The sequence below is a fragment of the Acartia tonsa genome, chromosome 1 (assembly GCF_053477335.1).
Source record: "Acartia tonsa isolate MP-2025a chromosome 1, ASM5347733v1, whole genome shotgun sequence".
NCBI classification, from domain to species: Eukaryota; Metazoa; Arthropoda; class Copepoda; order Calanoida; family Acartiidae; genus Acartia; species Acartia tonsa.
In genome coordinates, this window is record NC_137260.1 from 55,155,292 (window position 1) to 55,412,777 (window position 257,486).

General features: G+C 31.5%; 1 protein-coding gene, 2 long non-coding RNA genes and 1 pseudogene across 8 annotated transcripts; 2 read left to right on the plus strand and 2 right to left on the minus strand.

Moving 5' to 3' along the window:
* Nucleotides 1–106,291: 106,291 nt before the first annotated feature.
* Nucleotides 106,292–218,248, minus strand: GABA-B-R1 (gamma-aminobutyric acid type B receptor subunit 1). 4 transcript variants are annotated; one of them, XM_080166588.1, is made up of 27 exons: nucleotides 218,098–218,248; nucleotides 217,318–217,425; nucleotides 209,453–209,512; nucleotides 202,559–202,677; nucleotides 189,945–190,047; nucleotides 183,559–183,690; nucleotides 182,211–182,319; nucleotides 159,866–159,948; nucleotides 159,501–159,570; nucleotides 153,566–153,623; nucleotides 147,894–147,982; nucleotides 146,831–146,901; nucleotides 146,367–146,423; nucleotides 145,957–146,095; nucleotides 144,243–144,417; nucleotides 141,758–141,857; nucleotides 132,494–132,586; nucleotides 130,608–130,667; nucleotides 129,105–129,131; nucleotides 113,958–114,058; nucleotides 112,487–112,593; nucleotides 111,070–111,143; nucleotides 110,709–110,929; nucleotides 110,057–110,099; nucleotides 108,939–108,995; nucleotides 108,200–108,315; nucleotides 106,292–107,639 (listed from the first exon to the last, which is right to left on the minus strand). In XM_080166588.1, the coding sequence occupies exons 1-27, from the start codon at nucleotides 218,206–218,208 to the stop codon at nucleotides 107,516–107,518; spliced, it is 2,607 nt and encodes an 868-aa protein (XP_080022714.1). In that variant the 5' UTR covers nucleotides 218,209–218,248; the 3' UTR covers nucleotides 106,292–107,515. The 4 variants fall into 4 exon arrangements, with proteins under 4 accessions (XP_080022714.1, XP_080022724.1, XP_080022731.1 ...); XM_080166598.1 differs by lacking the exon at nucleotides 129,105–129,131; XM_080166605.1 differs by lacking the exons at nucleotides 209,453–209,512; nucleotides 217,318–217,425; nucleotides 218,098–218,248 and adding an exon at nucleotides 209,353–209,379.
* On the plus strand, nucleotides 165,382–168,314 carry LOC145323950 (uncharacterized). Of its 2 annotated transcripts, none has more exons than XR_013881146.1 (4): nucleotides 165,382–165,483; nucleotides 166,233–166,300; nucleotides 167,203–167,287; nucleotides 168,020–168,314. It is a non-coding gene; the product is annotated as an uncharacterized LOC145323950 (long non-coding RNA). The 2 variants fall into 2 exon arrangements; XR_013881147.1 differs by lacking the exon at nucleotides 168,020–168,314 and adding an exon at nucleotides 167,626–167,676.
* LOC145323959 (uncharacterized) lies at nucleotides 170,610–180,791 on the plus strand. The gene is made up of 7 exons (XR_013881152.1): nucleotides 170,610–171,333; nucleotides 174,913–175,198; nucleotides 176,927–176,996; nucleotides 177,522–177,574; nucleotides 178,652–178,725; nucleotides 179,473–179,822; nucleotides 180,199–180,791. It is a non-coding gene; the product is annotated as an uncharacterized LOC145323959 (long non-coding RNA).
* Nucleotides 218,249–223,336: 5,088 nt separating the features above from the next.
* Nucleotides 223,337–223,643, minus strand: LOC145312998 (large ribosomal subunit protein eL38 pseudogene; annotated as a pseudogene). The gene has a single exon (XR_013877193.1). The product of XR_013877193.1 is annotated as a large ribosomal subunit protein eL38 pseudogene (transcript).
* Nucleotides 223,644–257,486: the final 33,843 nt, after the last annotated feature.

The window sequence follows — 257,486 nt, forward strand, 5'->3', positions numbered from 1 at the left end:
TCTACTAGCCCCATACTGCCTTGATTACAGAGCCCATTAGTGCTAAGTGCGCAGCATCTGCGCAGATTTTCACTCATTTGATAATATTACAACTTATTTTTATATTATATTTAAGCTTGTTGTTGTTGCACTATAAAATTACACTTGATGAAGAAAACTTTAAACCAATATGGATAAAGGTTGCGTGTTTAAAAAACAGGCCAGCATCCCTTAAGGGTGAAAATATATTAACTTTTGAATTTAGTTTATGAAAGAAAAATTCTTTTAAAGAAAAAAAATATTTCAAGTTTTAAAAATGGCCTTTGACAGCAAAAGTGACAAATATCAACATATTTTAAACCATAAAGGAACGAATAATGCAATAATGCCGCAGGGGCTGTGATTCAGCCAATTAATTCTATTTGAAATTGCCAAAATTAAATATTGAGTCGGCGTAAAACTTGTTCTTTTGATGTAGCTGAAGGTAATTTAGTAAGGAGGGGAGAAATAAGGGAAGAGGATTGTTGTCTAAATCACATTCTCTATTCCCTGGCCATACGATAAAGTTGACATTATAGCACACAACACAAGAAAAAAAACACCATTAAAAGTTAATTTGAAGTTTCTTTAAACTTTTATCAAGAACTATCAATAGAAACAATACAATCATATTTAAAAACTTGTAGGGATACAGGGATAGGACAATGATGTCAAAATTTACCTTACTCTAATTCCCAAATATGTAAATACTATCTTGTTAGCTTGTAATATGGAGAGAAAGGGATGCAGATCAATTAGTTTGTAACTATCCCCTTCTTCCCTGACATCTGTAGAATGTCATGTCCATCAAAATATCTGGAAGTAACTGGACCTGCGGAAATGCCATCTTAAAGTTATTGGAACTTACCACCTTATTTTTGTAGCTGTAAGTGGACCAACTCTATAACTCTCTTCCTGACTATGGCTCTATGAGAAAATTAAATGCTGAATAGAAAGTCCAAGTGGAGTGGGATGGGGGGGAGGGGGGTGAAAATAATCCAAACAATTTTGCATGCCATTTTAGCCCTCCGTGCAATTTGTTTATTGAAGAATAAAACATTTACCTATAATATGCAAAATTTACACATTAAGTGATCTATTAATACCAGCTGCAAAAACTACTTCATTAAAATAATTTCACCATTTTTGTATTTTATTTCCTTTGAAATATAACAATCTTGTTTAAAAATATGAGAAATGTTATTTTTCAAGAAATTCGTCGTTTATACTGAAAAACTAGAAAAGTAAAATAAATAAAATATGAAAATCTAGGTCGATGTATATTTGTAATTTGAATACAGTCACAAGGAGGTGGCATTTTTGCTTATAGCTACTCTAAAAGTCACGTGTGTTAGAGGAGCTATCCACTAGGTATTTTCAAAGAACACTCGAAGAAAAATAACACATTTGCAATGGATTAACCGTCGAACGAAAAAGGTTAGCTATGGAGTAGATGCTTATTGGATAATAAAACCATCATAAAACAATAATTTTAACGTTTTAGCAGCAGCTGACAATTTAACTAAGCTCAAGAATGAATCTTTGCTATTATTAACTTAATTGTCCTTGTTTATACGACATTAAAATTTCTTATCAATTATAAAATGCAGTAAAATAAGCTATATTTTAACAATGTGTGAATATACTAAGGGTAAAGGGATATGCATATCTAAAAAAAATGTGGTTATAAAACTCTGGGTATATTCAAGTGTAATAAACATTCCAATTCATAACATTCAGCAATTTTGGGTATGGTTGTTTTTTTGGGGGACAGGGTTGATTTATTCCTGAAGTAAATAGTTTCTTTCATCACATACATATTCCTTGTATCCGTGGTGATTATAACTGTATTTCTGCAATTGAACTATAACAAATCATGCAATTTTTGCAAAGAAATAATTTAAAATTGAATTTCAAGTCTCATTTAACCCTTACAGATTAAAAATATTAATTGGCGCCGCCAACCGCCGTTTTACCGCCGTAACCGCCAAAAAAGGCGGTTTCCGTTATTTTCCGTTTTTGGCAATGGTCAGAAAAAGTATTTTTTTGGTTATGAAAAAAAGGTTCGTCCTAAAATTTGGTTATCCTAGCAATAAATTAACCGCTCTACAGCTGTTTTAATATTTAGCGGTTGGCTGCTATGACTAGAAAAAGTAATTTTCTCTAAAAATACATGAACCACCAGAAAAAAATTTTACGTCTCTATCTGTAACAGGAGCCGAGATAGAGGGGGGTTGGGCTCTTGAAGCCCCCCCCCCCCCCCATCTTATAAGATGGGAATTGGGGCCCGATCTGTAAGGGTTAACCAATTAGGTAATAAAGCGATTCTATTTTGATTTCACTCTTTATGTCTATTATTCATAGTTCGTATATTTAATTTTATGTTAAATATCATAGTCTTGTAAACATTTTAATAAAAATTTTATGGATAACTGGTCATTCTGTGGGTGAAAATTGCCGTTATTAGAAATATTTCTGCTGTATTGGGGGAGAAGTTTTTTAAGCAAAAAAAAATTTATGTTATCTTACATTATTTCAATAAATTTCGACAACAAAAAGAAAAATATGTAAAATTTTATCGTAACCTAAATATTTCAAAGCAAAATTTACATTTAACATATCAATAAAAGAAAAAAAATGTAAAAAAATATTTGATTTTTTTCCAATCTTGTGTCCAAGTGTCACTTTTCATTAACACACAGTAATTAGAGTCAAACAAGGACATCATTATATTCATAAGTAGCGCAGCAAAATAAATTTTTATACTTAAACATATTGTCAGAGATACTAAGGGGTCAAAACTTTTTTTTAAATCTTACAATTTTAGTATAACAGATACAAACACACAATTTTCAACTATCCTTTTATTTGTTATGACTTAATTATTAATTCTAATGGGACGTACGGACGAACGAAAGACATAAGCTATAAATTATAGAGTATCTGCGCTGCTAAAAACCCAGTGACTGCATCTTTGTTTGCATTTACACAACAAATATAGGTAATTTCCCCTGAAGCCTGACTTGACCACTTACATCAACCCCTCCCAATTATTTTTGTAGACATTTTTTTTTAAAGGGTCGAGGATTTTCTAACCAACCCCATTAATGCCTAACCCTTGAAGGAGGCTCCAACCCTGTAAAAATACCAACTGATTTTTACCTAACTAAGGCTAAGGCAGTAATTTTTTTTTGCATCATAAGATCTCACTTTATTTTCTTTGAATAAAAATAAACTTAAAAAGTGGGTCGGGGTTTGTTCTCCGTTGTGAGATTGAAAGGATATTGCTTAAATATCAAATTCTAGATAAGTTTTAAACAATAACAACATTCTGTACTAGTTTCACAATATGTGTATATTTTAATTTTTAGTAGCGCAGCAACTCTATAAAAGGGTTTGTCACAATGATAGTTAATGTCAGAGAATTCGTTAACTAGCATTTAATTGATTTTAAGTGATTTCTGGATGTAACTCACCAGAAAAAAAGCCCATGAAAGCTTATGACAGCTGTGATACTAATGGTATTACTCATCCTTGTTTTAATTTTAAAAGCATAGATTTACAATTAGGATCTAAAACTCGGTGACAAATTTGCACAAGTGAATGAACTGTCTCATCGACATAAAAGTTGAATAATCTTTTAGCTCGGCAGCTGCTTATCAGCCAGCTCTAAACCACAAGAAAATCGTCGTTCTATTAATTTAAAATTTAGCTGGATGTCTTAACCTGCTCTTCATATTGTAATCCGTCTGTTAAAAAATGAAAGCAAGCAAACTTACTTAAACTTAGGCTTTTGCTCTTCTGACAAGGGGCTTATTTTTATTTTTTTGAAAATGGAACGGAGGAGGGGGGTTCTTTATATTTCGGGGGAATAAAGGCTAATTTACATCCTTCCTTCTCTCTCCATTTGCTATTTTAAAAAAAATTAAAAAGCAAAGTTTCTCGAAAATAATTTTACTGATGATACCGTTATTTAACGCTAATAAAGGCGATAACGTTAGAAAATACCTAAAGTAAAAAATTGTTCATAATATAGAATTTTTAGGTTTAAAGACAGGTAAGGAAGAATTTGAATCATGCGATGCTCAAATAAAATCATTGTTTTCTACAAATTGGTTCTATTTAGTATTTCTAAAGAGATAATAAAAGAAACTATCTTTCTATTTTGTGCATATAAGAATTGTTTTTACATGCATATGTAATTGTTTTTATACTACATAACTAGAAAGGTTACGTGTAACAATAGTGTAGCTTAATTTGAAAATAGTCCTAAACCATATTTCAGCTACCTCATAATGTATGTAGAAAGTTCTATTAATTTATCCGTTAAAATCTTGCTAACTATTGAACCGATTATATTTCCATCTTAGTAAGGTTCAAAATGAGCATTTTTTTAAATTTAAGTTTTTAGTTGGTTTTAACTTTTTTTCTCTCTCCCTCCCCCTTACAATACAGATCCTGTAAAGGGTTAGGGCTAGTTTTAAAAAAAGCAAATGAGATGGTTATCGTATAGTATCTAACAGCTTTATTCCTCATTATTGAAAATTTTTAGAGTAGCTTCGCTACAAAAAACATGTTCAGTTACAGCAAATTTTCCATATTTCTATTCTCCTGAGGACGGGAAGAAAATACTAGCGTAGAGCAGAGTTGGTATCCACTCGCTTCCGCATAATAGCATTGTCTAAAGAGCCAGATTCGGGCAAACCAAATGGTTACTCAATGCCTGAAAATAATGGACTTAAAAGTGTTTTAAACTGTAGATCAGACATTTGCGAATACATTGATATCATTAATTTGCCTCTGAGATGAAAAGAAGTATGATTTTTAAATCAAATTTTAAAATTGAGTCATTAAAAATGCAAAACTAATTATTGCTCTAGATGACTCATTTTTTGTAGCTAGATAATGCTTAATATTCGCTAAAATACAAAATGCCAATTAAAGTTTTGGGTGTTTAATCATGATAGAAAAGAGGAAGGGGAAGTACTTGGTGTTGTAATACATTGTGCAGTTTTATGATTTGATGATGGTTTACATTTTGGCGGATATCATGGCACACCAACAGAGTTATGTTAATAGAATTGTATGAATTTTACATGACAAATTTTTATACTTTAGCCAGGAACCAATAAATTCATTTCTTTATCTCGCCCTGGGGAATAGACATTGTAGGTTTGTAGGTAAAATAGCATGGCTCAAAATGCTGTGTAATTATTATCACTGAAATGAAAATTTAAGCAATTTTAAAATTAAGAATTATAAATATTACAGCCAATTTACTTAAGTGACTCACTCGGACACACATATGAATATCCAAGAGATATAACAGAGGTTTTGATTCTTAAATGCTTAAAATAACTCTTCTTTTCATTATTCATCTTTTCTAACCAGGCTAATTTAGATTTAGTTGTTCTAAAACTCAAGATTCCAATAGAAAAATATTCATATGCTAATTTTTACTTTAAATATTTAAGTATCTAAAAATGTATTGGTTTAAATATATAAGACATGCATTGTTATTGAAAGAAAGAATAGATTTTGTTTTATTTTTATTTGATTTGAAATAACCTTGCAGTTAATATCATTATTAATTTTTGTTACTTAAACTTTAGTAAAGCGTTTGATATAAAATCATAAATTGGACATGTGTATAATAAATGGATGTATAATATGCGTGGATTTTATGACAATATTAACATTAGGTCTAACATGGAACTAGTTTATTATTCAGTTCTTTCATCCAGTAGGAGGGGAAGATTAAAGGGTGCAATTGTTTTTAGCCCACTGCGAGTTTTACTTTATTAGAGAACATGAAAATCTAGGGTAAGATTCAAGTAATTATATATTCGTTACAATAATATTATCTTATGGGGGAAAATTAAGAGTAGGGTTATTTTACTTCAAAACTTGTATCTACAACAGAAATAAATTTTTTTGGCGTGATTATTATTTCGCACCCACTAATGAATGCCGGAGTAGTTATTACAGTGAAAGTAAAGGGGAGGGGGGTGTAAAATATATCAATCAATCCAAGGCGGGGGGGTGATGCGGTGATACGTTCTTGCCTATGTGATGAGAAGATCACCAACTCCCCCCCCCAAAAAAAATGAATTTTTACCTCGCCCCCACCAAAAATGGAAAAAAATGGACGCCCTTGATTAAATCATATGATTTATGTATGAACAAACACAGGTATCTTTTAGAATAACGTTACTGCTATAAAAAAACATTAATTCAACAGAAATAAATACAAATTTGACATTATCCTTATGTTTACGTATAACAGTTTTTACAGGGTGTCAATGATAATAAGAATTTGATTTATTCCCCATTCTTTAATAGCTATTCTAAGCAGAATTCTACTCATTTATAATAGGAAAACAATAATTAATCTTCTATTGTCCTATCTTGTCCCTGTATTCCTGAGATTTTTAGACGTTACCTTCATTGTAAGATTTTCTATGTGCATTATTTCCAGAAATCTGAAATTTACCAAGGACAATAATTTTCATTGTTTTGATGATTTTATTGGCGAAGCTACTTTTTATGTTGAGCATGTGAACTGGCAAATCAGTTTAAGAACACCACGAAAATTGAATTTGATAAATTTTTCCTATGAACATAATTTAAATATTAATGAAAGCAATTGAATATAAACAGGGAATAAAATCATATGTTAAATTTTTTAATTTTTGAAAATAAAATATTTTTTTTGTATCTATTCCTTAAATATTCTTAAATATTCATGTCCAGTACAATACTATTTTTTTGCACATTAAAAATATTTTGTTATTGCTGAGTTCCTTTATGTAAAAAATTATAGTCCTTAATGAAAATATTGATAATGTGTAACTAAACACAATAAGATTTACGGGACAACATTTTTTGTTATTCATAGATAAGCTTTGCTATTAAAATAAAGTTTGATATCATACATTTTATAAAATTTTAATTCCTAATTCAACTGTGTTCTACATGCAAGTTTATTTTTTTATCCTTTGTGACGTCAGACGAATGAAATACGTCAAATAGCAAAGTATTTTCCCTTCTAGAGAAAGTGAACCGATAAAACTACAGCATTTTTAAATATAAAAATATGTTGTTTGTCAGTCAATTCTTCTATATCCCTATTGGAAATACAGTTTGTACGCAGCCTACTCTTACCCTCAGCGTAAACACTCAATGCCACATAATAAAACAGTTGCAGCAGAGGTTCGCTACATTTTTAAATTATCTTACACACATTTTATTTACTACATATGTCACAAGCTTTCTATAATACAAAGTAGAATGATGTCTGTCCGTTCGTTACTTAAGATCTCGGTAACCCCTTAACCGATTCGATTCTACTTTTCAGAGAATATACCTACTGGTATTTTTATAAAGAACCTAAACAATATCCTGTATTTATTCCGTTTTTCAACAAATTTATTTACAATTTTATTTCGACTTTTATATATTTATGTAATGATTATATAGTTCTGACACTCTACAAGTGTTATTGTTCTTTTGTCCTACAGTTTCAGAGCTTCGCTTTTATGGATGTTATCATCCTTGTTTTATAGAATTTAGTAGCATGTTTGATGGTCAACTTTTGAACACTAATGTCTTATTTTGAAAGAAATGTTTTATTGGAGGGTTAGGCTTGTCCATTACCTAAATAAGGAAAATTACTACTTCCTTTTATATATACACTTTATGAAAATATTATTGAAAGATCAGTTCATACTTTATGACAGACTAGTATCTGCTTCCCTAGCACATAGGGCTCAATATTCGAAGATTAAAAAAATAGTCAGTAACCATCCCAAGACTAATGCCACCCTGGAACCTATGTAAAAGCTTCCTAAATTGTTGAAAGCATAAGATTCAGGCAATAAAAAAAACCTACTACTTAAAATTATAGGACATAGAAAATTCACTCGAAAATTTTATTTTTTAGTAGGTTTTTGCGTTACGCTGTTCTAGTTACGTATAGAAAATATATATTTTAAGTGGTTACATTTTACTTACCAATTTCATTTTTTGGGGTGGAGGAGGGGGTTTTCTATTCCAAATATCAAAGAAGATGTGTTTTTTTTAAAATGACTAAGCTCCTATTTTCAGGGCAGCTTTATATATTCCCATGGAAATGTTTTTATTTCATAATTCAAGAAGCTAGGAACACAGAAAAAAATATTATAATTATTAAACTATATTACTAAGTTTTGGATGTATTTATCTCTGAATAATATAATACTGAATAAATTAAATTAATTGATATTTATTATTTAAATATTTTGGAAAATATGTAAGTAAAAGTGTACAAGTTATTTTTTTCTATTTTTTGAGTAGAAAAACTTGACATTTCTAATATCTTTAAAAATGTTTTTTTGAACTAAAATTTTTGTTTTTTTTTAATTAAAGTAATGCTAGTTTGTTGTAACTGCGCTACCTATTGATACAATTATCCTTTTCATTCATAGACACTTGTATAAGAAGAAAACAAATCAATAAATTTACTTTTGAACAAATTATGATTTAAATTCTGCTAATTCTGTATTTGAAATAGTACTAGCGGCTACGCCCTTAGAGGACACAAGGGGCACATTAGTGAAGTGGATAAGTCGATCATCTACTTTTAGTTTTAAAAATACTTTTTTTAGAGTTGATCTATCTTGGGAGGGTGATGGAACCCTTTCCCAAAATAGTTATAAACCTTCCCTGGACCCCTAAGAAGCTTCGCTATAAATGAGAACCATATAGGTCCAGCGGTTAGAGAGATACTTCGGTACACACAGACATCATGTCACTGTTATTTTTGCGTTGGAAAAAAAATATTTAAGTTTTTTATATGGAATGACCTATACCTTGTTTAATTTAAATTGATTGAGAAAATTCGTGTTTATAGAATTGACAAAGTCCAATGAACTTTAGAAAGGGACACTCTTTTTCTTTATATAAATCTGCCCAAGCAAAAAAACAGCTTTTAAGAAATGAAAGTAAATAAATTAATCTGCTATATTTTCATTAAAAAGTGGGATGTTAAATATTAAAAATATCTGTTTAGCCAATAACTTTAAGGATGGGATGGTCGTATATTGAATGACATAATGATATACTATAATTATATGGTATTATAGAAAATTACAAGTAAATCGGTATGGAAAAAGTTGATGCAAATCCACTTATTTTCATCTATTTAAACCTTGTATGTTCGTTAATATCATGCCAACCAATGAGCTTATTAATTTCTTCATTCTAGGCAAGCATTTCACAGAGCTCTTTGGTAAGTTTTAGGCTATTATTTCTTCTTCCATTCATCCATAGCTTATAGAACATAGGATAAGCCTATTATTTCAATTGAATGTGTAAATGTGTAGATTGTCAATTCCTAAAAGTATTATGTACTTATATTTAATAAAAGTTATTTTTGAAAATATTCAGTTTTACACATAATAAAAAGTATTTGACTATCCTCTGAAGAAAGGAGACATGAAATAAAGTTATTAATATTTTATGGATATATGAAGTAATTCGCAAATTATTTTAGTAGCGAAGCTACTCTATACATTGATAACGTCTGTACGTCTAATCTATGCTAGACCCTTCATTTTATTTGTCCCATTAAAAACAAGTTTAATTCTTCTCCCTTTTTAGCATTTGTAGAAAAAAGCAGGTAGTGTAAATAAAACGCTAAAAATCTCATTTACATTTTTTGATTTCCAGCAATTTACAATTTTGATTTTTGATTTCAGTTTTTGAAATGTCAAAAAATGTATCAAACAAATAGTGACGTTCTAAACATTTAAAGATATAATTCTATTAAAATTAACGTAATTTTAAAATAAATTTTATACGGAATTTGCATTACGAAACTCATGTAAAATTGAATTTAAAATTTTCTTTCATTGAATAAAAGAGCAAATGTTAATATTATTGGATACAAAATGAATCAACAAGAACATTTACATACATTAGAAGAAACTTACATAAACATCCTCTTATATAAAGTAGAAACGTTTTTTCTTGTGAAGGATCTCGCTTACCTCTGAACCAATATGGTTCGCATTTACAATGTAGCTTTTCTTGGGTTCTGGAAAAATTTACAATGGACTAATGGAAATCCTTTTATTGCTAGATTGAAATTATACAAAAAGCTGAGAAAGCCACATTTATCTAAGAGTTATTTTTTACAATGCGTCATTATTTCAAGCTACTATAAGAAAAGTGTAGAGTAGTTTTACTGGTAGAAATTAAGTCATTGCTAGATAAATATTGTAAGAAGCTGAATCATGCACTCTCATATCAATACACCTTTATAACAGGGATAACTTAAATTCAAATTTTTTTTTTAATCCAATGGTAAAACAAACACAGTTGAATCTCTTGTATGAAAATTTCCAAAATTAGGATAATGATGTAATCAATAAAAATTCCAAATATGTTTAACAAACCGTACTGGCTTTTGAATAATAGCAAAAAAGTAACTGTGCTTCCTAGATTAAACCCTATCCTTACAGGAATCTGTTCTGAAATCAACGGAAATATGCATGTTTGCTATAAGGGATATCTACCATTATGTGTTGAAACGTAGAGACGGAAAAGTTTACGGCAAAAGCCTACTTGTACAAAAGCCTTGTTTCTAAAATCAATATAAGCATATCCTTTATATTCCCTGATAAAATTTAATAGTTCTTAGGAAAATGATTACATTTGATAAGTATAGTTAGTAGTTACGCAGTAAAAATCCTACTTAAGGCCAAAGAGGGAAAGGGAAATCGCAAATAAATATTTCTCTACACTCCTTTTTATCCCCCAATATGTAAATATTCCACACATAATAATTAGTGGGAAAATTGATTTATCGATCATAGTCCCTTCTCTCTTCCCTGATTATTTACATTCATAGTTTTAGTACGATTTATACTGGGGCCACATTTAAAATATTAATTATTGCAATTGTGACGGAATGTCCAAAATTGTCGGCTGCAGTTTCCTTTTGCGAACCTATATAAGGTTCATATATTTGAAAAGGAAAATTGATGTATATTTCTTGTTTGGTTATGGATTTAGTTTGAAATCTTATGTCCTACAGTGTGATTTTTTGAGAAAACTGCAAATCTTTCTTGAAACTTTATTATCTTTTTTGCTTCGCTTTGGATAAAACAGTTTATGCTTTTTTTATTTCTTGAAAACAAATCTAAAAAGTAATTGAAGAAAACGTAGAGTATGTGAACAAGAATTTTATCAAATTTACTTGAAGAAGGAAAATTTGTATTAAATCAATCTTAAAAACTTTTTGTTGCAATCTGTAACAAAACTTGGTGTGATTTTATCTCCGCATTTCTTTAAATTCGCAAATATTCGCAATACCACAATAGCAAAATAATTAAAGAATGGGATCCAGGACAAACGTCCGAGTAGACAAACGCAGGAGTGTCTAATATATTAAGTTATTCAAGTATTTTATACAGGTCAGGTTAGGTTAAGATATGAATATATAAATAAGCCTCCCGCAGGGGTTATGCATTTAAATAACATATAGGATGGTTTAAAATGGGTTAGGTTAGTGTTTAAGTGTCCACTCCGACTTTTGTCAATTCCTGCGTTTGTCCAAGTACAAGAATATGTATTCAAAGATAAGAATGAAGAAAATTGAAAACACAGAATTGCTGTTATAATAATATGCCTTGCTGCTTATGATTTGATAATGTATGTAATACATGTACGGAAGTTAAGTCAACATAACTGAACATAATATTTTTTTTACTTTTTCAGAGCAATTCTTTTAATTTAATATATATCATTTTAATCACATGGCATATTTGTTTTAATATAAATGAATCAAAAATATGTCTAAAACATAAAAAGCAAAGAAGAACTTTTAATAATTGTATGCCATTTAAGATCCTACGAACCAACATACGAATAAATAGAGATCCTTCGCTTCTTAAAAACATTATCTCATAAATAGAACTTCATGTACAAATTCTTTAAATTCTGAGGAAATTGTTTTAAAATTCCCCTACATTGTTAAGCCCTTTGTACACTCCTTTGAATATTAATTATTCTTGTTATATTTCAGGTATTCAGGTAACATGTCACATTTTACAAAAATTTTATACCTGACCCACAATTTCTTTAATGGAGCTTTTCTATAATTATGAAGAATTGCATTTTGTCAAAATTGAAATTTTGTAAAAAATAAATTATTTAGTCGTTCTGTACCAAAAGATCTCACTAACCGCTTAATTTTTTCTCCTGTTAAAGCTTAATACAATGTTATTTATCAATTCAGCAATTCTACCACAAAGAAGATAAAGTATAGAACAGAATCCAGGTAGAAGATTCTTTATCTTCTTTGTTCTACCATTAACTAAAAACGTCTGTAGGACCAATTAAAAGCATATTATAAGCTTCCCATTAAAGAATGTTGTCATCCCAGTAACTTAATGTTAAGATTAGCTTGTTTATATACTTGTGTATGTGTGTGTGTGCAGGACTGTTGAAAATTGCGCAACGCTCTACATGGGGGGCCAGCGAACTAGCAGAGACTAATTATGAACTAATTAATTTAATTATTTTATTAATAATTAATACGTTTCAAATGTACTTATTATTTTTAATAAACAGTAAAAAAAATATATTTTGGGTTCGATAGTCACAGCCGCAGCTATAGCCTTGCGTTTGGAGAATTGGCAACCATTAGCCAGCTGCTATTTTTAAGGGAATCGGCAGCAGCCATGAAAGAAATTAAAAGCCTATTGCCTATTTTATATTCAGCGCTCGGCAGCTGCACGTTAGCCGCGTAAAGCCTTAGTGAAATCGACATATTATAACTTTAACAATCCGTTATTCAGAATATTATTTTTTTTTGCGCACAAGAAGGCGCTGCTGTCGATCACACATTATCGTATTGGCCTTCCATAGCCAAGAATTTACAGCAGTCAACCAGATTTCAAAGAAATGCGGTGACTATACCGTCATTGAATATAACACTAAGAATTTGGGTGCCTTCCTCCACAAAATAAAATAGTGGACACTGACCCCAATTTTAGTTAATTAAAAATATTGAAGAAAATAACATATCATTGCTAATTTGAATTATTTATCTATGAAAGCTGCATTTGCACAAAATTCAACAAAAAAATTGTGTGTATGTGTGCAAAAGTACATGACAGCCAGAGAGTCGCCATGCTGTCTAGCTTGCTTGCTTACACCAGCACACACACAGATACACACACACACACACACAGAGATACACACACACAGACACACAAACACTTGTTCACTTCTCTATATACATGTACTGGCAAAGAAATTAATTCTGGATTGATTGATTCATTGCATGCTGATGTTGTCAAAAGAAATGTATCGGGTTGACATACTTGCCTAACAAAAATACACCTTTACTGCATATTTTTTATGGTAATTAAGTAGTTCAAACTCAATTTATGAAAATGTAAAAAAATATGTGATTATATGTCTTTTTATTATCGGAAAATTACTGAAAATTATTTCCTTAGACAAACAAATTTTTATTTGTCTAAGAGAAGGAAAAAATTTCTGTACTAATAATTAGAAAAAAAATATTTTTAAAATGATTTAAACACATTGAATACTAACAAAAAAATCATATAGTTCGAAATTTACATTTCCGTGGAAAAGTCTTGGGCCTTTACAAAACAAAGTTTTGGAGAGGAAATAATTTGAACCATGGAAAAAACATATTTCCCTAAAATTGGGTTAAAGTAAAAGTACTGTTGAAAAAATAAAAATAAAAATTAATATGAAACTGTTTATAAAAATATAGCCTTTGATAAGACTACAATACTGTATGCACTAGAATATAATTATATAATTTTAATATTTATATTTTTAATCTGTAAAAAATGCTGTATCTACACTAAACAGTTGTATATCAATAAATGCAAATATCAAGGCCATGTAAAAAATGATGAGCATTTTCTCATAAATTATCTTTGCAATAAGTAACCAACCCCCTTAAAAACGTTGAAAAATAATTTTTTAACTAACGTTACTTTTGCTACAAGTGCATTTTTTCAAAGTTTAACTGACAAATCAAACTAAAGCACAATAACAGTAGAGTAGCTTTTACAGAAACCTAGAATATTGGATTTATTTTACAATAAAACATAAAATGCGAAAATACCAAACTGCTTTTATGTAGGATATGTAAATAAAGTGAGTCAACAACTATGTACTTTGCAATAAAAAAGTGTTAAGTAAAGAACTGTAAATATTCTTTGATGATAAACTACATGAACAAACATGTACATGAGTTTATTTATAACACTTTTAAAGCAAAAAACAACTTAGGGTTTGAGGGGGGGGGGTCTGAACCCAACAGGATTGTTAACAATTCAGTGGCCACAGGCTTCCAGCAAACTTCCAGGTAAAGTGTAAACATATATTTATGAGATTAACAATGTATGTCGACCCATAATAGAAAATCTATGACAATCATATTCATTTAATTAACTAAAATTTCAAGTATCTTTATGATGCAATCTTTGTACAATGAATTTTGATCCTTAGAAGCAGCACAGGATACACTAGTAGTCAGGGTTATAGAGATAAATATAATGATCCCTAGAATCAGCAAGAGATACACTAGTAGTCAGCCATATAGGGAAGGCTACAATTATCCTTAGTAGCAGTACAGGATACACAAGTAGTCAGGGATATAGGGAAGGGTATAATTATCTTTAGTAGCAGCAAAGGATACACTAGTAGTCAGGGATATAGGAATGTGAATATTGATTCTTAGAAGCAGCACAGGATACACTAGTAGTCAGGGTTATAAAGATGGGTATAATGATCCCTAGAATCAGCAAGGCATACACTAGTAGTCAAGCATATAGGGAAGGCTATTATTATCCTTAGAAGCAGCACAGGATACACTAGTAGTCAGGCGTATAGGGATGGCTATAATTATCCTTAGAAGCAGCAAGGGATACACTAGTAGTCAGGGATATAGAGATGGGTATAATGAGCCTTAGAAGCAGCACAGGATAGACTAGTAGTCAGGGATATAGGGATGTCTTTAATCATCCTTAGAAGCAGCACAGGATACACTAGTAGTCAGGGTTATAGAGATGGGTATAATGATCCCTAGAAGCAGCACAGGATACACTAGTAGTCAGGGTTATAGAGATGGGTATAATGATCCCTAGAAGCAGCACAGGATACACTAGTAGTCAGGGTTATAGAGATGGGTATAATGATCCCTAGAAGCAGCACAGGATACACTAGTAGTCAGGGTTATAGAGATGGGTATAATGATCCCTAGAAGCAGCACAGGATACACTAGTAGTCAGGGTTATAGAGATGGGTATAATGATCCCTAGAAGCAGCACAGGATACACTGGTAGTCAGGGATATAGAGATGGGTATAATGATCCCTAGAAGCAGCACAGGATACACTAGTAGTCAGGGTTATAGAGATGGGTATAATGATCCCTAGAAGCAGCACAGGATACACTAGTAGTCAGGGTTATAGAGATGGGTATAATGATCCCTAGAAGCAGCACAGGATACACTAGTTGTCAGGAATATAGGGATGTGAATATTGATCCTTAAAAGCAGCACTGGATACACTGGTAGTCAGGGTTATGGGGATACGTATAATGATCCTTAGAAGCAGTGCAGGTTACACTAGTAATTAGGCATATTGGGATGCGTATAATGATCCTTAGAAGCAGCTCAGAATACACTGTATAGGAAAGGTAAACTGATCCTTAGAATTAGCACTTAAGATTACATTAGTCAAATCTCAAGAACAATATGTATACATATTTTCATGAAAGTAGATTTACACATGTTTTCATTAGTCCTCAAAAATCATAATGTCAATATGCATCCCTTTATCTCTGATAATAGTTTTTACACATGTTTCCATTAGTCCTGACAAATCTTAATTACCTTAAAAATATATTGTTCAAACACAAAACAAAAGTTCAGGCTTCAAAATATGTTTTTATTTAAAGCTGCATCTACTCTAGAATTTAAGATGCCTGTCTATACCTATTTTGGACTGTAGGACTGTCTAAATTTTTTGTGACGTTTCCTATGGCTTATGATATATTTTTTTCTAAGTTACTTCATTCTACCTTCGGGATTTCTTTGGGGTAATTTTTGATAAACAAGGATGACAACATCAATAAAAGCGAAGCTCTGAAAGAGAAGGACAAATGAACATTACAACTTGTGGGTGTCAAAACTGAATAAGCAGAATATTAATAAATAAGTCTAAACAAAATTGTAAGCAAATTTGTGGCAAACATAAATACATAATACTGTTTAAGGAAATACTAACATTTTTAAAATTTGATTATAGAGATGCTTCGCTTATAACATTATACCTTGTTGTAATAGGAATCATTATTCCAAAAATCAGATGAATCGGATAATTTTAACATTGTTTCGGAACGCATGCCTAGCCGTTCTCGAAATCTTATCTCCAAGCCCTCCGAATGACCAACATAGCGAAGTTTACAAATGTGTATTTATTACCATGAAAACAGTAAGTCTAAAACAAAAATATAAGAATTAATTACATAAAATTAATGGTTTATTATTTTTGTAAGATCGAGGTTGCGTGATTTCAATTTAATTAAAATATAAAATTTCTAAAAAACTTTAAATTGGCACGAAACATATTAAATCGCATCAGAAATTGATAATTTTAGATTCAAATGATCAATAAAATTAAGGAAAATATTCGTATGTCAAAAGTTAGCAATTAAATGGTCTATTTGTTGAAAAATTAATGTTTTAAATTTCTTCATAAAATTATACCATTCTACGCTTATTATTAAGAATTAAAGATAAATTCTTACCACATATGATGTCAAACTAAGCAGGAAGGCTTATTTGAGATCTTCCACGGATTAGAGCTCATGTATATTCAACCAATACATTATTTTCATTCACGTAGCTCTTCACATGGGAATCATCAAAGGAAAAATGCGCGTCTTTTTGTTTGTTTACAAGCGACGCGCGGAGATAGTTAGGAATGCCGCGTAACACACTCATTCTCTGGTGTAAGGAAAAGGGAATTAATGGGTTCGAACTTGCCAGGGAATACAAGAAAATACATTCCAACACACACCCATCTAGTCACTGGGAATCGAACACAATAACTCATCTTAGCATCATGCGTGCAGACAGTGTCCACAAAATCACAATCTCATAACGCATAAATTACAAGAGTTTAAAATGGCATGGCCATCAGGCCTAAAATTAATTATGGTAACTTACGAACACCACAATAACTCAAACCGACTCCACTACCACATAAGGATAGGAATAAGGAATGGGAAAAGCATTCAACATTCATGAAATGCACATTTACCACTCACACATCTCATTATATCTCATAATCTCAATTAAAATTAGAATTACAGACCATGTAATTGCGAATACATGAATTAATAATCAATAGTACCTAAACTTTGATTAGGTACCTACATAATAATAATAGGCAAATGATTTTTATATTAAAAATCGCATCAATAATTAAATAATCAACTCAAACTTTTTTCATCAAAAGAAAGAAGGATTAAATAATGACATCTTTTCTACTAAATCTTTTTGCTAGAAAAGAAAAGTAAAATTTCATGAAAAACTTCTCAATAATTAGAATTTTTCTCCGGTGGAAAAATACTCGTGCTTACATCTAAACATTTTTCAGATAAGATAAGTAAGATCCTTAAATCTAAACATGTTTTAATAAAATAGATACTTAAATCTAAATAAATATGACTGTAAAAAATCATCAAACATCGGAAAATTAAAATTTCATAATTTTAAATCTTCGTGAATCAAAATTGCGTAAAATAAAATTGCAATTGAAATATGCAAATTAAATTTACCAAAATAAAACAAAAGCTCAATATAAGAAAAGAACTTCTCTAAATGCTGAGTTTGCAATTTCTCTCTGCTTTGAAAAGAAAGCAACTTATACGTATTCAAACAGTCATAATTAAGGCAATTTGGGGCCTCAGTTAGAATGAATCCCTCAAGATACAAACTAACAATCCATCAAATATAAATAATTGCCATGTTCCAGCTATCCTGTCGGACGTTATGTCTTTCCATCACAATTTTTGATACCGCATAATTTCCAACAGGATTTCTGGCGCAGGGCTGCATCAACTGAAAATAAACATAATTAGTGATGTTAAATCAAATTAAATAAAAAGAATCATGAAATAATTCAGAGAAACTTTAAAATCATCAATCAAAGCAATCAAAATAAAAAATTATCTTATGCTTTAGTTTTGCCGTTCTGCGGTATGTCTGGCCGAGGAAACAGAGCTAAGATACACCGTAGAGCGGTCTTATTAAGCTTAAATCTTCGAAACTCAAAGAATCTACTTAATTCAAGGCGAAAAAAATCTGCATTTTTTCTTTAGGTACATCGGTTAAAAGGTAAATAGTAATAATTTTAATATGCATGTAATATTAAATTATTTATGTGATTATAATAAATCTTAAAGAAATATTTGTATGATGTAAAAAAAATCTCATTGTGTTAATTTTTTATCATATCGAATTTCAATCAAACAAGGATAAAAATGTTCGTATTTGCGTAGGTACCTAGGAAAATTTCCGAGAAAAAATCCCTGGTCCCGGAAAGACTTAAATCATTGAAAAAACTTGCGAAAACGTGTGAAAAACTTAAGTTTGCATTTCAAATGAAAAAAATCTTGCGTCGATTTGAAAGTTTAAACGAAATTTTGTCCAAAATTGCGTTTTTTGTCTTTCGAAAAAATATCTGATAAATCTACCGTAAAAATAAAATTCAAAGTTAAACAAGAACGATACTTATACTAAACTTTGGGTAGATTGATCTTGAGCAGACGTCTTGCGGAAGTCTCGTTACTCGTGGGGGCTGCGTCATCTGATAATTTGTACTTGCAAACCACGGTCCTCCCACCTGGGCACACTTCTTCTACACGCCCCAATCTGAACTTCTTCATCAAACTTGTGCTATCGTCGATCAGCACCACGTCTCCCGGCTCGAGCAGCACCTCGTTGCGGCGCCACTTGACGGACATGAGTAGCTCAGGCATGAGCTGCTCCTTGTACACCTGATGGAACTGACGGGTCAACTCCTCCAAGTTCTCCAGCCTCCTGGTGATGGGCTCCTTGCAACCTGTCTCGAAGGTGCAGATTGCATCGTTGGTCCTGCCGCCTAACAGATCAGCAGGTGAAATTATTCTCCAGCAATTGACGTCATCTCCTTGAGTGGCATACGTCAATGGTTTCGAATTCAAGACTCTGGCAGTCTCAGCACACAACACCAATAAATCATTGAAGGTTACAGTAGCACCAGCCAACTTCTTGTTCAACTCACGCTTGACCAGCCCAACCTGCCTCTCCACAGTACCTACGAACGAGTGTGCTGCAGTGGGCACAAGATGCCATTCAAAATGCATCCTGGTATCCTTCAAAAGTTCATCCATAATTCGTTTGGCACCAGCCATATTGGTGCCTCTGTCTGTAGTAACCCTTCTAGGCATATTGTAAAACGCCTGAAGTTTTCTCAAGCCGACCAGCACGGCTTCAGTTGAATAGTCGGTCAACACGACAACAAACACAGCCTGTGTGAATCTACAGGCCACAATCAACAACCAGACTTAGTACTTAGTCTTGGAACTCCTGGTGCCAACGCCAGGCTTCACAACTTCTATCGGCCCCGCAAGGTCCATATGCACCTCCTTGAAGGGCATTGAGGGCTCAACACGATCTGGCAGAATATTAGCAATTGCGGGACTCGAACGCTTGGCATATTCAATGGAACATGCAGCACATCTCTTGACCACTTTCATAGCCTCCATGCGGCCATGTGTGATCCATGCATACCTGCGGCTTTGCGCTGATGTTTTACGATGGCCTCCATGTCCCAATTCATCGTGGGACTGTTGAAGGATGAGCCTCGCCAGCCTGTTGTGGCGGCTGAGCAAGACAACACCTGGGCTGTCCTTCATAACTTTCCTGGGGCCTCCAGCAGCGGCCTCAAGAGCCTCATCTCCCCTCCCGGCCATTTTCAATATTGTGAATGACCTAAGAGGAAAACATCCATCATGACCCACTATGGGCCAATAAACCTGGACCTTGTGATGATAGGGTTGAAGGGAGTCGAATTTCCCCTCGGCGTCCATGGTCATCTCCTTCTCTTGGTTGAAGGAAGTCAAAAACAAGTCACAAACAGAATCCATGTATGTATTTGTGAAAGTGTAGTTCTCATAATACCTAGAACTATCATTGTTGCTAACACCATCCTCATTTGTTGCAACGCCACGTTTCTTGACAAGCAACATTTTAAAGCAGTTGGCAGCCTTAAGAACTGCGGCCACAGTCCTCCTTGCCTGCCTGTAGGTCCTTCTTGCCAGGGACCTCCAGAAATCATTGTCCACCACCTGTGTGAACATTACCTTGAGCTTCGCCATCTTGGGATTTAGCTCGCTCTCGGGAATGGATGCATTTACCTCACCCGCCGTCTTAACGGGCCACTGGTCCTGTTCCAGGCGCAACCAGCTTGGACCTTCCTGGTATGTAGATCCAGGTTGTACATCCTCAATCGTACACAAACCACGCGTCGCCAGGTCGGCGATGTTGTGTTGGGTTGGAACCAATCTCCAATCTTCAGGGCTCGTCAACTGTTGTATCTCGGAAACACGATGACTGTTGAAAACATTTAGCATAACACTGTCACTGGATAGCTGAGCCAGGGCACAGCTGCTATCACTAAAAAATACTTTGCCAGAAATGTTGAAAGGTAGGGCTCTGACAACAGTATCCACAAGCCTTGCCAAAATTAGACAACTAAGCATTTCTAACCTTGGTATAGACTCTATCTTCACTGGTGCGACACGTGACTTGGCGCAACACAAAACTACATCATATCCTCCAGGAACTGGCCATCTCAGGTAGGTGATGGCTGCATAGGCCTGGTTAGATGCATCACAGAAACCCACAACCATTGGAAGCCCCAACGGCTTATCGGGAACCATCGAACGTCTGAACGACACATTTCCAAGTGCCGAACGGTCCTGGAGGCTGGACACGAGCTCCGACCTCAACTCTCCAGGTATGACATCATCCCAGTTGCATCCATGTATGCAAACTGAGCGCAGACAAAGCTTGGATTTAAGCAGCAATGGCGCTGCTAGACCCATTGGGTCATACAATTGTTGCACAATTCTCCAAACTTCTTGTTTAGTTATCAACTCAGGTAGACTTCTCCAGAGATCCTCCAGATCCAGATCCTCTAGTAGCTTTCTACCCTTAATCTTCTCGCCGTGGTTGGCTCTGACAGGTAGGAACAACTTATCCTGTTTAGGGTCCCAAACAAGGCCCAAAACTTTTACACTGTCAACATCATCTCCAGAATAAATAACAGATTTAAATCTGAAATTGCCAGGTGCAATCATATCTTCCAGCTCTTGGACCAGCTGGACAGCTTCAGGTTTACTGTTATGACCGCTCAAACAGTCATCCACGTAAGTACAAGTCTCCAATTTGACCGAAGGAGGATCTTGATACAAAACAAATTCAGGACTGAGTGGTTGCTGAACATCTCTCCACACCTCTTGCTGGGCTACAACGTCACAACCTCTAATCTTCTCAGATCCATAAACATCTTGAACATCCTGCTGGGAACGTCCACCAAAAATACGACCAGTGAGTCTGAGGGCGGTCACGGCCATATCGCCGGCCAAGGCTTCACCAAAGTTGATGGTTTTGGTGAGATAAACCTCCGGCTCTCCATCAACTGTATCAGCGAAAAAAACACGTTTCAGCTGAGAATCTTCATAGGTAGCTAACAATGAATTGTAGAACTTCTGAATGTCAGCCACGAATGCACACTTATAACTTCTGAACCGAATAAGATTGTGCATCAGGGTATATAATGGAACTGGCCCGTCCATCATAATACTATTGAGGCTTAGCCCCTTGCAGCAGAGGCTAGAATTGGCGCATATCCTCAACGGCGTGGAAATAGACTCTTTATATGCGCAGACTAGGCTCGAATAATACACGGGCTTAGTATAAGCTAGATCTTCTGGCGAAGCTTTCTGATACACTCCACGAGAGACAGCTTCTTGGAACACTTGACAGAAGGTGTCATATTCACCTTTTTTGACCATCCTCTGCCGGTCACGTAAGCAGATCTTGTATGCCTGCTCAGAATTATCAAACAACACACTTGGCGGCTGCTTGTAAGGATATGAGGCCGTCCAGATACGGTTCTCAAGATCCAACGTTAAACCTTCTTCAATCAGCTGCCGCTTACGCACGTCCAAGGCGGACTGCCCGGCGGCAATGGCGGCGCAATGACGGCAGTTCTTACAACCGCTGCACATTGATGGTGGCTGTATCCCCAAGCTTTCTGTACTCAGGAACTCCATCTTGCTGACCTCCAACTTAACAGCTTTACAGGCGACAGGATTAGCAACAGTCCTGCCATCTGCAGACACAACTAAATAGCCTGTACCAAATAAGCTTCTGTACAGTCTAGAATCACCAACCATTTTATCTGCACACGGGAACATAGCTGGTGTTAAATGGCCGATAAGAACATCAATCTTACCGTCGACCATAGAAAAATTATCAGGCTTCATGTTGAAAATTTCGGCGGCGGCTGCAGGATCAATAGAACGCAACCCTTCTTCAGTACCAATGCTGGGCACTACCCCCGCCTCCAGAATATGTGAATTCCGGTTGCGGTCAACCAAACAAATCTTGACTGTAGGACATGCTTGGCTCTTTCCATCTGCCAGAGAAATAGTAGCTGTGCGACCAGTTGATGGCAACTCTAACTTCTTGGCAATACTTCTAGAAATCAACGTCAAATTTGCTCCAGAGTCCCACATAGCATTGACGGTGACTTGACGTTTGTCAGCCGCCAATGCTGGGAGCTGCTGCAACATCAGCATGAAATTGTTCTTGCTAAACAATTGTGATTCATAAACTGCCGCAACTTGTCCAGCCACAGTCTCATGAATCAAGCTATTATGGGGTTGATTGCAGCTGTCTATGGTACAGCTGCCAAGTTTATCGGCTCTAGGACAGTCAGCAACCCTATGCCCCTTTTGCAAGCAGAGCAAACAGGCGCCTATCTTCTTGATGAAGACTTTACGTTCAGGAACAGACATATCCCTAAACTTGGAGCACTTAAACAACAGGTGATCAGAACTACAACCTTCCGACGGGCAAGGCTGTTTCTTCTTGGTCTTAGCTGGAGACCCAGGTTTACCAACGGCTGTAGCTGCGGCCGCAGGATTACCTTTCTTCTTGGAGGGGGTGTCTACATCAGTCGAGCACCGCATCAAAATGGCGCCCCTCTGTTCCTCTATAATCTTCAACAGCTTAGGAACATTTGGGGTATCCATCAAGCCCAACGCTAGGTTGAGCTTATCTTGAAAATCACGTGGCAACTTCTTGGATAACATCTCCAGAAGGATCACGGTCAACCACTGGCTTGTGGTAACTTCATCATCATCATCATCTTTAGTCAGCTGCTCGAGCTGGCTAACTGCACCACCAAACTCTGCTAAGACTGTCACAATCTGGTTGGAGTCCGACGGTTTAGGCTTCTTCTCCCATTGGTTGAAAAGGCAGAGCATCTGACGTGTTTTGGACTTAAAACGTGCATCAAGGTAAGCCCATTGAGATTCATGCGATTGAATCTGAATTAACTGAAGTCTCAACTCTTTATTTTTACAGACCTTTTCACTGCTCAATAATAACTGTAAATATGACGGGTCCTGTCCTACGGTAAGCTTTTTAAAATTGTCCTTGAAACTTACGTAGGCTGCCTCTTGGCCGTCAAAGCTGGGAAGAAGGCGTTCGTCGACACGATTCATATATCCTGGCGTGAATATAGAACCGGTGCCGAACTGTGGTGTGCCAAACGGTGACACAAATGGCGATGCTGTCGAGGCACCCGCCGTCGTTGTAGGCGGCTTCACAGGTTCAAGCTTAACCTCAGCCAGCCGTTTCATCAAAGCAGACAAAGTGTTTATAATTGGTTCTGGTAAGGGAAAGTATGACCCTTTAATAACTTTCACAATCTTTAAGCATCGATCATATAGTTCAGCTTTATGGTCAGGCAAATTATCACCAACTAAATCAACAACACTTTGAATGTCACTAAGCTCTTCTATAGCATCTAAAGCATCTTTCAGAGCACTATAATCCTTTTGCACAGTAACTATATTAGAATAAATGTCACTAAACTCCTCAAGCTCTTGGATTCTCACACCAAGCTTGCTAAAACCGACCATGATGCTATCGAATGTCTCGAACTTGTCATGGACAAGGATTGACTCCTTAGTGAAATGTCTAACGTCAAGCTCTGAAGATTCACTGACCAACTTCATCACTTTATTTAGTTCACTGGTTAGGGCCTCGACGGCTGGGCGCAGCCGCAATCCCAGTTGAGCGCCTTTATTCTTTTTAGGACCCATGATTGTCACAAAAGTTAACTGTACTGATTACGATTATAATAATGCGTGGTAAGGTATCACAACCAACACATTCACAAAACTTCACAGATATTTTCTTAGCCGCATCTGTTCTGTCTTGTTTTCATTGTTTCGGAACGCATGCCTAGCCGTTCTCGAAATCTTATCTCCAAGCCCTCCGAATGACCAACATAGCGAAGTTTACAAATGTGTATTTATTACCATGAAAACAGTAAGTCTAAAACAAAAATATAAGAATTAATTACATAAAATTAATGGTTTATTATTTGTGTAAGATCGAGGTTGCGTGATTTCAATTTAATTAAAATATAAAATTTCTAAAAAACTTTAAATTGGCACGAAACATATTAAATCGCATCAGAAATTGATAATTTTAGATTCAAATGATCAATAAAATTAAGGAAAATATTCGTATGTCAAAAGTTAGCAATTAAATGGTCTATTTGTTGAAAAATTAATGTTTTAAATTTCTTCATAAAATTATACCATTCTACGCTTATTATTAAGAATTAAAGATAAATTCTTACCACATATGATGTCAAACTAAGCAGGAAGGCTTATTTGAGATCTTCCACGGATTAGAGCGCATGTATATTCAACCAATACATTATTTTCATTCACGTAGCTCTTCACATGGGAATCATCAAAGGAAAAATGCGCGTCTTTTTGTTTGTTTACAAGCGACGCGCGGAGATAGTTAGGAATGCCGCGTAACACACTCATTCTCTGGTGTAAGGAAAAGGGAATTAATGGGTTCGAACTTGCCAGGGAATACAAGAAAATACATTCCAACACAAACATACAAAATTTGTTGACAAAAAAGTAAACAATCAGCATGTTTTAAATGGACGTACGGACTTTCTGGTATCGATGAGTTGACCTGAGTTGCTGTTTTTTCCTAGTGGTACATAACTGTTATGGAAATCATTATGCAAAATTTGAAATCAATAGGACAATTCTAACCTGTTCAAATTTACAATAAGAGCTAACCGTTACAACTGACGCTAATTATATAAAAGCTTCGCCTAAAAATGCGCTTAAATTTTACATAATTTTATCCTTGCACTTTGTCCATTCTAATCTTCATTGTTCATTACAAATACAGTGAATAATTTTTTCTTGCCAATTATGGATATTGTCATCATTGTTGAGTTGACTACTCAGTTTTAGAAATAATTATTCTAGATTAGCTTCAAGTCAAAACAATTTTACATCAAATGTACTTTTTAGGAAACAAGGATAAAACTTAAAGATTTTTTTTATTGCCCAAAGTAGGATTAAAAGAAATTGATAAAATAATGCCAATTGTTGTTTTTGAATGTAAATTATCAACAAACGTTGCAAAGCTGCGGTTAGATTTTTGACTGAGCAGTTGCGAACTGGAACTTTTAAAAGACATTTAGGGAAGCGGCATTGAGTCATCTAAAATGTTTTTACAACTGCTGATGCCAAGCCCCGAAAGAATGTTTTTTTCTTAAATACTAAAAGTTAACCTTTTGCCTAATGAACTGGTAATCTATTATATCATTTGAGAAGAAAAAAAACAAGAACTATAAACTAGTCATTCAAGTAATTTAAGAAAAAAGATAAAAAATCATGTTCAACAATTAAAGTAATAAAAAATCCATTAAGGTACATATTGTTCTTTATATAAAAACCATTTCAAGTAAAAAGATATATCAATTTTTAGAAGAAAAGAATTTATTGAACATTTATAAAAAGGTTTAGTGATGAAAATATTATAATCTTTAATTCCAGGATTTACAAATTTGCAGCTTTTTTCTAACATTAGGATACGTCGGTATACGTCCACATACAATTTACTTAACGATTGACACGTTCTTTAAAAAAAACATATGTTTATATGGTTTGGGTCGTGGAAGGAGTATAGTATGAAAAAAAATAAACAAGAGAAAATATATCTTTTCTCCAAATCACAAGCAAATAAAAAGCAGAATTACATTTTTTTCTGAAATCAATTGATACGACATTGTCCTATCACTGTTCTTGTATACACAAAAAATTTTCATTGTGGATACAGATAATGAAAATAAAAGAATGAGATGTTTGCAATCTTGTATGTCTTCTTTTCAGGGAGGTGCGGATGGGATTAATTGTCAGAAAAATATTGTAATGTATTCTCTTTAAGACTTTCAGTGGTTTCGCCCCTAGCCTAGGGGAATTTCGCTCCAAGAAGAAATGATAAAGAACCACGTGTTATCCCATGTGTTTTGGTTCGAATACAAATTGGGGGTTGGTGTCTTACACTCAAAAAAAATAACTTAAAACCACCACAAAACCAGTATGTATATACCTGAGAAACACAACTTAGTTGGTCCAGCAGTTACCGAGGTCATGAGCTTCGGACAGACAGACACCAAATTAGTTTTTAATATATATTCAGACTTACAATTTAAAATGGGAGCCTAAAATGCGACATTACAAATCTTAGTATTCTTTTTATGACTAAATTTTGCTTTTCTTTTTTTATCATGTTGATTTTTTAGCTTTAAAATGTCTTTATCTATGAGATATTGTGTTGTTTGTGCTATGCATACCCAACCCAGGGAAAGAGAGGGATATTATGCAATTCAAATCAAGCAATATTTGGATTAAATTAAGGATTGATAATATGTTTTCTCGTATTCATTCGCATCCGGTGGATAGAAACTGGTTCTCATCCATACGAAAAAAAACTATGTCTAGCATCGTATTCTATATCCGCGGAAAGCTGTTTATAATACGATGCGAGAAATAACTATTCCAGTATGGCTTCGAAACAGATTAACATCAACTGGATTAGAAACTGCTTTCAGCCATACTATAGAATTATGTATAGCATCGTATTTTTTTCTTCATTTTTCACGATCTGCAGAAAGATCAAACAATAGGACAATGATTGTTAATTCATTCTACAATCCTTTCACCCCCAACCCCTCAAATTAATCAAAAGCAGAAATTCACATTCAATATTTCATTTTTTTATCTCTGAATACCCGAGGCTAAATACAAAAATCAACAATCAATATGATTATCAATTTGATTGAATATTATTGATAATTATCCTTGATCCATGAACATACATGCCACCACTTGATATTGTTAGTGATAAGTATTTTTTCAGGGAAACACGGACAGGAAAATTACAGATATTACCTCACTGAATAAAAAGTTTTTTGGTTAATTTTTTATAATGTTTTAATATGGTTCACCTTAACAATGTAGCATCTCAAAAAATCTGGTAGTTTACTTTTATATAATGTTTAGGGGGCGATTTTACTTTTTATTTTCAGAATTTAAATAGAAAACGGTGGGTGAGGGTCGAATTCAACCCCCCACCACTTTAAGTGCCCTTAGATGCCTCTAGGGGGCGTATCCGCTAGTGACATAATAATGTAGCATATTTTTCCTAAGGATAAATATTACTTTATCTTTCGTTTTTCTTTCCCTTTATGCCTGAGTTGTATACATTTGCATTTTAGCTTTTTCCTTGCACAATTGAGACGCATTAATTGGGCTGCACGCATTTTTATTACAAAAACAAGGATAAACTTGTCTATAAGCATCGCAACAATAAAGAAGATTTCCATAAATAAAAGTAAAAGGATGTCTGTCTTTGTGTGGCTGCACTGTACCGAGAATCTTGAACTAATATGTAGCTTCTTCTAGGTCTTGGGAAGGTTTATAACTATTTTAAGGGAGGGCACAACACCCTCAAGAGAGAAATTGCCAACAGAAGAAAATCTTAAAGTTGAAAAGGGGAGGGGGAGTATCAACTTATAGTGCCCCTAGAGACCTCTGTGGGGGGGGGGGTAACCCCTAGCAAGTATGGTAAAGTAAAAACGGTTGATGCATGTAAAGAATTATCTAAACAGAAAACACTAGATTCAATGGTATCAACGAAAATGTATGAATTTTATGTTGATTCAGACGCCGTTTTATGGTAGGTGCGCACTTTTACAGAGCAACGTTTTTGCGTACAGATCCTTGTTATAAAATAGCCCTGCTGCATATAATGCTTAAAATAAAGGGATATGTGAATATTTACATAAACAGTTCTTTCTTTCTCTTACTTTTTTTTGTGCCCATTTTTCAGAGAATCTTAGGCATTGTCCTGGGATTTAAAAAAAAACTGCTTGCTTTAAAGCCATCCTAATACTTACTAAGGCATTTTTGGTTTTGATATACAAAAAAAAATAATAGGAATTTTTTGATTATTAAATTTTAAGACTTTTTAAAAATATTGTCTGTTCTTTGTTCCCTGGTATTTATAGAATCGTTTGTGCTACTCTTAGCTCTTAATGATCCTTGTTAAATACACAATAAACAAGGAGAAAAATGTTCATTCATAGATAACAAAATCTTGTTCAAAGATTAAACAAGTACAAGTTGTGCCATAAATAAAAAAAACTGTATAAAATACACTTAAAAAATAGTGTGATATTTGGTTAAATTTCTTGATCTTGGAAATAGTTGGTCTAATAAGGTGTTGATCTTTAGGAAAGCTTTATAAATGTCTTGGGATGGTTTTAGGCTACTTATAACCCGCTTATCTTTACCTACATGCCAGTTTCGAAAAAGCTAGTAAATAATAATCAAATTGAAAAAATAAAACTTAAGTCAATTACTTTAATGCTATTGCTATACTTTTAGATCATTTGTAAGGTTAGGTTAGGTTGTGATGATAAGTTTTTTTTTGCCACAAAAACAGTTAAACTAGCCGTAGTAGCTAGGGTATTGACAACAGTTAGTTGATACATTTGCATTAAAAGAATGGATGTAAAATAAATGTGGATAATATGACAGGGGAAAAATAATTCTTAATTTAGGTTGTTAACATGGACATCATTCATTGGTCAGAACGTTCATCCAACGAAGATGAGGTGATGTGGTACATGGAGTGAATCGTTATGAAAGATAGCTATAAGTTTCACTTTATCAGGGATAAGGGATGGGAAACGTAGGGAAATATTATTTCAGGCCTATTTCAAGCCTAGGCCTAATAAACCAGTTTTGGGATGACGCAGTGGTTCGTCCTAAACGCTAATGAAATAGCTGTGTGTGTGTGTGTAGATAAAGTATAGAATCAAATTCAGGTAGCTAGTTTAAAGTAAAAAACATAACTTTTTATAAACCTATAACTGTCAGAAAGCTATCGTTGGGTTTCCCTCAGACAGATTTTAGTTTGTATTATTTGCATTTTTATTAATGAGTAAAAATTTTATTTGAAAATTTCATTGCTAATTAAAATTCAAATAAATAAATAAATATGCACTTGGGTAACATTCTATCAAGTTCTTTGGATACTATAATGTAATGATATATCTGTACTGTGTTGTATTGTACAAAAATTAGGGTTAAGGTGTTGTATCAATTCAGTATTAAATTTTTAAAATTCAAAATACGACATCTAATTTATAAACTACCAAATGAAAATTCGTAGCTATCTCCTTTCCAAAAAAATAATCCCGTTATTTTTGTTTTTTCTATATGGCCCTTTTTTAATGTTTACCTCTAAGCAGATTTAATAATTAAACTAATGTGATCTAACACTATTTATATTCATTTTTTCGTAGCAGACAAAACATCATTTTTTCTAGAATTGTCTGCTTCTAAAATTTCCGCCAATTGGTGATTGGTTGATACAAAACAAGCCCAAATCACAGAACACTATTGGTTTAGAGCGGTAGCCAATATGAGCCGTCCGCCAGTAAGGTCATTAAATTAGGCAAATGGTAAAAGTAGCATGATCCCTTTCAAAACCAGGCCGAGACCTAATTTATGGCCAGGTTTCCTATCCCTTATCCCTGCACTTTATAAACATGATAATTACCTGGTAAAAAGTTACTATTTTTCTAGGGTATTGCGTTTATCAAAATATTTATGACGAGATTTTCTTATAAATAATTATTTTAAGGAGTCGGTGCCAGCCTGTCTAATCAATTTTAATATTAATTTTGGATTACGTAATCATAAAAGATAAAACTTAAAAACGTGTTAATATATTTTTTTGATGATGTAATCTTAACAAAAAATTGAATTATGAACACATTTAAGATTAATTTTTTTTACCAATTTTTTTTTATAATTTTTACATATGTCATGACTTTAAACTACTTTATTCGAAGATCAAAATGTTAAATTCTTAGTGGAAAAAAACTGAACCTAGTTTAATAGTTTAGAGAATTTAGATTTAATTTAAAAATTCGTTTTTGAGAAACTTATACAATTATTTAAAATTGTAAGAATATTTTTAGTCTGAAAATTAAAATACTTCCGAACCTATAAGTTTTTCTTTACAGGGAAGCTTCACATATGTCTCGTATTTGTTATATGCTATTTTTTATATTTAATCATTGGGATAGTTGTAGGCTATTTTTCTGCCTTCTACAGAAACAATTTAATATTTAGCAAAAACGATTTTTTATTTGAAAAATCAATAAATGTTTAATAGGTTTAGCGATTTTATTAACATGATCTTTATTTGTACTTAAAAATATTATACTTAAATGCAATCTAGTGCGTGCACATAATATTTTTAAGGTTAAAAAAGGGGAGGGGGGAGTAAAATGCTGATAAACATAGACAAATAAAATTAAATCATTATTTTATAAAACAGCTTATAATAAAAATATAAAAGTCTTTTTTAGGTATCTATTTTTTCTCATTTCTTAATGTCATTTTATCATATAAGTAAATTTGACATATTTAGTGAGAGGACGCTAAGTAGAGAAGCAACTCCATAATTCAAAAGGTCCGTACGTCTGTCCGTTATACATATATTTTCAAAATTCCTTAACAATATTCTCATAATTAAGAAGCATATTTAAGTATCTGACATTAAAGCGGCCAGACTGCTTTTCAGCAGCTTTTTATGAAAAGGGAGGGGGGAAGAAAAAAAGAGATGGGAGAAAAGGGGGTTTTCCCCATCTCTTTTGAAGAGATTTTCTTCCCCCCTTCCCTTTTTCGGGAAAGAAAAATATGACGTAACTGGAGTCGTGTTCCTCAAAAAATTATACAAAATCTGGAAAGATTGGGTTGTGTCGCTTTTTATTTTAAATATATTTTCTTACTGTATTGATAAATATTTCAGATAAAAGTGTAAAAAGGCGACATTGACCTTAATTTCTTTGTTATGCACGCCCTTGTATATAATTAATGCAAATACTATCCTTAGCTATGTTTTTATCTGCATACTTGTCCCAATACAACATATGTATATTAGTTAGTAGTTACCTTTACACACAGGTGCTGCGAGTTGAAAGTTTGCAATTTGGAATGGAATTAAATAATAGGTATTAAAGTTAAAACTTAAAGAACAAATTAAGGTTAGAGTTTAATTATACCAAAAGGATTGGTGGATCAATATTTTTTTCAAAAAAAGTTGCTTAGCTATGCTATTTAAAAATTTTCGGGTATAGTCCCTTTCGTGACAAGGCCTCTTAAAGGTCGTTTCGTCGTATTCAACATCATCAAATATTTATTTCTTTAGTTTTTTTCAATGCCATTTTTTTTGTAGGTAAGATAGAGAGTTGTGACTTCATGACTTTTTAATTATGCGTCGGCAAGATCTGGTCTGTGTCGGTCGTGGCGTCCGGTAAAAGTCGGTTAGGTGGCACCAAATTTAGAAAAAAATCTAAATAAATCTTTATTTCTTCATTATGACTTTTGTGTCTAAGATAGAGACCTAAATTTTTTTTTGGGTGAATACTGGGATATCAATGAACATCTGAAAATAGTGGTGTTATGACCGTTTGACCGCTTCCTGACCGATTTTATGACCGATTTTTTGTCCGGCTTTTACTATAAACTTACATCTTGTATATAGTGGCTTCTATTACAGCTAGAGACCTAAAAAATTTGGTGGTACATCCTTGAGCAATAATAAACTTCCATGAGTGGTAAGGTCATGACCGTTTGACCAATTTTTGACCGATTTTCTATTTCCTACCTGTAATTTTGCTGTTTTTAAGATACCAGCTGCCAAATTTCAAAACAGCTCTAGACCAACCAAATTTTCTATGTAGTCTTTTATTGTGATCAGAAACAGATAAAAATATTAATTGGTGCCGCCAACCTCCGTTTTACCGCCGTAACCACCAAAAATGACGGTTTCCGTTATTTGCCGTTTTTCAGCGATGATCAGAAAAAGTAATTTTTTTGTTATGAAAAATAAAAGTTCATCCTAAAATTTGATGATCCTAGCTTTAAAATTGGCCGCTCTACGGCTGTTTTAATATTTAGCGGCTAAGGAGCAGTCTGATCGCTATTACTAGAAAAAGTAATTTTCTCTAAAAATACACATGAACAACCAGAAAAAAATTTTTATGTCTCTAACTTAAAGTTATACTGTCATACCTAATCTGCTATTTTTCGTACTTCCTAAAAACCTAAATTTTGCTGAGGTAAACAGTGATATATATTTACCTATCCAGGCCTGCAAGACATTATTTCTAGGAGTGCACATCATTTATTTTTCAGCCTCCCAAGCAAAATAAATTAATTTTGCATCTTGAACTGTCGTATTGTTGTTCTTGTAACGCAGCTATTATTTAACTAGAGTATTTCCGTTTGTCGCTAATAAATTGTAAAAAATTTGTTTTATTGCTTTATACAAACGAGAATTTGCTTGCAGCAGAAATAACTTACAATTATTCAGTAAATTTACTTGTGTTCTTAACCTATTATAGAAAGTAGTAAGCCTTTTTTTGTCTGGAGTTTAAGATCTGAGTAAATAATGATCCAAATTATTTATGCTTTTCCGGGAAGCATAATAGATGTCTCAGGGTAGTTTAGTCTTTTTTCCTAACCTTCTTCGCTCTCCGCTAAAGGCTCTCCGCTAAAGGTTAAAGGCAAAGTAACTAGTAAACGAATAAAATATTGAGTTACTTCTAAATCTTTATTATTTACAATTAACTTTAATATTGTTTAATTTTGTTTTTGATTAGCTAATAATGGAGAAGATGATGAAATACAAAAACAATAGCCAGCAAGGCAGCTTGAACATTACTCAACTGATCCTCAATTAAACAGAAAAAAATTAATACAGTTATAACTCTATTTCAAAGGTATCACAAAATCTATCTGTTTTGGGATTTGGTCAAAGATAAAATTAGATTTAGACTTTTATATTAAAGTTTGTTTCAAATTGTAATTCTTCATTGTACAATAATTTCCGAAAACCTCATTACATAAAACATTGAGTTTATCAAATATTGGTTAGCTTATTGTTTAAAAAGTTTGCATTTCTAATTCTTAATTGTATCTCAATTTTGTGATATAGGAAAAGCTTTTGACCCTATCCCCGAAGTTTCATTAGAGTTCAAGTGTTTTAGTATGTGCACAATCAGGGACAGGGGCTGATATTTCATAATTTTATGATTACTATAAATAGATTAAAAGGATTTTTAAGGTTTTATAAATAAGAGTTTGATTTACATCACTTAAATGACATTATCCCAATATACATTGCAAGTGAGACACAAGCAAAATACACATAAAACAAAAATTCTTATAACATTAGACAATTCAAACAATTACTCTTTTATGGTGTTTTGACGTGTTCTGTAAATGAACATTCGATCATTTTAAAATAAGATGTAATTAACTAAAATCTCTGATTTTATGCACTTTGCATGTTTCCATGTATTTGTAAAGATTTGTTTAATTTGCGAAGAATGGTAAAATAAATAATAGATCAAGAAATAATTTATAAAACATTACAATCTCTAACACTTATATCAGAAAATTGTCCCCTAGCAACCAGAAGACAGTTAATTTAACATATTTGACCCGAAAAGTAGCTTCAATACTAAGATATGATGTAATATCTACACTATTACAAGTCTCTATAAATGCAGGGAAAGGAAGAAGTTTCCGAGAGCTTAATCATTTAGATCACATAATATGTTTTCTGTACTTCTTCTGGTCTATTTCTTTTCTTTTGATACTATTTTGGTAAATTAAATATTTCTTAAAATGATAGACTTATACTTTGCAAAAGCAAACTAAGATCACTTTCTGGGACCTATAAGAAGCATCACTGTAAAGGACAACCATATCGATTAAGCAAAAGGAATTTTTTTTGTGTACAAAATACAGAGATCTTAGAGAACAATAGAAAGTACGTCCAGTATTGATTTAAGGATTGATAGGCTTTAAAATGAACTTTAATATTCTTGTTTTGTTTCTCTAAATATCTTTCCCTGTCCCTGCGAGCAACCAAAAAGAAACAAATTTTATTTTACGTTTTCTGGGATTGGAGGAGAAAGAGTTATATTTGAAATTACACTGGCTTTATGTCTTTTAATGGAGGTTATACAAATTAGGGTTCTCGTGGATTTTTGTACAAACATTTATTTTCAAATAAATCTGATGTAAATTGATTTTTAGAAATAGAAAAGAATAATATTTTTTGTTGATTGGTTGGGGGGAGGGGTGAAGTAGTTTTTTAGATTATGTTAGATTAAGATGGCGGTGAAGAGGTTACTCCTCCCACCTCTACCCCCTCCAACTAGTAGCCAAAAACCAACCCAGGATAAATACAAGCATTTTTGAAAATCGGGACATATTACTTCTGCCATTTACGGGAACCAGTCCAGCGGTTAGTGAGATCTTTATATACAAAAAAAGACAGACATACAAACATTTCCTCCTTTTTATATAATTCTACCACCCAGAAGCGACTTTACAATTGCTGGCACCTTCCTACACGAAAAAGAGCACAACTTATTTCAATTTCTAGCAATTATAGACATTTTGTGCAACTCTTATGGTTAGATACATGAATAAATTACTGTAAATTGGGGTAATCTTTGCATATTTGTAGATCTTAATTTTTACCATGGATTAGGTTATCTATTTTACTGTAAGAAGAATAAGGGATGTTTACTGATAAAACGAAAGTCTTATCTAAACTTAGATTCTAAATAGTTTTAGAACCCTATTAAAACTATTATCTACAGTACAGTAATCCATTCATGTAACCATCTATCTTCTCTTTGAAGCGGGGCAACCATTTGCCCAGTTATGACCTTCAATTACCTAATTTAAACAAAAGCAATTATGTCCACATAAAGCGCAGCAATGTTATGCTTAGAACAACTATAATAATCTTTAATTACTTCATTTTAACAAGGCAAATTACATCAATGTGAATCAGAGAATTATATAATTCAATTTTAATAGAAACCTTGTCAATTCATTTTTTCAAACATATTAGCTGTTTTTATTCTATGTTTTCTAAGTGTCCTAAGGACAAATCATCTTGCAAATTATATAGGTCGGTGTTATCATTACTTCGGATTTTTTTTTGAAGTCAATCAAATTATGCGGAAGGCTTCTCCTAAAACATTCTATAAACCATCAAATTGTAGAGTAGTTTAGCACTGAAAAAAAAGGCAGAAATATGATTATGTAAAGCGATGATTCGCTAAAATCTGTGGTCCTAAATAAAGTTGGGCAGATGCAATTCTCCTTTTTTGTGACTCTCTTTGATTAATAAAGATTAAATTACTTTATGTGATTTTTTTTAAATTAAATTTATTCATATGATTCAATAACTTCTTTGCATAATATGAATAATAAAGTCAAAGATTTATAGGGCTCTTTTAAATCAAAGGTGAATATGGTATATTACAAAACTTAAATATGATTCAAGATCTAGATAACTAAAAAATCTAAATTGAAAGAACGAAGCGAGAAGATTGGCTAGAAATTTTAGGACAGACAGACGGTAAAACATAGTTTAGAAGCTTTAAAAGCTGCTTATGGGCAATATAATATGAGTTTTAAGACAGTCAATTTATTTTCAGCTGCCTAGCTGAAACAGGGCTGCTAAATACACTTTTAACCTAAATAATTGGAGGCATTAAACTTTTTTTCCATAAATTTTGCACATTTTCATTATAAGTGTATTATAGCTATTATTTTCAAGTTTATATGCTCATATTTATGCTAATTACGGCAGGATGACTTGGTAACTAAAGAAAATACAACTCTTTTATGCCTCATATTTAGACGTTAAATTGAATAGTTAATTTTTTCTAGCGAGAATTGGATATTTAATTATTTTAAATTGAATCATAAAATATTGCAAAATTTGGGCTTATTTCTATGGAGGAGAAATGTCAAAAATTTGAAAAATAATCTACAACCTTTAATCCTCCAAAATTTGCAAAGGAAAGTTTTTCATAACAAATATTTGAAAGAGAATTATTTTTTATTATTTATCCTATCCCTTCATTCGTGATTTTTTTCTTTTGAATTCATCCTGGCCAGTAGAAATGGGTGTGCGGGATATTTATTAAAAATCATGGTAACAAGTTAAACATTTTTATTTAGAGCGAAACTTCTTTATAATTAGAGACAGTCCTCTTATATTGTCCTTTTTGTTGATTTGCTGACATGGCGTTTTATAGCCTGGCACTTTATTCTGTTTGAATAACTTGCATTTTAGTAGGCTTTTCGGGAAATTGCATAGATGTTGCTAATGCTCTTTTGATTAAGTTTGTCTCTCTTAGTCTGGCACTACTGTGTTATTGACTAGCTTCGCTTCTTTGGATAAAAAATCTCGTTAGAATATATACATAAATATATAGGTAATGTAAACTCAAAATTGAATTCGGCGCAAACACAATTTTGAAATTTCAAATTATATGGAAATTCACAATCATTGGATTTTGTAACAAGGTAGAATTTGCCAAAAATTGAGGTTGTTGTTGGAGAGGGGGGTGGCGAGGTCTAACTTTTTACAAAAAGGTTTTTTAACGTTTTTAAAGTATTTTTCCGGTTAATAGGAGACCCAAGAATTTTTTTTATCCCTGTTACATTTAACAGACGCAAACATTTTTTTTAGAATTACCATGCACCCCTTCCCCCCCAAACACAATTTACTAGTTGGCAGTCTCCCTAAAATTACATATGGACCATAAAAAACTTTTTTTAGAAAACTGTATTTGTAAAGTTCATTTTAGGTTAGGATAGGGTTTAGAATGGGTCGGAAGATTGAGCCCCGTAAGAGATAAGAAAATGTTATTATTTCATTTTCCAAAACTAATGAAAATCCGTTGATAAATATGAAAGAAAAACTATTTTTTACTAAAATTGCTACGCCCTCGTTTTGTGATATAATTTTGAGTATTGCCAAATAAACTAAAATCTGGTGGTGACATCTTTAATTTTAGTTTACAAAAAAAATGTATTCACAAAATAAATGTTAATTCCAGTTGGAAAGTTGAATATATACATCTTATAAACAATTCTATAATTAAAAATATTCCAATTACATTGTATTTTTTTGCTTATTCTTGCGAATAATGTAGCTGCTTTAAGATTTCTGGAGACCTGGATGATTTAGACCTTATGATCAATCATACTTGGAACTTATAAATGGATTGGGTTTCCTTATTTCTATTAAAGAATATGTTTTAATTGGTTGCTTTGATAAAGTCACATTATTATTTTTGCACTATGATTTGATGATCATTAAAAACAAATACTTTTATTTATATTTTAGCCTTCAGTCCACAAGAAATAAGAAAGAATATTTAAAGTGGGGACTTTTACCACCCCCCCCCCCCCCCCCTAAGCGATTATGGTTCAGAAAATTATAAACTACCACAGGAAACACCATGCAAATTCAAAATCGATAGGACTGTTCTAAAATGCCTCAAATAACAATAAGAGCTATCTGTTACGGATGGATGGACAGAAGGCCCGACCCTAATTTTAAAAAAAAACCTTCGCTTTTAAAAAGTGCAAACTGTACAATTTTACTGAAAAACAATTGGTTTATTAAAAATTTATATCTAAGAATATTTGATATATATCATAAATATTATCAAACTATACAGAATGAAACCAATTTGAATGAAACCAATAGAAAAACATAATTCCATAAATAGGTAGATACATAAAAAATTGAAATGACTACATCTTTAAATTGTGAAGCCCAAACTTTTTTTAATGAAATAATACCATAGTGGACTGACAGACGGAAAAACTTTGTCATACAATTAGGAAAACCTTGCATTGGTGCCGGGATTAGTTTAATCTGCCATTTGAATATTTAGCCCCTGGTTGCTAAAAGGCTGCTAAAATAAAAATGGACAAGAAAAGGAGTGACAAAAAAAGGAAAAAAGGGATAATATAGATAGGGTGCCTTATAGAAGAGGCAGAAAGAGAGAGCAAGAGAGAGATAAAGAGAGAGAGAGAGAGAGAGAGAATAAGAGAGAGAGAGAGAGAATAAGAGAGAGAGAAAGAAAGAGAGAGTGAGAGAGAGAGAGAGAGAGAGAGAGAAAGAGAGAGAGAGAGAAAGAGAGAGAGAGAGAGAGAGAGAGAGAGAGAGAGAAAGAGAGAGAGAGAGAGAGAGAGAGAGAGACAGAGAGAGAGAGAGAGAAAGTGATAGAAAGAGAGAGAGAGAGAGAGAGAGAGAGAGAGAGAGAGAGAGAAAGAGAGAGAGAGAGAGAGTTAGAGTGAGAGAAAGAATAAGAAATTGTATAAGATATGTTCACAATAATGGCGGGTATTACATTTCCTTCTCTGCTAACAAGCATCAATATCACAAGATATCATATTTGGTATTCATACAATAATACTGGATATTTCATTTTCTATTTTGCTAACAAGCATAAATATCACAAGATACCATATTTGGTATCCATACAATAATACTGGATATTTCATTTTCTATTCTGCTAATAAGCATCAATATCACAAGATGTCATACTTGGTATCCATACAATATTACTGGATATTTCATTTTCTATTCTGCTAATAAGCATCAATATCACAAGATATCATATTTGGTATCCATATAATAATACTGGATATTTCATTTTATATTCTGCTGTTATTAAGCATCAATATCACAAGATATCATATTTGATATCAATACAATAATACTGGATATTTCATTTTCTATTCTGCTAACAAGCATCAATATCACAAGATATCATATTTGGTATCCATATAATAATACTGGATATTTCATTTTTTATTATCATAGCAAGGATCAATATCACAAGATATCATATTTTGGTATCCATACAATAATACTGGATATTTCATTTTCTATTATTATAGCAAGCATCAATATCACAAGATGTCATACTTGGTATTCATACAATATTACTGGATATTTAATTTTCTATTCTGCTAACAAGCATAAATATCACAAGATATCATGTTTCGTATCTATATAATAATACTGGATATTTCATTTTATATTCTGCTAACAAGCATCAATATCACAAGATATCATATATGGTATCCATATAATCATACTGGATATTTCATTTTATATTATGCTAAGAAGCATCAATATCAAAATATATCATATTTGGTATCCATACAATAATACTGGATATTTCATTTTATATTCTTATAACAAGCATCAATATCACAAGATATCATATTTGGTATCCATACAATAATACTGGATATTTCATTTTATATTCTAATAATAAACATCAATATTATAAGATATAATATTTGGTATCCATAAAATAATAATGGATATTTCATTTTTCTGTTCGGCTAACAAGCATCAATATCAAAAGATATCATATTTGGTATTAATACAATAGTGCTGGATATTTCATTTTATATTCTGCTAACAAATCAGTATCGCTAGATATTTAAAATCCATAGAATAATACTGGTTACAGACCGACAGACACAATGACCTTTTAAATACTTTTGCTATTTACTGTGATTAATTGCAGTGCTCTTTGTTCCACTTTCACAATGCAGGAACACTCCTATTTGCACTCCTCACATAGAAAATTAAGGAATCCCAACGACAGCTGAAAACTGTCACTTTATCAAAAAAAGTTTAAATATTCGGGCCACTAGCTGCTTTATAATTGTTATTTAAAAAATTTATATTTGCTATCAAACTCTTTGCCTCTTTCATTTTTCCAAGGGTTTCATTTATTTAAATTTTTCATAAAATTATACTTTTAAATTAAACTAAATATCAAAGTCAACTTTCTTTGTCAGATACAAGATACAAGCATAAGAAATAAGCTACCTTAACATTATTTAATACCTATATTTGCGACAACTTTTGTTTTATAAATTCTTCCAATTTTTAACAACTACAAAAACCCTGCCCCTCTCGGAGAGCCTCGAACCCGCAACATACGGATAAGGTAACCAACATTCTATAAATGAGCTATGAAGGAGACCAATTATCAGCGATGAAAAAAGACAAAGTAGACAAAAAATTAATTCTTATAGCATACATTAAAATTTTACACACTTTCATGTCTGTTATTGTAGCTCAGGGGTAGATATGAGGTTCCAATATATCCAAACACTAAATATCATTTTCACTCTCTGAGGTAATAAAATATATATATGGTATAAGTAAAAAATATTTTTAAACATTTACATTATATCAAAAAGCTATTGCATGCCAAAGTATATAAGATTATAAATATTGTTTCAGTGGATAATCAGCATAAGATAACAGTTACTGTTTACAGCCTTAGCTTACATGTCAAAGTAAATAAGATTAAAAAAACCAGACGCCTTAACCAAAAGAGCTAATTCAGCATGAGACCACAACTATTGTTTTACAGCCTTAGTTAACATGCCTAAGTATATAAAATTGAAAAAAATATTGTTTCAGTGGTCAGTCTCAAACCACTCACCTTGAAACTTGACATCTGAAACCTGACACCTTAACCAAAAGAGCCAAATCAGCATGAGACCACAATTATTGTTTTACAGTCTTAGTTTAAATGCCAAAGTATATAAGATTGAAAAAAGTATTGTTTCAGTGGTTGGTCAGGAACCACCCACCTTGAAACTTGGCATCTTAAACCTGACGCTAAATCAACATGAGACAAAGGTTGTTGTTTTACAGCCTTAGTTAACATGCCTAAGTATATAAAATTGAAAAAAAATATTGTTTCAGTGGTCAGTCTTGAACCACCCACCTTGATACTTGACATTCCAAAAAAGCTAATTTATCATAGGACAATGAACATTGTTTTACAGCTTTATTTTACATGCCAAAGTAAAAAAAATAATGTTTCATTGGTCAATCTTGAACCACCCACCTTGAAACTTGGCATCTTAAACCTGACGCCTTAACCAAAAGAGCTAAATCAACATGAGACAAAGGTTGTTGTTTTACAGCCTTAGTTAACATGCCTAAGTATATAAAATTGAAAAAAAATATTGTTTCAGTGGTCAGTCTTGAACCACCCACCTTGAAACTTGACATTCCAAAAGAGCTAATTTAGCATAGGACAATGATCATTGTTTTACAGCCTTATTTAAGATGCCAAAGTATATAAGATTGAAAAAATAATGTTTCAGTGGTCAGTCTTGAACCACCCACCTTGAAACTTGACATCTGAAACCAGACGCCTTAACCAAAAGAGCTAAATAAGCATAAGACATCAGACATGGTTTTACAGCCTTAGTTTTCATGCCAAAGTATGTAAGATTGAAAAAAAATATTGTTTCATTGGTTAGTCTTGAACCACCCACCTTGAAACTTGGCATCTGAAACCTGATGCCTTAACCAAAAGAGCTAAATCAATATGAGACAAAGATTGTTGTTTTACAGCCTTAGTTAACATGCCTAAGTATAAAAAATTTAAAAAAAATATTGTTTCAGTGGTCAGTCTCGAACCACTCACCTTGAAACTTGACATCTGAAACCTGATGCCTTAACCGAAAGAGCCAAATCAGCATGAGACCACAACTATTGTTTTACAGTCTTAGTTTAAATGCCAAAGTATAAAAGATTGAAAAAAGTATTGTTTCAGTGGTCAGTCTTGAACCACCCACCTTGAAACTTGACATTCCAAACCAGACGCCTTAACCAAAAGAGCTAAATCAGCATGAGACAATTAATGGTGTTTTACAGCCTTAGTTTACATACCAAAGTATATGAGATTGAAAAAAATATTGTTTCAGTGGTCAGTCTCAAACCTTTTAACTTGAAACTTGACATCTGAAACCTGATGCCTTAACCAAAAGTGCTAAATTAGCATGAGACAAAGATTAGTGTTTTTTAACCTTTTTTTTTATTAATAATTAATATTTGGTATAAGTAAAAAATATTTTTAAACATTTATATTATACCACTTAAATATCAAAAAGCTATTGCATGCCAAAGTATATAATGTATAAGATTGAAAAAAAATATTGGTTCAGTGGTCAGTCTTGAACCACCCACTGTGAAACTTGGCATCTTAAACCTGACGCCTTAACAAAAAGAGCTAATTCAACATGAGACAAAGGTTGTTGTTTTACAGCCTTAATTAACATGCCTAAGTCTATAAGATAGAAAAAAATATTGTTTCAGTGGTCAGTCTCAAACCACTCACCTTGAAACTTGACATCTGAAACCTGACGCTTTAACCAAAAGAGGTTTTGGACAAAGATTATTGTTTTACAGTCTTAGTTTACATGCTAAAGAGAGAGAGAAAGAGAGAGAAAAGTACATATAAAAAACATAGATTTCATGACAAAGGAAAAATAAAAAAAATAAAATAACGCAGCATTATTTATATAAAAACCCACCCCTGTTTATGTTACAACATGTTGCGATGAACACAACATGTTTTCAAAAACATATTCATTGTCGTCTTTTTCAAAAAAAATCTAAAGAGGTTGAAATAAAGTGTATGAATTAAAATTTCAGTTTGTAAAGGTTATTAGATCAATTTTAATTGGTTATTAAACCATACCAATATGAGGTGGATTTTTAGAAAAAGAATGCCACAAAAGGATTTTATAGTAATATAGAGCTTATTTTATATTGTAAAACCAAAAAAAGTAAATAAAATATTGAATAAACCTAGCCAATAGCGAGATAGTTATATCGAGCCAACTCTAGTCTATTATAATCTGTGCACACGGCCTTCCAGAGAGCAACTAATTCTACTTTTGGGAGTTTATTGACTGTTTATCTTAGTTGGTATATTTTTATGCAAGCTTTGATTCTAGATAAAATAATTTTCCAAAAGAAACCTGCATATATTTGTTGTTAAATGTATCTCATTGTATTTCGATTCCCATGTGTTTAAATCTTAATTGGTTTGAATATCAATCGGACAATCAATGAAATAATTTCCTTAAAGTTTTTAAGTGTGAGATTATGTTTTAGCCCGGCCGGTCAATGTATGGAAGATAAGGGGGTTGAATCAATAAAAAGTCATTAACCCTTTCCATCCTACACAGTACTTTATTTATTCTCTATTAAAACTCAAAAGTCTTGCCAATGAAAGGAAGAAATGCAAGCCCAAACTACCCTTTCTGTATTTTAAATTATTTGTTTAAAAGTTTAGACAATGAAGGTTTGTAAAACACCATCGATAAAAGTCCCTTTTTTAAAACCTTTGGTACCAGTATAATTTACAGCCTAATGTCCCCTCCCTCTCTGTCAATCATTAATTTTACTTAAATCTACCATAAAAAGCTTCATTATAAAAAAATGAAAGTTAACAAGATGTTAAAGTTTTATGATTAAAATGAAAAGAAATATTTTACAATGTAAAACCATCAACTTTTTTTGTGTGACTTATATGACCTGACCATATATACAACACACTGAAACAGACAGACACACATTCAGTTGGAAGGCTGGAAAAAATTATAGCTTAAGAGGAAAATATTACAAATCAGTGCAAAAATAAAACAGTTTCTAAGGTATAGTTGGAAGATATTATAGGAATTCCTATTTCAATATTTGCTTACTTTTTTATCTAAACTGATCTTTAAATCATTAAAATTAAGTTTAACATTTTGTAATAAGATATGTCACTTTATGTGGTAAAGGATTTGTACCAAAATAACTTTTATATTAATGTGATAAACCTATCTCAGTTTGTTGGAATACCTAACATCTGTATTTTTGAGCTGTCCTACTAACAAACACACACTCACACACACACACACCTACACACACACACACACACACACACACACACACACACAATATTGAGCCAAGGAGAAATAAAGAAGATAATTGACAATAAGATAACTCCTTACACAAAACTATCCACTTCATGTGGTGTCCCATTAATGTATCAAACAAACCTATTTTTAAATAGCAAATTATAATCATTCTATTGATTCCTAGCAATATTCCAACCTATCTACATATATGATTTGCACAGCATTTAACAGTCGGACCCCTTGTGAACCTTAATCTCTAGAGAAAAGAGGGAGGGGGTGGGAGAAATAAATTTTCATTTTCAGATGTCTTTATCTAAAAGACTATTATCATTCTTCTTCTCTTATGAATAGAAAATGAGATGAATATTCCCCCTCCCCCCCAACCACTTAGAAATTATATATTTAAAGGAATTATCAGTAAAATCCATCAATCCAAAAAATATTACACTGACACCTCCCTTAATCCAAAATCTAGGGTGTGTGACATCTTTAACCTAACACCTCCCTTGACTGTATTAGGGGGGTGTTAACCATTGTAAAAGGAGTGTACAGGGGGGGGGGGGGGTGGACACCTTTCTGCACGCCTCTGAATTCTAAACTCATTAAAGTTTACATTAAATAGCATACTCTAAGAATTTAAAGTTGAACCATAACTTATATTTATGCCTCTGGGGCACAACTTTGCTTAAACGGTCGCACACCATTCTTTTTGGAAGAAGAGGAGATATATAAGTGCATTCACATAACAGATAGATAGACAGATACAAAGTAATCATATTTTTAAGGATAAAACTAGGTTTGTCCTTTAGTTGTGTGTACCTGTCGCTCTAAATAATCATTATAATAAGATAAAAAGCAGCTAATTTGATTTTAGTTGTGAAGTCCGTCCGTCCGTCCGTCTGTCTGTCAGTCCGTCCGTAAGACACGAAGTGGTTGAAAACTGATTTTCTCGGCTGCTATCAAAGCTAGACCTCTGGTTTTACTGGACAACATTCCCAGCATTTTGGAGCATATTTTTCTATATAACATTTATAGTTGTCCGACTGTTTTTAAGCTATTTTTATTATTTTTAAAAATTTTAGTAAATTAAAAGAAACTTTTTTAGCAGGGATCGGCAGCTGCGACTAAGCCTAAAATTTAAACCCGTTTGGATACTTGGATTGCGTAGCGGGACAAAGTGTCTCAACAATTAGCCATGTGACAAAATGCCATATAAATGAGGAATCATCCATCTCTTTCCCACTTCTCCTCTCATCTCCATTACTTTTATGACATCACAGGGCTGATTGGGATTGCAATTTATGGACAGGTTTAGACTTCTAGCTGGTTAAAAATTGAAAAGGTTGATTTATCTGAGGCTAGTCACCGGTGTCCTGGATAGGAAACAGGTTTTTTTTTAAGTTACGTATGACAAGACCTATATTTCTATGACCGGGCATGTATGACAGTTCAGCACATGACTTTCATTGAATCACAGCTGATCATTTTTGTGGATTTTTTTGAAAATTACTTTTTTACCCAAATTTTCATAGTTTTTCCCTAAAAAATCACAATGTTCTCACATTTGCAGCTTAGTTATTCTAAGTTTATTTAAAAAAGTATAATAGATGACAGCTGAACCAAAGATTATGTTATCATCAATAACAAGATCTTTCAGAATCAATTGACTAATCTAAGTTTTGTAGTCTAGAAGTTGGGTAAGAGTTATTTGAAGTTGTTCTTTGAATTAATGTCTAAACAGTTAAACAAAACTTAAGTTTGTTGTGGTAGTCAACACAAAAAAATACTCACTGTTCATGTCCCTCATGCATGCCTCATGAATTGTTATAGCATAGTTCATGGTTGTAATAAGATGTCCCTCTGAGGTTCCACCAATGAAGTTTAAACTAACATGCTTCAGAATCAGCTTGTAATATTGACAAGTTATCCTGCTCAATATTGATTCCTGACTGACTTGGTGTCTAATTAGTTCCTCTGTTGTTTTTTGTTCCTGCTCATCATCATTGGAAACAGTCAGTTCAGGAATCTTGCTGCTTCCAAAGGTCTCTAGATGGCGTTGGGTTGTGGTTGCAGTTGAAATGATGGTGGTGTTGTAACTTTATCGCGACGTAAAGGAAGTAATTTGAGGAAATCAAATGTCGTCTTCAATTCCCAAGTTGAAGACGACATTATTGTCTTTTTTTTAGTTTTGTTTTGGTTAATAATCATAAAAACAGACATAAAAATTCCTAAAAGAAAGGAGATTGAAAGGACACTCCAAATATTTACTACTCTTAGTTTCTTATCATAAATTGGTTTTTATTACTTAATACATACCCAGAATTTAAATTCTTAATATGTTTTAAATCATACAATTTCAATAAAAATTCATATTGAAAGGGATAGAGTACAATTTCTTTCAATTTCCTTATTTTTTATTAAGTATTCAACTATGTCGTAATCCTAATGACATTCCCACAACATTAATGCAAATTTAATCATGCTGTATTTTATACTAGCGGTTATACCCCAAGCATAATGGAGCTCTGTATAATCAAGGGGCTAGAAAAATCGCTTAAAACGAAGTTTATAAGCTTACCTATAAGAGAAAACACAGTTAAGTAGTTTTGAGATCTTAATATACAAAAAAAAACCTGCTTAGTAAAATAGGACATTTAAGCCAATAAATAAGATACTTTATTATATCAATTTGATATATTAATGCAAATTTTTAAGAAAAACCTTATTATAAAACTTTGGGGACTAAAGTAATTATCCCCTCCATGCCCGCAAAATTTCCCTATTAGTTTTTAATCCCTAATATATATCATTCATATATACATATAATGTGAATAATTCGTTATTGATTGATTGCTATCCTTTTATTGATTGCTATTTGAATTAATTTTGCAAAAAGAATTAAGTACATATTTCATTCTGTCACACTATAAGAGTTATTGTTTGTTTGTCCTTCCTTCTGATTGTAGAGCTTTGCTTCTATGGATGTTGTTATCCTTGTTGAAATAAAAATATAAAGAGGAGTGTCCTTTTTTTAAAATATTTGAATTATTTTTTAATAGAAGACGACGTGTCCAAAAAAACATAAATTGAAGACGACATTTGATTTCCTCAAATTAGTTCCTTTACGTCGCGATAAAGTTACAACAGTGGTTGTGCAGAACTCTTGCCAGTGTCAGACAAACTGCACCGGGTTCTTGCTTACTCTGGCCTTCAAGGTATTCATTGTAACCTGAAAGTATTGGGCCAGGGTGGTGTTAGCTGTTCTGGATAATGAGTTTTCATGTTTTCTGTGTTTATCTCCATAAGGCTGGATTGGTAGGTCTTCTTAGACAGATCTAGTCGGGATATCCTATTGTTTTCTCTGCCTTCAAGTGATACTACAGATTTTTTCACCTGGTGTTTAGGGGTTGGTGGGACCAGATTTGTATTGTAGATGTGATTTAGTGTTTTCGTTGACAGGAGAAAGGTCCTTGCTTAGCATCTGTTAATGGTCTTTCACTGGCCCAATCTTGGTATTTGCATGCAGTTTTTTAATGATGGTCATGACGTGACTGCAGATATTCTCAGAGCAGCATTTCTAGCAAACTTGAGACTGTCCCAGCTGGCATTACTGAATATGGGACTGCAGTAGATTATCAGGGACTGGCAAATTGCTTTGTATGTATTTACTTACTTTTCTTTCCCTCTGGTGAAGAGGGCTTCAAGCGTTTTGTTTTCAGAGTTTAGTTTGTTTCTAGGCTCCTTAACAAGATGGTTTATGTAGAAAAGCTTGTCACATGTAACACCTAAGAACCAATGGCACTGTCTTAACATTGACCTTTACAATGACTTCAGTGCCAGCTTCATTAAAAAAGGTGGTAAAGATTATTACAGATGATTTGGCTGGAGAAATAAATGGGTTCTGTCTTTTTAAACAATCATAAAGAACTGCTAAGTAAGCTTTTATGTTCAATCTATGCTGTTGGAGTTGTCAGCACAGGAAACTAGATGTAGGTTAGAGTGAGGTGTTGGCAATGATGAAATAAACAGATTGAATAGTACAGGGTATAGGACCTCTCCTTGTAGGACAGCCTGTTTGGCAGATTTGTATGCAGATCTAGAAATCTGATAACAACAAATTGTTGTCTACCTCTTAGGTATTCACATGAAAATATTTCATGTAATCATTCAAGTGTAGTGCATTAATATTATGCAGTAGAAGTTCATAGATTACAGTGTCAAAAGCCTTTGAAAAATAAATAGCAACTGGCACTGTTCTGAAAACTGGTTTCTTATTGTTTAGGCTGTTGTTGATTAAGGTTTTAATACTCTGTAAGGCAGTGGTGATGAACCTGCCTGTGTGAAAGCCATGTTGTTGGTCTGCAACAGCATCATTCAGGTAGGGACAGTGAGACAGGACAGTAGCTGGAACCCTGATTGTCAGGTTTCCCTGGTTTCAGTAATGAAATAATTTTACAAGTCCTCCATATGCTTGGTATCTAGAAGTGATTTACTTGTCAATGCTACAATGAAAACATTGTACAAAATCATTGCTGATTCTGATTTGTTTAAACTTCTTTGGAGGAATCTCAGAGGAACACCTTACTACAACCAGGATCTATGTTTTACCTACAAATCTTAGAATAGTCAATCAAAGTTATTAATCTTGTTAAAGCTGTCATTTATTACACTTTTTTGCAAAAATTTTGAATAATTAAGCTGGAAATGTGAGAATATTGTGATCTTTTTGTGGAAAAAGTATGGAAATTTGGGTAAAAAAGTAATTTTCAAAAACATCCACAAAAATGATCAGCTGTGATTTAATGAAAGTTATGTGCTGAACTGTCATACACGCCCGGTCATAAAAATATAGGTCTTGTCATACGTAACTCAAAAAAAACCTGTTTCCTATCCAGGACACCGGTGTAGTGAGCCCTACCTTTTTATTGTATAAAGCAAATCCTTTAGCAACGATACAAAAAAAGATTTATAATTTGAAAAAGAAATATTTAATTTTTAAGAAAATTGTGGAACCTGTTTAAAAGTTCTGTGATTTCCAAAAAGATTTCTAGTACTTTATGTATTTTAAATTTGAAGCAATTTATCTTGTGGAGTCTGTAGAGAAAAACATAAAATTTCGCAAAGTCGATTTGAATTTGCATCTCGAGAGCAATTAATTGCATAGATATTGTATAAATCTGGCACTATAGTACACACAGGTTTCCTTTACAGTTTAGGCATGCCAGCAAACATTCACAAGATATTCAGGGCTGCAGGGCTGTTTCTGGATATTTAGAGATGTTATGCTGTATATTTGAAACTCAAGGAGGTATTCTAAAAACATAAATTTGGCGGCAGTAGCTGTACTTGGTAGCGTCGGAAAAACTACGGCTGATTTTCATTAAATTTTAATATCATGTAGGCATGTTAAAAAAGCTTAACTTTAAAATTTGAAGTAAAAAGTTCCGGCCACAGGAGCCCTTTAAACAATGCTGGAGGATGAGGAACCTGCAGGATCATACCTTTACTTAAATGCCTTTATTTCATATTAGGATGTACTACAATAGTAGTAACATAAAATGCTTTGTTTTAGTCAAAAAACATTTCTTACCTGTATGACACTGCTAAAAAAAACGTTAAGGATTAAGCCATATATCCAAGGCAATAGAAATGAAGAGATTTAAGTCAGTGTATCCTGTGAATAATTAACCAAGGCAGAGCATACTTTTAATACCTAACCCTTGGTTGACTGATTAAAGCACTTAAATGAGAGCAAGGTTTAGGTGGAATAAAAATCAAGAGTAAACTAGATTCTGATAACTAAATCTAAGATATTCATTTAATATTTACTGAAAAAACAAAAGGCTATAAATTCCTTTTTCTTTTTCTGTATTTTTCCTTTTCCTGCCATATTGGCCTAATATGAAAACCTGTGTTAAAAAGTACCGCAGCACTTACTTTAACATTAAATCAGGGATAAAAAGGACCATGGGTATAATATTGAAAAAAAATACACAACTGAGGTGAATTCTTAAAAAACTTTTGCCCCACTAAAATCAGTGAGGCAAATTAAAAATTAAGAGGGGATAATTTTGCTTCACTAAAATTTTAGTGGGGCAAACTGATTTTAGCGGGGCAAAAGTTTTTTTTAAGAATTCACCTTTGTTCTCTAAGTTTGTTCTGTCGACCAAGATTATTTGCATTGATAAACATTTGATTGTTTATTATACTTTATAGACAGTTTCTGCAAATGATGTATTTTTAATTGCGTTGCTACAAGAAACCTAATCCTACAAGAGATCAGAAAAATAAAACATAAATACGAGGATGAAAACATTCCTAAATCCTACAATAACCCTTGCGGGCTAACTTGCGGGGCTAATCAATATTACTCAAAGTCTTTTTTAATTAATATGATAACTGCAATGGTTAAAGGTATCATTGTTCATTTTTGAAGGTTTTTATCTAATTTTTACTAAAAATTATTTTAGTAACTATAAGTTATTGAAACTGGTTGACTTTACCTAAAATCCATGTTGTCTTATCCTTTATCTTTGCTGTTATACACTTTAACATCTTTCCCAACTAAACTCAACTTTTAATGGTTTACCAGCCTAGATATAAGATTTATTTAATCGTTTATGTGGTACAACCCAGGCATCTAAAGGGATAAGACATTGGCCGATTTATGGATATTCATCCTCAATGATGATACACAAAATTACCCCTTCTATACATTAAAATTAGTGGTTGAAACGTTAGAACACTCAACTTAATTAAGCAACCAATCAAAACACTAATCACTAAAGTTCCCAAAGTTATAAAGCCAACGAATAAGAAAACGATTATAAAACTTTGGGGACTAGTGTAATAAACAGCCCATTGTCCCGTCTCACTCTGAGTACAACCATATATATATGGATATATATTATACATATATTGAGCCCACCACCAGCCAGACTTATCCCATTTGGGACTCAAGACTCTTTATCTCTCTCACTCATTTTCTATATCTGTTTCTTTTTTTTGGCATAGCAACTCTATGACTTTTTTACTCCGTTTTTTATACTTATGTCATGATATCTCATGTCATAAGTCTCTTACACTGTGAAATTATTTTTAATTTTCTTTAGAAGTTTAGTAATTTTTTGCTCAAAGAATTTTTTATATAAAATTATAAATATTCAATTATACTCTATAAATTACCTACTCTTTATTTTTGTTCATTTGTCATAAATTGTGGTCATAAACAAAAAGATTGTTTTTTCAGACCTTAGAAAAAATAATTTTTTAAAAATGAACAGTCGGCCGCCTTGGTTTGGTCAAGCTTAAACAGCTGACCGACTTTTTTTGCGGTTTGTTATAACGGCAAACTTACTGTCTTGGGCTTCGCAAAAAATGCATAAAAATATAGCGGCTGGAATAGCTACAATTTTTACTTTAAAAGTATCTTGTAAATCATAATAAAAATGTATACATTTGAAAAATGAAACAAAAAATTTAATTGATTCTTTCTAATACTAATGAAGAAGTCTTGGTGATAAACTTTTAATCCATCTACCACCCAAGCTCTCTCCTCCTACATATTTATATTCTATTTGTGAGATTATTATTTTGCCTGCAATGTTATTTATTGTTTTCTTTTTCTCTTTCTCTAATAACATGTTTAGTCTGTGATATATGATCAAATATAGACCAGGCTAAGCAGGACAAATAATACAATTTCTTCCAGGTTCTTGTGTCTTTTTATGTTATTCTAATACATATCATTATTTATTTATCTTCAGGTTAAGCAATTATCTTTTATTAAAGGAAAATACAGTTCTTTTTGTACTTTTTTCACCATTTTCATAAAACTTATGGAGGAAAAGTGTAAAAAGAAGTAAGAATGGAAATTTCTTGCATAAAAAAAATTATCTTCAGAAGGAAAGTCAAGCTTTTTTTTACTGGGGTAAGTGAAGGATTTTTAGAGTTTGTGTGTAGTCATCACGTTTCATAAATTTTGACATCCTTGTTTGCTTCTCCAACTGCTATTGGAAAACCAAATAACACATTTATAAATGTGAAAGGAATTTTCTAAAAAAAGAGATAAAACAACAAAGAATACAATATGAGAAATTCCCCTTACCAAAAAAAGTAAATATCTCGATCATAACAAATTGTAAATCCCTGGTCTTAGCTTTTACAGGGAGGGATGTGACAACAATGATCAAAAAATCTAAAATCCAATATTACCTCAAGATTTTACTAGCTTCTAATTTTTGGATACCAAACATAAATATTTTGGAGGATGATTAATTATTTTCCAATATTCTTTCCCTGAATCCTGGCTTTTGAGAAACAAATAAATGTGTGTCATTTACAATCAATGATTTCATACTGAGATATACATTGCTCAGTAAGGTAAACTCAGGGATTCAAGGATAGAGAAATGCGAGAAAATTATTTGTTCTCTAAATGTTTTCTTGATATTCTAAGATTGCCACTTTAGTAGCTTCTCATAATATGAAATGTAAAAGTAGCTAGACCCCTAGCCCCTATGAGCTCTGTTTTCGAAGAGGCAGAAAAGAGCTAGAAATGGAGCTTAAAACCATACTAAGACTTAAATCTTAAAATAGAATGACCTGAAACAATCAAAGGACCTATGTTAAGCTACCTTCAAAGAGAGAACTCAATCTGTTCTGTAGTTATTGATATATTAAGCTTCAGAGAAAAAAACTTACTACTTTATAAGATAAGAAAATGTTTTTCTATTAATTCTATCCCTAACTCATTGGATGATGTAAAATATCTTGACTGTTCCATACCTATATCCCAGCATAGAGCAAAATATCTTGATATTTACCAGAAATACTGCAAAACAAGATATATATTATTAGCAGCCCAGTTTTGTACTTTATCAGTATGTCTATGTCAAGTTTTGCAAAGTAATTTTTGATAAGTACAATTGGACATATGTATTTAAAATCAGCTGAGAATGGGCAATAAATTCAATTTAAGAGTTTTCGCTGTAAGATCATGAAATCCAGATTTATCCAGAAAATTTGAAGAAAATTGTAAAGGGTATGTTAATCAAATCTAGAAAAACTATATATTTAAGAAAAAAGTTCTACGAAAAAACATTCATTTGAAAATTAGATTACCAGTACATCAGACTGACATAAGCATTCTGTAATATTTTACCAGAAAAATCTCACTGGAACTCATTCACCCCATATCCATGGATTTTAAAATACCACTATATACAAGAATTAAATTTAAGAGTTCTTAGATTGTTTATTTCACAAATATCACAATAAAGTTTTTATCTATGAAATGATATTTTTTGGAGAAAAAATAATTTTTAAAACCTACCTTCTGCTAGAAATTTATTGATTCTTGTCTGTTATATTTAAAACTAACTCAGCGAGTTAGTTAAAATGATGCAGTCAGACGCTGCTAAATTCTTGCACATTCCCTGCCATTACCCAAAGTCTAAGAATCCTAAAAATTGAATATTCGATCAATTGTCCCCTCCCTTACTCCCTGAGCATCATCTATGGACAAACGGACGAAAGAACATTTCAATTTTCAAATTTAGAGAAGCTTTGTCAAACAAATCGTAATACATTCAAAATATCTAACATTTATGATTTTAGAATATATGTGGTAAAAAAACCTACCAAATATGAAAATTACTTTTCATTCCATAATAAAGCTGTGAAAAATGTGAAACCATTATCTGGAAAGTGGGCGATCACACAGTATTTGGTATTTCTTTATATAAAAGCTCTCATTTTCTGGCTTTATGGTATTTATAGCATAACATTGATGTAAATATCCTTTATAACTCGCTTCATATAACATATAGAAAGGAATACATCACATTGTTTAGTAATATTTCATATTTTTAAACTAAAAATTTAAGGTATCTTATGTATATACAATTTTTTGGAACATCTTTAATTCCAGTCGTCTTCAAACAGCCTAAAACCTGCTATTGACCTAAATGTTCTTTAAGTTTTTTGAGCACTAAAATGTACAAATTACAGTAAAAAATAACATCTCCTACAAACTAAATTTTAATATAACTTCTTGTATTGAAATTGTACTAAATAAAATATGTAAATATACATACAAATTAAAATAACAAAATATAGATAACATATTAACACACAATTATATGATCAGAATAATTACATAGGTATAATGTTTATATAATTTTATTTTATTTTAAAACACAAGAATATCCCTTTATTCTGAAGAACGATTAACATATATCCTATAGCCCTATCCTTTTATCCCTGTATCTTTCTATATTTTTGTGGGAAAAGGTTATTGTTTCTTCCATTGCCCTAATTCTGTATTTCTGGCTTTTCAAGATGTATCCATGTATCTTTGAGTTAAGATTAATTTAACTCCTATTGTCCTATCTTAATCCCCCGTATGTCATGTTATTTGTGGATTCAATTTTTTGTGTTAAACTTTCTAGAAACAGTTTATTAAGGGCAAAAGTTATATTTTCAATAATTGCCCTAATTCTGTATTTCTGGCTTTTAAAGATTGCATGGTTATTGCTAAAATAGTTGTAAAGTAATGTGGCTATGTGTCACCAATTGTCTAGACAAGCTCCACACTTCTTTATAACTAACTTTTTACAAATATAGACAATATCCTTTATTGTGAATATGAACCTCAACAACCCCCAATCCCCTTCCCTCTCTTCCTCCTGGGACGGTGCCGTTTTCAAAATTGGCAGAAATACATACAATGGATGTTTTTTTGTCAAAATTGTTTGTATGGATGTAAATTTGACAGTGATTTGCTAAATTTCTTATGTAGACTGACTGACAGGCCTTATACATCCAAATTGATACCCTTGAATTTTGCCCCAAATAGCTTATTTTTATATCTTTTTTGTTTGTTTAAATAATGCGATACAAAATTAAGATTTAATGTTTAAAATTACAAGAACTATAAAAGCAGATTTCACATGAGTATTTCAAAATCTGTTTATAATTTATTAAGTTGAGAGGGTTGGGGAGGGGAGGGGGGCGAAGGGGTATTATTTTGGAAGCTTGGAAATTTTGGGATATTGTTATTTTCGCAAATTTTTGCACAGTATTGTCATATTTTCGTGTTTAGGTAATTGCAAGGAGGTAGGGAATAGTGATTATTAAATTCATCAAATATCAATTTATTACCAAATCTTGATTTAAAACACAAGAGCTGAGGAGTGGAGAAACTTTTTGTCCATTATCCTATCCCTGTAACCCTGGTTAATGGTTACAAATATACACAGCTATCAGAAAAAGGTTAAAAGGGTGAAGTGGTAAAAGTTAATAAAACCCTTTCCGCTTCTGATTTGCTGGGCTTCTCAATATCAAGAGTATTTCTGTAAGTGCATAAATCTATTACTTTAGGTCAGGTCAGGTTAGATTATAAATATTATGTTCTGGTTAGCCCCGCAGAAGGTGTTAGGCATAATAAAAAAATTTTATATTTTAAATTTGTTACATCAAAGGTAATGGGATGGGTTTAGGCTTATAATGGAAAGCACCGGTTTTCTTTAAACCTAAAAGCCTAAGGTACTTATGATAAAATGTTAATCGATTTTTTTTTGTTCTGTAGCTACTTATGGATAAAATTTTCCCTGATAAAAAAATATTTAAATTTACTTTCAGGGTTAAAATGAAGTTGAAATAAAATAAAAAACAATTATATTACAACATTTTAAAAGCTTCTATTGAACTGTTTAAACTATAAATAGAGTAGCAATAACATCCTTATTGAAAATCTTTTTCATCTTACTGTTATTTTTTCCTCAAGCTGCGCTTTTTCTGAATAAAATAGGTAACACACCAGTGTCCTTATTATAATGAAAATGTAGTTAAAGGCCATTTTAAAAATAATGTCTATAATTATCCATTTACATGATATACCCCATTTAAGTTTATTAAAAGGACGCTCGGTTATTTGGAAGATTTTTTCATTCGTTCTTGTTTATTTTAGATATAATTGTCCTTGTTGGTGTATTAATTTTTTTAAAGCTATACATTTTTTTTATTTTTATTAAATCTGTAAATCCCAACTTATAAAAACGTTGATATTTTATATCATGTAGATATTGTAAATAGCTTTCTAAAAGTTTTCTATTTTTTCTTGGTGTTTTTTTTTTTTGGAAAAATCAATCAATTAACATAAAATAGTTATTTCTCGTATCGTATTATAAACGGCTTTCCGCGGATATAGAATGTACATTTATAAGATTAAAACTAGTTTTTTTAGCCCCGTGGTGCCGAAGGCACCGGCTAAAAAAACTGGTTTTAATCTTATGATTGTACATTTCTATATTCGTAGAAAACTGGATATAATACGATGCTAGACATAGTTTTTTCGTAAGGATGAGAACCGGTTCCTATCCACCGGATTCGAATGAATACGAGAAATTATTTTACTTAACTGCAGTCTATATTTTAGAAATTGGACAGACGGACATTTACAAACCTAAGCGTTAATCTGCCAAAAATTTAATAAAGTCTAATACTTTCCTTTTAATCTAGATTACATAGATGAACAACGGTCTTATTATATAGTTTGCCCGGAGACCTAATTCAATGAAATAGCTTCCTCTGCATGGTGGAGAATCCGCCTGGTAAACGAGGGGTATAAAGATTGTAAAATAGCTCTACTAGTCATTTAGTTGATATTCATCTTAAATCCATGTCTTCATGTACCTTCCTATCAAGGTTTTTAATAGAGGGTCTTCTTTTAAAGAGATTTATATACGTATAATAATGTAACTGAGGCTTTTTATAGAGCCTATACAAAATTACGCCATACTGGCCTACCATTGCTCAAATAAAATGTATACTGGCCTGCCATCGTTAATTTAGTCTGTGTATTGGCCTATCATATGTCGTTTTGTATGTCGTCATTTTTATAGGCACTATAAACAGCTTCAATGTATTTAAATCTAATACCAAAGCTTCAAAAATGGTTGTATATGATTTATGTTAAGCAAAGTAATTTGCCAGTTTATTCTGTTTTTTAATTACCAACAATCTGTTGTCGTGCTTACCTTTTAAATTCTTTTTCCAATCTGCATCCATAACAATATGTGGCAAGTTTGGTAAAATTGGACGTAATCTTTCTTTTCTGAATGATGAAACTGTAATTTGTAAACCTTGATATTGAACACGATATTATCCAACCTTCATTTCAAGCCATTTGCAGTCATTCGGGGACAAAACCTAATTTCCTTACGTCCACTTTTGCTTTAGAAAGAATAGAAAGGAAATATTAGAGGGATCGCTAGCCGTCTATATTTTTAAGCGGCTCGTTTGAGTCTGCAGATTAATAAAAAAAAGCAGAATGGCTTGGCTGCGGATTATTGAGAAAAAAAACATTTCTTTAAAATGTGGAAAAAATGAAAATGTTTTGTAATGTATAACATGCTTTTTTTTATAGATTTGTTGCGGCTGAGGATCATTTCTCCCGTTAGTTGTCTTATTGCCACGGATGTTAATTGCGGCTGCGGTTCCCTAGCTCTGACTAAAATTTTTAACTATTCTTCATAAGTTTGACACACATTTTATATAAACAAGGAATATAAAGTTCATGAGTAGCACAGAAATAATTAAAACATTTTAGATTTAAAAAGAATATTAAAGCTAAGTAGTTAGTTATAATGGGCTTTATAATAGGAGTAGACGTAGTCAATACAATTTTTCAGGCAATTTTGTAATTATATTGAAGAAAAATATATTGAATTTTGATAATTATACGATAAAGTATTATTTTGTGTAAAGAAAGTCGCTCAAAAAAAATTCTGACGTTATAAAAATAAGGGATGAGGAGAGGAGGAGTGAGACGACCCCATTTTTATGACGTCACATGCTGATTTTTTGAGCGACTTTCTTCACACACATTATATTCTTTTTTAAACAAATGAACAACACGATATTGCCAATGATAGCTTGGACAGAATTATTGCACAGACAGGCCCTACTCATAGAGTGTCTGCTCCACTATTAAAAAAATCAGATAGGGGTGGAAAATATTATTACCTCAAAGATATTTTTATATGATATTTTAATATTTTAAATTGTGCCATTATACACATTTTGCTTTATGGGAGATATGAAAGAAATACAGAGGAATAAAAGTGTATTTTTTGCAAATATGTTATTCCCCGATTTTTCCCCTCTTATACATATAACAATTTTCATGAGTAATGAAAAAAGAGGCGAACAAAATTCCTCCCATGATATAAAACTCTGGTTTAAATGTTGCTATTTGCAATTTTTAAAATATTCTTTAGCATATACGGCCAATATTCAAACTCAATAATTATACTTTTATAATGAAATGAAATTATTATAATTCCCATTAAAATAACTCTTATTTTTTATAATTTCTCTAGGATATAGAACACGAGTTTTGTGAACTCTTATGTAAAAATATATTTCAGTATATCATGTTAAGAAAGTATTACAGAAATATCAGGGAGGGATAGAACAATGTCGATTAAGTAAATCTTCATTTATCTCCCCCCCCCCCCTAAACCACCAATAGTGATTGACTAGCTACCAAAGTCAGAGTGGAAAAATATTTGGTGGAAAAATTATTTACTATTCATTGTACTATTCCTGTGTCAAATATTCTTCTGTAAAAAGGTAGATTTTCATGTGTTATACTATAAGGGAAAAAAGTTTTGAGAGAAGCAAAGCTTCCCAATAAAACTGTCTGTCTGTCTGTAAAATAATAATATAATAAAATAATAATACTTCAATATTGCAATAAATTTCCCAGACTAATATACATCTATTTCAAAAGGCATTCTGTCAGTTAATATATCAATGATGTTAGAAAAAGATAAGCTACTCCTTCATTACGTTGTTTCGTTTGTCGTCTGTGGGTAGGTAACACTCGTAAAAAGAGATGACATTTCAATTGGTTCACAACTTCACTTGCTGTATGAGAAAAGCTTTTATTTTTTTGTCACGAATCCTTTACTAATTCTTAGCTTTAAAAGAAATTAATTTCCCAACTTTTTGGATATTTTCTTTTTTGTTTGAATATATTTAAATCATTTATTGTTTGTTGTATACTTTGACAGTGTGTAAAGTAAAGTAATATATAGTAAAGGAACAGACAGGAAGCAGGAATATCGTATCAAGTCTGAATCACAATGAAAGGTTTTTCAAAACAATTTCTTTGGATGCTAGCAGTCAATCTAGTACTACCGACTTTGCAATTGTTAAAACTACAATGAAAATGCATACAAATTTTTAGTTAATACTTAACAATGCTCTGGGAGCTTATTTTTCTCAATTAGCGTGCTGATTTAGACATTATTTATAGGCCCTATGTAGGCCTGGATCTATCTGTTTTCATATAGTGCATTGGCTGAACTGACAATCCATCCGTTTTACCGAAAACTTTATTTTGTATTTCAGACTAGTTCCCAAATATCTTATCTTGAAATTGAAAAAATAATGGAAAGTTTGATGCCAAGAAAAAATGGAATTTTTATTGATATTCAAGAGAAAAACATTCTTTTTTTCTGACCTTTTCTACATAAATATGAAATTTTTAGCTTTTGTTGTAAAACAAATAAAAATTTGTTATATAAAGATTATGGTTTAAATAAAAAAAAGTCATTTATCGCCTCGTATTAAAAACAGCTTTCCGTGGATATAAAAGTATACAATTAGAAGATTAAGACCAGTTTTTTTTTAGCCCCGAGATACCTAAGGCACAGTCTATAAAAACTGGTTTTAATTTAATGATTTTACATTTTCATAATCGTAGAAAACTGGATATAATACTATGCTATACACATTTTTCAGTAAGGCTGAGAACAGGTTCTTATCTACCAGATATTAATCGTTTTCGAAGCCATACTGGAAGAAGATACTACCAAACCATAAATCGTTTGATCTATCAGGTAATTGTACTTTAATTAAACATATATTTCTAGCTCGGACATACTCTTGTATAGAGTAGCTGTGTTAATTATTTTTTATTCACTTTGTAAGGAAATTAGATCATAACAATAATGATTTAAAACGTGTGCTAAGTGTTAGGGCTCCACAGCTGCACATGATGAAGGCGGTTGGCTGCAAAATTTTGGAAAGGCTGACATCTGAATGTTCAAATGTTGCAGCTTACTTCACTGTCAACATGAGAAATGATAATGTCGTTTGGGTGAGTTGCACCTGGACTGAACAGTCAACTTGTCAACTCAAGGCCAGACTCTTGGTCCTTCACCTCATACCTGTGGTACAGTACATTACAGACAACACGAGAAAACGCAAACGTTTAAGCAAAATAAAAAATGAAGAAACCCAACAAATCATGATTTTTTTCAAATTTATCCATCACATTCCGCACTAGTAAAATGTAGGTTTTTTAGCCATAAAGAGGAATACTCTGGAAATTCGAACTGATATTATTTAGTTATACCTATATAGAGAGCCCCACGTCTTTACTTAAATCATAGGTGCATAGCCTAAAGAATAAATTGCATTTGAACTTAAGTATATTTTTTCTTGAAAAAAAGCTGTAAAAATGTGATTTTAACCTAAAAAATTCATAAAAAAAATCCGCAAGTCAAAATATGAAAAATCTGTTAAGCTTTTTAATAATAAAATTCATTTTAGTGTGATTGTTTCATAAATAACAAACATACCATAGTTTGCAATAGATCATTTAAAAGCTCTAAAACAATTTGTGTTGCTTGTGAAAGAAAAGGCAAGAATTGCCAAGATTAAAAGAAAAATGAAAAGTTGTTTGTTCTTAAAAATCTGGTGCAAATGAAGGAACTAACTTGTAATACTTGTAAAACATATTTGTAATTATAAATTATAATTCAAAGTGATGTGTCTATTAAAAGCAAAACTGTTCTAAAAATAGTGACGGTCCGTTTGCACGTCCATATAGTTTTTTCCCTGTTAATTTAGGCATGTTAGAATTGTCTTATTGATTTCTAACTTTGCATGGTGATTTCTTTAGTAGTTAAGTATTTATTTAGAAAACGTAACAACTGTATAATCATTACCAGAATGTCTGTTCTCAGTTTTTCAACAAATTTACTCCAATTTTGTTTTGACATTATATTTACATATATTATAATTATTCTCTAAGTGTTAATGTTCGTTCGTCCCAGTGACCTATTCCAGTGTATGAGAATCTGAATTGCTATAATAATTTTTTTTAAAATCTTTATTTTATATACTTTGAATGCCATCTTAGTTAATTAAATGTAGGTATTTTAAAACTAAAATTTAAATAGTGGGGTCGACTATTCCCCCCCCCCAAAAAAATATTATTGTGGATTTAAAAGAACTTTATATAAAATAAATGAATAAAACTTGTTGAAATGATGTTAGATTTTTGGAAAATAGAGGGTTTTATTAGGTATAAAATATAAAAATATGAAAAAAATTAGGCTATGCACTTATGATTTAAATAAAGACGTGGGGCTCTCTATTTAGGTATAAATACATGAGAACAGGTCGAATTTCCAGAGTATTCCTCTTTTTGGCTAAAAAACCTACATTTTACTAGTGTCCGCAATTATGGTTTTAGTTTTCCTTGTTTTAGCGGCTAAACATTATTACAGCGACTGCAAATTATGAAAATAAATTTAATGATTCAGCTAGATTTCGGCTGTGGCTGATTTGAAAAATAAAACATTTGCGGATATGGCTGCCAAACCATGTTTTACATTAAGAAACATAATGCACTGTCATTTAACAATTAAGGCTAAAAAATGCAACTTTTTAACAAAAGAAAGTTGCATACTAAATTTGAAATTAAATTTTAGATATGAAAGAAAGGTTATAATGGATAAAAAAGGTGCAATTTAAATTCGAGAAATATTTTTAAATCTTTTCTTTTAGCACAGGTAATTTAAAAGTTTTTTTTTCAAATTTTGAGCAACTAGTGTAACTGTCTAACTTATAAATAGATTTCAAATATTCAATACATAAATTGTTTTAGGGAAATAAAATATGTGAAATAAATTTGTAATTTATGAATGAAATTTATAATTTTTACTTTGTTGATGGTAATTATAAACATAGGCGTGCGCTAGAGGGGGTGTCAACATTCCCCTAAACTAAGAAAGTGGGTAGATCTGCATCTCCCTTCTTACATCCCCACAAGATTTCACAGCCCCCTGCACCGGTGGATTCCTGTGCACAGTGCATGTCCTGTTTTTTTTATCTAAAATTATTCTTTTTACATTTGTCTGAATTTTGGTATTGTCTATATTTCCCTTTAACATTTTTTCTCGTCCTTGTGCGATCATTCTTTTACTCTCACATTCTATACCTTTGTACCATAAATGCTAAGTAAAAACGACAAGAATATGACTTTTAAAATTTAAATTGGTTTTTGTGAAGCAAAATTAGATTTGTCGCGACTAGGTCCGGACCAAAATTATCATGGATGCAGGGATAGCAAGTTTGATTATTTTCCTACCATAATTTAACGAAAATTTGCCTCTGGTAACTGATACTTTTGGAAAAAGGGATGTATATGTTTTTAACCATCATTATCTATACCTAATTCCCTAAAGAATATAAAAAAGTGTGCTTGTATTTGACGTTTAGCTTCCGTTTTAAATTTTGAAGTAAAAATAATTGTATAATAAACAAAATTTTACACAAAAATGACATATTTATGTAAATTCACACTCAGCGGAACCATATAAAGTTGTGGTTAGTAGGTATGTCTGTTTTGGAGATTCGCCTACCAAAGGAAATAGGCATAACCTAATAATGTTTGTATAGTTATTCTAGCAAATTTAACGTGTTTAAATAATAGTAAAAGTAAAAAAATTGGACGATTAATTATTTTTTTTTGTTATCCCCGTGTGGCAGAAGGCCCGGGCTTAGAGAATTGCAATTAATTTATGATTTTTATTTTATTATTCGTAGAAAGCTGTCTATAATTTTAATCTTATAATTGTACATTTTTATATTCGTAGAAAGCTGGATATAATACGATGCTAGACATACTTTTTTCGTATGGATGAGAACCGGTTCCTATCCACCGGATTCGAATGAATACGAAAATATTAATTCTAGTTTTTTTTTGGGGGGGGATAACAGAGAATAAATTATATTTCTTAAATGAGAGTTCTAGGAAATTTGCATTTAAGGAATGATAAACACAAAAAAAGAACGAGAATGACATAATCCATTGGAGCGAAGCTCTTAAAATTCAGGTAATCGGATAAACGATCATTATTTCATAATTCAAATTAATATAAAATCTTTATTAAACTTTATTTTATACACATTTTGTCTCAAAGATATAAATAAGAAATATTTTTTAATGGAATTGCTACATTTTTAGACTGTCCAAATATTAGAGGAATTATCATGCAAAGTTTAATTGCTATTTATAGGACTATTCAAATATGCTTAAAAGTTGTTTAAACACAGACGGAATATAATATATAAGAGTTTTTTTTATAAAACATTTTAAGAAGCTACGCCTTTTGAAAGACAATGGTTGATTTACTCTAAAAAGAAAAGATTACTGATGCGAATATTATAAGATATGAAAGGATGGTGGGGAAAAAAATCAGGGATGGAGATAACAATGGATAATAATAATTCTACAAGTAAACTTCTATAACCTACAAAGGACGTGTTGACATAAAGGTGTACTTGATCAAAATCTTGCTTGATAATAAAAGAAAAATTTCTACAGAAAGTCTACCATTTAATTATTTACATAACCATGGCTTATGCCTATTTATGGAGCAAGTCATTCCAACATTTACACAACTTAACAACTATAAGCGTCCATAAACATTGCTGAGAAGAAAAATCATCTTTAATGCCACCCCTCTATCCATGAGGAAAAGAACTATTTCCCCGTTAGTTTATTAAATAATTTGAAGAAATTATACTACATATTACTTCATATTCACTCAATCATGTCATTATTAAATTATTACATTACAACACGCTTTTCAAGCTTTAAAAGCTTTTACACGGACGATTTTCTTTATAAGAAGCGCATCGATGAATAGTAAATAAATAAAACGATGCAAAATTGCTAAATATGACATTTTTCATTTCTGCAATAACTTTTTGTGTTATAAAGAAGGCGTCTTAACTTTTATTTTTATAGCTAGTCGGTGTTTTTAGTAAGTCAAATTAAAGATCTTACTATTTTTGTTCATAATGGCCATTTTCTTCTTTTTTTATTGCGTTTTAGTACCTCAAAACCAAATTATTTTTTTAAAAAAACTTAAATTACTTAAAAAATAAGAGGTCTACGAAAAAAACGATCGCATATCTGAATTCTATGGAAAATTTTACATATACTACTTACTAAAAACACCGACTAGCTATAAAAATAAAAGTTAAGACACCTTCTTTTATAGGAAACTAGACTTTAGAGATTAGAATACTATTCTATTATTCTACAATTCACCCCGGCGACAGATGATAAAATATATTTGCATAAATTTGATAGGAACTAGAAAAAAGTTGTAAAAATAGTCTTATATTGTCCTATCCATAGTCCTTGCAACAGCTTATTAATCAAATTTAAATTTATATGATAATAAACTAGAATTAAGAGGTCTAAATAATCGTCTATTATTGTATCCATTATACCTGAAACAGCTGTTTACATATATTTGCATGAATTTGATAGGAAACTAGAATTGAGGAGACATATGATATACCCTACTAAATATATAAACTAGGGCCTTCTAAAAATTTTATTTTCCGCAACTGTTTCTCTTTTGCAATTCGTGTAAAATGTATAAATATGATTTACTTAAATTTAAGTTTGTAATCTATAATACAAAGTAGAACGATGTCTGTCTGTCTGTCTGTTTGTCTGTTTGTAGCGAAGGATCTCGCTAACCGCTGAACTGATCGGGTTCTTCTTTACAGGGTAGCTTCTCATAGGTCCCGTGAATAGGTTTATAACTTTTTTCTTGGGGGGTGGGACACCCCCAACCCCCTAAAAAATGAAAAATAACCCAACCCCCCCCCCCCAAAAAAAACAAAAATTAATATAGTGGGGTCGACTATCCCCCCCCCCAAACCCCCCCCCCCAATTTTTTTTTAATTTTCTTTAAAATCTAAAACACGAAAAATTTGTTTGATGAAATCTCTTGGGGAAAAGCCCCTAGAGGCTAGGGGCGAACCCGCTAGTCTATAATACAAAGTAGAACGATGTATGTCTGTTTGTTTGTGTGTTTGTTTGTAGCGAAGGATCTCGCTAACCGCTGAACCAATCGGGTTCTCCTTTACAGGGTAGCTTCTCATAGGTCCTGGGAAGGTTTATAACAATCTTCGGGGGTGGGACACCCCCACCCCTCCCCAAAAAATTAAAAATACCCCCATAAAAAAAAAGTTTTCTTTCTAAAACTAAAATTAAAAAAGTGGGGTCGACTACCCCTCCCCCCCAAAAAAAAAAAAAATTTCCCCCCCCAAAGAATTTTTAAAAAAAAATTTTTGTTTTAAATCTAAAATCCGAAAAATTGGTTTGATCGAACCTCTTAGGGCAAAGCCCCTAGAGGCTAGGGGCGAAACCGCTAGTCTATAATACAAAGTAGAACAATGTCTGTCTGTCTGTCTGTCTGTCTGTTTGTCTGTCTGTTTGTTTGTCTGTTTGTTTGTCTGTCTGTGTGTTTGTAGCGAAGGATCTCGCTAACCGCTGAACCGATCAGGTTCTCCTTTACAGGGTAGCTTCTCATAGGTTCCAGGAAGGTTTATAACTATTTTCTTGGAGGGTGGGACACCCCCAACCCCCCCAAAAATAAAAAATACCCCCCCCCCAAAAAACAATTTTCTTTTTCTTTTTAAAACTAAAATTAAAATAGTGGGGTTGATTACCCCCCCCCCCCAAAAAAAAAAAAAAAAGTTTTCTTTAAAATCTATAACACGAAAAATTGGTTTGATTAAACCTTTTAGGGCAAAGCCTCTAGAGGCATAGCCGCTAGTTGATAATAAAACACTAAATTTTTTTTTCAATTGCCCTAAACACAGGATCCCATCAAACGTTGCTAGACAGTTCTGGCATTAATCAAGAACATCTTTGACTTCAACAAAGCCTTTTTAACCTGTTTGAAAAACTACAATTACAATGTCTTAAGTAATAAATAATGAAATAAGTAATAAGCATGTAATACATTTTCATGTTGATGTTCAAATTTCAAAGATTTAATTTCATTGTATCTCCCTATTCTGTTATTGGAGTCAAAATGTGAAGAACCCTAATATGAAATTATTCCTGTATATCAAATATCGTCACCTATTTGTTTCATTATAAGGGTGATAAGGGACAATAGGATTGGTTAAAAGACTATTAACGTAAAAGTTTCAAGTTTTGGGTTTAATCTTATACAATTATGATGTTTTATTAACATATAGCTAGTGTCCCATAAACAGGATAGTATGAACAGTTGGTATATTCCATTTGAAAAGCAATACCTAATCAGTCCAGTGATAACCCAAAACTAAGGCTTCAAACTTACGTACGTGCATCGTTCTAGTCTGAAAATCTATATACAATCTATCAAAAATGTATTTTTAGTTAGAATTTTATGTATTTGTAATGGTGGGTATTTGACTAGCCCCTTTATCTTTGAAATTTGATACAGTCTAACCAGATGTAGCGGGATAAGACAATGGAAAATTAACCCTTATCGGTCGGGAGGAGGGGGGACGCCCCCCCCCCCCATCCAGTTTTTTTTATCTCATTTTCTGTGTGTGAAAGATAAAGAGCCTAAACTGCGTGTCCTGATCCTCCAGGTCACCAGAAATCTTTAAAAGGCTCCTCTGGCCGCAAGTTTTGACTTAGAGACTACAAATTTTATACTTAAGCTTTTCTTACGTGTCTACATAACATAATAAAATTTCATAAAGATCCGCTGCCGGGAAAGGGGAATGTGATTTTTCTGACAAACAATTCTTAGTGAAAATTTCCCCACAGCCCCTTCCCTTTTTCTCCCCCCTTCCTACCCACTCCCTTCAGTTACATCAAAAAACAAATTTTACGCCAACTCTACGCCAACAAAATATTTAATTTTCGGCAATTTCAAATGGAATTCATTGGCTGAATAGCAGCCCCTGCCTACAAGTAATCCAATACATTGTATTTGTAACTAACAATTTATTGCAAATGATATTTTCGCAAAAAATAAAGAAACTTTTTTTCTCTGCCGAAATGTAATGCATCTAAAACAAATGTTGTGTGTAACATACTGTATAGTTTACAAGCGGCTACGCCCCAAGAGGCCTCCAGCAGCGTTTTAAGATATTTGTTTAGGGAATAAAATGTTTTCTACGCCAGTGACAGCCTCTGGTTACAAACCTTGCTAAGAAGTATGAGAAGCTACATTGTAAAAGAGAACCATATCGGTTCCGCAGTTAGGGTACAGTTTGGCATAATGACACACAAACATCCTGTTACTTTTATTCAAGGATACAATTTTATATAAGCAATTAGGTCGCCTATTTTGCTCTTATAAGCAGCTTGTGATAGCATAAGATTTTTTCCCTTGAAATAAAGCTATATCTAAAACAAAATCAATTATTGAATTTGGATCAGCATGTTTTTTTCATATAAAGGAAACTGCAAAAAAAGCTGAGTATGCACGTCTTCCGTCCAATCGCTCGTATATCTATTGTTAACAGTGAGATCTAAATACGTTATCTATGCGTTTTTGGATTACATCTGATCTCATATTAATTCTTCTTGGTTTTATCAACTTTCTGTTGTCGCGCTTCTTTTAAACATATTTGTCGTTGTTACTCAATACACAAATATTGCACTACCACAAGCTATATAGTTTTGCAGTGTTTTTTTTGCACACACAATTCCCAACTCTTGCCGGGAGTGTGCCATCATCTCCGCAAAGTGGATAACATCAAAACTGCAAAAATATCAATAGCAAAAATTAGATCTTTATCTTTGACATACGTTTTCATTTCACGCTCTCTACAGCATTTGCCATTGTATCATTTTGCAATAATGAAACACGTGCCTATATGGCAATATGCAGAATTGAAGGCACACCCAGCTGTGCCGTGCTAACTAACTTCTCAACTTTAAATCAGAAAATAACAAGTTTCGTGTCACAAATTTCGGTAAATTCACTTCAAGCATTAGAGAACCACAAACCCTCCACCCTTTAGATTCTTATTTTGGAAAAAAAGTGGTGAACATAACAAAATATATGGATTTTAAAGCAAAAGCCAAAAAATATAGGGATACCATGCTTTGGGAAATAATATGTAAGCCCTTAATTACTTTATTATTCTTTTAGGGGGGAGAAGATGATCATAAAGGGAGGGGGATATAAATGGCCCATCAACAATTTGAGGGATGATGCCCAAATTTCTACTTAATTATTACTTTTGCATCTTCTCAGAATTTGTTAATATCAATCATTTTGAAAGTAAACAGATAGTCATTAAAATTATGTGGCGGAAAGGAAGGGGAGTTGTGTGTGTTTGTGTGTGTATGTGTGTGTTTGTGGGTAAGCATCAGCTACTGAATCATGTAATGTTTATTTGAAATTTTAATAATTTTGAGGGATTTTTTAGTGTTAAATAATCCTCATAAAAAAGTAACAAGATATTCGTGTGACCGTTTGTACTTAATGATCTCGCTAACCGCTGAACTATTTTGGGGGGGTTGGGGGTGTCCCACCTCCCAAGAAAATAGCCTAAAACCACCACAGGACCAGTAGGTATATTCCCTGAAGAGTAGAATCCGATTGGTTCAGTGGTTACCGAGATCTTAAGGGACGGACAGACGGACAGACGGACAGACAGACAGACAGACAGACAGACAGACAGACAGACAGACAGACAGACAGACAGACAGACAGACAGACAGACAGACGGACGGACAGACTTCAAGCTACTTTGTATTATAGATATTCCCTACCTCTTTCTCTTATCTTTATTAATTTTTGGGGGTGGGATGACAATTATTTTTATTAAAGGTATTATCTATCCATTTACAAATATCGTGCCTATGTAAAGATTCTATGTATACCAAACAAACTACCATTTAAAAAGGAGGTCTTTAAGTAAAAAAATGTTTTAGGGGTCCAAATGCATAAAATGGGATACTTTGGCAACGCACGTATATATTGCAATTATTTTTGAAAGATTTATAGATGAATATTATGCAAATAAAGACAACATAAGTATAACAGGGATGGAAATAACAATGACAGATAAATCAATCTTCTCCAATATTTACAAGCTATTAAAGACATAATTTCAGCAAGAAAATGGTGGCTGGGGGATTTATTTATTATCTATTGATCTATCCTTGTATTCTTGAGATAATAGACACTCTACAGACAGTGGGTCCAATACTTTAATTGTATTTTTTTCAGCATGGCTACTCTTTAAAGGTTCATATTGGTATTTCCGCCGGTCATAATTTTACTTTAGATTTTTTTACATTAAATAAAAAAACATTGTCTTCGGTGTATTCTCAAGTTTAATATTTTTAAATAGCAAAACACATTTTTCAATGAGGTAATATTCTTTGACGGTGCGATTTCTTTTTTAAAGGCAGATTTGTTAAAATATTAAACAACAAAAAACTACCTGTTTCATATAATAACACTTTAAGAGAGTCATCACAAGATAGACACACTCCCAGTACTTTTATTTAGGGATCAATTGTTTTATGAGAATAAAAAGTTTTAACACGTTATCTCATTTTGCTTATAACTTGTTAGTACTTACGAAGAAGTTTTAATACTTAAAAATTAATTTGGACATCCCTTTACCTAACTTGATTTTAGAGCAATCTATGCATTTCTAGATACACACAAGGACAATTATGCAAATAAGTAGCGAAGCAATCACTAATGCATATACACAAATGTGCATTTACTTTAATTGGACCATTATACACAATAAAACCAAAAACCGTCAATATTGATTTCACATGATTAATATCCCTAGAGAATGGTATACATCAAAAGAAATCTTTTTGCTATTGAAATTAATGATTGCCAGGACAAAACATACTATAACAAACCCTTTGATTGCATGACCTTTGTCTTGAATTTTCTAAATGTGCATGGTAATGTGTTGCGCCTGTTTTGAGCAAAGGCTTTATCCCCTCCTGTAACTATTAATTACTCATATTATTGGAATATTAGAGTAAAACACTAGAGTGAGAAAGAAAATGTTTGTACCTCCCCATCGCAACCACATTGTGCAACCTTTCTATTGGGTCATTGAAAATCAACCATTCGCTTATATTAACACAGCCAAGTAGCAGAAAATAATTTAGAAGCAGACGAAAGAGGTCTTTGAAAAAGGAAGGGAGGTAGTACCATAGATCTGTTATTGGAATACATTTTAACGCGCTTAGTTATTTTGTTTGGCCGAGGTCAGACCCATTTCTAAATATTTTAGTTATTTACATAGTAGCTGTGCTACAAACTAAGTAAATTAATCATCATCAAATGTACAAATTTAATTTACTCAAACCTTGTCACATGTAAATCATAAACTTTATATTTAAATCAGATTAGTTTTGCACTTTTTGGTTGCAAAATTAATCTACTTATCATGTGTTGGTCATGCGCATAGCAACACTCCTCTTCTATAAGGGATGGATGTCTCTTGGGTGTTTAACCCTCACAGATAGGGAGGGGGCTAAAAAGCGGCTAAGGAGCGGTCTTACCGCTATGACTAGAAAAAGTATTTTTCTCTAAAAAAACACATGAACAACCAGAAAAAAAATTTACGTCTTTATCTGTAACAGGAGCCGAGATAGAGGGGGGGCTCTTAGATCCCCCCCCCCCCCACCCCGATCTGATAAGGTGGGAATTGGGGCCCGATCTCTAAGGGTTAATTCCCCGGCTGTCAGAAAAGGAGATATTGGTCCATTTATCTATCCTTGGTTGTTGTGCCTCGTCCCTAGAGGTAATAATTTAACAACAAAATTGTCTTTATGATTTGATTTTTTGTTTACCAAAAAATTTATGTAGAAATGGGGGTATTCAAATTTTAGTGATTTGTTACGTTCTTAAATATTTTTTCCTGTGTATTTAGATATTCCAGGATGGTTATATATTTAAGTTGTGTATAATTTTAGGGTTGGAGATCCTCAATAAAGTGAACCTGTTCGATCTTGTTGTTAAATTAACAGAAATATTTTAAATTATTAAATTTATTCTATTTTTTGTTGTTGTGTCGAGTATTAAATTATTGCAAACCAGAAACGGAAGCTACTCAGCCCAAATTCATCAACAAAAAAAGAAATCAGACGACGGATTTTTTAAAATTTTTGTAGCTACTCTGTAGTTTTTTTTACATAGATTAACAATCAATTTTCGATAAGAACCGGTTCTCAGCCATATTGACAAATCAAATTATCGTATTACAGACAATTTTCTGCGTAGATTAAAATAAAAAAAATCCTAAAATTAATACTAGTTTTGTTAGCCTGAGCCTTCGGCCCCTCGGGTCTAACAATAATGTATTTAATCTTATTTTTTATTTTAATATCTGCGAAAAGCTGTCTTTAATACAATGATTTAAATTTGATATATAAAGGAATATAAAATTGATTAATAAATAAATAGAAATATCATTTTAAATCACAAATTTTACATCTAAATAATTCCAACATATGATCAGAAGATCAAATTAACTTAAAACCTGCTAAGTACATGTTTATTAAATTTGTTCAGTACATGTCTTTAATGCTAAAAATATACATCAAAGATTCCTCCCTCTTCTAAAGATATGCATAAACCCATTTGCTTATTAGCAAAAATTATTCTAACTGTAAGCTGAGCTAACTTAAATATATGTATAAGTGCTTAGAATTAGAGGGATTGGGAATGTAAAACATTAATTTTAAGGACGTTTACTGGACAAATCAAAACTGTTTTTATTTGTAGGAAAAAAGAACTAAATTCTTTTTAAAGGAAAATTAAAAGGGATGGATAAACCCCCTACACCCCTCACCAACCACTAGACAAGGGTCTACACCCCCCTTTAATTTAAGGCAAGTGTTAACAAAATCTATGCTTTTTGCATCAATTTGCCAGTAAAAGGACGCTAATTCTTCATTTGAATATGATAATTTTGTAGGAGAGTTTGTATATAATTTGCAATAATTTGGATGTCTAATCCCTGTAAACTTGAAAGCGAACAGGAAAATTCTAACTCTGAATTACTGTATTATGTATTTATGATGGATTGCGAGACTCAAACTTATGAAAATGGCGCCGGATAAAAACCAGCCGAATTTTTTAACTTGTTTAACTTTTCTTAACAAAACTGTGAATTTTTTCAAAACACTTTTTTCTTTTTGGAAGTAATTTTACTCAAAGATCCAATCAAGTATTTTTTAGTAGAAATAGAAAAGCGCAGCAATAACAAATCAACAAAATTAGCAAATTTTTTTTTTTAATATTATTCTTAATAAATGCAAAATTTATGATTTAAATCTTATTTTAGATTTCAACAAATTATGATTTTTTGTTAATTTACAATACCCATCACATAAATCAGATATATTCAAAGGCTTTACGGACGTTATGAACGTATAGAGTAGTTGCGCTATTAGAAATTAAAAATGTTGTGTACACCACAACCTTGCTGGAAATGTAACCTCTCTCAGAACGAAATGCCAAAATCTATTATTCCAAAAAAGTTGAAGTCGTCACAAAAGTGAACGACACTGCCTAGTTTTTGCCCCCACAAAATTTGGCCTAATTCCAATTAGACATTTTGTATTATTTATATTGTTCAATTTTTATATTGACATGCAAGGTTTTGTAACTTAGTGTAAGGATAATAAAAGTTATTTGCAAAAGCATGGTTGATAATAGTTATTTATCGCATCGTATTATAGACAGCTTACAGCGGATAAAAAAAATAAAATATAAGATTTAAACAAGTTTTGTTAACAAAACTGGTATTAATTTTATGATTTTTATTTAAATGTTCTTGGAAAATTGTCTGTAATATGGTACTAAACAGGATTTTTCAGTATGGCTGAGAACCGGTTCTAATCCAGCGGATATTAATCAGTTTCGAACCAGCTGAAAATCCTGTATAGCATCGTATTACAGAAATTGTCCACGAAATCATAAAAGTAATACCAGTTTTATTATGTCTCGGCACTATGTCTCCTCGTGGCTATCAAAACTGGCCTAATCTTTTTTTTTACTATTCGTAGAAAGCTGTCTGTAATATGATGCGACAAATAACTATTTTTGCCCTCCAACAAACACACTCACGATAATTGTTAATTCCAAAAAAGTCCTCAACGTTAACAAGCCAACATATAAGAAAACATTATTATAAAACTTTTAGGACCAGTGCGATAAATAGCCAATTGTCCCCTCGTTCCCTGATAATATGCAAGTTATTAGGGATCGTTAAATTGTTCGAAATTATGATTCATTATTTGTTACTCATACATTTCACCAATATTTTTAAAGCTTAGATGCAATTGTATTTATACATATTTTTAAATGAATAGAAAAATGCACTGTAGGTATTCCAAAATTATTGAAAAGCAATGCTTCCAGTAAACTCTAAGGTTTCGAGATTGTACACGCAAAAAGTTCAATATATCTATTTCGTAAATCATAATATTTTCCGTAATAAAAATTAATGAAATGTTATCATCAACAATAATTAATAATTGATATAATTAAAAAGTTGTTGGTTCATGATTGCTGACTTTTTTGTCTTTTTTTTTCATTATTGGTACTTTTTTATTGTGATTTAATAAGTTGAAAAAAAGCTATATAAATTTTATTGATGACGAAACTCGTAAGCGTAATCTATTGTTGATAAGATAACAGCTAAGAAGTTTAATATTGAATATAGGGTAAAATAAAGGTACAACTCAATACCCACTCAAATCAAAACTTGAAGCAACTAACTTCATCACTTTAAATTGAGTTTAATTGAATGTCAAACTTTCCTCCTGGTTCAAAATAATTATTGGTGTGGCGATAAAACAGCTGAAAACGTTGTCTAGTAAAATTAGTTACTGGTGTTGTGACAGAAAAGTTAAAAAACTTCTGGTTAGAAAAATCTAATGGTGTGGCGATAGCACAACAATAATAATTATCTAGTTCTTAGGAAAATGATTGTTGTGGCGATAACACAGCAAACAAATTTCCATGATTCAAAATAGCTATTGGTGTGGCAATGAACAGCAAACTTATATTTTCTCTTATTATAGGTGTGACAATAGTACAGCTTTAGCTGCAACAATTAATAATTGGTTTTCCGACAGACCAGCTAACAAATATACTATTTATTCAAATAGAACAGCAACTTTTCTATTTCGCCCAATTATTGTTAAAAATTACGTTAAATTAATTATGTTCTAAATATGCATAATTTTTTAATATCGTCACAATCCTAATGAAAAAGGCCAAAAAAGTTTTATTGAAACTGTAAACAATGAAAACTAAATTAATGTTCGCAAAAATTCAAATTGATTTTTTTTTGTAGCGGAGCTACCTTTCAAGTTTGTCTGTCTTTTTATATTTGGCTTTAAACGTCAACGTGTTCCTAATGGTTTTATTTGTTTTTTTTAATGATTTTCATTATTTTTTTTTTTACATCTTAAATTTTATTATTTATAAGTTTTATCACCTATGGACAACACTTTCCACGTTTCATTATTGGTTTAAGTTTAAATATTTACATGTTTGGTTGGTTCAGACATATTTTTGTTCAAATAATTATATATTAAAGTTTTTTTTCGACATTTATTTGAAATGATTGCAACCTTAATAGGCTGAAATTAATGTAAAAAGTTTACCTAAATATTTAAAAGCGTAGATTTTATATTTGAGGTCTGTCTGTGATGGATAGATTTAATAGCTTAGGTTTGTTAGTATCGTTCTATAAATTTTAAATCTATGTAACTTATAAGGATGATTAAGAAGATGCTATACATGTAAGTGCTGCTGCTTAAAAATCAATTGTATTCATAATTATTGTTTTGCTTTTATTGCCGTCAATCTTGGTAAATGTTTAATTATTTCAATATTAAAATAATAATAAATTTTATATTAATTTCAACAAAAACTGTAAAAAGGATTTAATTGTACAAAATGTTTAATAAGTAAAACATAGATTTGTTTCTATCTTACAATTTAACGTATCCACGATTTGAAATAGTAAAATAACGAGTTCAAATACGATCCAAAACCTATTATTTTTTAATATCAGAAGAATGACTTAGCTATTAAAAGTAGAGAGAGGGGGAGGGGGGAATGTTTTGGCTCTTAAACAGTTACCGACAGATATTAAGATTAAGCTTGCGCATAGCTAATAAAAGTAGGTATAGGAGGGTGGGGGGGGGGGGTGGTGTTTTGGCTCTTAAACGAAGACGATGAAAGTCTCTAAAAAATTCAGCATGTGACGTCATAAAAATGCGCAATTGAAGGGTTGTTGTCTTAAATTCTACATCCATTATACTTCAAATGGAATATATTTTTCAGTAGTAACTAGAGTTCTATGTATATTTTTTGGAAAAAATATGTTGCACACTTTATTTTGACCAGGGATCTAAAGGATAAGGTAAGGACATCCTTCAACAATAATAAACATGTTCTGTAGAATATGATAATTGGTTGATAACATTGAACACTGCAAGTTTGAACCAACCAATCAAAGTACCCAAGTACCCACTGAACCAATGAAAGAGAAAATATGATTATACAACTTTAGATACTAGAGCACTTTACTGTCCAATGTCCCCTCCCTCCCTGATTCTGACCCAGATTCAAATTGTCACCAACTTGGTGGTTAAACAGAGATTTGGAGCCAACTGGAAAAAATGATATTCCTCATGTCAAAAACATTAGCGGCAAAAAGCTGTCAGACTGCTGTGGATGCTTAAATATGTCCTATATTGATTGGAATGTAGACAAAAATAATCAGAGATCTAGCTTAAATAGCAGCTGAGTAAATCTCATTTCCCCCATAGCGTTAAAGACGGACGGACTTATGTGAATTATAGAGTAGCTTAACTACTAAAATTTACCTCAGAGGTGGAGTCTTCTGCAGGGGATAGAAATATTCTATGTTTAAATTAGGCAGATGGAATTACAACAAAATTAAAGAAATATATAAAATTTAAAACTATATAGCTAAAATTAGCCAAAATCTAAAATGTTATCTATAAAACCACGGCTCTTCATCCCTGGAAATATTGTAACCACTGAAATAATAAGATGCAAATGAAATTCATAATTTTTTTATTAAAGAAAAATATATTTCTGACAACAATGAAGCGCTTCATACATTTTTTACTTTTTTAGACTTGATCATAAATGTCTAAATAGAACTATATGAAATTCATAATATGAACTAGGAAAATTTTTAAAATCGGTCACCTCGGGTGAATTTATGACTACAGTAATTTTTGTCCTATTCTCTAGAATTTTCTCCAATGAACATAATCCCTTTTTATTAAAAAAAGACCAACTAACATATTAAGTTAATAGTTTAAAGGGGAATAGTCCCTTTCGTGGCAACGCACCTTAAGGGGCGATTCTACATATTTTCAAAATGGCTTTGATAGGTTATTTTAGGTTAGGTAAGGGTATATTGGGTTAGGTGATTGCCTCGCAGGGTTAGGCCATTGGCTCCGCAGGTTTAGAGCCCCCCGCAGGGGCTAGAAATGGAGAAACGCACCTTAAGGGGCGGTGCCACGAAACGGACTATACACGTTTAAAGAAATAAATAAAGAAGAGTAGAAAGTTTTTTTTGAGATAATCAACCAGGGATATTAAAAAAAGAAAATATTGTTTCCACCTAGAAATATTTTTCAATGTAGGCTTTCAAAGACATACGGCAAAATAACCATTAAGTTTACTTTTTGTCAAAAAAGTAGCATTAAACAACTAGCTAAAAAATTGTATTTCAATAACAAAACTACAAAGATATTTAATTCCTGTTTTCTTAACAATTGATCAGTGACATTATTCGACCGGTTGTCGTAGTAGACATATACTAAATATAGTTATAAAGAAGCTGCGGTATTATAATATCATTTATTTTAGCAGTCCTTATCCTTTCTACTCCTGTATTTATAAAAGAGATCACGGTGCCATGATTGGTCAAAACTAAGTGAAGGATATGTTTATAGAATAGAATACTATGCCCCTATTGTTTTATTGTAAAGTAGCACAGATGCTCTACATGTAGTTTTGTCTGCATACAAATCTTTTTTTTAAGGTTGCTCCAAAAAGATTGCATGTTTGTTTTTATGCTTGCCAGAGAGATTTATGTAATTCCCCCAAAAACTTGCATAATTGTGTTTTTAACAAACCTGTTTTGTTCCACTTTCAAGCACTGAAAAATATCAATTTGTGATAACAAATAATCTTTATACGGTTTATCACTTTCTTGTTCTTTTTTGTGATAGCATTGCATTTGTTTTTGTTTACCGCTGCGCTTACGATTACATCCTTGTTAACCCTTAACGGTCGGGGGGGGGGGGGGGGCGTTGAACGCCCCCCCTTCCGGTTTTTTCTATCTCATTTTCTGTGTGCTCAAAGAGCTCAAACTGCTTGACTTTTTAAGTATGGGTATGACACATAACTGAGAGTTGGAATTTTTTGAATATCTCCATCCTGGCGGGCACAGGATGCCAGCAAACCTGGCAGGGTCATCCAGGTAAAGAGCAAAAATATTTTTTTGACTAAAACAAAGCATTTTATCATACCAAAATACTAAAAAATCCTCTAGTAGTACATCCTTATATGAAATACAGGTGTTCAAGTAATTTTCAGGTTCCAGGTATGATCCTGCAGGTCCTGGTCCTCCAGGTCTCCAGAAATCTTTAAAAGGCTCCTGTGGCCGCAATTTTTGACTTAGAGACTTCAAATTTTAAACTTAAGCTTTTCTTACATGTCTACATAACGTATTAAAATTTCATGAAGATCCGCCGCCGTTTTCCCGCCGACCGCCGACTGCGGCGGCTGGCAGCTGCCAAGTACAGCTGCGGCCGCTGAAATTTATATTTTGATATTTCTAATGTAAAATTTACACAAAAATAAACATTTTCAGCAAAAAAAATTTCTTCTAGCTTCAAAAATAAAAAAATTACAGCCGTTTGAAATTTTTAAGTAAAAAAGGACCTAAAAACAAAGGTTGTTAAATAAAAGGGTGAAGGAAGCGAAAATTGACTTAGACTTATAAAAGGTCGGAAATTCATTATCAAACAGGGGACTTGCACAAAAAAATTTAGCCCTCTAGCTCTAATAGGAACTGAGATAATAAGGGGGGGCGTTGAACGCCCCCCCCCCCCCCGACTGATTAAGGTGCGGCAAGGGGCCCGACTGTAAAGGGTTAAGATGATAAAGCAGTCAAAATGGAAATTCAACTTGAAATCTTCGATGACTTCTCATTTTTAAAATGCTTGAATTTTCATTCTGAGCCCCTTTTCAATATAAAACATTAAATTAGAACATGATTTTTATTTCCTGCTGGCTCTATACATAGAAACAAATGTTTTCAAGTTTCACTTTTTCTGAAATTGGCACCTTAGGACAAAGGGTTGGATTAAACCAAAGAGTTACAATTAAATGTAAATTTTATTGTTTATTGTCTTTAAACATTTTCCCTATGCATGTTGTTTAACCCTTTATGGAAAAATGCATTCTTTATTTTAAACTTGCAGAAAGTACATGCTTATCATATAATCTAGATTATGTTTATAAAAATGGTAGAGCCACTGTAAATTTATTTATATGTTTGTTTGCATATAGAAAGGAATACTGTACTTTGAAAACAATGATCAACTTACATCATACTAGACCAAATATAATATTTAAAAAATCATTTTTAAACATCCCACTTAGACTTTTTAGACCAAAGTGAAGTACTAAAAAAATTGGACTATAGAGGGTTAATTTAGTGTATGGTTCAATTTCTGAATAATCATATGTCCTTTAAATTTGTGAATAATAAAAGCCAATGGAAATCCCTATAACTGTACAAAAAAGAACAAAACAAACTGTATATTTTTAAAGGATTAGACAATTAACGGCACATTGATGTACATTGTACAAAATTATCCATTTTGTAGATTTAAACCAACGAAACAAAATTCAATGAAGTTACCCAAAGTTTTAAACTAACAAATTCAAGAGCTGTGTTAACAATTATGACCTGAATATCTATTAAGCACAAATCAAGCACGGTTTATGGTCGTTTTAGACCTACTGTACAATTATTCATTGCCTATAATACTAAAATTGTCAAGTTGGATTAATTACAAGAATCATTTTTTGATATATTAATCCATAAAATCCTTGAAAATGAACAATGAGTTGGCCATAATAGGCATTCAAATCTGATTTGCTCTTTAAAAAAATCTGTTACAATTTCAAAATTATCCCTTTTTGTAAAAAAAATAAATAATCTAGTTGGTTAATAAAGAGGGTTGAGGCACTTTAAAAATGCCGCTTGTTTCTAACATATAGCTTATTAATGTTATACCGAACAGAATTTGAATTCAATACATTTTTCTTGATAGGGATTATTTTCCATGATATCCTTGTATCCCTGTTAATTTATGGTGGCTTTGCGGAGTCTTTCTGTCAAGTGAATACAATTTTATGAGGCATACAAAATTTAAGTTAAATCCTCCAAACCATCTAATGGACAAATCTAACCTCCCTTGAATCCATTTATAATTTTATACTTTTCAGTCGGCGGGTGGATGCCTTCCCTTTTTTATAATCTCCCTTGTAAAACCATGTGCACGTTATAATTAATAGCCCCACAAAGGAAGCTATATACCTACTATTTGAAAACAGTAAAAACTATTTGATGTTCATATTATGTCGATTGCTATTTCTTTAAAAGACATAACTAACACTGTTTATGTCGACTAAAATGGGTCATAGCTGACATATTACTGACATAACGATATTTATTGATATTGTATCTGCATACCTATGTTGATATAATAACTTCGTAAAATTCTAACAGGGGAAGGAGGTAATAAATAGTCTACTTTCTGTCAAAGAGATTTTGTTAAGATTTCTGACCCCATACCATCAAAACAAAAAACAACAAACAAAACAATTCCAGACAAACCCAGTTAAGCTCAAGTCACATAAGTGAAATATAATAAAAATCAACCCTTATCATTTCTCATATAATGTTTATTTGATACTAATAATAAACTTAGACATCAAATGTATCTAATTATTTTCTTATTTCAATTCAAATGTATATTTGGAAGAAAATATATAAATATGGAATGAAAACTACTCAAATCAAAAGGTTTTAAACATTCAACGTCAATGTAGAACTTTTTGTTAACTTCTACATGAAACTACTAACAGCAAGACAGTAAAAAGTACAGACAGAAGAACAGGCAAATATGATTAAATAAATAAATATAGGGCGGCTTCGCTACTAAATATTTAGTCTAACCATCTGAAAAATTATTTTCTGTGACTTGGCTTCAGATGAAGATAGAGAATAAAAAAGAAAGAGAAAAGAGGAGAAAGAAAGAGAGATAGAAATAGACAGTTCACATTATTGTTGAGTTTAATTTGACAATAATAGTATTAACATAAATACAGGGATAAGCCAATGCATAATAGATATATCTTGATCCTAACTACAATTTAAGGAGCACAACTACACTAAAACTATAATGCGTCTGTCCGACTGGCCTGGTTATTTGTCAGTCACAAAATAATAGCCAAAGACAATACTCATAAAAAATATATAATCTTATATCACAGTTTATTGTTATTTTCTACTAATGGACTTGATAATCTTTGGTTAATTTTCTATTTTAATTATGAAAAAGTATTGACAAATTTCAAACTTTTTAAGCGTTTTACTGCCATTGGCTTATCCCTTAATCCCAGCAATAATAGTATTAGGGTTTATGGGAATCTTATCAGGGTGAGAGAGGCCGATAGCAAACAAATTAAACTACAGTTCCTTTTTTCCCTGCAATAAATTTCAGACAAAATTATACTTCATATAATTAGGGAAAAGATATTTTTTGTAGGCCATAGTCCTATCCCTTTCTTCCTGTATGTACTTAGTGTGTATTGTTCTTCATGAGTAAAATATTTTCAATTTCTCAGGCCGAAAATTTGGTTAATGTTTTAGGGTCTAATTGTGTTTTGAACTAACCTACTTTTTGGTAAACACAGCTATTCTTTAACTGTGGTTTATCTGTGTGCCTTTCAAATTAGCTACGATTAACATAAAAGTAAAAACTAATTAGTTGGATTATAGAGCAAAAAAGAGAAAATATATTTCAAAATGGCTTCCAAACCAATTAATATTAAAGACAAATTTTCACGAATATTAAAATAAGAATTATAAAATCAATACTAGTTTTAGTGTTATAATGTTTTACTTTTCATATCTACGGACAGCTGTCTTTATATAATACGATGAGATAAATAACTAATATTACTACAAAATAATGCTAAAATAAAATTGTATTTATAAACAAAATATGGATAAGAAGAAGTCATAATTCGAAAAGCATATTGTGTTTACATTACATACAATTACCAGGGAGATCGGGATAGGGCCATAGGAAAATAAATTAATCTTCTTTAAGAGATTGAGAGTCTTTCGTAATTTTTAAATATTGGGGGAGAGGAATAGGTAGAATATGAATTGAATTTCTTTGTCCCCACCCTCCCTGTATGTACATTACAATAATATGGAATACATTTCTTATAACAGAGTAGCGAAGGTACCATACAATTCATATAAGTATAGTAGCTATTTGTCAGTTTCGAGTCAAACTTCATTATAAAACAGTAACTTTTCACTCCACACAGGGGGAGCATAGGCCGCTGACAATTCGTCAGTGTTTCTGTAACAATGTGGCTTTTTTTATGGATATGGGATAGGGTTTTCATTTCTAAGCCCAATGATTGCAGTGTAAAGCGTCCATTTGCCCATCTTCATAAATTACTGCTGCTGTATTAGGCGTTTGACATTATAGTTAGGGGATGCCTTGCCAAATATCAATCACAATTTATTACCAGAATTAGAACTTTAAAAAAAGGTTGCAAATCTATGGGTTGGTTGTCCAGGTGCTAATACCTGGGTAGGGGTTGCTTTTTATGGAAGGCAACGATGCCCAGCAATGTACCTAAACTTTATAAGATCATAGTTCTTGACATAATTATCCTTGTGTACAATGTAGGTTTCTATAAAATGTTGGTTGGAATAATTTATGATATTTGTTCTTACTTGCATGTATGTACTGATGGGCATTCACTTTCGCATATTAATGTCACACACGAAAAAGATGCAATTTTCATATAGAAGTCTATCTGTGTGTATGTAGCGATGTATCTTATTAATGTTACTTTTTAAAAGCGAAGCTTTTCTATAATTAGGGTCGGTCCGTCCGTCCGTCACAGAGAGTTAGCTCTTTTAATTAATTTAGGCATGTTAGAATTGTCCTATCGATTTTAAACTTTGCATGGTGATTCCTGTAGTAGTTAGGTACGATTTAGAAAGCGTAGCAACTCTATAATCATTACCAGAATGTCCGTACGTCCATTTTAAACATGTTGATTTTTTTTACTTTTTTAACAACAAATTTTTATGTGATCTAATTGTCCAATTGATCTGATTTTTCGTATACTGATTCCTGGGACAACAAAGTACAATATTATACGCGAAGCAACACTATAATCAAGTCCTAATAATGTAAGTATGTCCATAAACATTAACCTGTATCAAGCAGTTTTTCAACAAATTTACTTATAATTTTGCTTCGACTCTTATACATTTATATTCTGCTTATTCAGTTCTGACAAAATACAAGTGATAATGTCCGTTTGTCTTACCGTTTCAGTGCTTCGCTTTTATGGATGTTGTCATCCTTATTTCAGTGAAGCTACTTACAGGCCCAGAGAAGGCTTATAACTATATTGGGTGAGGTCAACCCTCCCAGGAGAAAAAGTCGTAGAAAAAATTACTTCCAACTGAAAATTTTTAATTTTTTGAAAAATTCGACTTCCTTTCCATTAACTCAATAATGCCCTTAGAGGCTAATTGGGGCATAGCTACTAGTACCAAAAAATCATAAGAATATCTTTAAAAATGAGGTTGACGCAAAAGAAAGATGTAATAATTTGCAGATTTAATGATTTTGTAATGTGATACATGCAGAAGTGAAAGAACACCGCTTGTATGTGTATGTATAATATTTTGTTATAAAACATAAAATAGCAAAAATAAATTTTGTTTTAGAGTAAGGACAAGTCATAATATTACGTTTTAATAGTGTATACATTACCCCGTCCCGGATTTGAAAAATTTTGTTAAAATTTTTGCCCCCAGCCAAAATATGGTTGATTTATGCATAAAAATGACCCATGCAAAATATTTTTTCTGTAGTGCAAAAATCGGTACGGTACAAGCACTGCAAAGTTTTTAAAATCTGCAAAAAAAACCTGTTTTTATGGCTTTTTTGGGGCTTTTGTACCATCCCAATTTTAAAGATTTTTACAAAATTTCAATTCAAGTGTGTTGATATATATCTGAAATTTACCAAAAAAATGGGGGCAGTCTCAATTATAACATATAAAGGTGTAGCAAGTAATCTTCCAAATACAAAATTGTCAAATTGCATACATATATAATAGGGTTGGGCCGGATGCTTTTTTGGACGGATACTGGATATCTGGCTAATTTATAATGCCGGATATCCAGCATCTGGCCAGATATCTAGCAAATATCCGGTAATTTGGCCGGATTTCTGGTTATTCGGCCGGATATCCGGTATCCGGCCAAAAAAGTATCCCGCCAAAAAAGTATCCGGCCTACCATTTGTTTGATACACAAAACTATCCCTTCTGTAGATTAAACTTAGTGGTTGAAACGTTTATAAACTTAACTTAATAAACCAACCAATCAAAGTTCAATAAAATTCGCAAAAGTTGTTAACCTAATGAATTAGAAACACAATTATAAAACTTTGGGGACAAGTGAAATAAACAGTCCAATTTCCCCTCCCTCTCTGAATTATACCAGAGTGTACCAAAAGTCTAATAATAACTAGGGAGGCAGAGCACAATAGGCTGTTAATTACACTAGTCCCCGAAGTTTAAAAAACTTTTTCATTTGTTTGCTTAACAACTTTTTAGATTGTTAGAAATTTTAATTCGTTTAATAAGACGGTCTAACCACCTATTGTAATCAACAGAAAGGGTTTGTGTATTATCATAGGGTATTTATCAGCCATTGTCTTTTCTATCTAGATCCCTGTACCCAAAGTTATTCAAGAATCTAAAGGGATAAGACAATGTCTAATAAATTGATGTACATCCCCAATAATGATGCAAAAAATTATCCCTTCTGTAGATTAAAACTAGAAGTTGAAACTTTTAAACACTCAACTTAATAAATCAACCAAATAAAATTTACTGAATTTCCCCAATGTAAGAAAACACCGTTATAACACTTTGGAAACTAATTTAATAAACAGCTCAATGTCCCCTCCCTCCCTGAACTATACAAGAGTGTATCACAAGTCTAATAATAACTAGGGAGGGAGGGGACATTGGGCTGTTTAATACACTAGTCCCGGAAGATATATAATAACATTTTTTTTATTTCTTGGCTCAACAACTTTGGTGACTTTTATTGAATTTTAATTGGTTGGTTCATTAGGTTTAGTGATCAAACGTTTCAACCACTATGTAATCAACAAAAAAGGGTCAGATTGTGTATCATCATGGGATATACAAATAAATTTATCAGCCATTGTCTTATCCCTCTAGATCCCTGTACCCAAAGTCTAATAATAACACTTTCATTTTTATTACATAACAAGAAATAACATGTTACTGAGGGATCTAATGGATGAGACTATGGCTAATGAATGGATGTACATCCCCATTAATAATACACAAAATTAACCCTTCTGTAGATTAAAATTAGTGGTAGAAACGATTGAACACTCAAATTAATAAACCAATCCATCGAAATTTATTGAAAGTCCCCAAAGTTATTAAGTCAACGAATAAGAAAAGGTTATTTTCAAACTTTTGGGACTAGTGTATTAAACGGCCTATTTAGTCCCATCTATTTCTGATACTTATTAAATGCAAATCTTTTCTATAATATGAGTGTGAACGAACTCCGTAAAGGTTAGCTCTTTTATTTAATCTAAGCAAGTTGAAATTTTTTGATTGAAAACTTTGGTTGATGATTCCTGTAACAATAAGGGTTTAGAAAGTGTAGCAACTCTGCAATCGGTACTTCTGCTTTATAGCTTTCGTTTTTGATATATTGAAGACGTAAGTTTAATGGAAATTATTGCCAGTTTCCCAAGTGCCAAGTCGAGCACATACCTCCCCTCCCCCCATCTCCCGACCTTGAAAAAAGGGACCCTTGCAAGTTAATATATGGAGGGAGCGGTTATCTGAGCTCGATCTTTAAATCGTTTATAGGTGATTTAAACCGGGGCGATTCATTTGGCGCACCATCAAATTATTAATATCAATCTTTAAATCGAATTTGCATGGGTGATTTGAATCGGGCAGTGGCGCGGGCCCGGCGCGCCAATGCCACTCACCGAGTGGCATTGGCGGTTTAAATCGGGGTGATTTATTTAATAAATAAATATTTTTTTTTAATTACTTTAATATTTTATTGCAAAACTATCGTGAAAACATTTTTATAGTTATTTTTAAAATAAATTATATATTAATGTTTTATATAAAATACTATACTGACACGGTATTTTATATAAAATACCTTACTGACACTGCTTAAGTAATAAAGTTGTACTGGCGCGGATCGATATTTTAGTGAGTGCGCAAGCGATTTAACAACACCGCACCGAAAATCTTTTAAAAATCAGGTGCGCTGTGGCTTACCACCAGCGCGCCTACGGTTTACCTCTGAATCGCCCCGATTCAGCGCGGCATAAAAACGATTTAAAGATCAAGCTCAGGGATCAAAAGACACTTTGAGGGAAAGCACCGAACATCTTTTATAAGCTAAGACAGTTCTTTCCATTAGGCCAGTACAAAATTAACAGAGATAAACAATGAATAATGACACATAAAAAGATAATGTTAAAAATTATCTAAGTTTCACAAGTAGAGCTTCTCCATAGTACTTTCTAGCGGTAACGCTTCTAAAGGACTCTTGGGCACCTTAGAGAAGGGTCGATCCTCTAATTTTATCTAAGTGGTAATAACTGAAACATTCCCTGGATCTATCAGAAACTTTACTGTAAAAAAGAAACAATTGCATACATATATAATAGGGTTGGGCCGATACTTTTTTGGCTGGACACCAGATATCCGGTTGATTTCTAATGACAGATAATCGTTAAATGGCAAATTACCGGATATCTGGCCGAATAAAAGAACATCGGCCGAATAACCGGATAACTGGCCGGATTACCGGATATCCGGCCAAATAACCGGATATCCGGCCAAATAACCGAATATCCGGCCAAATAACATATATTTGCCGGATATCCAGCATTGTAAATCAGCCAGATATCCAGTATCCGTCCAAAAAAGTATCCGGCCCAATCCTATTATATATGTATGCAATTTGACAATTTTGTATTTGGAAGATTACTTGCTACACCTTCATATGTTATAATTGAGACTGCCCCCATTTTTTTTGATAAATTTCAGGTATATATCAACACACTTGAATTGAAATTTTGTAAAAATCTTTAAAATTGGGATGGTACAAAAGCCCCAAAAAAGCCATAAAAACAGGGTTTTTTTCAGATTTCAAAAACTTTGCAGTGCTTGTACCGTCGCAATTTTTGCATTACAGAAAAAATATTTTGCATGGGTCATTTCTATGCATAAATCAACCATATTTTGGCTGGGGGCAAAAATTTTAACAACATTTTTCAAATCCGGGACGGGGTAGTATACATAGATATTTATTCGTTTTCCTCAAAATACAACTATGAACCAAACAGTTGAAGACCTTCCAGAAATCTAAAGAAATCTAAAAGAAGAATGACTCTACAGTGTACAGGAGAGACAGATAGACAAATAGGAAGACATCTTACTACTTTTACTTAAGGATAAAAAAGTAAATAAAATGTTATGTAGTAGTAATGTTCAAACTTGCAATATTGTTTAACTAAAGCTTTGCTACAACTGGTCGCATTGCTCCTTGTTGTGTAATGTAATATGTGAGAGAGAGAGAGAAAGAGAGAGAAAGAGGTATCTTGGGTTCATTCATCATCAACCTTACTCCCACAAACTTTAAACCAGGGTGTGACAGCTGCCACACGCCTAGTCAAATATCCAGAGAGAGAGAGAGAGAGAGAGAGAGAGAGAAAAGGAACAATGGGCTGTTTATTACACTAGTCCGCAAAGTTTTATCATCACGTTTTCTAATTTGTTGGCTTAACAACTTTGAGGACTTTAGTGATTTTTTGTTTGTTGATTCATTAAGACAAGTGTTCAAACGTCAACCCCTAATCTTAATCTACAGAAAGGGTAATTTTTATATTATCATTGGGGATGTTCATCAATTTATCGGCCATTGTCTTATCCCTTTAGATCCCTGGATACATCAAAAAATTGTCATGAGACGTATTTTTGTTGTTAGAAGAAATTTTAAGAATTCTTTGGCCACAAAGCAGGTGTTCTCGATACATTGCAGAAACAAAGGTCTTTTTGATCCAAGGCTATTGTCTTGTAGCAATAAGAAAGATTTAAAAGTAACATCATTGAATATTTCTTTATCAGGTTCCTCATGCTTTTAGAAACAAGGACGATCACATTATATACTAATGAAGCTTTTTGTAATAATATGTTATTGTTTAAGGGCTTACCTCAAAGTGGAAAAGGGTAAATATTTTGATAAAGAACGAGTAAATAAGAGACAGATTTACAAATATCGAAAGAGAATTTTACTTTATTGACTGACAGACACGGTCATTTATAGAATATATTTGATACAAAAAATAAATAAATGTCATAAATAGAAAGGGCAAAAATGTAAAACATTTTGAATGTCAACAAAAAAGAACATAAAAAATACTAATTTATTTTGAAAAAATGTGACATTTATTTATATTGAATGTACTTTTTTGATACAAGCAAAACAATGATTGAAAAAAAGGGATGTAAGTAGGTCAGTTAATAATTATTTCAATAAAGTAGAATTAGATTAATCCAAAAAAAGGCGTTTTGATTTATTATTTGGCGACTGGCGAATCCTAGTTTAAACTTTCAATTTCCAACTTTCCAGTTTGGAGATTCATTCCTTGCTGGAGGAATCTTAAATTTTTAAAATCTTTATTCTTACCACAGGAATAGAACTATGGATGATAAATAAATCTTTTAAGCATATTCCAATAGACGTATTGAAACGATTGAACATTACTAGCATGTGCAGTCTCTAAATTGTTGCAGACAACGAATGATAATAGTTATTTCTCGCATTATAAACGGCTTTCCGCGGATATAGAATGTACAATTTTAAGATTAAAACTAGTTTTTTTAGCCCCGAGGTGCCGGAGGCACCGGTTAAAAAAACTGGTTTAAATCTTATGATTGTACATTTTTATATTCGTAGAAAGCTGGATATAATACGGTGCTAGACATAGTTTTTTCGTATGGATGAGAACCGGTTCCTATCCACCGTATTCGAATGAATACGAGAAAACGTGTTTATAAAGCTTTGGGACCATAATTAACATTCTTTCTCTTAAAGATACCAGTAAAACCCAGAAACCCCCTTTCCTTATTCTGAAATTGAAAATACTAGATTTTTTTTTATAAATTTTAGCTTAGGCCATCTAGGTTAGGTTATAATGGGTAGCCCGCAGGTTAGCCACTTTGAGTGAAAATACAGTAAGAATACAAGATATATATTGGTATGTAATATGTATATAAAACAAGGATGACAACATCCATAAGTAGCGAAGCACAAAAAATAAAATCATGGATGTTAATACGTACAAGTAGATTTAAAGTGTATTACGTTACAGACTCACGGACGGACGGACAAAGTGAATTATAGAGTAGCTTCGCTACTAACAAATGGGTACAAACAAACACACATTTTTATATCAGATAGCCCAAACATCTTCAATGAATATCATTAATTTAAAAACAAGGACAGTTATGTCTAATAATAGCGGAGCTACTAGGCAAGTTAATAATGATTTTTCTAAAGAAACAGTAACGAACCAAAACCCTAGTTAACCTAATTTTGCTTAGCCAACACTATATATAGAGAAGAAAATATAGGAATAAATATGGAAATTATGTTTGTATCTTTGATACGAGTCAAGATCTTAAGCGACAAATATTAATCTCTTTGATTGCATGACTTTTAAAGTTTCTGGAAATTTTTTGTCTTATTTTGTACCAAGGCATTACCCCTATTGGTATGAATAATATTACTACTCTTACAAGTGTTTTATAGAAGAAAATTAATTAGTTTTCAATGTCTAGAGTAGCTTTGCTCCTTAAATTGGATTAATTCTGTGAATAATTGGTTCAACATTCTTTGGATTCCATTCTTTACAATTTTCTACTCTTTCAGGTCTTCTTTTTTAGTAGCAAAGCTATTGTATAATTAAAAAGTCCGTCTCTGTATGTCTCTTATCCGTATGTCCGGGAAATTTTTTTCACGGCTCTGATTTAAGGCATCTGAAATATTTTGTGACGATTCTTTATTCTCAAAGAACAATAATCTTTAACTTTTTTGTTTGTTTGTATATCAATAATTTATTTGTGCTCCAATGTGCCTTTTCTCCTTTTTTGTTATCTACTATTTTGTTGAATTCATACATGCACTTTTACTATTAGGGAGAGGGGGATTAATTACAAGAAAAACATCAGTGTGGCTTCGAAAACGATTAATATCCAGTGGATTAAAACCGTTTCTCAGCTATACTTAAAAATTATGTATAGCATCGTTTTATTTCTAGTTTTTTACAAATATAAAAATGTACAATTATAAGATTAAAACCAGTTTTCATATTCGCGGTAAACTATTTATAATACAATGTGATAAATAACTATTCTTCCATACTGATAGTTACATGATTATGGCAGGAAGATTTATTTTTTAGTCCTTAGTCTTATCTTTGCATCCGTGACCACCAACATCCAATAACAAATTAAGAGAATTATCTGTATTGAGCTGGCCAATCAATCTAGTTGAATTCTTGAGTAGCCTTGCATCTGTAGTTACAGCCATTCCACCTTATGCTTTCCAATATAGTAGCACAACTACTCTATACCTCTATATAATTAGGGTATGTCTGTCTGTTGGTTACATGTTGAGTAGCCTTGCATCTGTAGTTACAGCCATTCCCTTATGCTTTCCAATATAGTAGCGCAACTACTCTAAACCTCTATGACATGCTTTTAAATTTTATAGTAGTGCAACCGTATAATTAGGGTATACCTGTCTTTTTTTGTTATACTGTTACACGTTGTGCAGCTATTTTATGAGTGTTTTTTACCCTTAACGGCCGGGGGGGGGGGGAGGGGGGAGAGGGGGGGTTTAACGCCCCCTCCTCCGGTTTTTTCTATCTCATTTTCTGTGTGTGAAAGATAAAGAGCCCAAACTGCGTGACTTTTTAAGAATGGGTATGACACATAACTGAGAGTTGAATTTTTTGAATACCTCCATCCTGGCGGGCACAGGATACCAGCAAACCTGGCAGGGTCATCCAGGTAAAGAACAAAAATATTTTTTTGACTTAAACAAATCATTTTATCTTACCAAAATACTAAATTATCCTCTAGTAGTACATTCTCATATGAAATACAGGTGTTCAAGTCAATTTCAGGTTCCAGTTATGATCCTGCAGGCCCTGATCCTCCAGGTCTCCAGAAATCTTGTGGCTCATGTGGCTGCATTTTTTGACTTAGAGACTTCAAATTTTAAACTTAAGCTTCTCTTACATGTCTTCATAACATATTAAAATTTCATAAAGATCCGCCGCCGTTTTCCTGCCGACCGCCGACTGCGGCGGCTGGCAGCTGCCAAGTACAGCTGCGGCTGCTGAAATCTATATTTTGATATTTTAAATATAAAATTTACATAAAGATAAAAATTTTCTCCAACAAATTTTTCTTCTAGCTTTAAAAATAAGAAAATTACATCCGTTTGAAATTTTTAAGTAAAAATGGACCTAAAAACAAAGGTTGTTAAATAAAAGGGTGAGGGAAGTGAAAATTGACTTTGACTTACTTAAGGTCGGAACTTCTTTATCAAACAGCGGACTTGCACGAAAAATTTTAGCCCTCTAGCTCTAATAGGAACTGAGATAATAGAGGGGGGGGGGGCGTTGAACGCCCCCCCCCCCTTCCCGACCGATTAAGGTGCGGCAAGGGGCCCGACTGTTAAGGGTTAATATTATTTCTTGAGTAGGTATCTTATTCAAGAAAAAGGATAGTATTTTCATTTTAGCTGGTTGTAAAATTGTTAAATTCTTTTGTGGTGGAAATAGTTGTTAGTCGCATTGTATTATAGACAGCTTTCTGCGGATTGTATAAGTAAAATTATAAGATTAAAACCAGTTTTGTTAACCCGGGCTTACAAAACTGTAATTCATTTCATGATTTTTTATTATTCGTAGAAAATAAAATACGATGCGATACATGATGTTCAGCATGGCTGAGAAACGATTCTAATCCTGCGGATATTAAGCAGTTCCGAAGCTATACTGTAAAATATTGTATGTTAGTAGAACATGTCCATATTATTATTCACGCTACACTGAACAGTGATTACCTTTTGCTGCCCAAATTTTTTACCTTTTTTTACTGAAAAAAATGTTTAGAAAGGAAAATATTCATTTTTATTTAGACAAACAGATTATAAAGTTAGGACAAATAACATTTTTTATAAAAAAAACTATGTGCAAAAAAAGCCATTATCATTGCAATTAAACTTACTTCTATAAGTAAAAATAGCGTCTACACATCTTGCGTCTAGGGGCACTGTATTCGAAGGAAAGGAAAGAAAAAAACATAGCCTAAAACTATTCAAAGACAGTATCCAATAATAAAATTTCCTAAAACCATCTTAGAACCTATGGGAAGCTTTCTTATAATTCAGTAGTTCAGTAGTTATTAAATCTTAAGCTCCAGAAAAAAACCTTACTACTTTATATTATTTACATTTTTTTGTAATAAAAATTTTGGGTATTTATCATGTATTCCAGATGTTCTTTTCTTGTATCCTAAATTATTTATTCTCTCTGCTTTATATACAATCATAATATTATATGTATTTACCATGGTTATGACGGGATTACAGTATATGTATACAATAGGATTAACGTGCTTAGTAGCGAAACTACTTCAAAAGTACCTTGTATTCAGATGGTTAAACAGGTTAAATAATGAAACCTATCCATTAAACGACAACGATAAGACAAAGCTTAGACAAAGTATCCAAATAGGACCATTAGTTCAATTTAAAAATAATACTCTAAACTAATTTAATCTATGGACGTATGAATATAATATCTTTCAAAGACAACCTAAACTCCATCTTGTATGAAAAAACATCACCTATAGCGTATAAGTAAGTACAAAAATAATCTACTGTAACAGCAACTCATAATGGTATGACCTCTATGGAGGTTATACCTGTGCTTGATAATGGGTTTCTCCTATTTTTGGCAAAATTATCACCTTCAACGATTGGTTCCGTTATATGCCACATCAAAGTCGCGGGTTAGGGGGTAAGGCTTTGTACTAAACTTTCAATCCGTTCTTTGCCTACATGAGCTGTGTATGAAAATTCAAGTACTACCCTTCTACACATCTTGGTTCATCTTTCAAGCTAAATATCCTTATTTAAAAGTAACATCTTTGTCTGTCTGTATGTCAATACCGAAGGATCTTGCTAACCGCTGAACCAATATGGTCCTAGAAAGGTTTATGAATATTTTGGGGGAGGTTACTATCACCCACCCAAGAGAAATCATCCCTAGAAAAGAAATATAAAAAATATTCCTTGAAGTGCCGATGTACTTTCATTTGTACAAGGGCGCCGAAACTTTTTCTTTAAACAACAACACATTGATAGTGGTGGTCGACTTTCAATCTTGGGGTCTTTAGGGGTGTAACCACTAGCATGATAAAAAGCTGCACTATAATCTACATAATCGTCCTTGTTTTGCACTAAAAATATAAGAAAACTACAAGAGAATAGATTCATTTAAATGCAATATATGCATGCACAAACTTTAATACAAATATTTATAACAAACTTTACATTTCTGTTCCAACTCTACAAAACAAAGAAAGAAAAAGAATGTAAAATAGGTCAATCAAATGATAATATTAGTTTCCATATGATTATCTTGTTTACGTATAAATATGATATAATATATAGTTCTGTAACGACATACTATCCCATTATTCAGTCAAAGATCAAAGGAAGAAAATAAAGCATTAAAAAATAATAATTAGTAATATCATCTAAGCCTAAACTAATTTTTAATAATACTATATCGGCACCAAAATCGATAAAATTGCAGTTTGATAAAACATCACAAGTTATAATAAATCAGCATATAAGTGCCACCTGTTTTTTTTTGCTGAAACAACCAGTAAATTATATTTTTTTTCTGAAACTATCTTTGGTTAAAATATTTTTATCTACAAATACAAATCAACACAAAAAATCCATAACCTAAAACAATTTAAATCGCATAATATCTATCCATGTTACTCTAACACATGGTTCTCTGCTGCACAGCATGTTTTTTCTTCATTATTTGTATACATTTGTTCTTGTTTTTATGGTGCTCATAGAAATTAATTTGTTTGTCAAGTATGACACGTGAAAAACAGATCCTTAGTGGGAAGAAATAGACATAGCAAAAGTAAGAGTTTTATGAAATTAAAAAAAAATCGATTAGATGATCTGTGGTTATATGTTTTTTACCGGCTAATTAAAGCAGGGTCACGTCTATTTTATGAGTTTATAGGGATATGTGACATCCGCATAGGCAAAAATGCCTAGTTTTTCTACATACCCACCAGATAACCCACCCTTACATATATCTCTTCGCCTCAACTTTGTTAGACATACCCCTGCATGCATAACTCAGGGGGGATGTCAACATCAAAACCTAAAATAAACCTAAATTCCATTCAAGGGATGTGTGATAAACCATCTACGGATTCATAGGCATCCATAATATGTTTTTGGTGGGTGTTAATAATCAAGCTTAACAATTAGGGTCGTTAATCCATTACCCCTATGTGATTTTTTTCCCAAGGAATATAAATTGTTTTTTATTGTGGTTAAATGAGATCTTTTTCCCATTCTATCCTCTTTTTAATTATATTTTGCTTATGTCGTCCTTGTTAATCATAATTCTATGGATAAATCCAAACAATTATTGGCCATCTAGCTTGGTATACCATCTCCATTATGTGGAGCCTACAAATCTACATTATAGCGTTCATAGTATAAATTTATCTCAACTGTTAATCTAAGACGACGGCCACAGTTTAATAGTTTTTATGCTATAAAACAAAAGATTTAGTTTTATAATATATTTCCCAGTGGTTCTATGTAGTCAACTTTTAAGAATTACTTTTATAAATAATACAACATTGACAATTATGTCCATAAATTGCAAATTTGCTGTAATTGTGTCAATATAGGAAGTATAAATTTATCGTTAGTTAGGAAAATTTTAACCAATGTCATAGGTTTTACAAGGTAAGAAACGCATTTATAATAATCAAAATACATTTTTGATAAAAAGAATAGTTGCTAACTTAGTTAGTATTGTCAATAAATCAATAGTTATGACATATTTATTGTAAGTATATCGTTCATGCCTTAGTTATAAAGTAGATGCGCTACAGAAAAATATAATTTGATTATAATCATGAATAAACATTAAGGAGCAAAATATTTTTTTTCTATTTTGATTATGGCACAATTTATAGCAACGATTTTATTAACCCCCCGGGGTTTATTATGAGGCAAAGGGGCCCTCGTCATGTATAGAGGGATAAGTCAATGAAAGAAAAAGTAAACTATTCTGGGTTGATATAACTTCCAAAGAAAATTTAGCTTTAGCATGTACTAGTATTCACAGGTGTAAGAAGGAGTTAAAATAGCCTAAAACCCACTATTTATGAAAGATTCCCTAAATAGGTTAACTTAGTTAATTCATAAATTTTTGATATCTTGAGATTCAGACATAAAAACCTTTATATAAAGGGATTTCATTGACAAAACAAGCCGAAATATTCATAAAATGCAGAAAAAAAAGTTTATATCGACAATATCATATGCCTTTAGTAAGAAGTGGTCGTGGCTGACATGATAGCGACAGTATAGTGACACTTATATTGACATAATAACAAGGATGACAACATCCATAAAAGCGAAGCACTGAAACGGTAGGACCAACGGACATTAACACTTGTATAGTGTCAGAACTTAATAATCAGAATATAAATGTATAAGAGTTGAGGCAAAATTGTGGGTAAATTTGTTGAAAAACTGCTTGACACAGGAAAATGTTTATGGACATACTTACATTTTTAGGACTTTATTATAGAGTTGCTTCGCTTATAATATTGTAATCTGTTGTCCCAGGAATCAATATACCAAAAATCAAATTAATCCGATAATTGATCACATAAAAATTTGTTGTTAAAAAGTAGAAAAATCAACATGTTTAAATTGACGTACGGACATTATGGTAACGATTATAGACTTGCTACGCTTTCTAAATCGTACCTAACTACTACAGGAATCACCATGCAAAGTTTGAAATCGAAAGGACAATTCTAACATGCCTGAATTAACGAAAAAAGCTATCCGTCTCGGAAGGACCCTAATTTTAGAAAAGCTTCGCTTTTAACAATACAGGTTTTGAAAATGACTCCACGTACATATTCCAAAATGCCTGTGTCTTTACACTCTCTCCTAAGATAACAATTGAATAGAATGATAGAGCATTATTGCTATGGAAAACAAACAAAAATATGTCCATAAGTGGCAGGGCAATTATAAAACTATTACATTTTATGAAAATTGAATTTTACAGTAAAATACATACTCCTCAGGCAACGAATAGCGTCGGGAATAGTAACACAGCCAAGTCACTACAAAAGAGCAGAAAGTAAATTGCTAGCAGACGAAAAAGGTCCTTAACAGGGGATCCAGGTATTTGTCTGGTTAAACATCTATACTATAAATTTTTTAAGTGAAAAAACTTGATGTAAGTTTAAGAAAATTAAAGTTGTTTTTAAGCGAATGAGTAAAAAAACTTCTCATATATTTGTTGGTGGACAGTGATTGACGTATTTGTTTAGTGTAAACTTACAGACGAACGCTAATTTAAGTAAGCTGCGCTACCTTTAAAAAAGAATTCATGCTCTGAGAGTTTTATATTAAGAAATAGTTTTAACAATCTGCTACTTTTTACACAAACTAATGCTGTGTCCCTAGCCCAGTAACCTTTCTCAAACCTTTTCTCAAACAGTCTTTTTTAGCGGACTAACAGACAAACATCCAATCTCTTTTAAAGAGAATTTAAAACTTATCCTGATAAGTATAACATTAACCAGAAAGCTACCTGGATCCCCTATTGGGGACCTTTTTCGTCTGCTAGCAAATTGTTTTCTGTTCTTTTGTAGCGACTTGGCTGTGTTAATATTCCTGACGCTATTGGTTGATTTTCAAAGACCTAATTGAAAGTCTGTACTGGGTCTTCGAGGATTGGGACATACAGTTATATAACCCTTTCCCCCTCTATTGTTTTACTCTAATTTGTTAATATAACTTCAACTCTTCCAATTAACTAGATTGTAATTACAGAATAAAACTACAGACTTCTGTGATTATACTAACACAACAAAAATCACCAATCCATTCTTGATTTCGATTACAGTATGATGATAGGCTATTTAAACTTAAAATAAACATCAAACATATATTTGTAAAAGTTAAAATTGAAAAACTGGATGGAAAAGTTAAGATATGAAATCTGTTTTAGGTTATTGAATAATAGATGTAACTAAAATCTACCCTTGGAAAAACTCTGCTGCATATATAGAGATGTGTATATTAGATTTATATTGGTGGATAAAACAACTTAAATTTTAATTTCCCTAAAAATTGTATGTCAACGGGATGAATTTTGATGAATTCAAATAGTAGATTTCTCTCCACATCTATAAATTAACATCTAAGTGTCAAGCTCTTAGCTATACAACTTCTAGATTTACTAGAGTTCTCTCCATAGTTATTATATTAATTGTATATGTGTCTAGCTGCTAGCTATACAACTTCTTGACATACTAGAGTTCTCTCCATAGTTATTATATTAGTTGTATATGTGTCTAGCTGCTAGCTATATGTACAACTTCTAGACAGACTAGACGTTCAAGGTATTTTATCGCTGCCGCCATTTTCTTTCTTGAGGTTTTAAAATAAAAAGTAAAACTAAAAGCTCTTACTAAATGTTGAAGAAAAACTAAATTTTTTTGACTGTTTTATACTTATTTTTTAAGAAAAAAGATAATACACAATTTTTAATGCCTCTATTTTTATAGAAGCTAAAATTCCACTTGGGGCGATTTTATATCAGGTTTTCATTTGATATTTTGAGAATGTAAAACTTTAATTTGAAATAATTGCAGACTTGATAATATACACTATACTAATTTTTCGTGGTTGTCATGAAATACCAAAGTTCTCTGCCTCCCCCCCCCCCTCTGCACTATCCCGCCACAGCGATACTATTTATGGGACAATAAATATGAGATCAGGGCCCCGGATTTTTGCCACAATTTTGAGTACAGTTTTAATTTGCTAAATTGAATTATAATTATGCGTTCATCTTTTAAAATTGATTTTGCAACAGTAATTTATTTTTAACATATTGAGATTCAAAAATCAAAATCTGTTTTTAGAATTGGCTTGATATGATTGAAGAAATATTTTCTGTAATTTTCTATTTATTGGTGTATTATAGTAAAACACTAGAGAAAGGGTTAAATAACTGTATCTCCATATTGTAACCACCTTGTGCAACCTGTCTATTGGGTTATTAAAAATCAACCAATGATGTCGCTTATATAAACACAACCAAGTAGCAGAAAATGATTTACAAGCAGACGAAGAAGTTAGTTGAAAAAGGTCTGTATATACATCTATACTATAGATCTGTTATTGGTGTAAAGCCATTTCAAATTACTGTTTAAGCATTCGTACCGAGTTAAATACAGTCCGACAATTTTTAACCCTTAACGGTCGGGGGGGGGGGGCGTTGAACGCCCCCCCCTCCGGTTTTTTCTATCTCATTTTCTGTGTGTGAAAGATAAAGAGCCCAAACTGCTTGACTTTTTAAGTATGGGTATGACACATAACTGAGAGTTGGAATTTTTTGAATATCTCCATCCTGGCGGGCACAGGATGCCAGCAAACCTGGCAGGGTCATCCAGGTAAAGAGCAAAAATATTTTTTTTGACTAAAACAAAGCATTTTATCATACCAAATTACTAAAAAATCCTCTAGTAGTACATCCTTATATGAAATACAGGTGTTCAAGTCACTTTCAGGTTCCAGGTATGATCCTGCAGGTCCTGATCCTCCAGGTCTCCAGAAATCTTTAAAAGGCTCCTGTGGCCGCAATTTTTGATCTAGAGACAAATTTTAAATTTAAGCTTTTCTTACATGTCTACATAACATATTAAAATTTCATGAAGATCCGCCGCCGTTTTCCCGCCGACCGCCAAATGCGGCGGCTGGCAGCTGCCAAGTACAGCTGCGGCCGCTGAAATTTATATTTTGATATTTCTTATGTAAAATTTACATAAAGATAAACATTTTCTGGAAAAAAAATTTTCTTCTAGCTTCAAAAATAAGAAAAATACAGCCGTTTGAAATTTTTAAGTAAAAAAGACCTAAAAACAAAGGTTGTTAAATAAAAGGGTGAAGGAAGCGAAAATTGACTTAGACCTATAAAAGATCGGAAATTCATTATCAAACAGGGGACTTGCACAAAAAAATTTAGCCCTCTAGCTCTCATAGGAACTGAGATAATAAGGGGGGGCGTTGAACGCCCCCCCCCCCCCCCGACCGATTAAGGTGCGGCTAGGGGCCCGACTGTAAAGGGTTAAAGGACATATAATAAAAAGGTTTTTTTAGGGGTTTCCTATCCCACCTCCCCTCTCATCCTTCGATTTTTGTTCCGTCACAAAGATAAAAAGTTAGACACTATTACTAGGTTCTTTGGAAATTTATAAGGTATACTAACAAAATTTTGAATTACAAAATTTTTAGAGGTTTCATAAATAGAGTTTTTGAGAGATTATATAACTCCTAACTGTGTGTAACTATAAATAGTACAAATGGAGGAAAATTAAATTGAAAAGAGAATTTAACTTTTAATTACTTTGAATCATTTCAACATTTCCGAGACTTTATACCTACATATTGTAAAATTTAAACTTTTAAAACATTCTTTTTTATATTTAATGTATAAGATTTTTAGTTATTAGCAGCAATCCTACTATAAAGTTGTGTTGTATATGCGTTCGTAGATTTAAGTTACATATATAGTATTTGTTATAGTTTTATACTCACTTGTGTTTAACAAGTTTACTGTTATTTTCTACAAAATTTTTTTTTATTGTTTAAAGCTCTTTTGCTATTGGACTTAATCGTTCCTTGTTTATGAAGATATAGGTATGTATAATAATACTGTACAGTTAATTAATCTTGGTTACTTCCAGGGACAAAGGAATGAGACAAGGGATGATAAAGTTATCAAGATATAGGTATGTATAATAATATTGTACAGTTAATTAATCTTGGTTATTTCCAGGGACAAAGGGATAAGACAATGGAAGATAAAGTTATCAAGATATAGGTATGTATAATAATGTTGTACAGTTAATTAATCTTGGTTACTTCCAGGGACAAAGGGATAAGACAATGGATAATAAAGTTATCCTTCCCCATACTCGTATCATAATATTACTATCGGCTACGCCTGTAGAAGCCTCTAGGGGAACCTAAGGTGGGAAAGGAAGGAAGTCGACCTCCCACTATTATCAATTTTCAAAAAGTAATTTTTGAGTGTCATTTTTTTGGGAGAGTGGAGATACCCTCTCCTAAAATAGTTATAAGCCATCCATGTACATACAAGAAGCATTACTGTAAAGGAGAACCATATCGGTTCAGCGGTTATTGAGATTTGTTTCTACACACAAAAAGCCTAATACTGTATATTTTAGAAATATTTTAGTTACAGATTGATTCTAACTCTATTGTCAGCTCCCTCCCTGACTATTACTAATCACCTATATCCTACAACTTCCCTCTTTCCAATAAATCCATGGACATAACTAGGCATTATGGATTTTAATTGTGTTTTGTTTGTGTGCATTTCTGGGTATATTCATATCCCATAATACTAACTTTGAATATAAAATTTTGTGCTGTTATAACAATCTAAAACTTTTTTGATGTTGTCTTTAGAATAGTGTTCGAAAAAGGTTTATTTTAGGAAGGTCAAGAAGATTTTAAAACATTGAACTGTCGATGTAGATAAGAGTCAATTTAGCACTTAACAGTTTTGTCTAGCGTAACATTGATTTTCTCGGCTAATATTTAAGATAGACAACTGATTTTTTGCTTGATCAGTTGCTCTTTCTATCATAATTATTCATAAAAAAGGTTTCATGATTTTTGTTTTACATTTATCTTTATTTATAACCAATCCCTGTTAAGCTTCGTGGACTTATAAATGTAATCATCCTTGTTAAGTTCAGTTGCTTTTTTCTTTAATTGTTAAACACAAACATTATATGATCACAATTTGTGAATATTTGTTTCTCTCCATCCCAATATACCCCAAGCCCTTGGGCTAGATGGAGGATGGGTAACTAACACCATAATCTACAGACATATATATGAATGAACAGGTTGACCACAAACAATTATGCATGTTTATCTAAACAGAGTGTCCACCTGGTATGAAAGACACTTTATGAAAATGTATGTATTTACAATAAAATGATAATAACTAACTAATGTGTATTGATAGAGTGTCCACCAAAAAATAGATGATGGATAATTGAAGGAAAGTTTACTTCCTACACAAAAATACAAATAGCTGGGCACCCTGTTAATGTAAGATTGTCATATAAAATTTGTCTTATCAACAGATCTATAGTGTAGATGTATATACAGACAACCACCTCACTTTTTTTTTCTGCTTCTTGGCTGTGTTAATATAAGCGACACAATTGGTTGATTTTCAATGACCCAATAGAAAGGTTGCACAATTCGGTTGCGATTGGGAGATACAGTTATTTAACCCTTTCTCCTTCTAGTGTTTTTCTCTAATGTCTTAACAACCTGTAAGGCAAAAATCTTATTTTCTGTTTATGAAGAAAACTTTTTAGAAAAATGTTGGACACCCTGTAGATGTACAATTGTTCATTGTCCATCTGTAAGAGGAAAAGCAACCAAGAAATAGAAAATAATAGGCCAGCATTATTTACAACAGAGATTAATACATATAGATAAAGGGTCAAGTATCTTTTTTTGTTTAGATTATCCTAAAAAAAAGTAAAAAGCATGTAAATAAGTAGCGCAGCAATAAAAATCATAGAAGTTTTCCCTAATATTAATATTTTGTTAGGTAATTTTACATCAATTGCAAAATTTAAATCTGCTATAATCAATAGTTATATAGAACATATTTGCATAGTCGCATATCAAAACTATTAGGTAAAGGTTTAAGTTACTTATTTTTCTATGCTTAACAGCAATTCTGCAGATTTTCTAAAAGTGCTGTTCCATATCATACATTTTTGGTATGAATCATATAAATGTAATCTTTATAGCAAAAAAATTCAATTGTGATTTATTGTAATAAAAAAATCATGTCAAATGCATGACAAAAATGGTAATGCCTTATCCATTGAAAAAATTCAAACTCATTGCCATGCACAGTTATGACTTTCAAACAAAATTCGTGAAATAAAAGGTCTGTTTGCCTGTCTTACTTAACATTACACCCTTGGATGATATAGCAATATGTTTCATTTAACTGTTATTATGATCCTTGGACGAAATTATGAAGTCGAAAAGGACCTTGCTCTTGTTAGGTGATGATTATAAGTTTTCATTTCCTGAGCTTTCTTGGATGTATCTATCCTTTTTATACATATTGTCTACATAAACACACAAGCAGACAAACACACTTTTAAACACAGCCAAAGTTTTCAAACAATCTTTCTCTCTATCTCTCTTTTCTTCCCGTCTCTAAAATTCTCTCTTTTCTCATTTTTCTCGCCAACTGATATCCATACTATGAATTTCAAATTTTGCGATTCCAGGTAATCATACGGTTGAGTAATCAGGGAGGGAATTACAGGTTAAATTGGATTCAGATAGGAATACTTTCTCCCAGATATCCTCCTACTTACTTGGCCTTGCCAGTGCTGCGGACCCGGGTTCGAATCTTGCTAATGCTGACTGTTTATGAAACAAGAAGATGATCAAAGTCCCTCAACAGATTATGACGTCATTCGATAGAATAACAAATGAGAGGCCAGTATACACTGTAATTGACCAATAGTAATATTTATGCTGACCTCTCATTGGTTATTTTATCGTATAATGTCATAATCTGTTGAGGAACTTTAATCATCTTCATGAAACAATTTTAAAAGATAAAAAAGTATATCAATTTATAGTTCCTAATTCAGGATAAGCTACTTGCTAGGATATTAAGTGGGACGGGGGGTGAATCAACCCTCCCCCCCCCCTGAAAAAAACTTTTTTTTTCTGTAATAACGAAAGCCTAAGGAAGGCTTGATTAATTGTAAATCGAAGGAATGCCAACAGTTTTGACAGTGCTGTTCTTCTATATCGAACTTCTTATGGAGAATTTAATAATTTAGCAATTTGAGAGATTTTTATGGAAAGTGAAGAATTAGTAAACCCCAGAGAGACAAAACTGTACAGATCCGCATCTCTATACCTTGCTAGCCTGGCCTTTTTAATACAATTCATACATTTAGTGCGGTAAAATTTAAGAAAAACTGAGTTTTATAGATTTTAACAATTACATTTTAAATAGACATAGTAATAGTTTATTTTACTGTATTTCTTTAATAGATACATCAGTTTAGATTTTTAAATGTATCTTATGAATGTATGACATCTTATTCAAGTATTTGAAACACTCTTTGAGTTGGTTTCACACAAAGTTCCTGTTGATCACTGATAACCCCCCAACTTATTTTTTTTATATAAATCCTATTATAACAAGGATGCCAACATCCATAAAAGCGAAGCACTGAAACGGTAGGACAAACGGACATTAACACTTGTATAGTGTCTGAATTGAATAATCAGAAGAGTCGAAGCAAAATTGTAAGTATATTTGTTGAAAATATGCTTGATACATGATAATGTTTATGGACATACTTACATCTTTAGGACTTGATTATAGAGTTGCTTCGCTTACAATATTGTTCTTTGTTGTCCCAGGAATCAATATACCAAAAATCAAATCAAACGGAAAATTAGATCACTTAAAAATTTGTTGTTAAAAAAGTAGAAAATCGACATGTTTAAAATGGACGTACTGACATTCTGGTAATGATTATAGAGTTGCTACGCTTTCTAAATCGTGCCCAACTACTACAGGAATCATCATGCAAAGTTTGAAATCGATAGGACAATTCTAACATGCCTAAATTATTAAATAAAAGCTATCTATCTCGGACGGACGGACGGACGGACGTACGGACGGACAGACCGACCCTAATTATAGAAAAGCTTCGCTTTTAAAAAGTAGTAAGCTTTTTTGTCTATTGCGAAGGATCCCTTTAACAGCTAAACCGATATAGTTTTCATTTATAGTGTAGCCTTTAGGTACCATCACCCTACCATGATCATTGATCAATAACATAGCACACAGAAAAAAATTATACCCCCCCCCCCCCCAAATATTAGATGTTTTATTCTAAAACTTAATTATATAGTGAGGGTAGTGTTGACTTCCTCCTCACTCAAATTCCCCTAGAGGCATTTTTGAAAATATGTTTTTTTCCCTATGTGTTACCTTACCGGGAGGCTCTAAACCTGCGAAATGTATACCTGCGGTACCATAACCCTTACAATCTATTCAGTATCCAGTGTAACCTTACCTAACCCAGCCTAAAGTAATAAACAAACAAACGAAAAACTACCCACCCTTTATTTTCAATCTATTCAAAATAAAGGTTGCTCAACAAGGTATTTTATGTGAAAGCACTCATTTGATTGTATAACTTTTATCTTAAAGTTCTAATATAAGTTTTCATTTCTTCAGTTGGGTCGAGGTAAAATGTTAACACGAAAATGATTTAGCTTTTTACAAACTAAAAGAATTCAAAACAAATGGATTGTCGCAAAATATTCAAATTTCCTATTTTTGTTTAAATTTCTGGTTAAAGAATAAAAAAGTGTTCTTTGAAATTGTACCTACAACATTTGTGGTGTGCCATAGTTTCCACACAATGACATAACTGCAATTGTTTCGCACTTGCATTAATGCCCCGTTAATTTTAATTTTTGAAGAAAGAAAAATATGGAAATTTGAATTTAAAGCTAATAAAGCATTAATTTTGGGAACTAACGACTTTTGACAGTATACAAAATATATTAGGCTGAAGTGATGTCACAACAAAATTTGTATTTTCTTAAACCTGAATAAAAATAGAGCATATATCCTGTTAAACTTATCTATCCTCAGGAGATATCTAACAAGGACGACAATGTCAAGCTAAGATTTCGACACTTCTAGTATTAGTTAATTAAAATTATCATCCTTTATAAAATTTCAACATCATCAATGACTTTTTAATATCTGGTATATAAAATGTTTATCGTAAGTTTCTGACAAGATCTCGCGATAAGCCACCAAAATCTATTCTATTAATTTTCCTAATAAGCTTTACAAAGGCTCCAAAGGATGCCTTTAGGCTATTTTGTGTAGGTCTTGGTATGGTAAGTCTTATTTTCTGCACCGTTACGCCACCCCCTCCCCCCCCCCCCTCAGGTGTACTAGATGCTAGGGGCACAATGTCAAATAGTCAAGAAAGACAACAACAAATTAGAACCATCATTTTATAATGTACATAACTTCAATACAAAATTGAAAAATAAACCTAGAATCTTAAGGCAAATGTTCACTACATGTAGAGTAACATGGCAACTAGAAACTCTTCTTAAAATGCACATAAATAAAAAGAAACTTATTTCATTTCTAGATGCAACATAAACATGTAATTTAACACAAAACAAGGATAATTATTCTATAAGTAGCGCCGTAATAACAATTTAAATTCATTTGAACGTTTGGCTGGTATTTTCAATATACAATTTAGAGCATTATACAGATTGATCGACGAACGTATGGAAATGATTAAGTTATAGAGTAGTTGGGTTGCTTATAAATAAACTACGAAACTTTTTGAAATAAAGTAACCTTACTTCAAAGATCAACATTTTTCAGAAAAAAACAAACAAAAACTGATTATGATCATAGAATGCGAAGAAACAACAAGTTAACAACTTAATATTTTTACGAACATACCCTAAAAATATTATATATCCACTAAATTTATAATAAAAACATAATTTTTCTAAATTTCTCTGTACAGGTTTATTTTATAATTTTGGTATATATTTATAAATTTATATGTTCAGAATTATTAATTTAGTTTGTTCATAGACATTTATCACAACAATAATCTAGTTAGGGATACAGGGACGAGTAATGGAAGGTTAATTAATCTTTCCCACTTATGATAAAACATAAACTGACTCTTTTATTAAGAAAACATTTGTATATGATCATTTTCAAACAGTGTTTTATATTAAAATTTTAGGCGGAGGATTACTTTAACTTCATTGTTCTATCTCTATATCCCTGCTTTTAATATAATTTAGGATTATATTATCATTTCTCGTATTCATTCGAATCTGTTGGATAGGAACCAATTCTCATCCATACAAAAAAAAACTATGTCTAGCATCTATATCCAGCTTTCTACTAATATAAAAATGTACAATCATAAGATTAAAACCAGTTTTTTTAGCCGGTGCCTTCGGCACCTCGGGGCTAAAAACTGGTTTTAATCATATAATTGTACATTCTATATCCGCGGAAAGCTGTTTATAATACGATTCGAGAAATAACTATTAATACAATAATTCAGGAAAACGATTTTTTTGGCGATTTTGATCTTGTAATGTGTACGTTAAGGATATACATCTTTGGATAGGGAAAATAAAAAGGTTTAACTTTATAATTACACATTACATAATCCAATCTATTTGAATCTTTAAATTACTGTACATAGTAGTACTAAGCTAGACCTAAACTGGTTAAATCATATTTCATTTGTATTACAATTTCTGAATTTTTTTGGCTTTTTTGTGCTAAACTTTAACTTTACCTAAACAAAAATAAAACGCCATAAAAACATTTGGCATTAACTAGTATGATATGAATCAGGGCTATACGGAAAGGACAATAAACGATAATTTTATCTATCCCCAATTTTTACATTTGAATTATTTGGTAGGAAATATAGATTATTATTTACCTAATTATTTGTATAACAGATCCTATATAGTCTACGATTTTGGCAACTTTTAATGCAAAACAAACCGACAGTAAAGAGTTTTTTTGAGACATCTTTCATTCAAATCATTTTTTTTACTATTATATTTCTTAATTCCAGTCAATTGGATTTTTAATTCTTGAGTTAATATATAAATTTTAAATCCTAAATTAATATAACATATATATCTAAAATAATCTAACATATATAATAATTTGGTCTTTTTAGGAATCAACATTTTAATTACATATAGTATAACACGGGTTTTAGGTAAACTGATCATAAACATAAATATTTTTACCCATACGGGATTCCTAACATTTATGGTAAAGAAACTTTGGTTTATTTAATTGTCTACTAGTTAGGTAAGGTTAGCCACACGCTTTAGCTTAGTATGCAGAAACCTATTGGAATCCCGTGTGGTTAAAACTAATTACAGGTATGATTCTGGAGTAGTATCCTGGCCAGGAACCTGTCCTCTAAGAACTGTGATGCCCCGCAGAGATTCCTGACGGGTCAGGGGCTCACCAGCACGATCCAGTCCAACATTGCGAAGCCTATAAATGAATTTCTGTTTAATTCAGAAGAATTTAAAAGCCTATTGAAATCTAATTTTTATGCACTCAACTTTTTTGTTAGTCTTTAACCTTTTCCGGATAAAATATTCTAAAAGACTCCTGGATAGTATAGATGTATATATATGTAGATAACTAGCTCCCCCCCCTATTTCAATGACCTTTTTCGTCTGCTAGCAAATTGTTTTCTGCTATTTGGCTGTGTTAATATTTCCGACACCATTGGTTGATTTTCAAAGACCTAATTAAGAGTCGACACAAAGTCATTGCGATAGGGAAATACAGTTATTTAACCCCTTACCCTCTTGTGTTTTACTCTAATCCTGTAAATGGCAGAATCTTTGTATCCAACAGCCAGCTATCTTATTTCAGCCATGTCTGCAGTTACTAATAAAAAGTCTTGACTGGCAAGCATTTATCATTTTCTTTTGCGCCTTATTTGAGTGATAAAACAACCTGTAGCAATTACTAAAATTATCACTGAGTATGCCAATGGATGCCAAATAATTTTAATTATTTTTTAATTGCTTTAAGTGGATTACCTGCAGTTATTGTTATCAGATTGTTCTTCCAACATTTTCTTCTCTCTCTCCTCCTTCTCTTTCTGTTCCTTCTTCATTGCCAGGTGCTTTCTCAACAGTTCGATCTTGTGGTCTTTCTATAATATGTGAGTAATATAAGGCCGTGGAAATTATCAAACTGCAATACCGACTAAATGTTAGGCTTTTAGAGCATGTTTTAGAGCTACTTAAAATCATATGTTGGTCCGCCCTACTATCTATGCGAACCAATATCTAAAATTAGACAAAAAATCTGGCAAAATCCTGTAATATGTCATTAGACCTAAAAGTATTTCCCCCAAATCCAATAATAAAGACCTATGCTTGTGCTTCTGACGGTGTACATTCACTTCTGCATATTATAACACCCGCATTTTTAAAAATCGCAAACGGACACAAATGCAAATAAGTAATAATAAAATGTTCAATAATAAACGGACAATAGTATGCAGTGCTGATGGTAAACTCTGCATTTCACTTTTATCCCTTGAAATTTTACATCATTTTTCAATGTAAAACAGTGCTTTGCACATGCCTAAACATAAATTTGTTTTGGCATAGGCCTAAATTTGAAGCTTCACATTATGTATTTTCACATGAGGTCTTCTACTTAACAAGACAGCCCCCAACGCACTTATTTAAACGGAATACGAAGGGTGGAGGTGGGAGTTGATAAGTTTCCAAATATTAAAAATGGGAATTAATAGAAAAAAGAACTTACGTCAGCAATATCTTTCTGCAATTCTTCATTCTCCTTCAGGATTTGTTTAAGTTTTGCTTCCTGGACCAACAAAGATAGAATTATATCAAAATCAATTAAAAAATCAAAGAGTTGCTTGTCCATACCCAGCGTATTATGAATAAGATTTAGTGCTGTATGAAATAAGTCAATATTATGCTATATATTCCAACTAGCGGCTTCGCTTCTACAAAAAAATATAAAAAAATAAAAATGGGGGGGGATTTTTTTTGTTTTTGCGGGGGTTTGGGGTGTCCCAACCCCTAAGAAAATAGCCTAAAACCACCACAGGAGCAGTAGGTATATTCCCTGAAGATTAGAATTCGATCGATTCAGTGGTTACCGAGATCTTAAACTTCAGACGGACGGACATCAAGCTACTTTGTACCATAGATTAGATAAACTAGCTGCTGCGCTCGTTGTATCTAAATTCTTTTTATGGGATGTGTGAGGAATAGAATTAAACTAAAAACTAAATATTCCAAGACTCATAAAATACTTTCCAAACTCAAACGGTTCAGTGGTTGGAGAGATCTTAATGGACAAACAAAAGACCTAATTGCTTTATATTTAAGGATATAATTGAAAAAATAAAGTTACATGAATTAAGCAAGCTTGAAAACTATTCAAGTCTTAAAAAGTATCCACACTTTTACAGTTAATTTTGTGCAAAACATTTTACACAAGATGAAAAAAACAAGGACAATTTGTTTAAAATGTAATGAAAGCAATGGAATGGAAAAATAAATTGGTTTTCTGTAAATTAAGAAAGAAATTATATAATTTAAAGGAAAATTCAAACTCCGTAAATATATCAGATTATAAAAATCGTTATATTATTACTTGGATGATGCACCAGATTTTCATGTACTCTGATAAAGTGATGCTCGCAGCTGGCTAGAATAACGATATCTCCCTTTATCCCATCACCTCCCCTCATAATTGACGAACAAACCAATAAATGGGTCCATATTAGCAAGCTATAGACAACAAACTTTCCCCTGCCAATATATCCACGTATGTCCTATATCCATTATGTCAAAAGTGTACATATGTATCAAATGCTTTGTATAAGTCTAAAATACATTGAAATCTATCTATTCCTGTTCAAGCTTCTTTCTTTCATCATCATCCTCTCTCTCCCTGTCATCATAGTAAATTATAGTTTAATGCTACAAATCCTTATAATAAAGTAAAAGGATGTCTATGTGTACCAAATGATCTCGATAACCGCTGAAAGCATATGGTTCTCCTTAACAATGTAGCTACTTATTAGTCCTGGGTTTTTACCTATTGGGGGGGGGGGGGGGGGGATATAAAGCGCCGCCAAGCTTGTATTTTTGGTGAACAGCTGATCTTAATATAGATTGAAAAGAATACATTTACGTGTTCCTAGAGGCCTCTAGGGGCGTATCCGCTAGTTTATGAAAAAGTATCTGGATGTCTCGTTGTTAATGTGACAGGTAAAATCTCTAAAATAAAATGTCTAAAAAATTATAATTAGTAAGTCTACCATAAAAGATAAACAGTTCCACAGACTTTGGGCGCAGATTGAAATTTTAGAAATCATGAATTTATTGTAGTTTAAATCTTCATCTTTTTCAAATTTGGCTATTTGCATCGTATGTAATTTAAAAAAAGGTTGGAAACATGATTAGGAGACGTATAAATCCTTTACGTAGTTGCCTAAAATTTAAAATACGCTCTTTTGTCCAGTATCTGTAGTTAGCAAACATTTGTAAGTTACTATGCCTAGGGTCATGTCCAGGATGTCGTACAATGAACACCAGCTTTGGCACAAAGACGAGGGCCAGCGACAGGAAGCAGCAGAATACGTCAGCCAGGGCCACAAAGGCGAAGGTGGCGTTGGGCTTGTCCGAGATGACGAGGGTGACAGGGGCTGTAATCATGCAGATGACGGCAACGTTGTAGATTGACATGCCAACTAAACGACTATCGTTGATTTGCTTAACCTAAAATATTATTGATATTTAGATTGCAGATCTTTAAAAAAGTAAAGAAAAATCACTTCAACAATTATCAATTACAATCCTTTTAAAAAAGATGTTAAAGTCTAAAACTTAAAATGTTAAATAATAAAAATAAATCTAACCTTGACACTTCTAGTTTCATAGGCCAGGAATAATCCAAGAATAAGTTGAAGTCCTTTGTAAGCATAGGTCAATCCTTAAAAATAAAAAGTTATCATTACATTACCTGTGTAAATAAGATGATTAAAATAAGCAAAGACAAATTAATTGGTAATAATTGCACTTACTACAATAGTCAAATATTAAGCAACACAAAATATGAAAGCTTTGTAAAATATAATTAAAACTTGAGAATTCCAATCACAAAATTGGTAATATTTTTTACTGTTCATTATTGCCTAAGAACACTTTTGATATTATTGGACAAAAAGATCCTCGTTATAAATTTTCTACACCAAAAAAAGTAAATTCTACAGTAGCTAAGCAAAACTAAAAATATATGTCTTCAATTTATCTTTGAGAAAACTGCAAAAAAGTTTAATGTTATACATCCTTACTTGAATATTTATGCAACAAAATTGCAAGGCTCGGCAGCCATATTCATCCGCACTTTTTTTGTAACTGATACTAAAACTGACTGTTCCCTCATAAACAGCTGTTTCTATACACTAGTAGTCGTATTGTTTTTTAGCCATAGCTGCTAAAATTTGCAGTGGCAACATAAAAATTTAACCACATTCGCAAAAGTGTTTAGCTGATCGCCGCCCTTTACAAAAAATATTTACATATAAAAGGTACGGATGCCGAGCCCTGCAAAATTGTATATTCAACAAAATCCAATATTTTTTTTCTTTCATTCTACATCTATTGTTGTTGTATTTTTTTTTATAGAAAGTTTAATTTATAGTTTTTTCATGTAGTTAAAATAATTTTAGGATACTTTATATTCCATATTTACAAGTAGAAAATTTGGGTATAGTTCCTTTCGTGGCAACGCTCCTTAAGGGGCGATCCTTCACTTTTTTCACAGTAGCTTTTCTCCTACTTCTAGCCTCTGCGGGCGGCTCTAACCCTGCGGTGCCAATTGCCTAACCCTTTAGGGCAATCACCTAACCCAATATAACCTAAAACAACCTATCAAAAGACATTTTAAAAATACGACGAATCGCCCCTTAAGGGGCGTTGACACGCAAGGGACTATTCCCGAAATTTTTTTTATAAATCGAACAGTTGCAAAAGATTAAACAGCATTTTATCAAAAACTAGCAGTTACGCCCAAAGAGGCCACTAGGAGCAATGCAGGGGGAGGAGTCGACCCCCACTTTCAATTCTAGTTTTAAAAAGAAAAAATTCCAAAACTTTTTTGGGTGGGTTGTTTTTTTCGAGGGGTGATTTCTTTTTTGGGGAAAGTGGTATCCTTCCAGAACCAGGATAAGCTAAATAATAATGGAGAACCATATCAATTTGGCGGTTACAGAGATCCTCTGGTACAGACAGACACAGACCCTGTTACTTTTGCATAAGGAACTAAGAACTTACCTAGCCAGATGTTATGATAGTCAGACCTACACACCCATACCTGGGGCTCGTACTTCACATCCTCTTCAGTATCAGGCGAGTCATATGTGTCAAATTTATGGATTTGCCTAAACAAATATTTTATTTAAGTATAGTACAAATTTTAACAAGGATGACAACATCCATAAGTAGCGAAGCACAAAAATTGTTGGATGGGAATACGTAGAAGTAGATTTAAAGTGTATTTATTAACATCAAGAATAGATTTATTGGAGAAAATAAACACAATACCTTGTTTTATTTTGTATGATGAAGACGGTTAAAGTAAATTACATACTAGATGCACATAACAATGGGAAAAATATTTTGAAACTGTTAATGCAAAAAAGTTTAAAATTGAACCAAAAATACTAAAGAAATGGGGAAATATGTCAAACATATAAAATAGCCAAAAACCTGCAATGGCAGTTTGGCCGCCATTGTTTCTTTTCTTAAAATGCCAGAAATTTAATTTTAATATCTTTAACTGAAAACTTTTTGAAAATCGGACCATAAACACCAAAGATATGGGGAAAAATCTGAAAAATATAAAAATAGCCAAAAACCTGCAAAAAGGCAGTCTGACCGTCATTTTTGTTTTCTTCAAACGACAGGAAATTTAATTTTGATGTCTTTAACTGAAAAAAAATTTGAAAATCGGGCCATGAACACCAAAGATATGGGGAAAAATGTGAAAAATATAAAAATAGCCAAAAACCTGCAAAAAGGCAGTCTGGCCGTCATCGTTGTTTCTTCAAACGACGGGAAATTTAATTTTAATATCTTTATTTTAAAAAATTTTGAAAATCGGACCATAAACACCAAAGATATGGGGAAAATTTGGAAAATATAAAAATAGCCTAAAACCTGCTAAAAGGCAGTCCGACCGCCATTGATGTTTTATAGTTAATTGTGCTCCTTAATGATGGGAATAATGTCAAAAAATTTCAGCTCTCTATCTTTTATAGGAGCCGAGAAAATCACGTTTCCCCCAATTCATTAATTACGGACGGACAGACGGACAGACGGACGGACAGACGGACGGACAGACGGACGGACATTGTGAATTATAGAGTAGCTTCGCTACTAAAAAGAACATATGTACAATGTACCAAAAATTTAAATTCTTTCTAAAGAATAGTACTTAATTCAGGGACGTCCAAGGTTTTTTATTTGGATGGGGGAAAACAATTTTTAAGGGGGGGGGGGTAATTTGTGTTTGGGGGGGGGGGGTAAAATGGCAAGGTAATCGCGCCGCAAATTTTTTATACCCCCCCAAAAAAATTTTTAACCTGGGGGTTAAATCTGTTGGGGGGGGGGGGAAATACCCCCTCCTCAAGTGTATGGGGGAGTAAATCCCAACCCCATTTTTTTTTTCTAAAATGGTCCATATGGCTAGGAACAGGATATTCACAGCTACCAGACAACCAACCATACTATTAATACTACTTACTTGTGTAGAGGGTCTATAATGGTCCATAAGGCTAGGAACAGGATGTCCGCAGCTACCAGACAACCAACCATACTCCACAACTTCCATGGAACTACCTGAGTCTAAAAATAAAAACCATAATTTAGTTTTTGTAGAAATTGTATTATTAAACAAGGGTAACGTATTAAATATGAAATGCAGCTAGCTAGATCGTAGTAATTACAATAGCAGATAAATCATAAATTTGCTGACTCCTAGCGTCTAAAAGAAGAAGAAAAAAAAGAGGCAAACATACTAACCAAATTATTATAGATTATTTTCGCTGAACCATTTGAAAGTTACCCTTGCTTAATTTTGTAAATCAACATTAAGATTTAAAAACATAATATTGGAAAGCATTTCATTGGCAAATGTGTGTAATTCAAATTTCATTTTTTTAAATGTGCAGCCAGTCTATATCTATGGTATGTCTTAATGCTTGTCTGTTACTTCTGTATTCTGTCGAAATAGTTACGGTAAGGAGCAAGCGATTTTACTTGTTCATTAGCAGATTTTAAAAATTAAACAACATCTTGTTATTGTTGTGCTACTCATGGATATGGTTATTATTATTTTAGGTGTACAAAAGTGTTTCACAAGACCAAAGCACCAAAACGTGTAGATTTTTAAAGCCGAAGTATAGTACAAATAAATTAGAATTTCATATTTAATAAATGTTTAAATGTTTACTTAAAAAAAATAATTAGAGTTTTTTCAATAGTTAAAAATACTAAAAGTAAAGTTTTAAGCCAGAATATTTTACAAAATAAAAAATACTTAAAAAATACAATTGTCATTACTATACACATGTATATAATAGTATCCTGATAAAAAATATATATAGGTATGTATATATAAAATGAATTAAGTTAGTAAATATGTATGTATATTTAGATAAGATTTTTATATAAATATTATATATTTTTATATAATACATATTTTTATAATTATTTCTAGATTTATTATGCTAATGATTAATTTTCCATCGGTTTAAAAGAAATATTACAAATTGATACCTATGTATAAGATGGGAATACCCTCTCCCAAAAATCCACCAATCACTCCCCCCCCCCCCCCTCCCTCCTTTACATTCCTTTTAAAAGCGAAGCTTTTCTATAATTAGGGTCGGTCCATCTGTACGTCCGTCCGTAACGGATAGCTTTTTTCGTTAATTTAGGCATGTTAGAATTGTCCTATCGATTTCAAACTTTGCATGGTTATTCCTGTAGTAGTTAGGTACGATTTAGAAAGCGTGGCAACTCTATAATCATTACCAAAATGTCCGTATTTCCATTTGAAACATGTTCATTTTTTACTTTTTTAACAACAAATTTTGATTTAATCTAATCATCCGATTGATCTGATTATTTGTATACTGATTCCTGGAACAGCAAAATACAATATTATAAGCAAAGCAACTCTATAATTAAGTTTTAAAAATGTCAGTATGTCCATAAACATTATACTGTATCAAGCATTTTTTCAACAAATTTACTTACAATTTTGCATCGACTCTTATACATTTATATTCTGATTATTCAGTTCTGACACCATACAAGTGTTAATGTCCGATTGTCCTACCGTTTCAGCGCTTCGCTTTTATGGATGTTGTCATCCTTGTTTATGAATATATTTTGTGATACTTGGTATAGGGCAGATTATTCAAAATTATTACCTCTGATTGATTATATGAGAAAATCAATGATCATTCCATGAAAGGAACAATAATTTATAATCTATACTAGGTTGATATCATCCACAAAAGCTAAAAAATATAGTTTTAGAGTGTGTCAGCTATCCAATAATGATAAAACAACAACTTTGATAAAAATCAAATATTTTCGTGAAGTCAAAAATGTCGCAAATTAGCTACAATAAAGTAAACAATCTAATAAAGTAATTTTCAATCAGACTATAAAAGTTATTTATATCTTCGTATTATAGACAATTTTTGCGGATTTAAAAACAATGATTTATAAGATTAAAACCAGTTTTGTTTTCTAATCCAGCAGATATTATTCGGTTTCGGAAAACTATATAAGATATAAACTATAAGACTATGCTTTTCTATATGAACTTTGCAGACGTATAGACTTACAGAACCTACTTGTATAGTAGCTACGCTGAATATATATCAGTGAGTGTGTATGTGTACCCTGGCTAAGTATCGGACACATCTCTTAATGATTCTCATTCTACCTCTGCAATTGAGACTGATCCAAAATTTTATTGATAATATATCCTCAGCACTCCTCCCTGTAACCCCAGGTTGAACTCTGTGTAGGAACCTTAGTTGGGTTTGTTATAATAACAATTATGTTTTAGCCATTCCAAAGATTTTATTTAAAAACTAAAAGTTATTTGTCAAAAATTTTGTGTTTAAAAAATGATGCAAAAATAAACTAAAATTTACAAATGCACTATGTCCAAACTTATATATTCTTTTTACAAAGTTCAATCTCGATTTCAGGGAGAAGTGTGTGAGTAGTAAATGGCTTACCAACCTATTTCTAAACTGGGGATACGTCAAATAATTGTATAATATGAAATGATAGAGATGAAGTTTTCAAAAAAAATAGTTATCATATAATCTGCGCATTTTTATGCTAAAAGAATTTTTGAGGGGATATCTGCGGTAATGAAAAAATATTTATAGGTTAATTAATTTATCCTATTATGTAAAGTAGTAAGGTTTTTTCCCCGAATCTTAAGCTCTCTCAATAACTACTGAACCGATTGGGTTCTCTATTTTAGGTAAGCCCTTTGATAGTTTTAGGCTATTTTATTTTGAGACTTAAGACTTTAGATGGTTTTAAGTAACTTTTGTAGCCTCTCTCTGCCTCTTTGAATACAGAGCCCCTAGATGCTAGGGGCGTAACCAATAGTATATAATGTAGGGGTGAAATATAAAAACCAAACACATCAGTTAAAATAACGAAATATCAAAGACATGTATTACATAAGTAGTATTGAAAGATATTATGATATAAAATATACTTTTTGTATATTAACACCAGAGTTGTATAAATTATCAGGAATATGGAGAATAGGCAATTACCATTTTAATCAGATAAAATAAGAAAAAAATGAGACAGCATAAATGACGTCATACAACAAAGTTGACCAATGAGAGGCCAGTATACACTGTAATTGACCAATGGTAAAATTTATACTCAGCTCTCATTGGTTATTTTATCGTATTATATCATTTTTTTGCACAATTACCAAGTGAATTTGAATGATTTTTTTGTTTCCTAGCCATATTTGCCTGATAATCATAATTTGTACATCTTCTCCCAAATTACTCAGACAAGAATAAAAATAATTTTCCTATCCTTCAATTCCTGATACATTATGCTTAATTTATGTACATACTATTAAATAAGTAGTTTAGCTTGGCACAAACACCACGTCTACAAATTTTCTCAAAACATTCAAAATAGAAAAATAACATATCAAGAAACAGATAAAATATACATTAAGAATTTAGAAAAAAAATATTCATGCTTTTATTTGAAAGATTTTTAGGGAAATAATTTGGAATAACTTTTAACAACTTAAATTATCCTTTTAAGCCAATTAATTCCATCCTATTATAAAAGTAGTAAGTTTTTTTTGTCTGTAGCTTAAGATTTCGTTAACTACAGAACCCATTCAGTTCTCCATTTTATGGAAGCTTCTCATTGGTCCCTAGATAGTTTTAGGCTATTTTTCTACTTTCCTTACTCCCTCTAATAAAGAGCTCCAAGGTGCTAGGGGCACAGGCGCTAGTTTATATAAAAGGCAATACTTCTAAAAGACAGCAAAACATAAAATTCTTTTAAAGTATTCTCAATTTTGGCTTAAACAGAAAATCCATTGCAACCACAAAGCCAGAAATTTTCTTATGAAAAAAATATAAAATAAAAGTGTTTGGCAGTCTAACCTTAACTTTTTCTCCATCATTTTTTTTATAAAACATAAAAGCAATAAAAAATCTTTTTATGTAAAGTAACTAGTAAATAGTATGGTTAAGTATCTGCGCAGGAGCTATTGACAGTATGGAAAATGACACTTCCTGGTGTGACAAAAGTCATAATGGTAGTTTCCTTAATTTTGCTGGTTGGACCCCCTTTTATCTTCTCTTGTATCTAATAAATATTTGGGTATTATCCTCTTAGAAATTTTTTTTTCAATATTGAAAATTTGAGTACCCCCCCCCCCCCCCCCGACAGCGAACTATGAACTCTGGCCGCAGCGCTCGGCTCCCTAGCCTGCCTAGCCGCAGCGCTCGGCCCCCTTGCCTGCCTAGCCGCAGCGCTCGGCCCCCTTGCCTGCCTAGCCGCAGCGCTCGGCTCCCTGGCCTAAAACCTAACCTAATTAAAAAAATTTAAAAAAAAGAGGATAACGCCAATATTTGAATTTATTTGAGTTTAAACAAGAAATAGATAGACTATGTCCGTAGAACTGATTGTTTTACGAAAACACCACTACAAATGTTTCAAAGTTTCATAATATTATTTAAACTAAACCAGAAATTAGGCTTTTTAATGATTTAGATATATTGTTATTGTTAGGCTTCTCTTTTTTAATAGACATAAAGAACGACTTAATTTGTGTCAATATTGAATTGAATGGGATAATACTAAACCAATTCCCATAAAATATTTGTGCTATATAAGAATGACAAAGATGGCAGGCATAATATTTCTTGCCTTTTATTTACATAAATAATATTATGACTCAAAATTATTATTAAAGATTTGTTAATAGATACTGTCATTTTAGAACAAGGGCAATTATTTACATATCTATGCAATAGAATATAAGTAATATTTTGAAAAAAAGGTTAACTATCCAAACAGAAAGATTTCCAATATCTAATTTTATCAAAATTAAAAATATTCCATTAGTGAAGGGTGGCGAATAGATTCCACATCACTTGAAATTCATTTGTCGTGTGATTAGAATTAAATAAGTCCTTCAAATGTTCCCAGCTTTGGTATAAAGAAATGATAAGTTGCGCCACTGTATAAATAATGTTGATGCTTGTGACATTGTAAAAAAAGTTTGGATCTACTGCAGTTCACGGTAAAATATTGCTGGTAAGCAATATTGCCAAAAATCTATGAATTTTAAAGGCTGCTAGCTGCCAAACGGCTGAACGTACAGATCATGCCCGCACATTGTTTTAAGCGGCATAAAGAGGCTTACAAATAATCTGGAATAGCCATAAATCATTAATGCATAATTATCTCGCAGTGCAGAGAAATGCGCGAAAAAGACCTATTTTACGCGGTTTTTCTTCAGTGAAGCTTTCCCTGTGCATAATTGGATCTTGGCTATTTTAGATTATTTGTAGGCCTTCTTATGCCGCTTAAAATGGTGTGCGGGTATGATCTGTACGTTTAGCCGTTTGGCAGCTAGCAGCTTTAAATTTCATAGATTTTTGGAAATATTGCTTACCAGCATTATTTTACCGTGAACTGCAGTAGATCCAAAAGTTTTTCCTTGAAAACTTTGTTAGCCTGGTATCAGGGAGGTAAAGACATTGACAATTGACCTACAACTTTTATTCCCCTGTTAAGATGAAGTATTTTTTTGTACATGAATTTTGTAAATGAAAATTAGTTTTCCGCTGATTCGAGTTTTTGTTACACTAATTACACTGTTGATGCAATTTAATATAAGGAAAATGGCTTGACCCATAAACAGGTATAACTTGTTGCCTTGAACAGTTATGATTTAGAGCCAACTTTCATACACGTGATTTTTTTTTTCCTACATCAGTTAAGTGATTACGATCCATTGGTTCTTGGACGAAAAAGCTTAACCCTTAACGGTCGGGGGGGGGGGGGGTCGTTGAACGCCCCCCATCCGGTTTTCTATCTCATTTTCTGTGTGTAAGAGATAAAGAGCCCAAACTGCTTGACTTTTTAAGTGTGGGTATGACACATAACAGAGAGTTGAAATTTTTTGAATATCTCCAACCCGGCGGGCACAGGATGCCAGCAAACCTGGCAGGGTCATCCAGGTAAAGAGCAAAAATATTTGTTTGACTTAAACAAAGCATATTATCTTACCAAAATACTAAAATATTCTCTAGTAGTACATCCTCATATTAAATACACATATTCAAGTCAATTTCAGGTTCCAGGTATGATCCTGTAGGTCCTGATCCTCCAGGTCTCCAGAAATCTTTAAAAGGCTCCTGTGGCCGCAATTTTTGACTTAAGCCCTTCTTACATGTCTACTTAATGTATTAAAATTTCATAAAGATCCGCCGCCGTTTTTTTTGCCGACCACCGACTGCGGCGAGCTGCCAAGTACAGTTGCGGCCGCTGAAATTTATGTTTTGATATTTTAAATATAAAATTACAGCCGTTTGAAATTTTTAAGTAAAAAAGGGCCTAAAAACAAAGGTTGTTAAATAAAAGTGTGAAGGAAGCGAAAATTGACTTTGACTTACTTAACCCTTTACAGTCGGGCCCCTTGCCGCACCTTAATCAGTCGGGGGGGGGGGCGTTCAACGCCCCCCCTTATTATCTCAGTTCCTATTAGAGCTAGAGGGCTAAATTTTTTTGTGCAAGTCCCCTGTTTGATAATGAATTTCCGATCTTTTATAAGTCTAAGTCAATTTTCGCTTCCTTCACCCTTTTATTTAACAACCTTTGTTTTTAGGTCCTTTTTTACTTAAAAATTTCAAACGGCTGTAATTTTCTTATTTTTGAAGCTAGAAGAAAATTTTTTTTCCAGAAAATGTTTATCTTTATGTAAATTTTACATTAGAAATATCAAAATATAAATTTCAGCGGCCGCAGCTGTACTTGGCAGCTGCCAGCCGCCGCAGTCGGCGGTCGGCGGGAAAACGGCGGCGGATCTTCATGAAATTTTAATACGTTATGTAGACATGTAAGAAAAGCTTAAGTTTAAAATTTGAAGTATTTAAGTCAAAAATTGCGGCCACAGGAGCCTTTTAAAGATTTCTGGAGACCTGGAGGATTAGGACCTGTAGGATCATACCTGGAACCTGAAAGTGACTTGAACACCTGTATTTCATATAAGGATGTACTACTAGAGGATTTTTTAGTATTTTGGTATGATAAAATGCTTTGTTTTAGTCAAAAAAATATTTTTGCTCTTTACCTGGATGACCCTGCCAGGTTTGCTGGCATCCTGTGCCCGCCAGGATGGAGATATTAAAAAAATTCCAACTCTCAGTTATGTGTCATACCCATACTTAAAAAGTCAAGCAGTTTGGGCTCTTCATCTTTCACACACAGAAAATGAGATAGAAAAAACCGGATGGGGGGGCGTTCAACGCCCCCCCCCCGACCGTTAAGGGTTAAAGTCGACAATTCATCATAACACATGGGTTTTGCACAAAATTTTTAGCCCTCTAGCTCTAATAGGAACTGAGATAATATAAAGGGGGGGGCGTTGAACGCCCCCCCCCCCTCCCCGACTGATTAAGGTGCGACAAGGGGCCCGACTGTTAAGGGTTAAAGTCGAAAAGGAATACGCCCCAAACAGAAATAATAATCATTTATCCACTGTCCTATCCTTGTGATGAGCTTGACCAGACAACATGTTCATCAATCTCTATAAATCTAAATATCCTATCCCTGTATCCCTGAGCTAGACCAGACAACTTGTTCATTAATCTCTATAAATCTAAATATCCTATCCCTGTATCCCTGAGCTAGACCAGACAACTTGTTCATTAATCTCTATAAATCTAAATATCCTATCCCTGTATCCCTGAGCTAGACCAGACAACTTGTTCATTAATCTCTATAAATCTAAATATCCTATCCCTGTATCCCTGAGCTAGACCAGACAACTTGTTCATTAATCTCTATAAATCTAAATATCCTATCCCTGTATCCCTGAGCTAGACCAGACAACTTGTTCATTAATCTCTATAAATCTAAATATCCTATCCCTGTATCCCTGAGCTAGACCAGACAACTTGTTCATCAATCTCTATAAATCTAAATATCCTATCCCTGTATCCCTGAGCTAGACCAGACAACTTGTTCATTAATCTCTATAAATCTAAATATCCTATCCCTGTATCCCTGAGCTAGACCAGACAACTTGTTCATTAATCTCTATAAATCTAAATATCCTATCCCTGTATCCCTGAGCTAGACCAGACAACTTGTTCATTAATCTCTATAAACCTAAATATCCTATCCCTGTATCCCTGAGCTAGACCAGACAACTTGTTCATTAATCTCTATAAATCTAAATATCCTATCCCTGTATTCCTGAGCTAGACCAGACAACTTGTTCATTAATCTCTATAAATCTAAATATCCTATCCCTGTATCCCTGAGCTAGACCAGACAACTTGTTCATTAATCTCTATAAATCTAAATATCCTATCCCTGTATCCCTGAGCTAGACCAGACAACTTGTTCATAAATCTCTATAAATCTAAATATCCTATCCCTGTATTCCTGAGGTAGACAATACAAATGTTCATAAATCTCTATAAATCTAAATATCCTATCCCTGTATCCCTGAGCTAGACCAGACAACTTGTTCATTAATCTCTATAAATCTAAATATCCTATCCCTGTATCCCTGAGCTAGACCAGACAACTTGTTCATTAATCTCTATAAATCTAAATATTATATCCCTGTATCCCTGAGCTAGACCAGACAACTTGTTCATTAATCTCTATAAATCTAAATATCCTATCCCTGTATCCCTGTGCTAGGCAAGACAACTTGTTTATCAATCTCTATAAATCTAAATATTATATCCCTGTATCCCTGAGCTAGACCAGACAACTTGTTCATTAATCTCTATAAATCTAAATATCCTATCCCTGTATTCCTGAGCTAGACCAAACAACTTGTTCATTAATCTCTATAAATCTAAATATCCTATCCCTGTATTCCTGAGTTAGACCAGACAACTTGTTCATCAATCTCTATAAATCTAAATATTCTATCCCTGTATTCTTGAGCTAGACCAGACAACTTGTTCATCAATCTCTATAAATCTAAATATTCTATCCCTGTATTCTTGAGCTAGACCAGACAACTTGTTCATCAATCTCTATAAATCTAAATATTCTATCCCTGTATTCTTGAGCTAGACCAGACAACTTGTTCATCAATCTCTATAAATCTAAATATCTTATCTCTGTATTCCTGAACTAGACCAGACAACTTGTTCATTAATCTCTATAAATCTAAATATCCTATCTCTGTATTCCTGAACTAGACCAGACAACTTGTTCATTAATCTCTATAAATCTAAATATCCTATCCCTGTATCCCTGAGCTAGACCAGACAACTTGTTCATTAATCTCTATAAATCTAAATATTCTATCCCTGTATTCTTGAGCTAGACCAGACAACTTGTTCATCAATCTCTATAAATCTAAATATCTTATCTCTGTATTCCTGAACTAGACCAGACAACTTGTTCATTAATCTCTATAAATCTAAATATCCTATCTCTGTATTCCTGAACTAGACCAGACAACTTGTTCATTAATCTCTATAAATCTAAATATCCTATCCCTGTATCCCTGAGCTAGACCAGACAACTTGTTCATTAATCTCTATAAATCTAAATATCCTATCCCTGTATCCCTGAGCTAGACCAGACAACTTGTTCATTAATCTCTATAAATCTAAATATCCTATCCCTGTATCCCTGAGCTAGACCAGACAACTTGTTCATTAATCTCTATAAATCTAAATATCCTATCCCTGTATCCCTGAGCTAGACCAGACAACTTGTTCATCAATCTCTATAAATCTAAACCCGCCCATCATATTATATCACAAATTATGCAAAATGACAAAAAAACTTTGTATATACTCGAACCTTCAATGAAATCAAGACATTTTGAAATAGGACTAAATAGAATCAAAGTCGATATTGAATAGCTATAATGATAGCAATTAATACCTTCATATTCAATCCACCGACCTTTTCATGGCATTATCTTTGCTTGAGAGTCCTAATTGTACAAATATAGGTTGCGCCTCTTCATAATCTAACCCCCTTCTTGCCATATAATTGTATTAACTGACGTGGCTTTGTTGAAACTTTTTTTTCAGTATTAGTTTTTAACTCAACAACGAGCTAAAATAACTGTCTTAGACATTACAAGCAAAATATCTTAAATTTACTAAGAAAGTGAGTGTTTTGTGACAAACTAGCAAGCTAGATAAATAATACAAAATAAAGAATATGTCTCCAAAATGAAATTTCGAGTAAATTTATTCTGCCAAGTTTTTTTCTGTGGAAATTCATGTACATGGCTCAATTTGAATAGTTCTGGCTTATATATTACATTCATTTTATGGGACAATTTCCAAGGGAAAAAAAACCTAGAATATCTTACATTTTATCTTACATTAAATATCAAGTTGGTAAAATTTGACAACATGTTTAAATAAATTAGATGTAGAATAATTTCATTTTAAAGCATTATTTTCTCTTTATCTAAAAAGTTGTTTCTTAAATCATAATTTAATTTTATAAGAAAAAACTAAAAAATCTCTTGCAAAATTTGGTGCTTTTTAGTTGAAGGTACATTATAAAAAACATGTAAAAAACAAGTTATTTTCTTTTCATGATTTATAATCAAACAATAATATTTTGTTTAATTTGTTTGAGTAATTTTACCACAGGGTCTGTAACCTATAATCTATAATTATATTCTCGAGTATATATATCGGCAAAATAAAGAATAATACCTAGAAATGGGCCCCCTTTTTGTCCTTGTCAAGACATAAACTTTATCATATACAATATACTATTACTTTTTTTACCTTTTCATATTTTATACAGTTGGGCAAAACAAAAACGCTTCTTTTATTAAACTTCATACAAAATAAGCATTCATTCTAGGTGTATTTATTTAGGTTTATATCAACTTTCGCAATCAATAAAACTGTCTATTGGTGACATATTATTGACATCGGCCTGTTATTAAAAACATATCATTGACATAACTCAGGGCAACTTTATGTTGTCAGAATCGAGGCTAATTGTGGCTAATTTGTTAAGGACCCAAAATTATTCTTAATATGTCTGCTTATTTTGTCAGTATACTTGAAGAAACTTTTGAAATAATAAAATAAGAACTAGTGATTTGATGCATCAAAGAAGCTCCACAGGAGAAAAGAATATTTAGCTGCCCAACTGTAAATATTATGTAAAAATAATGTCAAAGCAAGAAGTATAATAAAATTACATTCGAGTAAAAACCTAAGCATTAGTCATAAATTATTTATAGGAAAAGAAAATTTAGGTTAGATAAATTGTTTTATTTATATATTTAGAAAACTATAACATTCTGACATTTTATAAGAAAACTATTTTAGCCAATTTTATCGCTTTTACTGGTATCTATTTTATCTTTAAGTATATTTTGAAGGTCACGAAGCTTAAGGCCAACACAAGTAAAACATAAAATGAAATTGAGAATGTTTTTGCATGCCCATTAAGATCTCATACTTCTCGACTATTTAATATTTTGTAACTGTTTTGATAAAGGTGAGATTTAAGGCAAAATAGCTGGACCCCCCCCCCCCCCCCATGAGATAAATGACTCTAACAATATCTGCTTAATTATAACTAACTGATTTATTTCTTTCAAAGTCAAATCAAAAATCTTGTTGTCTTTCTTTGGATATATTTCATAGGTGTATCTTTATAATATTTTCCTTTCAAACACTTTTGCAAAAACCTTTTATTACCTTTAAACATTTTAATATTATCTTAAAATTTCACTTAAAAACTTTTGATATACAAATTTTTCCACTTAGCCCTCGCAATCTTTTTTATAAATTCACTCATCAGCATACTAATTATACACTTCAATATGTACATGAATATTCCAGCAATTTAGTGATATGCAAAAGGCAACTATAATTTTTTTCGCGGGGCTTGTCAGTCATTGCCATTTCTCATAAGGGGCTCGACAGCCGCAGAAGGTCATGGAAATTTTAGCTTTAAATTTGGTACAGCTAAAATTTATAGCTGAATTGTAAAATATTAATATTTGTTCAAATAACATAACATTAGGAATCAAAATTCAACAAGGGTAACAAAATCTATAAAAGCTCTAAAATTAAACGGCAGACAGACTAATATGAGGATGTGGAAAGTCAAAAACTTAATAAGCAGGATATTAATTCAAAAGTATAAACTAATTGTTACAATAGTCATCATCAAAATAGATAGGACAATTCTAACATGCCAAAATTAACAAAAATAGGTAATTGTACAGGATGGACGTACAAACCCTAATTACAGAAAAAGATTCGCTTTTAATAGTTATATATAAGATTCGCGTTTAGAATCACAGAAATATGTAAAAAAAAAATTATCGCATTTTAGTGCGAATGTCCTATCCTTTGATTCTTGATATCATTCTCATTTCAATGCACTAATACACTATTAAATGCATGCTTAGATATAATACGCCATAATACACATTTTACACCACACACACACAAACACACTTTTTTTAACCACTTTTTTTTAATAACCCCGCCGCCAGCCTATTCTTCCTTTCTTTTTGTACTAATGAGGAATACAAAGGATTTGATGACATGGAGTTTATGTTATAAGCATATGAAAGGCATCTTGTGTGAATGGAGCCAAAAATAAGTGCATACAAAAACGGGCGGACTTCCTATTTTACTGGGAGCAAAATTAGCACAAGAAAGGCTTTAATGCTCATTGATATTTCTATAATAAACAAGGATGATTATGGTTGTAGTTGCACATTCGTTTTTAAAAGACCAATAAAAGCAGAGAGGAAAAAAACTAACATGAAAAAAGTTTTACAAAAAAAAATAATCTGTATAGCACTTAAATAATTCAAGGAATTATATGAGAAAAGGAAAATGAAACCTTTTTTTAAAAATAATTAAAACAATGAAAGTAAAAACCATAAAAAAGGGAATTAGAAAAGGATGTATTCATTGTTAATTTTACAAAATTTCTTGTAAGAAGTAAAGTTTAAAAATCATGGTATATGAATAATTTTGTAATTCATTTTATTCCTAATATTATAGATGGTTTCTAGCTATTTTAAACAAAGATTGCTTAGAATATAGGTCTATTTATTAATTTATTTACAATATTGCAAAAGAATTTTTAAATAACTATTTTTATGCATCTCTTTATCATATTCTTTTACACCTGATTAATAACTTCAATTGTAGAATATAGGTCTATTTATTCATTTATTTACCATATTGCAAAAGCATTTTTAAATAACCATTTTTATGCATCTCTTTATCATATACTTTAACAGCTAATTCATAATTTAAATTGTAAATGTGAACCCATCATATAAGTAAAGTTTCATTGGCATAAGAAAGAAAGAGAAAGAGAGAGAGAGAGAAAGATGTGTAAAAGGATTGTGCATTTAATTAGATGATAACTTACAGTGTGGCTAACATTAAATAATAATTTTATATCCCTACCCTAATATTATTTATTACCAAATAATTATTCAATTTTTTTCCAGCGATATTAGGAGAAATTATTTTTTTTCTCAGAGTGCTTATTTTAGTTCAAATATAAATACAGTGTGTCCAAGTTTCAATTAAAATCGGCGTTGTCGAGCTTAAGATATATACAGTGTGGCCAAGTTTAAATTATAATACATCGTTTTCAAGTTTAAATTTAAATACAGTGTGTTCAAGTATAAATTATGATACATCGTTTTCAAGTTTAAAATTACATACAGTGTGTTCACGTTCAAATTTAATACATAGTTATCAATCTTAAATATAAATAGTGTGTCCAAGTTTCAATTAAAATACAGCGTTGTCAAGCTTAAGATATATACAGTGTGGCCAAGTTTAAATTATAATACAGCATTGTCAAGCTAGAATTTTCATAAAGCCTGTGTTTCCAAGTATGGATTTTATTACTGTATTGTCAAGCTAAAATTTAAATCCAGTGTGTCCAAGTTTAAATTATGATACACCATAATTGAATAATAATACAGCATTGTCCAGTTAAAATTTAAATACACTGTGTCCAATCATGATACAGTGTTTTCAAGCAAAATCAGTTTAGCCAAGTTTTAATTATGAAAGACCAAAGTTAAATAATAATTAGATTATAATACAGCATTGTCAAGCCTAAATATAAATACAGTGTGTTGAACTAAATTTAAATACTGTTTGTCCAATTATAAATTATAATAAGTTGTCAAGCCTAAATTATAATACAGTATGTCCAAGAATAAGTTATAAACCAGCACTGTCAAGCTTAAATGTAAATACAGTGTGTCTAAGTTTAAATCATATTAACACAACGTGGCACTGGCGAGGTTTAAATTCACAATACAGAGTGTCCTAGTTTTAATTAAAATACATAAAGTTCGAGGTAATGCAATACAATAATACCCACATTATAGCATTTCATACAAGAAATTAAAATAAATAATGAGATTTAAATTTGAAAGTGTACAAAAGTTTTTATTTATAAAATCTTATTATTTTAATCCATCATGATATTATGTAACTATTTCCTTAATTCAAAGTAAACGCCTTTTTATTAATAAAATACAAATAAACAAAGATAAAATATATAAAGCATGCAAAATTTCAGCAATTATACAATGTACAGTCTTTATATATTTTTATAATTAAATGCTTTTGTAACTAATTAAATTGTAATATTCTGTAGTATTAATATTTGATCTATTTTAAATGAATAAGCATATTTTAATTATCTTTTTTATTGTGTTGTTTTCAGTGTAAAATCTACATCGCTGTGTAATTTAAAACAGTTGGAAAACTCAAAATTTCTCTTAAATGGAGAAGATTTACTTCTAAAATAAGCAGATTTTGTAGAAAAGAGAAATATTTGAGCTGCCCTACATGAAGAAGCCACAAATGAGATCTGCAAAAGGAAGATAAAAAGAGAAAAGAAAGCACAAAGAGATAGAAAAGTGAGCAAATATAACAAAGTAGATAAATAAATCGAGGAAAAGACAATAGACGATAAATTAATCTTACTTCCAATATCAGTTAAATTCTGATTTTCATAGATTTTAGATTAATTTATCTGCCATTTTTTTCCCTCCCTGTAGATAAACAATTAAAGGGGTATATAATGAAGCAAAAACCTTTTTTTTACTTACATTAATCATTGGCTTCTTGCCTATGTACTAAATAATGAAGTAAGTTAGTCTTGTTTAGGTTACTTTGTATAAACACATGCATAAAATAGCCAGAATTTGAGTTGCCGAATGTGTACACAGTTTCCTCATCCTAACTCAATATTTACTACTAGCCAAAAAAGCTTCAAATCTTCAAAAAAACAAAACCAAATTTAAAGAAATTAAAATTTTAAATGTATAATGTAAATATCGTTTATACATTAAAATTTTGAATTTTTTTAGCTAGTAGAAAATATTGAGATAGGATGAGGAAACACCGAGGAAACTGTGTACACATTCGGAAATTCAAATTCAAATGACCCCAGAATCACATTAAAAAGGCCTGCATTCACTTCCGCACATATATCAGTGTCAACTCCCCCCTAAAAATTAAAATGGAAGACGCCTGCCTTCCCCTTTTTAGTTAGCTTCAATCTCTCAAAGTTTACACCTCCCTGACAAAAACCCTGTGAACGCCACTGAACATATTACTAAATTTTTTTGAATAGCAAATTATTATAACAGCACAAACATGTAATTTACCGTTTTTTTTGCGAATATGAATCACAAAATATACTGATGTGATAATACAAAATTTGCACACCTATTAAACAATATAGGTATACACATCTCCTGTTTTAGAAGATTAATATACCTATATTGCATGTGATTCTGCTAAATTAATATGAACAATAAACAGTTTATATGTCAACAATATTTAACACAACTTTTCTTAAAATTCTTGACAAGATATTATTTAAGAAAATATAATCCACCTATAAACAAGTTTAAATTTTGTTGACATATAAAAGACATGATCCTATATTACTATTTCAAATTTTCATCTATTAAGTAACTGTGACGTCACGTCACTGATTAGATTCAAGAATACAATGGATATAACATAAATAAAGACAAAATATCGACTAACAAGAACAAGGATATCCATAAATTTCGCAGCAATAACAAGAAAATATTAATATCAATAAAAATTGGCAATTGATATTTTAAAGAATGCACTTGGCAAAATTTTTAGCAGGTATCCTTATATTGGTAAGGTTTTTTTGTCTGAAGCCTAAAAGTTACTTAGGTAAGCTTATCATTGGTTCTATTATATTTTCAGATGTAAGTATTTTTTCATTAAATAATTCAGAAACTGTTCTAAATCCGATAGAAAAATAAATTCAAACCTACGGACAAAGCCAGCCATAGAGCAGATGCATAGTATCTATTATTTTGTCCTTTTGCTATTTATGCTAAATCCATGTATTCTTCAAAATTAACGGCCGTTTTTGGTAAATTATTTTAAACAACAATCAACTGAACATTTTATTCTAAAAAATCAAAAAATCTATTGGCTATCATTTAGTCTTAAAATATTGAATTTCAGCCATATATTAAATTAAAGGGACTGAGACTAAATTAAATTTTCAATTAATTTGCTAAGTAAAGGGAATATGGTATGAAAAAAGCAAAACAACCTACCTTTATTTTATCCTCTCCTTTTGTCTTTGTATGGGTAGCAATTCTATGAACTCTCCATATCTAAAAAAAAACAAAATCATTGGTTCCTTACGTTTTAAAATCTGCAATCTATGTTTTAAATGTTTAATATTTTTAGAAGATATACCTATAAACGAACAAAATATCACAGGGATAAACCCAATAGATTTTCTATAAAACTTTGTAACAAATGAGTATAAAGGTTTCGGAAATTCCTGCCAGATTAAAACCGGTTTTGAGCTATACTGAGAAGATATATATCGTATAGTATTATAGACAGTTTTCCGGGAATAATGAGATAAATATACCAGAATTAAGTTTTTATATTACTGATTAAGCTGTCCATAATATGATGCGATAAATAACCATTCTCCAATTCAATCTTAAAATATTTGTGTTTAAGTCTTTTTTTCGCTAATATGTGCAATTTAATGACAAGCAAGTGCAAGAGTAGCTTTCCTATAAGAAATAGCTTCATTTTACAGCCTTAATCAAAATTCTTCTAATATTTGCCAAAAAAAGGTATTTTTAGCAGGTGTCTTTTCTTTTAACTTACATTCTTTTGCTCTGATATAGAAATACTTTTATTTTCCAACTTGTTAAAAGCAAAGCTCCTTTTTTACAATTAGTTTTTGTCCGTTCGTAACTTCTGCTGTCAGTAAAGCTCTGATTTTAAATGAGTCAGCCATGCAAGTTTGGTTCTCTTGATTAACCCTTACAGATCATATTGACCCCCCTCTAGTTTTTTTCAATGACATTTTTTTTGTAGGTAAGCAAGGGTTAAGCATTTTAGGTATAATCTGGAAAGAGCAACAACTATAAATCAGTACGTAAATTCCATATAATTTCATTTACGGAATATTTTATTTTGCAATTTTGCAATTTCATATCAAATGGATTTACCTTTTATATGGTTTTTCGCTTTTTTGGCTCTTACTATCCTTGAGTTATATTGTAAATAAGGGGGAAATTTGTTGAAAAGTTTAGAATTTTACTTTGAATAAAACATTTGTTTACTTTTTGCAGGATATCTCGTTTGGCAAGCTGTCACAACAAAGTTCAATTATTCTGCCCCCCATACTGCCCCCACTGTCCCCCTAGTGCCCCCATACTTAAGGGATCCCTGCCCCCTCATCTCTATTTTGCTTCTTATCTCCTCCCATTAAACTACTGTTGCCTAATACTCAGGGAATTAGGGATGGTTAGATAAATATCATTTGTGTCATCAACCTGATCATCTAAGATGCATGCAAATACTGTAACACCTTTGTTTATTGGCAAATTTTAATGAATATAAACCAGACTCTTATTGATTAAAATATTATAAAAAGATCAATGTACTGTACTTTTTCTCTAAATTCATTACCCATTCTAGAATTCCTGGTTATACTGTTTAAAACTCCACCTTTCTCTTGTTCTCTAAACTTTGCCCAATTCTCTCTAGTACTCTTTCTCAATCTCTCCCTCTCTCTTTGTCTCAGTATATTTATCTGCTAATGTTAAGGGTAAGGTAAGAATTCCTATTTGAGGACAAAATATATATTTCTTTTTCTTAATTTCTTATAGAGTTAATACAATAAATAACAACATCATTCTTTTTTTCTGATTCTTGTGTGAAAAAATCTGGCTTTTGTGTCTTGCGAAGTGGAAAAATGGGTATGTAGAAGAGGGTAAAAAGGTGCCTTCTCTAATATAAGAAATACACGACATGATATTTAATTGGGTTGAACAAACCATCCCCCAACCCAACCCCTAACCTATAATCTGATTTTAAAGGGTCACTCAAAAATATTTCTTGAGAGGCTGAAGGTTGGTTTCATCACCCCCTTAACTACGTCTTTGGTGCTAATGATAAAAAGTGAACTAACTTTAGTGAACATGGAGCCATAACCAAGTGAGAACCCGATGCTGAGCAACCATTTGGGAGCACTACACACCACTGGAAACATATCATCAGAGATCTGAACAATAAAATAAAGGATCATTTCAAATAAAGACTAAATACTTCAATGTAATTCAAATATCAACATAAAGTAAAAAACTTTATTTATTCCATAAACAAATAGAATATGGGTCTTATCGCTTTGGTTTAATTAGGATGATTAGAGCACTATAAGTATTAAACACTCTACCATTGAAATATTTGAGCTCATTTATATACGTTTCTTTCCTATATAGATCTGTCATGGATCTTGATGCAATAAATCCAGCCGTTTTATAAATAAAAACAGTCGAAAATATTTCATAAGATAAAAAATAAACAAGGATGACAACATCCATAAGTAGCGAAGCCCAAAAATTCATGGATGGGAATACGGTTGTTTTCTTAAAACGACAGAAAATTTAATTTTTATATCCTTACCTTAAAAAAATTGGAAAATCGGACTATATACATAAGAGAAATGGAAAAATAAGGAAAAAATTTAAAATAGTCAAAAACCTGCAAAAAGGCAGTCTGACTGTCATGGTTGTTTTCTTTAAATGATAGGAAACTTAATTTTGATTTCTATAACTGAAAAAGTTTTGGAAATATTTAGTAATATAGTTTATATTAATATATTTATAGTTAATATTGCTCCTTATTAATAGGAATGTTGTCAAAAAATTTCAGCATTCTATCTTTTATAGGAGCTGAGTAAATCCCATTTCCCCCATAGAGTTACGGACTGACTGACTGACGGACTGACTGACGGACAAAGTGAATTATAGAGTAGCTTCGCTACTAAAAAGTTGTCGCTCATATAGGCATAGAATAAGAAAACTACACACTAGACAAAACATACTACATGGTATATAAAATCATCGAAGATCTGAACAATAAAATACAGGGCCATTTCATAAAATTTTACAAATAGTTTAATTAATATCAGGGATAATAGCACCTAAAACCAGCAGTTTAAGAAACTAAATACAATTTAAATGTTTTTTTTCTGACATATTTGAAAGAAAAAACAACACATAGTCAAAAGCCAATTCAAACCACTGGAAAACTATTATCTACGTCTGTTAACAAAAATTAGTACAAGGTGATTCGATATACTCATATTATTAGTTTGATTTATAGCAAGGATAACACCCTCCAAAAAATTTTTGACATTAATGGTTTATTTAATTAGTTTGAATTTCATGATATTTTGCTGCCTTTTTAATTGCTTTAAATGTCCTTGTTTTAAACAATACAAGAAAAAAAGATAGAAGTGAAACTAAGTTTTATATGTCTAATTAATCTTCAAAATTAAAAAGTGTATTGTTGTCTGTATTTATATTTAGGTGCGTCCAAATTTTTTTTCTCTCTCTGTAGATTTAGATTTCGAAAACTACTAAACCGATTGAGTTCTTTATTTTTTGGAAGCTTCATATATATCCCAGGATGGTTTTAGGTCATTTAATTTTTGGATTCAAGTCTTGTGATGGTTTTAGATTATTTTTTTGCTATATCTACCCTTGGAATACAGAGCTAGAGGTGCAGCCGCCAGTGAACTATATTCCATCAAGATATTTGCCAGATGTCTCAGTAACTACAGACACACAGATAGACGGACATCCTACTGTAAAGCTGTTAAATATACAATAAACAGACAGGCAATCATCTTGCTACTTTGCAAATTTATTTGCATAAATTTGGATGTCCCTGGTATGAATGTGCAAATATTGAACACACATCAACCATGCAATCTTTAGGCTCTGCCAAGTAAACACACAGGTATTATCCCTTAATTGGAATGTGGACCACTCCCCTTCCCCTCAGCACAAGTTTTAGGCTATTTTCAGATAGTCTCCCTTAATTTTTTTGTAATATATACTTCAAAGAGGGATTATTCATTGTTTTTAATTGGATTGTGTCCAGAAATAAGGTATAGCCAAAAGTGAAATAAATCTAAAAGCAGATGGAAAGGTCGTCAATTCTACTATGTGTTGCCCCTCAACGACAGCTATAGGTTTTGCGATTTTTTTTTCTCGAATTAATTTCGTTGTTGGTTTAAGCTGGATTTTGTCGACCCTCCCTTACACATCCGGGGGGGGTTATGTAGTCACACAGTCACACTTGCAGTATAAAGGAAACCCTGTAGAAATCATATCTCTGCCTAATTAGTTTATTGTCAAACTCAGATTTTGTATTTGATTTGCATTAAATTGATTCATTTTTAATTTTACACACACAAGTGTTCACAACCATAAAGATAAATACTAATTAGGGGTTTGTTTATGCATTTTCAAGCATAGATACATTTTTGTCACTTTAAAGTATCAAAAACAATCCATGTTAAGCTACAAGTAGCGAAGCTATAACATTTACTCTTTTAATTCTCTGACAATACTATCAGTGGTCATGTCTGAAACATGATTGACAAACTATTAAAACAACTCCACAAGATAGCGTTTTCTCTAAGACTCGAAATAGAAAATATTTTTCAAAAGGAGAAAGAAAACAATTTAAAATTGATGTAAAAATGATTTATGTTTTGAATTGTTAACCCTAAAACGATTTTAATTAGTTTAATAAGAATAAATTTACGTAAAATGATCTTGGCAGTTAAGTTCAAATTTGCTTTTAGGCCTGTATCATTTGTTGAACTTCGCTTTTAGGGATAACGTTATCATTGTTTTATCCTCCATCTTTCCTTATTCTAAGAGTAGGCAGCCGCATTTAGCTGCGAGGTACACAGAAGTCATACTGCCAGTGGTGCATCTTATATAACCCTCAAAATAAGTTGAAGCCATCCATATAAGCTATCATCAGCCTCACTCAACCGTAGTCTAAAAATTTAAATACATCTGCAGCCGCATGACACAATCATCGACTGCAGAGCCCTACCCTATCCATAGAATACAGTGCTAAAACATTGAAGGATAAACATATCCTCCCCTTAACATTTTACCCATAAAATTTTGTCCTTCGTTCACTGAATTCAAATTTAACATTTTTCCTTATTCACAGAAATTCAGAGATAGGACAATGATCGATAATTTTATTTCCTTTCTTATTCTTTTAAAACCTAAATTATTGTAATTTGTATTATCAATTGTTTTTTTATAAAAGAAATTAGCATAGCTTATAGTAACTATCTAACCCTTTCAGATATTAAAATGTCTCTTTTAAAGGAAATTTTTTCAAAAAGTTTTCTTTATAACTTTAAACTGCAGTTGTCCTAGTTATTAAGATTTTGATTATCAAAGTTTTAACAAAAAATGTTAAACAATAACAAAGTGTGTGTGTGTCATCTCTTTCATGTGATTTACATGTTTGAATTAGTCAGGTTGCTTTTAGCAATGGCTTTAAGTCATTTTATGTGGATATTCAAGGAGGTCAATATAAAGTAAGGGGGGTAATGTGAAAGAGAAAGATAGGTCTATCTATTATTGAACTATCCCTGGATTGCATACCTTAGGTACCAGGGAGGCAAAGATAAAAGATAATTGCTGATTTTCTACCCACCTTAAATTCTCTGTTATTTTAAACCTACCAAGGACAAACTTAAGACATCGAAGGAAAGATAATTATGTATTTTATGTTAACTTGGGTTAGGAAAGGTTTGGAAACTTTTTGGGTTTGGGGCTTGCTTCCTCCTAGGGCTAGTAACGTTAAATGTATTTTGAAGAAAAACAATTACAAGAGGAAGTTTGTGTTTGCTATTCATAAAAAAACCTTATAAATTAATTCATCCCCAATTCTCTAATCCCTTTGTCCCTGATAGCTAGAATAAGAAAAAACAACATTATGGGTCATAATTATTCCACCCGCAATGACTCTATGAGGAGCAAAACTTTTACAACCTCACTATACTAGATGATAATTGGAATAGAATGTGGGGGGAGGGGTGGGTTAAGAATGAGTATTGTATACTATGGTCCCCAATTTCCAAGGTAATCCCTGCCTATCCCCAAAGTTGCAAAAAATCCCTTAAAAGACTAGGTGACCAAAATTTTCCCTATCCTTGGTTTTTTCAGAGCTAGTTTTTTTAGAGCTAGTTTTTTTAGAGCTAGTTTTTCATTTCCTCTGTTCAACCCTATGGACTTCTTACCTTAGAAGATCCTAACCCTACGCAGTTCTTCTGAACCACACATAAGTACCTAACCTAATATAAAAATATAATAGAGGAGGGGGTTGATTAGTGCTTCAATGAAAATTGAATGGATATTGGCCCAAAATATCATATTAAAGGGGTATCTAGGTATAGCTATATTTCTCCTGGTTTGATGTCTTCAATTCTTTCATGTGGAAATTTTAAGGATATTCATTCATTTTCGCCTAAAAATTTCAGTAAAAAATGCCACTTTGCCTTATACAACACTAGCGGCTTCGACTCTATAGGTCTCTAGGGGCATTTGAGGTGAGAGGGGGTAAGTCAACCACCCCTCCCATTTTCAATTCTAGCTTTAAATAGAAAAATCAAACAAAAATATTTTTTTAGATGGGTAATATTTTTCTATGGGCTAACTTTTTTGAAGATTGTAGACCTCCCCATGACATAAGAAAAGCAACATTTTAAAGGAGAAACATATCGGTACAGCGTTTAGCTAAATTCTTTGATTCAGATAGTCAGTGACAAAGATATCATCCTAATACTTTGATGTACTAACGTACGGAATGGAACGCACACCATTTTTGAAGCATTGGTGTGGTAATTAAAGCGTTTGGATTAAACATTTTTACAACTGCGTCGAGAAAATGTACAAGCACGCAGACAGGGGCGTGCTCAACAATTTTGTAAGGGGTTGTTAAGGCACCAATTAGGGGTTAAAAAGGAAACACATACACAAAAAAGTAATCCAATCATACAAAGTAGTAAGTTGGTTTTTGTCTGTAGTGAAGGATCTTACTAACTGCTGAACCGATATGGTTTTCCTTTACAGTCAAGCTTCTTATTAGTCCAGGTTAGTTTTTTAACTTTTTTGGGGAAGGGTATCTCCAATCTGTCAATAAAAAATGCCCCCCCCCCATAATTTTTTCTTCTTTTTTAAATCTTAAAATATAAACTCATTTAGTAGGTAGCATGGTTTTTTTGGGGGTTGAAACCCTCAATTTTCCTAGACCTTCTTATAACATACAAATAGAGTAGACATACACTTTTTTAACCAATTTTAGTTGAAGGTAGTAAGTAGTAAAATAGATTTAATCTAAATTAAGTTTAGGATTCAAGGAAACCCTGTTTAGATTTGAATAAGACCATATCTAAGATATCTCAGCGTAGCCTATGAATGTCATATTAATAATATAGAAACTTTTATGAATATTAAGGCCAGGTTGAGTACCTATAAATATAAGGAGGGATTAATAGGGTAGACTATCATAACTATATTTGTACCTACATATATAATAAGAGTATAAGGCTATGTTCTTTATTACCTATAACTGTACCTAAAGATATAAGGAGGGGTTTATAGGGTATACTATCATGACTATAACCTATAGTAAGAGTTTATAGGGTATTTTATCATACTTATATCTGTACCTAGACATATAAATAAGACTTTATAGGTTATACTATCAGACCTATATCTAAACCTAGAGATATAAGTAAGAGTTTATAGGGTATACTAGCATACCTATGTATTTTTGTACCTAGACATATAAATAATAATCTATATGCTATACTATCTTAACTATATCTGTACCTAATGATAAGAGTTTATAGGGTTCACTATCATACCTATACCTTATATACCTAGAGATGTAAAAATGTCTTGAACTCTAAGTTTAGAAATCGAGGTTAACGACTAAAGAGATTCTTACCAACAGAATTACTAAGATAGAACGATTATGAGAATAAAAGTTAATTTTTCAACTAGGTAACAAACAACAGGGAATTTCAAATATAACCTAGCTGTTCAGGCTAAATGATTTTTGAAGTTTTGCGCCTATTTGTTTATTTCAACTGAAGAAAATTGCTTGATAAGAAGCGAAGCTTCCTTATCATTCGTCTGTCCGTCTTCATGTCCGTTTGAAACTTTTGTGAATGAATGTGATTTTCTATGCTCCTATTCAAGATAGACGGCTTAAATTTCATGGTAATTGGTAAGATTCTATTATAAATGTTCCTTTAAATCATCTTTTAATGTTATTATGCTTCGCTACCTCACTTTTAAACGGATGACATCTCTAAAGCATCCTAACTCTATTGTACGTTATCCTTACTGTAGAGTATACAGTGTATAAGTTTTTGAAACAACTTGGTTCTAAAGTATACTATGCTGTAAAAATATAACAAACACACACACACACACACACAAACACACACTCACACACATACACTATTCAATTAAAGTTGTTTGTTACTTATATTTTGTTTTATCAGGGGACAGTCACTTGCTGGTTTTACTGCCAGCTAAATTAAAGGGAGGATGATTATCTTCAATATCTAATCCTTAGGGATTTTTTGCTAGGAAGAAAAATATCTGACCATAAGAAGGTAACCTTAACAAGAGGGTACAATTTCTAAATGGGAGGATGGATAAAATGTAAGAATATTTATGATTTTTGGGTTGGATAATTAACTCTAAACCCCCCTCCCCGCCCCATAGGAAGACTTTTCTACCATCATAAGAACTGCATATTTTGTTTCCATTATAGGCACTATCTATAATACAAAGTAGAACGATGTCTGTCTGTCCGTCTGAAGCTTAAGATCTCAGTAACCACTGAACCGATTGGGCTTTACTCTTCAGATAATATACCTACTGGTCCTGTGGTGGTTTTAAGCAAATTTCTTGGGGGGGTGGGACACCCCCAAAGTAAAAAAATTTCTCCCACAAAATTTTTTTTTGAGGCAGTTACTTCACAAAAAAGGCCGCACCAGAAATAGTTTTTTTTTTAAATTAACCCTTGGGGCAAAGCCCCTAGAGGCTAGTCCGAAGCCGCTAGTATGATATAAAATATATGCTATATGCTATAAAATACAGTTTTAAATTGGTTCGATAACAGAGAAAAACTTATAATTTGCTCTATAATTAATGTAAAATAAACTGATTGTTGCTGTGATTGTATGCGGCGACGATACCTATATTTCTACTCAAATATGTATGTACACTTTATACAATTTAAATTTATTTACTTCAACAAACTTAAATCAGACTTGCAATTCCTTTTCCTTAAAATATTCTTTATTTTGAAATTGTTGATACATGTATATGATAATATGAGTATGGGCTTCGCCCCTAGCATAACATAATCTCTAAACAGAGAAGGTGGAAGGTCTAGAACCATTTCGGAAGCCACGTGAAGCTTGTCTATAAGACTCCTTGATACCAAAATAATTTCAAGAACCTATTAGTTTATATTATTAGTGGCTACACCACTAAAGGCCTATAGGGGTACTTAAGAAGGAGGGAGTTGACCTCCCTCCACTTTGAATTTAAGCTTGAAAAAAATGTAAAAAATATTGGGGTTGGGGTTCATTTTGAAGGGTGGTAACCTTCACCCTTCTCAATAAGCCTTCCCAGGACCTACGAGTAGCTACACTGTAAAGTAGAACCATATCAGATCCTTGTGTACACAGACAAACAGACTCATGGAGAACCTGTTACTTTCATATACTTTTAAGCATAATTATCTGTCATAATATATTTACATATTGAAAACTATTAATTTAATTTTAGTTTCCTTTTCTCACCTTTCCCTTCAATAAAATTAAGGTACCAAAAACAGCCACTAGCTTTTAAAATAACTAGCGGCTTCGACCTTAGCCTCTAAGGGCTATGCCCCAAGAGGTAATTAAAAAAAATTAAGTACTTCTGGTGCTGCTATTTATTTTGAAGTAGTTTCCCCAGAAAACATTTTTTTGGGGGGGAGGAAGGGAATTTTAATTTTTAGGGGGGTTGGGAGTGTCACACCCCCAAAGAAATTAACTTAAAACCACCACAGGACCAATAGGTATATACCATGAAGAGTAGAATCCGATCGGTTCAGTGTTTATCGAGATATTAAGGGACGGACGGACAGACAGACGGATAAACAGACATCATTCTACTTTGTATTATAGATTATTTCTTAGTCCACTGTCGTATATTTCTCTGTGCCATATTTACTAAGTAAATATTTTATAAATAATATATTCTTTTCTATTATTTGGTTGTGAAACATTGTATAAAGTTAAGTTGAGTATATATCTGCATCATATTACATCTTTAAACATAAGTGACAACCCTGTATTCGAGAAGTGAACCACCAAAAGCCCCTCCCATTGGTGGTTCTCCTTCTGAATAGAGTTGCCACGCTTTCCAAATCGTAACTCACTTTAAGAGGAATTATTTTTTCAAGTTTTAAATTATTTTTTCAAGTTTTAAATTGATAGGACAATTCTAAGCAGGCCTTTTTAATATCAGTGTAAATGGAGGTGCTTCCAAAGTCAAACGTTTTATATTGATTTGTACATATACTAAACCAAAACATGCTACACTGAACACCAAAGAACCTACAGGTGCAATGTCAAATGCATGACATAAATATTTTACTGATAATAGGAAAAACCTCTTTTTCACTAAACAGAAACCAGTCATTACTGGCCAATGCCATTAGTATCAATTTTATACAATTTCAAAAAACTCATTTATCCGACATATTTAATACAAATATTTTCCATATAATGCTATTTTAATTACATTGTTGTCTTAAACCTAAAATGTTTTGTAAGAATACAAGTAAATATGTGTTTAAAGTGTGGTGTATTTTGCTACAAATCTAAAATTTGGAAAATGACAAAATTTTGTATTCAGCTGAGGGAAAACATATTTCTTTTCTCCTCTACATAATAGAAACTTATTTCAATTATTGCATTAAATTTACACCAAAATAATTTATATAATTTTAGAATCTTTAACTATTAGCTTTGCCAGAATCTTTAAAAGAAGGCATAAGGGTGACATCTTTTGATGGAAAAAGAGAATAACATAGATGGTAGAAGATTTCTTAAGCGGAATGTGTTTGACTTTGACCTATAATCCTATAATCAGTCTAAACATGTATAAGACTAATACAGATATTCCATGAAAATTGCAGATCAATCGGTTTAGTGGTTTACGGGATTTTGATCCAGAATGGATGATTTTTTTTATTCAATTTGGATTAAAGTACCTACCATACATACATTAACGTATACATTAACATAATAATATTTAACAAAACAACAACTCACCCATTGAATATCAATACCCAGGGGAATGGTGGCCAGCAAGCACAGGATGATACCCAGCAGGACAAGGTTGTTACAGCTTGGATGCGAGTACATGATAATCCTTAGAATAAGAGTTTTTGTTCAATATAATAAAGGGCACCTGAGCAAAATTTAGTATTTATGATGAGGGCACTAAACTAAATAAACAACTTTTTTTCTATTTTTATTTCTATGGTTATAGACTATCAAACAGATCTAACATAAAAGGATTGTGCGAGGATTATATCTTGTATTGTCCTGTATCTGGTTTCTTTAGTTAATAAAAATAAAGTTTTAAATCTTTTTCAGAAATATACCTACACATAAGATTTGGAGAATTTTAATACTACGGATTTCAAAATCTTATTCATAATTAGATTGAGGCTTTTATAGTAAAAAATGTCAATGACCTAAATAAAATAAAATAAATGAAAATTATTAAAGAATTTCACTCACAAATGAAATAATCCTACTTAGTGTAGCTTCTATGATTTATCAGCAGTAAATATAAATAAAGAAAAGATATTTTTATATAAATACATCATCCTTTTCAGATAGATCCATGAACATACCACTCTATACAACTGGAACTAATGTAAGAATTTGCTTTTAATACATCAAAACTAAAAATAATTAAATCAAATGGGTATCAAATTAGACCTTTACAATGAAAATTCATCAAATTAATTCAAAACAGTTAAAGAAGGTGTATCAACTATTTTTTTTATAGCTAGCCGGTTCTTTTAGTAAGTAGTAGATGTAAAATTTTTCATAGAATTCAGATATGCAATCGGTTTTTTTGTAGACCTCTTATTTTTTAAGTAATTTAAGTTTTTAAAAAAAAAAATTAAGTCGATTTTAAGGTACTAAAATGCAACAAAAAAAAGAAAGAAAATGGTCATTATGAACAAAAATAGTAAGATCTTTAATTTGACACCTTACTTTTTCAATTCTGTCAGGTAATTATTGAAAAAATCGTTTTTTTTAAACCCACGAGAATAAAAACTTTGAACTTAATTTTATTATTTCACAAATAAAAAAATATGGGTTCATATATACCATTAGAATCAGAAAAATATTACAAATCCATTGTAAGCAAAATTGAAAAAAAAGTTTACAATATAGTATATAAACTACAATAAAAGGAATTATATGAAAATATCATATTATGTTGTACAGGCAACGTCTTAATTCTTCAATTGAGTATAAAAATGGGAAGGGGGTAAAGAGGGGGTAAAGAGGGGGTAAAAAAGGGAAGACAATAGTGTTGTCTGAACAAAAAAAATAATTGGCCATTTCTGTAATTTTTTAATTTTTAAATTTTTTTCAATTTTGCTTACAATGGATTCGTAATATTTTTCTGATTCTAATGGTATATATGAACCCATGTTTTTTATGTCTGTTTGAGAAAATATTTAGGTCTAAAGTTTTTATTATACCGAGGTTAAAAAAATAGATTTTTTCAATAATTACTCAACAGAATTTTAAAAGTAAGGTGTCAAATTAAAGATCTTACTATTTTTGTTCTTACTGACCATTTTCTTCTTTTATTTTGTTGCGTTTTAGTACCTTAAAACCGACTTAATTATTTTTTTTAAAAACTTAAATTACTTAAAAAATAAGAGGTCTACAAAAAAACCGATTGCATATTTGAATTCTATGAAAAATTTTACATCTACTACTTACTAAAAGAACCGGCTAGCTATAAAAAAAAAAGTTGATACAACTTCTTTTCAAATAAAAATTGGTTTAAAACCAACTAATTATTTTCACAAACCAAAATTAAAAACTTTTAATTATTTCTCTTTCAGTTTCTTTATACAGATTGTTGTTTTAGAATATAAATTTACCTTATTTTAAAATTTTATAAAATATTATGATAGTATCAAGAACAAAGACTTATTAGAAATCAAATTTTCTGAAATTTCAAGTAGTAAAGAGAAGTTTGTTTGTGGGTGTAACTGTTTTTCCTCTGCTGTATACACTTCCCTAGATTTGTGTTGTGATGAATGAAGAGAAATTGAGTTGACAATCTCTAAATGTTTTTATCCACCCTATCAACAAAAATTAGGGAACAGAAAAAGCAGAATGGAAGTTATATATTGTATATCTTTAGAAATACGAAATGGAATACAAGATTTGTTTTCTATACTTATGTCTTTAGTCTAAAGACTTACAAACCCATTGTCTGGAAATTTAGCCAAGAAATGCAAAATTGAATAGACACATATGCATCATATTACTTTTGCAGATATACATCCATCTACTGCATAAAACGACTGGAAATTATTTTCTCCTGCTTTGAGCCAAAGAAAAAAACATTTTTTTTATGTTCGTGGAAGAAGTATATCTTTTTCCAAGTCATTAAAAATTTTTGATTTAATTGGTTGATTATGATTCTCATGTACAAATAAATTCAATCTTATCTTAACTTTAAAATACATCGAAATGTAGATTAAACACTCACCTTCTATAATTAAACTTGTTATTGACAACCAGAAGTATTAGAGCCGCAATAATTCCAATGAGACTGATACCAAGCAGGGGATAGTATAGGCCTGGGCTGACAGTCTGCAGGTCTGGCAAGATAATGGTCCTGTCCTGCGGGGGCTTGCCACCAGCCCAGACAACCAACTCATTTCCTAAAATATTTGTAATATTTTTAACAGTTCAGCTCCTTTATATAACATCCCTCCATAAATAGAATTATGAGTACCTTTATTCCTCCATATAACTCCCAAAATTAAAGAATATGAATTTGATTAACATTTATGTTGTTATTATCTTCAACCTAGAAATGACATTCCATACAGACGACAAAAACTACAAAAATTATATGTAAATTTACTACATCCTAATCTAACAGGAGGAAAATGTAATTTAGTGCGATTTCAACTTGTATTTTTACAAGGAAAAATCAAGAAAAATAGAAACCGTTGTTTATTCTGTATTCATTACATTAGGTAAAGTTACAGCGTAAACATTATTTCATTTCTTTTTTGTAGTGAAGTAAATCTATAACTCTTTTGTTTTGAATGGTCGAACTGATCATTCACTATTGAATATTTTTGGGAAATTAACGAATTCATTCTTTGCTTACAGAACAAAAATGGTGCCTAGCTTTTTAAAATAGGAGTAAATGGTTTCTTTGCTCGCTAGGCACTTTGAGGGAAACAAAAAAATTCCAATCACACGAATCAATTTTGCATGCTGTAAATAATAATTAACATGTTTACTATATAAAGATACTAAGGGTGATTTCTCATTTTTATTTTAGTTTTAAAAAATTAAAAAAAAAAATTTTGGGGGGTAATTTTTCTCTAGGGGCGATTTCTCCCCCAAAATAGTTACAAACCTTCCCAAACCTTCCCGGAACCTATGAGAAGCCTGTAAAGGAGAACCTGATCTGTTCAGTGGTTAGCGAGATCCTTCGGTATAGACAAACAGACAGACATCCTGTTTCTTTATTATAAGGATAGTAATAATCATCAGCATTTAAAGATAAACAAACAGACCGATAAATACTACTGTAGAGTGGATGTGCAACAAACACCATATTGAAATGCAATATGCATGTATTAAAGTAATAACCAATTTACTTACTATGTAATTGTAAATAAAGTAACCTAGAGTATTACAGACTAACATACAGACATATGAATAATACTATAGAGTGTATATGCAACAAATACCATATTTAAATGCAATATGCATGTAAAAAAGTAATAACCAATTAACTTGTCATGTAATTGAAATTATAGTAACCTATGGCATTACAGACTAACAGACAGACACACAAATAATACTATAGAGTGTATGTGCAAATCATACCATATTGAAATGCAATATGCATGTAATAAAGTAATAACAAGTTACTTGCTTTGTATAGCATAACCAAACAATTTATGATTACATACAGATACAAATATTCGGTAGACAGAGGCGTGCAGAAGGGGGTGTTTCTATCCATCTGACATAACTAAGGGGGTATCCATCCCCTCTATACCCCTCTACAACCCTCTAAATCCTCCTTTACAAGGGCATATAACCCCCTAAAACAGCCAAAGGGGGTGTCAAGGTATATAGTCACACTCCCCTCCCCCCTGGCGGAACTCTGTTAAACCATATTTTCTGTCCATCTTATAAAACTAATAGATCTTTATTACAAAATAGCAACAAACCTTCTGAATCAACGTTCCAGGTAAGATTATTAGTCCTCTGGTCATAGTAGCCAACCACTTCATATTTTTGGTTGATAAGCTGTTCTATTTTGGTCCAGGCCATACGGTCTCCAGTCTCTTGACTGAAAGCCACAGATCCCTAAACAATGATGATGTCAAAAATGTAGTCTTGATTCGACGTCAACTAAATAACGTCATTCGATTTTTTTGGCTAAAAGCATAGAGCCTCTAGATGCATTTACAGCATAGGTACAAACCGACACGCAAGTCTTGTAAAATAGTTTTTCTACAAAAGGTAGAATCGAAAAAGTTATCGTAACAAAAGAATATTTTAATGTGATTAAAGCTAAAAATAAGTGGATCAAATGTTTTTTTCTTCTATAATGAATATAAAGGTAAAATTAACTCACCGAAATGCCTAGAAATTTGACCTCTTCCATCTGTTGTTGCATAATGTCAGCTATGGCCTTAGTGCATAGAAAACTATAGATGTTTAGTCATGTAGTTTATTCTGCAAAGCTAACCTTAGGTATAAATATTTCAAACATTGAACTAAACGTAAGCTTTTATTTTGATTTTTTAAATTTTGCTATATTTATATTAAATATTGGGGGGAGAAAACAGTTATCAGATTAATTTGATTAACTCTGACTTTATTCCTTGTTTTAGCGGTCAAGTTTTTTTTGTGTAATAATGAATCACATAAAATGGCAATTGTTCGTTGTTCTAACGTGAAATTTGAACCTAACCGCCATCATTTTCATTCTGAGGCAGTTAAATCCGCCAATGAATTAACAATCCTCGGCCATTGACACCTTTTAATTTGCAGCTGTTAATTTTATTAATATTAATGTCCATCTATATTTTATTATGCCTTGTTGTCATAGTTATAATCCACTAGGGACATCCCCTGGGCAGACAGGATGCGTGCTGTCTCATTCAATGCTAAACAAAAATAAATATTTTAATTAGTCTAAAAAATAATAATATCTAGAAGAAGCGCAGCATTTAAACACTTTTGTATGTAGATTGTAGATAAAGTCAGTGAATTCACATTTTCCTGTTAGATATTTTTAATAAATATAAATGTTAATATTGCAGTCGGTTAATCCTATTACATAAAGTAGTAAAGTTTTCTATATCTGAGCCATAAGATTTTAATAACTATTAAATTGCTTGAGCTTTTCTTTTTAGATGAGCCTTTTTAGGTCCCTTGATAGTTTTAATCTATTTCATTTTTATACTTTATTAGGGTTTTTGGCTTTTTCTGCTCCTTTTTACATCTTTTAATACAGATAACCTAGATGCTAATGTGAAATGAAAAATGAAGGGAAAAAAATGTTTATTATTTGATACTAACTCCTAAGGACGTGAATATCCTTGTTAATCTATAAACAAAATAAAGGAAATACAATTTTTTTCAACTATTTTCAAAATAGTTTGACAATTTTTTCGTTTTGTTTCCCCCTCAGTTGTTAAATAAGTTGACAAATATGGATCAACAAAAAAGGATTAAAAAGGAGTTAGGGATTAAAAAGGGAAGATTAAAGAAATTAATTCCTTAAGAATTTAATTCTGTTTATATTTGTAAGTGTAAATAAATATACAAGGGCTCGGCAGCCGCACGTCAGCCGCGACGAAGCCTTAAATTTAAATCCGTTTGGATTCTTAATTTTTTTAAATAGAGTAATTCAAGAACAAAATATAAAATGCTCATAATTGTTTAATGCAAAATTAAGCCATTTCTGTATTAAAATTGTTAAAATAAGAAGATTACTTTCAATTTTTAAGATCCTTTAACAAAAGTGATGCATTAACTTATAAACTATTCTAAAATAAAAACTCTTTGTGTATTTAAGAAACCCTTTTAGATAAACAGTCTCTGAATGTCGGTACCACAGTCTCGCATATTATGTTTTGTTGTTATTTTAACTTACCTAACGCCATAGCCCAAACGGCATCATAGGCCAGGGGTGCTTCCAGGTATCCTTCTGGCATCAGGTTCCTGGCTAATGTACTCGCATACCTGAAAAATATTTTTTTTGACAATTTCAAAGGTTGCTACCGGCCAAACGGCTGAACATACGTACTATGCTTGCACATACTCATATCTGGCATTATAACAGACAGAGTACATTATTGCGCGAAAAATAACAATTTTACGCGAGTATTCTCTAGCTTTGCACCCAGAGTACACTATTGACAAATGACTATATCAGGTTATCTGTAGACCTTATTATAAGTTAAGCCGCTGCATCCTAAAAAAAAATTGAAAAACTTATCTGAAATAAATGCCTTGATCTGTAAATGTTATTGTAGAGACTAAATAAATGGGACTAAAGTAATCAAATAAATGCACAATAAAGCTGCATAAATACGAAATGTATTGTTAAAAAAAAGACAATCTTTTTATTTGTTTGTTAAAGGTGGACACTTTTTTTTCAATCTCACCGACATTGTTTGTTGTATATAGGGGCTTAGTGGTTAGGTACAAGATTGGATTACTATGTTTTGAAGGGGTGTTGTTTATATTTTGGTTCAGACAATAAAGTAATATCTTAAGAATTTACTAGCGGTGGCCCTAAGCATCTAGGGGCTCTGTATTTCTAGAGCTTGAAAAGGGCAAAAATGATCTAAAACCATCCAAAGACATAAATACAAAAATAAAATAGCCTAAAACCATCCTGAATCATATTTTAAGATTACTTAGAAAAAAGAACTAAATCGGTTCAGCGGTTAGTGAGATACTTAGTTACAGACAAAAAAGCTTACTATTTTGTATATTAGGATAGTTATGTATAAATAATGATCTTTCAAATTTCCAAAGAGTAGACTATGAAATGAAAGTAAAAATTTCTAATATAGAGTAATCTATTTATGTACCTATCTGTTTAGTGTCAGGATTTTGTTGGGTATTACAAGGATTACTGTATAGTAATATGGTAAGGTGTAAACTTAAAATCTATTTACTGTAGAATAACATATTCTTGAGACAGTATGCTTGGCAGTATTACTGTTTAGTAATATGGTAAGGTGTAAACTTAGAATCTATTTACTTTAGAATAACATAATCTTGAGACAGTATGCTTGGCAGTATTACTGTTTAGTAATATGGTAAGGTGTAAACTTAGAATCTATTTACTGTAGAATAACATCATCTTGGGACAGTATGCTTGCCAGTATTACTGTATGGTAATATGGTAAGGTTTAAACTTAGAATCTATTTACTGTAGGATAGCATATTCTTGGGACAGTATAAAGATCAGTATTACTGTTTAGTAATATGGTAAGGTGTAAACTTAGAATGTACATACTTACTGTAAAATAACATATTCTTGGGACAGTGTGCTTTACAGTATTACTGTTTAGTAATATGGTAAGGTGTAAACTTAGAATCTATTTACTGCAGGATAGAATATTCTTGGGACAGTATACTAGACAGTAATGCTATTTAGTAATAAGATTAACAGTTAGAATATATTTACTTTTACTGTGGGCTTAGATAATGTCATGATATTATGCTGTATACAGTATTATCATTTAGTTAAAAAATTTTACCTAATTTTCTTTTAACACAAAATTGTTTTAACATGTTGTAAATTGTATACAAGCCATATCTAGAAGAAATGAAGAACAAGATCAATTTTATATATAAAGAAGTGAAGCAACAACGATTAAAATTCATTACTTTTGATTAACAGATATTCAATAAATAAGATAAATAATTATGTTTACCTTTAAACAGTTAGGGAGTTGAATCCATTTTTATAGAAGCAGAAATATAATCTATGATTATGGTTTGGACCCTCTAAAACTGTAATCTACCCTTCCACTTTCCCCTCTCTTGGTGAAGATATCTTCAACGCCGATACGATTTTTGAAATATAAGATTCCACTTTTGTCTCTCTTGTTGAAGATATCTTCACCAAGAGAGGCAAAAGTGGAATCTTAAATTTCAAAAATCGTATCGGCGTTGAAGATATCTTCACCAAGAGAGGGGAAAGTGAAATCTTACATTTCAAAAATCGTATCGGCGTTGAAGATATCTTCACCAAGAGAAGGGAAAGTAGAATCTTACATTTCAAAAATCGTATCGGCGTTGAAGATATCTTCACCAAGAGAGGGGAAAGTGGAAAGGTAGATTACAGTTTTAGAGGGTCCAAACCATAATCATAGATTATATTTCTGCTTCTATAAAAATGGATTCAACTCCCTAACTGTTAAATATGGGTTAGTCAATCTTTAAGGTTACCTATCCACACATATAGATCATAATTCTTACAAAAGTAGGATGTATCAAAGAAAAGTTAGGTATATTATAATATCTAGTTTTACCTAACCTATATACCAGTTAAGCATACCTTAGTGGAAATATGGAATCAGCTAAAATCGTGGCTTAAAAATTTTTATATAAACTTTTAAAAACTGTCAATTTCTGCTTACTTAACTTTTTAGGAACTTACGGACAATTTCATGGTACAGATTTGCTGCTACACGGAAAAAGAAAACAGTGAGGGTTAGCTAAAACAATTTCTTAATAAATTAATCAGGAATAAAGGGGTATTACAATGTGCATTAAATCATTGATCCCCCAGCAAATCTGCAGAGTTAAACTATTGGTAAATATAGGCAAAAAAGGAAGAAATTAAGGAATTAATTTCACTTTCATTAATTTCATTGACTCCACTCTCCCTGAAATTTTATCCTTAAGTTGTAAAACTAATCCACTACGAGGATTAAAACAGAAAATGAAAAATTTTACAAGGATAAGAAAATTAAGGAGGGCTAAAATAATTCAGGGAGGAAGAGGAACATTAATTTATTTTCTCTTTTAAGTTTTACAATAAATAATATTCTGTCTTGGGTGGCTTAGATTTATTATACACTATGTCCTATTTGCCAAGCTTTTGAAATAGTATTAGAAGAGGATTTACACATTATTGATGGTTGAGTAAGTTTTTATGTCCATTGTCCTATCCCTGTTTCCCTGAAAATAATTCCTAATTTGCTGTTAATTCTGTTAATTTTGTTACTCACAGTTAAAACTTTTCTTAGTAGGTGTGTATTCACTTCTGCATCTTATCATATTAGCATAGCTTTTCATGTTTGTAAATCTTCACAATGTCAAAATAAATAGTGTTTAATGATGGAACAAAGGCATATTGGAATAAAACCTTTTTGTGCTGTTATTATAATATGCGATTTTTGATGATTTTTAAATGTGAATCTTGTGGGGAAGGTAATGCACACAAGAACTTTTCTTCACAGAATTAAACAAGGATGTAAACGTTCTAGGGTTACACCACAGTCAATATAGATTTTAAAATTAAGTGTATTAGTAATAATGATTATGTCTAAAAGTATCGAAGCGATATTAAAGTAATAAATTTATTGACTGTCATATTGCGAGACAATCAATATAATCATATAATCAGTAAATTTTATTACCACAAAAATTATGCACCTATTCAAGTGTTTAAAACAGATTATACGAGAAATAAATTAATTCTACTGCAAGCGTGTACGTTTTAAAAGTGATGCCTATAATGAGGAAACAACTTAACTTGGGTGGAGACTTTATTCCTAAAATTTATTATTGCTGAACAAAAGGTCGGATAATTATAGAACAAGTCTACTCGAGGAACCAAATATTATCTTAGAGTAGAAGGATGTTTGTCTGTCTGTACCGAAGCATCTCAACCCCACTCCTCCCCCTTCCCAAAATAAATATATTTAAACTTTTTTTTTATCTAAAATAAAAGGGTTTTGGGTTTCAACTCCCCCCTCCTCAAGTGCCCCTAGAGTCCTCTAAGGGCGTATCCGCTGGTATCAATATAAAGTAGAAGCACCATTACAAGTTGTAAACATAGCTATAGCTACAAAATAAACCAAATAGAAGCCCTACTCCTGTAAAGAATGTGAAACATAAAAAGGTTTTATGGCCTAATTTTTTAAAAACAAAATGAAAACAGAACCTTAAATTTTTAATTAAAATTCTAATTAGATTTTGCTTGATAATGAGCTGTTTTTAAGATTTTAAGAAACATTTAGCATGTGCTATTGTGATAAAACTTAAATAAACATTATAGGAAAAATACATACTATCCATACTATGGTCAAAGGCAATTATATTTGAGGGTGAGAAAACCTCCCCCGAAAAGAGGCGTGGACCCCAGAGGCTAGAGGCAAAGCCACTAATATTTGCCACAAGAGGTGATAAACAATTTTTTTTTTGGCGAAATACGTAAAAGGACCAAGGAAATCTTCTACAAAAAAAAAAATGGGGGGGATTTTTGTTTTGGGGGGGGTTGGGGGTGTCCAACCCCCCAAGAAAATAGCCTAAAACCACCACAGGACCAGAAGGTATATTCCCTGAAGAGTAGAATTCGATCGGTTCAGTGGTTACCGAGATCTTAAGGGACGGACGGACGGACAGACGGACGGACAGACGGACGGACGGACAGACATCGTTCTACTTTGTATTATAGAAGATAAAAGATTCAAATTCTTTATCCTATATATTTATGGCTAAATAAATGTTTAAAATGTTTAAACAGAATCAAAGATCTATTTTTCCCTTTTCTTATAAATCTTTTAAGTGAAAGATTTAGATTTTACCCACACTAATTGATGAAAATATTTTCTAACTATTTAAGTACATACTAAAGGACAGTTTAATATAAATAATTTTTCGTAGCGAAGCTGTAATAAAATATGTCCACTCGTCCATGAGGCGTTTGCTAGAATAACATTAATGATACATCATGATAAATTGAACTTAATAAAATAATCTTTTTTTTAAAGTAACAGAACCGCTGATCCGTTTTGGTTCTACTTTACAGGTTACCAACTCAAAGGTCCTGGAAAAGTTTATAATTATTAAGGGGAAGGGTAGCACCACCCTCCCAAGAAAAACTGCCCCCAGAAAAAAATTTTAAAAACTTTTTTTTTAAAACTAAAATATAGTAATTTGTTAGGAAAACCTGTCAAAATTGTAAATCCTCACTTACTATATTATTTTCTCTTAAGAACCACAAAACCATCTTATTTAACTTTTTATAAATATATACAGCAGCCACTCAAACTAAGTAAGTATTAATTTTGGAAAGGACAACTATATTAAGTCTGATTATATTGGTCTACATAGTTCGGTTAGGTTAACTAATGGATTACTATAAATTGTACACGTCTTATAACTCTTTGATACTATAGAAAACCGAATAATATATATTCAATTCATATATCTAATTTTGAGTAATCCAAGTAAGTACCTATCTAAAGTGTGTAACCTATCATCTTGTCTTAGTTTAACTATCAACTCTACTAATATAGAGTAATCAAAATATATACCTATCTTTATTGAGCTTACCTATCATCTCATTATAGTTTAGCTAATAACTCTACTAATACAGAGTAATCCAAATATGTACCTAAGTATAGTGAGCTTACCTATCATATTATCATAATTTAGCTAATAACTCTACTAATACAGAGTAATCCAAGTAAGTACCTAACTAAAGTGATCTTACCTACCATATGATTATAATTTGGCTAATAACTCTACTAATACAGAGTAATTCAAACATGTACAAAACTATAGTGAGCTTACCTATCATCTTGTCTTAGTTTGGCAAGCAGAGACTCATTAAACTGTGCAACCGTCCGACCTAAAAATAAATTACATCAACTTACAGGAATACAGTGATAGCACAATAACAATTAGATTTATCTAAATCTATAACTCCCAAATTTGTCTACTTTTTAAAGTCAGACTTTTAAATCATCTTATGGTTCCTCATAAATAATGACGTCAACAATAGAAATGACCAATGATAGGTCAGTATACATTTTACTATTGGTCAATTACGATGTATAATGGCCTATCATCGGTTATTTCTATTGTATGACGTCATTTTTTATTAGGCACTATAATTAAGCCGCTCAAGATTTTTGCATAAATAAATTGAGAAAGGATTAATTTATTGTCCATTATCCAATCCCTGTATCTATGATATCAAATACGTTACAGAAAAAGATTAGCAAGGACTAATACACAGATAGGACAATTGCAAACGAATTGGTTTTAAAACGAGTTTTAGATTTTAAGATCTTTTCTTCCAATCAAAGGTAAAGACAAAGGTCCTTCTTACTAAAAGTTTGCTGTATGATGGGTGTTATTTTAAATTCTAACACTTATTGATGCTATTTATAACAGTCTAAATTTTCACCTCAAAGACGACGATGAACGGACGAGCAAATGTTATTGAAGTGTAGCAACTCTAATATTTGCAATCATATGCACATTCAGAATCACAAAAAAGGCAAACTGCTGCATGCCTGGGATACAGGGATAATTCAATGAACCAAAAATAAACATTCCAAACTTTCCGTTTGTAACGACTTTCTATTTGCTATTCTACATAATTTATAGATAAAAGGGTTGCAGATTAAATTTACTGCCATTGTCTCCTACTCCCTGGCTTTATGCTCTATTTAGTTTGAATGGAATAGTACAATGTCTTCCCTCCCCCCCTCAATATGTAATGGTGTTCGACCATATCAACTTAACTTCAATGAATCAACAAAATGGAAGCTGCGGCTGAATTAGACAACAAAGAAAACTATTTTTTTGGTCATAGATCCTTATATCTAAGAAATCTAAAATCTTCCTTAAAAATGAGGAACGATAAATCCTGCTATTGACAACATAATGCATCATACAGCCATCATGTTACTTTAGTATTTAGGATACCTAGCAGGCAGCAAACCTTTGAGGCTGTTCGCGGTTGACTTCAAATTTTAGACGCTCGCAAGTAAGCATTGTCCTTAATTTTTGTGAAAATTTTGGTTGGAGGGATGGAATACCCCCAATATTATTTGAACTTTATTAATTATGTGTAATTGAAATGCATTCCACATGTTTTCTCCATCCAAATTACATATCAGTAGGGCAGTTGGGATAAATCTCTTTTCTTAATAGTAAAATTTCCTACGGTTCCTTGATTTTGGTTATTTGATTTTTTTTTTTGAATTCGAAGCTATTCCTTTTAGTATTGCTATCTTTTTCTGTATACATTTTATTTTAAAATTTATTATGTAAAAAATTTAAAAAAATATTTATCTAAGAAATCTACTGTTCAACTGCCATACATACTATTAGAAAATAAAAATCTCCCAATGCATTTAGTTCAATTAATATATTGATGAAGAATAGGGTGCAAGTGATTTATAATTGCTATCAAGGACAAATACATCCATAAATAGTACAGCATTTATGTTTAAACCTACCTCATATGCTGATATACTGACATACATGACTAACGTCTTACAGTTGATTTCAGAGAATTGAGATCTAATATTAGCTGACTTTTATCAGAATGGGTGTTGCATGCACATAACTGAGAGTTGGAATTTATCTAAATATCTCCATCTTGTTGGGTACAGGGTGCCAGGAATCCTGGAATGATAATCCATGTTCCAATGAACTATTTTTATGTCTCTTCCAAAGCCAAAGTTAGAGTTTATTGCTAACGTACTAAGACAGACGGACAAAAGTACGAACAGTCAAATTTTTAAGGTCCCAAAGGAGTCCCGACCAGTACTAGTCCCGACTGTTAAGTGTTACTGGCAGAAAGCTTCGCTACTAAGAAATACTACTGTAACTTATGAAACTTTAAAGTACACGTATAAATTCTGCCTTCATAAGGTTAATTTTAAGAAAATAACAAGTTTATTTTTCTGTTTTATTATTCAATTATTCTCTTGAAATTTAATTTTGCAAAATATTATTTTTCCATTTTTCTTAATTTAAAAATGTTGTACTCAAAAATATAAATTGAACAGGTTACTTTAAACAAGAAAAATAAGAAGCGCAGTAGCAACAATTTTTTTTTATTTAGGATCGAAAAAGAACAGTACATTATTATATAATAAGTAAAAATAGACAATTAAAGAAATTTAAATTTTCGTAATAAAGCTTTTGTCACCGAAAAATGTTTTTAAGCAAGTTTTTTAATCCGTCAATAATTAAGGAAGCTGGGATAATTTTTATATAACTTTATGTAAGGTACATAAATCCAAATTGTAATATAGCACAGCTAATAAACTTTTCATGAAAAAAAGACGTATGGTATCATAATTGCCCTATTATTGTCCCTAATTTAGAACAGCTGTACTTCTAACAGAAATTACAAAAAAAACTTTTGGAAATATATCATAATAAAAAATTCAATTTTCTCTCCAGTTTTATCTCTTTTATTGTAAGTGAACTAAACCCCTTCCCTCTTCAAATTAACCTTTTAAAGATTTTATATTTTGGGGAGGGCTTTTAGTTGGCATCATCCATTTACCTAACCCAAAACAACATTTATGCCAAATGTGACACAATATCAAATCATCAATACCGCAATACAGCGAAAACTGCCGGGTATAGTCCCTTTCGTGGCAACGCCTCTTCAGGGGAAATTCGTCGTATTTTCATAATGGCTTTCGATAGGTTATTTTATATTAGGTTGGGACGGGTTATATCAACTTAGGTGATTTCCCCGCAAGGTTAGGCAATTGGCCCCACAGGGTTAAAGCCCCTGAAAGGGGCTAGAAATAGGAGAAAGGCTACTGTATAAATACGAAGAAATGCCCCATAAGAGGCATTACTTTCCCTTTCAGTTACTCATTTATCACAACATCAACTCTAATTTATTAGCTTTTAAATTTTTTAAAGGATGCTTTAAGTTTCGGGGATATTGTATTTCTCTTTCCCTACCCCTCATTCTAACTCTCCTTTTTTCTCTCTGGCATTTGTCATGAAAATAGGATTAACTGGTTACAAACAATTAATTATTCATCTATATATCTAGTTGCGCTGCTACTAAAAAATATGTACATCACAATATTGAAAAGAAGTTGTATCAACTTTTTTTTTATAGCTAGCCGGTCCTTTTAGTAAGTAGTAGATGTAAAATTTTTCATAGAATTCAGATATGCAATCGGTTTTTTTGTAGACCTCTTATTTTTTAAGTAATTTAAGTTTAAAAAAAAAAATTAAGTCGATTTTAAGGTACTAAAATGCAACAAAAAAAAGAAAGAAAATGGCCATTATGAACAAAAATAGTAAGATCTTTAATTTGACACCTTACTTTTTCAATTCTGTCAGGTAATTATTGAAAAAATCGATTTTTTTAAACCCACGAGAATAAAAACTTTAAACTCAATTTTATCATTTCACAAGTAAAAAAATATGGGTTCATATATACCTTTAGAATCAGAAAAATATTACGAATCCATTGTAAGCAAAATTGGAAAAAAAAGTTTACAATATAGTATATAAACTACAATAAAAGGAATTATATGAAAATATCATATTATATTGTACAGGCAACGTCTTAACTTTTGAATTGGGTATAAAAATGGGAAGGGGGTATAGAGGGGGTAAAGAGGGGGTAAAAAAGGGAAGACGATAGTGTTGCCAGAACAAAAAATACAATTGGCCATTTTTATATTTTTTTATTTTTTTACTTTTTTTCAATTTTGCTTACAATGGATTCGTAATATTTTTCTGATTCTAAAGGTATATATGAACCCATGTTTTTTATGTCTGTTTGAGAAAATATTTAGGTCTAAAGTTTTTATTAAACCGAGGTTAAAAAAATAGATTTTTTCAATAATTACTCAACAGAATTTTAAAAGTAAGGTGTCAAATTAAAGATCTTACTATTTTTGTTCTTACTGGCCATTTTCTTCTTTTATTTTGTTGCGTTTTAGTACCTTAAAACCGACTTAATTATTTTTTTAAAAAACTTAAATTACTTAAAAAATAAGAGGTCTACAAAAAAAACGATTGCATATCTGAATTCTATGAAAAATTTTACATCTACTACTTACTAAAAGAACCGGCTAGCCATAAAAAAAAAGTTGATACACCTTCTTTGCTCAAAATAAAATAAAAGTAACTTTGTATTCTGATTTGCCTGATAATGTATTGTATTTTATGGACAGAATTGTCCTAGTTTAATTTTACCTTATGCATTTTTTAATAGATTTATTTTAAGTTCACGATGTACGCAGTTATATTTTGAATTGCAGTAGAAACAACAAATAACACGAAATAATTGGTTATTTGAAAACTTTTAGGAATCTTATATTTACATGTAACCAGGGATAAGGGATGGGAAACGTAGGAAAATATTATTTCAGGCCTATTTCAAGCCTAGGCCTATTTCTAGCCTAATAAACCAGTTTTGGGATAGCGCAGTGGTTCGTATAAAATGCTAATGAAAAAGCTGTGTGTGTGTGTGTAGATAAAGTATAGAATCAAATTCAGGTAGCTAGTTTAAAGTAAAAAACATAACTTTTTATAAACCTATATATTAATGGCTTTTGTTAAAATGAAGTTTTTTCTCTCCCAAAATTTTTTATCTTTTACTTTGGTAATTTGAACTGTCAGAAAGCTATCGTTGGGTTTCCCTCAGACAGATTTTAGTTTGTATTATTTGCATTTTTATTAATGAGTAAAAATTTTATTTGAAAATTTCATTGCTAATTAAAATTCAAAATAAATAAATAAATATGCACTTGGGTAACATTCTATCAAGTTCTTTGGATACTATACTGGATATAATGTAATGATATATCTGTACTGTGTTGTATTGTACAAAAATTAGGGTGAAGGTGTTGTATCAAATCTGTACTAAATTTTTAAAATTCAAAATACAACATCTAATTTATAAACTACCAAATGAAAATTCGTAGCTACCTTCTTTCCAAAAAAATAATCCCGTTATTTTTTTTTTCTATGTGGCCCTTTTTTAATGTTTAACTCTAAGCAGATTTAATAATTAAACTAATGTGATCTAACACCATTTATATTTATTTTTTTGTAGCAGACGAAATCATTATTTTTTCTGGAATTGTCTGCTTCTAAAATTTCCGCCATCTGTGATTTGGGCTTGTTTTATATCAACCAATCACCAATTGGCTCCACCAATTGGTGATTGGTTGATACAAAACAAGCCCAAATCACAGAACACTATTGGTTTAGAGCGGTAGCCAATATGAGCCGTCCGCCAGTAAGGTCATTAAATTAGGCAAATGGTAAAAGTTGCATGATCCCTTTCAAAACCAGGCCGAGACCTAATTTATGGCCAGGTTTCCTATCCCTTATCCCTGCATGTAACCCCTTCCATCCCCTATTTGCTTTTTTCATAAGTAGAAATTATATTTCCCTGTAACATACTAATTGCTTTCTATCATCTACATGCCAATAGGGTAGAATGGTTGGTGCCTCCCAATATTCATATAAAAATCAACAGGTCAAAAATCTTGAAGTTTTAATCTTGCTTAGAGAGGGGAAACTTATCTGGGCGAAAAGTAAAGTGCCTTTAAAATAGTTGATGTATCAGTACAACCGTTTACAGCTTCTTGAACTATAAAACATGAAGATTTTATAAAATTTTACCAAAATTTTTATCATTACTACAGTTTTTAACCCTAAAACCTCGGGTCTCTTTCTAAACCATACCTCCTTTATCTAGCAACCTTAATTGTACCTGAAGCTGTTATTTCTTGAGTATTTTGATTCCACATCAAAGCTTCAGTTGTAAAATGTCCTTCAGCAGCCTATAACATAAATAGTTATATTAATATGATTAGTCTAGATTTCTGTTTTGCGTTCTTTAAGTTAAGTTTTAGTTAATCCTATGTTCTTTTGTGTTAATTAACGGGTCAAACTTTTATTTTTGTGTCGGTTGTGTCAGAGTGGCAAATTTTAGTTATTTTTAACAGAATTCTTGATAAATGTAAAGCAATTATTAATTGCTTACTAATTAAAAAACCAGAAATGTTAGTTCTTAATTGGGCTTCGCTACATTGAATATAAATCGTTTTCATCCTTGTTATAATACTAAAATCCTACCTCAATCATTTGTTCTTGAGTGCACTCAATTTTTTCTTCTTCCAGGTAGGATTTTCTTTTAAACCAATCATCTTCATACCAACCTAAATCAAACAAGAGTTTATTTTTTTTCATATTAAGCTATTCTAATAGTTTTTAAGTTGGTTTTCCTTAAAAACCAATCATCCTCATAGCAACTTCGTCACCTCGGGGCTAAAAAAACTAGTTTTAATCTCATAATTGTACCTTCTATATTTGCGGAAAGCCGGTTATAATACGATGCGAGAAATAACTATTTCCCTATTCTTCCATCAAAACTATTCAACGCTTTTCTAATTAATTTTTCAAATTTTCGATTAATTCGTCGATTAATGAGTTCCAATCTATATCTAGATATATTCCTTTACGTGTCAATGATATTTAGAGTTATTTTCTTTGGCAGAGTGTGAAAATGTGATTTTTTAAGAAATAGGCTTCTGCAATAATTTTAAAGATTTCTTGTAAACTAAGCCTGGACCAAACGTCTAGCTTTTGTTAGAATATGAAATTATGATCAAAGAAGGTTTGATTAGAATTGAATAAAATATAAGTTTATATTTATCTATAAATAAAAAATTGTGATGTTCCCTTTCCTTTAGAATTTTCCATAAATAAGAAAGAAAATGTAATAAATATTATTTGTGAGTCTACATAATTTTAATGTGAATGTAAACTGTAATAAAATTCAGAAATTTACTTTCTTCCCAAATCCAAATAATATGTAAATTATCATATCTCTAACAAGGATCTGAGTACGCATCCGCTAATACTGCATTTTCTAATAAGTCGCATCTGTTCCTTCAGTTTTGGACAATCCGCAGCCAAAGCAACAGTCACTAGATGGTCATATTACAGCCGCAGTCGTTTTCTTCCACAATCAAAGCATTACTGAACCATTCAAAGTCGTAGTAAAGGTGCTATATTTCAACAATTTGCAGCTACAGTCTAGTCGGCCTACATTGGATGATTCGCTGCTTAAAAGGCGCGGCTGCTGATCACTACATACAAATTTTACATAAACTCTGAGACAGGGTTAAAGATTTTATTAAATTAATATATGTATAACAAAATATTTTTCATAATGAAGACAGGGCATCGAGACCTTGAATCAACCCAGGACCCATACAAAGTTTAAATTTATAAGCTTAAATAATACATTAAACCCTAAATTAAAAATATATCAAATCTCTACCTTTTCGTGTGTTGTGTTGGCCACTTTTTTCAAGTGTTCAATTTTGTGCAAGAAAAAAATGATTGAAAAAAATCTGTATATGTAAATCCATATACAGATTTTCTGCACCAGATCTTGTGAAAAATCTATAGAATAATAACGGCGGTTGAAAAAGAACAGTCGTGTCCATAGATTGTGCAACAATTATTTAGATATACTGTAATGCTGATATTATATGGGCCTAATCTAATGATACAGGTAATTATGGATATAGAATAAGTGGATATCGAGTCATTAGTCAATATGTTCCTCAATGGTCAGGGGATCGGGTATGGGATAGATTCAAAAGGGGGAGGGGGGAGGTACCGTTAAATTGGCCAGCTTGGAGAAACATTTTATCAGGGTATACCATAATCACTTACTATATCCACGAATTATATATCCATTCAGAAAGTAGTAATAATTTTAGATTCCATTTTCTTTGATGCAATATTAGCTACTAGCGGCTACGCCCCTAGAGACCTCTAGGGGCACTTGAGGAGGAGAGAGTCATTTTTAATTTTAGTAAAAAAATGAATAAAAAAATTTCGGAGGGGGGATTTTTCATTTTTTTGAAAATAGTTGTAAACCTTCCCGGGACCTATGAGAAGCTACCCTGTTAAGGAGAACCCGATCTGTTCAGCGGTTAGCGAGATCCTTCGGTGAGGACACACAAACACACACACACAGACACATACGGTCTGCTTTTAAAACGTAGAGTGAGTTACCTAACTCTTCATCTATTATACTCTTTGTTGAAAAGACTGTGTAGTGTATGAATTTAATGTAAATGCATAACTAGGAGTTCTTATAGAACCAAATGATTTATAATAAGTTTTGCTTTTAACTAAAATTTACTCATATTCTTGGTCTTATTATAAATATACAGTGTGTTTTTTTTTATGAGCACTTTTTTTGAAAGCAATTTTACCCCACTTATAGTTATCAGAATTTAATGATTAATGGCTTATTTTCTTCGTTTTTTAAGGGAAATTATGAAACAACCAAAAAAAATTACAGTTTTTGTTGAAAAAGTACAGTAAAGTTGAAAGTTAAAAACTTAGGTGTCAACATCTAAAAATGGTTTTAGCGCATTTTTCTTATGTTCAAATATTCTACCTTTTGCAAGAATGGCTGCAAAACGCTTTAAAGTTGAGACATAGAGCTATACATTTATACAGATACTATTGGGGACATGTACTAGAATAGGTTAAAGTTTAAAGGCCATATCTCAATCAGGGAGAAAGTACTGGCCCCCCAAAGTCGACTACTGAAAATCCAATTTTGAGCATAAGAAAAATGCGCTAAAACCATTTTTAGATGTTGTCACCTAAGTTTTTAATTTTCAACTTTACTGTACTTTTTCAACAATAACTGTAATTTTTTTTGGTTGTTTCATAATTTCCCTTAAAAAACGAAGAAAATAAGCCATTAATCATTAAATTCTGATAACTATAAGTGGGGTAAAATTGCTTTCAAAAAAGTGCTCATAAAAAAAACACACTGTATAATAATTAAAGGAGCCAATTTAGATATCACACTATATCAAAAGACTAAATTTGATTAGCTCGAATTGGTTATATGATATCTACTGAAGGGTTATGAATACAATAAGTATAATGGACATTAACTAGTTAAGATTATTATTTTTAAAAGCGAAGCTTTTCTATAATTAGGGTCGGTCCGTCCGTACGTCCGTCCGTCCGTCCGTAACGGATAGCTTTTTTCGATAATTTAGGCATGTTAGAATTGTCCTATTGATTTCAAACTTTGCATGGTGATTCCTGTAGTAGTTAGGTACGATTTAGAAAGCGTAGCAACTCTATAATCATTACCAGAATGTCCGTACGTCCATTTTAAACATGTTGATTTTTTTTACTTTTTTAACAATTTATGTGATTTAATAATCCGATTGATCTGATTTTTCAGTGCTTCGCTTTTATGGATGTTGTTGGGTCACCTCCGGGTTCCAGGGACAAATGTAATCCTTTATCACTACTTCACAGGACTACAATCTCTCACCAATGTCTCCTTTCCAGATCAGCGACGCATTAATCCCTGTTTGACAAGTATATCTAACCTTAGAATGGTGGTATTATTTTACACCGATCCTAAACCCAAATACACTTAAGAGATAGTCTTTTGTTTATAAGCCCTATTCCGAAAATGGTACTAAGACATTACTGATAACTTTATACTGTTATTTAGTCTAAGAATTTTTTATTCCTAGGTAACTAACTTTGCCAACACTTTTGGACTGAAAGTATCTACTGTGATTACTAGAGTCATGCGAACATGACTACAATATTCCGTTCTGCTGCCTGTATCCCCGTGAGGCGTGAAGTTCTTTGTTAGGTACCTTTGTCAGGTAAGAAAATCACTAGGCTAGCTCCGAACCGATCTTCCAGAGTATTAGCAAAGTAAAACTACCTTTAAGACGTGAACTTATTCAGAGTTCTAATCCGAAAATGTTAAATTGTCCGAATAGATAACGATCTCCAACTTTCCTGGACTTCAGAAGCATGGGGAGGATCCGGTTGTTAGTATCGGCCGTCAGATAGCAAGCTATAATCAACCGTTGGTAGCCGAGCCACCACCGTATCTCCCTATGTTATCCCTATTTAGCCCCGTAGTGGCTTGCGACTTATGGTCGTACCGCGCTTATAGGAGTTCTCTTCAGAACAAAACTTGGAGACAACTATCCGTCCGGATGCCTAAGCTTTTAGGCCCTAAGAAGGCCTTACCCTTAAATTTATCTCAATTGACCAACATCAAAATGATATTCTATAATTTATTTAACAAGATATTATGAATTTTATCTAACAAAACTTTTTATTTTTTAGGTATGTTTTAAATGAAAAATCCTAAGTTTGAGCCGCCAGGACCCTCCAGAAAATTCCAAAGCAAGAGAAGGGAGTCTTCCCTTAAATTTTAGAATTTTTGAAAAGAGTCAGTGTGATATAGTAATTCCGTATAACGACTGACTGTTTCTCTCTTCCAGGTTTACTTTTATAGGCCTGAAGCCTAAGGAGAAAAGAGAGACAAAAAGGATGATTTTGATTTTTATGTTGATTTTTATGTTTTATCAGGAATTGGCGACCTAATTTTTAAGATTTTGCATTTAATGGTGTGTGTATATCTCAACTAAATCACAATATTCATTTCATAAATTAGCAAGATCACATCTTATTTTATTTTACATCAAGAATACATTAAACTATTGGTTTCAAATTAGTTTTCTAGTAATGATTTTATAAAATCCTCTTTAATTTTTATAAATTTTCATCCTTTTAGTTTTTAGTTATTAATAGTTTTTTATCACGAAACCTCTAATTTTATGATTCTTGTATTGTTTTACTAATGTTAATTTTTATTGACAAAATTTGCTAATAATTTTTTAGCTGTATTATGACCATTCTATTAAAAGGGTTATTGTCTAACATTTCATTATAGGGTCTTCGTTTTATAAATCTTATTTCCCCATTTTAATAAATAGGTCTTTATACATGCTTTTTTACTTAAAAATTATATTAAATTGTTTTAGATTTGTCTAATTTTGATAATATTTTTATAGTCTTTTATTTTCATTAGAAAAAAAATACATAATTTAAAGTATGGGTTGGATTTTTCCCTAGTAAAGCTACTCTACAAGTTATTCATAGAATCGGTTCAAGGGAAAAAGACGATCCATGTACCCCCCTCAAAAGAAAAGCTCGATTATAACACGTTCAAGAGGCTAAAAATGACTCGTGTTTCATACAGCCTTGTTTTTGAGGTGTTTTAAATCATAGAATATTATTTGTTTACTATTTTAATAATTTTTTTGTGTTTTTTGGCACAGACGAATTTTTTTTTTATATAATATTATGGCTTTAAGACATGATTTTAAGTTATTTTTCAATTAATATCTTTATGTACTACATTAAAAGTTGAAGGCTCTTAAAAACTTATACCAAAACATTAATGTCGTCTTACCTACATTGGTGAGCGCACTAATTTATGGATGCCGCGCTAAAATTTGAGTAGTTCTTATTTACCGCATGGCGACACTGTATAGGTTTTAGACTACAAGCTAAAAACATTTTTTAAACATAAAATAAGGAAATATACGAGTTAAAAGTTGCTTTTTTATGCTCACTTTAAAGTGAGAAATAGTAATAAGAAAAGCTAGATCATTTGTTGCTATAATTTGTCATTTTCCCTAAAAATTGGTGATAAATTTTAATAAGAGCCTTCGTGATATGATAAATATGAAAATCTTAGTTTAATATAAACATTGTGAATATCTTAGATTTATCTTGCTTTATGTCGGGTGTTGCCATGGTGAAAATGTGCTTAGTTTTGAAATGATAAAGAATTGACTAAAGAAGAAATAAGCACACTATTACTGGTAAACTAAATTTTGTTTATGTTTTTTAAAGCTATAATTTAATGTCTTTTCATGCGTCGACTATTTAGCAAGTTAAACCAAGAGGTTTTCATAGACAATGGACATTCGGCTTCGAAACCGATTAATATCCGCTGTATTTGAACCAGCTCTCACCCATTCTAAAAGTCATGAAATGCATCGTATTACAGACAACTTCCCACGAATATTAAAAAAAATTAATACCTTCAGCCCCTAGAGTTCAACAAAACTGGTTTTATACTTATATATTTTCATTTTAATGTAAGAGAAAACCTGTCTATAACACGATGCGATAAATTATTCTTACATCATTATATTATTTGTCTATATATTTTTTATCTCTTAGATATTAATCCACTCCTATCGGGAAGAGTTAAAAAAATAGAAAGACATTCCATTAATTAATTATCTTTTATACAAATTTGGTCATTTTATTACTGTTTTATTCGAAAGTTCGTTTTTTAAGGTCATTAATCTTATGCTACGTTTTTATTATATAATATTTAGTCCTTCCTTTATCTCTCACTAAACAGATGTTTTTTAGACTAAATTTTATATGTATTTTTAAAGAAACAATATTTTTAAAATGTTGTTTTCCATAAAATTGCAATCATATTCCTGCATTATGACCTGAACATAATTATTTATCAATGATTGAATTTTATGTGTTTTAAAAATTGGATTTATTCTTTTTTGATTAGATCTAAAAATTGAATTTCTTATTTTTTCAGGCCCTTTTGCAGTAGTTTGGCTGTTTTTTGTTCTTGATTGTAGTCGTAGTTTGGGCTCTCAATTTTTGGTAAGTATCAAATTTGTAACTTTTTTATTTTTGACCTTTAAAACACTAGTTTTACTATATTGAACTAATGTCAAGTGGACAAATATGATAGCCTCGTTATATTCATCTCCTTTCTACTAGTTGTACATTATATAACATTATGTGTGTTGAAAAAAATATAAGGTCCACATCAACTTCTTGGGAAATTGTTTTAAAGAGCAGCTGGGTTGTTTCAGTTTATTTGTTATGGGCCAAATATTTTTCCAACAATTACTTTTGTTATTTTATTTTATTTCCATATCTAGTTATAGAGTAGTTTTATTTAAACTGTTATAGTTCTTTTTACGCGTTAGCAAAAGCTACATATTTTATTGATTTTATCCTATTTTATAAAGTAGTAAGCCTTTTTTGTCTGTAGCGAAAGATCTCGCTAACCCCTGAACCGATATGGTTCACCTTTACAATGAAGCTTCTTATATGTCTATGGAAGGTTGTAAACTATTATGGGTGAAAAGACCTCACACATTAATTGCCCCTAGAGGCTTCTAAGGGCGTAACCGCTAGTAGGTATATGAAGTATTTTACATTTATCTCATAGTCGGTTCTAATTTTGTAAAAATTACTTAGATCCTTTCAGATATAAATAATAAACTCTTAAAAAGTCCTTTTATAAAAAAAAATAGCTAAAAACCCGACTATACAGTCAAAAAGACCCTAAAGTTAGTTGCTATTGCATAAATTTCAAGCAATAGCATATTCCCAGTTTTGTTCTCACTTATTAGTTTCAATCTCTCGATGTCATGAGTCATCAGAAAGTTCCCAAAATAGGCATTAAATATTGAGAGATTGTCATAGAGTCTTAATTCTTTTATTATTAATACAAGTATAAGTTTCCCTGGTAGCCATACTGTTTTTATATTTAGGAGGAATCCAGTCAAATCACCCCACGAAGACTGAGAGAAGGCTTCCCTAACAAGACTAAAGTTTAATAATTTAAAATATGTCAAGGTAAAGTCACGCAACCTATTTCTTCACCACAGAGCAAAAATTAAGTGTCGGAAATAATGTTAATTACTTACAAAACTTAAATTTATACTAAAATGTAATTGTTTAATGCAAAAGCCATTTTTATTTTCAAATTCATTTTTAGCAAAGAATATTTAATTTTGTAGAAAATAAAAATGAGAAAAATATTATCCAATCTATATATGTGATTAACCTATGACGCGCAAAAGGTTCAAATCTCTATATTCGTTGTATCAGTCTAACGTCGCCCGTCGGCCATCTTACTAAAAGCAAGGGAAAACAGTCTACATAAAAACTTAAAGAAAATTGTTATTTTTTAGTACAGAATACGCATTTAAATCAATTCAAAGCATTTATAAAAACAATTTGAACTTTTTTATTTCCAATTTTAGTAGTTTTCAACAACTTATTTTGTTTCTTTTAAGAAAAGATTGGTTAAATTAACTATCGTGAAAAAGTTTTCAAAATGTAATGTTAAACTGTCTCTGCGGAGATACAAGGTAAAACAAATATTAAAATAGTCAGTTCATTTACCCAGCGAAGCCGTACATGCAAAGATTTCATTTAAACCAAAATTGAAGATATGATTCCATTGAATTCACTGTTCCTATTTAATTGTAAAGAACCAATAAATGGGTACCGTAACAGCCTCCAAGTTAACTTTAAAAGCATTGTAGTCCATTAAAAGTTTGGGCTTAATTTGATATTATCAAGGCCTGGAATTAGCTGAACCTAAGAAGAGTGGATCTGCCCTCCCCATCTCTAGTGGAGAACTTTGTTGGTGCCCCTCGTGATGGATCAGAAGGAAAGCCTGAGCACGAAGAACCATAGGTAAAATGTTGTTGATTGGTTAGCTACCTAATGAAATTTGGAATCAAAGTTATAGTGTAGATTGCGGCCTATCCAAATATCACCTAATTATGTAAGTAAGTTTTTCATTCTTTGACTAATGAACCATTGGATTGTTTTAATGAAATGCACTATTCTGAAAAGCCCTAAATCGAAAAAAGACTTTAAAAAGAAATTAACAAAGCAATGCAAACTTTAGTATTTTATTTATGTATTATACTTTATTGTTTTATTTGTAGTTCATTTATAACAACCTAATTTTGTTATTTTATTTTAGGTTGTTTGGAACCGCTGTATTCCACCTGAATAAACGAGTATTGAAAGCTTCCCTGACTGCTCCACTGTCAGCTGTTCATTCTGGGACACCTGCCGCACTGCTACATCTCCAACTAGTGGGTTGTGGTACACATACAAAGTAAGTATATCATTGCATGTAATGGGTAAATTATGAATGGGAAATATATATTATTTGAGTGTTTTTCACCTAAATTTTTCAGCTCTCTGTTGAGTTTCCTATCCCTATTTCCCTGATGGTTGAAAAAAAGAAAGTTTTTTAATATTCTTTACAGGGGAGAAAAAGGTTGATTGAAGATATCGAAACTTTTAAATGCCGTCTTCTTTTTTGAATATTTTTGTTAGGTAGAGATAAAAATGGACCATTTCAAAATATTTGAAGTCTTTAGTAGTTTAGTCTTTAACAGTCATTCGTTGGTTTTTTGTCTCAAGTATGAGACTGATATGGTTCTCCATTTTCGGATCCTAGGAAATTGATGATTACTAGCTGTTTTTTCTGGTGTTATCCTATAATAAAAGAGTTAGAAACCTGAAATAAAATTATTAATTATTATTATTGTTTCAATCAAAGTAGTAGAGTGTGTATCTATCATAGCTTCACTTTTTTAAAAACATGGATATCTAGATTTAATTTAGGAGGTGGTGTGGTAGTGTTGTGGTCCAAAAAGCTGTTTTTTCTTCCAATTTTTAAAGATTATTGAGCAAAGAAAAAAAACGCTTTTTCAGATTTATGCACCGCACACCGATGACAACGTGATTAGACACCTTGCCAAATTTTTTTACTTTATTCCTGGAATAAGAGCAACATTCTCTTCCACTTTTAAATTATAGCTTTTTTAATAATATAAGTAATAAACATATTGAGTATTAGACCGATACTTAAAAGATTGATTATTCTAAAGTTGTATAGCTATTTTAATATCTTTTAATTGTTCTTATTTTTCAGTTGATTTGTCGTTTTCTTAATGGGGAGGTTTTTAATGCAACCATCTCGCAATCAGTGAGCAAAATTTACTCAAGATAGCGGTTATGAGGTAATGATATTATCATTTAGTCTTATTTTAGATAGGTGTTAATTTAAAATATTTTTATTTGTTCGTAGTTTATGATATTATATAAGTTTTGATAAAAAAAATGGTTTATATATTTATAATGGATTTTATGATGAGAAAAAAAGTATTCTGAACAAGAGTAGAACCAGAGGATAGTGCTAATAATTAGATCCTAAGATTTTTAGATGTAATTTATAAGTTTGAATGTCTTTTGGCTTATTTTCTGTGTGCTTTTCTTTTTTAAATAATCTTATTTACAGCTTATATTTTGTAGAATATTTTTTAGCTTGATTTAATATTTATTTTTTCTGTTTATTCAGTCATATCTACTCGGCTCCCAGTTTTAATACAACAACTGTGGTTCCAACATTGCATTGCTGATCAAGTAACTGGTGAAAGACCGCCCTATATTTGATTGCAGACGGAGTAGCCTGTACACTGATTTTCTAGGTAAGTGTTCCTTTTGCTTCTATTTTGGTCCTTTAGGGCCTATGGTGCTCCCATCCCTTTTTATAGGATTGTGAAGCTAAAAAAAGACCCCTTAATTATTTTTTGGGGGATAAGATACATGCATGCTTATTCTTATTTTAGGTGAAGCAAAAAGATTAGGCTTTGTTTAATGTAAACAGAATATGTGACTGATATATTTATAATTAGATAGTTATTTGCTTAGCAAAATAACTTCTCCCCCTTTGCAAAAAAAAATTTCGCTCAATTGGAGGGGTTTTAAAATAAGTTAGAGATAAATTTGAGAGTGATTTTTATTAGCTGCTTTATTTTTCAGTTCATTTTGTTGGGAGTTGGGAGGGTGGTTTATATTTTAAAAACTTAAATTTATTTTGTTATTATCATTCTGTATAAAACATATAAGGCATTATTTTCTGTCTTTCTATAGAGTAATTGACATAAGAGACATTGGCCTTTTGACTTATAGATTTAAGACAAGAGTGAAAGAAAGTGATAAAGAGAGGGGTCGAGAGAAAGAGAGAAAGAATTAATATCGCTTTTTTGTTTTATACTGATAGCTTTGGTGTTTTGTTTTTATTAAGGAGTGTCGTGTAAGGTGAAAAATCAAGGTGTGTGTAAAAAAAATATTGATAAGTAAAGTTTTAGTTTATTTATGTTGATTTTATTTTTATGTTGTGTGAAATGTGCATGTGCCATCCAGCTTGTTTGATATTTTCTTAATTTAGAGTTTTTTGTAAGTTTGTTTTAATAGTGTTGTTTTATTTCAGCTGTTAGCTTTTTAGCTATCCAGGCTAGTGTATGTGTGTAACCGATTTGGTTAGAAGAAAAATAGGCAGCTGATTTCTGCTTTCTCATTTAATTTTTTCTCAGCTAAGTGGGCAGGTGTGTGCTTGTCGCTGTTTAGTCTGGTAGAGTGTACTCTACAGCTAAATAGGCTGTGTGTGTGTGTGCCTAGGCGGCATTAGTTTTGTGTGTCGCTTAGGGGTTTGGTAAAGTGTACTCTACAACTAGCTAGGCTGTGTGTGTGTGTGTGCCTAGGTGGCACTGGTTGTGCGTGTAGTTTAGTGGCCTAGCAAAGTGTACTCTACAGCTAACTAGGCTGTGTGTGTGTGTGCCTATTGTTAGATGTTGAATAATGTATTTTAGAGCTATATAGCCTGCGTGTGTGTTCCGCCTAAGTGGCTTGGGAAACAGCTGAGTTGTGGTGTGTAAAATTGCTGCTTTAAAACATATATGTGTAGTTTCCCATTTGTTTTTAAATGACCTTATATTTTTTTTTGTTCATTTTAAAAGTTTAAAATTTTATGGCTTAGCAATTGTAACTTTTTATGTATAAATTTACAAGAAAGAAGATTTATAAGTGAAGTAAATATTTTAAATGTAGCAAAACAAGGATGACAACATCTATAAATAGCGAAACACAAAAAGGTCATTGATGGTAATATTTACAAGTAGATTTGTAGTGTATTTATTAATTGATTTGTTGGGTAAAATAAACACTAAAACTTGTTTTTATATAATGTTGTCGGTCAAAGTAACTTACATAAAGGATGCTCATAACTATGGGAAGAATTATTTTGATCATGATATCTTAATGAGTTTTAAGACTGGTCCAAAAATACCAAAAATATGGGGGAAAATGTAAAAAATATAGAAATAGCCAAAAACCTGCAAAAAGGAAGTCTGATCGTCATGTCTGTTTTCTTTAAACAACAGGAAATTTTATTTTGCAACTAAAAAAAAAATCTGGAAATCGTACCATAAACACTGAGGATATGTAAAGAAATGAAAAAATTACAAAAATAGCTTAAAACCTATTCTATTACGCAAAAATTTTGATTGTTTTTATGCGCACGAAAACGAATTTTTCCAATAATTGTCTATTATTTTGCCAAAAATTGACAGAAAAATTATTCGGCGTTTTTATCTTCCTATTTTAAAGAGAATAAGAAAAAAAAATTTATTTTTAAGGCAAATCGATTTAAAAATTGCTTTCAAGAAATGTTAGAAAGTAATTTAAGATTAAGTTGTCCTAAATCTTAGAAATTGTTATTAATTTATCTTAGGCTTGCGTGTGTGTGTTTAAATATTGCAAGTTGTACTTTCAAAATACGCATTATTTAATTAAAAACTAAAATAATTTTGATGAGGTCTGTTTTCTATCTTGACATGTGTCAACTTTTTTCAACACTATATTTATGCATTTACACAAAAATTTTAATTATATTATTTCGGAGCAAAGCATTTCCTTAATTTACTATCTATCAGTTTAATAATATTAGAACCCTCAGAAAAGTTTTTATCATATAAAGTTTTTCAAATTTTACTATAAAAATTCAATTTACTTTCCATAAACAACTAATTTCAAAAAATAAACTGCATTCAGAAATATTCTTTGTTTAGGCCAAAAATATACAAAAAAACTCGCCATTTTATCTACACATCCTAAGAGATACATGTTTCAAAGCATAAAGGCCCTATTCTTTACACAATGATACAACTATTGGCTGCGCCCCTATAAGAATATTCTTAGGGAAAAGCTTAAACTCATATTTAGGTTCTTAAAACCTTTTACAATGCCATAGATGCTTAGTGCTGTAAAAAGTATGAACAATATTTTAATTAGCTTATAGAAGAACGAAAGGTTGTTAATAGTTAATCATTTTAGCTTGCCACAATGCTATCTCTTATTTTAACATCGACTACAGCTATGATTTTTATCTCTAACACTACCCAACTATTGTAAAAATTTGGACAAGATTTGCTATAAGACTACTGATATCAATGTGTGAAAAATTAGGAAAAAGTATAAAATTAAGATATTTTTTACAAATCTGAATACAATGTAAACAAGGAGTTTGATACTTTTGCTTGTGATATTTTTCTACCGGGCGCGCGTGACCCCCGTTGTCAAAATCCTTAGCTCAAAAATGTAATGATTTACATTAAAATTATGTATTTTGATGGTGTTGTAGAGTTAGCAACAGTAAGGTGTTTACTGTTTAAGACCAGTGAGTTTCTTCAGGTTAATGCTGTAACAGGTTATGAGATCCGTAGCTTCTTATTAGGTATTTCTGGTATTATGGCTGTTGGTGAATATTCCAGTCCAAGTCAGGTGGAATCTTGCTAGGATACTGTGGATACACATCTGATAAAATGTCATATTTTAATTTCGTATTATTGACAAAACTACCCCTCTATCTATAAAAGATGAAAATCAGAGATAGTGTAGCATGCTAATGTCCTTTTTATCAATGCTAGGGTTATGTTTTTTTAAAATCGGTTTACAGTTAAGGAAAAAAAATAACTGTCAAACAGTTTACTTTTTGTTTAACAATAGAAATCCACGTAGGAGATTTAAATTTGAGTCTTTGTCAGACAGTTTTAATTGAAATATTTCGCCTTTATTATTTAACAATTTTAACTATATATATGGGAGAGAAATGGGCCAATTTAACTTACTTGGACATTCCTGTTTTTTGAGTTTGTGGTACTGGAAATTAAATAATAATGTTGTTCATTCTTATACTTTTTCTAATTTGCATAAAAAAAGCAATTAATTGCAAATCCTTTGCATCTAGAAAAAATTTCATATCTTGGGTAATTAAGTAGAAAATTTCGTTTTTTAGTGAAATAAGAATTCTTTTTTCCCTATTTTTGGGATTATTCTTGAGATATTAAGGTTTGATAATCCGATGAGAAGTCCTTTATTTTAATGCTATAGAAATCCTTTATCCTGCCATACATAATCAAAAGGCCTTTATTTAAACATTTTCAGTTACATGCTACAAAAAAAATTAACATTTTATAGGTTCAGGGATAGCAGGATATGTAAAAATTGCTTTGAATCCAATTATTTCCCGATGGATTTTAACCGGTTCTCAGCCATGTTAAAGCTAGTATATAGCATCGAATTGTACATAATTTTCAACCAATACTTAATTAAAAATTAATTTAGCAATTTTTCATTTTAATGTCAGCGGGAAACTGTCTATAATACGATGCGACGAATAATATTTTTTCCTAGATTACTATATGAGGTTTGAGGATACTTGGAGATTATTTATTTTGTATTTTTTAGGAAAAAGTATAGGCAGAAAATATTTAAAAATTGCAAGATTATCAATTTAGAGATAGGATAGAGATAACTTTTTATGGGTTAATTAGCGCTCGCCTAAACTACAAAATTCCCGCTGGGGACATACAATAAAAGAACTGAAACCTAAAATCATAGTAAAGCCTAAAAAAAAAGATAAAATCTTTAAGTCTAAAGTGAAACTTAAATCAAACTTATACCAGATAGAGAGCCTAATCAGTTCAGTCTTATAATGTTGTATAATTTGTAGTTGAAAATTCAAGATAATCAATTTAATGTATTTAAAAGTTTGTAAAAAGTTGAATTAAATGTATGTTTTGGAGCGATTTTTAACACACATGTCTAAAAATCAACACATGTGTTCAGAACTAGGTCATAAACCTCAGAATTTATAAATTCATTTTCATAAAAATTATTAGCTAAAATTAGGCTTATTTTCAGGGATCTTAAGGGATAAGACAATGGACGATATTTTGTTGGAAGTTTAAGACACATTAACTCATAATTAATGAAAATTGGATTTAATTATACAAGGATCTAAAGGGATAAGACAATGGATGATAAATTTGTTGGACTATTTTGCTACATAAACACATAATTTATGGAAATTGGATTTAGTTAGACTTTTCTTATGGAAATTTTTATTTCTTTTGGGATTAAGTTCATGCTTATTTAATAAGGTCTTGTAATTTTGGATGACACATTTCTGTTAGTAAGTTTTTGCCAATTATTATTTCAAAAGTACGGTGTCATTCTAATTTATTATTGTGTGGTGTTTTCTGATTATTACAAAAAAATTTAATAGCTTATTTATTTATTTGTTACTAATTCTTGTATTTTATTTTTAGGTATCATGCCTGTTCAATATCCTGTGGTTGGAGGATCGAGTTTTTGTTGAAGAAACAGTAGAACTGAAATTGGTTATTTGTGAAATTCCTCCCTTGGGACCTCCGCAGATTTTACCGGTTTTTGTCTGCAGATTTGTATCTTTTACCCTGCTGACTGAAAGAAATGTATCTCCGAAGTTAAGGAACCTGTTTTGACTTGGAGATGGGGAGTGGTGCTCGAGCTTAGCCAGCCACATATTTCCAAAAAGAGTGAAGGGCTTGAGGATACTAATGGAGGTATAGGCAGGTAGGAATTTATTGTTTTTTAAGCAAGAAAAATTTATCTCTAGGTTATATGTTTTCTGCAGTTTTGTGGGGAGTTATTTTATAATTTTGATTGTATATTGCAGCTTGCTACATAACTAGATATGTCTCTACTTGATAAATACTAGAGAGCATATCTGCTCTAAAACTAGAATTGTCGTCTGTAAGCTTTTTAATATTCTATTGAATTTATTTATTTTATTAAGCACACATAATTGCCCTACTTTATTATTATAATAATGTCTATTCTTGTTCAAACTTTTTATTATTTTTTCTTGTCTTTTATAATTAAAGTAATGTATATAGAGCAATAAATAGTATATGTAACAACCACCCCTTCTCAAAGACCTTTTACACAACTTTTGGTTGGGTCTTTGACATAAGCTGAATCATTCTAAAATGTAAATACAGCCGGGTGCTGGCAAAAGAACCAAGAGCAAATTGCAAACTAATGTTAATACAAGGACGCCCAAGCTTTTTACTTAGCATGGGGGTACAATGAGGATTTCTATATGTTCAAGGGGAGTAATGTAAGGTATTTAAAAAAACTTGAGGGGTGTAAGGGACAAATACACCATTACCCCTTTTCTTGGACATCTATGTTTCACCTATAATGATTTCTGCATTTTGCCTAGTTAATTTTGTTTTTGTATAGTTTAAATACTGTTCATTTGTTAAAAATTATTTTGAAAATTATCTATTGATCTCTTGAACCTGACAATAACCCAATAATTGAAATAAGGACATAGTTAATTTGTCACCCCCACAAGGGAGAGCTCAACCATTTATGGAAAAATAATCGAAAACAACGTAAATACAGGCAAAAATTAAATTTGGGAACATCTGCTATATATTAGTTCTACATTTGTCGCTAGATGTCACTAAAAACTTGATAATTTTGATTTGCTACAAAGTATATATATCATTTGGAAAAAATGTCTTATTAATCACAAATAACTAGGTTTAAAAATGCAGTATTGTAAATCGGAAAAGATGATTATGAATATAATGGCAGTTTTAGTTACTTCATATAAGTTTAGACAGAAATGACAATTTTTCACAAAATTGTCCCTTTCTTTTTCAAAAAAGCAGTAAAAAGCATTAAACAGCTATACTTAGAAAGCAAAATTTAATGGAATTATTTTTCGTCTGCAACGCTCTAGGTCTTTGCAATTGGAAATCAAATAATATGCTCTTTATACATTTATACTATAAATTTATTAATGAAACTCTGTGTCTCATTGTATAGTTCTAAGAATGGGATCTGGAGATTCTTAAAACGTTTGGATAATGGCTATTTTATACCTTATCTTTTTAGTTAGATAAACCCTAATATAATTTAAGACATTAATTATTTTATTTAGGGTTTTAATTAAACGGTTGCTTGATTTAATTGGCTTAAACTCCGGCTTTGTTTCAAGCTTATTCATATCAATCCTGTTAGTTCCTCGTTCAGTCAGGGCAATGAGTAATAATCTCCCATCTGACATACTAATGTATGCACTGATAAAAAATAATAAGCCAAATAGCGCAAGAGTACTACCAATCACCATACTTGTTAATAGAACTAACATGATTGTCATGAATTTATTTTGAGAAGGAAAGTCTTCTAGATATTGGAGCCATGATAAAGCCTTTGTGTTTCTGGCCCCATTTTTCATGCACAATGCACTTTTAAAATCTGATTTTTCTTTAATTCTATTATTTTCAGATATGTCAGTGTTGTAGGAGGACTGTACAGTTTTGCAGTAGTCAATTTTCTGCTCATCTAAATCCTCAGGGTAATTTTCTTTGCTTTCTATTTTACTGATGTTTGTCTGTTCGTCTATTTCCTCTTTTTGCCTCAAATTATTTTCTAAATCGACTTTGTCTATTTGTACCTCTGGGCATAGCAATTGTTGAGACAAATTAACAGAAATTTTATTGCTAGATAATTTTTCAATTTTTTGACTTATTTTTTGATCCGTCGCGTAATTAGTGGATTTGCCAATATAATCCAATTTTGTGTTAGTCACATTTTCTTTTATATTGATAATTATTGGCGGATTAATTTTATCTATTGGATTATTAACAATAGAGTTTTCTATTATTTTAAAATCATTGTTTATAGACGAACAGTTTGATGTTGAAGTATTAGATGTTTGACTTTCCATTAATATATTTTCTATTAGCTTATTAGTATTATTACTATTTACACTATTTTGGGTATTATTATTGACATTATTTTGGGTAGTCGAACATTCTAGTACTTCAACATTCTTAATTTTTATATTTTCATTTTGATAATCAATATCTGAATTTTTCAGGTTTATCTGAATGGACAAAGAGATGTTGAATTTGGGACCAGTTTGATTTAATGGTGAGGTTTTCTCTAGAATAGGGGTGCCGGGTATGTCCCAAGAATCCGTAACTTGTGGTATTTTTACCTGTAATTGTATGTTTTTGCTTTCTTGAGAAATACTCGGCTGCCCTACTAGTTTTTTTCCATTGTTGGCGGGAGTTTGCACTCCGACAATGGATGGTATAGTCTTGATACACCATAATTTAAGCAGCGTGGGCATTGTTCTTTGGAGGTAGTGACATTAGGGAAAGTGAAACACTCCCCACTACCATGGGTGTCAGAATTACACAATAAACAAACTATACTGTTAGCTTTTTCTTTATTCTTTTTATACCACCATTCCATATTTGCTTTTTTAACTGCTTCATCTGGATGTTTTAAACAGTATCTAGAATAGTGAGGCTTTTGGCAATGCTCACAAGTTTTTTCCTTTTCTACTTGGTTTACATTTGCATTTTTTTGTCTGTCTAATTTTCTTTTTCTCTCAATGGCTGAGTTATAAAAGCTTCTGTTATTGCTAAACCAGCTTAAGATTGTTTCTTTAGTTAAGTAAGGGACATTAGTGGATGTCAAAAATGCTGATTGCAGTAATGGTGGTACCAAATAGGTACATATTTTTTCCCTAAGTTTAGCCATTTGATTTTCATGACTATTGCCTGTTTTTTGCAACATGGCTGCCAAATATATTATTATTTTATTTGGTCTGTCTTCATCTTCGGCAGTGAATCTATAAGTGTAGAATTGTTTCTCATAGTCATGCGGGTTGAGTAATTCTGCACCTATGGTAGTTAGGATCGATTTTACAAAATCCTGTGCACTAAGGGCATTAGGATCTATTTCTAGCATATCTAGTTTATTTCTTGATTCTGTATTAAAGTAGTGAATAAGAATATTGTTGTAGGAACTATGAGTAAAAGGGATCTCATATTCCTCCAAATATTTAAAAGTACTAAAAAAAGTGTAAGGGTTAGTTTTTTCTCCATATTGGGGTGGGATTTTACCCAATATTTTGACTTGTCTGTGAATACGTTCGTGTTGACAACTGCCCCACACTAAATTATTTGGTATTAGATTAATTATTTTTGCTGTATTTAGGTCAGTGGCTGTAGCATTTTGCTGTAACAGTGTCTGGAGGATGTGTATTTGTGACTGGGAGAACATATTTCCAAGTAAGTTATTGTCTTGTCTTGTCTCTCTATTTCTGTTATCTCTATTGGTGGATGGAGTCCTTCTATCTAACTCTGTATCTGAGGAGCTAGAACTAGAGCTAGGACCACTACTGTTACCACGTCTATTCATTCTCCTTGGCATAGAGAAATTCTGTCTGTCTTTATGCCTGTCTTCTTTGTCACTATTGTCTCTTTTATTTTGTCTTTCTTTACTTGACTTAGTTTTGTCTTTATCGTGTTTATAACGATTTTCATGTCTATCATGATGTTGTTCATGGCGTCTTTGGTCCTCTTTGCCATGTGGGTTAAGTGGATCATACATTCTGTCAGGCCTTTTTTTAGAATGTTTTTTACTTTTTTGTCTGTCAAAATCCTCACTATAATAACTAGATTCTGACTCATAACCCGAAAAATCTGAAGTTGGTTTAACTATTTTTTTATTTTGGGGTTTATTTCCATTATTTTCTAGTTTTATTACTTGAATATTTGGCTCATGTTCATGTATGGGAGGAGTGTCTTGTAAATGTATTTGAGGCCTATTTAATATGCGATTTTGTCGCCTATTGCCTAAGACAAGCATTGCTGTTGCTGAGTGAATCTCAGGCCTAACATGAACACTAGGTATTTCCTCCAGTCTTAGATAATGATTTACTGCATTATTTAATCCAGGTTCATATTCTGGATTATAAGGTGGAGGATTTAATATTTCATCTTCTAATTGATCAATAATAATATCATCCATTTTAGGTTATTGCTGTACTACACATGGAATGAGGCCTAAATCAAAGATAAATGGAGCACCATTGTGCGTGGCCTATGCATTGCTGTACTACACATGGAATGAGGCCTAAATCAAAGATAAATGGAGCACCATTGTGCGTGGCCTATGCTCTGCTGCACTACACATGGAATGAGGCCTAAATCAAAGATAAATGGAGCACCATTGTGCGTGGCCTATGCTCTGCTGCACTACACATGGAATGAGGCCTAAATCAAAGATAAATGGAGCACCATTGTGCGTGGCCTATGCTCTGCTGCACTACACATGGAATGATTGTTTGTCAATGAAGAGCTGTGCTTTTATGGATGCTTTACTGGTAAGACTTATTTAGTGGCCTTGAGCCAATATCCCACCTAAAAGAAAAAAAAGTTAAATCTTACCTGGGTTTATCCGTAGGTAACGGAACCAATTTTATGGGTCACCTCCGGGTTCCAGGGACAAATGTAATCCTTTATCACTACTTCACAGGACTACAATCTCTCACCAATGTCTCCTTTCCAGATCAGCGACGCATTAATCCCTGTTTGACAAGTATATCTAACCTTAGAATGGTGGTATTATTTTACACCGATCCTAAACCCAAATACACTTAAGAGATAGTCTTTTGTTTATAAGCCCTATTCCGAAAATGGTACTAAGACATTACTGATAACTTTATACTGTTATTTAGTCTAAGAATTTTTTATTCCTAGGTAACTAACTTTGCCAACACTTTTGGACTGAAAGTATCTACTGTGATTACTAGAGTCATGCGAACATGACTACAATATTCCGTTCTGCTGCCTGTATCCCCGTGAGGCGTGAAGTTCTTTGTTAGGTACCTTTGTCAGGTAAGAAAATCACTAGGCTAGCTCCGAACCGATCTTCCAGAGTATTAGCAAAGTAAAACTACCTTTAAGACGTGAACTTATTCAGAGTTCTAATCCGAAAATGTTAAATTGTCCGAATAGATAACGATCTCCAACTTTCCTGGACTTCAGAAGCATGGGGAGGATCCGGTTGTTAGTATCGGCCGTCAGATAGCAAGCTATAATCAACCGTTGGTAGCCGAGCCACCACCGTATCTCCCTATGTTATCCCTATTTAGCCCCGTAGTGGCTTGCGACTTATGGTCGTACCGCGCTTATAGGAGTTCTCTTCAGAACAAAACTTGGAGACAACTATCCGTCCGGATGCCTAAGCTTTTAGGCCCTAAGAAGGCCTTACCCTTAAATTTATCTCAATTGACCAACATCAAAATGATATTCTATAATTTATTTAACAAGATATTATGAATTTTATCTAACAAAACTTTTTATTTTTTAGGTATGTTTTAAATGAAAAATCCTAAGTTTGAGCCGCCAGGACCCTCCAGAAAATTCCAAAGCAAGAGAAGGGAGTCTTCCCTTAAATTTTAGAATTTTTGAAAAGAGTCAGTGTGATATAGTAATTCCGTATAACGACTGACTGTTTCTCTCTTCCAGGTTTACTTTTATAGGCCTGAAGCCTAAGGAGAAAAGAGAGACAAAAAGGATGATTTTGATTTTTATGTTGATTTTTATGTTTTATCAGGAATTGGCGACCTAATTTTTAAGATTTTGCATTTAATGGTGTGTGTATATCTCAACTAAATCACAATATTCATTTCATAAATTAGCAAGATCACATCTTATTTTATTTTACATCAAGAATACATTAAACTATTGGTTTCAAATTAGTTTTCTAGTAATGATTTTATAAAATCCTCTTTAATTTTTATAAATTTTCATCCTTTTAGTTTTTAGTTATTAATAGTTTTTTATCACGAAACCTCTAATTTTATGATTCTTGTATTGTTTTACTAATGTTAATTTTTATTGACAAAATTTGCTAATAATTTTTTAGCTGTATTATGACCATTCTATTAAAAGGGTTATTGTCTAACATTTCATTATAGGGTCTTCGTTTTATAAATCTTATTTCCCCATTTTAATAAATAGGTCTTTATACATGCTTTTTTACTTAAAAATTATATTAAATTGTTTTAGATTTGTCTAATTTTGATAATATTTTTATAGTCTTTTATTTTCATTAGAAAAAAAATACATAATTTAAAGTATGGGTTGGATTTTTCCCTAGTAAAGCTACTCTACAAGTTATTCATAGAATCGGTTCAAGGGAAAAAGACGATCCATTGTCTTCCTTGTTTTGCTATATTGTCCTTGTTGTTTTTTTACATAAACGCTATAAGAGCTAAGATTTTGCCATGGTCACAACATTTATTCATTTTTCAACTCAGGGAGCTCAAGTTAATCTACATCCCTTTCTTACCCCAAAATTAAAGCTATTTTTTATGGTTCAGACTTTAACTCATGGTAGCTTATGTTATTATAAGGCCTCTTTTCTACCATTCAACATTTGAGCAAGGTTCTAAACATTATATACTCTATGGGAGGAAGAGAATAATTCGCCCAAGAAATATTATAATTGGAGGAAGATTAATTTATCTTCCATTGTCCTGTTTTTAATTTTTATTTTTACATAATATAAAAAAATCATCAGAACATTTCACTATATGGCTCCAACTCAGATTTATTTCTGCTGGATAAAACCGGTTCTGACTCCTCCCCTCAAAAAAAATGTTTTTTGTCAATATAGAGATTTTTTATGTGGTTCACTTTCCATTAAACGGAAATATCAATTGTGATATTTTATAACATTTCATAAGAAAAAAATATAATCTTACCTATGAAAAACCACACATATTTTGGTCCAAACATTTTTCTTTTATAAATCTCACAGAGCACTTTTCTGGCTGGCTTGGGATAAAATAATCCAACAATAATTCTAGCATCCTACAACATTAACAAGAATTAAATATTCAAAACAGCTAAACTTTGTATTTATTAACTGTTTTTAAAATTGAAAGAACACAAACCACCCAATCAAAAAAAAGATATCCAACAAATTATTATCATGTTGTATTAACAAGAACAAATCAAAATTATTTTGCTGCTATGGAAAATATCAATTCAACGACATTAGTTAGTAATATGAAACCAAACCATCTTATATTTTTTTCCTCTTTCTTGTTAGAAAAACAAAATTAATCAAATCCCCCCCCCACCCCAAAAAAAAAAGAATGAAACAATAAACTAAAGAGTATAGCCTTAGTCCTTACACAAAAATAATTTAATTGAAATATGGCTAACGAATATACCGATATTACCTCTTTTTTTTTAGTAAAGCTACTTATAGTTCACAGGAAAAATCCTTTGGACGACTCTAGAACGTATCAAGTGCCACTGGTTATTCATTTAAAGTTTTAATAAAACGAGAGAGAGAGAGAAATGCAAAATAAGAAAATAGTAACACTTAAAGACAAACATACAAATATACACAATCAACGATAGATTAGCTTTGCTATGATTTTAGAATAAGGAAAACAATGTAGAAATGTAAAAGTTTTAATTTAGGAAAAAGAGTGTGTCACTGGGTCTTCAAAAAGTTTCTTTTAATTTTTTTCACAAAATTTATCAGAACTGCAAATATTTACTATTGTAAAAACTGCCCAATTCCCTTCGCTTAACGCTCTATCCCCTACTAGATATAGGGTGCTGGTAGTGTTTATTATGGATATGAATCATTTTACAGACTGCGGAAACACAGTCACACTTTTAAAAAATAGTAGGATTTTAAAGTTATAGCTACAAAACAAATCCTTTGAAATTTGAGGACTGTAAAACAAATATTTTTCTGTTTTTTGTCTACTCTAAAACACTTTACAGATTAATGTAATAAAAATCTACAAGGGGTTTCACCCATTTATGTGGTTAATTTTCCTCAAAAACAGTCTAATACAATCTGCGATGCATATTAAACGTTATATTCAGGAAAAGACTAAAAATTAATCAATTATATTTTAGGTTACGGGCTTCGCCAAAAGACGGATTTTTGTATATGTTTCATTTTGGGAAAAACATTAAGGGGTGGGGGGGTTAGCATATTATTATGGGTCATTTACTTTTTTAGACAAGACCTAACCCCCTTACTTTAGATGTACAAGTATTGATAAATCACTAGCGTTGACTTACCTGTCTTTTAAGATTTGCCACAGCAGCGCTGGGATCATCCTTGAAAATTTGTCTGTTGAATATTTCAATATTTTGAGCCTTGGCCTCTCTTTCTAGATCATCAAGTGTCGTAGCAAATACTTCCTCTGCTTCCTAAAAAATATATAAATTCTTGATTAAAATCTCAAAAATCAGCCATGTGGCGTCATAAAAATTATCCATATCTTTTTAGGGGTTTTCTTTCCCACTTCTACACTCATCTCCCTCATTTTTATGACGACACATGGCTGATTTTGGACACACTGAAAAAACCGCAAAGAAGGCGAGCGGAAAAAGATCAATAGTTGAGAATATTGCCAAAGAGAATATTCACAAAAAATCATGTATTATTCACATTTAGTCCAACCTTTACATTTATGTTATAAACTTATTATATGCTGATTTTCTGACAAGCAAATTGTGTTTTAGAGTAAATACACATCCGAATCTTAAATTGAAGCTTTGTAAATATGTTTTTGATGATAAAAAAATCTGTAAAAATGTTAAAATATAGCATAATGTATAGCTTCTAGTTATGATATTTAATATCTTCTCATTGATGAACCTCACAGTACATAGAGTAAATCACAACAATTAAAAAATCTACCAGCAAAAAAAAGGAAAAAAATGTCCTATATGCTTTTGGCAAGAATAAGATGAGACTAATCCAAATGAATTAATATTGTATCATCCAGGGCTTGGCAGCCGCAGTTGCGGATATGTTATTGACTCCAAAAAAAATTTGCAGCAATTTTTTTTAGTATCTCTTTTCACTTCATTCAGCCAAATCTTAATTCAGCATCAGACGTAAGGCTTAATTTTCTTAGCCGCAGTCTTATGTATATTTTATTCTAATATGCAGCCTAAAATCTACGGCTGAAGATGGAGGTGCTGAGCCCTGGTATTATCTATTCCTTTGTACCTTTGTATTTCTGTGGACAATCAATTAACAATCATTTAGCACACACACACACAAATATATGTACTATGTCTTTTTATTATTTCTTTTTTGGTAGTGCATCTGCTTTATAATTAGGAAATGCTTTTTCCTCTAAATGTCTATATCATTATAAAATATTTCCTTTTTATTGCCTGATCTTAAGCAAACATACTAGATTAAAGACTGCAGTTGTTCCAAAAATGAAGGCATAAAAAAGGGAAACTAATTTTGATGGCTAATAATAAAGAATTATTATTTTTTTTAAATTTGTTTTGCTTTTTACTTATAGCCATCATAAGAGAAATGGATGATGGTGCAAGATAATTCTATTTTGATATACATAAGAGGATCTTAAGATTTGGTGATGTTAGAATATAGATTCCTATCCAGAGAAAAAGACTGATAAATTAAAAATCCTCCATAAATTTAAATACTTTGTCTTACTACTCTTTATCTAAATTTAATTGAAGCTACTAACCTAACGGGCACAAGGAAAGACAAAATAAGCAGTACAATCAAGGATGTTCTAGGGGGGGGGGGGGGTTAAGTCGTTGTCCTCCACCCAAATAAGTTTCTTGGGTGCCGTAGTCAACCTGAAACTGTTTTTAAAAACAATAGATTACCTTTCCCCCAAACCTTTGAAAATCCTCATAAAAGTTTGAACGACCTTGAGAAAAAGCTTCTTGATATATAAAAAGTTTCATAACAGACTTAAAAGGGTCAGTTTTCTAAGTTTATCTATCTTATTACAGTTTCTGAAAATGCTTTTTTTTTCAGTATAAAAGGATTATCATTTAACATTCATACTAAATAGTCGGTTTTCTGAGATTGAACATGACCCAATTCCAAGGTACCCAGGTGTACATATGTGGTACCGCAACAAGATTTATTATTTTCAACTAGAAAAGAAAATAATTTTGTGAAACAAATGATATAATACATTTACAAAATTTTTCCTTAAAACATTTTCTTTTGTACCTGGAAATCTAATTCTATCCATTAAAAGAGAAAAGAAATTGGGTAGAGAACTTTTATTTTGCTTTGCCACAACCAGTGACGTTAACATTTCTGCATTGTAAAATTTATCTTTCTTTTACTTTATTTTCAAAAACCAAAGAGAAAGAAATGGGAAAGGCATCGGTAATTATATGAAAATCGAAAGACGAAGAAAGTCTCTTAAAAATCAGCATTTTACGTCATAAAAACGACGGATTATCCATCTCTTTTTAGATGTTTTCTTTCCCACTCCTCCTCTCCCTAACCCTCATTTTTATGACGTCATTGAGGGACTTTCTTCTTTCAAAAATCGAGTATATGTATTGTAAGTCTGTTTGTATTCTTAGACTCAAGTCAAGACATTTCTTATGCTTATTGTTTTTACGTCCTATAACGAATAAGACAATTCGCTTAAGATATCTTGAGACATAGACTGATAGACCGACAAAACTATCTAAAATTTTGTAGTAAAGATTGAACTAAAACTTTTACTTTTCTAGATAAACCTGTAGGTATTCTAAGTAACGTCGCTTCTCTATAAATTATATTTGTCCGTCTGGTGAAATCTCACTTAACAACGGTTAATTCAAAAGAATTATATCAATCGACGGATTTTCACAATATATAAACACTAGCGGCTACGCCCCTAGAGGACTAAGGGGGAATATGAGGAGGGGAATTTGAAAACCTAATTTATTATTTTAGATTTTAAAAGAAAAAGTTAAAAAAAATTCTCTTGGGAGGGTTATGGTACCCTCCCCCAAAATAGTTACAAACCTTCCAAGGACCTGTGAGAAGCTACCCTGTTAAGGAGAACCCGATCGGTTCAGCGGTTAGCGAGATCCTTCGGTACAAACACAAAGACAAACATTCTGTTACTTTAGTATAATGATTAAGCTAAAAATTAGAAGGTTACCACTAAATCAAAGTAGGTGATATGGTAAAACTGTAAAAAAATCATGCCATTGCTGCGCTTTATATGATTACATTTGTGCTTGCTTCTGTCTGAATGAGGAGTATAAATGTTACGGCTGAGATAAGGTAAACTTACGAGGCTGCTTAGACAGAATATGCTAGGAACTAGAGCAACTGTAATCGTAGGTAGCGTATCAAATCCAGGCTTACAATAGTAACTGGACAAAGTGTCTCAAAAATCAGCCAGGTGGCGTCACACAAATGAGGGAGATTAGAGGAGAAGTGGGAAAGAAAACCCATAAAAAAGAGATGGATAATCACTCATTTTTATGACGTCACATGGCTAATTTTTGACAACTTACTTCCAATGTGTCAAAAGTAAGCAAGGTACTAATATTACATGGAAACGTTATGTTAAAACAATCGACTTTATAAAAGTTATAGGTAGAGTTGTTTCGCCTTCAGCATGTTTCTTCTTATTGTACACAAATTAAATTTATGATGAAAAACCACAGCAAATTGTTTTGTTATTTACTATATTAAACACAGAAATCTCCCCCTTCCCACCCCATCCTTATATTATTAAGTTTTAAAATAGCCCTATGGGACCCTACCCATAGAGGGATCTCCTACTTTGTCAAACCTAGCCTAGACTAAAGATAAAAAAATATTTATATTTCACTTTCAGTTTAAGGTAAATTACAAATGTTTCTTATGCTTTAGGTCGCTTTTATAATCTTTTTAGAAATGTAAATCAAACCATACCTCACCTTGAATTCTAGTATTAGATTAGATTGAGGAAAATTATTAGTCAAAATTACATTGAAAAATAGGGTTTTGATTAAAGGAAATTTTTATTGATATTAACTTTTGCTCATACTATTGCAAACATGTACAATTATAAATAAGCTGAATGCAAAACAGATTACACTTTTTAAAAAATGAACTTTTTGGAGAATTATGATTTTTTCAATAATCATACACCATTACACTGACCTCTTATTATGGATTATTAGGTTCACGTATATTTTGCATATTTAAAGTTTGATAAATTAGCTTATGTTAAATGCTTTGGTAAGATCAAAGTGTTTATTATATCATAATTTCAAGCTCACGTAAGGAAGATCTACAATAGAAACACAATTAATTCTGTATCATAAACTAATTAATCCTGCCACTAGAAATTATTTGTTTCCAGACTCTGGTGCAGGGCGGATGGTTAGAAAGTTTTCTGAACTCTGCCAGATAATCCAATCAACATAAACAGAGAAGAGCTTACAGATACTTTTTGCTGTAGAAAAGTCCAATATCCATTTAAGGCTGGCTGCAGGCGGGGGCCACTTTTTTGTTTACATCTTTATCTAACCCCTCCTCCCATTTAGATACCCCTAATCTTATAAAAAAGAGGGTCACTAACCATCTAGTTGTTGAAAATAACAACATAAACAAACAGTTTTGTATCAATTATCTAATTTATACTTTTTAATTTTTACTTGAATATCATAAGTTAACATTATACTCTAAAACTTTGATCTATCTGTTCGACCAAGTTGATTTAAAATTACTTTAGTGTATAGGATTTTTAAAAATAAAAAAGTAAATTATCAAATCAAAAGATTAATTTCAAGTTCAGTTATTGAATAACAACATCTGCTAAAAGTATTGTGTCTGAACTAATTTTTGTATAACATTTTCTCTATTCTTACTGTTTAATACTTTTTGGATTATTTTTTCAAAAAAAAATTTAAATTTTCTATTTCTACATATTGAATGATATATTTACCGTTGAATTGTTGGTAAATGAAAATAAAAAAAGCTTTCTTGAATTGTATAGGAAACTATTTTGTCAATATTTGTTGTAATTTATTTGAAAACATTTTGTTTGCTTTAACATGTCAGAAAACAACTTTATCAAGGGTCAATTTTGTCTTCAATTTCATACATCTTCAATTTTTATAATATTGTAGGTAGATTAGATATTATATGATAACGGTATTCCAAACGTCCAATCATGTAATAAGATGACAAACAAAAGGCGAAGCTTCACATCTCAGACAATTAAAGAGTTACAGCACATAAGTTCAAAATTAGAAGTCTGGATCGAAATGTATCTATCCTAAAAATTGCTTAAAACAAAAATCGTGTGAATTGGGTAATTAAATAAAAAAAATGAATGGAGATACACAATTCTGGTAATTTTTGCAGAGTTGCTTCGATTTGTTTTCTGATTGTTAGAGTGTTAGCATTAAACCGGTAGGACAATTCTAACATGCCTAAATTTACGATAAGGACGAACAGCAAACCCATATGTATATAAATTAACAGGCATTGCCAATAAATCCCAAAAGAATGTCCTTTCTCAAAATACATGTTACACCTGACATAGATGCATTGATATCATAGTTATACATTATTATACACCTAAGTTAACAAAGGGAAGTATGAAAGTGTATAAATTAAGGTATCCCATCAATGTCACCTAAATATTGAAGGAGGCGCAATTAATGAAAACCCAAAATTATAAACAAAATATTGATTAAGCAAAAACGAGTTAAAAGCGACCTACTCTTTATGTGGAAGTATTGAAAGACTTAAATATCTAAATATCTGTTAATTAGGGACAATTTACATAATTTGCTATCATACAATTTTGGACTAATCGTCTATGATGACTTAATGTTAAGTCTAGAGCTTTAATATATGGAGTTTTTAATAATCTTAAATGCATTCTGATTTTGTTGGTTTTATCATTACTTTTTTTGTGCAATTGATAGGACAACATAAATTAGAACTAACTTTCTGTGATTTCATTTCCAAGTTGGGTGTATTCTGCTACTACTATACTTGAGCAGTTAGATACATAAAATGATAACTGAGTATTAGGAGAGTTAAAGTAGATCAATAGAACATAAAATTACTATTACTCTTTATGAATAATACTCCTTTTTAAAAATCCAATAGGAAATTCGCTCCAAGCAAAATCAAGCAGGTTATATATACCAAATAGTTTCTTAATTTTCTTATTACCAAAAAGATAAAACTATGCAAGAAACTTTCGAGTGTCTCACTGTACTAGTGGATATGAGCTTTATAAATTTGAAATGTTTAACTTGTAAAATAGCATACATACATAGTGCTGTATACGTGAATTATCATTGTTATACTATCTATTTATATTTAAAGATTTTGATTTTTAAATTTTCAAGTGCTTTCATAAATAATAAAAGCATTATTTATGTTTGAAAAAGTTTCAGAAATAAGTTAGTAATCAATCATTAGAGTAGCATAAAGAAGAACACTTGCCATACTTAAAAGTGGTTCAGGCAATTTAAAAAATGAAGAATTTCTACAATTAGGGCAGGTCTTTTTGTCTGTAAGCCAAAATTCGAACCAATCACCTCCCCGTCGACGAGCGAGTGCGCTACGTGTGAAGCCACGATCGCGGGTTATAGCTAGACAAACGGACAGACGGATGGACAGGCATTTAATAATTATTTTTTATTAACAATATTTTTACCTGGATAACTGAAATTCTTTGCCACTTGTATTTATTGAAAACAGTCACTCTGGTGGGGTTATGGACAGTAGCTGAGGGATGCGTTCGAAACAGGGTGGGAAATCTAAAACAAAATTATTGAATTTAGAAAGATTAGTTATAAGTAAATTAAGGAAAAATAACTTAACTAGGTTATGGAGCTTTGATTTAACTTTTAAAATTCTTTTAAATGACATAACAGCAAACTGTGATAAATAACATTGATACTTTATCCAAACTATCGGTTACGCCCCTATAGGACTCAAGAGGCATTTGAAGAGGGTATTCGGTAATACAATCTTTAATTTAGATTTGGAAGGAGAGAGAATTTTTCTGGGGACGATTTCTCTTGGGAGGATGGTGGTACCCTCCCCCAAAATAGTTATAAACCTTCCCAGGATCTATGATAAGCTACATTGTAAAGGAATGCCATATCAGTTCAGCGGGTAGCGACAGATAGAGAGATAGAGATCCTGTTACTATAAATATAAGATTTGATATGTTTGACATTAGAGTAAAGCACTAGAAGAAAAAATGGTTAAATAACCCTATCTCCCCATCGCAAGCACCTTGTGCAACCTTTTTATTGGGTCATTGAAAATCAACCAATGGTGTCGCTTATATTAACACAGCCAAGTAGCAGACAATACATTAGAAGCAGACATAAAAGGTATTTGAAAAAGGAAGGGACGTAGTTGTCTGTAAATACATCTATACTATAGATCTGTTTGTTTGACAAAACATCAGTAGTTCTATTTACACGTACTAGCGGCTTCGCCCCTAGCCTCTAGGGGCTGTGCCCCAAGAGGTAATTAAAAAAAAAAAATAAGCACCCCCACTACTTTCTGTTAAAAAAAAAAAATAAGTACCCCCACTAAGGTGCCCCCACTATTTCTAATTTTTAAAAAATTGGGGGGGGATTTTTTTTGTTTTTGGGGGGGTTGGTGGTGTCCCACCCCCCAATAAAATAGCCTAAAACCACCACAGAACCAGTAGGTATATACCCTGAAGAGTAGAAACCGATCGGTTCAGTAGTTACCGAGATCTTAAGGGACAGACAGACGGACAGGCATCAAGCTACTTTGTATTATAGATTTACACGTATGTATTGTATATTAATATACATTTACTAGTTAAAAATAGATTTACAATATAATCATGACACAGCATTGATATGCTTTAGTTATATCCTATAATCTATGTTGAAGCATATATCCAACCACCCCTACCCTAAACAAGTTTTCATAGAGGATCAAAAATATTTAGCCTGTATTAAGAAGGTTAGGGACTTAATAAACCATAGGAAAGGAATTTATAAAACTGTAGGGCTCTAACCATGCGGGGCTACATAATACCAAACTTCATTTAACCTAACACTTAAACAAAGACCTCAATCTTATCAGCCCCAATTAATAGCGGTTTCACACAGGGATCTAAAGGGATTAGACAATGGCCGATAAATTGATGTGTATCTCCATGATAATACACTAAATTACCCCTTATGTAGATTACAATTAGTGGTTTAAACGTTTGGATAAAACTTAATGAACCAACTAATCAAAAATTAATGAAAGTCCCCAAAGTTGTAAATCCAACGAATAAGAAAACGTTAGTTTAAAACATTGAGGACTAGTGTAATAAACAGCACAATTTCCCTTTCATTCCATGGGGTTTCACAGCCAATCCGTCTTATTTGGATAATTTGATGGTTGTGGGTGGTAGAAGATTGGAGTTGGGGGGACATGCTCCACTATATGATTATAGGGATATTCCTGCTTTAGTTTCTATCCTTTTACAATACATTATAATTCTTTATAATAATAATCTTACAACATAATAAAACTAGATAAAACTATTCACAGTGTCTTTTCATAAACAATTTTATTGCATTTAACAACTCTGAGATTTCTACAATCATGGAGAAAACATTATAAGATATGAAATAAATTGGTTAAAGATAAAATAAAGGATGATCTAATACCCAAGGCACTAACAACCCAGATTTTTCAGACAACCAACCATTTGATTACACGGCCTTTTGATTGTTGATGACAATGAGTTGAGCCTGTTTTGGGCCAAGGCATTCCCCCATACTCTTAATATAAATGTTATTTATTAGCAATTACAACTTTTAATGTCTTTAGTTTTTAAGAGGTCTTGGTTAAGATTCAAACCCAACACCTTCCTACCAACGAGTAAATGTGCAACTTATTAGGCTACGGCTGCGGGTTTGCTGGATATATAATCCTTATACTAAAGTAACAGGATGTCAGTGGGTTTGTCTGTGTGTTTTAACCGAAGGATCTCGCTAACCGCTGAACCGATCAGGTTCTCCTTAACAGGATAGCTTCTCATAGGTCCCAGGAAGGTTTATAACTATCTTAGGGGAGGGTACCACCACCCTTCCAAGAGAAATCACAAAAAAAAAATTTCTTTTACAAAGAGAGATTTCAACGCAACGTAGAGAGGTATCATAGAGACTTGAACGCAACATAGATAGGTAGCGTAGATACTTGAACCGAATAAACAAACAAAAAAGTGCCATAGATGCCTCTAGGGGCGTAGCCGCTAGTCATTAATATTAAAATAGAAGGAGAAGACAATAAACTTTCAACGCAACATAGAGAGGTATCGTAGAGACTCGAACCAAAAAAAAACATTTTAAGTGCCATAGATGCCTCTAGAGGCGTAGACGCTAGTCATTAATATTACAAAAAAAAAGGGAAGACAATAAACTCTTTCAATATTTCCTTTTAGATTTGTATAGTGCACGTTTCACCATATTTGATACAATAATTTTGTAGTCAAGATTCTCTGTGAAAGCAATAAAAGTTCCAGTGTCACAGGGATGGTTCAACTGTAACAAAAAGATGTCACCAGCAAAAAAGTATTCCTTTCATGATTTTACTTTTAGTACTACATTTGTCAAAAAACGTTGTTTATCCCTTACCTCTGAATATTTAAACATAAATATTTAAGGGAAAAATCTCTAATCTCATCTAAAGATTTAAATTAGATAAAAGATGAATCATTTTTATTTTTAATATTAGTGTGTTGCAATCAAGGTAATGGTTGTGCATCCCCACACCCCTGTATATCTGTGAGACCAGGGGAAAATTGATGCCAATTTCAAAGTTTATCTCCAAAACTTTTTTACTTTACAAAGAGAAAGAGAATTTAGAACTGTGTAAATTTTGAATGTAAAGTTTTAACAACTTTTAACTAGAAGTTGTACAGAAAGAAAAAAAGCCCAGTGGATGTCCCCCTCCGGCCCCCTATACCATCTTTATAATTCTTCTTTCCCCTGTAAAACTTCAAGTAATATGTTGACATACATTTTTTATTTTGTATTCAACAATGTGGCGTTTGGTTGAGAAGACATTTTTTGGCTATAGTCCCTTTCGTAACATCGCACCTTTTTTCACAGTAGCTTTTCTCCTATTTCTAGCCCCTGCGGGTGGATCTATCCCTGCGGGGCCAATTATTTAACCCTGTGAGGCAATCACCTAACCCAATATAAACTAACCTATCATAAAAAAACGACGAATCGCCCCTTATGGGACGATGTTACGAAAGGGACTATATACCCCATTTTTTTTATTTAAAACAAAAAAAGAGAAAAAAAACTTGGTGAGAGAAGTGGGTATTTTTTCTAGGGGCGATTTTTCTTGGGATGTTTTAAGCATATTTTTAAACATTCTGTTTCTTTTATATATATGTATGAGACAACCTTTTTTTACTGAACGAAAACATTATGTTGATATAACAAGAGCACATTAGTTTAACAGGCATGGGACACAATAAGAATTTATTTTATTTTTATGGGTGTAAAACTACTTTAGAAATTGATCACAACATAAAATATAAAATTCTCTGTATTTGGTTAAATGTTAAAGGGTTTGAAGAAGTGACGATTCTGAGAAAAACAAAGCTATCCCATCATATGGCATTCAGACAATAGGACAATTAAGACATGCAGAGTGTTAAAACGTAATAAACAGAATATTGATTTATAAATCTAAAAAAAATTAATGTAAATCTATTTACATAGATAACGGATACTGGTTAACGACATACTTACATTTTTACAATTAGATTATACAGATGCTTCGCTATAATAGAGTACCTTGTTGTCCTGGTAACGATTATAGGGATGCTACGTTTTCTAAGTCGTATTTTATTGTGACAGTAATCAATATACAACATTTGAAATCGAGAGAACAATTATAACATGCATAAATTAACGAAAAGATCTACCCAAGACTTAAGGAAAAGTGGAAAGACCGACCCTATATTATTACAATCCTGAAATTGCCAAAAAAATTGTATACAAAATCTGAATGAAATCACGTACATTACATACATACATAAATCTATTTTAGTTAGATTATAGTTAAATGTTTCGATTCTTTGCTGTATTATTAGTAGCGAAGCTACTCTATAATTAACAATGTCCGTCCGTCTGTCCGTAATTAATGAATTGGGGAAACGTGATTTTCTCGGCTCCTATTCAAGATAGACAGCTGAAATTTTTATACGCTGTTTTGTCCGTCTGTTTGTTATTTGGGGTGCTAGATCGATTCCTAGATTTTTACGTTTTTGTGATTTTCTCAACTCCTTTTCAAGATATAAGGCTGAAATTTTCAGGGATTAATTAATTTTATATTCTACATATTTTCACTAAATTTTATTAATATTTTTTTTAATAATTGGGGTGCTAGATCGATTCCTAGATTTTTTAGGGTTTCATGGTTTTCTCAATTCCTATTCAGGATTGACGGTTGAAATTATCAGGGATTGAGTATGCTCATGCTCTACATATTTCCATCAAGTTTCATTAAGACTTGCTATTAATTGCGGTGCTAGATTTTCATGTTTATAAGGTTGCGTGATTTTAAAGATGTGATGATTTTCCTATTTTACCAATATTAATATTTATTATGTGACACTGCTTTATAGTATTTTTTTCCTGATATACAATCATAATTTTTGAGCTTCGCTACTTATGGATGTTGTCATCCTTGTGTTAAGTACAAGCTCTTTTATATCAAGAAAACTAGATTGATTTATCAAACTTGATATGTATCATTTGTTGGTTCTTTTTACAGTTGCGCGCAGATTCCATATAATTTGGGTATATATGTAAATCATACCACCATTTCCTCATTTTTTTATTAGGCATGTTAGAATTGTCCTATCGATTTTAAACTTTGCCGATGAATCCTTTAATAATAAAGTGTAATATAAACCATAAACCAAGCTGACTTTTGTAACTTTTTAACATATATTTTTAATGATTTCATTTTCCTATTTATCTGATATTTAGAATAATGATTTCTGGAACAACTGGACACTACAATTTTTTTAGGATTTCATCCTTGCTTTTCTCATATTTATTTGAATTGATCATACTACTCTTATTTGTACTCTACAAATATAGTTTAAATAGCTAAACTATATGTATAATCATCATATGTATATTCATGAATATGTAGTTTAGATTTTTGACCTGCGGTAGCGTCCAATATCATGAAAGTTTCCCCTAATTTTACGTTGGACCCCTATGAACCCTATCTCTTACCTCCATTAAAACTTGACTATTATCGCAGTTTGTATGCAGCTGAAATAACAGAGCAGCTGCTAGTTTTGAAAAGCAGCTGAATTAATTGAATGAGTTTATGATGCATTTAGTCATTTATCAAAACGGCAACATATATTTATAACATTTTTTTACTATTGATTAACAGAATATTTATTACGCATTACTGTAATTTAAAATGGGGCTTTTCGAAAACAACCCTACTAAATATAATTCCTGAACACGAAGGGGGTTTCTTATGGTCCACTTTCAAAATTAGGGACAATACTCCCTAATATTGTGTGGTGTACACCCACACATACACGACAAAAAGATTCATCATTGCAAAGCAATAAGATTCCACAAGATTTCTAGACCATGGGACAAATCATGGAATTCACTAGTTTTTAAAATAACTAAACTCTTCTTTCTTGTGTATATTAGTATTTTATTGTAGGTTAATTGTGTTTTGCTATTAAAGTTGATTTTATAGAACGTTCCACAAAAGTTTGGCTTTTTATCAAATGTTAAGTTAATATGATATTATCAAATTCTAATAAACAATACAAACTTTTATGTCATGCATTGGACTAAAATGAGTATTTTTTATGTAAATAAATTAATCTTTAGAAGAAAAAAAGTAAACATTAAAAAGCTTTAGATTATTTAGTTTGTCTAAAAGTTGTATTTTTATTTAATTTTTCTTTATAAATTACTAGCGGCTACGCCCCTAGAGGCCTCTAGTGGCACTTGAGGAGGGGAGAGTCGAATGTAATAACCCAATTTATTATATTAGATTTTAAAAGAAAAAGTAAAAAACAATTTTTGAGGGGAGAATTTTTTTTGTGGTGGGTGGGTGCCCCTCAGTTTTAAATTAGTTTAACATTTTTTTTTTAAATTGGGGGGGAAAGGTATTTCTAGGGGCGATTTCTCTTCGGAGGGCAGTGGTACCCTCCCCCTAAATAGTTATAAACCTTCCCGGGAAGAGAAGTAACCCTGTTAAGGAGAACCCGATCGGTTAAGTTTTTAGCTTCGGTACAGACAAACAGACAGACAAATATCCTTTTACTTGATTATAAGGATATGGTAATAATTATGATTCTTTTGTATGTGCAGTAACAATTTCAGTTTCATTATAAGGATTAAAACTTATAGCATAAGAGTAAAACACCAGAGGGAGAAAGGGTTAAATAACTGTATGTCCCCATCGCAACCACTGTGTGCAACCTTTCTATTGGGTCATTGAAAATCAACCAATATGGTGTTGCTTATATTAACACAGCCAAGTAGCAGAATATAATTTAGAAGCAGCGAAAGAGGTCATTGAAAAACGAACGGAGGTACTATAGATCTGTTCCTATAGCTACCCCTTTTCCAAGCCTGTTTTGTCCAACGTTTGTTTAATATTCCAATGGACCATATTAATATGTTTGATTTGAAACCCTGAAGGATATAATAATTCATCTACCGCATAAACAATAGCCACAACCATGCACTAGGGGGATAGGAAAACAGAATATAAATCAATTTACATCCTATTCCTCCCTCCTTCAATTGCAAGCTATTATACGTAGAATTGAAATGCAAACGGTGACTTGCTTGCTTTTCGTCGTGTATGTGTTTTCATAATTCAAAATTAAGACATGCAGACAAAAGTTGTGTAATCAAGGGGTTGATGATCAGATAAGATTTGTTTACCTAATACATTGGGTGCTTTTTTGCTATGACCATTTCTTAGGTTAGGTATTAATATAAAATCATTTGCCCTATCCTTGTATCCCTGGGTCCCACTAAACAATTTTAGATCACATTTGCACACAGTATACACAGAAAATTGTAGAATGCAAACTTCCAAGGAAAGACTTTAGGTAAGGTTATTTGAAACTAGCATTATTTTGTTTGATTATCTACATAAATAGCAAAACACTGTAAAATATTTTCAGAAGAAGAATAAATTGTTATACAGAATGAATACTTAAAGCGGTTGATGTCTCTAAAATCGTCAACTTCAAGGATAATATCGTTAACTTTCGAAGGCATACTTACGAGCTTATGCTATTTTAATATTCATTGAATTCAGTTATTTTCAGCATACTAGAACTAACTACCTAGCCATTCATCTATATACATTTATCAATAACATGATGGTATACCAAAAGGATTAGGTCATCTAAAAATATCAATATGTACTCTTTTGAGTGGCTGGTTCAAATTTTTAAAATCACATTATAAACTTAAAGCAATATGAGAATTGTATATTAATATTTATAATACAAAGTAGAACAGAGTCTGATAGGATGGAGCTTTAGATTATGTATACTATAGTAATAAACTTTAGTACAGGCTATTGTACAATATTGAAGCAAATTAAATCTAAATATTTAAAGCAATCAAATTTGGTAAAGGCTAATGTACAGTATTGTATTCAATGATATTTAAATCACAGGTCTCCTTAGCAAAACCTTAGATTAAAAAAAAATCTCGAAAGAAACGGACAACAGGGCCTTCAAATAGGGTACAGTGGTGGTCAGAATCCGTTGGAGATTAAATCTTAGCTGCTCCTTCTTGCCAGATATTGCAATTTGAAGTTTTGTGGTAAAAATGCCTTTAATTACAAGAATTCCAAAGATATATGCATAAGTGAACACCTGAATTCATCAAATAAAAAGGGCGAGTTTAACATTTGAGGAGTTTAGATATCTCTTCATTTGTAAACTACACACTTCATCCCCATTTAGAACAATTTTTACTACTATAAGAGGTTTGCCCAATTTACAACTTTATCCTAAAAGCTGTTACCCTGGAAAAAACTCAAGTTTAAGTTTACATATGGCCCAAGTTACTTTTAGTAATTCTGCTTCCCCCCCCCCCCTCCATACTCTCACAACCTACCAACTTTAGGGTGGAGGGGGGGGGGGGGAGCATAGTAATACTATTATGTGTTTCTCAAAAACTAATTGAAGTATAGTGGGAAAAATTTTTATGTAAGGTTTTTAGGCCAAAATTTTGTAGAAATTATGTTGACCACCTTCTCTCCCCCTCCCCCTCACCTGACATAATGGGGGGGGGGGGGGTGGCAGAAGATCATTCCAATGTGTTTTAAGAAAATATTAGAGATACATATAAAGCTTTTAGATTTGTATTGTTGTGGGACCCAAAGCACTTTTACATATATTGCTGACCTCTTCCCCTCCCCTCATAAAGAGAGAATGGTTGGGTTGCAGTTGAAAGGTTACTACTATGGTGTGTTACTAAGAAACCACTACAATTGTAGCAGCAAAGCAAATATGCTTTGTTTCGTCAAAAGTAATTTTAACAAATTTTGCTGAATTCTCCTTCCAAGCCCCCTTTCCCTCCCTATTGCTTTACAATCTCCCCCCCCCCATCCCCTCCCTCCAAATAAGTAATAGAAGGGAGTATAGCAATACCCTTGTGATTTACTTGTAGATTACTCAAGATATAGAGTGCTTTTGGATTTAAACTTTAGTAGGTCCATAATTACTTCATAATTGAACAATTATTGCTGACCTTTCCCCAACCTCAACCAACCCCATCCAGAAAAATTATATTGCTGCTCAATTTCCTCCACACCCATAAAAAAAATTAAATATTGCTTGCCCTCCCCCTCCCTCTCCAGCTACCCTCCAAACAACCTCACCACCTGTGTTTTACTCAGAAACTACTATAGCAATAAGGAACAAACATTGGAATAAAACTTTTAGATTTCAAATTGCTTCATATGTATTACCTATTCAATGTTTTGGGAAGGAGCAATGGGTTGACAATAATTATTTTATTAGTCCAATAGGCTGGAGGAGATTATATAGCAAAATAATTGTACTAGATTGGGAGGGTTGTAGTTGAAATAGATATTTATAAAGTTAAATATACCCTGAATATCTCCAGAGGTTTCTATTAATATACAATATTATTTACCTATGCCACTAGCCACTATTTCCAACAGATGGAGGAGGGGGGGGGGGGGGAATCCAGCAATATTTGTAAAAGTAACTAATATCCCAAAAAAGCTTAAATCCAAAGTTTGCTTAACATAATTCAGTGATTTCAAAGTAACACAAGAATATTTTCCATATCCACTGCCCCTCTTCTAATAATTTGTGGTCTAAGAAGGAGGGAGTGGGTTGGTTGCAACAATATTTGCAAGAGATTTTGATGGCTACTAAAGTTTAAGTACTAAAGCTTATATTTCCAGAAACTTTGGGCCTAAGAATCTTACATATAATGTTTTCTTTCAATACTTCAAGTAGTTTTGAGTAAAACATAATACTATTACTTTGACCTCCCCCCTAAAATTTATGGGTTGCAAGAAGGGGTTGAAGGGGAGGGGGGGGGTGAGAGTATTTTAAATATTAACTTTAGCAATATGTAAACTAGAACTGAGGTTTTCTTTACTGGTTCCAGGGTAACAGCCTCTAGCTTAATGTTGTAAACAGAACAATGTTCCTTTTTCATTAAATAATTTCTTTAAAGCTGTGTAGTTTACATATGCAGAGACATATAAACTCCTCAAATGTTAAACTCACCCATTTTATTTGATGAATTAAGGTGTTTTCTTCTGCATATTTCCTTGGAATTCTTGTAATTTTTGGCATTTTTACCACAAAACTTCAAATTGCAATATCTGGCAAGAAGGAGCAGCTAAGATTTAATCTCCAACGGATTCTGACCACCACTGTACCCTATTTGAAGGCCCTGATGTCCGTTTCTTTCGAGATTTTTTTTAATCTAAGGTTTTGCTAAGGAGACCTGTGAAATATCTAAAGAAATCAAAAGTGGTACAGGCTACTATAATAGCAAATGAAATTATAGAATATAAAAATTAATCAAATATTGTACAGGCTACTGTACAATATTGTAGCAAATTATATCTAAATATTTAAAGCAATCAAATTTGGTACAGGCTACTATAAAATATCATAGCACAGATATCTAAAAATCTAAAGAAATCAAATTTGGTTCAGACTACTGTACAATATTGTAGTAAATGATATTTGGATATCTAAAGGAATCAAATTTGGTACAGGCTACTGTAAAATATGATAGCAAATTATATTTGAATATTAAAAGTAATAAAATTTGGAACAGGCTACTCTAAAATATCATAGCAAATGATATTTGAATATTCAGAAAATGAATTTTAGTACAGTCTCCTGTACAACATCATAGCAAATTATATTTAAATATCCAAAGCAATCAAATTGGTACAGACTACTGAACAATAACGTATTAAATGATATTTGAATATTCAGAAAAAGAATATTGGTACAGGCTACTGTACAACAGCTTTGCAAATGATATTTGATTATTTACAGTAATAAAATTTGGTACAGGCTACTGTACAACAGCATAGAAAATGATATTTGAATATTCAAAGCAATCAAATGCAAACCCTTTATATTTCTTATCTGAATTGTCTTTGGGATAATCTAAATTTAAGAATTTTGACCACTGCTGCACACGCTGTGTTAAAAAACAACATACGTTGAAGTGAAGAATCACGGTAAAGAACGCAAAAAAAATATGATGATATTCTGCTATCTGTAAAGTTTAACTTTAATAAAACAATGACATTCTACTTTAAAGATGTTTTTTTTGTAACGTTTTTTGTCAAAAAATATTTTAATGAATGTTTTAAAGTTAATAACTCTCAAGAATGTTGGCAACGATTTGACTTTAATTTTATCTTTTTTTGGCTTTGATTTCAAAATTATTAAATGTAAATTATCTGGGATTGGATCAAAATTATATAATCATCTATTGTCTACTTAATGTTCCTCCCAGAGCAAAGTATACATTTAAATTGCATAATCAAAATGGAGGACTTTCGTTTTAGTAAAATAATTCAGATGATAGGTTGCTTGATAATTTACTTAATTCAGACCCATATTTTAATAGTGTACCTACTCTATAACTCACTCATAAATCTATCTAGTATTTATAACTATAAGTCAGCTTTATGGACTGTAAATTCTATTTTTTTTAAATAAGATATCTAAAATCATAAAATTTAGAATCAAATGTAGTAATAAACAAAATTTTAATATTTATTGATTTATGAATAACTAGCGGTTGTGCGCCTATTTGAAGGAACATGGAAGGGCAGAAATATAGCCTAAAACCATAAACAGACTTTTAAAATAAAATAAAATATCCTATAACCATCTCAGTACATATAAGAAACTTTTTTGTAAAGGAGAACCATAAAAGTTCAAAAAAAAGCTTACTACTTCATGTAATAGGATACCTGTTTTAACCAAAATACATTTTGACTTAATAATTTGTTTTTATACATAAATGTTTTAAATTCTATTGAGTATAAAAATTCCACTATTTTTTTCCATAAACACAGAGATTTTCAATACATACCAATAGTCATTTGATAGTTTATGTTTTCTTAATATCGAGAAAACCATTACTTTTAATTTATATAGTACTTTTAAGCAAGAATAAAGTGATAGGACAATGGAAAAAAGAATATATGTAGAAAATTATATTTTTTTTCAAATTTTAGGGTATAAAAAGATTACAGTTAAATTTCAACCTAGTGTCTTCCCTCTTCCTGTTCAAACAGAATGGAAATCCTTTTGGACTATGATTTTCTTATCTAATACAGCTGTTTAGTATTAACATTATAATACAGGACCGATATTTATGTCGACATTTTCTTGTGACATTTAAGGTAAGAACATCAGAAAGGGTCGATTTTTCTATCTTTATTTGTTTTGGAACATTTTCTTCAAGTAAGATTTTCATCTTATGGATTATGGTTTCAAAATGTTTCTTTAGATAAAAAGAAATAAACAAAAGATTGCTTCTTGCCCTATTTTTAAAAGTAGACAAAAAATTTGCGATTTAGTCTTTTAAAATAAAGCATTTAGTCTAATGATTAATCTGTTTCTATTAGATAAAGCAGAACTAGAAGTTCCATAACATACTGTATCAATATTCCACTGTGAAATTTTTATACAAATTGAAAAATATTCATACAATTTCTTACCTGTTTCTGTTAGATAAAGCAGGACTAGAAGCTCCATAACATACTGTTACAAGATTCCACTGTGAGGCAGCCTCTGCTATAGTTGTACACACAGTAGAACACCCAGACAAAATCATGACCTAAAAAGTATTTCATAATTATTCTAGTTTATGGCAAAAATCAACTTACTTCACACTATCGACAAATTTAGGTGAACTTATCTTTAATTTGTTGTAACTGTCGTCAAAATAGATTGTTAACAGGTTTCCAAGTAATAATATATTCATTCAATTAAGTATAACTAACTTTTTAAACGATTTGCATGTAACTATATGTATATTTACTTTTATTTTTTATTTATAATAAGACATAATAATGATTAGTGTATTGTATTTGATTCAAAAGATTAGTTTAAATTTCACAAGATTCTACGACAAATATCTGTAATCTGGATAAGATTACTTATATTTTGATGAAAGGTTTCGTGATTTTTTTTATAACCAAAAACCATTAATTTATTTTTAACTCAAATTTAGTTCATAAAGATTGAAGTAATTAGTGTTATTATTAATGATAATGCCTGATATAAAAATTAATAGTAATGTTTAGAACTATAGCTAATAAAGGTCACATTAACCGGTACTGATAAAATAAATATTAGTTCTATTAACAAGGATGACAACATTCATATGCATTAAGGCATAAGAGACGTTTATTTTAGTTTTAGAACAGTTTTCAATAAAAACATTAAAGTAAAAGAATAGAGGGTGCAGGGGCACGTGGCAGGGCCCCTATGCTGACTTTCTATTGGGTGTTTCATTATCAGCGTCGGGAATATCTACGCAGCCAAGTCGCTTCAAACGAGCAGAAAGCAACTTGATGTAAAGGGTCCCCACCACTTGAACCAGATAGTTGTATGGGTTAGATATCTATACTAATGCATTTATTATACAAGAATTGAATGTAAAATTCAAATAATATTCTTTAGTTATAAATGCATCAAAGAAATATGAAAACTCTAAAATAATATAATAAGATTGTCATACTTAGATATAGTTATCCATAACAGACTGACATACAGCTATGAAATTATTAAATAGCTTCGCTCAAAAAAGAATGAATGTGGACCATAAATATTGTAATATTCTGTACGAGAATCAATTATTATTGATCCCCCTGAGAGAGAACTCAGACAGTCGGGGATAGCAAATATTTCTTAGCATGGTTAATAAACCAAATGATTTCTTTTGTAAGTAGAAATAGAAATTGATGTGAAGAAAATAGATTTAAAGTGTAATATAAGTAATGATTTTTCTTTGAATTGTATCTGTGGAACTATATTAGAGGATTCAGGATTTGCAGCCCCTTTGAAGATTTCATACAGGATTTTACAGATAGAATTGTACCATATTGGGACTGGGACTTCAAACATTTGCCCCTGAATGGATCTAACCCTAAATAGTAGACATCCTCCTGAATCCAAGTAAGTCGTGTTATGTTTAAATTAGCAACGAATAATGTAGGCCTCAGCCTTAATCCAATGTATTTCAATATACGTTTAATTGCTGATGAAGGAAAATTATTTTCAAGTCCTGCACTGAATGATGCTCTGTTTATTTTGGCACATAAACATTTATGAGAAGATCATTTGTATGCATTTATTGCACTGAGCTAAATAACAATTATTTGCAGCAAGGCTACTCTATATAATCATTCCAAATAACAAATAATTGAAGTGTAGATATTCCATAGTAAGAATAAGTTAGTCGTTAAATGATTATTTTATATTTTAAATGTTGCTTCTTTATAGTCTTAAAAGTTTCATAATTATTTTGTTGTTATCATCCTTGCTGTTTATGTGTCTTGGGTCTGTATGTTTGGTTGTGTATTGGTATGTATGTATATGTGGGTAAAAGGACAATGATTATAAGCCTTTTAAAAATATATTTATCAATACATATTGGTAAATTGCTTGATTTATTAAAAATTACTTATCATGATAAAAATAAAAAAAAACACAAAGAATAAAATATTAATAAACGACAAAAAAAAACATCAATGAATTAGTAGGACAGTTACTTTTTCGTTTTACTTTGCTGTTTTTGGTCAATGAAAAAGACCGAAAGAAGTTAAGGAGCAGGCTAAACTTAAATTTCATCAAATGTATGATAGAAATCTTATCAACTTGCATCTATCTTTTATATAAGCTGAGAAAATTTATTTTTGGTTGAAATTCTAATACAGGAGTTTCCCATAAGTGCTCTCCTCATAATATTCAAATCAATGTTTTGTACTAAGACAATGATGATTGTTTTGAAGAGTTCTATTTGTCTCTTCTAATTTTACAAGTAGCACATCCACTCAACTAGCATAATAAAGATATTCTTATTTTGTTTATTATGGACCAAAATGTCATTGTTGTTTTCCAAATGTTGAAAAAAGTTTCTTTGTGTACCACTATCAACATGTAAAATGTATAATTGATTCTTAGGTTAATTTATTATGAAAATCCTTATTTTTAACCATGCGATCCTTATGAACTAATTGTCCTTGTTAAAATTTTTAAAGAAAGTAAGTTTCTATGGTCCACTATTCGGGTTGTTAGATTTAAACAATCTAGATTCATTAGAAACAAAAAGAAAATTCAAGCATTGTCCGAAACTACTAGCTAAACCCCAAGAATAAGGTTTTATTAAAACTAGGAAAGGGGGGAGGGGGGCTGGGAAGGCAGACTCCACCATGCCGGCTAAGGACCATGTTCAGAGGCCATAATGATTATTTATAACGTATTTTGCGGCGCAATTAGCAATTAAGTCTCCGTATTCCTTGCAAGCGGTGTCTCTTCAATTCCGCTTTTTACCATTTTTGTAAATTCACAAAAAAACACAATACCAATTAAAAAATAGATATTGTTTCCTGCAGTGCAGTGGTGTAAAGAAAGAAAGAGGGAATTTTAGCTGTAGTAATTGTATGCAATTCTACTATCATAATAACCATGCGTAAGTGGTTTCACACCTTTATAAGTAAATGAGCTTGTAATAAAGAATTAATTATGATCAAACTGCGATAAAGAATATTCATGTATATCCAAGGAATGGCAAAACAAGGACAAACATGTTTATAAATAGCGCAGCAAAGGCTACACAAAATTTCTGATGTAAAGGGAATATTAATCTAGTTTCAAGGATAAAGGGATAGGGTTATAGAAGATACGCATTCTCTCGATTGAATTGTATCATGTGATTCCGTCTAAGGTGGATAAAAGGTTTAAAGAACAATTCAAGTAATATTGCCATCTAACTCGCTGATAAGCAGATGATTTTTGAAGGTTGAAACAAATTTTGGTATTTATTGTCAATAAAACACTGCACATAATATTTGAAAATATATCTCTTTTCAACTATTTTCATTTTGAGACTTTACAGTAAGATATATAAGTTTTCCGGAATTTTAAAGTTAGGGGGAGATTTATTATTTGCATCAAATTTTGAAAACTTTTTATAAAATTCGTTTTTTCTATAATTCTTTATCTAAAAGCGGAAATGCATTTTAAGTTAATTAATTTTGGCATCTGTGATTGGTGGATTTAAAAAATCTGCTCTCTGATTGGATGGCGTACATCATTCAACCAATTAGAGCGCAGGTAGTTTAAAATCCACCTATCCTATTGGTCAAAATTAAATAACTTAAAATGCATTTCCGCTTTTAGATAAAGAATTATACAAAAAACGAATTTTATAAAAAATCCTTAAAATTTGATGCAGATTTTAAATCTCCCCCTAACATTAAAATTCCGGAAAACTTATATATCTTACTTTACAGTCATATTAAATTTGTCCTTGTACAGAGAGATATACCTAAGTAAAGTGCAGCTTCGCTACTTACAATTATTATTATTAGTAAACTGGAGTAATCTAATAAATTTAATTTACATGGCTGGAAAAAATACGTGTTAAACTTTGTTGCTGTTATTATATCAAAGTTTCTATTATCACAATAGCATTTTCAGAAAAGCGTTAAAGGACTTATTTAAAAATAAGTAAGAATTATATTATGATTATCATGCCTTATAAGTACATAAATTATTTGTCATATTGTCGACATAAATCTTTTAGAGTATATGTCAGTGCAAGGCCTTCCAGTTCAGCAAGGCTATGCTGCAGATATATATGGGACAAATTAATGGATAACTGAAAATGGCATGTATAAGTGGAGAGAGATAAAAAGCCCTACCCATTTTAAAGAAAGGAGTAAAGCTTCACAGGTTCAATATTATAAAATTTTATCAGTAAAATTAAACTCTAATTCCTAAGTAGCAAAGCATAGTTATCTCTCACTAGCGGCTACGCCCCTAGAGGCATCTAAGGACACGTAAAATTGTTTCAAAAATAATTCTAAACCTCCCCTGGATCTATGAGAGGCTAAACTGTAAAGGATTACCATATCGGTTCAACAGTTAGCGAGATCGCTCGGTACAAACAGACAAAAAATTTGAGAAATAGCCTATTTAATTGCAAATTTATAAGTTTTAAGAATAAGTTCTCCATTTAAGGGCATCTTCACATAGGTCCCAGGTTGGTTTTAAGCTATTTTTCGTCTTTCCCAACCCCTTCGAAATATATATCATCTCTTAAAATTTCCAATTTATTAATATTATACATAAATAGAATGATTTAAACCTCATGTAAAGATTTGTATTATTGTGCATAATTTTAATTACAATAACTTTTTCGCAACCCTGCATTAGTTTAACTTGGGCCCTTTAAACCAGTGTGTCATCACGTCCCCAAAATTTCAAAAACGCAATTTGTTACATACTCGCATAATCATTATAAAAACTAGAGTTGCTGGTTAGGGATATTAGTGAAGAAAAATATCACTACAGCAAAAATACTATGACCAAAAAACTGGGGCTGGTTAATGCATTGGGGTAAGCAAATAGCAGTGACAATTTGTGGTGTTTTAATAAATTGTGAGTCAATTTCTGGTTCAGGAATGTGTTGAAAACATTTAGCGGAGGTGATAACACACCCTTTAAACCAATTATGCTAAATACAGTTTCAATTGTTTAGATAACCTTCAATTTCACTGCTACCATAATAGTTAGATACGCTAATGGATTACTGTATATTGGGAGATTAGATGTATTTAAAAGTTGACTGTTAAAACAACAATTAGATGGCGTTGCTACAAAAGACCAACTCTACAAAAGACCAACGCCTACAAAAGACCAACGCCTACAAAAGACCAACTAGTCGGTTCTACAAAAAACCAACGCCTACAAAAGACCAACACTACAAAAGACCAAAGCCTACAAAAAATCGTAGAGCTGGAAGGTCTATAGCTGCAAATGGTGTACCTGACCTGCCTAGCCGCGGGCGCTCGGCCCCCTAGCCTATAACCTAACCTAACCTAACCTATGTTAGTCCCAGGACATTTATTTAAGAAAAATATCCTCAACTGTTAATACATAGGTGGTTTAGAATTTCGTGGATTTTACAAATAGTGGTTGATATGTTTTTACAATTTTTATTATTGTTTTTACAATTTTTAATATTGTTTTTACAAATTTTATGTTAGGTTAGGTTAGGTTATAGGCTAGGGGGCCGAGCGCCTGAGGCTAGGCAGGCCAGGGGGCCGAGCGTTGCGGCTATGACCTTTATTTGATGTTTATATAACAATATATATTTGTTGGTCTTTTGTAGGCGTTGGTCTTTTGTAGTGTTGGTCTTTTGTAGGCGTTGGTCTTTTGTAGAGTTGGTCTTTTGTAGGCGTTGGTCTTTAGAAGAGTTGGTCTTTTGTAGCAACGCCAATTAGATATAGGTTAAAAAACTATGATTCCCAAAATGATATATTTCAAAGAAGGTCACAATTTCAATTTCTTTTAGAAGTAAATAATATGAAAACTTAATAATTCTCATAATTAAGTTGTTCGTTGTTCTTTGTGAAAAAAATGAAATGCCTTTTTTTGTAATAATTATAAGTACATCAGGTCTCCAAGTCTACAATAATCCATTCTTGTATTTCATAACCCATTCCCTTCCTCCCCCTACCCCTGAGGCTAAACAATTCAAGAAAAACGGGGTTAGAGGTAACAGGGATTGAAGAAATGGGGCATACAAGTTTATAAAATAAAATTTACATTATAAAATATTACTAGAATAATTTTAAGTTTATAAAATAAAATTTTTATTATAAAATATTACTAAAATGATTATAAGGCGGAGATATTAATTTATTGTGCTTTTTAGGGAAGCAATCTTTAACAATTTTATAAAGCTATATGTATATTGGATATTTTCAATGGTTCAAAACCTCTATAGGATAATATTATGTCATCAGTACACTTATTCTGATATTAGAACAGCATAAAATGATTGAGAATGATTATCAAATAAAAAATAATGCAAATCATTTTTTAAAAAAGTGTTTGGTCCCTTTCATGGTAACGCCCCTTAAGAGGTGTTTCTTCGTATGTAGCTTTTCTTCTATTTCTAGCCCCTGCGAGGCAATCACCTAACCCAATATAACCTAAAATAACCTATCAAAAGTCATTTTGAAAATACGATGAACCGCCTCTTAAGGGGCGATGCCACGACAGGAACTATACAAAAAAATACTATTATTTTTATTTTGAAACACTATGCCCTAATATAGTAATATAGTAGGATTTGAAAACCTTGATGTTTTAGTTTTTGTTGTTTATTTGCGCTGATAACAGGAACAAGGGAATAAGGTGGAAAATAAATAATAGCAAAGAAATAAAATGAAATTAGGTTAAGTAAAAATTATAGACTTAATTTTGAACAAACTACCTTTTGTGGCGCCTTGTATATTTGTTGGTATAGTACAACAAGACCAACCACATAATACTCATAGAGTAGTCGAGCTCCAGTAAAAAAAAACAGTACGTACCTTTTGTGGCGCCTTGTATATTAGTTGGTATAGCGCGTACGCCCCCAGCCCACTATCGCACTAAAACATTAATATCAATCATAAAAAGACAATTAGTTCCATGTGTGGCGCAGCCATAATAGGAAACTAATTTATACAGTATCCTATTATATAAAGTAGTAAATGTTTTTTGTCTGTCCCAAAGGATCTTGCTAACCGCTGAACCGATATTGTTCTCATTTACAGTGAAGCTTCTTATAGGTCCTGGGAAAGTTTTTACCTATCTTTTAAGAGGGTTCTACACCCCCCTCCCCCCAAAAAAATATTTTTTAAAACTCTTTTGAAACTTAAATTTAAAATGGGATAAGGTCAACTTTTCCCCCTCCTACCAGTGCCCCTAGAGGCTTCTAAGGGCGTAACCTCTAGTGAATATAAAAAGTTTAAGGCATTTCAGTTTTTAATTGTTTAAATATTTATTTAAGTCAATAAATCACTGTTCATGACATTTTTGTTGAATAAATCAGTGCAGTTAAGACATTTTCTTTGCTTTAACAGTTATTTTTTGAACTTTAGACCATTGGACCTACTGACATACATACAGGTATAGCTGTACAGTAGCTGCGCTTCCAAGAATAACCCCAATTTGATGGCCTGCCCTGGTTCAGTAAAAAGTGTATTGATTAGAATTAACTGTATGTATTTGAATTAGGGTTATGACGGATTTTTAAAGTCATTTAATACGTTCAAAAACTAGAAAGACACAAAACAAAAAAATCTTAGAATATGATTAATATCAATATTCGTCTAATTTTAATAAGCCAATAATCCAAAAAATTATGTAAATAATATGTTATCTCAGTGTAATTTAAACATCAGTAAGTTTAGAACATTTCAAAGTTAGATAATTACTTACATATATTATGGTTTATTTTATATTATTTTATGTATTTATACTGAAACAAATTAATTTTAAATCAATCAGAAGAACCTATGTGATTACTGTAAAGGATATTACAAAATATTTCCTTTTAATAAAGTAACAGTCTCTCTGTCTGTTTGTTTGTACCAAAGGATCTCGCTAACTGCTCAACCGATATAGTTCTCCTTTACAGGTTTATAATCAAAGGTCCTGGGAAGGTTCATAACTATTTTGGGGAGGGTACCACCTCAAATTCAACTACCCCCTCCTTAAGTGCAACTAGAGGCCTCTACAGATATAATTGATAGATATAATTTACAAACTTAGACAGTTATACGTAGACAATTATACAATATATAATATCGACAGATAATCTTTGCTATAAAAGACAGATAGATGGAAATAAAAAGTCAAATATACATGCATAGGCAGATACATAAATATAATGGCAGATTTAGAATATAAATACCAGTACTATACACTTGATATTAGGGGTGGATAAAATTTAACCAGAGCCCACACCTTTTCCTACTAATTGGGTGTATCAGAAAAAAATATGCCCTGTTGGCTATTCACTCATACAGATTTTTTATGAAGTAGTGAAGCTAATTTATAAGTTTCCTTAGTTTTTCTGTCTTTCTTAAAAAGATTACTTGCGGGTAACTCAATACTTGTGAGTACCTATCCTTCAAGGGCTTATTAGCCCTTACATTGACTAACCTAATAGCATTAATAGTACGATTTTCAATAAGATTGTTTGTCTTCTACACTTTTAGCTCTATAGCAATAATAAAAGTTTATGTAGTAGTTAGTATAAATAGTAATATAACTTTGAGGCTAAATAAAGATATGAAATTTAATTCTTTGCTACCATTAGTTATGATCATCCTTGTTTATAAGAATTTGTGATCCACCCTGTAACAGCAATATCTTTAGTTCTAGAGTTTGCTCTGTTTTTACACTCATCAATGTCCATTAAAGAGTAATAATAGCATATTTGAGTAGTGTGAGCAATTCTTTAACCAAATCACATGCAATGGGTTGTACACAGTTTTGGCACTGGGTATTCACTTTCCACCGATAGATTATACAATTCTTTATATTCTTCATAAATGATTAAAGATAGAATGTTAGGTAGGTTTTGTCCACGGAAGAAAAGAATATATGAAAACCTAAGTTATAAAAAAGGTACAATAAAAATCTTGTGCATTAATATATTTTTCACAAATTATTCTAGTTTAGGCGTTAGATAGCTTTTGTTATAAGAAAAATGATTTGAACCAATAGTATGCCTAAAATTCCTAGGTTTCAAAAAGCTTTTGTTTATTCTATAATGTTCTAAGAAAGATATCATGTATAAATAGTTAAGAAAACATGGTTTAAATTAAGCATACAATGCTGCATACTCTTTATTGAAAATATGGGGTTGCCGTGGGCAAATTTAAGCCACAGACTTTTTTTTGCTTGATATTGGTCTGATATTTTATATTATTAAATTGTCATTATGTCACCTTACACATTTTAAAATACTAGCGACTTCGCCCCTAGCCTCTAGGGGCTTTCCTTCAAGAGGTATAATAATTACATCTTCTATTACCTACCCAACAGAAAAAAATGCGAATGGATCGCAAATTTTCGCACCTACCCAGCAGAAAAAAATGCATTTGGATCGCAAATTTTTGCGATTAAATAACAAATTCGCAAAATTCGTAAAAAAAATAGGGGGAGATTTGTTTGTTTTTGGAAGGGTTAGGGTTGTCCCACTCCCAAAGAAAATAGCCTAAAACCACCACAGGACCAGTAAGTATATTCCCTGAAGAGTAGAATCCGATCGGTTCAAGGGTTACCGAGATCTTAAGGGACAGACGGACAGATGGACGGACGGGCGGACAGACATCATTCTACTTTGTATTATAGAAATAGTCATTTTGTTTGCCTATTTGCAAAAACTTAGACAATTGTTGCAAAGTCTAATCTTTATTCCAATGCAATCACAAAAAATATTTCCCTGCCTTAGAACAAACAGATAGATGACAGACAGACAGACAAAGAGATAAATAGACAATCATACATGACAAAAGACATAAATACCAGAAAAACTATATTTCAGACATACAAATGCTAAGATAGACAGACATATTGACAGAGGGACAGATAAAAATATAAACAGTAAAACATAAATACAGACGGACAAAAAAAAACAAATAGTGAAACTGTCTAAAAAGTATTCACCCATCTATCTCAAATAGCAGCCGAGCAAATCATATTTCTACTTAACATCAGACAAATTGAGAATTTGAGACATAAAGCATGACACTTATATGTACTGGCATTTAAAGAGCTTCGCTGCTTTTGGAAGACATCATTCCATCAAGTAAAATATGTCAAGGTAAAAGAAAAAAGTTTCAAGCATATGTAAGAGAGAATATATATTTTTTGTGTTAACTAGTTTGACCTATATATTAACATACATCAGAATATTCCAGATTCTTAATGGCTGGACACAGTACATATTTATATAACACACGGATTAGTAGAGTAGATAGAAACACTAACATCTAAGTTAAGCAGCTGCAGAAGGACAATATCAACAATCTGTTGCCACCCACCTAAGCCACAGTCGCAAGCACGAAATGCAATCGCTAAAAATAATGACTAAATAATAGCATTTTTAAAATTAAAATCCGAAACTGCAGCCGCAAGTAAAACAATAGTAGGACATCTCATCATACTTAAAACAGAACAAAATATCATTGTTCTTCATTAGTTGAATTTACAACCTTTTTATAAGCTTATGCCAATAACGAAATTAATTCGAAAAAAATCACGAAACCTATACGTGGTTTTAAGCTGTCGTTGGGGGGCAACACATCGTAAAATTGACGACCTCTTCGTTTGCCCTCCAAAAATTATTTTAGGTTTATTTCACTTGTTGGTTATACCTTATACCTGCCTTTTTATCTGCCCCCAAAATATCATTTACATTTATTTCGCTTGTTGGATATACCATATTCCTGTTAGAAAACTGTGATAACAAAAAATAACAATTTTAAGAAAGCAACATTAGTTTTCAGCTGCCTAACTTTACATCTAATCTAAGATTCTTTTCTAGAAAAGAATTATTTGAATTATTAATAAGCTGGCGATGTTTTCAAAATTCAATTCAAAATTCTAATATCATAAGAAATTTTTTTTAGCAAAAAAGAAGAAATTCTTTTTTTTATATAAATCAAACTAAAATCCAGACACACAAAACTCAGTTTTGAAAAGGTCTACAAGTCTATAATAAGAAAAGCTATGTAACTTCTAACAAAAACCTTATAGCTTTAAAATATAGCCTAGGCCCATGAATCATTTTTCTCAATTGATTTACATTATTCAACTTTCCTCGCCCTTTTTTCTATTTATTTAAAGCTTGCAATGCAAAAGATAGTCTGTAGAACAATGATTTGGTTATAGGGGCCGGAGGTATGGAAGTAAATATTTCCACCCCCCCCCCCCCAAAAAAAAATCAGTCTGAATATCAATATGTAGAAATAGATAAGAAATTCACCCTGTTACCCTATTTTTTCCTAAAATGTTTATAGGCTATAAAAGAAAATATTTTATATTTAAGATTAACTGAAGATTTTTTTGTCGTTTATTGCCCTTACTCCTTATAAATTGATAAAGTTTACAATATTATCAAAATAACATATTTTATAGTCATTTATTTTTGCCCTGGGATTGTCTCCTTTCCTTTTAAAAACTTTGTCTATTACCCCTAGAACTAAGCTGACTCTGCCCTTGCCCTAGAACTGTGCATAATAATGAAAATAATTACCTATTTTACAAAACTATTTCTTTGGTAAGAAGTTATCCAAGCAAAAAGTATTATGTATTGAAGTCAGCAATCATCATTAAGTTAGGAGAGAAAAAAGCAAGGCTCGGCAGCTGAAGCTCTTTATATATTCTTTAAGTGCTAAAAGGTATTTTAGACAACAAAAAAAGAATCTTACATACGCGCCAGAAAGTCGTTTTTGTAATTTTTAAAATTTACTTTCTATAGCCGCCAAAATGGCAAATAACATACTTTAAAAGCAGCTGCCAAAGTTTCTATTAACCAGCCATCTCTATTTCTGCAGAAAACTAAAAGTTGCAAAAAGATTGTTCAAAATAACGATATATAAAAAATCGCAGTCACAGCCGAACTTCATTTTTAGGAAACCGCATACATACCATTTGTCAGATGACCGATTAAAAGATAGACGGCTGCCGAGCCTTGTAAAAAGGTAAAAATACGCCACCCATCCATAAGTTAGTACGATACAAAATTATATGCTACGGAAAATTTATAGATTTTGTTTTTAGATAACACAACAATATTTTTCCCATGTTTTATATTATAGCAATAGATATAATTTTTAGTAGCAAAGCTTCTCTGCAAAGTTGGTTTGTTCTGATATCGCAACGTTTAATACAATATCATGTTATGGGCGAATTAATTGCATCTTATATATAATTAACTTTGTTCGTTAGTATGATTGACTGTTCTTATTATTTAAAAAATCAACTATGTTTGTCTTAATTTAAAACCATTTCTTTGCATTCTATATAATTTCGAGGGCTTATATCGTCTATGAGGCATAAAAAAAGCGGTTATGACTTTCATAATATCAACATACAATTTTTTATTTAATATTCCGTTCTCTTTAAAGAAAACCTTTTCCAAAGAAGTCGTTCTTTCAACGTTAAAAGTTTACACGAGTTTACGGATTTAAAGTTTGATCTTAATAAAAACTTTTTGCCTTAGTATTTGAATTATATAGTTATATGTAGGTAGAACTATCTCCACAAATGTATACATAGTTCAGAGCATTTAAAACAGTAAATTTACAATGTTTAATGGGGAAAAAAGAGTCCAATAACTACCTAAGATTGAAAAGATATTCTGTAGAAAAATATTGCATTAAAGTTATTATATTTTCACAGTCTGGCGAACCCCTAGCCATTTTATTAGAATAATTTTACTAGCAACATAATTACACGCCCAGTCTGTGTGTGTGTGTGTGTGTGTGAGTGTGTATGCTTGCATTAGACTGGTTCGATTTTATCATACAAGGTTTACTAGTGAATTAACACACGCCCAGCCTGTGTATGTGTTAATATGTGTGTGTGTGCGCTTGCATTAGACTGGGTCAATTTTTCTAGCTTGATAACTATACGGCCAGCCTATATGTGTGTGTGTTTTCAGTAGACTAGGTCGATTTTATTATTATAGTTTTACTAGCATGATAATTACACACCCAGCCTGTGTGTGTGTGTGTGTGTGTATGCTTGCATTAGACTGGTTCGATTTTATTGCAAACGTTTAGAAGAACGATAATTACAAGCTCAGACAATGTGTATGTACGTATCTGACTTAGACAGGGTCAATTTTAATACTAAATTTAATCAGAGGGATTTTTACATGCCCGGAATATGTCTATATACAATTGTATTAGATTAGGTCGATTTTACTAGCACGATAATTATACGACCTGCCTGTATGTGTGTGTGTTTTCATTAGACTAGGTTGATCTTATTATAAAAGTTTTATTCGTGCGATAATTACACGCCCAGCCTGTATGTGTGTGTATGGGTGCTGAATTAGACTGTGTCGATTTTATTATGCTATATTTCCTATAGCACAATAATGAATGGCCCAGATTGTTTGTTTTATGGTGCTTTATGGTAATATTTTCAACACAAATAGGATTTGAAATAGCAGCAATCAGGCGTTCAAGGACTGATAGCATTACTCATTGATTAATACATAACAAAACTGTAATACCAACAGACCAATAAAGTAACCAACTAAAATGAATATCAACACGCCCTAACATGTATTCATAGGAACTAATTAACTAGATATTATCTATCAACTTTATGTATAATTAATTATAATATAATTTTACTTTTTTCATAAAACGATGATTATTGAAAGCGTATCTACTCTTTAACTTAGGCATATCAGTAGGCCTTCCACTCAATACATACTCTTAGCCTAACAGTCGCTTTCTTTCTTTGTCTCTTGCCCTCTCTCTTTTACGCCCCCTAGAGGCCTCGAGGGGCACTTTAGGTGGTGTTGAATTGCGTTTGACCCCTCCCCTAGTGTTAGTGTCAAACAGAAGAAGTATGATCTTCCCAAAATAGTTATAAACCTTCCCGGGACCTATAATAAAGGAAAATATTGGTTCAGCTGTTAGCGAGATCCTTCGGTCAAAACAAACATCTAGTTACTTTATTATAAGGATAAGGGTTAGGGGAGTTTTTTTTATCCAAAAATATGTTTGAGTGAAACACCGTTTAATTACTTTGCTTCAAATCAAATTACGAGGAATTTAGATTTATTCCTTATTACTTATTGACAAAATTGTACTTGTTTTTACTAAATGATAATTAATATTAAAATTAATTATTCATATTTTAAACACTAAAAATAATGTATTTGCAAAGGTTGATAAAATCAAAGTAATGCATAATATTTGAAATTAATTTCATACCATGAAAGTTCATAATAGTAGGTACTTTTAATTTATAATTGTACCATATTTTATTTATCATAAGTTAATCAGCCTTTTTGTGTCCTGAAAGATCTCATAAACTGGTAAAAAGTATCAAAGCTTACTATGGGGTATCAAATCAATCCTTTAATAAAAAGCCTATATCCTTCTCTAAATTGATATAGGGCTACACTGAAAAGAGCAAATCTTTAGCTGGCTGTTATCCTTATATAAAAATAACAGGATCTCTGTCTGTCTATATATACCAAAGGATCTCGCTAAAGGTAGGAGGGGGGATCAAAATAAAAAGGGAGGGGTTCAAATTCAACCCGACACCACCTCAGTTGCCCCTAGAGGCCTCCAGAGGGCGTAGCCTTATAAAGAAATGCATTCAGAAACATTCAATCAACTAATCGATTTCAAATTAAAATATTTATACGTACCATATCGTCTTTTGACGTAAGACTTAGTTTATAGTCTTTCAGCAGGTGAGGGCTTCGGTTTACATCCTCCAGGGCCAGCTCAGCTGCCGGCAGGCAAGCCTGGCCTCCCTGAAAAGTTAATTCATTTCATAAATCTTAAACTACTAATCATAACACACAAAGCCTGCATTGAATAGTAAATACAGACCCATTTTTTTAACAAATCATTGCTTCAGACAGACTGTGTGAGAGATTCTAAGCTATATAAAATAAAACAAAATGTGCGTTATTTTTAAAAAATATCTTACAAATTATGCAAAATTTAAGATAGATATCTAGGTTGGTCATAGTGGCAAAATTTAGGGCTGTGTGTGGAATTAAGGGTGCTGGCAGCTGCTTAGCGCTAACCTAACCTAGAATAGAAGTAATACCGTGTATTTGTAAGTCATTGTTTATTACCCTGTTTCTTAAATCCCTCCTTTTACTAAATTATTTTTTTTTATTTCTAATGAAACCTTTTAGGCACTGTATTTAATATCAATTATTTATCCAAGTCTAAATAACACATGTTATACAATATCTATCCCAAAATAAAACAACTATCAGATATTAGTCCAGGCTATGAATAAAAGACTCAAACTGAAAATATCAAACAAATCATACAAAACATAACCAAAAACTTAAAACCTGTATTTCATGGATAATTATTGCAGAACAGCATATTATATTACTGATAAACAGACATACAAATACAAGTACAAAAAAGTGTATTCAAAGTAATAGACTTTTTTAGCACATTACCTGCCATCCTTCAGAGCCCATGATGGGAAAAGTTCCTGCCAGATATATCTGTTGTGGCTCCTTGGCGGCCACACAGGCCAGGTACAGGCAGACAACCAGCTTCAAAAACATTTTTAAATTATATAAACTTTCTTTTTATTTCATTTTGTCTAGAGTTTGAAAAATAGGAATATAAACAAGAACGAATATGTTCAATTAAGGTCAAAATGGCTTAACGTAGGTTTAGCTGTACGTTTTAGTTAGTATAAGTTTTACTTCTTTTTCTTACTTCTTAATAAACAATACAAAATTAATCGTTTTCCTAACATAACAAGATTTGGTGGCAAATAATGCATATTTAATAAATTAACACTGTAATTTTCACTCCTATACAACAGAATAGATCTTTAAATCACTATTTGCAATGAATAAAATCAACAGATATCATATTTCATTCTCATTGAATTAGTAAGTAACTATTATAAGAATCTAAAATTACTTGTTGCATAACAATAGCAAAATTGTTATATTATAAATAGTTTTAGGTTCACAATTTGATATTGAAGTCAAAAAGACATAATCACTAAAAACGACATAATTATCTAAATGATTATAAAAACGAAATCAACAGATTATCATTGAAAACCAAAACAAGTTGTGTATGTACACATTGGTTGTATGAGGCCAGTGTAATCAGCTGTTTTCACCATCCTCTGTCAACCATCCTCTCTCATACACATACTTCCCCTGATAGGCCTCTGGTACTCTCCCTTTGTGGGCTTGTGAAAGGCCCCGGCATATAGCTTCCCCATTGCGTAACATCTCTATATTTACTTAGGAATATAAATAATGACTCTTATTATAATGAGCATATCACCTTATTAATGTTTCTATCTGCTGCTCCCTTAGCATCTAGGGACCTTGTCTTCAAAGGGGTAGGAAGGGGACATGAAAAGGGACGAAAACCATCCTGGTAAGCTTCACTTTAAGGAAGAACATAAATCAGTATTGTAGTTATTGAAATCCTTTAGACTAAAAAGAAAATCTCAATACTTATTATAATAGAATTTATATTTATCAAATTATTTCAGCAAAATTAAAGTAAAGATGAGTGGAATCTGAAAAAAAATTGTTACCCATTTAAACAAAAAAAAACATTTTTACAAAGATTACTTATCTTTACTCAATACTTTTTTCCAAATACTTTTCTAAAAGTTTATAAGATTTCTCCTAAGAATCAGTGAAAATACCAATCTATTATCTTATCCTTGTATCAATCAAAACGACTCCTTATATTGATGATGAGATTAGTATATTCCCATTTTTCCTCATATTAGAGTACAGCTTAAATATAATTTGCATTGCCGTTGCTGCAATAAATATGTTTATCCATGAACCTGTTTATTACACAGTCCATAAAGTTTTAAATAACGTTTTCTTATTCGTTTGCTTAACAACTTTGAGGACTTATTGAATTTTGATTGGTTGGTTCATTAACTTAGGTGTTCAAACGTTTTAACCACTAATAATTATCTACAGAAAGGCTAATTTTATTTATTATCATTAGGGATGTACATCAATATATCTATCATTTCTTATTACTTTGAGGACTGCTTATATTTTAGTGTTTATTTGAGAACATTGATAACCGATAGTCTTAATTTATAAATTCGTTTGTACGTTAAGATCTCGCACCGTTTTAGTTTCCCATTTCAGGGAAGTATTATAAAGGTTCTGGTTGGCTTTTAGCTATTTTAAACTATAAGTTGCGACTGAACCTAAATATAGAAAAGTTTCACTGATATATAAATTAGGAAAAAATTGAAATATTTTGAGACGTGTTTTCTTCCATGAAAGGAGAATTAGAGAGGAGTAATAAAATTTAAATCTAATCTTTATATAATTTCTTGACAATATCCCTTCAAGTAATCAATGGACCCCAAGGACGTCCAAGTTTTTTTCTTCCAATTTTTAAAATATACAAAATCTCAACAGAGGTAGTAATTTAATTTCCCTACCCAACCCCTCTCATATTCTGTCATAATTTTCTTTAAATTAAAAGACCAGGGTCTTGGCACAATATGCGGGATACTGTCTAAAATTTAATCTAACCTTTATATAATTTCTTTAGCTATTGATAATTCTTTTTCATCTATTTTTACAATGTAAAAGCCAAAAGGCTTAGCACACACATAAAGCTTCTTATAAATGTCAAAGATTAGGTCCCGAATTAAACCAAAAGCCTAACCTAACCTTTTAAATGTGCAGCTACTCTATAAATAGGATTTTTAAATTTGAAAATTAAAATATAAAAGAAGGACCCTTGTTTGTTAAATCTAACCTGTACATTTTTTTGTTATGGGCAGAAAAAAAAAATATACTAAACCAATCCGAACACCGAATAAATTTACTGATAACTTTCCCGATGCGACGCTTCCCTAAAATACAGATCACAGTCGGTTTAGTAATTATAGATATCTTAATAAGGAAACAAAAAATATTAATACTTAAAACCGAATTTTAAATTTATGTATAATAAGGAAATAAAATCAATTTTAATGAACCAATGCGACCTTTACACTCATGTCAGGAAGGATAGAAACACACGGACAATCAGATTTGAGGAAAGGGTCCGACTGTTAAGGGTTAAAAACCTATGGTTATTTTTTTGTGAACTGGGCTATACATGTGTATTTATGTATAGAGGATATTTTGCTGATTATACAAATGAAATCAAATATTAGGGTTAGGTCCATGTATTGACTTTGTCCAGAATTTTTTTTGAATTTAGTCCTTCATAGTTTGTTTGGACTTTTGCTAATTTTTATCATCTTTGTTGAAGACTGTCCATTTAAAATAATGAACTAAATCCTGCCGATGTTTAAGAACCTTATTCCTTCCTTATATTTCGCAGGTATACAATCATCTTTATGATTTACTTTTTATGATGAAGATGGTTGTACCTATGCAAAGATTGAAAAGAAACATTCGTATTAACGAATCTTCACTAGCAGCCTAATATTCAAATATTGTGGACAGTTTGTTTGCTGACTACGTACGTGCCTTCTGATCAGCCCGTAGGATTCACAATAACAAATACACAGTTAGGTACATGTGTAGATTAATCTGTATTAGTATAGTTTAGTTGCTGACTACTATTTGCATGCCTTCTGATCAGCCTATAGGATTCACAATAACAAATGCACAGTTAGGTAAACGTGTAGAGCACTCTGTAGTGGTACATATTATCTGCTGACTACGTACATGCCTTCTGGATGATCAGCCAATATGATTCACAATAACAAATACACAGTTAGATACATGTGTAGATCACTCAGAAGTGGTACAGATTATCTGCTGACTACGTACGTGCCTTCTGATCAGCCCGTAGGATTCACTTAACAAATACACAGTTAGATACATGTGTAGATCACTCTACCCCCTCTATTATCTCAGTTCCTATTATAGCTAGAGGACTAACTTTTTTGTGCAAGTCCCCTGTTTGATATTTTATAAGTCTAAGTCAAGGTTTATTTAACAACCTTTGTTTTTATGTCTTTTTTACTTAAACATTTCAAACGGCTGTAATTTTCTTATTAATATTAATATTTTTGCTCTTTACCTGGATGACCCTGCCAGGTTTGCTGGCATGTTGTGCCCGCCATGATGGAGATATTCAAAAAAAATCCTACTCTTAGTTATGTGTCATACCCATACTTAAAAAGTTATGCAGTTTGGGCTTTTTATCTTTCACACACAGAAAAAGAGATAGAAAAAACCGGAGGGGGGGGGGGTGCGTTCAATGTCCCCCCCCCCCCCGACCGTTAAGGGTTAAGTATATGTGTAGATCACTCTGTATTGGTATTTTTTGTTTGCTGAATGAGTACATACCTTCTGATGAGCCCGTATTTTTAACAGTAACAAATACATAGTTTAATTCGATACTATAGTTTAATAATTCTATATACGCTCACCCAATACAGAGTAATCCAACCGCATACCTAACTGCCTAAAGGGTTTAATGTCCTTTCATGTTTGTATAATACTTAAAAATGAAATAAAATCAAGGTTTAGACTGACTAATGTGACAGCAGCTGTAAAAATAAGACCAACAGACCTCAAATCCGTCCACAAAATTTTTTTTTTTTTTACAATCGTAGCGAAGCTGGTCTATAAGCCTTGTTTGGTGGTTACCGCTTTTGACCCTCTTAGAACTGATCGTAATGAGCGGACATACAACTTTATGATAATTACATGTAAGTTTTAAAGTAAATATCTTAGTTTATTAAAGATTTTTAAAGAAAAATTAACCAAAAAACTTTTTGGATTAGGGCGGAATTATTTTTTGGAGGTTCAGATAACATTCTCCAAAATAGTTAAATAATAAATACCATTTCCTGGACCTATAAAATTTTCACTGTAAAGGAGAACTATATCAGTTCAGCGAGATCCTTTGTTACAAACAAAAAAAGCTCACTACTTCATATAATAGGATTGATATACCATTATATGAGATTTTAATTTAGCGATAACATGGTCAATAAAAAATAATTTCATATACGATAATTTATTAATGAATATGAATATAGGTTCTTTTTCCATTAGAACTAGATTTTTTATGCCACTTTCCCGCAAAGAGAGCTATTTCTCCTATCAACTTGTTAACCAAATGGTCAAGCCGTTTAAGGGATCTTACCGGACAGACACACAAATTACACAATTTATAACGCTTCTTAATAATCTACTCCTTCTTCGTTTACATTGTGTTCACATTACAATCTTTTTATTTTGTCTTCATATAATAAGTCTAATTGTGCGTATGGTGTGTATTTCTTTTTTTTATAATGTAAAAAGCCTTTAAATGATAAAATTTGACGTTTACAATTCTAAATGACAAAAAGCATTTAACAATTTTACAGCGTAGTTGTGTAATTAGGAAGGCCTTTCACATCAGACTTTTGCAGTCATTTGTAGTATAGCTACTCAATAAACGTATATAAAATTATGTTTGTATGTTTACAGGTAGCTGAATTATGTAGATAACCTTTCATAATAGTTACAGTCCTCAGCAGCACAGTTACTACAAGCGTATAGCCGCCCTTTTGCATGTCCGATTTGTACTTAAGTTATTTCATTAGAAATCCCTTTAAAGATTGAGTTTTTCTTTTAAAAAGCTTTACGTATGTCCCGGGATTGTTTTGAAGCTATTTCTTTTTCAGATTTAAGTCTAAGAGGCGAAGCCACTAGTTCAAACTATATTACAATTTATTTTCATTATAAATACAACATGATGATAGATAATGAAAATATATTGATGTTACAGCCAATGTTGAAATCTTGTAAAGCAGGTTTTTAGATCTTGATTTCCTTAACCTGGAGGCCAGGGGGAAGGAACTGCTTCAGCTTGTCAGCCTTCTCTGTGTCGGTGATCTTCAGGGTGTACAAGAACCTGGAGCAACGGACTTTGAACTTGACATTTCCTTGTTCTTCTTTATCCTGACACCCTTGGCGTCCTTCCTGCGGGCCAGCAGCAAAAACTGCTTGATATCCTTGATTTAACGCGGCATTTTACACTCTCTTAGTAAAGTGAATCAAGCAAAGTAAGCTTGGCCAGTTTAAAATTGATATTGATATTGAAAAAAAGGCATTATTTTAGAATGGCAGATCTACTAAAAATTATTAAATGGGCAAACGAGTGCTTTTATGATAATTGAAATAGTCATATTAATATATGCAGTGATATAAAATATAAAATATGTATATTGCCAAAATTACCTTACAATTAAAGAGAAGCTTTGCTCCAAAAACTTGCTAAATGATTAATCAGCAAAATTAACTAAAGGAAAACTGGAGGAAAATTCTAAAAATGAATTACACCTAAAAAGTTTAATTACTTTCCTTATTATTAAAATAAACGTTTTCTTTTTAGTCTGGGGTAAATTTATTCAATTGATGCAAGTTTTTGCTTGTGAAATATTTTAACAATAGTAAAATTAACAAATCAAACTGTATAAACCAGGGCTCAGCAGGCGCAGCTTTAATTACCCGCCGAATTTTAGGAACACAGTAATAGTGTCTGACTGATTATGACGTAACAAAAAAAAATAGCCAATGAGAGGCCGTTATTGACCAATGGTAAAATTTATAGTGGACTCTCATTGGCTAATTTTTTTTGTTACGTCATAATCAGTCAGACACTATTACTGTGTTCAATTTTAGAATATGTTGCTACTGTTAGGCGCCATTACATGCTTGTCAGCAGCTAAAATAAAACAAATCGTAGCTGCCAGCTACCTTATTTCCGCCAATATAAAGTTATATCTATTCATCCGCAGATGATATTATTTTAAAAAGTTTAGTAGTTAAATACCACTTAGGTTTTAGCTACGTAGTATCCTCTTCCCTCACTAACTAACCAACTCACTCCTTCCAACAGAAAAATTGTATTCCGCAAATATAGTATGAAATTTGCAATTAAGTGCGTCTGGCCGCCCATCTTATTACTCCATATCTGCAGCAGCCACCCTTGAAATATTACACAATAGAGTCAAATTAACAAATCAAACAAAGCTGTATAATCTGACATTTAGTGGAACTCATCCCTAAATAGTTTGATGTGCCCACACCTCCGTATATTATTACATCCTAATAGTGTTTCTTAATCGCATAAAAGTTAAAAATTAAATGAATATTAGAAAGGGATTTTAATGATAAGCTTAAGCAAAGGGAAAGGAAACAGTTAGTGCTGTAGTAATAAATATGAGCGGATGTAAAAGTATACTAAATATTTCATATTTCTGAAATAATTATAATTTATTATCTTCTTATTAAAGAGAATAGAATTAATCAGAGAAAAAAGGATGAGATAACTAAATTATACCAGATGTAGAATTTTCTTGTTGCATGGTAGGTATTAACATCATTTAAAAGTATAACATAATGATGTATTTCTAAATATGTATATTGTCGAAAAAAAGAGCATTCAATTAGGGGACACCTACCATTTTTTTATCAACCTCCATACCCTCGATTCCCCTGACAAAAAAGCTTGGATGTCCTTGTGACAATAGTATATAATTATCTATACTTAGAAAAATATTATTTTTTATTTTATTGTCATATCACTGTATCCATGGGAGTAATGCAAATTACTTTTAATCCGGAAATAAAATGTTTCTTTTCTAACAATTTTAGTTTTTAATTTTTACTATTCATCATGCTACTAATTATTATAATCTAATTTAATATGTAATTATATTTTTTTATAAAGGTTTTTAACAGTTTAACATCTTTGTGAAAAAATTATTGTTTTCTGGAATATATACTTTATGTTATTTTGTTATTGCCTTTCTCGAACCATGCTGTCTTTATCTATTAGAGCAAAACACTATTTGGGGAAGGGGTTAAATTAATGTATTTCCCTATCGCAATAACCTTATTCCGACTCTCAATTGGGTCTTTGAAAATCAACCAAATAAAAATAATTTGCTAGCAGGCGAAAAAGATCATTGGAAAGGGGGGAGAGGTAGTTATCTGTATATACATCTATACTATAGATCTGTTCTCTATCTCATTGTTGCGCTTTTTATGGTCAAAATGATTCTTGTTTTCTTGTAAATCTTATTTATAAGCTAACTAAACTGCACTTTTCGCTCTTCTGTAATATGACGTCCTTGTTTTCTAATTAGGCTAAATGTCCTCCTAATGAAAAAATACAATAATTGCATTGCTAATATTGCACAATTTATTAGAGGCGACGCTGTTCTTATACAATTTATATAGGTCTGTGCTTTAATTGTATTTTGTTAGTATAAAATTCGTCCCTAACTTTTTATACGAGAACAGGTTGTAGTACAATTAAATAAAACTCTAGGGAAGGAGTGCTATTTATTTTGAGGGGTCTTTTCTCTTTGGAAGTTTGAACCTTCCTCCGCAAAAGTAGATAAAACATGACCAAGACCTCTTTAAAGCTTCCTTAGAAATTGTAAACAAATCAGTAAAGCTGCATTTTCATAGATCTAAGACGTCAGACAGACAAATATACATTACACATATGTTTAATGGAATAGTGACTAGAACAGCCTATAGTTGTGTTGCTGCGCTACTCATTAACATAATTATTCTTGTTGTTGATTATATTTCCATGTTTATTATTAGCATGCAAAGTATAAATCATATTTATTTGAATTTTGACAGGGTATGTGCAATTAAAAGTATATAAAAATAGACATACAAATTACAGTTATATACAGTTTACTCAGTGTGTACTTCAGGGGAAAATAAAAATGTAAATAAGATGTAAATAAGCTAAAAAAATTATAAAAATATAGAATTTTGCATTCAGCCATTACGGTTATTTTTACTTTTAAAATTTTACGTGTTAAATTTTTATTTTAAGGTGATCCTTGATTTTTTTAGGTACACATTTTTAGCCGCGGTTGTGGAGAGTTCAACTGCAAATTAAACTAAATTGTACTTTAAATCTAAATAAAAAAAATTAACCCTGGAAGATCTGGGACTGAAGACATTACTTTTACCAGGATTGGACTTGTAATATATTTTTATTTTATATTTAGGTACCAAGGTGAATCAGCTTTGTATTTTGCTGTTTTTTTACCAGCTTTAGTATAATGTAATGAAGAAAATACGGTAGAAAATAAAAAAAAGATTGTTTAATTATAGCACCAACAATATTATTCTTAATTGAGAAAGATTTGCTGATACCTTTTCCTGTGAAGTATATGCTCTAATTAAAACATTAAAATTACAGGCTAAACCCTTCTCTTTCCATAATTGTAATATAACCTCTCCCTCTATCTCCCTGTCAAACTAGAGGCATTTTGTTGACTATATCTATAATACAAACTAGATTAATGTCTGTCCGTCCGTCTGTCTGTCTGTCCGTCCCTTAAGATCTCGGTAACCACTGAACCGATCGGATACTTCTCTTCAGAGAATATACTTATTGTTCCTAAGGAGGTTTTAGGCTATTTTCTTGGGGGGTGGGACACAACCACGCCCCTCAAAACCAAAAACGCACACTTACATTTGTTTGCTAATGCAGGTAATACAAACATTGGTGCTGCACCACCACTTCAATTGTTTTTTAGGCAGGTAATTAAAACATTGGTGCTGCACTACCACTTTTTTATTTACCTCTTGGGGCAAAGCCATTGGAGGCAAGGGTGAAGCCGCTAGTATACTATGTATTATGTTAATAAATGATAAAATATCGAATTTGTCTTTAAAAATATCTTTTAAAAATGTATCATTATTATGGATTTCTATTAGACTCCTAAATATACACTATGAATTCAAATACATAAGTATTCTTTATCAGGCATCTAAAGGGATAAAACAATAGCCGATAAATTGATATACATCTCTAATGATGATACATTAAAATAACCATTCTGTAGATTAAAATTAAACGTTTAAACACGTTGACCAATCAAAATTCAAAAGTCTCCAAATTGTTAAGCCACCGAAGAAGAAAAGGTTATTATAAAAATATGGGAACTAGTATATTAAACAGCCCTTTGTTCCCTCTCTCTCTCTCTGATCCTTTATGATGATAAAATAACAACCAAAAGTTTAACAGGGCCTATAATTGTAGTAAACTATATTTTGGTTCTCATAATAGTTAATTACTCTCTCTGCCCCCCTGTCCATCAAAAATACATGTTTCCTTTTATGTGTTTTTTTCATAATTTTGATATTTTTTCTTTCATTTTTAATGGTTTTCTTCTATAATTCACTAATTTTAATTAACTACCCATCTATCAAAATATGTTTTGTCAATTATTTTTGAATTTTAACCCTTATTATGTATTAGATATCAACAACAAAAAAATTCCAAGATGACCCCTAAACTCTCCCCCCCCCCTCCAATTCTTAGGATTTAACATATTGATTGAATGGCAGCTGAACTGCTTATTCACTTATATTTCTTCTGTTTGATGGTAAGTAAGATCTCTTTAATGACTTCACCGACCATTCATTATTTTTCAAGAAAGTTTAGTAATGATCCCAGGCCCTTTTTAGTTCGTTTGGCGTTAATTATAAACAAGAAATCTCAAAAATATCTTTCATAATTCTTTTAATCGATTTCTTTTATAATTCTTTATTTTTAAATTTCTGTATAATAATATAAAACAATTCTTGTTATTTTTGTAACCGCTTCCAAGAAATTAGATCTTTTGCGAACATAATATTGATTGTTTATTATTTTCATTGTTTTCTTAGCGGACAGGTAGAGGTCCTGTTAGATACTTTATAACACTGTTATTATTTTTACTTGTTATGTGTGTCATAAAATAAATATCTAATCTATATCTAATAATCATTTTAGAGAAGCTACGCTTGCTAGGTCCATCATTAATTTGTTTTATATTCACGGGCTTGATGTTATGGATATTGTAAACCTTGTTACTTATACACTTTATATATAAGGATGGATATATACAGTGTGTTTTTTTTTACGAGAACTTTTTTGAAAGCAATTTTACCCCACTTTTAGTTATCAGAATTTAATGATTAATGGCTTATTTTCTTCGTTTTTTATAACCATTTATAGAACATCAAAAAAATATTTCAGTTTTTATTTAAAAAGTACAATAAAAAAAAAAATTCAAAACCTAGGTGTCAACATCTTAAAATGATTTTAGCGCATTTTTCTCATGCTCAAATCTTCTACCCTTTGCAAGAATGGCTGCAAAACGCTTCAAAGTTGAAATACAGAGTTAAAAATTGATACAGATACTTTTGGGGACATACTAAAAGTTTGAAGGCCATATCTCAACCAGGGAGGGAGTACTGGCCCCCGAAAGTGGACTACTGAAAATCCAATTTTTTTCTTGCAAAAGGTAGAAGATTTGAGCTTAAGAAAAATGCGCTAAAACCTTTTTTAGATGTTGACACCTAAGTTTTGAATTTTTGATTTAACTGTACTTTTTAAATAAAAACTGAATTTTTTTTTATGTTCTATAAATGGTTATAAAAAACGAAGAAAATAAGCCATTAATCATTAAATTCTGATAACTAAGTGGGGTAAAATTGCTTTCAAAAAAGTTCTCATAAAAAAAACACACTGTATATTATACACCCTATACTAAAGAAAATGAGGATTATATAATCTAAAATGCGAAAATTAAGAAAATCAACTTTTAACTTTTAAACTAAAGAAGCACACAAACAAATAAAAACTGACAATGAGTTATGCACTTGAGAGAAATTACCGAACAAAATCAAACATTCAGTAAATATAACTCTAAATTCAGAATTTAAACAACAAAAAACTTACAAGCTCTAGTTATAGAGTAGCTGCGCTACTGAAAATAATGATGGTATGATAATCCTTTCTAGGACCAACAATCTGATAAACACAAACAAGAACGACCACATCTATTAGAAGCGACGCTCCTCAAAGAAAAAAAAGGAAAACGGAATATCTTGTGGGGAAACTAAACAGACATTTCAACTTACTAAGGACTTAACTTACAATTTCCATACGAATTTTGTTAATGTTCATTGCAATCCTTTTCATCTAAAAAAATATCTCTAAATTATTCAAAATGAAAAAAAAATATTTTTAAATATATCAACTGGAACTGATAATCTATTTAGATATTGAAACAATTCTATTCCATGAACAAAATTATTAAAAAAAAACATAAATGTTTACATATAATTTATTTGAAAATCTGCCTTATTTGCTTTAACTAACTGCTCTTCTTCTCTATAAACCGTCTTTTTGTGTGACAGCCCTACCAACGAAACAAATAGCAGAGTAACTTGACCACCAAAAAAAACGCAGTGCCTTCTTTCCAACATAAAATATTATACCATTTTTCTTCCTCTTTCCTTCCTAACTTAATTTTTTTGTGGGCTTATCCATAATCCCCCCCCCCCCCTCCCACCCTCTCTATGCATGCTCCCCAGTCCACCGGATGTAAGCAATAGATAGGATTAAAAGTGCTGGTTAATGGACTTTTTTCCTCACAAATAGATAAAGTGCATTTTTCTAGCCAAACTCACTTCTCTACAACAATTTTAAATCCACCCCACCCCCTCCTATCTTTAGTTACTTCCATGTTCCCCTTTCTTAAAGGGCTAAGTTTAATATGCAGGTTGAAAAGATATTTTCTTTTGATGAAAAACCTTTTCCAGTGTGAAATTGAAACCGATAAATATCCGCAGAATTAGAACCGTTTCTTTGACATACTGAAAAATCATGTATAACATCGTATTGCAGACGACATAACTATAATTTTTCATTTTAATATCCACGGAAAGATGTCTATAATACAATGTTAATGTTACTGTTATGTCTTGTAGATAAATCTATATAATTAAAGGATTACAATGTTGGTTTATAAACCAGTAGTATATCAATTGTAAAGTTTGTTTTGTAATTATAATTTTAAGGAATTTCTAATAAAAGAATTTGTGCTGTTATGGACATTTAGAGATATCATGTATTTTACTAAACATTTTGGTATTGTTTATAAAAACGTTAAGAAAAATCGTTGAACTGAAAAACATTGAGGAAAAATCCATGTAAAAATGTCTAATCTTCACATAAGCATGAGCTGGATTATTTTAGGTTATTTAAACTCTAAATCATCTGCCTGGATAAACAACCTTGGTTGCAGTGCATTGTCTTTATTCTTCTTATTTTATAATGAGAGTGATATCTCAATTGCAAACTACTCCATTTTCTTAAATGCTTTCCATAAAATTAAATTCTAATATATTATAATTTATACTTTGCAAAACAGTTGGAGATGAATAAATGATTACATATTCTGATTAAATAGCTCATAAAACTTCATAAATATGTACTTAAAGAATTTGCATTGTTCGTTATAATTGTATTTTGTTTATATATTAAAAAAAAACAAGAATAAGAATATGAAGGGCCGTAAAAAATTACGAAGTTTTGTAAAATAACTATAAGAATAAATCAATTACTCTCATTTATAAAGATTTTTAAAAATTCAGGGATCTACAGGTATAAGACAATGGCCGATAAATTGATGTACAATTAAATCCCTTGTGAAAAAAAAGAAAATTACCCCTTCTGTAATTTAAAAGTAGTGGTTAAAACTATAGAACACTCAACTTAATGAGCCAACCAATCAAAAGTCCCCAAAGTTTATAAGCCAACGAATAAGAAAACGTTATTATAAAACTTTGGGGACTAGTGTAATAAACAACCCATTGTCCCCCCATCTCTCTCTGAAAGAAAATACTAAGTTGTTTTACAAAATAAAACATAATGAAAGTATCGAAAGGTATAATATGAATTATACCTTGTTAAAAATTACGGCTAATTTGGAGATATATAATATAGAAAATCTTCACTTAAAAAAGTACACATTCATATAGTAACAATAAAATGAATGTATAAAATAAATTATTCCATTTTTATCCCACAACCACCTGCTCAATTAAACTGATTTGGAAGCCAACAAAATGTTATAATAGATGATTCTAACAGATTTACTCAGTTGAAAGCTACTTTTTAATTGTGAGTGTTAGTTGGTCACTACATCGTCCTGTCGGAAGATTTGCTTTCGTTGTACTAACTACTATCAAGTTAATTTGATGCTTTTATTTTATCATCTTAAGACTAAATGTTAAGGGCTAAAATAACAGAAATAATTCATATATTTTAGTTTTCCTTTCTGCGGAAAAATGTCTATTTAATACTTTCTGATAAATACATAAACAGCGCATTGCTTAATGTTGGAGACTTAAAATAAATAAACCAAGTGAATTAATCCTTTTAAGAGCATGTTTGACTATGTCAGAAATGACCACTTTTGTTTTAAGACAAGAAAAGAAAAAGATGTGAATTAAGATATTGAAAACCAAGATAGCAAGATTCAAAGGGAATTATTTAAACTGATTTTTAAAAATATCTTGAAATATTTTTGTTCATTTAACCGTTTTTTCGAAACTTTTCTATCTTTTGACGTTATCATCCTTGTAGCTTCCCTAATCTCCTGTCTCACATCCCGTCGCACAATTCAGGGAGAGTAAGGACAATGGCACCCAATAAAGCATTTAATTTCCCTCAATGATTTGTACATTCCCAAGGCATAATTTAAAACTAAGAATCGGAGATAATATAAGTTTAACATCCATTATCCTATCCCTGTATCCCTGTGTGTCTCCTAATCAGGATACGACCATAACCCCTTGTCTAAATAATCTACATTACAAAATATTACAATATATATTCTAATAAGTTTTACTATTTATTTATCATGTTACCATGTCTTCGGAACTTGTCTTTTTTACGATACAATACATGATTTTACAGTATGGCTCAGAACCAAGTCTAATGTGTCATTGATTAGTTTTGAAGCCATGGTCGAAAATGCTTACATTTTTGTTTCTAAAGACAAAATTTGTTACAAACTTCAATGAATCAGTGAGTGTCTAAATTATTATATCTATTGCCACTTGATATCCCAGTTATAATGGTAATTAATATTTACCCTTTCCTTCTCCCCTTCTAAAATAGTGTTTAGAAAAATCAGCAAAAAAAAGATAAGAAATTACAAGATAATAGGGTTTTATTCTGCAGCCTTTACTTTTTCAAATCATGTATAAACTATAAAAAGAATCTTTTTTATAAATATTTGTTCTGTTCTGTTTTTACTTTTGAACACTCTTCTTAAATTACATAAATTGACTATATGATATTTGTTCGGCCAATAAATGTTTGAAAAAAATAATGGAGGGGGCTATTTATCTTGTGAGGTTAGAGGTATCCTCGCCCAAAACAGTCTTCCCTGGACTAATTAGAAGCTTCACTGAAAAAGAAACAAATTGATACAAATGGTTACAAACACTCAGACACACACACAAAATATCCTGTTTATGTATAAAAAAAATTCAAATCGCCTGTCAAGCTGTATCCGAAGCCATTAGAGGGAAAACTATTATTTTCATAATTTATGAATAAATATTTAATAAGTAAATCAATTAAAAAATCTGTGTGATTTTGTTTGAATACCCTTTAGATTTAACCATACCCTTTTTTGACAATTTTGACATAATTTACATAAAAATGTATCAGAGTACTAAATTAACTCTTTTATTGTGGGAATAGATGTTATAACAGTTGATTTGATAGCATGGCTCAAAATTAAAGCATTCTTTAATTTAATTTAGTTTACAAATTATCAATTCTTTGTGTATCTTGAAACTTTGACTTAATAAAATGACATTTTTTACTCTTTTATATTTACATTAATGTATTCAAATTTTGTGAAAATCTGCCCCTGTTTTCTAATGTCAATCGTTAGAGACGTATATCGCAACAGCGATTTAGGTAATTATCTAATTCTATCTATTCATGACCTTACCTTAGTGATGATTTGAAAACTATTTTGACGGAGAAAAAAATAGTAATTGCTTCAAAGTCCAGACAGCGTAAATAAGGTTAATCATTTTATTTTACTGTTGCCTGTACATTCTCTAATTATAGAGAAGGTGTGCAACTTTTACTTCCTGCGACAATTTTTGTAAAGCTTTCAGGTATTGGTGAAGAATAGCCAACAATTGAGTCCCGGCTACTGAAAATGTATATATATATGTTACATAAACAGGAAATAAGTGGGTGAATTATTGCGATATGCTGGTTTTAGCTATTCTTTTTAATTAGGGACTAGGCGGATAAAGGGATAAGACAATTAGGGAAATAATACTACCTTACCTACCCTAGATGCTAGGAACGCAGCCGCTATTGTCTACGTATCCATTATTCGGCTCCCTTTCTCTCCCACAAGAATTACAAGCTATCATGATTTATGGGAAACAGCGTATAGTGTCCAATAAAATTTACGCCATACAAATGACCAATGATAGGCCATTTTAAAATTTACCATTGGTCAATTACAATGTATACTGGCCTATCATTGATCATTTGTAATGTACGACGTCATTTTTTATTAGACACTATACGCTGTTTTATTTATGGGAATGTTTATATATCATTTATTGTCTTACCCCTGTATCCCTGATAAGTTTACTATGCTTTATGCGTTATTTCAGACAGACTCAGGCGACTTATTTTAATTATCAATACCATAGCTACTCAGTAACTCACTTTGTAAATCTTCAGATATTAACAAAAATTACTTATTTTTAAATATCAAACATACTTCAATGACATAATTAATATACAGGGATTGAACAAAATAAGTTTTATAATAAGAATGCCCAAAATACGGTAGGGAGTAGATCATTATTAGTTAGAAAAAAATCTTTTTAAGAGGTTTCAGCTGTCTATCTTTCGAAGCTAGCAAAAAGTGAAATGCCATTTCGTCCCAAGACAAGGGGAAAACAAGGTTGATAAAATCAACAAAGGCGAAGCTTACAATTCCGCCAACCTAATTAGGAAAGATATTACCATTCTTGTCTTAATAATCTAAAACATAGTTATAAACTGCTTAAATTCACATGCGAGTAAAATGTAGCTATAACAAGGATGACAACATCCATAAAAGCGAAGCACTGAAACGGTAGGACAAACGGACCTTAACACTTGTATAGTATCTGAACTGAAAAATCGGAACATAAATGTAAGTATGTCGAATCAAAATTGTAGGTAAATTTGTTGGAAAACTACTTAAAAACAGGATAATGTTTATGGACATACTTACATTTTTGGACTTGATTATAGAGTTGCTTCGCTTATAATATTGTTCTTTGTTGTCCCAGGAATCAATATACCAAAAATCAGATCAAACGGATAATTAAACACTTGAAAATTTGTTGTTAAAAAAGTAGAAAAATCAACATGTTGAAAATGGACGTACGGACATTCTGGTAATGATTATAGAGTTGCTACGCTTTCTAAATCGTACCCAACTACTACAGGAATCATCATGCAAAGTTTGAAATCGATAGGACAATTCTAACATGCCTAAATTAACGAATAAAAGCTATCTATCTCGGACGGACGGACGTACGGACGGACGGACGGACGTACGGACGGACGGACGGACCGACCCTAATTATAGAAAAGCTTCGCTTTTAAAAATAGCATAGTGAGTGAATTGAAACGGATCTACAGGAATAAGACAATGGCCAATTAATTGATGTAAATCCTGAATTATGATACACAAAATTACCCCTTATGTAGATTATAATTATTAGTTGAAAAGTTTGGGCACTCAGCTTAATGAAATAACCAATCAAAATTCTATAAAGTGCACAAAGATATTGAGCCAACGAAAAAGAAAACGCTATTTAAAAACTTTGGGGACCAGTGTAATAAAAAGCCTCCCTCTCTGGTGATTTGCTGACTAATGCAAATAAAAACATAATGTACATAGATTAAAATGGACGAGAAATATTATCTTTCTTTGCCCTTGACTTAGTGTGTAAAATAATATATGAAATATTTTACTTATAAAAGTATAATTTCAGGTCATATCTTCCACCTTATCTAAACATCTTACACTACATTTTATGTAGCGTTGCTGAAAATGGATTGGCTATTTCTTTCATAATTTCCAAAGTTGTACAGCAGATAACCCAATTATTGCAAACTCTATTTTCAGCTACTCCAGTCAAAGGAAAAGGCGATATAATGTATAAACGATTTATACATTATATACATTCAAAATTTCAATTTAGATTTTTTTTGAAAGATTGAAGCTTTTTTAGCTAGTAGCAAATATTGAGATAGGACGCGGAAGCTAGGTACACTTTCGGAAACTAAATTTCAGTACATCGTTGCTTCTTTACATATGACTTTGTCCGTTCTTAATTCTGTCAAGTTTTTTTTTATCTATCTGATTGTCCATCTTTCAGTTTTTTAATCTTTCTGAATTTATATCTTTTTTATCTATCTATTGTTCTGCATATTTGTCTATCTTGATCTATCTTATTTTTCCCTCTTTCACCAGCCTAAAACAACCCATGATTTTTATCTAAATATGAAATATTCTAAAACCATCCCAATACCAAAGTGAAGATTCCCAAAAATAGAAAACTAGATCGATTAAGATCATACATCGTAACTTTATATTTTAACATTCTTTCTTTTTTAAATGTTTAACTGATTAGTTATAATTCTACAAATCATTTTTTTATTCTTTTGAGATATCTAAAACGACTAGATTTCTATCTATCTACCCTACTGTCTACTTTATCGTGTTTTTATCCCCCCTTTTTTTTCTTAGCCTGATATTTAAGGTCTGTTTAAAGGGCCGTCTATCAGGAGCAATAATTTCCACCTTTTACATGGGCAAAAAAAGGTGAGCTAAGCTGCACTAAAGGGAATTCATGCCAATACTGGGTTCTAACAGGGATGTAAGACATACACCATTCTTTAAAATTGTATTGTTTTAACATATGTGAAAGCTTCACGAATAGCCAAAAAAAAGGTTGATAATCAAGCCTAAGGTATTTTATAAACAAGCATTTTATTGGGAAAAAGTTAAACTTAAAATGTTTTGAAAATACATATATTATATTACAATTTGTCCATGATAGCGCTTCCCTAAAGAAAAAATAATCATATTTTAGTGGAATCATTGGTCTTAAATCCCCCTAAGATTTAGCCTTGGTAATATCTAACTTTCTACCTTTTGAATGGCTTGGTTAGCTTATTTTTAACTAAGTTCTATAATATGTGGCTAAATATTACCAAAAAAAAAATTAATTTATCTTACTCTTGAGATGCCAAATACTTGATATCCTTGCAAGTCCATATTCTGAGGGTAGGGGTAAAGAAACATTAACATTTTATACATTTGGGAAAGGGCTAGGTATATGCAGGGAGGAAGTGGACAATAATGGAATAATAAATCCTATATCCCAATTGTTCAACAGCAATCAAAAGCTAGATTTTCCACTTGAGAGTTAAAAATGATTTTTTTAATGTTTGCAGTCCTATCCATGTTTCCCTGGTTTTTATACCAGACATATAGTAACAAGAATAAAGACATTAAAAGTAGAGCAGCTACATATTTTCTATTCAATAGTTTCTAAATCTCATTCAATTTTGGCAACATGTAATTCAAATAAAGCAAGGAAAAATGAGAAAAGGTTAAAAATAGAAACTTTTAAAATAAGTAAATTTTGTTAAATGTCATTGAATGGCTTGAAATCGTAAATCATTTATAAACATGCTTTTCTATGATTAAATTATACACTAGAAAGTAGTATGCTGTATGTCTGTTTAATAAATCTAAAAATTTGTTTAAATATTTTATGCACTTTTCAAGGAAGCTTCGTTTTAGTCATGGGTAGTTTATTCCAAATAATTTGTTTGGCATTCATCTTAAGACAAGAGTTAGCCTTTCTCACCACTCAAGAGTATTGTAATAGAAATACAAAAAAATGAGAGAAAATAATCTTTGAGGCAAGAGGCGAAGCCATTCTCGTATTGTATATAGCGTGATTTAAATATAGAGAACGTAAAATAGCAGAAAGCTGTAATTCTTGTATGTAAAATTAAAATGCTTGACGTCGGCATGAAAACATACAGACCAAGGATCGAGTAGCTATGGGGTTGGGTGGATATTTTACCCTTCACTCCGATAAAAAAAAATATTTAGGAAGAAACAAATCCAATAATTAACATCTGCATAAGTTACAATAGTGGCTAAATGTAATTAATCTCTGTAAGAGAAACCCAAACTTCTATCTAGTAGTTAGCTAGATCTTTTTATAAAGACAGAAGCCTATTTTTGTAGGAATATAGCAAACAATTTTTTTTTAAATCCACACCCCTTCCCCCTAAAAAATTCTTAATACACCCTTGATACAGACAGCACATAAAAAGAATATACAGTCATTGCAAATAACTTCACAATTTATCCGTTTTATTTGAATATTTTTCTTGTTTTTATGTTCGGTTTTATACCAACTTTATGACTATATAAGGGAGGAGGTATTTCAATAAAAGAGTTCTTTCATGTATGTTTTATATAAATGTTTTTAAATACTTTAAAAATTTGCGGCTGTGTCCCTTTTAAATTCTATAAAAGGTAAGTTGTTGGATCCAGCTTTAGTAGAGTTCACCCACCCTCACGAAAAATGAAATTTTTTTTCCAGGAACAATATAAAGCTTCCCTAAAAATAGGAACTAAAGGAAGGTTAAGTGTAAGGAAGATCTTCTATCAAGATTTACATAAAAACATTTTTTTTTGTTATATGATAAAAATATAAACTTAAATACTGACATAAAACTTAATAAAAACATTTTAAAAATATATACACTAATTTGTACGCACTTAAAAGTAATTTAAAGCAATTAAAAGATAATGATATGACCTACGATGTGAATTTGAAAAAAAGGACTCGACTTAAAGGACAAGATTGACAACATTCAAATCTAGCATGGGAATTTTAAAAATAATCGAAATCATATAAATAAATAGGTTTAAACAATTAAAATTTCTTAATGCATCATTAGACTATTGAGATTTAATACAAAACCAAAAAGCCCTAAGCATCTTTTAAAATCATAAAGAAACTATGGTAACCCTCCTATGCCTTTAAATGTACTTGTTTAGACAACCACAGAACCCTATAAGAGAAAGGCTTCACTTAAAATATGAAAAATAAAAGTAAGCGAAATATGAACTTCACAAAAATTTACTTTTACGTTCGTAAAAATTCTATTATCTTTAAAAATGTGAATTTTTGATGATTTGTTCTTTTTTTTGCATAAAATATACATTTAAACATTTCTTAGTTGGGCAACTAAAGAATCTTGTTAAAAAATTCCTATCAATTTACATTTAACATCCAGCTAAACTACAAGGTTGATCATATTATTATTTTTTTTCCTTTTCAAGCAACATTTTATGCCTTTATTGATATGATTTATGTCATTTAGACTGAAGAGGGTGCCATGTTTACCAAAATATATTTTAATAAATAACTGAGAAGTATCAAATACTTTTACACTAAATGAATTTATCATATTATATCAAACATTGTCCAGGGAGAAAAAAGAATATGGCTAATCAAAGTCGAAATCGAAGGTTGGGGGGCAATTTATTCCCATACCCAAACTTAGATCTTTTAGGGTCTAGCTGGAGCTCTGAGATCTTGAAGGGTTAAGCTATCAAAAAAGTGTGAGTATCTGTGGTACCCAATTGTTAAAGGGGCCAAGCGGATGGATATTAGAATGGAAATACATGCTTTAAAAGTATAATTTAGTAATTATGTAATTTTCTATGAAATTGTTAAGGAAGCGATTAGCCAACAAGTATAGCTGTGTTCAGAGGCGCATGTCATTTTAGTTCAAATTAGTTCTGAAGCATTATGTAAGCTGTGACTTCTTCTATAAAAGGAAAAGTATACTTAAACAATTTGGAAAAACGCAATAATGAAACAGTCTTAAACATAGAATAGCAAATATTAAACATAAAATTTTGAAATTGTTTATCAATTCAAAACTTTTTAGTCGAAAAATGACGATCAAAATAACCTCTTTTGTATTTTAAATAATTGGTTTGAAAGTTTGGACCATTCTAGTATAAACCAACCAATCAAGATTCAATAACAGTACTTAAATTTCTATGCTAACAAACAAGAAAACATGTTTATAAAAAAATTGAGTAAGATAAAATTAACAGTTCAATATCTTCTTCCTCTCTAAGAATGTAAAATTTTGATATACTGTCGGACTTACATAAACACTTGTTGAAGAGTAGCTGCGCTGCAGAAAATCCCTCTCAGCTACCCAGGATCTATGAATCAAGTAAGGGGTCAATTGCTGGGTATCTTGTGTAAAAAGTGTGTTAACAAACCAGTGTAATACTGCATTAGCAAAAACTTGAATGTATAACATTAGAGCAAAACAATAGAGGAAGAAAAAGTTAAATAAGTGTATCTCCCCATCACAACCGCCTTGTGTAACCTTTCTATTGGGTCATTAAAAATCAACCAATGGTGTCGCTTAAATTAACACAGCCAAGTAGGAGAAATAATTTAGAAGCAGACGAAAGAGGTCTTTGAAAAAGGAAGGGAGGTAGTTGTCTGTATATACATCTATACAGTAAATCTGTTGTGTAACAATAACTTTCTTGCTTGTAGCAGAATTTTAAAAAACCAAGGTAAATTCAAAAAATAAAAAAAATGTTTGTTATACTTTATTTATATTATAAAAAATAATATTTAAAATAGAAACAAAAAAACCTGCTTATCTATTATTAAAGTAAGCTATAAATTTGTATTAAAGTTTTATCCGACGACTTTGCGAATCCTTTTTATGAATGGTGTGTCATTAGCACAGCAAAAAAGGATTACATTAATTTATTGTAACTTATTTTGTTTTTTTTTTATTTTTAAGTTAAAGTTTGTTGGCATCCTGCCGCCTTGCGTTTTGAAAAAATTACAGTTCTTCATAACCTTCTTTCTTTTATACAAAATAAATAAAATAGAAAATAAAAACTTGAGAGGGTGGGGTTTCCCCCCCCCCCCCGTGAACTTTTAGGGTTATACATCTTAGTTTAATCGCGAATTACAAAAGTGAAATTATCAAAAGTGAGCTTTTTTGCTGTTTTACACCAACTGTTCAAGTAAGTGCAAATTGTTATATGTGTTAATCTTTAATCTTGTGAAAGCTAACATAGGCAGGGATAAGGGATGGGAAACGTAGGAAAATATTATTTCAGGCCTATTTCAAGCCTAGGCCTATTTCTAGCCTAATAAACCAGTTTTGGGATAGCGCAGTGGTTCGTATAAAATGCTAATGAAAAAGCTGTGTGTGTGTGTGTAGATAAAGTATAGAATCAAATTCAGGTAGCTAGTTTAAAGTAAAAAACATAACTTTTCATAAACCTATATATTAAACTGTTTTTAACCTATTTTTAAAACATATATCAAAAATATACTATGACACCAGTAGAATTAAACTGCAGAGCCTAAATTTGAATTAAGTCCCCAATAAACTTTTTTGAGGGGATTTCAAAATTAATTTTACTGTTGCTGTGGTCTTTTTTGATCAGAGCAAAAGGTCTTTTTTTATTTGGGTAAAATTCGTAGCTTTTAGAGTGTTTTGCTTCATATATATAGTATTCTGGTATAGAGTAAAATTAGGCCTTTTGATTTCATCTAAATTAATTCATTAAAAACTTTATTCTTTACAATATATCAATGAATTAACTTTATCGTGCTTGTTTTCCATCACTTATTTAAAACACAAAAAAATTGGCTGTAAAGGGTTAAATAGTGAAAGATGACAACAAACGTTTACGCAATACAACAATTTTTTTTGTCACATATACAAAAATGATAAAATATAAGATTATTCAAACTTATTTTTTTAAATATTTTTAAAAAGCATGTATCTTTTATGTGTATAGTTTTCATTCTTTTCATTTTAATTAAATAAAAATTATTTAACTACATTGGAAATAAGTCACTTTGTGAAAACACTCTTTTTTGAATTGTAAAAAACTGAAATGAAACGAGACTTCTAATTGGTTCAGACTTCAGAATAATATGTTTTATTTTAATGTTAAATTTCTTCTATATAAATTATTGTTTTAGAAAAAAATTATTTGCATCGAACAGAGTAGAGTTTTTATTATTGTATTGATATAATCTGAATCACATCAAATTGTTCTGTAAGAAACAATTTAACTCCAAACTAAAAAATGCTTTTGCTTCCATCAAAATGATTACAGCAACATATAAAATTAATTTTTAAATCCCCCAAAAAAAGTTTATTGGGGACTTAATTCAAATTTAGGCTCTGCAGTCTGATTCTACTGGTGTCATAGTATATTTTTGATATATGATAAAAAATTAGGTTAAAAACAGTTTAATGGCTTTTGTTAAAATGAAGTTTTTTCTCTCCCAAAATTTTTTATCTTTTACTTTGGTAATTTGAACTGTCAGAAAGCTATCGTTGGGTTTCCCTCAGACAGATTTTAGTTTGTATTATTTGCATTTTTATTAATGAGTAAAAATTTTATTTGAAAATTTCATTGCTAATTAAAATTCAAAATAAATAAATAAATATGCACTTGGGTAACATTCTATCAAGTTCTTTGGATACTATACTGGATATAATGTAATGATATATCTGTACTGTGTTGTATTGTACAAAAATTAGGGTGAAGGTGTTGTATCATTTCCGTACTAAATTTTTAAAATTCAAAATACAACATCTAATTTATAAACTACCAAATGAAAATTCGTAGCTACCTTCTTTCCAAAAAAATAATCCCGTTATTTTTGTTTTTTTCTATGTGGCCCTTTTTTAATGTTTAACTCTAAGCAGATTTAATAATTAAACTAATGTGATCTAACACCATTTATATTTATTTTTTTCTAGCAGACGAAATCATTATTTTTTCTATAATTGTCTGCTTCTAAAATTTCCGCCAATCACAGAACACTATTGGTTTAGAGCGGTAGCCAATATGAGCCGTCCGCCAGTAAGGTCACCCTTACAGATCGGGGGGGGGGCTCAAAGAGCCCCCCCCTCTAGTTTTTTCAATCTCATTTTTTTTGTAGGTAAGATGGAGAGCTGTAACTTCATGACTTTTTAAGTTTAGTAATTATACGTCGGCAAGAGTTGATTTTATTAGGATATCTGGTCTGTGTCGGTCGTGGTGTCCGGTCAAAGTCGGTTGGGTAGCAAAAAAAATTAGAAAAAATTCTAAATAAATCTTAATTTCTACATTATGACTTTTGTGTATAAGGTAGAAACCTAAAATTTTTTTGGTGAATACTTAGATATCAATGACCATCTGAGAAAAGTGGTGTTATGACCGTTTGACCGCTCCCTGATCGACTTTATGACCGATTTTTGTCCGGCTTTTACTACAGACGTATATCATGAATATCGTTGCTTCTATTACAGCTAGAGACCTATAATTTTTTTTGATAAATCCTTGAGCAATAATAAACAGATAAAAATATTAATTTGCGCCGCCAATCGCCGTTTTACCGCCGTAACCGCCGAAAATGGCGGTTTCCGTTATTTGCCGTTTTTCGGCGATGATCAGAAAAAGTAATTTTTTTGTTATGAAAAACAAAAGTTCGTCCTAAAATTTGGTCATCCTAGCTGCAAAATTGGCCGCTCTACAGCTGTTTTAAAATTTAGCGGCTGGCCGCTAAAAAGCGGCTAAGGAGCGGTCTGACTGCTATGACTTGAAAAAGTAATTTTCTCTAAAAATACACATGAACCACCAGAAAAAAATTTTACGTCTTTATCTGTACCAGGAGCCGAGATAGAGGGGGGGGCTCTTTGAGCCCCCCCCCCCGATCTATTAAGGTGGGAATTGGGGCCCGATCTGTAAGGGTTAAATTAGGCAAATGGTAAAAGTTGCATGATCCCTTTCAAAACCAGGCCGAGACCTAATTTATGGCCAGGTTTCCTATCCCTTATCCCTGAACATAGGAAGAGAGAGAGAGACAGACCAAAACAGAGAAAGAGAAAGAGAGAGAGAAAAAAGGACCTTGGAGTTACTTTTTTAAAAGCGAAGCTTTTCTATAATTAGGGTCGGTCCGTCCGTCAGTCCGAGATAGATAGCTTTTATTCGTTAATTTAGGCATGTTAGAATTGTCCTATCGATTTCAAACTTTGCATGATGATTCCTGTAGTAGTTGGGTACGATTTAGAAAGCGTAGCAACTCTATAATCATTACCAGAATGTCCGTACGTCCATTTTAAACATGTTGATTTTTCTACTTTTTTAACAACAAATTTTCAAGTGTTTTAATTATCCGTTTGATCTGATTTTTGGTATATTGATTCCTGGGACAACAAAGAACAATATTATAAGCGAAGCAACTCTATAATCAAGTCCAAAAATGTAAGTATGTCCATAAACATTATCCTGTTTTTAAGCAGTTTTTCAACAAATTTACCTACAATTTTGATTCGACATTTATACATTTATGTTCCGATTTTTCAGTTCAGATACTATACAAGTGTTAATGTCCGTTTGTCCTACCGTTTCAGTGCTTCGCTTTTATGGATGTTGTCATCCTTGTTTTAATATAAGATATAGGTACAGGTAAGTGAAATTTGTAGAAGAAAGGGTTTATAATCATTTTTGCTGAAAACCCCTTTTGAAATATATTATAGTTTACATTTGATATTTTACAGTTTTTTACGCGCATGAAAATTAGGGGAGCGGGATACATGACGGACGACGCTGAAAAGAATCATTTTACAACCCCTACAAAATTATTTGCGTTACTTACTCCAGAATATCCCATAGTAATACTAGGAGGGAGATTAATTATTGTCCATTGTCCTATCCTAGTTTTCCTGGATTAAAATGGATTAGCACATAGTAGATATTTTTAGCAACAACTTTTATACTTTGCAGACAAATTCTATTTTTCTTTGAGAAGGGACAGATATTCAGAAATTTTTTTGTCTTGGCCTTTCATACAGATCAAACACTAACAAGAAATGTAACGATTTGCAGGCAACGCATCATGTAGCCAGAGCATGGCTGCAGCTACAATCCATAGCTGCCTATTTTATCAGCCGTCTTTGTTTCGATGTTTTTTGGTCAGGAACAGACTAAAATACGCTGCTTATTTAATATGCAAAATTAATAATTACCAACAGCAGCGGAGCTGCCCTTTCATAAATAAAAAAAAAAAACTGCAGTAAATATAGTACAAAGATTGGAGCCTATCGAGACTTAAAATCAAACTATAATCAAAAGTTGCACATTATTATAGTTGGAGATTGAAATTTTAAAAAGTATCCCAAAACTTCCATAGCTCAAAAAACAGTATATAATTCAAAAAAATTGGCATTAGAAAATAACTTACCATGCCCTCTCTGTTACAAAATATATAAAAAAAATGATGAGATAGTTTTTCTCACATTCGATTTTCTTTGTAATTTTTACACTTGATGTTATATACTCATTTTTAAAAGCGAAGCTTTTCTATAATTAGGGTCGGTCCGTCCGTACGTCCGACCGTCCGTCACAGAGAGTTAGCTCTTTTCGTTAATTTAAACAGGTTAGAATTGTCCTATCGATTCTAAACTTTGCATGATGATTCCTGTAGTAGTTAGGTACAATTTAGAAAGCGTAGCAACTCTATAATCAATACCAGAATGTCCATACGTCCATTTGAAACATGTCGATTTTTAACCTTTTTTGACAACAAATTTTTGTATGTTAAAATTATCCGATTCTTCTGATTTTTTGAAAACTGATTACTATTACAACAAGGTACAAAGTTATAAGCATAGCATCTCTATAAACAAGTCCCAAAAATGTAATTATGCCCTTAAACAGTATCATCTATTTATGCAGTTTTGCAACAAATTTACTAACATTATTGTTTGTACTGATGCATCTACAAGTTTCAAATGTTTGTTTGTCCTTCCATTTCAGAGCTTCGCTTTTATGGATGTTGTCATCCTTGTTTTTCAAGAGATAGAATAAGACTTCTTAACAGCAGCACTACTATGAAGAAAGCTTTAAAAGCCTCAAATCTTTATTCTCCCATCACCCATACTATTTTGGCTCCTATTGGAGATGATATGTTGATTCAAAATCGATATGTTGATATACTATGGCTCAAAATCAGCGCTGCATCCCTTCTTTTTTTATTTGGTGTTGGTTTTCCACTTTGTGTTAGCATTCTTTATTTTCCTCTGAGGCTGTATTTAAGTTGTAAACAGGGTCCTAATAGGCCAAATAAATGTATGCAAATTAGCAGAGCAGAGATTTTGAGGGCGTCGCTGGAACTTCTATTACAGGGTACTTATATGGTATGCAAAGTAGTAAATCTGTCAATTGTGGGTGCAGTATTTTTACAGGTCAATATTTTGTAAGAGATTGACCTAACAAAGCTACCGTGGAGGGGCATAGATAAAGCTTGTAGATAAAAAGTCCCACTTTTGCCAGATGGTTGTGGCCAATTATCCACTTTTACACAAAACAAAACCACTGAAGAGGATGGTTTTAACCCTCCCTCGATCATCCGTGCCTTTTATAAAAAAAAGGTCCCTAAAACATACTTGATTTTTGGGAGGGTGTGGTAACAGCATACAACCTTTCTTTATTACATTGGCGTGGACAACCACGTATCATTACTCTGCACATTCAACAATACTTTACTGCTAGTAACTTTTAAGAGATATTCAGCCTGGGCAACAAGAAAGATGTGGGTTTATTGGTGCGAAATAAGTTTTTCTTCACATTTTGAAACTTTACCAATGCAATAACAAACAAGCTTCCTTCGATCTTGTATAGGTAATTGGTATAGAAGTAAATACATTATTGTAGACTTTTTCCTTCTTTAATCTAATACGCAAAAAAAATATATCTAAGCACTTACTTATGTTAATGGTTATGATTTTATTTTATGATACTTTTGTAATATCTTTGATAGGACTAAAAGAGATTATTTAGGGTTCATTTACTTATCCTGTACACCTGTTGTAAAACCAATGTTTTTTGTCAATATACTTTTTATTTCGGGTTGAATTTCGTTTTAGCTAGCACAATAAAATCTTGAGGTCCATTTTTAAAAGCAAATCTATTCTACAATAAACCATTTTCTTGCGTTTGTGTGGCGTAATAGATAGTACTGATCGAAAAATATATCTTATTCTGTTATATAAAGTAGTAAGGTTTTTGTCTGAAGCCTAAAATTTCATCAACTAAAAAACCGTTTCAGTTTTTTTTAGAGCAGATTAACATAGGTTCCGGGATAGTTTTTAGTTATTTTTTTATTTCTTATCTGTTTAAATATCTAATTTTTAAGTAATTTTATTACAAATTAACTTTTGATTTGTAACTGGACAAAGGGTCTTAAAAATCAGCCATGTCACGTCATAACAATGAGTGATTATCCATATTTTTTTAAGGGTTTTCTTTCCCACTTCTCCTCTCATTTCCCTAATTTTTATGACGTCACATTGATGATTTTTTAGACACTATGTCCAGTTACGTCGATCTTTATTCAAAATTATGGATGCTGTGAGTATTGGTGCAAAAAATATGACGTAGCAAAAAAAATTAGCCAATGCAATGAGAGGCCGTTATTGACCAATGGTAAAATTTATAGTGGACTCTTATTGGCTAATTTTTTTTGTTACGTCATATTTTTTGCACCAATACTCACAGCATCAAAATTATGAAATCACGAATTTTCTCTTTGTCTCATTTATTAAGCTTCCTTTTTAAGGATGTTGTCGTCCTTGTAGTTACAGTCCAATAAACTAGTGAGATTTCACATTGTTAGGACTATTTTATCAGCCAATTTGCACAATACTTTTCCAACAGAATAGCTACTATTTAACTTTATTTTGGATTGTTTGGAATAAAATTGGAACTGTAATGTCAATTAAAACATAACAGAAACGATTTTCATAAGAGAAGCTACTCTATAACTAAAAAGTATTATCAGTTGTTTTTTTACAATGCTTTTCCTGACCTTTGTGTTTTGTCTTTCTCTATTTTTTTTTACATTAATTTGTTCCTAAAAATATAGTTAGGTTTATTTTGGAGCGTCCAAGATCATTCTAACGACAAAAACAATGAATTAGAGGGGATTTTTCAAAGTTAAGATTCCACCAAGGATTAGAGGCGCAGCCAAACTATTACATAAAGCCTTTGTGCTTTTTAGTCCAATCGGTCAAACAAGGAATTTACTAATTTACCCGCAGTTTTTTCATCCTTGTTTTTAAAGTCAAACACTTTGTGTAAATAAAGTGGGGATAAAATTTTCACACACATTCTTGCTGGCCAATCAAATTGTAGAAACTAAAACTAATGACAGTTCGAAGCCCTTTTTATTTATCAGCTTCTAAACTTTATATTGAACAAGGATGACAAATTCTTCCAAGCGACGACAGTGACTTGTATAACAAGAGTTAACTACAAATGTATTCTTGACATTGAAGATGTTATAACTACAATTTTAGCAAGAAATGGTAAAAGATAATGTTAAATATGGTGGGTTGAACAACCCCCTCTCCCACTCAAATTAAAGTTTTCTAGCAGCAACCTTCAAGCAACAAGAAGCTTTCATAAAAAGAAACAAATTTTTTTCACACCCTCTTTAAATTGATAGTATACTTTTTTACCTGACACCTTTGCTGTTCCATGGGGATTTCGAGTGGTGAAGGGGGGTTGGTTATTTAGGTGAGTATATATACACACCCCTTCTGTACGCCTCTTTATACATCTAGATCTAGCTCCTATAGTGTTTAGGATTAACAATTACATACTAACAACTTAACAAAGATAAGATAAAATATTTAATATTTTACACTTAGTCATGGATTCAAAGGTGAGATGTGAACTTACTTATTTTATAAATAACAAGGATAACTATAATCATGAGTAATGCAGTTTTAATGAAATTAAAATTCATAGTGGAAGTTCGGACATACATAGAATAGACTTGTAAAGTAGGTTAGCTATTTAAAATCATAAGAAATAAGAGGTTCAAACTTAGTGGATTGAAACCGATTCTTAATCATGCAAAAAAACATATTTTAGCAGAAATTGTCAACGAAAAAGGAAAAAAGAATCATAGCATTATACCCTTTATTATTGGCTTTGGCTTGTGACTCGCGGGGCCAACAAAACTTCAATTAAAAGTGTTTTTTTTATCGTTCTGTCTGCGAATTACTCAAACTGTCTACAATACACAATATGATATATAAATGTTACATGCTGTAAAGGTTGCGTGATTTTTAAACAACCATTTTATGAAAATTTAAATGTATTAAAACTCAGTTGAAATATTGTGTCACTTTATAAGCAAGGATTCCAAGATATGATAATGGACGATAAACAATTTCCCCCTTATTTGCATTTATTTAATACTGCTTTCAGTAGATGGTAAATATATGGGGAATAAAAAGGTATATGGTTGCTTTTATCACCATTGTCCACTCCACTCCCTGTCTGCTATGAAAGTATTAAATTACGTATTGGCAGGATTCGCAACAGTCTGTACAATTCCACTATTAATAGTCGGGAGCACGAAACCAATCTCTTCCCTTTTGTACTTACAGAATTTTAGACAATACAGTAGACGAACAACCAACACTTTAATTGTATTAAACTTCTCTGGAAGTCCTCAGTATTTATGTTATCTCATTTTCCTGTTTACGAGCCAAATAATTTAAAAGGCCATTATTATTATTGTCGCACGTCTGACAGTTTTTACGTCATAGATATGATGATATTTTATCCGAGTCTCGAACACATAACCTTCCCAGTAACATCTACATGTTAACACTTTGATCTGAAGAGACAATCTTCGAATTTTTATGTTTAGAAGTGAGGAAAAGTAATAATAACGGTAGGGTTTAATGTTCCCAGCTGATTTAGTATCAAAGACTTGGTTCCATTATCTAAATTGGTTGCGAATCTTCTTACTCAGTTGAGTACATTAATATCTCTTTCTATTGTAGTATAGCAAATTATTCTGTTGGTTACAAAGATAGGTAATTATGAATCGGAAAGGTTTACTGCTATGAATGTATTGTGCAGCTTCTCTATAATTCGTCTGTGTCTCTAAAAAGTTCTAAATCTAAATCTAATCTTACGAAAAAAAAACTTTTTTTCAATGTATTTTCTTTTTCGTCATGTAAAAATTTTCTAGGTAACACATTTTCTATTTTTTAGGGGGTAGGCTTTCCCTTAATCATATCCAATCATTTCCTGAAAATACTTAAACATAACTTACTATCATAATCTACACTATATTTTAACTTATATCTAAGACACATTCATGTATCTAACTGTTACCTTTTCTTACTTACACAAATTGTTTGAGTAAATCACTATAACAATAGTTAAACAGTATAAATGGTTCTTTTAGCAGAGGAGCTACTCTATAATTTACAAATAGAAAACAGTTTGTAATCTAGAACTCAATGAGTAGTAATAATCACACACAGACAAAGACGCTAGCTGCAGAAATATCATTCAATTATATCATATGCTAAAAACCAGTCTCTTTATTTACTGAAAATGTCATAAGGTTTTTCATTATATATTGATGCACTTCTGTTTACAGTTTACTAATAATGTAAAAATATCAGCACACCACCTTAAGGGTGTCGTCCCCTGTCGAATCCCCATGCACCTTTATATTGCTGCGCTTCTTTTGTACAAAAGCATCTTTGTTATTCTATCTGTACAAGTTGCTGCACGGAGTTATTATCTCTTTTTACATTAACCAAATGTATTTTACACAAAACATATATTTTATCACTTGAAAAAATTGATAATAATTAGAAGTCTTGCAATTTTGAAGATACTTGATACAGGCATGTAAAACAAATATGTTATAATATCGTACCAAATTGTCGAAGAAATCGTTTAAAACAACAAATATACATGGTGACTGTACCATGTAGAAAATTATTGTCAAAATGTTAATAGCTAAATTTCGAAAAATTTGTGAAGTTTCTCTAAATGATTTATAATTAGCGCTGATTTGATAACCCATTTTTTTATGTAAAAAAAACATTTTTGGTGGGTGGACTTTTTTTAACATATATAAATTTTGAATAGAAATAATGAATGTACCCTGTCCTTAGAATAAGCCATAATTTGGTATGATAAACAACCAGAGGATAAATTGTAAAAGAAAACAGTAAAGGAAAGCAATTTGTATCCTGGTACATTAGCTTTCATTGTGCTGCTTGCAAATAAATATGATTTAATGTTGCTGGCCCATAAACCCCAGGAAATATTACTCTATCCACTAACTATAGATACAACTTTTTTGTGAATTTTTCTTTGTACAGTGTTTTTTTTGCCTAACTGAACCGTAGAAGGGCAGCTGTCATAAAAATGGGTAGGTTTGAACCCTTATTGTTCATTCTTGTAATATTGGAAAGAATTTCAAGCAACCCTAACTATATTTTGAGATAAATTGTACATTATCTTTTACGTATTGCTTTCAACAACTTTAACCAAATATCCACATCTGATTTTTGGAATATTATTGAACCTAGTAATAGTGTCTAACTTTTTATCTTTGTGACGTAACCAAAATCCATCTCTTTTTTAGGGATTTCCTTTCCTACCTCCCCTCTCGTCCTTCGATTTTTGTTACGTCACAAAGATAAAAAGTTAGACACTATTACTAGGTTCATATTATTTCCTAAGATAACAAGGTACAATATTATATGCAGGCATCTCCATAATTAAGTACTACAAATGTAAGTATGCCATTAAACAACTTTGTTTAGACTTATTAATTCTAATTGTGCTTATTAAGTTATGACACTTTCCAATTGTTTATGTTCATTTGTCATACCGTCTAATTTTGTCTTAATGGTGATTTCTAGTACGACTAGGAAAATGCTTAGTTCCTCTAGAATTGCAAATCAAAGGGTATAAATACCTTCATATTTGCAGATATTTTTTTTATGTTGTCTTATACCTGTATCCTTGCTGAGTTTACCATTATTTTATGACCCTTAGCATTTTACTTGACAATTTTATATCATTTATATTTTATGTTTTATTGGTAATGGCATTTTTGATTTGGGCAATAAACACAATTGTTAGAAGCGAAGCTTTTTTTACATATAGAATTATTCGTATGGCCCTACAACATGAGAAATAGCTTTGGTAGACATATTTTAGCTGAAAAAAATATTCCTATCAATAGTAACTAGACAAGGTGTCTCAAAATCAGCCATGTGACGTCATAAAAATGAAAGAGATTTGAGGAGAAGTGGGAAAGAAAACCCCTTAAAAAGAGATGGAAAATCCCTCATTTTTATGACGTCACATGGCTGATTTTTGAGACACTTTGTCCAGTTACCTGTCAATATTGTTTTGCTTTTTTTTGTTGAGGCAAAATCAGAAGCTATATACATAATAACAGTAAAAAAATATCTATTTTAATCAATTGAGTTAGTCTTTTTCAATTATTTAATCGCCGCTACCCTGAAATTATCTCTATTAGTTTTATTTAACGAGCCTTTCTTTTTAAAATGTTGTTATCCTTGTTTTGATTTACAATTTACATTAATTTAATATATTTGTCAATGTAATGTCAAAATATAGTTATAATATATATTTTACGATACAAATCATAAATCTATATATAAAAGAAAACATTACCTAGTACAGGTAACTTAAAAAATCAGTACTGAAAGTGAAACTATAAATCATTTGCTGAAAAATTTTGGGGCAATTTTATTAAATCATGAATGGATGGTTGAAAATATCAATGTCCAAACTTTTTAATCCATAAGTTTGATTTACAGAAGGAGTATTTTTTTATCATCAATGGTAATGTACATTAATTCATCGCCTTTGGTCTTAACCCTTAAGATCCCTGGGATGACTTGTTGCTAGGTTTTAGATTATTTATATACGACGGGCAGCTGAGTTTTTCCGAAAAAAACTTCTGCGATATAAAATCTAATATTTTGTCCCTATTTTTGTAAACTATATTTCCCCTACTACACAATATCTTTCTTGTTTAGGTTGAGGCCAAGTACACTTCTGGAGGGGTCGATGGTATATTCAGAAAGGGAAGAACCAAAATAAGACATCAAGATCTAACCAAGTAAGTTTTACCAGCGTATACCTACAATTAAATAAATTCGATAAAAAAAATCACAAATCCTAAAAGTGTTTTTTTTTTCAGCTGTCGTTGGGGTTCAACTAATAGTAAAATTGTTGACCTTTACATCTGCCTCCTAAATATTATTTTAGATTTATTTTGCTTGTTGTTTAATCCTTCGACCTGAAGTTTTACTTTTTCTATTATTGAAGTTTATAAGGACTTTGTCTGATGAGAGATTTAATATCTTAATTAAAGAACAAACAAAATTCCCTAAATGAATTGAATTAAAAAACTACTCACATACAATAAAGAGTTTAATTGTAAATGCCCAAGCAAATAAACATTATTAAAACAATTGTCTAAAAAAAAATATTTCAATTAGATGCACTGGCCTCTTATTAATGATGACTATAGTGTTGCTACTATCTTGATGGTATTCTAACAAGGTTTAAAATTAATAGAACGATTATAATATACCTATAAATAATTATGACAACATTTAGATTCTGACGTACAGTGGAGCATGTTTATACTGTAGATTAACCTTACTTTTAATTAAGAGTTTAAATATAATTAATTTACAGCCATGCATTGCACATAACCATAAAGAAGACTAATTCTAATTATTCAATATTGACTGCTGCAATCAATGCAATGGCTTGCAGTTTGTGTGTCTGTCTGTTCGTGCGTGTGTATACATTAAGATTATTTTCTAAAGGTTTTAAAATAGACGGTGCATTCTTTCAAAGTAACTAGGCAAACAGAGAACCCCACCCTCTGTTTCTGAAATAAATTGACAACAACGATGCATTCCAATAATAAAAGCTACAACATTTTTCGACCATATAATTTCACGAAAGCAAGCTTTATCTCGTATTGTATTCATTCGAATCTGGTGGATAGGAACTGGTTCTCATCTATACGAAAAAATTATGTCTAGCATCGTATTGTATCCAGCTTTCTACGAATATAAAAATGTACAATCATAAGATTAAAACCAGTTTTTTTTATTCTCGGAAAGCTGTTTATAATACAATGCGAGAAATAACTTTTATTGCTGACTTATCATAAATGTTATTTTTCATATGCTTCATATTATGCTAGCCAAGCTTTATCCAAAGAAATTCGACTATTTATAGCTGACTTATTATGCGAATGAAACGAAAAAAAATAACTGCCCTTTTGGAATGATACCATGGCCAGATTGATCTTCCATTGTTTTTGTCCAATGGCTGATTTACTGGGTATTTGTTTAGTTCACAATTCCAGTCTGTTTTCTAACGTTTGTGTGCATAAATTTTGCATTGCATCTTTGCAATATTTTTGGCGGAGGCAGCATAAATGTGTGTACACAGATACTTTAGTGTAGACCACCCAACCCATGGATCATAGACCAAATCCTTTATAATAAGCCGAGTATATCTTTAACCTTATTCAGTTGGGGAGGGGAAACGGAATCTCCCTAAAGTTTATGACATTAAATTAGTTGCGTGGAAAGTACAATTACACTATTTTCTTACTTTTCAAATTACACAAAATTGCATTTTTTTGGTAATTTTTTAAACATCCTTTCTGGCGACCACAGAAGTAAAGTTTTTCGCTGTGTTGTTATTAAAATAAAAATATATTTTTGTTTATTTGTTACTTTAATAGCTGCAATATACAGACTTGATCTTGTAAATATGCGTAACTGGTATAGCTTAATAAAATAGATCTGATCTTGTAACTGTATGTTGGTAGTACAGCTGAATAAAACAGGCTTGATCCTGTAGATATATTTATTTTAGTTTAGCTTCACAAAATGAATATAAACCTGAAATAATGTACTGGTTAGGCTCCATAAAATAAACCTAATCCATAATTATGTTACTGGTTTGCCTACATAAAACAGACATAATCCCAAATTAAAATTACTGGTATGGCTACATATAACATACATTATATTATAGTTATGTTAGTGGTATACGTTATAAAACGGACAAAACAGTAATTATGTAACTGCTTTTTTAACTGCATGAAATGGACATAGTCCTGTATCAAACTTACTGGATAGCTGCATAAAACATACATCATCTTATAATTATTGATATAGCTTCTAAAACGGACTTGATCCTGTAAATATCTGTTACTGGTGCATAAATATGGTTTACATGCCTTGGCCCGAACATAAATCTTCTTCTGCTTTTTACACGGTAAATATGTTCATTACACTGCACTAGTTTCATCAGTTAGATACACGAATGGTTTGTTATGTTTCGGATTGCATCTTTTGTTTTGGTTTTGTGTTTACTTGATTTAAAAATAATATTCATAATTTACAATTACAAATCTGTTGAATTTAGTTCAAAATCTGTCAAAATAAGATTTAATAGTACATTAGGTTTCCTACTACACAGTTATCTACTTGTTTATCTAACTATTAATTTACATGAATTGCGTCCATAGCCTAAATAATTCCCAACAAAAATTAAATATCTCCTGTATTTATATTTATGGTCTTAAATAATCTAATTCATTGATAGAAAACCTAAATAAACCTTTAGAACGCTATCTTGAAAAAATAGCCAATCAGAGCCACACAGCGTAATCCTAATTTGTGTTTATTTTTGCACATTTAACAAAGATATAAAACTAAATTGCACCAATAATGTTTAAATTTAACAAGGTAAAACTTAAATTGTCTATACAATAGGTCATTGCCCTTCTAATAAACTGCATATTTCAATTAATGGTTTATAAATATAAACAAGGATGACAGAATCTAAAAATGCGAAGTGTTAAAACTCATTTATTATCTATAATACAAAGTAGCTTGATGTCTGTCCGTCCATCTGTCTGTCTGTCCGTCCATAATTTGCTTTTCAGTTATTTGTACTAAGGTTCTCAAAATTAAATTCGTAAATACATGAATTACTCACTTATTTCCTTAATTAAAGTTCAATAGATTTTTCGCTAAAAAACGTATTATTGTTTTAGGAATCACCATTTAAAAATATGCATATTATTTTATCAAACCAAAGTTTACCAATAAGTTAACTTCTTTCAATAAATGAAATTTTCATAATATCATACATAAAGAAAAAAGAGTTAGATATCAATTACATATTGCGCCACTAATAAATGTTATTATCCTTGTTTTTATTTGTATTTGCTACATTTATACTTTTCTGGCATACATAAAAGTTTGGAAGAAAAACATTACTGCATTGTTTTAATGGATTTACAAATAGAAGGTAACAGTCGGGCAGCTTAGAATTATATTAATCGCTTAATCCCAAATCAGGGTTAGCTCATAAACCCCTATTTTGGAAAGGATTACCAATTTTCCCCCAGGAGGTTTATAAAGTAGGAAAACCGATAATTATATAATAAGCAGTAATTGTATTTTTAAGCTTTAGTCACGGGGGTATATTTCCTGTCTCGAAAGAATTAGAGGCCTTACATAAATTCAGGTCTTTATAGTCTATTAGAACCAGGAGCTAGGTAGCATCAGATTAAGGACAATTTTCAAGGGGACGTAACTATACATTATGCTCTTTTTTGAAAAGAATTTAATTTACAGTAAGTCTTCGAAACCGATTGATATCCGCTGGATTAGAACCGGTTCTAAGCTATACTGAAAAATCATGTATTGTATCGTATTCGAAAGTTTTATACGAAGATTAAAATAAAAATCATAATATCAATTCCTGTTTTGTTAGCCTTCATCCCCTAGGGGCTAACAAAACAAGTTGTAAACTTATATTTTTTCATTTAATATCCGCGTAAAGCTGTAAAGATGTCTATAATAGATGCGATAAACATTAATTCTCATTTGCGCAACCGTACAAGTTTAGGTAAGATTGTAACCGTGCACTTATTTCTTGATTTATTTGAGTGGATGCACTTTGTTCTTACTAACCAGGGAGAACTAGAGCAAAACTCAATTTTCGCTAACTGATAATTTAAAGCAAAGTAGTATTTTTTTTTGTCAGAATATTAACATTTCAATAACTCCAGTATAAGAAAGATTTACCTAAGTTCCGGGATGGTTTTATGTTATATTTCTTTCCTACCCCTTCACATACAAAGCCTCTAAAAGCTAGAAGCTAGTATCATATAAATGAAATATGCTTTTAAATTTAACGTAAAAATACAAACTTTATCACTTACTATAAAGAACTAGTGTAATTTTCATACTTTAATACACTTTTTGTGTCAAGTACAGTTCATGGTGATCTATTGCTGGTAACGAATCCTTCCTGGATCTTGGGATTATCACAAGGTTACTGGATCTGGGAATATTTCAAATAAACTGCACTTGATCCCAATTTTTAACTATTTAAACAACAGAAACTGAATAAAAAGAAAGGTGATGATAAAATTGAGTACCTATTTGAATTTTTGCTCAACTTTTAATCCATTGTAAATTTAATTTTTAAATAGCTGAAAAATAATTAAGTAAAAAATAAAGGCGCCAATTTTAAGATATTCCTGAGAAAATAGCTTATTTTATCTATTGCTTGTAAATACAAACAAATCTTTTATTTCTTATTTTTGTGTGGGAGAAAATACAATTGTTCTATTACAGGTTAACATTGTTTATCTACAATTAGGGCTGGTTCCTTCTTATTATACATACAAATACAATAAGCGTAAATGATTAAATACCTATTATATAATTTAAAACATCATGTGCTGGTCTCGAATATAAATTAGGTAAAAAATAAAAGGACTGGTAGGGGAGTGTAGAAGGTGTCAACACCCTACTTAAAATAGAAATTGGCCTGCTTTTTTCACCCACTAATGGTTTTACACGCCCTGGTTAATTGCTGTGCACGCCTCTAAAAAGGACTAATTAATTTTGTCGACAACTTCTCAAATATTGTCAACTTTTA

Excerpts from the sequence above, each read along its gene's own strand:
- GABA-B-R1 (XM_080166588.1), bottom strand. The coding sequence starts at position 218,208 with ATGTTTTTGAAGCTGGTTGTCTGCCTGTACCTGGCCTGTGTGGCCGCC. Across the intron at positions 132,587-141,757 it reads TGGGTATTGATATTCAATGG|ATCTCTGATGATATGTTTCC; the intron begins GTGAGTTGTTGT and ends TTTATTGTTCAG. Across the intron at positions 129,132-130,607 it reads AAGGAGAGGATAAAATAAAG|TACATAGGCAAGAAGCCAAT; the intron begins GTAGGTTGTTTT and ends TTCATTATTTAG.